General features: G+C 34.9%; 3 protein-coding genes and 1 long non-coding RNA gene across 8 annotated transcripts; 3 read left to right on the top strand and 1 right to left on the bottom strand.

The window, feature by feature from the left end:
* Positions 1-18,629: 18,629 nt before the first annotated feature.
* LOC149807842 (uncharacterized) lies at positions 18,630-103,165 on the top strand. 3 transcript variants are annotated; one of them, XM_089971370.1, is made up of 14 exons: positions 18,630-18,744; positions 53,873-53,970; positions 54,171-54,389; positions 66,460-66,681; positions 67,133-67,345; positions 67,686-67,883; positions 77,545-77,736; positions 91,628-91,807; positions 92,873-93,010; positions 96,512-96,530; positions 97,406-97,506; positions 98,564-98,609; positions 99,351-99,430; positions 99,946-103,165. In XM_089971370.1, exons 1-14 carry the CDS (start codon positions 18,671-18,673, stop codon positions 99,993-99,995), a joined length of 1,830 nt encoding a protein of 609 aa, XP_089827496.1. In that variant the 5' UTR covers positions 18,630-18,670; the 3' UTR covers positions 99,996-103,165. The 3 variants fall into 3 exon arrangements, with proteins under 3 accessions (XP_089827496.1, XP_089827498.1, XP_089827497.1); XM_089971371.1 differs by lacking the exon at positions 18,630-18,744 and adding an exon at positions 47,840-47,906; XM_089971372.1 differs by lacking the exon at positions 91,628-91,807.
* Positions 103,166-141,411: 38,246 nt separating this feature from the next.
* Positions 141,412-187,750, top strand: LOC149807841 (E-selectin-like). 2 transcript variants are annotated; one of them, XM_089971373.1, is made up of 8 exons: positions 141,412-141,520; positions 162,346-162,443; positions 162,587-162,802; positions 173,592-173,789; positions 181,955-182,066; positions 183,979-184,037; positions 186,053-186,195; positions 187,626-187,750. In XM_089971373.1, the coding sequence occupies exons 2-6, from the start codon at positions 162,353-162,355 to the stop codon at positions 183,983-183,985; spliced, it is 624 nt and encodes a 207-aa protein (XP_089827499.1). In that variant the 5' UTR covers positions 141,412-141,520; positions 162,346-162,352; the 3' UTR covers positions 183,986-184,037; positions 186,053-186,195; positions 187,626-187,750. The 2 variants fall into 2 exon arrangements, with proteins under 2 accessions (XP_089827499.1, XP_089827500.1); XM_089971374.1 differs by lacking the exons at positions 141,412-141,520; positions 162,346-162,443; positions 162,587-162,802 and adding exons at positions 170,994-171,243; positions 171,942-172,154; positions 172,517-172,714.
* Positions 185,418-264,916, top strand: LOC149807839 (receptor-type tyrosine-protein phosphatase mu-like). Its single transcript, XM_089960892.1, has 15 exons — positions 185,418-185,512; positions 187,626-187,750; positions 188,829-189,034; positions 190,551-190,638; positions 192,164-192,240; positions 194,526-194,704; positions 196,426-196,561; positions 254,517-254,666; positions 254,918-255,017; positions 258,038-258,111; positions 259,310-259,441; positions 260,785-260,913; positions 261,927-262,072; positions 262,662-262,796; positions 264,724-264,916. Exons 1-12 carry the CDS (start codon positions 185,418-185,420, stop codon positions 260,797-260,799), a joined length of 1,377 nt encoding a protein of 458 aa, XP_089817018.1. The 3' UTR covers positions 260,800-260,913; positions 261,927-262,072; positions 262,662-262,796; positions 264,724-264,916.
* Positions 204,850-229,257, bottom strand: LOC149807840 (uncharacterized). Of its 2 annotated transcripts, XR_016423595.1 has the most exons (9): positions 228,971-229,257; positions 228,330-228,451; positions 224,323-224,437; positions 207,854-207,980; positions 207,426-207,515; positions 206,368-206,564; positions 205,712-205,869; positions 205,409-205,515; positions 204,850-204,960 (listed from the first exon to the last, which is right to left on the bottom strand). It is a non-coding gene; the product is annotated as an uncharacterized LOC149807840 (long non-coding RNA). The 2 variants fall into 2 exon arrangements; XR_016423597.1 differs by lacking the exon at positions 224,323-224,437.
* Positions 264,917-288,358: the final 23,442 nt, after the last annotated feature.

Below are 288,358 nucleotides of genomic sequence, written 5' to 3'. Positions count from 1 at the left end.
ATTTTAAGATTTCGGCAAGGTTTACAAACCAATTCGCATCGATATTTGGGATAGATATGTAGATGAAGATTTCATTCAGTAATATTAAAATTCTGAAAACAGAATTCAACTCCTCTAAACGTCTCAAAGTAAATTATCCCAATTTGTGTTGATATGCTGTAGAGGTAGGCAAGATGGTGATGAGCCAGCAGTCTCTCGTTATATCACAATAACATCACCCAAGATGATTTGGGTTGAATTTATTATAATTCCAAATTAATATTTCAGTCCAAAATATTAGATTTCACTTTGTAATTCCAGCATAATAACATTATTAAAAAATTACTCCACCAAAATAAAAACTGAAGACATCAATAATGATTATGATGCAACATGCTACAGCAAAAATTAGTCATTCTTCCAGAAAATAACATTATGTACTTCTCTACTTGATCTATGTCACAATTATCATTTGTTGAACTCTCTATCAACTCAATGAAAGTGTCCATTCTAGAAAAAAATTTCGAAATTGTAACAAGACAAGGTGTATTACTAAACTTATGATATAAACTGTGGTAAACGTCAGGCACAACAGTTCCATCTATGCTAGAATATCAAAGTCCTTAGCTCTGATTAAGATAACCATTATCTTGTTTAACCAATGACATGTACATAATGAAATGAATTTGGAATAAGGTCATGTACAAATAACAATTATAAATAACAAATAGTGATTACGAAAATTCAACAAAGAATACTAATTAAATATACATATCAATGAAACAGAGTATTAACCGCCCCGAAGGAAAGAATAGTCAGCGAGAAATCATTATAGGCTAGGCGTTCCTGATACGAAAGGCTAGGTGAAGAGCAGATATGCTCAGGAAAATGCTATACGCTCAGCATATATACGCGTGCTTGGCAGCATTAGAATCCGACCGCCAAAAGAAAGCAAGAGGACTTTGAGTAAATCGTCCCTGTCTTGGGCGTAAATAATGCATTGTACGTAAGCCTACAATACTATAGAATCAAACAATTTATGTTGTAAATATACTCAACAAACAAGCGCAAAAACAGATGAACAATAATGATCCTGTCTTTTACGCACACACAGAGAATATATATGAGTTTTTAAGGATCTGTCATCGGCATTTGGAACTGAATGACTCCATTTGATGTTTGTATATGTATTAAAGAGCGATGAAAGAGACGAGTGACCGGTCCGTTGCTGAGAGGCGTTCCACTCAAAGTGGATTCTGCTATAGCTGTGTTTACAATGAAATTGGAAAGACGTTATTACATTGGACGAGCTGGTGTATAATCTCTTTATCTCACTGTGAGCAAGCTGTATTTTGACAGTGTGAATATTGGTATTAACGGAGATATTTGAAAAGACAATGTTTTCTAAAGACAATGTCAATCTAAATTGTATCGTATACATATGATGTGCCAAAGAATAGCTCGACAACATAATCATGGTTTGGTAGATATGGTAAATATGGACATTTGTTGAATGACACCGAACTTGAAACATTTTTACACGACGACTTAGGGCATTACAACATGCGACAATGACTAATGGACACGATGTTCTTCGAAACGTGTTCCTCTACCAAAAAGTCTCAAACAAGCCCTAATATAGGCAGAAATGATGCGTGGATTGATGCTGGATAATTAGTGTATTTGTCGCCAAGATTTAGGACGTTTTATGTGCGAAGAGTCCAACCACCTGACGACACTCAGTGCAGCGTGCAAGCACCGGTCTTAGGCTTTCATTTGTTGGCCTGTCACATTTGCATTGCTTTGGGTGGTTGTAAGAACCTCTGCTGACGTTTCATATATGCTAGAATAGTAGGAATCGACCCAAACACGCACCCGATGGCTGATATTTGCCTGTATTGCAACGTTCCATGTCAGGTGGGAAAAATACAACACACATGAAGACACCCAGGTTCCGTGCGTACTCGCCGTTAGGCATTTGGTACACTAGACAAGTGGCAATCAGCCCATATATTCGTATGTAGTGTCTAGGAAACCACACGGTTAGAAAAGATCCGACCGTCATCAGGAACTATCTGATTAAAAAATGGCTAATTAAAGGCCAAATTTAACCCAATTGTTTAAATTGGAAGTTCCCTATCAGTCAAATAGGTTTGTGTCACATATTTATTTAGGGCAATTCATTAAGTTTCAATTGTTTTCAATTCAAATAATTTTACAATTTTGTGAACAAAGTGTACGTTTAATTTTCGAAATGAGGTCAAAATGACTTCCTAATAGTTTATGCGATCAAAGTTGGATATTTGAGATGACATGTTTAGACCGGTGACCAAGTGGATCATATCTGAGGTTTTATTTTCAAATATGGTTACTAAAAATGATTTTCATCCAAACAGAACACCTTAGGCAATGTATAGCAATCACATAGTCTGATCCTAGAATAGGCACATTATTGAAGGAAGCAGATATAACATTTCCTCTGATAGCCAATGTATGTAAGGAATGTTGTTCTCTCATGTTTATATTTTATTTCTCAAAATTGTATTATCTGAGACGAGGGTCATTGCCTCTTCATGCCTCCTCCCGCTTTAATTCTGAATCTCATCATCAAAGGTTTGATTATGTTTTCTAATAATTGTGCTATAACCAGTTCTATAATTCATGCAGCCATGTCAGTTGCAAAACTAGACCACGAATGCTGTGTTTTTGGTTCTGCCCATCTTGACATCATAATTCTAGTTTTGTGGTTTGCTTTCTTGACAAAAATCATAGTCCTCGCCTATCCAAATAGGTTTTTTTTGTGTCTAATCATTTCTTTGTTCTTCTAATTGTATATGATCATTTCTCTCAAACTGGAGATTTCAAGAGTATTGTACAATTATACATAGTTGAAGACGATCACTATGTTTGCCAGATCTGCTTCAAACAAACACAAAACTGGCCTGATTTTACTAAAAGTAAATGTTCTTCGTATTTGCTTTGGTCTGGAGTGAAATTAAATCCTGATATATCATATATTCTTGAAACATCTTCATATGAAGAACAGCAGTTGATGTTGGTATCTGCCAATCATGTAGCTTCAAATAATTTCCCAATGATATTTTAGGGGGAAAGTTAGGTTTAACGTTGCACAACGTCATGTCATCTCTGTTGACGTCAATTTCTGGGCACATTCAACTATTGGAATTTAAAAGCATTTATATGGACGACTCCTTTGTGGGCCACATTGCTAATTTTGCCAATGTACTAAGGCTGGCTCCTGGTAGCTGTCCTTTGTAAATATGATCTTCGATCTTGGATCCGAGTTCAGTATCAATAGTGCATGTATCTACTTCCCCTCGTCAAAAGAGGGTTATTGGCTGTCGATCTGTTCAAAGTGTTTCTGGTGTTTATTCCCACTTAGGTAAGACTTCCACACAGCGCAACTATGTGTCAAAGTGCAGATCACCCATCACTTCTAAACTGCAATATTGCTTGATTTTAATTTAGCTGTCGTTAACTCCACCTTTGTGATTTGCATCAGTATCTGCTATCGTTGTCGTGCTCTTGAATGTTTCCATATTGTTAAGTTTTCCTACCGTGCTCGTGGCTTCTTTTCCGCACGTCAAAAGATTGTCCACGTTTGTTCGGTTAGTGTTAGAACCCATCGTGATCCTCACTAGTTTTGTTATTCAAGCATAAATCCACTTATCGGAAGAATGACTACATACTATTGTAGACGCGAGTCACTCTTGCACTGGCGCCTGGATTGGTTTGTCCTCTTTGGTAAATTAGACATTCAAGCATAGTGAACTGATATTCAGATCGAGATTATTAATGGCTTCTTTTATTTTAAATTTGATATAGGCTGAGGTTATGGAAGTTGAAACAGAATGAAAGTATACCCATTATAATTCTTGTATCGTCATCATCCTATGTGGCATGGCAAACAGATATGGAACATTCGAAAATATCTCAGTGTATCAGTTTTTACCCTTTTTTTCAGCTATTAATCACAAATGTCCAATTATGTGAGTTTAGTCTTAATTCTTATCCTTGATCTGAAAGAGACCACGGACATTGAATGGTTTTTGACGTATCATACTACCTTGTTCATGCTGTGGCGTGTAGGAAGCAGTATTGCCTTGGCTAGTTTTTGCTTTCACGAATATTTCTTTAAAATTGTCTTCATTGGTGTGTTACGTGTTTAGGCTCGAATAAACAGTAACACAAGAATGAGTGTACACAACAAGCTTTGGAAAATATAACAAATTATTTATTTCCCCCGAACATTACTAAAGAAATGGAAAAAATAAGATCTTACGGTTTAAAGAATAAAATCCAAAAATAATCCAAGAATAAACCAGGAATACTATTTTAGGTGTCCCAATAATAAAAGGTCATAATGATTTCAAGTTCGAGTCCCGACGAAGAATCCAAGATAGAAGGCGATGACCTATTATGTCACCTGCACTTTGTTGAAATATACAGTTCTTGCAGAAAGACAATAATTGATCCTCCATATTTGGAAGTCCAAATACATTTTTAAGAAATGTAATTGTTCAAGAACTCTTTATGAATGCAGAACTATTTCCAGAAAAAACGAATTACTTTTCTGGAATCCGAAAAATAAAATTAACACTCAAAAACTCAAAACTAGACACAACAGAAGAAAATAACTTGACATCAAGTGTTTAAGTGTTGGATCGTCTTTTATGCGCTTTACATTTTTTATTGACATCATTTGCAATAGGTTCACATTAGCTACTTTTCCTCATTCCAATGTGAAGAGCCCATATCATCCACAGTGATTTCTGAAGAGAATGTAGAGTGTTATGACATTACTATGGCATTATGCACAATATCCAGGATCTGCAGTCTTTGGTCTTTTGCCTTTCCAGGTCGAATTTAGCTGTATTTTGTTAGTTACATTTGCATGGTTTCTCTGGCCTTGAAATATTGTAAATATTTTATAATTGCAACTCAAACTAAAATTAGAAGACGAGATAAGGTTGTATAATTTATCCGCTGGATTATTACAACCCAGTGGTCTAAACCAGAGTAACAGCAAGCAAAATCAGTGTGTAGTTAAATACAAGAAACATTGTTATTATCTAAGTTAAAAAAAATGACAATTGAATGGACCTTACATCATTGTGAATTAAATCCCAATAGTCGTAAAATCTCTCACTCAACTCAAAATATATAGAGCCAATCGAATGAATTCCAGTCTTGAATGTGCTGATTTGCCAACATCCATGAATCATTTATTGTACAGTCTTGATATATCTCAATGATGCAATCCAGATTGTTTTGGAAATAATTTACAATAATTCCAAAATATTGCTATAGTCGAATCTATTAATAAGTCCTGGATGCTTTATATGAATAATTTAAATATATAACTTCTTTCAAATTATATTTGACTACAATAGTGAATAACTTTAAAGAATTAACTTTAGGAAGAAATAAGTGATATTGTTCAGTTCAACATTCATTGATGGTACATCGCAGTATCATTTTCAAAGCGAAACAAAACTCATTCATCTTAACTGAAATCTGTCACACACTGTTAACAAATTCGTTTTTAGAATCTTCGAAGGCCATAATGAAAGGTAGTCTTGAACTCAACGCTAAGCAAATATGTACATATAACATGCAAACAAAACAACAATCATGCACGCACTATAACTGTATCCAACAGTATGTACATATAGCAAGCACACAATGCAAACTAAATATGCATAACAGTAAGCAGTGTGCAAGTCTAAGATGATGTTCGGAGTTCAAGTACAGTTTTATAAGAGAGGCATTACCTTGTTTCCTCTTTGTTTAAATAGCTCCTTTTAAATAATAAACTGTTTAATGTGTTAATGAGTCGCCTCTGAATTTTGTTATTTTTAGAATTATCATATGCCAACAAATCAAAATCACCATCAAAGCGACTGTGCACATGCTCGTTACAAACCTCTACACATGTGTATTCATCATCACTACGTTTTATTATTATTTTGTAGAAGATTAAACTTCAGCATGCGAGTTTACGAAAAGAATTATACTATTTCCTAAATTTTAATTTGTAAAGAAGAATAATGGATGTTATATTGTTTACATTGTGTAAATAATTATTATTATAGAACATCTCACAAAGGCAACTAATTAATGAAAGGAGTTGAAAAACATAGCACCATATGTGATATCGCATCTAAGGCGATCAAAGTGATATTATCATTATGGAAATATATGTTTTCCCCACGGATATATTTCAATATTTAATTAGGAACGTTAAGACAGACGTAGTTGTGTATTAATGCAACACGTAAATCATTAATCAGGTAAAATTAAGAAATGAGCCTTAGGCGAAAATCAGATAGCTTTACATTGTCAGAAATTTACATAATTTGCTTCCTACAATCTCCGTACAATGTGTTGCCTGATGAACAACAAAATACATGTAAATTACACATAACAAGGTAACAATCACTATGAATGTTTTAATATAAAAGTTTCAGATGAGAAGAATGACACTGTCTCTTTATGTGCGACATTGTTTGACTTCTTTGACATGTGCAAAAATCTTGTCTATTTAAGTTCATATCACCACTAGAAGGGCTGTCAAGAAGGTTACTGCATTAGTAGCTGTTATTTTTGTAGGTAGTGTGTCTAGTTTATGGAAACGGATCCCACAGCTTGGCTTAAATATGAAAATACAACCTTGAGGCAAAATATCTGACAAACTGCCACTTTGATTTTACTGATATAAGTTTGTCTTTCTTTTAGATCATGAGATAATTATTTAAAGGTGATATATGTTTGGATGAAATGAACTAATTTTCTTATATACATAGGTGTGGGTTAAGCTGAGGACAACTAGAGATGTTTTCTCTACATGCAACATGCATTAATGCGATTGTCACTTTGAGAGAGTGTCTGACGCCAACTCTGTATAATTTTAATACAGACTATAGATATTCACATTTCCCGTCCATCCTATAACATATTCGTTCATTTGCATATATTTACTGCCTCCCGAATGTGCACAATTGAATTGAGGTTAATCTTATCCACCTGTGTGTCATGCTTTGAAAGGTATTCTTCGGTGGCAGATGTACACGCCAGGTATGAAGGGACTGGATATGATTCCTCATACAAACTGGCAATAAAGAACGATTAATACGATAAGGTATTACTTATGTCCTGAAGAATATGCTAACATGTTAGTGCTTCTGTAGTAAGGTGTTTGAGGGTCTTAAACCGTCTCACTGAAATTTGAGTTGTAAAAGACGTGGTTAAATATTATGGTCTAGTACAAGGTATATGTATGCATTAGTAAATAAAGTAGGATGTCAGTAATATATCTAGGAATATAGGATATGTTTTTCATTAGTAAGAAACGTTGAGTAGCAATGTAAATACTTGTTTGAATCTTGCGTTTAATAGACAAGCTGAAAGTCCAACAATAACTATATGATTGATTTAAGAGCTGGCTTGTCTTCATAGTCTGTGCTAATAATAGATTATCACATTTGTATTAGAGTATTATGTTCAGTGGCTATTCCATCTAACACAAACCACATTTTCATGGTTGTTTTACTGTTGAATGTGATTGGGAGATGCCCAGAATATATTGTCATTGTATCTCAAATATATATATATATATATATATATATATATATATATATATATATATATATATATATATATATATATATATATATAAAGGAAGTGCAAAAAACAATCAATAATAAAAATTATCCCTTAATTTTAATTTCGGAAATGATCTTGTAGAGTATCATCTAAATTTTATGTTTATGTATTATTCACCCCGGGATATCTCCTAAACTACATGATATGAATAAACGGGTGTTAATGGGGATTTTAAGCATTTCATGTAGACTTAAAATGGGAGCATGATTTAGTTTTCTTCGACCACTCTAAAGGATTCATTGCCAACAAGCATCCACGAAGTGAAGATTAATAAGATACTCCAGTTTACTTCCTAATATGTTTGGGAGAACGATGACGTGTCACATTTTACGTTATCTAAACATCTCTAGCTAAGACTGTATATAATACTTCAGCCTCGGCTTCTGTAATTCTAGTGAATATCGCTAGTTGTAAGTTGTATCAGCCGCCACAGCAACAGCTGTCAATTAAATACGCAATTACCTCTATAACTCCTGCATATTTGTCAATATCTGCCCATATATCATGTGTAAATTACTCATTGTCTGCTCTAGTGATTTTGCGCGAGGTAAACATAACTGTTACACGTGACTACGAAATGAAATGTTGTTGAATGCATACAAAGATATATATTAAGGTATTTCACCTGTTCAGAATACCTTTATTGGCAAAACAAACTATTCACAGAAAGCTGGCATACATACTTACACAATACATAGATACGTACACACACGCGCACGCAGGCACATGCATGTATACGTACATTCAAAACTGACAGATATACATGCATAAAACAATACAAAAACAGAAACTATAAAAGATCAGTATATACTCTTCTCATTACTTTTACTTAGCTCTTAGTCTGACGTAACAAAAATTTTCTATCAAAACTATGCATCACATGCAGTGAACAGCAACACAATATTTAGAGATCTGATGCTTGATTATAATATGGATAATATATATATATATATATATATATATATATATATATATATATATATATATATATATATATATAATGGTTATGCCAATTTTCTGCTTGAATATAGTATATGTAATATTTATATAACTATTTTATTAATAATTTTTTCAGGTTATATGAATATATATATATATATATATATATATATATATATATATATATATATATATATATATATATATATATGTATGTATGTATGTATGTACGGTCTATCACTAATATACCACGAGATGCATATATTTTTCTTTGAAACGAAACGAGCATTGCCGAGATTCTTTTTAATGAGATATTTATACAACGAGTTGGTTTCAGTTATATAGCGTGCGTACTATACATATATTGTATTTATATCACATACAAATACACAGATTTGCCTTTTGAACGGAGTTAAGATTTACTTCAGACAACCGTGCATTGACCGAGTAAATGATCTCCTCACATCCCTGCCGCGTCTGTCCGCTACAAAATGTAGTTATATGCCTTTTGTGGCTATTCGTAATCACATTGTTTTATTTATTTTTTAGTTTCTATTTTTGTTCACATTGATTAAATCAATATGATACACACTCATGATTTAAATGCGAAATATAGTTTATAGAAGAAAGTAGAGCACTCGAAACATAGAACGCTCAACCATTCACATACTGGTGCAAGGAAATAAGTGTAGCGTAGAAACTAAGCGACATGACGAACCAACAAGAAATAATTGAAAGGTTCAATATATTTACCATTGATCATTATTCTGTTCTAATCAACATTGCTATTGACCATAACATTGTCTCTCACTCTCTCTCTCCAAACAATTATAAAAATGCTACTAAAAGCTACGTCGTTAGGTCATAATCATTAAGAGGTTAGTATTAAGATTCCTGGGCCTGCTGTCAGGATAATGTGACTTGGTGGGACTTCATGCAAACTGTCTGCCGCAAGATGCCCCTGTGCTAGACGTCAATATAAACTTCCACACTGCAGTCATCATAGCATTGTTGAAGCTACGTTAAAACCCCAAATCTCTCTCTCTCTCTCTCTCTCTCTCTCTTTTGTCAGTTTAACTTATCATTTACCAAACTTCATACTTCCACAGACATCGTCGTAGGACAAAAATGAAAAACCAAGCAAAAGATCCCCTACGTTCAACATTTCATGACTTTTGCCCGTATCTTGCTATGATGTTACATAGAAAGAAATATATAAAGGGGGTAGAAAAATGCGGCCTTTGGTCATTTTCATATGTAAATAAAGATAATCGATTTTCATAAGTTTTAGAAGCAGCAACTACGAACAGAACAACAACAACAATAATAACGCATTAAATATTTTACAGTATGTGTGCCTTGTAACCAAAGATATTACCGTATATTGTTTACAGGCTATTGCAACTTTGTGTTGTTGATTATAAAAACACCGTAGAAAACACCCAAGGAAAGGGTACACATATCATTGCACGATGAAACCATATTCTTGTAGGTTGCTTGTTGTAAGATCAGTTTCAAGGTGTTCATCCACCAAAAATTATTTTTCTGTCTCACTCCTTATATCTGCGTAGCTTGTCCGCTATGCATGAGAGGGGAGCGGAAAATGGAAAGCAGAATAGACTGCGATGAAATTATGTTCCATATAAAATTCATTTAGAACAGGGGCTTATTAATACTTGTTATCGTTTATTTCATACATCACTAAAAATTAATGTGTGGAAATTCACCACCGATTTAAATCAACAGCAAACAGTTGTGAGCATTATATATATATATATATATATATATATATATATATATATATATATGCGCATTACTGAGTATTATAGCGCCATGGACGGATAACACTTTGATATACCAATAGCACTGATATATCAAATTGTTTTATTCCAACATTATAAAAACCATGTTAGTTCTAATATATATATATATATATATATATATATATATATATATATATATATATATATATATATATATATATATTAATATGTGTGTGTTTGTGTGTGTGTGTATGTATGTATATCGCGCAGTCAGTATATTATCTGCGGTTTATTATGTTTCATATGTCAGCACGATAACTTATCATTTGAAACAAAATATCTGTGAAATCCATGCGCAGTATTCACTTAAGTGTCATTATTTATTGGACATTTTCAAAGCCCCGCTTTATGGATGTACTTTTTTAATGGTAATATTCACAATATTGCGAGAGTCTTTCAAATCGGTAGCAGAATATAGATTGGGACAAAATAGGTGACAATATTGTGGAATACGTTCCATTTAACCGGTATGAATTTATCCAAATGCCAAGTTAAAACTAGAATTTGGGCAAAGCTGTTTGAATCTGGCCTTGTTTTATTAAAACGAAAAAGTTGGAAAACCAGAAAAACCCTTCATGCTGTCGAATACGATTATAAAGAGCATATTTACATAAACGCGCGACAGTCTATTGTCACGCAGACAATCACCTCTACATTACGGTTATAACGCGGTGTGGATCTATTAGCACACTTGCCCCCCACGTAAAAATCAACAATTGTCAGCACAAAATACATTTCTCTCGTATCTAAATGTCATCGATTTAGATTTGGAGGAAGCTGCAGAACATAAAAAGTATTATTATATCAATATTGGATGCGTTGCGCAGATGGTACACACGATCGCCATGGTAAAGTTCAAAAGGGCATGTTCTCACGAACACTCAGCAAACGAAAAACTGTATAAATAGCGCATCAGGCTTACGATGAATTAATTCGTTGCTCCAGTCAGAACAGCTGTCTTTTCCTTACACCTAATCCGTATCTCATACCCCAAGATGTAGGCGTATCTTCACAGTATTGGTGACACTCTTGTTATGATGCAAACCATGTCATAACATTGCTATGACAACGTTGCAATAACACCGGAATGTTTCACCTTTTCGTACTTTGTTGTTGTTGTTGTTGTTGTTGTTGTGAGTTTGACGCCATTTTCAGCACATGATAGTGTATACATGGCGGCCAGTATCAATGGTGGAGGAACAACCAGGAAGGAGCTACCGACCAACGAGAAGCTACTGGCAAGCTTTCTTATGCACCCACATTGGCAGAACCCCGGACTCGAACTCAAGAAGACAAAAATTGATACGGCAGTGATCCGAGATGGTGAGCACTTTAGTGATGTGATGTGATGTGATTTGGATTTTTAACGTAGCTTTAACAATTTTTCAGTCATATCGCTACGATGTCTGCAGTGTGGCAGTTTATAGTGATGTCTAGCACTGGGGCATCATGCCGCAGACAAGTAGCATGATGTCCCATCCAGTCACATTATCCTGACACCGGGCCGACCAGTCCTAACACTAACCTCTTAATGCTGAGCGCCAAACGAGGCAGCTGTTAGTACCATTTTTGTAAGTCTTTGGTATGACTCAGCCGGGATCAAACCCACGACCTCCCGGAGCGGTGTGAGCACTTTAGACCACTCAGGCACTCTGGGCCCCATCGTACTTTGTATGCTCAAAGTTAATGATGGACAAGGACTACTAACATACCTAAATGCATACACACTCACACCTACATACATATATGCAAGCAAAAAATACACATATACTTGCGTGTTAATAAAAGTCTGACCGACTTGCATGCAGAATTAAACAGAGATGACACATACAAAGGTGCTTATATCATACATAAAAAAGAAAGAAGTACCTGCCTACCTACCTAACTACCTGCCTACAGAGATATCTACCTACCTAGCTACATATATACGTACCACGTTACCAAAATAAGTTGACAATAATGGCAAAGTATTGCTTGTACCTGAAAAATATTGCGCGTATTTTAGACATGGTGCGAATACTGACAACACTACTGAGAATAATAGGAATCATATTGCAAATGCTATCTAATGTATATATATATATATATATATATATATATATATATATATATATATATATATATATATATAATGAATGTTTGAAAAACTATTGTGGATATTCGCAACAAATTTTGTATATATACGTGAACGCAATGTGTATATTGACAAGCATATTGCGAATAATGCAAATGTCACGACAGTACTCTAAATAAAGTCATGTTGTTAATGCTATATTCAAGCATTTATGGGCTTATGTATAAAATTACATAGGTTAATAAAGGCAGCTTATACGTTGTGTCTCCTCGCCATACCGATGAACGCTTGGTTATGAATTGCAATAGATGCTTTAAAAAGCTCTCATGTAGATTCCACGCATGATACTGCTGCTTCCATTAAGTATTAAATACCGTGTGCAACTATATGACCTCTTGGTGTGCATTATATAAAGTTAGCTCCTTACGGCTGGACGTGTGATTGCGATATCAATGGATAATTATAAATTTTACCTGCAACGATTTGTATTGGTTTGCTTCTACAACAAATAACCTTGCCATCAAAGAGGAAATGTAGGGAACATGTATAATTCATCATTTACAAGAAATCTCTTTGTCTTTTGCGAAAAAGTATACCTACCAATCTATCTAACTATCTATCTATCTATCTATCTATCTATCTTTTTCCGTTTAAATAAATTAATAAGGTTGGATTTATCCTTCAAATCAATACATTTATCAGGAATAATGTTCTGAGAACTTTTATTTTGTTTGATAAAATATGCCATGACGATTTGAATCCGGTGGTTGCGTTTTTACGATGAGATTTGTTTCGTTCTCCCGCAGCTTTTATGAGGAGATTTGCATCGTAAACTCTATGTCAATCTGTTTCCAAAACCCGTGAGAGAGAGAGAGAGAGAGAGAGAGAGAGAGAGAGAGAGAGAGAAAGAAAGGAAGTTCAATGCTCTTGAAAGAGGTGTCACATGTTAATGTTGTAAATACAGCTACATGTTAGGGAATCTTGGCATGAGAGAGTACACGGGGTCGAGCAGCAAAGACAAAACTATGTTTGAACTTCTGGCCAGCAAAACTCTATTGAAATACTCAACATATAAACTTATTTCAACATCAAAACACAAGTCCAAACGAATACAAGACATACACATAAAACTACGATATTCTTTCACCTACCAACACCATACTTGTACAACATCTGTCGTGTAGAATGCAATACAGATAATTAAATGTCGAATACATTCACGATATCAAAAGAATGTAAAATTCAGTATCCCAGACCAATACCTTAACCGAAATATACCCCACTGAATTCATTCCAAAATGTCAACATATTAATCTCTACAACCCAAGAGCACCTCATTTCCAAATTAACCATCACTGAGTATGTAGCGAACGCTGCCCCCACCACAACCAATAATATAATAACAAGCAAATACAAGTTCTTCAAACAAATTAACCTTCCAATACATCCTATTAAACAACAGCAAAGAAATATTAGAATAATCTAATGTTTAAACATATTGATGTTAGGTTAACATCTTAGCGCTAAACATTCCTATAACACTAAAAGTCGTATACTATGGAAAATTGTACATAGACGGTTACCTTACCTGCAAAGACAAAAGTCTGTTTGAGCTTCCGGCCAGAACAAACTGGTGTCAGTCCGTGGCTGGGGCTTTATATACCAGTTTCTTAAGACAACGCCAAACAAGGCGCGCGCCTAGATCCTTGCGATGGCCAGAATCGCAAGTGAGGAATCGTAGTCTCTTACAGATTATCGTCTAGATCCATGTACGCCATCAGACAGACAATTCTACAACGTCATCGCGATTAGTAATAGCTTATGACTCTTTTAGGTTTCCGCAATGCGGTACCTCACACGTAGTTTTTTCGTGTGCCGACTTTAGGATACAAGGGAAATGTATGTATAGACGGTTCGAACTTGATCACAGGGGCGCAATCTGTATTACGTAGTATATAATTGTAATACCCAAATAAATGGATTCAATCTCAATGTATTTTAATAGAAATTTACTTTCAATATAATTTATCAACTTACTTTTAATACAATTTAGAGAAAATTTCAATCTTATTACTTGTACTAAAAAAGTATGTCCTAATAGCGTTATGCGTTATACAGCGATAAGAGAGTGCAACCAATATGCGTAGTGAAAAATCCAACTTCAGGAAGTAGAAACCTATTGTGAGCTGTTTGACTGGATGCTCGACTTGCACAAGGAGACTTGAAGACGCAAGGGTTATCCGTCAATAGTACAGTTACTCTCATTTACACTTTGTCACTTCATAAACATTTTTGCAACTACTCTGTCTCCCGTTGTTTTAACTGGCTAACAAATTATTTCAGACCATCCGCATTAGCCACTGAGACCCTTATATACACAACACATCGAGCGTATGATTTGATGAAAGCTCATGCTCAAAGCTTGATTTATTGTATAAGTTAAGAATAAAAAGCAACAAAGGACAAATAACCATGATCTAGCAAGTGATTATTATAGTAAATGATATATATCAATTTCCTTAGCATTTTCTGCAAATTGGCTGCAGATAGTCTTCCTATATTACTGTCTCTTCCTTTGCTCCTCTGTCCTTAAGCGATGAAATATGATTGTCTTCTTCACCCGTAGTCTTTTTCCTTTATTTCATAATACCCTCAAGGATCTGTATTGCCAAGCTTAGAATATAGCGCATAGACGGTCTTTTGCAGAGAATAAATTAAGCCTCTGTCTTCGTTATTATAATATAGGGATGGAATTATGTTGTTTTGTTTCTCTAATCCAATATTGATTACCTATACGATACGCAAACTGAAATATCGCCAGGGACATTTGATATGTGTTTAGCAATATACAAATGTTATGTCATGAACTGAAATACAATCTAGACCAGGCACTGGGGAAAATACTCGTGCAGTTAATACATCTTCTGGATCTCAGTAAGCAAGGTGGTCATACTTTGCAACTGTCATCGTTTATTGTGGATGTTTTACTAAATTGTATAAATGAATCTTAGAGGAACGATCTTTATATAAGATTTTATCAATTTTAGTCTGAACCTATTTGCTCTTTATATGGGAATAAATTATATTTAAGCATCGTATCGCTTACGTATCTTGATATGTCTGAGTATGTATGTATGTATGTATGTTTGAATGTATGTATGTATGTATGTATGTATGTATGTATGTATGTATGTATGTATGTATGTTTGAATGTATGTATGTATGTATGTATGTATGTATGTATGTATGCATGTATGTATGTCTGTTGGCTATATGTATATCTATATGTATGTATGTATGTATGTATGTATGCATGCATGTATGTATGTATGGATGAATATATGTATGTATGTATGCATGTATGTCTGTCGGTATGTCTGTATGTATGTATGTATGTACATACGTATGTACATATGTATGCAAGTATGTGTTGCAAAAGATATATTGTAACTCATAAGGCAGCAAAATTAATGCATATCGGTATAAATGTTATTCATATATCAAAAACAAGCTGAAGACATTTTAAAATAATCCAAGCATACACAGAAGTTTGGATGGAGAGCCTGGTAGCATCAATGTTTTATCGAATCAAAGTCATATACAGAACAAATGGCAAATGATTGATAAACGAAAACGTAGAGAGGGGATCCCATGCACCGAACCTATGCCATCAACCACATCAAAACTTTCCGATTCAAAGAGGCATTTTATATAATGGTGGAAAGAACAGAAACAAACACAAACAAAAGAAACGAAGAGAATGGAAAACAATGCTTTATTTAATATCTCCTGATAGGGATATTCTGATTCGGAGGCTATCAATTCGTTTAACAAAATAGGGTCCATCTATGATAGTATAATCAATTGATCCACCTATACTATGTACAAGTCTCTTATATTATATCGTCATGAGTTAATTTAGAAAATAATCTCGATCATCCTGGAATCAGTAATAGACGTAAAATTATATTTTACAAATATTCCAAGAGCAATAATTATAGATGGTTGCAAGCTATGATCATGTATGCAGTAGAAACTTGTGACGTATACCTAAAATTATCAACTTTGAAATCCAAAACACATCTTCTTTAACGAGCAAATATTTTGAATGTGTCATTTGCCTCTAGTATCTCATCCTTAAGGTTTAAACCCAGGTATCTAAAATGTGACATTAAATTCCTTAATAACAGCTCTAACAATGTTTCTTACTGTAAAAATGTATTTGCCAAACACTTGATATACAATATCGCTTGCAAATAATTTGATGTCTCTATATATGCTATTTTACAGCATATGATCATGAGACTAATAATCGATCCAAAACTTGCCTTAACACAACTTAATTTGTAATTAACTACAACACGGTGCTTAAGATGATGTGACACAATCTTACTTCTTCCAAGGAGCATAGGTATTAACCGTGGGAAACAGCATGGTCAACCTGATCTTTTACATGCACTTTTCTAAATTTTTAGTTAGAGACCAGAGCTTGGTGAGAACCTAGAAAGTTCTGGAAATGAAATTGTGACCATCGTACTGGTTTTATTATTCTGTCGTAAGTTATAACATAAAGGTATTGATGAATGGAACCACTCACCCCATATCTGAACATCAATATGGGAATCAATTATATGTGTTTTCTGTAATAAGCTGGGAGGTTTAGTTTGTTTATTCCAATAGCTAATTGAAAGTACAAAGTACTCATTAATTTTAGGACTAATTTTCTATTTTTGAATTATTGAGAATTCATTCAAGAGTAATTACGGATTATATCACTGTGATACGTGAAGAATGTTGGCACATTAGGAAGTTCGAAGCTAATGACACATTATCATTTAAGAGATTGGAATCTGTTCGGATGGCCACTGAAATTCATTCCTAACATTATATATTAATGGACGTATGATATAACTTTTAACACTGATTGGGAGCTAATTCACAATACTACAAGTTCTTTTCTAAATGTTCACCATGTATTCCTGGGAAATAAATCATTCTTTGAATTTTAGAATAATTGTTTGTTTTAGCTTTTCTCCCGTTACTTATTTTACAACCAGTGAATTGTAACATATGACAAAGTGACTTGAACCATATAACACAAAAGGTAATATTGTTCTTGAAAATTTTTTATGATGCAATTTGCCGTAGCACTTTGTCATACAACTATTTGGTGAAAGGTTTGGCATGCTATACCGTTAGAAGTTTTAGCAAATATCATATCACGATCTGAGGGTTAATCGAATACAGGTATGGAAAAATCCACGTGAATATAAATAGTTATATTGAGTTATATAACTATCATTTACAAATCGTGAATTATGATACAGGACGGCACGGGTTGTATGCTTGACTTGCATGACGATGTACTTGAGGACACGAATGTTTTATATGCACATTACATTTACTCCTCGCTACACACTCGAGACTTCCCTGACTAAGATTATATAATTTTACATCGAATAATGTTCTGTAATCAGTACCTATGTCAGAATATACATAATTACAGAAATTGCAAAACGGTTTTCATTGATTGGAATTAAAACACCCAAACTGTGATGTATGATATGGTTTCACCATCAGATTTATTACAAAGTAAATTTCAAAACACTTCTAACCATAAGACATTGAGACATTACTTTGGAAGAAAACTCTTAATTCTGAATTTTTTTTTGCATTTAATAAAGAAATTGCATATGTTAAAGTTGACATTCATCATCAGACGTACACCATAAGTGCTATATCAACATTTGTTATGCCTGTCGCAATATTGATATGAAGTTTTACTATACAAAAGGGAATGTACCACCGTACTATTTCGTTACTTTGAACAATATATAAGTTTTCGCCTTCGTATGACTTTTATAATTCATATGACTTTTTTACACATACCATCATGTCGTTATCTTTGAGCCACTATCATAGATAACATACATCCCAAACCAATTCTAAACAGGTCACGTAAACATAAGATTAACGGGGGATAGATTTATGTCAATTACAGATTCATCTCATCCTGTGGCAATATTCACTTAAACACTCATAGTAGTCACCACATGTGGGTTAAAGCATTACAATAGTGCGTGAAACTTTATGATAAACAGCTATTATTTATTATAGTTTTCGTAGGATTGTACTTACCAGGAAGTTAAGTTTTTGAGAGGTCAGTTGCATGGCAAGGCGTAAAACAGAACAGAGTGAACACGAAATTGTTTTTAGTGTGCAGGAAATTCTGGGCAGTGTGAGGTAAATTAAACATTTATTAATTTTGACGATACATATTTGGAAATCAATATATCTCATGTCATTTTTATTGCTTACATACGAGTTCAGTAACGATTTTTACCGATTATATTTACTTTCCAAAAGTATTGCTACTTCCGTCTTATATGACAATGATTGCATCAAATTCATGGAGAAATCGGCGGCTTGTAGGAAATATGTATGTATTTGCCCATTATCAAAATAATATAATAGACTATTACAGGTTACCAAGATGATTATTCTATTTGCCACTTTAAATCTTGATCTTTTCCATCACGTTCCGATGTCAATGGACGACAAGTGTTTATTGTCAGGGACTCCGGCTAGTTAGAATCTTTATAGATTATTCCCTGATGCTTCGAGCTGACAAGTGTGACACTATTTGTGATAGCATGTTTAAGTACACATGTGACAAACCGCATCTTTCCAATGATCCCGTTTTCTTATTTTGCTGGTGGTACTTATGAGTGTCGAATATTTATATATGTGGCTTTGACTTTCGCTTTGTGTGTTTAAACGCCATTTTTGCAACATATGGCACGATATGTATGGCGGCAAGTATATTTGGCGGAGGTAAAACTCTAGAGAACCCTGGGAACAACCTCCGACCCACATGGAGCTGGCAAACTTTCTCACGTGTCAGCGTTGATCGAGTTGAGACTGTAACTGACAAGGACAGAGGTTGGATCTGTGCACGATTCTACTGAGGCAAGCGCCTTAGACTATTTGACCACGCAAGGCCCCTTAGATATTTAGATAACTCCCACTCAGTAAACTGCTGAAACATTCTGACTATTGGATTCTAATAAAAACAACTACATTTACACTTAAAAGGTAATTGTTGGAATACAGTTTTCAGAAGAAACAATTGCAGCAGAATTGCTAATCTTATAGATTGATTTCAAGTATTCATATTCGCTTTCACTAATGTTAATACAAGCTATACTGTTATTCAGCATGTTTGCTCATTGCATATGTAATAAGAGAGAGAGAGAGTACATATGCACTAGCTCAGGGCCTAACATGTGCATAATGCATTAGTCGGCCAGTCTTTCATCAATGTAATTGTTAAGTTCCCTGCCACACTGAACTATCACATTTCTAGTTTTTATCGCGTATTCAAATTACGTATATAATAGTTTATGACAGTTGTAGGAATGCATTACACTAAGATAACAACGAATGAAGAAGAGAATTTACATTGCATGTTATCTATTTACAACATGAATGTTCAACCTAAATAAAACGCAGCTATTTTCTTGACAGCTTGACCAAATCTTAACTTAGTTATCCTTAATTTCTTTGTATGGTTTAGATCAATTCTGGTTAAAATGCATAGGATTGCGTTACCGCATAGTGTTAAATATATCTGATTTATTTTAATTCAATTTGTTTGTCAGTTTTAAATGTTGTATTCTAGTATATGCTATTATAATGAAAATGTATTCACTTGAGATGATATTTTCCAGAAAATCGGTTGAACTGAATCATTCTTTCTTGTAAAAACCGAGTGTTGATCAAAATCCTGACCTTGTTTCAGAATTTATAGCAACCTTCGTAAACGGTTATATTTTATTTAAAATAACTGGTTTTCGTGAGGGTCATTTTCTGGTTTACGTAATATAAACACGATCACGTAACCTACTTTAGATTTCGCAATTCCGGTTATTTCCATTACTACGAATTTGTTAGTTTTAAGAGATGCGTAGAAAGAGATTTCTAAGTTTTGGTCATTTTACACTTATGAGTATTGATTTTGTTGTAGCCAGATTTTGAGTTATAATTTTCTTCACATCCTTCATATATCAAAAGGATTATTTCTTTATCTCTGGAAATGTTTGAGGAGTGCTCACACATAATTTTTTGAAAGACATTTCTTACACATTTAACTTGGCTCACCGGTATGTCATTATTTGTATTTCTACACGGAACTGTCGACTTCAGCACTAGAGATTAGATCATACGTCATCGTCTTCTATCTTGGGTGCATCGTCGAGATTCGAACGTGAAATCATTAGAACATTTTGCTATTAGCACTACTAAATTTTATTCTCTGAGTTTTTTTAATTTTTTTTTATCCCGTTTGGATTGGATTCTATAAAACCGTAAGTTCATATTATTCTTAGTTTTACAGAATTTTTCCAAGGAAATAAATTATTTGTTAAATTTTAAGAACATTGTTGTTTTCACTCTTTCTGTGCTACAGTTTATTCGAAACGAAACACGTAACATATAGATTGGGTAGCCCGTCATAATTTTTAGTATTCTGGCAAAATATTTCAGAAAACAATGTCTTTTGAAATTTGAATTCCAAATGTTTTTGAAATCTTTAATGAGATCAACAAGCTTTTCCTGAAATGGCATCAAAAATGTAAATACTGGTTTCAAAACCTACCCAGGAACAGCTAGGTATTTCATGAAAGGTGAATTAATTCAACTTGACAGAAAATACGATCATTCGGATGTAAAGGGTTTCTTTAACGAAACAAGATATACAAACAGATTTTGGTGCAATATTTGGTAGAAAAGAATATTTTGCATAGAAGTGCTTTGGGTTTCAGGCAGTAAGTCTGTATCATACTCTGACATTAACAAGAAGAAATTATAATTAAAATACAAGATGGAATTGGAGTTGAGGAGGCTGGAACTGGAAAGAAAAAGAACAACTGTTATTACAAAAATAATAAATAAAGATACAATTTGAGAAAGATGAGACATAAAGGTTGTGATGTGATTCGGTTTGGATTGTTAACGTAGCTTAAACAAGCGTTCAGTCATATCGTTACGATGTCTGCAACGTGGCAGTTTATAGCGATGTCTAGCAATGGGGCATCATGCCGCAGATATGTAGCATAATGTCCCACCCTGTCACATCATCCTGACACCAGGCCGACTAGTCCAAACTCTAACCTCTTAATGCTACACGCTGAGCGACGCAGCTGTTAGTAAAAGTTAACAGATCGAACCCACGACCTCCCACACCCGAGGCGGACACTCAAACCAATACACCACCGGAGCGGCTGAAAGAGACAGGAAAGAGAGAAAGAATAATATGCATTTGCAAGCAGAAAGAAGAGAAAAAGAAAGATAAATGGAATTTCAAAAAGTACTAATGCATTTACACTCGCCGAGAGATAAGGACGAGAGGGAATATCAATGCAAAATGAAAGAAATGGAACTGGCATGTGAAAAACACGTTCATACTTCAAATTCAAATTTAAGGTTTGATCTTGCAAAGAACATTAGGTTAGTGACCCCTTTGAGAGAAAGAGAAGTAGAAAAATACTTTACTCATTCGTGAAAAAGTTGCTGAAAATTTGAAATGACCAAGGGACGATTGGACTCCGTTATTACAATTTGTACTCACTGTTAAGGCTAGTAATATTTGCAATTCACTGTCGGTTCACTAAAGTGGTGACTGACACGGTTAAAGAATGCATCTTAAAGGGTAATAAGTTAGTCCCTGAAGATTATCCGCAAAAACTCAGAAACGTTCACAGTTGCAAGAGCACGAAAGAAATGAACCTAAGCAGTTATTATTTGAATATTAACACTTATTTCTAGATGTTCCTACAAGGTCAAACACAATGTTCCATGACATTGATATTGTAAATTCTGAACCAGTCAAACAACAACCGTGCAGGATGAACCCTCTCAAACAGGAATATTTGATAAAAAAGAAATTCAACATTTGCTGCAGAATGATTTCATAGAGCCCAGTAAAAGTGACTGGAGTTCTCCATGCATACTTGTTCCAAAACGATATAAAACTTTCCGTTTGTGGCCTGATTATAGGAAGGGGAATAGTGTGGCAAAAACATATTCACATTACCAAGAATCAATGACTGTATTGATATGATCGGGAATGCCAAGCATGTCACCAAATTTAACCTTCTAAAAGGATTTTGGCAGATTCCACTAACATTCCGTTTGGGATGAAAGGGTCGCCAAGTATTTTTCAACGCCTCATGAATATCATTACCTCTGGTCTAGACAATTGTGATGCTTACATCGATGATATCATAATCTACAACGACACCTGGAAAGAACATTTAGCAATAATTCGGAAATTATGTGACAGGCTCGTAGATGCATGTTTGACAATTGATTTAAACTTTAACGTTAGCGCCATTTTAACCATAAAAAACTCTGACTTATTTATTCATAGTCTTTCTATTAATTGTCGCCCTTAATGCGGACTTCCGGTTCCTGTTTTTTAGTAAAGTGATCGAGTTGATGTTGTATTATAAAGCTGATTTTGCTGCATTTTTATAAACATAAAAGTCCGTATAAATGTCTTCCCTTTCGAAAAAATAGAAAACTCGCGGACGAAAAGAGAGTTTTTCAAGTCAAATGAGAGGATTTATATTTTGTCACTGAGGTCAACAATACAATTCAATGTTTCGTTTGTCGACAAAGGATTTTCCGAAGGAGTATAACGTGCGTCGGCACTACGCAACAATGCACCGTGATAAATATGACGCTTACGCGCGAAAAATTAGAGAGGATAAAGTTGTGCAACTTGAATCAGCATTATGCAAACAAAGAGATTTCTTTACCAATGTTAGTCAGTGCAACGAAGATTCAGTAAGATTAAGAGCAAGTTTCTCTATAAGATTATAGAGTAGGGATCTCAAACACGCGGCCCGCAAAGCCGTATCCTGTAGCCCGCAAAACGATTGGCGTCACACTGTGTCATGAGAGATAACAAAGGTGGTGCGGCCCTTGGGCCATTAAAAATCCCCTCATGCGGACCTCAGGGTGGTTTGAGTTTGAGAACCCTGATGTAAAGCACAGTTTATAACTTGTTGTGATCTGGCTTGCAGCATAACCTTTTTGCTTTATTCATAGTTAATACAGCTAACTGAGTTATTTCTCCTATTATTGTGATTCTTTTAGCTTTGATCACTTCATTATTCTGGTTAGTTTAAATCTATGTGGCAAAACATAAAAATAGATTATGCAGTGTTCTACACTTCCCGTTATATGTGTGTATGTGCTTGTTCTTTAATTGCTATGAGTAAGATTTTGCATTTAGTCAAATCGTAGGAATGCATATTTTTCCAGCTACGTTTTCAACTTGTGTGCCGTTATATTATAAATGTGCTGTTTGTTTGGATTCCATTGGAGTCTCTTTTGACGTCTTTCGAAATCCTGCGCCTGGTAAAGCTTGTGTCATTGACATTATCAATATTTTTTTCTTTAAAATATGCAATTTAGCTGCAAAATTACGCAATATGAAAACTGGCAATTTATATTGATGAATGTAATCCCCATGTATGAATTATTGGATTCCCGTAATATAATTCAGTACCAAATATCATTAGTGATATTCATAAGGTATGTTGAGTGACGTTCAAATTTATAATATACCCATTTAATCTTGCATGCCAGATCAGGCGTTCGATACAGCTGGTCAATCCCTGTTTCCATATCATACACCCAGATTCGAACAAGGTTTCTTCTTTGACGCACTAGCGTATATATCTCAGACGCAGTCAATCGAACTTTTATAAGTCCCATTTTTATTTAATATCACTCATACAATGAAGCTTAACTACTTAAAAGAGCCTGATGAGTGGGTATGTAATAAATTCTAATCCGCATTCGTGTTTTCTTCTGCGTCATTGAAATAATTCGTTTGATATGGCGTATGTATAAGCCAAGACCTATCCTTTATTTCGTACCCATTCTTTTCCACAGATCGGAACAAAACACACACAGTTGTGCCTATGCATTAAATAGTATCGTGGTCAATCAAACTAAAGGTAGGTGGCTTCCCAATGCATTGAAAGTCTACCTCTTTCCATGGAAAATTCACCGCACGTGTGAATCCTTCATTTCCGTCTATGTAGGGGCTATGCATAACTGTACTTTTTTCAAAGCCAGCGATTTTCTGATCACATTTAAAATTACAAGACTCTTTTAATCTCCAATCTACTTTTTTCAAAGCACGCGATTTTCTGATCACATTTAAAATTACAAGACTCTTTTAATTTCTAATCTACTATTTTTCAAAGCACGCGATTTTCTGATCACATTTAAAATTACAAGACTCTTTTATTTTCCTATCTACATATTGAACATGCATGACGTTTATGCAAGATGGCATATTTTGATAAATTTGTCAACATACAATATCCTAGATAACGCATGATACCGAAGAAAATTTACGCAGGCCAAGTACAAATAAGATCAACTGAGCGTCCGTTGATGTAACTTGTAAATTTTTCTCCTACTCCGCTAAGATTAGTTTGTTCGTATATGTTCGTCAAAACAAGCGGATTCAATCATTCTAAAGAATGTGAGGTTTTATGATATAAGGTTTTCTCATCTATTATTCTGTCACAAGATTTATGTGTGATAGGATTATACCTACTAAGGAGTTAAGTCAATTATATTGCAAGGCTTAATACATTACAGAGTGATGTGACATTGTTATTTCATGGCAGTGTGACTTAAGTTGATCATATGTCATGTTTTGACAATATATGGGTTTCGAACACCATTATTATCAAATTTTACTGGTGTGCATATTTGTTGAATATAGATTATTATTAATTCGGTTGCACAACATTCTTGGAGTAATCGACAGCTTTCAAGAAATTATATATATATATATATATATATATATATATATATATATATATATATATATATTAATTTCACTTTTATGACAATAGGATTTAACTCAGCATAATATTATTCTTTACTATGATGATGAAATTGATCTTTCTCCCTATACTTTATTTTGTCCATAATGGTACGGTGTCAATGGATGACCAGGGGTTTGTGTCAGGAAATCTGGCCAGCTGCTATTTTTCTCAGATTGTTCTCTACTGCTTTATGTCAACAAGTGTGATGCCAAGTGAGAGCAGAAGTGTAATGGTACACGTGACAAACTGCTGCTGTCTAATGATTACATTTTCTTTACCGAAGGTACTATGCATATTGCGCATTTTGGTCTTTGGCTTTGTGGATTTTAATGCCATTTCTCGTCGAGCTGGATAGGATTAAGAGTTCCTGCTTCAAAATAGTCAGAAAAACGCGAGTTTCTGTTTAAAAATGCCTGAATGTCCAATCCACGGAAAACCATGTTGAACTGCTGATGCAGCTAGACATTGTAACATACTTCCAAAAGCGCCCGTTCATAAACGAAACAATCTGCACAGAGTGTCAACAAAACCTTTACTTTAGCAATTTTTCATTATTGTACTGGGTATATTACCGTGTCAGTATATCGTAGCAATAGATCATTTGATGTTGCAACGGTCATTTTCGATGTTACAACGTTAAATAAATAATGCAATGTCGACAACATATATCGTAAGCATAATGTAAAGAACTGTTTCAACGGTATATGGATTCCGTTGCAAAACAGATATTAATATCGCTCTAACGATGACAGTCTTCAAAATACATTGCAACGGCAAATGCTGTCCTTGAAGCGACATGAACAACATTTAAAACTGCAATGTTGTGTGCATTCCGTTGTAACTATATTTGTAAACCGACGCAACATATACCTTGCCATACAATATCTACTCAGAGCTAACGAAGAAGGAGGAGAAGGTACTTACCTGCATAAATATATCACCACACCCACTACATATATGGATACAAATACAGCAAAACCCCATATACATATAATCCCGTGTGTAAATGAAAATCTTTCAGACATGGATAGAGGAGCCACATACAAATGTGTGACCAATATGCATAAATAAACTAATACATACATACATGTGTGTGTTTGATTTTTAACGTAGATTTAACAATTTTAGTCATATTGCTACAATGTCTGCAGTGTGACAGTTTATAGTGATGTCTATCAGTGGGGAATCATGCCCCACCCAGTCCCATTATCCAGACCCAAGTCCAACAAATCATAACACTATCATCTTAGTGCTGAGCCACAAACGAGGCTGCTTGTACTATATGTATAAGTCTTTGGTATAACTCGGCCGAGGTTCGAGCCCACGACCTGCCGCATCCGAGGTGTACGCTCAAACCACTCAGATTAAGACGTTTCCTGTCATACACTTCAGCAACGCATTCATAATAAACCGTCAAGCTGCATATTCTGATCTCATTCTTTACTCAGTTCCAGAGTACGTATTAACTCTATGAATTGTCGGAATAAAATTTAGTTTCCACACATCAAATGTAGGTGCTGCTTAAGACATATCCAGTGTCAATGAAGAAAAATTAACTTTGCCTACAGAATGGGTAAACTATAACACACTTGAAAAATAAAAAAAATGAAAGCATAGTACCACCCTCAAAACAATAATCACAAAGAAAAAGACACAGCTTACCAGATGTAAAATCCCGTGTTTGCTCCATATTCTAAATTCATGGTCCCGTTAGCTACCCAGGGTCTTGTTTACCCAGACATCTCCCAAATGGATGAATTACGTTATTTTAGACCTTGTACACATTACCAATTCCATCCCGAGACAGCACCTCAACCCATTCAACACCTTTGCGATCTATAATAGGTTTCCACTCTGTTGCACTCTGTTGTTTTGATTGTATACAATATGTAAAATTTGTAATATGCGTCTAAAAGACACCCACAGCGAACCCCTTTTAATTCAATGTATACTGGATATGTATGACATTACAGATACCTTAGTCTATGATTAAGTGTGCTTGACTGATGCCAATGGGGATAAGTCGCACATAAACATGACACAATACCTAGCTTTCTGACGAGTATCGTTACTGATGAATTTCCTGATATTAACAAACATAAGGTTCAGTGTAAATGTATGACGCATGCCTTGAATTATCGTAATAAAGTGTCGTCCATTGCATTGGATGTGTAAATTATTTGTAAGGATAAGCAGTTTTATATATGTCTTCTAACGCAGAATTCCTTTACGACATTATGAAATCTTAGACAGCAAAGCAGAGCCCGATAATACTGGTAACCATAACCGTTAACACTTAAAAGTAATGTATAATAACATATACATAGCATTGATCAATGAGTCGGTCATATTTAAAACATATGGACAGAGCAGCAAATTAATAGATGGTGATATAAGAAAAATATATGCACCAATATGCAGCCATTACCAATGATATTGTTACATATTTTTATCTTTAGCGATCGGTCGGAACATCATTTTCGTTTTTAATTTTATTTTCTTCAAATTGTTAAATTAGTCAAGCTTCTCTGATGCATTTTCGTCAACTAATACGCACGATGTGTTGTCAATATATTTGTCCCACTGACGAACGAGGTCCTCCTGGAAAAAAATTAGTTTAAGGAATCACTAGATAATAGCCATGAGAAATATTTCATGTAAGAATATATATTGAGTGTCAAAATCGTATCTGGGAACAACTGTAAGGTTTATAGATAACCCTTGCATTTTCAGGTTTTCTTGTGTACGTCGGGCATCCAGTGAAAAGAAAAACTTACAATATTGTTCTATTTCGTGAAGCTAGTTTAACAGTTATATCACGACATCATGCATATTGTAAACTCCAGCGACAAAAACCCGCATGCACATTTTAACAAAATCTAAATTTTAAGATAATTATTCCTCTAATAGTATTGGTTGAAGGGATAAACCACCCATACGAATTTATTTTAAAAGTCACAATTATCGACATTTCCGGTGGTCTAAGCGATTAGAGCGTCCGTTTCGGATGCGGGAGGTCGTGGTTTCGAAGCCCGGCCTTGACGTACCAAATAAATGATAATATCAGCTACTCTCTTGGCGATCAGTATTAATAAATTAGTCTTAGGACTGGCAGACCTGGTGTCAGGTTATGTGACTGGGTGGGACATGATGCTACATGTTTGCGGTATAATGCTCCATTGTTAGACATCACTCTAAACTACCACAAACCAGACTCGTAGTACTATGACTAAAATTGTTAAAGTTACGTTAAAATCTAAATTACACAAACACACACACACACACACACACACACGCACACACACACACACACACACACTTATAAACTGGTGTCAGGATCACACATACCAAGCGAAAGGAACTATATATATTGTACAACAAGAGTGTATAAAGCTGCGCACCATATCGCATTGTATAACTAATGGAAGCAATAGCATGATGTTGTGAACATATTACTAAATGTATGACAAACGTGCATCTGTATGGCAACGATACGCAGGAAATTCGCTGCTTTATAATACGCTTTGTCAGTGTATACATGAAAACCATCAATGGCTGAATAGGTCATTCAAAACATAAATTTATTACGAGTAATAGCTTGACCTTAGCATCTGTTATTCGAGTTTTGCTTGTAAATACATATCGCGCTTCCCCATAGACAAGAATTTCTTTTGAGAATATTCACACTAGTTTTCCGAAAATACGAGACAAATACAAATTGATGATATTCGCAATGGGATTGTTAATGTTCTCAGTACTGTTGCAATGTCAAATATTGGCTCTATGTTTAAATATGCGCATTACTATTTCAAATATACGCAACACCTTATTGAGAATTATCGATGCAAGTTATTTCGATAAAGTGGTATGTATGTATGTATGTATGTATGTATGTAGAACGTTTAAACTATTCCATTACAATACGACACCCATTTTAAATCCCATGTAATCCCAATTACACTGCATAACACGAACTTCAATTGGTGCCTAGCATTTTGTCCAGTATGATGAATATCCGTCACCGACTCATGTCACAATATATTTCTTTTTCTCATGAATATCAGTATGGATGAATTTCTTAAATGTAAACTGTATGACCCATGCTTTTGAGATACCACATTAAGTCATTGTCACTTGAAGTTTGCCTGAAACCTATTGTTAAGAATAATTTTATCTTTCAAAATGATTAAACGTGTATTCAGAACACCCTCTAATACCGTAAGACCAATCATTTGAAAACAAAAAATAATAACAGTAATTGATGAAGTAGATGATTGTAAGACGTTCTAGGCAGAAATATTCAGTAAAGTGAACTAGTCAAATTTGATATAGATTTAGTTATATAGACAAGGGTAAAATATTGTAAATTGCAGGAAGGGCCCGAATTAAAGAGTTATGCGAATAATGCAAGTATTATAAAATGTCTCCACCACTTATATGTTAAATCCGCTATGCAATAACTATGATCTACATCATAACATTTACGTTTCTTTCCCAAGATTTAAAATGGCGTTTCGTGATTTTTGCTACGTTATAATTAATTTGGTCGGACCAATGAATGTATTATCGGTCGGAATAATATATTTATTAGCTGGGATAAAAATGCATAATTTGAGTTTATGGATCCTCATTATCATAGATGTGTTGCTTAAGATTTATTGCAGCTAGTGTGTAAGGGATTTTATGAATCTAAAAATAAACGACTGCATGAGTGCATGAGAGCTTCGTATAATACATTTCCGCCTGAGCTGTTTATAACAGACTAGGTACTTGACATTAGTCATAAGTTGGGGCAGAATGTACAACACAGCCTTACAGATGCAGTTACTCGTTTAGAGTGATGGGTGGACGAGTAAACGAAAGGGGCAGTTTAATATACTATTAGGTGAGAATGTGGCTCGAACACGTTACTTTGGAAAGTAATTACAGTTTTTTTTTCGTTTTGATGATGTCTTTTACTTTTTCTACTGAACGATCCGCTACCGATGCGGCCAACAACATAAATTGAACATGAACACTTGATTACACGGGAAACCAACCTATTACTGGTGTATAAATGATAAGTGTTTTAATCAAATAAAGAATAGTAATTCATATCAAAGAACCTGTCTGTATTATATTCACCAGACTTAAAATATAGTGTGCATGTTCATGTTCTTTAATGTCTCTAAGTAGGATGTCGCATTGAGTCAAATCGTAGGAAAACGTATTATCCAGCTTGTTTGACACACGATAGCAATCAAACGAAAGAAGAAACCTAAGTTGTACAGCTGTATCGAACACCAGATCTGCCGTGTAAGATTAAATGGGTATGTAATAAATTTGAATATCAATCAACATACCTTATGAATATCGTTTATCATGTCAAACCGTGAAATAAATCATGGAGATTACAATCATCAGTAGGCATTTACATCTTACATACTACGTAATATTGCAGCTAAATTATGTATATATTGGAAACAAATTGCTAAGGCCGACGACATAGGCTTGAACAGACGCCTGATTTCGAAAGAGTTCGAAATATACACCAGTGGAACCCAATCAAACAACACAAATATCATATAATGACACAAAAGTTGAACAATGGAGACGGGTTCAAGCATTCTAAAGTGTGTAAGACATTATGATATAAGGTTTGTATGTATCATATTGTATTAGGATTATCGTGTAGTACAGGGATCTCAACAACGCGGTCCGCGGTCTGCATGCGGCCCGCCAAGCCCTATCATGTTGCCCGCATTGTGATTGGCGTCACAAGGTGTTATGAGAGATACCAAAGGAGGTGAGGCACTTGGGCCATCGAAAATGTCCTAATGCGGCCCTCGTGGTAGATTGTGGTTCTGACCTCTTGTGTAGTACAATCGTACCTGCCAGGAAGTGATGTGTTAGCTATGTCAATTCCATTGCATGACGTAAAACAGTACAAATTGATTGACATGACATCATTATTTAATGTGTAACAAGTTCGTGGCAGTGTGAGGTACGTTGTTCATATACGTTTTGTCGACAATGCGTTTTGATCACTGGGCATTATGAAATGTGAGTGATTTGCATATTTGTGAAGTATCGATTAGTAATGGTTTGATTGGATAAAATAATGGGAGTAATCGACAGTTTGTAGGATATGAGTGCATTAGTGAGTCAGTCTTTCATCATTTGAATGCTTAAGAGCCCTAAGAACTGAGCTATCAAACTTCAAGTACTTCTCGAATGTATAAGTGGAGCATAGATGGACCACTGTGGGAATGAATGAAAATATAATGACAAATAAAGCAAATTTACAATTTATGTTTTTGAGGGGTAATGGCTGAAGACTGTCTTCCATGACCATAAGTCCAGCTACCTTGTAGGAGCCGTAAAGATGGGGATAGCTAGAATAACTCACGGCGGGGAAAAAGGGGTCCGAGAGGCTAGGAGCGTATCTCGCTCCCTTGAATAGAGGGCGATGAGGCGTAAATAAAGTTACTCTTTGGCCGCCAAGTCGAATATAAAAATGGGATGGATTCAAGCTGAAAAAGCGGACATTCGGTTTGTGTTTTTTAGTAATGTGATCGAATTGATGTTGAATTATAAAGCTGATTTTGCTGCATTTTTATAAACATAAAAGCCCGTATAAATGTCTTCCGTTTCGAAAAAATAGAAAACTCGCGGACGAAAAGAGAGTTTTTCAAGTCAAATAGGAGTATTTATATTTTGTCACTGAGGTCAACGATACAATTCAATGTTTCGTTTGTCAACAAACGATAGCTGTTCCGAAGGAGTATAACGTGCGTCGGCACTACACAACAATGCACCGTGATAAATATGACGCTTACGCGGGAAAAATTAGAGAGGATAAAGTTATGCAACTTAAATCAGCATTATGCAAACAAAGAAGTTTCTTTACCAATGTTAGTTAGTGCAACGAAGATTCAGTAAGATTAAGAGCAAGTTTCTCTATAAGGTTATAGAGTAGGGATCTCAAACACGCGGCCCGCCAAACCGTATCCTGTACTACGCAAAACGATTGACGTCACACGGTGTCATGAGAGATAACAAAGGTGGTGCGGCCCTTGGGCCATTAAAAATCCCCTCATGCGGACCTCAGGGTTGTTTGAGTTTGAGAACCTTGATGTAAAGCACAATTTATAACTTGTTGTGATCTGGCTTGCAGCATAACCTTTTCGCTTTATTCATAGTTACTACAGCTAACTGAGTTATTTCTCCTAGTATTGTGAATTCTTCAGCTTTGATCTCTTCATTATTCTGGTTAGTTTGAATCTATGTGGCAAAACATAAAAATAGATTATGCAGTGTTCTACACTTCCCGCTATATGTGTGTATGTGCTTGTTCTTTAATTGCTATGAGTAAGATTTTGCATTTAGTCAAATCGTAGGAATACATATTTTACCAGCTTCGTTTTCAACTTGTGTGCCGTTATATTATAAATGTGCTGTTTGTTTGGATTCCATTGGAGTCTCTTTTGACGTCTTTCGAACTCCTGCGCCTGGTAAAGCTTGTGTCATTGGCATTATTAATATTTATTTCTTCAAAATATGCAATTTAGCTGCAAAATTACGCAATATGAAAACTGGCAATTTATATTGAAGAATTTAATCCCCATGTATGAATTATTGGTTTCCCATAATATAATTCAGTACCAAATATGATAAGTGCTATTCATAAGGTATGTTGAGTGACGTTCAAATTTATAATATACCCATTTAATCTTGCATGCCAGATCTGGCTTTCGATACAGCTGGTCAATCCCTGTTTCCATATCATACACCCAGATTCGAACAACGTAGGTTTCTCCTTTGACGCACTAGCGTATATATCTCAGACGCAGTCAATCGAACTTTTATAAGTCCCATTTTTATTTAATATCACTCATACAGTGAAGCTTAAATATTTAAAAGAGCCTGATGAGTGGGTATGTAATAAATACTTATCCGCATAGTGTTTTCTTCTGCGTCATTGAAATAATTCGTTTGATATGGCGTATGTATAAGCCAAGACCTATCCTTTATGGCGTACCCATTCTTTTCGACAAATCGAAACAAAACACACACAGTTGTGCTTATGCATTAAATATTATCGTGGTCAATCAAACTAAAGGTAGGTGGCTTCCCAATGCATTGAAAGTCTACATCTTTCCATGGAAAATTCACCGCACTTGTGAATCCTTCATTTCCGTCTATGTAGGGGCCATGCATTACTGTACTTTTTTCAAAGCCAGCGATTTTCTGATCACATTTAAAATTACAAGACTCTTTTATTTTCCTATCTACATATTGAACATGCATGACGTTTATGCAAGATGGCATATTTTGATAAATTTGTCAACGTACAATATCATAGATAACGCATGATATCGAAGAAAATGTACGCAGGCCAAGTACAAATAAGATCAACTGAGCCTCCATTAATGTAACTAGTAAATTTATCGCCTACTCCGCTAAGATTAGTCTGGTCGCATATGTTCGTCAAAACAAGCGGATTCAATCATTCTAAAGAATGTGTGATTTTATGATATAAGGTTTTCTCATCTATTATTCTGTCACAAGATTTATGTATGATAGGACTGTACCTACTAAGGAGTTAAGTCAATTATATTGCAGGGCTTAATACATTACAGAGTGATGTGACATTGTTATTTCATGGCAGTGTGAGTTAAGTTGATCATATGTCATGTTTTGACGATATATGTGTTTGGAACACCATCATTATGAAAGTTTACTGGTGTGCATCTTTGTTGAATATAGATTATTAATAATTCGGTTGCACAACATTCTTGGAGTAATCGACAGCTTTAAAGAAATATATATATATATATATATATATATATATATATATATATATATATATATATATATATATATATGTATATATTAATTTTACTTTTGTGACAATAGGATTTAACTCTGTATAATATTATTCTTTACTATGATGATGAAATTGATTTTTCTCCCTATACTTTATTTTGTTCATAATGGTACGGTGTCAATGGATGACCAGGGGTTTGTGTCAGGAAATCTGGCCAGCTGCTATTTTTTCAGATTATTCTATACTGCTTTATGTCAACAAGTGTGATGCCAAAGTGAGAGCAGAAGTGTAATGGTACACGTGACAAACTGTTGCTGTCTAATGATTCCATTTTCTTTACCGAAGGTACTATGCATATTGAGCATTTTGATCGTTGGCTTTGTTGATTTTAATGCCATTTCTCATCGAAATTAAGAGCTGTGTAGGATTAGGCGTTCCTGCTTGAAAATATTCAGGAGAACGCGAGTTTCTGTTTAAAAATGCCTGAATGTCCAATCCACGGAAAACCATGTTGAATTGCTGATGCAGCTAGACATTGTAACATACTTCCAAAAGCGCCCGTTCATAAACGAAACAATCTGCATGGAATGTCAACAAAACCTTTACTTTAGCAATTATTTCATTATTATACTGGGTATATTACCGTGTTAGTAATGAGTTTCATCGTGCACGGAACAGGACAAGCTGCTATGTTTACATTGGTATCCAGTGTAGCTGTATTTATCGTTTCGACAGTAAAACGATATGCTATATCGTAGCAATAGATCATTTGATGTTGCAACGGTCATTTTCGATGTTACAACGTTAAATAAATACTGCAATGTCGACAACATATACCGCAAACATAATGTAAAGAACTGTTTCAACGGTATATGGATTCCGTCGCAAAACAAATATTAATATCGCTCTAACGATGACAGTCTTCAAAATACATTGCAACGGCAAATGCTGTCCTTGAAGCGACATGAACAAAATTTAAAACTGCAATGTTGTGTGCATTCCGTTGTAACGATATTTGTATACCGACGCAATATATACCTTGCCATACAATATATACCCAGAGCTAACGATGAAGGAGGAGAAGGTACTTACCTGCATAAATATATCACCACACACACTACATAAATGGATACAAATACAGCAAAACGCCGTACACATATACTCCCGTGTGTAAATGAAAATCTTGCAAACATGCATAGAAGTGCCTCATACAAATGTGTGACCAATATGCATAAATAAGCAAATACGTACATATATACATACATACATACATACATACGTACGTACGTGCGTGCGTGCGTGCGTGCGTGCATGCATGCATGCATGCATGCATACATACATACATACATACATTTGTGTATTGGATTTTTAACGTAGATTTAACAATTTTAGTCATATTGCTACAATGTCTGCAGTGTGACAGTTTATAGTAATGTCTATCAGTGGGGAATCATGCCCCACCCAGTCCCATTATCCAGACCCAAGCCCAACAAATCATAACACTATCCTCTTAGTGCTGAGCCCCAAACGATGCTGCTTTTACTATTTGTATAAGTCTTTGGTATAACTCGGCCGAGGTTCGAGCCCACGACCTGCCGCATCCGAGGTGTACGCTCAAACCACTCAGATTAAGACGTTTCCTGTCATACACTTCAGTAACGCATTCATAATAAACCGTCAAGCTGCATATTCTGATCACATTCTTTACTCAGTTCCAGAGGACGTATTAACTCTATGAATTGTCGGAATAAAATTCAGTTTCCTCACATCAAATGTAGCTGCTGCTAAAGACATATCCAGTGTCAATGAAGAAAAATTAACTTTGCCTACAGAATGGGTAAACTATAACACACTTGAAAAATAAAAAAAATGAAAGCATAGTACCACCCTCAAAACAATAATCACAAAGAAACAGACACAGCTTACCAGATGTAAAATCCCGTGTTTGCTCCATATTCTAAATTCATGGTCCCGTTAGCTACCCAGGGTCTTGTTTACCCAGACATCTCCCAAATGTATGAATTACGTTATTTTAGACCTTGTACACATTACCAATTCCATCCCGAGACAGCACCTCAACCCATTCAACACCTTTGCGATCTATAATAGGTTTCCACTCTGTTGCACTCTGTTGTTTTGATTGTATACAATATGTAAAATTTGTAATATGCGTCTAAAAGACACCCACAGCGAACCCCTTTTAATTCAATGTATACTGGATATGTATGACAATACAGATACCTTAGTCTATGATTAAGTGTGCTTGACTGATACCAATGGGGATAAGTCGCACATAAACATGACTCAATATCTCGCTTTCTCACGAGTATCGTTACTGATGAATTTCCTGATATTAACAAACATAAGGTTGAGTGTAAATGTATGACACATGCCTTGAATTACCGTACTAAAGTGTCGTCCATTGCATTGGATGTGTAAATTATTAGTGAGGATAAGCAGTTTTATATATGTCTACAAACGCAGAATTCATTTACGTCATTCTGAAATCTTTGACAGCATAGCGGAGATCGATAATACTGGTAACCATAACCGTTAACCCTTAAAAGTACTGTATAATCACATATACATATCATTGATCAATGAGTCGGTCATATTTAAAACATATGGACAGAGCAGCAAATTAATAGATGGTAATATAAGAAAAATATATGTACCAATATGCAGCCATTACCAATGATATTGTTACATATATTTATCTTTAGTGGTCGGTTGGAATGTCATGGTCGTTTTTAATTTTATTTTCTTCAGTTTGTTAAATTAGTCAAGCTTCGCTGATGCATTTTCGTCAACTAATACGCACGATGTGTTGTCAATATATTTGTCCCACTGACGAACGAGGTCCTCCTGGAAAAAAAAATTAGTTTAAGGAATCACCAGATAATAGCCATGAGAAACATTTCATGTAAGAATATATATTGAGTGTCAAAATTGTAACTGGGAACAACTGTAATGTTCATAGATAACCCTTGTACTTTCAGGTCTTCTTGTGTACGTCGGGCATCCAGTGAAAAGAAAAACTTACAATATTGTTCTATTTCATGAAGCTAGTTTAACAGTTACATCACGACATCATGCATACTGTAACCTCCAGCGACAAAAACCCGCAATGCACATTTTAACAAGATCTAAATTTTAAGATAATTATTTGTCTAATAGTATTGGTTGAAGGGATAAACCCACCCATACGAATTTATTTTAAAAGTCACAATTATCGACATTTCCGGTGGTCTAAGTGATTAGAGCATCCGTTTCGGATGCGGGAGGTCGTGGTTTCGAAGCCCGGCCTTGACGTACCAAATAAATGATAATAGCAGCTACTCTCTTGGCGATCAGCATTAATAAATTAGTCTTAGGACTGGCAGACCTGGTGTCAGGTTATGTGACTGGGTGGGTATGATGAGGCATGTTTGCGGTATAATGCCCCATTTTCAGACATCACTCTAAACTACCACAAACCATACTCGTAGTACTATGACTAAAATTGTTAAAGTTACGTTAAAATCTAAATCACACATATATACACACACACACACACTTATAAACTGGTGTCAGGATCAAACATCCCAAGCGAAAGGAACTATATTGTATATATTGTACAACAAGAGTATGTAAAGCTGCGCACCATATCGCATTGTATACCTAATGGAAGCAAGAGCATGATGTTGTGAACATATTACCAAAATGTATGACAAACGTGCATCTGTATGGCAACGATACGCAGGAAATTCGCTGCTTTATAATACGCTTTGTCAGTGTATACATGAAAACCATCAATGCCTGAATAGGTCATTCAAAACATAAATTTATTACAAGTAATAGCTTGACCTAAGCATCTGTTATTCGAATTTTGCTTGTAAATACACATCGCGCTTCCCCATAGACAAGAATTTCTTTTGAGAATATTCACACTAGTTTTCCGAAAATACCATACAAATACAAATTGATAATATTCGCAGTGGGATTGCAAATAGTATCGGTACTGTTGCAATGTCAAATCTTGTCTCTTTGTTTAAATATGCGCATTATTATTTCAAATATACGCAACACCTTATTGAGAATTATCGATGCAAGTTATTTCGATAAAGTGATATGATGTATGCATGTATGTATGTATGTTTGTAGAACGTGAAAACTATTCCATTACAATACGACACCCATTTTAAATCCCTAGTAATCCCAATTACACTGCATAACACGAACTTCAATTGGTGCCTAGCATTTTGTCCAGTATGATAAATATCCGTCACCTACGCATGTCACAATATATTTCTCTTTCTCATGAATATCAATATGGATGAATTTCTTAAATGGAAACTGTATGATCCATGCTTTTGAGATACCACATTAAGTCAGCGTCACTTGAAGTTTGCCTGAAACCAATTGTTAAGAATAATTTTATCTTTCAAAATGATTAAACGTTTATTCAGAACACACTCTAATAACGTAAGACCAATCATTTGAAAACAAAAAGTAATAATACTAATTGATGAAGTAGATGATTGTAAGACGTTCTAGGCAGAAATATTCAGTAAAGTGAACTAGTCAAATGTGATATAGATTTAGTTATATAGACAAGGGTAAAATATTGTTAATTGCAGGAAGGGCCCGAATTAAAGAGTTATACGAATAATGCAAGTATTATAAAATGTCTCCCACACTTATATGTTAAATACGCTACGAAGTAACTATGATCTACACCATAACATTTACGTTTGTTTCCGAAGATTTAAAATGGGGTTTCGTGATTTTTGGTTACGTTATAATTAATTTGGTCGGAACAATGAATGTATTATCGGTCGGAATAATATATATATTAGCTGGATAAAAATGCATAATTGGAATTTATGGATTCTCATTATCATAGATGTGTTGCTTAGCATTATTTGCAGCTAGTGTGTGAGGGAATTTATGAATATGGAAATAAACGACTGTATTAGTGCATGAAAGCTTCGTATAATACATTTCCTCTTGCGCTGTTTATAACAGAGTAGGTACTTGACATTAGTCATAAGTTGGGGCTGGATGACTGTACAGCACAGCCTAACAGATGCAATTGCTCGTTTAGAGTTGTGGGTGGACGAGTAAGCGAAAGGGTTAATTGAATATACATTTAGGTGACAATATGGCTCGAACACGTTACTTTGGAAAGTAATTACAGTTTTTTCGTTTTGATGATGTCATTTTCCTTTTCTACTGAACGATCCGCTACCGATGTGGCCAACAAAATAAATTGAACATAAACACTTAATTACACGGAAGCCTTTCCTACGAACTTATTACTGGTGTCTAAATAGCAAATGTGTTAATCAAATAAAGACTAGTAATTCATATCAAAGAACCTGTCTGTCTTGTATTCACCTAACTTAGAATACAGTGTATATGTGCATGTTCTTTAATGTCTCTGAGTAGGATCTTGCATTGAGTCTCGTAGGAAAACGTATTATCCCGTCTCCTTTGTTCAACTTGTGTGTCATTATATGATATTTGTGTTGTTTGTTTGGGTTCCATTGGTGTATATTTCGAACTCTTTTGAAATCAGGCATCTGGTAAAGCCTATGTCGTCGGCCTTAGTAATTTGTGTCCAATATATATAATTTAGCTGCAATATTACGTAGTATGTAAAAGGTAAACGCCTATTGATGATTGTTATCTCCATGATTTATTTCATCGTTTGACATGATAAACGATATGCATAAGGTATGTTGAATGATATTCAAATTTATTACATACCCATTTAATCTTACACTGCAGATCTGGTCTTCGATACAGCTGTACAACTTAGGTTTCTTCTTTCGTTTGATCGCTAATGTGGGTCAAAGCAAGCGGGTTCAAGCATTCTAAAGAGTGTGAGACTTGACGATATAAGGCTTGTATGTATTATTTTGTCTTAGGATTATCGTGTAGTACAGGGATCTCAAAATCGCGGTCCGCGGTCCGCATGCGGCACGCCAAACCGTATCATGTGGCCCGCATTGTGACTGGCGTCACAAGGCGTCATGAGAGATAGCAAACGAGGTGAGGCACTTTTGCCATCGAAAAAGACCTCATGCGGCCCTCGGGGTAGATTGAGGTTTTGAGACCTGGTATAGTACGATTGTAGCTACCAGGATGTGAAGATTTAGCTATGTCATTTGCATTGCAAGGTTTAGAACAGAACAGAGTGATGTGACATTATTATTTAATGTGTACCAAATTCATGGCAGTGTGAGGTACGTTGATTATATTCTTTTTATCGACAATATATGTGTTTAGATCACTATGCATTATGAAATGTGAGTGGTGTGCATATTTGTTAAGTATCGATTAGTAATGATTCGATTGGATAACATTCTGGGAGTAATCGATTATATATATATACATCAATATATATATATATATATATATATATATATATATATATATATATACATCTATACATCTACATCTATACATATGAATATGAGTGCATTAGTCAGTTAGTCTTTCATCATTTTAATGCTTAAGAGCCCTAAGACACTGAGCTATCAAACTTCAAGTACTTCTCGTATGTATAATTGGGGCATAGACGGACCGCTGTGAGAATGAATGAACATATAACGACAAAATGAAGCAAATTCACAATTTAGGTTTTTGAGGAGTAGTGGCCGAAAAAGGCCTTCCATGACCATAAGCTCTGAAAAAATAGCATGGTGCCCACCACCCCACCCCACCCATAGATGAAACAACAAAAATACAATGCTAAAGGCTAATAAGAAGAAAAAGTGTTGACGTGAACCTTCTGCAGGTGCCCATGTTCGGCTGGTGCCCTAAGCACGTACTTAGTGTGCCTATATAATAACCCGGCCTGGGAAAAGGGTATCAACAATACAATATTCATTCAGAATTCAGTTATAATTTCATCGTTCCTCGTTATCTTCTGCTCTATAACTGACTACTTCCTGCTCCTGATGACGAAGGGGTTTGAATTTGTTTTAAAGTTGTTTGAAGCTATTTTGAAAAGATACCACCAAACTGTTTTTTTTTAAAATTACCATTGGGCTGTTTAACTTGTAGCTAATGAACGAAACTCTTTTATCATATGGCAATCTGATTTAAAGTTTGTGTACATACAAATCTGCGAAGCCCGTTTATCTTACACTGCACTGTCATATTTCATTTAAATTAATTTTCTCTCTAGATAGTTGAATTTGTAGAATTCCGATGTTCGTGTTAAGAACATTAAGTATCCTGTCAAAATTGTACAGATGTTTGTATTGGTGATGTAAAGCAATATACAAATGCTCTGACCCTTTTTGAGTTAGTAATAGGTTGTTGTCTGTTGGAAAATTAATGATTAATTTTTATATTTCAAATTATGATATGATTGATATATAAAACTTCAGGATATATTTATAAAAGCACTCAAAGCTATGCATGCATATTAAGACCAAAGACATGAGATCATTTTAGAGGTAAACAGAATAGTGCATTTATAAGCATAAATAACATTTCAGTATAGTTTTACGTTTCTTCTGTGGTATTCCCTTAACAAGGAACAGAGGATAAAATCTAAGAGGAAACCATAGTAAAGAATCTTGCAATCTCTGTATTGTTTTCTTTTTTTTTTTTTTTTTTTTTTTTTTTTTTTTAACGTCACTATTTATCAGTAGTTTTCTAATACTTGTGCAAAGGCATATGATCGTTTTCGGTTTCTATCATATGTCTTTCTTTGTTATATCTATCTGCATATATGGCTATCTGTCTGACTATCTATTTAGTAATTTAGTTGTATCGTCTTTCCTTTCTCCCTTTGTGTTTTGTTTGTATTCCGTCTTTGTTTAAAACCTATTGTATTTTCGCACTGGTCACATATGTCTAGGAAACATATTTGATGGGAGAGGGTTAAAGAATATGTATGGTCAAATAATCAATGACTATAACCCGACTTAGTGTTTTAATTACTGCACTAGACGGATCGTTTTATAACTTTCACCTGTACAAAATTAAAATTAAGGATACCTGTCGCGTAAGGCTGGTCTTAAGGAAACGGAAGAATGAGTATCTATATATATTTTGTCTTCATAAGGTTGTTGTAGTACCTTCACCAACCATTAGCATTCAGCTTCGGCTTAACATGTATCGAGGGTGCTGAAATTGATTCAGGTATTACACTTTTGATATTGAGATGCAGTAAACTGATATTGTGGATTAACACAACTACGACCTATGGGCATTTCTAAACATATTTCTATATCGTGCATTGGAAATGGGACTTAAGTGCCTTTCCTAATGACACACTAAGGTATCCCATCTGAACTGGTCTGATCATGTATCCAACCTGCGACCCTTGGACTACTAGTTCCACTCTCTACCAACTGAGTTACATTGAGAGACAGAGAGAGAGAGAGAGAGAGAGAGAGAGAGAGAGGGAAAGATCAGCACAACGACCGAAACTCAGAACTGTATATGACAAGTGTTCCTGCTTGAAAAAAATTAATACACCATGAATTTCCTTTTTCTAAACGCATTAATATCGAATTCTTGGATAACAATGGTGCACTGCTGATTCAGTTAGATATCAACGTTTGCAAAGAACGAAGGATTATATATATATATATAATTATTGGTAGCAGAAGAAGCATGTATGGGAAAAGCTAGTGACCTATAAGTGTAACTTTAATGTAATAATTTGCTCCAATTCTGAGAATTTGACCAAAGGAGGCAAGGGAAATTCAATTCTTAAGATTTCCGTAGGTTTAAAATTGTGGGTCGAGACTAAAGGTTATACAAATGTGATGAAATTTACATGAAATCCACATGAGACGCAGCTCTAATTCAGAATAGTATAGTAAAGTTATGGCCCAGACTAAAAGTCATACTACAATTCCAAAAACGTAAAGAATTTTAGTGGATACTACATGTGGTCAAAATATTATATAAAAATGTATTTCTTAACTTTTAACATCACGAAACTGTCACGGAATTAAGCAAATATTGAAATTGAATATTTGTGTAAAATGGCTGTCAAAAGTGATATGAACATTTCTATGCTGTCCCTGAATTAGTCTGAATCCAAAACTTCCGTAAAACTAAAAACTATAATGAGTAAAATATTGAATTACATTCAAAATTGTAAGAATCGAAATGCAACAAATAATAAAATAGAATTGCACTTCAAGCAGATTTCAAAATATATAGAGATTAATTTGTAAACATTCAACATTGTTCAAGATGGCAAAATTGTCGAAAATTATAGGATAAAAGTAAAGAAAAAAAAGACGTTTAGTAACATAAAATGGGTGAAAATTAAAACATTATATATATATATATATATATATATATATATATATATATATATATATATATATATATATAAAGAATTCAAATCATATAGCCAATAGCAGTCATTTCAAGTGCACTGGATCGAGCAAGGGATAATGTGTTTCAGGGATTAATTAAGATAAATGCAATAAACTGACAATGAACCGTGCAAACCTAGTATATAACTAACCTAATAGCTTTATTGTCATATTGAGTCTTTTTCAAAGGCAAATACAAAATATAGACAAGAAAAACAAATAAAACACAAATATACACATACTCTAATGCAAAAAAAAAACAAACATAAACAAATTAAAATTGTTTTATTAACTTATAAAATTGTTAAACATGTGCGGAAAAGAATAGTGTGCAAACTTTTCACCAGCAAAACAAACTTTGAAAATACAAACTTAGTATATAAAGCAAAATTACAACAACAAAAAAAGGAAACGGTAAATCAAAATTATGAATTTATAACTCAAACTTTAATCAGTTTGAAATAATTTGGAAAAAGCGTGCAAAAAATAAAATTGAAGAGAAATGTGAAGGAAAATTAAAAAATGTTAACTAAAAAGCACACAAATATTTACAAAATAGAAACAATAACGACGGCTCGGTGTAATTTTCTCTTGCGTGTGTCTTTAGGAAATGTCCAGATACTGGCATTTTTGGACGATATATGGGCTAGGTTCTTCCATATACAAACTTTTGTGCTTTTTTTGTAACTTTGCATGTATCAGTTTTGGCCGTGAATGGGTTTGACAATTATGCAGCGTGGGTTCGAGACTCGAGCTCGGCTAATTTGAATATGTGAGCAATAGTATTACCATAAAAACTAGCCGCCATTTATAATCTATCATGTGTATAGAAATGGCGTTAAACCGAAGCGAAGAGAAGTATGAAGGAAATTTAAAAATTTTAACTACAAAAGCACACAAATATTTACAAAATAGAAACAATAACGACGGCTCGGTGTAGTTTGCTCTGCGAGTTGTCTTTAGGAAATGTCCGAATACTAGCATTATTCGACGATATATGGGCTAGGTTCTTCCATATACACACTTTTGTGCTTTTTTGTGACTTTGCATGTATCAGCTTTGGCCGTAAATGGGTTTGAAATGTATGAAGAGTGGGTTCTAGACTCGGGCTCGGCTAACGTGAATATGTGAGAAATAGTACTACCATAAAAACTGGCTCCCATTTATAATATATCATGTGTATAGAAATGGCGTTAAACCTATAATAACTACAACAACCACTCTCTCTTCAAGTCTCTCCGGATACGGGCTTTTAGCGGCGCTACCGCGTCCAAATCAAATGGCTTTCTTGTGTCAACCACACAGCCCACAAACGTTCAAATTGTTCTAAAAGCTGCTGGAGGGCGACTCGGCGTCTAGTGTGTGCGCTCGCTGCGCTCGTTGTGCACGCGGAAGTCACAGCATGTCAAAGTGTATAACCAATTACCCATATTTTTCAAAATAAATTTCTAGATTGTCCTCATCTCACAAAGCACCATCGTATCAAACTTCATCTTTGCCTTCTACTCTGCTTCTTTCAGACTTTTGGCAGTGGTAATACAGGCAAAATGGCGGACAGAGCCGATGAGCTTTGCAAAATCACACAGCAATTATTCTCTGCGTAGACTAGACCCCAGAGCATTCAACCACACAACTCTTCCCTCCACTCTTTCTTTCATCGCTTGAACCAGTTGTCTTTTAACTATGTACCATCGTTAAATTTGAGTGTTATCTTGTATATATCTGTTTAATTGTATTCCTTGGTGGAGCACTCTGGCTAACTTCAGGCCGGAAGTGATGCTATTTCCCGAAGATTTTGTGTTCCCTTAAATCCTTTGTTGCGGCCCCATACCTAAAACAGTGTCATCTGCGAGGCCAGGTCACCCTTGTAGATCGCTTAGCGCGTAAGGGTACCACACAAATACATAGATGAGGCCTGAAGTGACCGAGTAGAAGCAAAGCGTTTTATCCATCTGAGATGATGCAGTGTAAGCCTTGTGACTTCACTTAGCTTTTACCATGCCAGTCATATCCATCTTTAGCAAGTTCGTTGAATATATTGGTGCCAAAAAAGGTTCCCCTTCAGCAAACGTTTGCCACCGGTGAAGGCTTGGCTGGTAGTAACGAACACGCACGTTGTACTATGACAGCAGCCTCGCGTTTCTAGCAGCATCGCCATGGAACTCGCGTTCTGCATGAGTCCGGACGTATATTGGCCACCCAAAATACTTCAGCTCATAAAATACTGTCCAGTTCATCGGCAACAAACTCAACCTATACTTGTAGTGTTCCGAATTAGACCCCCGCCCCTAATCATAAGGCAAAAATAGGTGGTTGGCCAGGAACACCTCATTGGACACAATTACGTTAAACGCGGACATTGGAGAAACACGAGGTGCAAGCAGGAATAGATGTCACACCGCTTTCTTTTATCGTCACCCTAAAGCGATTATTATCAGCTCCCTCATAGCCCACGACAGATCTTTCGGGTGGTAGTAGATGTCTAAAATGCGGTGATAAAGCCAGCATCCCATCGGTTCTAGTTCCATACCAGCATCGTGTGGCTATTCAATTGCACCACTGTTTCGTTCATACTCCGCGCCAGCGACAGAGAACTCAAAAGACGAATGTAAGAAGTCAGAACCGCCAAATGGGATGGCGTTAACTAAGTCTCCTCCATTGACAAGAGCAAATGTGGCTGCCATTGGTCAGAATCTGCTTTATTAGCCAGAATTATGGACAAGCATACACTGAGTCCAGAGAGCAATGGCTTATGTACATACAGCCTTGTCTATGTCCATTAGTTCAAAACGGTCTAAGTCAACCATGGCAAAGTTTAGAAGGCTGGTGACCAGCATAAAGTAACCAATATCCAGCCGAGCAACCACCATGGCTTTGCAAAGTAGGTTACCACCAAGGTCCTTGTCATATGGTAGCCCCAGCATAATATTGACAAAACCAACGACAGCGACAAAACGGGTTGGTGGACAGAGGTTGTAATATTCCTTGTAAAAATGGCGTATTTATTATTCATTACCTGTGGATGCTAGGCTTGACGCACTGATCTTTGCGGTTGGAAATAGCGTTCCGCCTAAACATTTGGTTGGAGCGACAACACTGGAAAGATTTACGGACACAAGGTGTTTCGCCTGGCGCAAATGTATAACACTGTGACAACTCCAAGTGAGCCAGCTGCAAGTGGCATGCAGCATGTGCTCCGGAACGTATAATTATGGGAGGGCTAGCGGCCTTTCTAGTAAGATTAGCAATAGGTGTACATATGGGCCTTCGTTTGAGCTCTTCTAGTTACCTCTTGTAGGCCATGCATGGTTACCGGCTTTTCAAGTACAGCCTTAGGCGCTGCGTTTAGAGTGGATAGCTTAATTAGGATTTGAAGGACGTTTTGCAGGAGTCGTTGCCTCTGGACGACACGCATGTAAGAGGAGCAGGTGGGACACCACGTGACATCAGTCTGATCATTCTCGGCACAAACAGAATCAGTCCGAAAGAATGGGTTTTGTCCATATGAACATCTTACCATATTTCTTTGCAGCCAGAAAGCCGTCAGTCTCATACAACATTTCCAACGAGACCACGTCATTCCCTAAAAGAACGTCATTGAACGTATCCGCGAATTTCGAGTAACGCTGCACAAATCAGGAGGATTATTCTAGGAAATATTTAATCTCCACGTTGTTTCTTTGACTAGCGACTGATCATGGCCAGCCGCGTGAGACCAAAGTCACCGTGATAACCATGGCCTACCTCCGCCATGAAGGCGAAGTCGTCGAGTATAAAACGCTTTTATGGTGATGGTTAGGTCTCCTCGAAAGTATGTACTGACTAGCTCGCAAACATGATACGTTTTCCTCATGCGCATCGGAAAAGTATCATGGTGATGGAGGCTCTTTTACAATGACGCTGGAATCATGGACTCCTCTGGTTTGTACATCGTTGTATGCGCAACAACGAGAACATATTTATAACTAATACGTATTGGATTTGAACTGGCCATTGAGTATTTGTATCTGCTCATCCATTAGCAGGTAAACATATTGCATAGGACGGCATCTTCTTCCGCCTATTCTCCATATGCAACATTATTTCAAACTGTACCGTGAAAGACTTTGTCGTCCATGGTCCTCATATCTCGCATTAGAGCTAACCTTGTCCATATATGAAACAGTCAAAACATCGACACTTACCGTTTAATATAGGCTATGTTGCGCTGTGAGGTATTGTGAAATATCTCACATACATTATTGCAACACAGATCGAGTAGAGACAGTTGGGACGTCGAGGAGAGCAGACGTACTTTTGGTGTGCTCTGGATAAGTGAATACGTTTCACAGCCAGACATTTGTAAGCATTATACACATTTACTTTCTCATTTTATTTTTTTCATTTTTTTCATTATTTTTCCTTTTTCTTTCCCTTGCGGGATATATAAGTGTTAGTTTGATTTTTGATATCCTTATTTCACTTATTTATGATTCGTGACTCAATCTCGTGACGGGATATAGCCAAATTTGTATTGTGTTTATAATACCTACCTGTACATGTTTATGTCTAGAGAATTAATCGCCTTACTCATTAGATAAACCTAATCAAATTTGTCTGAATATAAGTAGTGATTCTGAACCATAGTGAGTGAATTTCAGGAGAAAGGATTAAGATGGAACAAGACCGTGTGACAGCAATCAGCTACAGCTATAACAAAAAGGTACTAAATTAGGTACCTACTTTAAAACCAGGGTAGAGAACAATGCTGTATTAGCATTCCACAACCAGGATGCCAGGTAATATATTTTGCAACGCGACCAAGGTACCAAGACGGGGAAATATTGACCACTCTCAATGTAATGGGGATAGATATTAGTATAACAGAGGGTCTCAAGAATGCGGGATGCAACAAGTGGATGGTGTATCCTAGACAACACGAAAAACACCCCTATTGACAGTAGATTCGATAGAGGTCAAAGGGGAGGTGGCCCAGATAACAGAGGCCCCCCTTTACTAGAGAAATCGAGACAAAACTAACGGACGTTTTATGTCTAGTGCCTCACTCTAGAAGTCGACACGCAAGAGCTTATAAGGAAGGTAGAAATAAAGCTACATGCAACATTGACGACACATAAAATGGCCACTGTTGGGGTTTTGCCCCCATTAAATCAGGAGGTAGGATTTTGATGATGCCTAGAGAGGACGCGAGGAAATTACCCACTTTTTTGCGTGATGGGTTTCAAGCTGAAAAGTTGGTATGGGGGTACGATAATAACAGAAAATGCCAGTCCAATCAGACAGGGCATGCCCTCAAAGATTGTAATTACCAACCAGCAGTATCACTATCACCACCACCACCAACAGCATCATACGCAGGCATAGCTGCGTCAAACAAAATAATCACAAAATAGTTTGACATACATACGCAATTAGGGAATATCATTACACAGATCAGAAATGAAGGGGAAGATGCAATCACTTTGCAATAAAACTCTGAACAAATGATAGCAGAGCAAGCATTGGATGTTGAAATATTTGGCGAAAATACAAAAGCTGTGCAAGTAAGCTCTCAACAAGTGACTGCAGAGCAAGCATAATGCAATGCAAACATGGACAACTCCCAGATAAACCCTGCGCGGGCTAATTTTCTTAGTCCTAACAAAACGGGGAGAATACAGACCCTTGCAAAGAACCCATACAAGATGATAACAGGTATGCCCTCCAACAGGAGGAGGGAGCCCCTCTCCAGGAGGAAGAAGAGGAGGAAGAGGGAGAGAAGGCAGACCTATCAGGCTTGTCTCCCGTAACCTTTTCCACACCACTGCCAAATAACAAAACTCAAAAAGAGGAAAGCCGTATAATGATCCCCTTGGTAACAAGAGGGTACTTTTGATGACACTGAGAATGACAACCGAAAACGGCGCACGACAAAACTGAGGCAAAAATGTTAAAACTTAAACTCCAAAAGAAACAGTTGGAAAACATAAATGAATCGAACAAATAAAGTGAAGACGGAAACACAACCGACGAAAGCGATAACAATGGAGAAGACAGTGAAGATTTTGAGACAAGCACTGAATATGACAGCGCATCGGACGGCACAAAACGAACTGAGAATATGGAAACAGAAACGGAAACGGAAATGTACACTGAATATACGATTGACCGAGCAAACAAAAGCGATGAAAAATCGATAGACACACCAACAGACAATACAAAAGGTGAGACGATGTGCCCACCCACACATCCCCATATAAACTCAAATTAATACAATAAAATAAATACAGATTTCAAAAATGAATATAAAACAGAAAAGGAAAACACACTGGAAAAATGTCTAGGCACAAAGTTTGGAAAAACAAATAAACAAAGAAGCAGTTATTATAGATTTCAAGGTATACGACCATAACCTAATTTATTTGGAATTAAAAAATTAAATGGAGTAGGAGAAGTTGGAATCTGATTAATAAAACATTAGATGAACCATACTTTGTTAGAGAAATAAAGGAGATATTCAAAATTTTATAAATACAGGGAATAAAGATATCATTGAATAGTGGGACATTTTAAAGGAAAACTTTAAGAATAAAGCAATAAAATTTGCGAAAATAAGTACAGCAAACATTAGAGAGAGACTAAGTAAATTAATTAAAGAAGAACAGAATGGAAGATAAATCAGAGCAGGAAATTTTACTGAACTATATAAGAAGGCAGATGGACAATATAAAAGGGAAGAGCTAAGGAACGGTGGGATGTTTGGAGATTTTAAAATTAGACAATAATGAGAAAATAACAGATAAAAATAAAAAAGAGATTATACAAACTTATACAAATCCCAAGCGATAGATAATACTACAATAGATGAATACCTACAAGAAATTGAATGCGAAATGATATCACCAGAACATAAGAACTTATGTGAGGATTTAATCTCGATAAACGAAATTATAAATAAAATTAAAAACCTATATAAAAGGGAATCACCAGGTAGAGATCGACTCACCGCGGAATAACACATGAAGTTCTGCGGCGAGTTGTCGCCCATTTTATAATGGTTGTATAACAAAATTTTATTAAGGAATAATACAATGACAAATAGCACGAGGGAAGGGATAATTACACTGATATACAAAGGGAAGGGAGATATGGAGGATTTAAAGAATTGGAGGCCCATCTCCCTCCTAAATACAGATTACAAGATTTTAAGTAAGATATTAGCAAAACGTATTAGAAAGGGAATGGACAAAATAATTAATATAAACCAATAATGCATGGAAAAAGGGAGGGATATTCAAAATAGCATATTAAGTATTAGGACAATAATAGATTATATCAACGATTCTGGCCCAAAATGTGCTATGGTACATTATCACCAGGAAAAAGCATTCGATATATTGGAACATAACTACATACAGAAAGTTCTAGTGAAATTTGGTTTTGGAAATAATTTCCAAAAATGGACTAAAATCCTGTATAGTAAAATAACCTCAAGAGTACAGGTAAATGGAGTGAGTACAGGACAATTCGACATCAAAAGATCAGTGAGACAGGATGCTCGCTATAAATGCTACTAAAACGGAAATTATGAAATTAGGGAACTGGTCGGGAACCATACCGGTCTATCCACCATATCAAATAAAGGAAAGAGTTAAAGCTTTAGGTGTTTATTTTGGGAAAAATGAAGATAAAGAAAACTGCAACCAAAAATGAAAATAAAAATGAACGAAAATATGAAAATCTGGGCGCTCACGCCATTATGCCTCATGGAACGGGCCCAAGTGGCCAAAACATATATGTATGCAAACATTAATTATATTTTAAAATCAATTGATACAAAAAGTGAAGTATTACACAAAATTGACAGTCAAATTATAAATCATATATGGGATTTTTAAACCCACTACGTAAATAAGGAAACCTTATATAGAGCAATAGAACGAAGGGGGCTAACAATACCTAGCCCCGTACTAATAAAATGTGCGAACACCCTTAACAGCTTCAAAAGATTACAGGCAGAACCAAGAACACCATAGGAAGGGTTATATATATATATATATATATATATATATATATATATATATATATATATATATATATATATATATATATATATATATATATATATATATATTGGTTTGGGTTCTCTATGAGGAATAGGAAAGAAATATACCAAAACAACAAATTAATTAAAAAATGAGAAATCCCCAGAAAATTTAGGAGTATTAAAGAATTTTTACAAAAATATGGAGACTATAAAGAATTGTGGAATGTGAATGAAAAACTTACTTATAAATGGATAAGGAGGGTAGTAACTAGCAAAATTAAACGTAAGGTGGAGCAAGACCATATCTATGTAAACTGGGACAGAGCATGGGGGCACTGAGTGAAACAAAGTTCCCTCAAAATGCAATGCATCTGCTCCAAATGAGACGGCGTATGGTGAGAGTACCGCCAAAATGTCCACTGTGTAAGAACGCCATTTTTAGCAAAATTCACACAATGATTTAATGTGAAAAAGGAAGACACAAAAATTAAAAATTATAACTGAAATAAGCAAAAACGACAATTATAAAAAACAGAACATTTTTTATCTAATTGGCAACTTTGAAAAGAAAACTCTATACCAGATCACTAAGTATATATTAGATACGATGATAGCATGTGGCCAAATCATTGTGATTGGAAGGGACTGAGTACTGTATGTGAAGAGAAGGGTGAGGAGAGAAGGGCCCTGGAATATCATCCACAAAGGGTAGATAACCGCAAGCGGCCCATGGCCCTCATACTCACCCACCCCCGGCCTAGAACCTACAACGATCAGTCAGATCCCAATTCCAATACATACTCTAAATAAACTTATATTAGGATTACTTGACTTAAAAATTAGTAACTTAGAGGGGAGGGACCGGGGACCTACATGGGGAAAGTACGAGACAAGGACGTCATGGGGCTACGTCACAAGGCGCTACACGAAGTGGACAGGCCCATGGAAGAGCTTGGAAGAACACCCCTTATAGAAAACTTAGCATTCACACAGAAATTCAAGGGTTAAGAATATAGGACATAGGGTTATCACCTACTCCACACGTCTTTCTTCCTTCTCATCTCTACCGCTCCCGCCCTGTATAGTTTCTACACCCCCAAACGGGATATTTTAAAATTTGTTTTTTGAAATTTGATTATTTAATTAAATAAGAGACCGCCTGCTCGTGCTGGGAGAAGTACAACAAATAAATAAAGTATAGATCCTGGTTCGCGCACAGCTGGCCTCATTTGTAACTAGTGCGAGAAACGACACAAATGATCACACACATGAAACACTAGGAATTACATCTTTTTTTAAAATTATCACACCTTTTACTCGCCAAAATTCAAAATAGAAAATAAAAATAATTTTTTCAAATCAAACATTATTGGAGATTATATCCAAGAAATATATGACAAGACAACTGGATGTTTAAATTTGATTTCCGCATGCTGTCCCCACACAAAAGCGATATAGCATACATCCATTATAGCATATACACATAGCACACATGGGACACAGGCGACCCCTAGCAGGGGGCAATTACAAAACTAGGGGAGGAATTCCGAGCAAGGTGTTTAAAACCTAGCTCGAATGAACAACCCTATAGACTACACTAGGGAATTTTAAAATACACCAGCAAAAATTCTAAATTTTTGTTTAAAATTATTTTATAAAATAAATAAACAACACATCTATGGAGGATACATATACACATAAAACACCTTTTATTTATTCTAAACTTGGTGGGGGGACAGCTGTCTCGTGCCCCCGCCCCTCCCCCCCCAAAAAAAGGAGTAGAGCCATATTGCAACGTAGAACGGTACGGGTGTATATAAAGTCGACGAGACTGACAATTAATGCATTACAATATCCCATGTATTTGTTTTAATATTAGTCCGCAGATGAACTTACTGATGTGTTTAGATATAATTTGAGAGCCAACGTTTCTTTGGATTATTGACTGGAATTACAAAGTACTAATGTGACTAGAATAAAATAACATTTCGTGATTACTGTGAATTCGTTTAAATGAGTTTTAGACAATGCCATTGTGACATATCAAGACTGTTGGTACTTTAACACATTCACGACCACTGGTTCATCATCACATTCTGAATATAGAATTAATTCGGAACACTCAATTTTTTTGCATAATTTGTGGACATATTTCTAGGATTAGTTTGGATTAATTGATAATAGTGTAAGTTTCTCCGTTATGTTCATTTTATAACTTAAATAATTAAATTACGTGTTAAGTGTTAGTATTATATTTCTCTATTTTATTCATACATTGTAGGTTTTCACCCATGAAGACGCCTGCTTTTAAAAGCTATCTTCTTATTCTGGCAATCTGCTTATCAGCCATCGTCAGATGCCTGTACGAACCATATGGAGGTAAAGTGAATACAGAACATTACAATACTGTAATATGTTTTAGAAATGTTACTGCTTTGCACAGAGTTACATTCGGTAAATTCCTGTATTTGCATTAGCTTAGCACATACAAGTTTTGTTTTGTCCATGTTTTGTGTCCCATTAAAACATAATGTTATCCAATGTACTTTGAGCTGCTAGTATGATCTGTTTTGCTTCAGAAAATGTGGCACTGAATAAACCTGCAAGTCAATCTTCCACCTATGGAGAGGATGGATTTATGTTTAATGCATCACTTGGGGTAGATGGCAAAACGTCAACAGACTTTAATCGTGACAAGACCTGCAGTCATACGGGCACATGGCAGAAATCCGCTTGGTGGACAGTGAATCTCAACGGACTCTTCTTTATCAAGTTCATCAGGATTTACCAGCTGATAAGTAAGATTACTTTTTATTTATATAATATTTATTAGATGTTGAATAATACAGAGTGATTAGAAAACACGTATCAGTGTTCTCCATTACTTTTTTTCAGTATGTATGCATGTATGTATGTATGTATATATGTATGTATGTATGTTGCCACAAAGGGTACAAAGAACAGATAGTTAAATGTTTATTTCACCTTCGTGTAGAACAAAAATGATACAAATATAACAATTGAAGAAATAATAATAGTCTACTAAAATATTTATTTCACTGAACTTTGCTTGAAAGAATTTCAGAATGGATCAAACGCTATCAAAGACATTTAACCAATGAATGTACTTAAATGAATTGCATACCATATTGAAGGATATTGAACTAAATAGATAACGAGAGAGAGAGAGAGAGAGAAACTAGACAGCGATATAGGATAAGCCTTGTCGCAATGCGTTACATACATGTTTACCTACTCATTTTACAGTTAAGTATTCATGTAAAAGAAACTATATTTGTTACATGCTTGGTGTTTTACAATAACATACATACTTAGAAGATTTTCTAAGTGATAGGTATAGAGGACAGATTACGTCAAATTAGCATTCATCTTCGACATCATTACTTACATGAAGTTAGAATTTCCTTTCATGTCGTCCTTTACCTGCAAGGCTACCAGTCCCGATATTTAACAGGCGTGACGAAACCAGTAAGTTGCATAAAACCTTTGTCTGACTGGAATTAGCTATTATTCTACGATACAAAAGAGTGTTTGAGATCTGTTATATGTTTATACATATGTCTGAAGCATTTGTTGAGCACCAGTCAGAATGAAATATGTTTAGTCAATATGTTGAGTTAATAGTTGCTCTGTATCCAAGGAATCAATACGTGATATATAATTCATAACTGCGAAATTTTCAATGACATGAACATAAAAGTACCTGGACTAGCATTAGTTGTATATATTGTTTAAATAGCGTTGAGACGTATAACCCTGTAATCAAATATGCTAGAATAATCAACCCTTTATGGTCTTCTTCGTCAATAAAAAGAGAAAACAACATAGAAAAAGTGTTTAATAAATCCCACGTTATTTTCCATCACAAATGGTGTGTGTGTGAAATAACATAGATCTTTTTTGAAACCAGAACATAAAGGCAAAACGTTGAAATGACTTAAGAGCAAAGTAAAGAAATAAACGTCTAGTAAGATGTTTATGTCATCCACTAAAATTTTGTTTTTTATCGTTGAAACTATGATACGTTGCTCATTTTGACGATATACATTTTATGACTGCATGTCCTGATTAACTTCAATTCCTTGTAATCTGCCATGTAATTGAATGAACAAGATTCATACGTATGTAATTTTGAATTGTTTTTAAGTACAACTTCCTTTAACTATTTTCGTTCCATCTTTATCTGGCTTTAATAAATATAGTTCTGACCTTAACATAAAAAGCTCTCTCGGTCTCTGTTTCTGTCTCTCTGTCTATGTCTTTATCTCTCTATGTGCTGTGTACCGGTTGGTTCGTGCTTACAAAATCCAACAACTATCTTCTTCTTCTACGGAATGTGAAACACGTTGTCTTTTGCATAGACACTAGTGTCAGATAGCTTTGAGTCTTCCTTACATATCGCTATGATAACTTATGTCTCAACGCAGATGCACAAACTATCTAGATTAGTTCTTAGTAGTCAAATAATATGGCTGTTTTGTTTTTCAACTGATTATAATATACTTTCGTTCATTAAGTATTTGGACTGATCTAACGAATTTAGACCAACGCCGACCGGCTAGGCTAATTCATTTTTCTTGCTTTGCTTGTTCTTCTTCAGACGGACACGCACCAGTACATTATCAATATTGTTTCACTTTCAGGAACTCTAAAAATCTATTTTTATTGGAATATGTTTTAAATTTATGTTTATCAAAACGTCCTTATAGTTTGCAAATATGGAACACATCATCAATCAGAAAGCAAGTGTTTTTACGATATTTTCTGTAAAATTTTGACTCAAACTTTTCTTCTGCTACAGATAGGATTTTACCTATGGTTCAAACATTCGGATTATTCGTAATATTTTTGTTCCTTTGTTCTAGCTGCAGGCAAATCATTATATTTCTGCAATATATCACATATCACAATATATATTTCACTGTAAATGATAGTTTTATTACTGTTTGTTTTCGACTCGGGTATTCATTCATACATTCCTTTTGTAAAAGCGAAAGAAAAGTTTTTTTTCCTTGAGAATGAGCCTGAGTAACAAATGTATCGTCAGTGAAATAAATCATGGATATTTGCTAATATACCCAAATCCACTTATACGATTCAATGATTGCTATGATGCATTTTATATATGTTGCACTTTCTCCATTTCATTATTTCATGAATTTGCTTCTAAAATTGTATCGGGGATACATTGCCTTATTATCAACCGATATTAATGCATTGTTTCTAATTGATGACCTTGATCGTTCGTGGTCATCTTCTCTGTGCACTGGGACGTGATGCTGCCGTATTTTTTATTTTAAATCTGTAGGCCCATCCATATTTTTGTTACTTACGTTTGAGTATTTATGTGGTACAATATTAATTCCAATACGGATTCTACTTAATCTTCATGTATATTTAATTTGTGCTTTGCTTTACCTTAAGAACTGACGGTGTGAGTTGGTCCTACCTGATTAATTTTTTTTTTGTAAACAACATATTACATAACTATTTTTTATATATGATTCTAGATTATATATTAAAATTATTATTCTTTGTAGATAAACATTTTTACCACAATTTCCTGGTGTACATCTTATTATGAAGATATCACTGTGAAGTACTTGCATGTTAAATGCTTCTAGTTTCTAATTTCAGTTTTAGATTTATATTTTCTTACAAATATGGCGTGTACTGCTAACCATACCATATACATTTTAGCGTACGCTAATTCTGTTTTGACATTTATATAATACCTGTCATGAGACTGATTGCTTTACGTACACCAGATTATGCTTCACCTTTGTTGCTTATTAGCCATACGATTATTAGTATTTTATGTATTATTTTTGTTTATGTATGTACCTATTTGTTAGCATGTCCTGTGTTAAATCTATCAGAATTACTTTTTCATATGCACTGTGAGTATTTGTATATGCCAACTTTATATAATGTCGTTAGTCCAGGTATTTGGTATACTTCTTATGTTATGTATATTTAATTTGTCTTGTGATTTTCCTTGAGGATTGAGGGCAGAAGCTGGGCATTGGGCAATATATTTTAGTAAACAACATCATACATACATACATACATACATAACACATTTTATCACGATTGTAGATTATATTATTATTATTATTATTATTATTAGTAGTAGTAGTAGTAGTAGTAGTAGTAGTAGTAGTTATAGGAGTAGTAGTAATGCAGGTAAACCTATTTACCTAGATTTGCGTTAAGGTCAACGATTTTCCCTCTGGAAGTCCTGTTGTACCTATTATTAGCCATGTTCATTACTAAAGTTTTAGCAATATACCTGATATTTCTGGCCCTCAATCTGTTTCTGATATTGTGACAGGTTTTGTATTAGGGAGAAGAAATATTCCTATCTTAGCATCTGATTAGTGAGGTCAATCTTGTATTTGTGTTCAATTTATAAATTTGAGAGGATTTAATGATTTAAAATATTTACTGGAATTACAAAGTGCTCAATAATATTTTCTGACTAAATTACTTTTTGGTAATTATTGTGAATTCAGTCGAGGAAGTGTTGGATTATATTAGTGCGATACATCAGGACTCTTAGCACATCGACACTTTTCCATGCTACTGGTACGTCAGAATTTTCAAGATTGGAATTCATACCGAACACTATTGGAATTCATTATGAAGACGATACAGTTGGATTTGTGATAAAACATTTAGGAATATTTAGGATTTATTTTACAGTACTAGAGTTATTTTTATATGTTCACTTTGTATTATAGAAAAATAAATTATTTGTTGAATTTTACAAAACGTACTGGTTTTCGCTACTTATGTTGCTTAGTTTAAAACGATAAAGTCGTAATAGTATCCTTGCGTATCGTTTTTGTGAGTGTCAATTAGGTAACTTGAATGTGTTTTGGTGTATTATTACAATCTATTTGATCTCTATCACAGCTCATACAAAATATATCACAATGTGGTCTTGCAGCTTGAGTGTGATTGTTATGATTCAGAAATTTACCACTGATCTATATAAATGGTTTGGTACGTTGATGGTATTTGCACCAGTTTTAACCAGTTGTTTATTTTTTAATTGTTCCTGTTGATAAACTCAGAAAGAAACCAGATACGATATAATCTAACGCAGACACTTAGCAAAGGTACCTACATTATTTGTTTATTTACAATGCAGACTGAAAATAATTTACTCTTTCACGCCTTTACTCAATCTCTCGCGTATTAAACTAAAGACACTGAATAATCTTAACCTAGACACGCACACACTATTCATCTGCAAGCGAATACGTTGAAATCGTTCCTCAATCCGATTAAAGTATGGTTCAACAAGAAACAATCACCAGATCAGTGATATGAAAATGCACAAAATTATATTAACATATATGACTAATTATGGGTTCATCAAGAAAAGATAATATTTTGAAATTTCGACATTTATGACCCTGGTCGTCCATATGATTATTGTCGCAGCCAAACACGTAGTTGTCAGTTATGAAGTTTTCGGATGGAGACCAAAGCCAGTTTGTAGGTGAAATTCTGGGGAAGGGGAAAATCCCACCGCCTTGCCCCTATGTGCGAGCTACCATGGATATGATCAATATATGGATTTATCGACAAATACGATTAATATATCGATTGATCCACAAACGTGATTAATGGATTAAGATCCGATTGAGATCCGGAACCAGGTGCTTGTAGTGTTTCCCGATTAGCGCTTTCAACCCTTCGCTTTATAACAAGGCCGATATTTGAGTTCCGGACGTAACTATACATATCCTTCATTCAACCAGAAACAAATGCGATGCGCACATTACCTCTGGTTAACTATTGCATGAACTGTGTCAAGAGCAGCCGTGTTCTGTAACGGGTGTACTATATCAGTTGCATGCCAGTTTCTTATTTTCTGCTCACTTGATGGCTTGTTGACTCATCCTTTGAGTTTTGTTTTTAATGCAGCTGATCTCGAGAACAAATATGTTCACGTCAGTTTGCGTGATGTTCAGGCTTACCAATGCGCTATGTGGCAACTCGGTAGAGTAATGTCGTCGGCATGACCAATGGGTTATACACACATTTAAATCACAGGCCATAGACATTCTTTCATTGAAGTAAGTTAATGTCAGACAATGCCCCCTAAAGGAAAGCATAATATATATATATATATATATATATATATATATATATATATATATATATATATATATATATATATATATATATATATATATATATATATAATATATATATATATATATATATATATATATATGTATGTATGTATGTATGTATGTATGCATGTATGTATGTGTGCGTGTGTGTGATTATTTCAACTCTTTTTTGTTGCATATTCTGGCCTTTTTTTACTAGAGTGACATAATTTCAAAGGCCTGTGCTGAAATAATTGTTTCATTTCCTGACAATTAATTATTGCAGCTAACTCATGATTTATGTTTTATTTTGGAGACACCCGTGATGACAAATATAGTCAACGCATTATATTAGCAGATACAGTCAGAAGTAGAACTGGGTACCACGAAATATTTTGTAAGACGGTATACCGTGTATGAATGTAACGTGATGGGGATAGGGGCTTGACACCTTTTTGTTTAATTTCCATCTGTAAATAGCCGGACATTGTTTTGATTTACAAAACAGCTCACCATAGTGTAGCCATTATATTTATGGAATCATATTAATTATCATGAGATAAAATAAAGAAAATATTTTAATATGTAATTACATGCACCCACCCCCAAATAACTATATGTGTATATAAATTGTTGTAGTAGTTGTATTCTGAAAGCTGTAACTAATTTGATTATTAAGGTTACACTACAGCTGATACTGAAATAGAACTCGCGATGACAACACAAAGCTTGCTAATAAAAAAGAGCTGACGCTGAGGCTTACTCATTACAAACTTCTCTTTGATATAATAGGCAGGGAAAGTGAAAATAGGATGCAAACGCCCAGCTAAAATATTAATCGCAGATGGTAGATAAATGTAAAACACACTTATTAAAAATCAGTATTGTTATTGGACTTTGAATTGTCGGAAATAAAGTTGTGTGTAGGTAGGGCTTGGCAAGCAAAGATTTTATTTTGAGTCCCTCTCCTTCGGGGCCCCGAACTACAATTCACAAAATGAATAAGCATGTTACAGTAGCTCCACCAGCCTCGATGCCGCTTCCAACGTGGTTCCTAGTGGGTCTTTCCAACTAAACGACCGAGTTTGCGTGGAAGGTACATCATTGATGACTTCAGAACATTTGAGCCGTATTAGAATATTGAAATATATAAAATGAATAATAAATTATGTTACACATCGCATTCCAGACTAAATTAGAAAATGAAGCATGCTCACGCAAAAGGCTTCCAAGATTTTGCATCATCATCTAGTGACACATTGAATTTGCTGCCATATGCTAAAAACTATAAACATATATATTTCAAAGCAGATATGCCATGTAATTCGTTATCTATAAAACAATTGTATAAAAGTTCAGTCCATATGTGTCAATTGGCTTCCGGCTATGTTTACTTCCCATTCGTCAAATAGTAAGATCTCATATGTCTCAATCCTTTATGATATTTTACACTGTTCTTGTCATAATTTGGAATAATTGTGAATTATGTCAAGGACATTTTATAATAAATCATTGTTATACATCAAGACTGGTAGCATGTCAACACAAGTCTATGCTACTGTTGTATCAGAAATTTCAAGCATGGAATTCATTCTGAACACCACTGGATTATCATTCAGATGACTATAATCTTGGACTAGTGATATAACCTTTAGGTCTGTTTAGGACTTAATTTATTATACTGTAATTTCCTTTTAAATTTTTACTTCGTATTCTAGTGAAATAATTCTTTTTGTTTTACTTAGTTTAACAGCATACAGTCGTAGCAGTTCCATTGCATACTATTCTTGTAAATATTAATTTTGAAAATAGTATATATTTCGAATATATCCACATCTTTCTTCTGAAATGTCTTTTAGAGTGGATGGTATTTTAACATTCTTATAAGCAAGGGAAGGACATTATATTCTTTTGTTTTATTTATATTTACAATTTTCTAAAATGTTTGTGGTTTCTGTCAAATAGCTTTAGTTAAATATTTTAACTAAAAGAAATAGCACAGTAAGAACATGACTATATTAGACAATATATGCAAAATAAATAAGGGATAACTAATAACAGCATATCGACCACAGTAACATAGGTATTATTTATGACGTATAACATTTAAAATCTATTTTTATATCTACTTAGTTGATAATAAATATTTAACATCGCGGTCTAGCAACACGATTGTGATGATTGTTTTTCAGAAATTTTCCACTCATCAGAAATGGTTTGGTTCATTGATGGCCTTCACCCAGCATTAACCGTTTAATTTTTAACTGTACCTTTCCATCAAACCCAGATGGTCCACTTTAACCGGATTATATTAAAGGTTTAAAAAACCTGATATTACCTTGATATATATATATATATATATATATATATATATATATATATATATATATATATATATATATATATATATATATATATACATGGTAGACAAATACTTTGGACTGTCATGCCGACCGGAACATTATGTCCATCATCTTGATATGTCATCGTCTAATCATGCGATGAGAAGCAATCAACGCCAATACATCATTCATGACTAACCGGTTATCTTTACGCCCATTTTTTTGGCCCATTTATTCGTTAGTCATTTTCTTCGTTTCGTCTGTCCATTCTGTCCCTTGAAATCTTAGTGAGTGATTACATATTATGTAAATGAAATACAAACTAACTTTTTAACTTTTTACTTTTAATGATTTTGATTTTTTAATTTCCTTTTAATATCATTATTAACATTTTAACGTTGTAAAAAGCCTACCTTTTGTTTAATCATCCATGCATAACATGAATAAAACAGATCGGATAAGATAAAATCAAGCAGAGACAATTAACAAAAGCACCCGAATGATATGTATTTATAAAATGCTAATTGATGATAATGCATTATTGGAGACCCTTATCGTAGTCCTTCACGGATTAAACAACATAATTATCTAATTAGACATTCACAAAAGTGTAATCGTTCCTCGATGTATCTGATCAAGGCATATCGCATCAAGAAATAATCACCAATGATATTGTTTATCAACGGATATGATTAATGTAGGCTATTTTACTGGAATATATGACTGATTATGGACCAAACGAAAAATGTGTTCAACGTATTGATTTCTCGATAGATCTGATTAAGGTATGGATTTATCAACAAACGTGATCAACGTAACGATTGATCAAGAATGTGATTAATGTTTTGCTTGTCAGCACGTATATTATGCAGTCTGTGGTTGACCGCCATGAGTTCATGCTCCACCATTCGGAGCTATGTGATTGTAGGGCTTCTCACTGGTCGCTGTTCGTTTGTAACAACGCTCATCTTGGAGTACCATACGTATCTATCCAGTTTGTTAATGCAGCCAGGAGAGAATGCTGCATGGCTCCTGATCCCATGTTCACTATTGCCTGAGGTGTAGCGAGCAGCCATGTTACAAAACGAGTATAGTGTCTCAGTTTCGTGAACCTAACTTGTTTTTGCTTACTTGATGCCATGTAGACCTCTCGTTTGCATTTTGTTTTTACTGCAGCTGATCTCGAGGGCAGAAATGGTCGCGTCCTATTTCATGGGGTCCGGACATAGCAGTAAGGTCGGCAGCAACTCAAACATTAGAGCGATGTCGTCCTCAGGAAAATGGTGGTAAAGCAGTGTTATATCACTGTTGAACGCAGTAGTTGATATGAAACAATTGGGAATATACACCATGGTGTCGGTATACAGGGACTTCAGCAGGCTGTTTACCTTGCGATGGAGTCTAATACTCTCGAGTGAAAGTCATACTGCAGCCTCTTCGTCAACTAAGGCTATCCATAGGACGACTGACCTCTACAGCTAAATATACAATAACTGCGAATCGCCATACACCAGGAACTTTTAATTGCAACCACAATGATATATATATATATATATATATATATATATATATATATATATATATATATATATATATATATATACATTACATGTGTTAACATGAACTCACTTCGTTGGATATTCTTCTCACAGGAGTCTGCCTACGACTGATATCATCCTCACTGGACTGTACGAAATTTGATCGCTTCACATCACCAATCGTGAAATAAAATTAAATTGTCTTTTGCGCTATACAATATTTCGCTTGAAACAGCATTATTCTATCTGATAACATCGTGTGATTTGACATGGATCGGACGTTGCAGAAATCCAAAATAAATTCACGAACATTCACTATAGCAAACACTTTCGTGACCAAGAATAGCAAGACAGGAAATCCTTCTGCAATGTCATATACCTCTAGGGCTCATGACACCTTCCGTAAAGTGTCCAATTTCCCGACAACGGTCATACTAATTTAAACTTATATTCGCAGAAAATGACATATTTGCGCATACAATTCAGTGGCACATCCACATGTCCTGTATAATTTAAGCTGCACAGTGTTAGATGAATGCTGCTAAGAGAAAGGAAAATCGGAAAATTCAATATGATATAATAACAGTATTAATAACAAGTTGTTTCAATGCAATTAGTAATAAAACTCATGAGATACAGTATTTTTATCTAGGTCAATGATCTCTGGAAACATCACTGTTCCCAATTATAAAAAAGCATAATCTGAAATTGAAAGTAAAAATCTATATTACATTATCAAGTGCGCTAAGAGTTACACTTATTCCGATAAGCACATACTACATTTGTGAAACTATATGTGGTGTCTGTGATCTATGTACATGTATATTAGATACATAGATAATCGTGTCTTTATCGCAGTCTATTTGTGGAATGCACGTTTATCAGATGTATATGTCTTCCATTTGACCTACGTTCACACTATGTGTAATAGTTTCGTTATTTACAAATGCCCATTAAACTTTCGTTCAGATAACATGTTTACAATCTGAAGCAAAGATGAGACACCATGACCTTTATAAGTATTCGACATGTATTAAGGATGTATGATGAGTGATAAGAGTCAGAATGACATTGACTTATGGAAAATCCAACCGTCCTATACCATAAGCCCATATTTAATATCCCCGGGATGTTATTTTAGTCCATTACATATATTTTCATCACAGCAGAATATAACATAAATAGCAATCTGGCTTCTGATTACATAGATAATTATTGATCTTAACTAAATTTAGGATATCAGTTGTTAATTAGTAAATTAAGCTAAAAAAAAAGATTCACTGTAGACTAGACATCTTATGCAAACTTTACTCACATTAATCAAATGTACAAATATTAGTGACTGTTGGATTAGACTGGGCTAGAATAGAAGAATTGCAGGAAATCGAATTTGCTTAATTAATTGATTAATATCCTCGAAGCACGTGCAGCTTTAGGACAAGACGAGCAATATGGTTGCCTGGGGTACAGTATATTCGAAGCCCTGATCTACAATTTACAAATTAGATAGGCATAATACAGTACCTCCACCGGCGGGACCTGACGAAAACATGGTTCCTCGGGCCACGCACACTAGGCTTACGTTGACAGGACTTCACAGCTAACTACAGAACATTTAGTGCCTATTATTCTATTTAATATTTTTCAGTAATAAAACAGGAATTTTGTTACAATTATTATAATATTGCAAGCATTTTTAGGTATGTAGTAAGAGACAATCATTACAGTTAAATCAGTATCAAATACATCACTATCTAAGACTGCACAACGATACCATACTCGTAGGTAACAAGCTTCGTCGTCGTATCAATAAAGATTCCGTCATGTCGATGCTAACATGTAAACCTTAATTGTACAGTCTTAAATGTTTTGTGTACGGAAGAACGTAAGGCGCCAATAATAGAAAACATTTAAAAGTTATAGAAGACTATATGCGTGTTGTGGATTTATCAGTTTAAAGTTTCATCTGGTCATCAATCTGTGGTCGATTGGTAATAATGACATTCTTTCTCGTTTTTTAATAGAAGAATGTACAGATATATAAGAAATATCGGAGCTATACAACTGGTATGAATGTTTTGTAAAAGTAACAATTTTCATTATATTTTAGGAACATTTTGTTTGCAACAATTAAACTGTTGTTTTTAAAATATGAATTTGTATTCGAATACTAAATAGGAGTTATCGCTTTTGCAGACTACACAAATATCTTCCAGAAAGCCAATGGCATTTACTTTCTTGGTCTGCTCGCTTTAATAGAGACTATGTATGTATCAGTTTATCCAGTCTACAACATTAACGATAGGCTAGCAACATAAACCTTGTCGTGCTTTAAAATGTATTTTTTGTTTCTGACAGAGGAAACAATTTGATACTTCTTAACATCTGGTATTACAATATTATTAGTGTGTATCCTTATGTGTTAACTTGGTCAATAACCAGTGTAAATGAAACACTTTTGTCCCCAGGGTCAGTAAAAGATTGGACCCATGAAACATTAAATATGGAACACTAAAACAACATCCAAAAATGTTTTCAGCACAGTTTGACAACTTATAGAACGAATTTCACTTTATTATATTGGTGGACTTCAAGAATAAGATAAATATTACTAACAATTCCTTATTGCAATATGAATATATTTAAGGTGTATGATTTGCACAAGAAATCATTGTATGGCTAGTATTACTAAAATATTTTCTTTTGAGTATTTTAAAGGAACATGCTAATGATGTTAACACGCATAGGGAAAACTAATTGCATTGTGTGAACATTTAAATAAATCTTCAATGACAGCTTGTTTACATACATTACAATTATGTGATTTACTATTTGCAGAACAAAATATTTACAATAGGTTAGATGGTTCGAATATGTACGTTCAAGTGGAGGACAGAACTTGGCAACATATACAGTTCAATTCAATCTGGCCACCGGAAATGATAGATGTGAATGTCAATCTCGATAAAAGAATCAGTTCAATTAAACTTAATAATACGAAACTGCATACAACCACATATGAGACTTTTATCAGCATTTGCGAGCTACAAGCATACGAAGGTAAGAATAACCAGTGTATACCATTAATATTTTAAACACTGACGAAGTTAGCTCACCTGTTGTTTATAGTTTTTAGTCGACAGTTCAGCAACCAATGTTATCATTAAATTGTTGTACACATAATATATTTGATCGCTTGTCCACATTCCTTTATACACACTTTGCTTTGAGTCATGAAAAGTGTATTTTTGAACTGTATATTGTTGAACTATAATCGTATGTGGTTAAGTATTAATTCGGTCTGTATGAACCTTTTACATGGCAAGGGTTGGGATTTCGAAAGTAATCATTATCATATATATGTTACTTTAATCATATTAAATCTGCCTCGCAGTAAAAGGAGAGTAGTACTATTTGAGACATTTTAGTAAAGGGTTTAATAGAAGTCTTTTATTTTCTCTTAAAGTGGTAAGTCTTAAATTTCACATATAATAACAATTTATATTTGCAGTACTTGCATGTTCTCCATACATCGTACGAAACGGAAGAGTAGACGTTGTTAGACTGGGTGACTCAAAGCAAAATTTTACCTACGGAACACAACTTTATGTTACATGCGAGAAAGGATATCACATATATGAATATAAAACGAGTTTGACTGAAGCTGAGAGCATCATAGAATGCATGGGCACCAAGATATGGTCAAGAAATGTCACATGTTCCGGTAATTAATTAATTGTTGACGCTCACAAAATAGTATCTTGTAACTTTTATATTCATATACAGAGGTATTTGAACAAATGGTAATATTGTTTGTTATGATATGCTTTTCATACTAATTAATATTTAATGTCGTTTGTCAGTACTGTGTCTACCTTGTTCAAAATTTAAATCTTTATTGCAATATATTCGTTTTCGTCACGTTAATTCTAACGATAAAGTAATAACTAGTATATGATATGACAGTATCACCAAGTCATATAATTGGACACTTTAAAACCATCCTCGTCGTTTATACGTGGTGTTTGTATCTTGTTTCTATTTCCTTTTCTTCAACATAATAGCGATAGATTGTGATGATCCTACTGGAATCCCAGACCACAGCGAATTAATTATTACACCAGGAATTGCTGGTAACACAACGTACAATGCAACGCTGACGATACAGTGCAATGAAGGGTACAACTATAGCTTACAATCAGTGGAACCAGTTCGATGTGGTGGTAATGGATCCTGGAGAGGAAGTCTTGGAAATTGTAACGGTGGGCGAAACATTGCAAAACATATATAAAGTTCGTAAGAATGACACTTTCTAGAGATGCAAGCAGGAACATATCGTACTGCGTAAATGTACAGGTCGTGATAGATGTATTTTCCTACGTTTTTAACTAACATTTAAAAAGACAGATTGCTAATTAAAATCGCCTCATACGAAATCAAAATAGGTTGGTAGAATGAAAATGATAACCCTTTTCGTTATATTCATTACATAGGCCCTGTTCTTTGTTCCTGCACTCGCAACACTATTGCTCTAAATTTTTTAATAAACCTGTAGCATTACATTATCATGATTATATTGTAGAAAATAAATTATAATTCTGCGACAAATAGGGAGTTATAACAATTTAGCAGTAGGGTATCGATAATGTAGCTGCTATGATAGTCGTGATGGATTACAAACTGAGAATGTTGTAATTACGTTACTTAGAACTCAATCAATGACGGTGATTTAAAACAACTGAAAGCCTCAAATATATGGGCTGGCCAACAATGATGCAGACTTATTGGTATTCTTGTCAGAGCTCAAAAGTTTCAGTAGCCTGCTGACAATGCTAATGTCAGTAAAGTTGCTTCATTTATATACATAACTATCAGACCAAACAACTAATGAAAATATGAATTTTACATTATGTTTGAATGTTACATGCACAAACATAAACAGGTGCGCGTAAACATGAACGCACATAACGCATATAATAAGTACAGATGTGTCGTGTCTCCATCCTGCAAAAAGTTTCGAAACCTAGTCCAGTATTTTCTTATGAACTAATACAGAAAGATAGTGTAATTCAACCACTGAGAAAAATGTATAGTCATTTAATTTTCTATGTCACTCTTCCTGTCTCAGGAACAACATTAACTATTTCTCTTAGCGGTGTCAGACGTGGCGAAAATATTCGAGACAAAATTAATAGAATGCTTGATATCGCTTTTCTAGATCATGTGCTGAAAAATGGCGTTAAACCCTAGAACAACATCGACAACGATGGAAAATGTATCATAGTACTGGGACATGTGATGCTGATCCCCATTTTCAGTTATTTATTTCTGACTACTGCAGACACAATGTCTGATCTAATTGAAATCAATGATTATGTTGCCGATACATGCGATGTATTTCGAATGTGTTTTCAAAGCTACTACAGTATAAAAAAGATAAATAGTGTTTTTTGCAGACAACGGCAAGTTTAATGTCGTCATTTTTAAATATAAAGGATACTTTTAGCAGGCACCAAAAACGTAACAGGGAGCACTGATCCAATTATGTAGAAATAAGGGGATAGGCACTTGGATTAACTATAACCATGAGTTGCAAATTATGCTACTGGTCCTTTCCAGTCATATGCATTGGGTTATACGGCTTCAAGATTCCTTGATATAAGACTGAGAGCTTTAGTAATGATATAAATAGTAACTCCATACAATGGACATATGAAGGTCATCTTATATATCCAGTAATAGTTTGTCAATTCAAATATCATGACTGATAAATGTAACAATCAATTAAATTGTACCCTGTGATTTAAAGTACACAACAAAACGATTTAAATTATTTCATATTTTATATGATTAAAAAACTATATTGATGCTCGAAATGTCTGTAAAGAATTACATTAGACTGATACACAATTTTCATCTTTTATAGTATACATGAAATTCTATTAATGTAAGAACGTGTATGGTTGTCTCATATACTCAAAACTCGCTGATATCTTACGTTTGGCACATATTTACCCATATAGTTTATCTTCAATGCAGTAATACACTGCGGTGAGTTCACTGGTGTACCTGGAAACAGCAGTCACATCTAAAATTGGGATTAGCTGGAAACACGAGCTACAATGCTACTGTTACAATCAACTGCTTTTTAAAACAATCTGATATGCAAACTGCCTCATTCTTAATTGCCATTGAGTAAAGGTTTTTGCCATTGTTTCTACTTAAAAAATATTTGATAATTCCAAGTTTCTATAGCTCAAGGAAGCAATACGTTTGAGACACTTATTTTGCAATTTATATATTTACCTTTGTATAATTATACACAGAGGTAATTCCATATCCCTAGGAAAATGTATATTTGATGAAATTTATATTTCAAAAATCCCGATCAATGTGTGTATTATTGAATGTTACACACCACCTTATGTGTCAATATTAGATACATTAATATCCAATGAATTAAATATAATATATTATAATGGCAGATACATACTGTGTTAAAACAGAAAGTGCTAAAGAAAAATAAAAAAAAAGAATGGAAAGATAAATAGAAAAAACAATATATATATATATATATATATATATATACCTAACACATTTAAGAGCAACCATACCTTGAGAGGACTTCCGAGCATTATTCCAAGTTTACAAAATAAAGGGATCAAATAAGTTCCAAGCTTTAATATATATATATATATATATATATATATATATATATATATATATATATATATATATATATATATATATATATATATATAAGCATGTGTGTGTGTAAATGAAGTTAAAGCGCGATTCGTTATAACATGATGGCAGCATGGCTCCCATTTTTTAGTTTAAAGAAACCTCATTTTTTAACATTTTAAATGCATGCTCTCGGAAAACCTGATGTTGACTGAACATCCGAAAGTTCCCAGAATGATACATCATCAAGAGATTGGTTTACAACTGACGACATTGACATTTCAATTCATGTTTTCGATGGGGAAATTTTTCAAAAATTTTTTTAACGCGATCCCGCTTTTATCGCGATGTAAGTCATTGGACCTATAGCATCGATTGTTATGTATATTTGATTTAACATATATTTGTTTCTATTTAATTTTTTATCAGTTTTAATTTTTTAATTTTCATTACATGATATTGCAATGTAAATGTATTCACAAGAAATGATACTTTTATCAGAAAATATTTTGATCTTGAATGTTTATTGTATAAACACCAGGTGTTGAGCTAGATCCTTACATTTATTGAAAATTTGTAGCTGCCACGTAAACAACTAATATTTTCTTATATATTATTTTTTGTTGTCGTGGCCATGAAGGGAGATCGTGTTTAAGATTTCAGAGTAAAATGATTGGTTTTCATTATGGTCACACATGGTGGAAATGATCTTTAAAAAGTTCCTAATTTATGTAAGCTTCCAGAACATTATCTCCTGACCCCCTGTATATGTTTTAGTAGATGATATAACCTCTATTTTGGAGAGTTATTCTCAACGAAAGTTGGGCTGTTGCATTTGAAGTTGTATGTTGTTATGTTTGGAGATATTTCAAATTACTTCATTGGAGTTAATAAAAGTTACGCGGATTCAAAAGGATTAATTCTTTTTTCCTGGAAAATACATGCGCTCGTGTGAGATTCTTAATCAAAGACACTTCTTTTATATGATTTATTTTGATCACCAAAACTGGAGTGATAATTCTTGTTTCTACACGAAATTGTAGACTTCAACAATACAGATGGCAACATACGTTATCGTCATCCATCTTGGATTCATGGTAGTGATTAGAATTTGAAATAAGTAGAACAACACGTTTTCATGACCTCAAACATTTTATTCTTGGATTATTTTGGATTTAATTCTATAAAATCGTAGGTTCATATTTGTTTCATTTTTACAAAATTTTTCCAGGAAAATAAATACTGTATTTTTTCAAAGCTTGTTGTTGTTACTCTTTCTTCTTCGAGCCTAAACACGTGACATGAGAAATTGGGGGCTTGTCCGGGACAATTTAGAATTTTGGATAGAATATTTCAGAATACTTATATTTTTGAAATATAAATCTGTATTCCTCTAGTATTTCAAAATTTTAGTGAATCTGCAAGCTTTTTCTAAAATATCATGAAAAGTAGAAATCTTTCGTTCCAACCCTAGCCAGGAACTATTAGCACTTTTCAAAATAGATGAATTGATTCAACTTGCCAGAAAATACGATCTTTCTAAGGTAATGGTTTCCTTTACGAAACAGGAAATAAGAAATATTTTGGTTCAATATTTAGTAGAAAATAATGTTTTGGATCAAAGTGATTTGGCTTCGATCATTTAGGTTGTATCAGACTCTGACCTGAAAATAAAGGAATTCGAATTAAATAGAAGATGGAATTGGAGTTGTGGAAGCTGGAGCTTCAGGAAAAAGAAAGAGAAAAAGAAAGTTATTTAAAAGCAGAAGACAAATAGAACAAAAACAAGTGTAATTACAAAAACAACAAATGCAGTTACAATATGAGAACGAAAAGAGAGACAAGAAAGAGAGAAAGAAGAAGTCAAGCAATTGCAGTTAGATAAGGAAGAAAAACAAATGCACATATAACAACAACGAATGTTTTTGCAAGAAAACCAAATGCAACTAGATAAGGAAAAAGAGAGAAAGAGATTGAATAGCAATGTAGAATAAAATAAATGGAACTGGCAAGTGAAAAGCACATTCATACTTCAAAACCAAATTTCAGTTTTGACCTCGCAAAGAATATTAGATTAGTGCCCCCTTTCAGAGAAAAAGCAGTAGACAAGTGTTTTTCTAATTTTGGAAAAGTTGCTGAAAATTTGAAATGGCCAAGGGAGCGTTGGACTCACTTATTACAATGTGTACTCACTGGTAAGGCTAGTGATATCTACAATTCACTGTCAGTTCACCAAAGAGGTAACGATGATTTGGTTAAAGAATGCATTCTATGGGGTTATGAGTTCGTCCCGGGTGGTCATTTAGGAATGAAAAAACCTTATCATGATATCATGACTCACTTCTTTTGGCAAAAACTCAAAAGTGATCTTGCTAAGTACTGTAGATCTTGTCATACATGTCAAATGGTAGGAAAACCAAATCAAATTTCCCAAGGCTCATCTACAACCTATACGTGCCTTTCACGAACGATTTAGTAGAAATATGGTATATTGTGTTGGTCACTTAACTTAGATCAAGTCAGGTAACCAATACATGTTGACCATTATGCGTACGTCAACAAGGTTTTCAGAGGCAATTCCCTTGAGGAACATAAAATCTAAAATAATAGTAAAAGATTTGATAAAGTCTTTTACTCATTTTTACCTTTCCAAATCTATCCAATCGGGTAAAATGTTAGGCCTGGAACTTTCCAGCCTATTATGCTTGAATTTGGCATTCAGCAATTCAAGGCAAAGGTGACATTACGGTTTGACAGAACATCAATAGAGATAACCTTTAAAAAAAATTTAATAATGGAGATCTGTTTCTCTTGCTCATTCCTCAAAATATATTTAAGTTTAGATATTACGGCCCTTACAAAGTTAAGGAGAAAATGATTGAGTTAAATGCTATTTGTACTCCTAGGATCTAAATAAATTATAGTAGTACCAGTATATTGAAAGAGATAGCCAGGCTAAACATGCAATTAATTTAGTTGTACCTATCCCACTCAGTGATAAATTAAATGAAGGAATATCGTCAGATTCTACTGACATTGGAGTGACACATCTTCGGAATTCAGAAATTATAAATGATCTGAACCGAAAACGTTCACATTTACAAGAGCAAGAAAGAAATGAACTTAAATAGTTATTATTTGAATATGAGCACTTATGTACAGATGTTCACACAAGAACAAACAAACTTTCCAAGACTTTGAAATTGTACATTCTAACTTGTCAAACAACACCCGTACAGGATGAAACCTCTCAAACAGGAATACATGAAAAAAGAAATTCAATATTTGCTTGAGAATGATTTTATAGATCCCACTAAAAGTTACTGGAGTTCACCATGCATACTTGATACAAAATTAGATAAAACTGTCAGTATGTTTACTGAGTATAGGAAGGTGATTAGTGTGACAATAACATATACATTCCCAATACCAAAATTCGATGAATTGATGAGATCGGGAATGCCAAGTATGTCACCAAATTTGAACTTCTGAAAGGATTTTGACCAAACTTCATTAACGGAAAGAGCAAAGGAAATTTCGGCATTCGTGACACCAGATGGACTTCACCATTATAAAGTAATACCGTTTGGGATGAAAGTGTCGCCAAGTACATTTCAACGTCTCAAGAATATGATTACCTCTGCTCTTTACAAGTGTGATGCTTACATCGACGATATCATCATCTACAACGACACTTGGAAAGAACATTTAGCAAGAATTCTGAAATTCTTTGACAGACTCACAGATGCATGTTTGATAATTAATTTTTCTAAAGGTGAGTTCTGCAAGTGTAAGTTTTCAAGGACACATCGTGGAACATGGACAAGTTAAACCTATAAATGCTAAGGTCAAGGCTATCTCTGTTAATAAATAGCAACTGAGGCGATTTTTGGTATTGGTAGGAAACCATGAAAAAGTTGTTCCATTATTTATATAATTGCTGAACCCCTGATAAGTGTATTGAATAAGAAAAACATGCTAGTTTGTACTAAACAATGTCAAGAGGCTTTTGACAAGTTGAAAGCCATACTTAAAAGCACGCCAGTTCTTACAACTGCTAATTTCAGCCAATCATTTAAACTGTCCGTTGATGCAAGTGATGGTGGATTTTGAGCAGTTTTAATTCAAGAAGATGAAAGAGTATGGATCATCCAGTGTGCTAATAATCTAAGAAATTAAATAAACACTAAAGGAATTATTTAACATTCGAGAAGTAACGTTTGCCTTTGATATTGATATTACAACATTTTGAAGTGTACCTTAGTTCTGCTCCAACTTAGATTACTGTATTTAGTGACAGCATCCCCCTACTTTCATTGGCAAGATGAAAAGTAAAGTAAAAGTCTACTAATGTGGAGTTTGTTATTACAGGAATATAATCGTGACATCAGGCGCATCTAAATATAACAAAATGGCAGACGCACTTTCCCGTGTAAAACAATGTATTATTTCATGAAATGTGTGTAATATATATGAGCTCTATTTAGCCTCATGTATAATTAGTATGAGGTAGAAAGAAACGTTCATGTCTAGATCTTTCTTTTTTCTTTATGGGGTAAATGTTATGCATATTTTATTTAATTATATTTGTTTTAATAGATATTTGTTTGTATTTAACTGTTTTTCAGTTTTAACATATTTTTATTTTTCATTACATGATTTTCTAATTTAAATGTACTCACTAGAGATGATACTGTTTGAGAAAATAGTTTGACTTTGACTACTCGTTTTATATGCACCATGTGCTGATCTATATCCTGGCCTTAATTGAAAATGTGTTGCAACCACGTAAACAAGTTCTAGTTTTACTTTTAAATGATTGTTTATTGTCGAGGTCATGATGGGACTTCGTGTTTAAGATGTAAACAGTTTTTTAAAGACGAACTGCGCAATGATCATACAGCCTGTTAATGGAAAATAAGGGACTGTTATAAAATATCCGGTACGAATTTATCTATGAATAACTGTAATAACTTACTCATTCTTGTTCTTAGAATCATCATTCTGCATTTCCCTTAACTTTGCCCACATTTTTCAAATTCAAACATTTGAATGTTATAAAACGTGTATCCAAGAACATATTTTATTATATCATCTTCGTTAAACACCAAAAATTATGTCAATTGTTGCAGACATTTCGCAATAATTACCAGACTAGTTTATGCCTGATAATGACTGCTATTTTTGGTGTTCTTGTATGTACATCAATTCCTCTTCTGTTTTGATTTTGATCAACTTTTCGCGTTTTAACTCTTGTTCTTTCTTATTACTGCTACTTAAAAAAGTTATTTAATTTACCTTTCTTCCATTTAAACAGCAAACAAAGAGCAGATTCTAATATAAGGCAATGATATATCATTATTTTTGACAAAAATGATCGCTTCGACAAACATAAATGAAATAACTTGAACTTTCCGCACATAAAAATATGCTCGGCGAAGTATATAATTTTGGATTTGACCGTTCTAGTCGCGACATATGATCTTTGGTAGGCAACTGTTTATACATCTGGAATCATGAGGCATATCATGAATGGTTGTTAAGCTAAATTTGTTGACACACTGCCAAGGAAAATGTATTTATTTTGGAGACTTTGAACCTAGGTTGAAGGACATATTACAAATGAAAGTTGAAAATATAGGCTACCTCGAGAGAAAAAAACAACTGTCTGATTCCCGACGTGATTCATATCGATTTGGTTCGGTAAATACTGGCTTATGGGAATGAACATGACAACATTGTTCAACGTTATGCCGTATATCGGGTTATTTGAGCTGGGAAAGTGTTAATGTAGATACCAGTGAATGACTTTGAGCCCAAACAAGGTGTTAAATACGATCTAAATGTTGGCTGGTCAATACCAGGTGGCTTGATGGTGAATCTCACTTTCAGTGGTATTTCAAAATGAAATGCAGAAATTGTAGAATACTGAGCTTAATTAAAATATAGACAATTTTAAAGTATGATGCAATTTTCATTTTATTTTTCAGTCAATATAGCCTTGTGATCAAATTTTACAAAACCAGATATCCTTATCATGGTTAAGATAAACGAAATAAAGAAGGAAACAAAAATGAAATTAATAAGTAAAGATATGTATTTCATTGTCGACCTCTGCACAAGCGGACCAAGGCATTGTTATACTAAAAATCCAAATAAAGCATTAAGAAACCGATAAAAACCATAATGGTCAGTATACCACTGATTGAACAAAACTTATTCTAGTGAAAAATCAATTTAAGAACAGATGTGTGTATATGTGAATGTTTGTCTGTCTGTATGTATGTATACATGTGTGTGAAAGCATGCATGCATGTATGTATGCATGTGTGTGTATGTAAGCATGTATTCATGTATGTATGTATGTTGCTGTTGTTGTTGTGTGGTTTAACGCCATTTTTCAACACACGATAGGCCATGCATGGCGGCCGGCATTAATAGGTTCGTACAGCGTATTATTTACAAATTATAACAAACAAATGTACCACAATAATTTCGAAAGCACAAAAGCAGTCAAAGAGAAATGATTCACAAATAGCATAATACTTTAACCAGGAGGGGCACATCGACAACAGGCGTGTTAAACACGATAAAATATATCTTAATGAGAATTTTTTATGACAAATATTAATTGGAATGTGAACGATTGGTATCGGAATTTAAACTATCGATATTCTATGATAAACTCAAATTATTTTCTCACTTGGTTGTTTTTATGTTTTTGTTTGTGTAGGGTTTAACGCCATTTTTCAGTGCACGATAGACTTTACATGGCGGCTGGTATAAGTGGTGGAGGAAGAACCTGGGAAAACCCGGAAAGAACCTCCGGGTATTAGCAAATCTAAGTTATATCATCATTAATGAATAAAATATTTTAATGTTCAGATTTTCCATCCACCTTTCTATTTTCCTTTTTTATTTTAGTTTACATACGTTTGTTGTAACGTAACTATTTTCGCGAATATTTCAAGATTTGATATAAGTGGCAAACATATAATTCTGTAAAGAAATTCATTGTTATTTAAAATTTCAAAATCATTTTATTATTTCATTATTCGTGACTATTTGCGACCAAGTGGAGAGAGTGGTTCCACAAAATGACAAGTTTATGTAACTGTCTTTTATAGAACAATGGCACACTTTGAAATGTGATCCATATCAGTTTTGAACTGTACGACCGTAGATAAAGATGCATCAAAATTAAAATTGTAAAACATTCACATTATTCTCAAATTTCAGTAATAAACTGTGAAAATTCCATTCGAAACGCCAAACATGGGTCTCTGATTGTCCTGCAAGGAATAAAGGGGAACATTAGTTACAATACGAGCGTTTCATTGACTTGTGAACACGGCTACCACCTACAAGGACGAGGTTTGGTACGATGCAATGGTTCAGGACAATGGGAAGGGGACCTAGGAACCTGCTCTGGTAAGCAGCTTGATTTACATCCTAGTTTATAGAATTTGAAAAGGGACATTAAGATTTTAATTTTAAGATTTTAAATTGATGGTCTTACACTTTGTCAAGTTTCAAATGAGTTTTGAAAATAAATATAGTATTCACTTTTGTGCATGTAAATGTTTCCTGAACTCTTTGGTATAAGGTCTCATTGCATCTTATACTGATATAATTGAGGGTTTATTTCGATTAATCATACCTTGTTGATTACTAACTATTATTGTATGTTTAGGTTTGTTCAATTTCTTGTTTTCTTTTATTTTAATCAGGGAAAAAATGATGGACCGATGTACGTGTGGCAAAAAAATTGTGATTTGCAGAGAATGAGACTTAAATTTTAATATAAATGGTAGTTTACATTGTTCATAACAAAAAGTGATACATCATTTTACTAAAAGCAAACAGATGTCTGTTTATATGATTATAAAATAACCGTGATGACACAGTATAATAAAAAGAGATGACAGGCTATATGAATTATGGATAACTACATCTGTGGTATATAAATAAGGTAGCATGTATTCATTGTCTAATTCTGTTGCATATGTATCATCTACTATACACAATATATACTAATAAAAGAGGTGTACCCACTCTACTTGTGTCTGATAAAGATGATTAACATAACGTATTTATACGGTACATTTAATATGATGAAGAATGTTAAGCTAATTCTGTGGAGTGCAAGTACTTTAATATTATTGTATTGCAAATTGGAGTAAATCGTAGTCTCATGCTATGAATGAAAATGTTCACTTAAGTAGTGTTTTTTAAGTGCAAATCTAGTGACGTTGTCCACCCTCGAGATTAATTTCATTTTCCTTTGAAAAGGAAAGTTTACCAAATTGTGTTTTTAGGATATCTTACTGCTTTTTTATAACGCATTTTTGTTTTATGTAGGACATAATGTACAGTAGCATTCGCACAATTGTGCATCATGTGCCACTTTTTTTCTGACTGCACCGCAGCCTGCTAGTTGTTCCTGGAGAATGGGATGGTGCCACCTCCCCCAGGCTTTATGGATTCAAGGAACCTTTATAGTTTGGCCTCAATCTGTGGTCCATAAAGGTCCCTACAGTTGAATGGTTGGCTGTCATTAGTGGGAAGGAGAGCTCGGGAACGGTCCTGCTTGCTTTTCATCGCTGGTTTCTTGTTGCATTTGCCTGGTGGTTTTTTTTTTTTTTTTTCGAGATTTTTTCTTTCATTTTTTTCTTTTCTTCAAAATGTTCTAAAAGGAGGGGGGATGTTCTATGCTGTTTATAGGGGTTCTTAGTAGATATCATGTATGAGGAGAGATTTTCAAGGTTATTATGAGATTACTAGTCGAGGTGTTTAGGGTGTGGTTCCTACGTTATGTTATTTAAAATTTTAAGATATTGCCTCTTTAAGTTATTTATTAATTGATGTTTTTAGAGATTGAATGTTATTTATACCTTATTTAGCAAGAGACCGGAGTCCTATCCGATTACACGGTTCGTTAAGGACATCTGGGAGAGGAATCCTAGCTGATTACTCGGTTCGTTAAGGGCATCTAGGACATCCGATTTTGCGGTTTCCTTAGATTTTTTATAGGTGCTTCGTAAATGAATTATTTATTAATACTTTTATAAAATTGAATGATATGTTATGGTTTTTTTATGTGGTGGCTTCTAAATTTATTTAGCTAGCTACTAGGTCTTTTGGTTTTGTGCGTATAGTAATTATATTTTGTTCGTAAGTCCTGCTGAGTCTATGAATTGATTTATATTTGTATATGCTGATTGTTTATTTTTATTAGAGTCCATAAATAACTCTGGGTATGTGTTTGGTGATCCAATCTCTGTTTGGTTTTTGATAAATATTTTCCGAGCGGGTTGATATTTTGGGCATATATTGAATACGTGGTGTAGATCTTCGGTGGTGTGGCAGTTAAAGTAGTTAATGGTTGCTGGTTTGGGTCCTATAAACCTTCCAAAACTGCTTGCTAGTTTATTTTTTCCAGTTATTATCCTGTTTATGGTTTTCTGTTCTAAATAATTACCCTTAGGTAGCTGTATGTTCCTATCTACGTTTGTTTGGGTTTCATGGTGCTTTTTATCTTTTGTGGAGGAGTTCCAAAAATCTTGCCATGTTTGGTCTATATATGTTTGTGCGAAGCTTATTGCTTCTGTAGAGCTATAGTTAAGCTTGATAGAGTTTTGATCTCCTAGTTTGGTTTTTGCAACTTTGCTGTTTCGTTGCCAGAAATTCCATCGTGCGACGGTATCCACATGAGCTCGACTAATTGATGTGCTGTGGTGATATCATCGATTAATTGGAATGCTCTGTCGAGGAATTGTTCGCTAGAGTGTGTATTGCGATTTTGGATCGATTTGATAACGCTTAGGGAATCGCTTATAATGACTGCTTTATGTATTTGGTTGTCTTTGATCCATTGTAGTGATTCAAGTATAGCCCAGAATTCAGTAGTGTAAATGGAGCAGTAGTCAGGTAATCTGGATCCCGTTTGTATATTGAATTCAGGGATGACTATTGCTGCTGCTGTTCTTGGTGGGTTGTTTGTTTTTGATCCATCGGTATATATTTTAACATAGTCCGGGTATTTTTGGTTGATTTCGTTTACCAGTACAGGTTTTAGTAAGTTTTCTTGTCCTTCTTTATTGCCTAATTTGGTAGCTTCAATGTTAATCCTTGGTTGTTTTTGTAACCATGGTGATTTGTTCTGGTCTGTATTGTTTGTTACCTGTTTTTTAATAGAGGTATCTTTTCTTTTAGTTCAAGGATTACTTTGCCACTTGGTGTGATAGGTATGACTTTGGGTTTGGAGACAACTTTACACTTATTTATAGCTATTTTGGTGGGATGGTTGTCTGGGTGGGTATCTAATCGAATGGAGTATCGGAGGAGCAGTTCTTGCCTACGTAATTTTAAGGGTAGTTCTCCTGTTAGTGTTTGTAGTTCTTCTAATGATGTTGAGGGGAGTGTTCCTGTGCATAATAGCAAGGCTTTTCTCTGGATAGTGTCAAGTTTTTGTAGTACAGGCTGCTTAGCCGAGTTATATGCTTGGCAACCGTAATCCAGTTTTAATCTAATTAGGCGTTTATATATCGTGAGGAGGGTTTCCTGGTTGGATCCCCAGTCAGTCCCTGTGATGTTCCTGAGTAAATTGAGATCTTTGTTACAGTTCTGGGTGAGTTGTTCAATGTGCTGTTTCCATGTGAGGTGGTTGTCAAAGAACATTCCTAGGAATTTTACTACTGTTACGTATTTGATTAATTGATTTTGTATATAGAAGTTTGGATAGACTAGGTTGTTATTTCGTTTGGGGGTGAATATGATTGCCACAGATTTTTTATGAGATATTTTGAAACCCCATTTGTCCGCCCATCTCCCTATGTTGTCTAGCCTCTGCTGGATTTCTTTAACTACTGTGTTATTGGCAGGATTTCCATTCCTCCATATGCCACTATCATCTGCAAATTGTGACAAGTTTATTTGTGTGGAGGCTACATTGAGGTCAAAGTCGTTTACCATTAGGTTAAATAGTAACGGACTTATTACACTGCCTTGGGGTGTTCCATTTTCAAGTGAAAATTCTTCCGAATGGGTGTTGCCTATTCTTGTGGTAATTTTCCGGCCTGTGAGGAAATCGCCAACCCAGTTGAACAAGCGTCCAGTTATTCCAAATTGGTTTAATTTGGCCATTAGTCCATTGGTCCATACTAGGTCAAACGCTTTTTCTAGGTCTAAAAAAACCGCTATGAGGTTGCGATCGGTTTTCCTATATGCGTTAAAAGCGAGTTTGATGTCTGTTTTCAATCTGAGAAGTTGGTCAGTGGTGGACCGTTTGTTCCGAAAGCCACATTGATTTATGGAGAGTAGGTTATTGGTTTCTAGGTGGTGTTTTAACCTATTTGCGATTATTGTCTCCATTATTTTGCAAATATTGTTTGTAAGGGAGATGGGTCGGTACGAATTTATGTTGTTGGGATCTTTACCTAGCTTGGGGATTGGTATTACTATGGCCTGTTTCCATTTGGTGGGTAGTTGGCCTATATCCTATATCCTATTAAAGAGTTTGATTATGGCTATTGTTATATTGATAGGTAGTTTTTTGTAGATAATGTAACCTAACTGATCCTTACCAGGGGATGTTTCGTTTTTGGATCGTAGGGCTATCTTCCATTCATGTACTGTGATGTCGCTATTTAGGTGAGATTCTTTTGTTCCTTGGTCTTGAAAGATTTGAGGTTGGGTTCCCTCCATTAGTTTTTTGTGTTTTTGAAAGTTTTTGGTGTGATTATTGTTGCTACTCATGTTCGAAAAATGCTTCGGTAGGAGGTCTGCCTTATCTTTATTTGTTATGGCATTTTTGATTTTTGGGGCTGAGGTAGTTGCTTTCCCTTTTATGGCTTTGATCCTGTCCCATATTTGTTTTGAGTTTGATTTTAGACTCAATTTAGAGCAAAAGGTTTGCCATAGATTAATTTTAGCTGTTTTTATAGTTTGTTTTAGTGCTTTTTCTTTATCTTTATATTGCTGGAAGTAGATAGAATTGTTGGTGCGTTTATATTTATTTAAGGCCCTTTTTTGTCTTGATGTGCTATAGTGCACTGTTTAGTCCACCATGGTATAGGGTTTTTATTTTGAATAGTAGTTGTCTTTGGTATGCATCGGTTAGCTGCTTCTATAATTGTGTCTGCTATGTTATCATAATGCATGTCAATACTTGTGCTTTCTAAGTTATCTGGATTTACTCTTGCTAGTAATAATTGGTATTTGTCCCAGTCTACCTGTTGGTACCTCCATTTAAGTGGGGTTTCGTTAGGAATGTGTTGAGTTTTTGTTTGAATATTGATTGTGATGGGAAAATGGTCACTTCCTAACGTATCTTCCTGATCCACCCACCAATTTGTGATTTGAGCCAATTTTGGGGTAGTGATGGTTAGGTCTATGGCTGAGAGAGTGCCATCCTCAGGGTTTAATCTAGTTTTTCGACCCGTCATTTAAGATGACCAGATTTTTCTCAGTTATCCATTTTTCAACCATTTTTCCTCTTTGATCTTTCTTTTTACCTCCCCATAATTCACTGTGTGCGTTGAAGTCGCCACAGATCATTAGATTGTTGTTGCTGTTATTAGTGATTGCCTTTAGTGAGATTAGGTTGGTAGGGCAGAAGGCATCCCCTGGATCGTATGCATTTATTATTTGAATGTTTGTGGTTCCTATATTTATCATTACTGACATTATTTCGATGCTATTATTGATGTTTAGGTTAGGGGGTACTTCTATTACTTCATAGTAGATTAGCGTATCTATTAAAAAAAATTGCTAGTCCACCCCCTTTCTGCCCCATGGGTCTGTTTTTAAAGATTCCCTTGGTATAGCCTTGTAGTTTGGGCAGGCTTTTGTGTTCTTGTGTTATGAGGGTTTCCTGTAGGCAGATTACGTCTGGGTTTATTGCCGTATTATACACTTTGTTCTGCAGTTCTGATAGGTTTTTAAAAATTCCTCTGCAGTTCCATTGCCAGATGGTGATTTTATTATTTTTTGTACTATTCATTTTTGACGATGTCTTTATCTGTTAGTCTTGTGGTCCAATCAGCTAGTATGGTGAAAATGGTTTTGAGGGTTCTGATTATGCTACTGAGATCTTGCATTCTGGTTCGTGTTGTTAGGTTCATTGCTTCCTGTATTAATTCTGTGTCGGGGTGTGTGTTAGATTTGGGGATGTTTGGGGTGACAGTTTTGTTTGTTTGTATCTATAGTGTTATCAGGGTGGTCATGGTTTGTTACAATGTGGGTTGTAGTTTTTGGTTCTTTTATTTCCTGATTCGAGGGTATGTTTTGTGGTGCAATGTTTTCCCTTCTGATTCTGCGTGGAGAGTTTTGGTGCTCATTGATTGATTCAGAGGTAGATTATGGTGTGTTGGGGTTGTTTTTACAAATAATGTTTATGGCAGAATGGTAGGTGAGGTGTTTTTCGTTCATTAAGTCCACTATTTGTTTCTCTTTTATTGCAAATCCGCATTCTGCCGATCTAAGATAATGGTTTTCTTTACAGTTAGCACATTTTTGTTTAATTGTGTGGCATTCTCCTTTGTGTTGACCTCCGCAGTACCTACATCTTGGTTTGAATCTACATCTGAGGGCATAGTGTCCCCAGTGCAGGCATTTGGTGCAAAGTCTTGGCCTATTTATGTAGTTTTGCAGCTTATGGTACACTCCTGACTGTCCTAGTTTTATTGTTGAGGGTATTGGCTCGGTAGCCTCTATAACTGCTTTGTTTGTTCCTTGTCCCTTTTGATTTTTAAGACGATATACTTTGGTGGTCTGTGTTCCATTTGCTGTGAGTTTATGAAGTAGGCGTTCATTGCTTATGTCCTTGTTGTATCCGTTTAGTGCTATTACTTTTTTAAAGATAGTGGTTTTAGTGGGTTCAGCCAGATTAGTTGTGGTTTCACTGTGTTTGGAGTTCGAAGTGACTCGTGGTTTCCTCTGAGTGCTATGATGTCTCTCTACTTTGATCTTTATTGGCCCTATTGTTTCAATTTTGATGAATTTTTCCACCTGTTGAATTGTGCTGCATTGGACAATGAGGTAGTTTCGCCTTGGTCTTATCAGTTTGAATTGTCCAGTGTGAATTTTGGCCAGTGCTGTCATAATACTATTGGTACGTAGACTAATAATCCTGTTGCACCTGCTGCTTATGTATATGGTGTGTTCGATGTAATGATAACTGTACATTTTGTTTTGGGGGTTATGTTGTTGTTTTATTTCCTGTTTTGAGTTAACCTTACTTATGGTTTTTTTTTGTGGGTTGTTTAGGGGTTTTAGAGGGCCCTTGCCATTACCTAGGTATGTGTTTTGGGTTGTTTGGGGTCTTTGGGTTGCCATATTAGTGATGCTGCCGGGTCGTTTTGTAGTGTCTAATTCATTGGATTTATTCCCATAGGTTGGTGGTTCCTTTGCTGTTATTATCCCACATGGTCCAGGAGTTTGGCTTGAGTGTCTAGTTTATTTCCTTATGTTTTGATTTAATGTTGTTTGCTTGATTTCCTGTTGTTGGTTTGTTTGCATGCTACTAAAATTGGTTATTTCATTTTTGGTGAATTTTGGGGTGCTGGTTATAGTTATGTGGTCTAATTGTGAGGAGTTTAAGGTATGTAGGTTACTGTCAAATTCATTTGTTAGGTTTGGAATAGTGGTGTCTATATCTTCATTTGTGTTTGGTTTTTCCGCTTCCTTGAAGAGGATTGGCGATAGTATTGGCATTGTATTTATATTCTTCTCTGGAGTGTAGTTTTGTATTTCTAGTAGTTTCTGTTGGTGGGGTGGGGGTGTTAATTATGTCTGCTGGTTTGTGGTTTGTTTGGTCTGTGTTTGAGACCAGAATTTGGGGTCCCAAGTGTGATGTTGGTTGAATTCGAGTGTGCTGTGGTTGGTACTACTTGCGCTAATCTTGCTTGTTTTACATGCTTTATTAGTGCTGTTTGGAGTTGTGATACATCCACTATTTGTACTGATTTATTGATAGGGTTGTTTGGTGGTTTGTGTGTTTGTGTGTTTGGATTGAATAGAGCCATTTGTTTGGACCTAGTTTGCAATCTTCTAATTAAATTGCGCATAGCATTGAATGATGACTTACCTTTTGTTTTTGTCCTAACCCAGTCTGCTCCTCCGCTAGAAGTCTCTCCTTTGTTTTCTGTTACGTGTTCATATCGTTCCTTTGTTTGATAGTTCTTTCGTTCTGTTCAATTCCTTTGTTCACGGCTTGGCGGTTTGCTAATCGTTTTCTCTTCTTGGTATTATTTATTTGCTCTTGTTTTCCTGTTCCATTATTCTATTTTAATTGGTGATGGTGGTGGCCGCACTCAGTAGAACTTTTAAAATTATACACCAAGCCGGTTTTACACAGTAAACAAATCAAGCAAACTGAGAGATAATTTTCTTGATAAAGTGACTCAGAGCAATAAACTGTAAAGAATCTTTAGGATTTAGTAGCTTTAAATTAGGTTTTAGACATAAGGTGGATCGTTGTGATTATTAAAAAAGAACCAACTTTCAAATGAAGAGTCAGTCATTAATCTTATTGGCTATGGTTCTGATTTGATATATACGTTTTACAATCTTAACACTTCACTGTCAAATTTGAAATTTTATTATAATCGAAATACAAGCGTATGGAGTTTTCAGCCTGGTAACGTAGTTCTTGCTTTCTGCCTTATACCACAAAATCATCTTCAGGCAAAGTATTATCGGTCTTCTACCGTTGAAACACAAGTAAGTGACTTAAATTATATCATTAACACACCTGGTAGGCGAAAAGACAAACATCTTTCCTACAATATGTTAACGATATATGTTGATAGATATAGTCCTGTTAGATATTCACTCAATTTAGTTGTATATGTCTACCACAGTGAGGATTTAACTGATGCAATGAAATCGCACTGTCGTCACTTTGGAGTAGATAAATTCGGAATTCAGTAATATTAAATAATCTGGACCAGAAATTTTCACATCTGCAGCAAAAATAATCTTATATAATAAATAATTGACTTAAACTACTGTTATTTGAATATAAACAAATATGTCTAGATGTTTATATAGCCACTAATAGACAACTGCACTGATAAAATTGGAAATGCTAAACAGGTCACCAAGTAATGAAATGATTCATGCAAATCATATTAACGGAAAGGGAAAAGGAAATGTAGACATTCGTAAAATACGGACGTGCTTTATAAATATAAAGTGATGACATTTAGGATGAAAGATTTGTCGTGTACTTTCCAAAGCTTAATAAATATGATTTTTCCTGATCTAGATACTTGTGATGCTTTCATCGCTGACGTTGTCATCTGTACGAAAACCAATGAAGATCATTTGGAAATAATCGGGAAATTATTTGATGTAGATTTGATTTTTTTTAGTGCAAGTGAGTTTTGCCTTGCTTGTGTTGCTTTCTTAGGACGTAGTGTGGGACACGGTCAAGTTTAACATATAGACGCTAAGGTCAAGGCTATCTCTGACTTTCATGTGCCTATCAGTAAAAGGGAACATAGGTGCTTGTTGGATTTGGCGTGATATTCCAGGTTTTTCCATATTTTTGTAACCCTAACCAAATTGCACTAGTTTGTTCACAATAAAAATTTAACTCAGACAATTAAAATATGTGTCGATGCAAGTGTTGATGGGGCTGGTGGAGTATTCATTCAAGAAGACAAGTATAGTGTAGATCATCATCATCATGTGTGCAAAATTTTGAAGAAATTAAATAAGCACTAACAATATTTATCGCACAGTAGAGAAGCAATTTGTTCGGTTTGATATTGTGTTTGCAACACTTTAAAGTGTATATTAGTTCAGTAATTTTTCCAAATGTTGTATTCAGTGATCACAACCCCCCTTACTTTTATTGACAAGATGGATAGCAAATTTCAGAGATTATAAAGATTGAGTTTGGTGAAGCATAAATAAAATAGCGACATATATACGTCAAGTTAAACAGATTTTAATAGCAGAATGACGTTTACGTGTTTAGAAGTATTACTTTGCTTCAAGATTATTTTATATCATTCATATGATTTAATTTCAAGTAATATTTATCACAGGCCTATTCGACTATTATAACGAGATTCATTCATGTCCTATTTACTTTCTTTTACATATTCAATGAGCATAAATAGCAGTCTCAACATGATATGTTAGATGTAATTTTAGTTCAGTATAATCAATGCCTCGTGTTTGGTCGTAGTGTTGTCCAGAATGCCATAATAGATCTAGAAATGAAGAAGCAGATAGGGAATCTAATGAGGGTCTGGACTGAAATTCTTCTCCCATCAACATACGTTAATTCTGTTCAGTGGAAAAATGGGAGCGACCTTGAGAAATTGAAAATGTCTTAAGAACAAATTAGTGGAGACTGCCTGACAAGTATAAGCAGATGATAATGAGTACAAAAACTTAATTATTACCGTGATTATATTGGCGGTGAATTTGATATTTTCTCTGGTCTCACAACTCCGTATTAAAATCCCAATGGAACTTGTCCTGTAAGTGCGACAGTGTCAGTGTTTAACAGGGAAAAAGTGGAAGAGTTTCCTCAACCACGAACAGCATCGACCGTGTGCACCTGTGTATGTATGTATGTGTGTGTGTGAGTATCCATGTGATTTGATTTTTGTTAGCTTTTACATATCGCTACGACGTCTGCAGTGTGAAAGTTTAAAATGATGTCTTCCACTGGGACATCATGCCGCAAACAGGTACTACGATAACCACCCAGCCATATTATCATTTATTCACGCCAATCAGAGAAAACACTAATCTCATAATGCCAAGCGCCAATTGAGGCAGCTGTTTCTATATGTCCTTATGATGACTCCGACGGGATTTCAACCAGCGACATCCCGCATCCGGGGGTGGGGGGCGGACACACTAACCAGTAGGCTACCGGAGCGGTTAAATATAAATTTAAAGGCAATGGCTGGCTACAGTATATACAAAGTAAAGTCATCAAATCATATTCATCATCACATAAAAATCATGATTATTTAGAAGTAGGAACAGTTATGTGAAATATGACGCAGTGGATGCTTTCAATGATGCAACTTAAACAAAAATATTATTATAGGCATACAATTGTTACAATTCATGGGTATTCATTTTACTACAGAGTATTTGATGGGCTGAAAATTAGTGATTCAATATGAATATTAAGAAGGTTGTCCATAAATTCCCCATGAAAATATGTTCAGAAGCCAGTAGTGAAACTGAAGCTACTGAAGTACCTGTCTGATTTTATTACAAATTCAATTGTTATGTGAAAATGGAGACCTTCCGACGAACCTGCTGATGACGAATGGTCAATGAGCTAACAAATTGTAGTTCCAAAACCTTACAGACATAAAATACTTAGTCTAGCCATGCCACTCCAATGGCTGGTCATTTTGTGATCAATACAACATATCACTAGATCTTAAATCACTTCTATTGGCCTAAAATCAAAAGTGATGTTGGTAAGTACTGTAGATCTTGTCATATTTGTCAACTAGTAGGAAAATCAAATTAGAAAATTCCCAAGGCTCATCTACAACCTATTCCTGCCTTTAACGAACCATTTAGAATAATTATGGTAGATTGGGTTGGTGCCTTACATAAGACCAAGTCAGGTAAACAATACATGTTAACCATTATGTGTGCGTCAACAACGTTTCCTCCCGCCAGGAATATAAACTCAAATATAATAGTAAAAGCTTTGATTAAGTCTTTTACTCCATTTGGCATTTCGTAATCGATCAAATCGGATCAAGGGTCAAATTTTAGGTCTGGAACTTCCAAGTCTATAAATCTTGAATTTGGCATTCAACAATTAATGTAAAAAATCGAATTACGGTTTTGACAGAACATCAATGGACATACCTTTTGAGTTTTGTAATAATGGAGTTTTGTCTCTCTTGCTCATTTTTAAATTGTTTCTTCAGTTTAGATATTACGGCCCATACAATGCTATGAAGAAATTGAATGAGTTCTATAATATTAATGCTCATGGGATCTAAATAAACTATAGGAGTACCAGTATATTGAAAACGATAAAAATGCAATTCATTTAGTTGCACTTGTCCCACTTCAGTGAAAAAATAAGTGAAGGAATATCATCGGATTATACTGACATTGGAGTGACAGATCTTCGGAATTCATATATTATTAAAGATCTGGACCAGACACATTCACATTGACAAGAGGAAGAAGAAAAAAAAAAACGAACTTAAACAGTTATTATTTAAATAAGAGCACTTGTTTCCAGCTGTTCATACAAGAACAAACAAAATTTTCCATGACGTTGGAAATGCAAATTCTAAACAAGTCAAACAACACCAGTAGAGAATGAACTCTCTCAAACAGGAATTGCTTTAAAATAATTTTAAAAAGCCCAGTAAATGTGACTGGAGTTCACAATGCATGTTTGTTTTAAACCCAGATAAAACTTTCCGTATGTTTGCTGATTATAGGAAGACGAATAGTGTGAATGTATTGATAAGATCGGGTATGCCAAGAATGTTGCCAAATTTGACCTTCTGAAAGGATTTTGGATGATTCCACTAACGGAAAGAGCAAAGGAAATTTCGGCATTCGTGACTCCAGAGGGACTTTACCAATATAAAGTAATGCCGTTTGGGATGAAATTGTCGCAAAGTACATTTCAACGTCTCATGAATATATCTGGTCTATACAATTGTGATGCTTACATCGATGATGTCATCCTCTACAACGACACATGGAAAGAACATTTAGCAACAATTCGGAAATTATTTCACAGATTCACAGATGCACGTTCGGCAATTAATTGTATAAAAGTAAGTTATGCCGTGCTAATGTAAAATTTATACGATACATCGTGGGACATGGACAAGTTAAACATATAGATGATAAGGACAAAACTATCTCTGAAGTTCCCGTGCCGGTTAATAAAAAGCAACTGAGGCGATTATTGGGTATGCTCGGATACTATCGAAAATTTAGTTCCAATTTTCCTATAATTGATGAACCCCTGACAAATTCATTGAGAAAGAACAACAAATGCCTTTGGTCTGCAAAATGTCAGGAGGCTTTTGACAAGTTAAAAGCCATACTTAAAATCGCGGCAGTTCATACAGCTCCAAATTTCAGCCTGTTACATATATTTGATTTAATTTTATATTTGATTTAATTTGTGTTTGCTTTGGTTTGATTATTTATGGGTTTAGGAATAGTTTTATTTTCTTTACATGTGAATATAATGAAATTTTGGTTGCTACGAATTTGACATTTTCCAGAATTCAGTTTAATCTGAGTTTCAACTTAGATTCCTAATAATAGAAGCACCTGTGTATATTTTTGACATAGTTCCTGGCCTTGATTAAGAATCAAGTAAACAACATTTTAGAGGATTAAAACGATCGGTTCTTATCAAAAACATGCACGAGCTATCTGACCTTTACATGATCATCCTCTATTTCGCAATATATTTCGCAATTAGGCATTTCCGAAAGTGCGAAATATTTAATATTAATATTGATGCTTAGAGAGAGAGAGAGAGAGAGAGAGAGAGAGACAGAGAGACAGAGAGAGAGAGGAGAGTCATGGTGCTTTTAAACAATTTATGTCGAGTTGTTTTATTATGTCATGGCCAGAAATGAACTTTTGACTTTTTGAGTTATTAGTTATTTTTCTCCAAATTATTTGGACTCTCCAAGATTTCTTGGTTTCTATGGAAATAGTATTGTATTTATGCTGAATTCATGAACTGGGACATTTAATGAAAATTCTGTTTTGATTTCCAAGACCGTAGGATAAATTATAGTGTTTGTACAAGGAACTGTAGACGTCATCTTGAATTCTTCTTCGGGACTCAAACATGAAATCATTGGAACATTTCTATATTAGGACTGCTTTTTCGTAGATTATTCTTGTATAAAAATTGGATTTGATTCTGGAAACCGTAAGTTCTCATATTTTTTTAAATTTTTATAGTATTTTCCAGGGAAATAAATTATGTGTCATATTTCTCAAATCTTGTTGTTTTCATTCTTTCCTGTGTTACTATTTATTCGAGCCTAAACACACAACAAGCCAATCTTTAAGACTGGTTGTTGATGTAGGTGATGTTTGCTTTGGAGCAGGTTTGATTCAAGAAGATGAAAATGATATCGATCATCCAGTGTTCGATTTGTAGCATTGACCAATGATATACGCGGCAAGAGGACTAATGTAATATTTACAATAAAGGGCAATACAAATAATGCTTTGTTCAACCGATTCCGACACACAAATATTAATGTATGCAGTTAATGAATGCAGTTAGACATCTTAAATGTAACACAACTTATTGTTTCAGTCATACGATGTGAACCAATTTTCATGCTTCCTGAGAATGGCACCATCCTATACGAACCTAGCTTCAAAGGTAACTCGGCTTGCAATACAACCTGTGAAGAGGCTCACAACATACTAGAGAGAATACTGGTACGTTGCAGCGAGCTGGGACAAAAAAACGACTCGCTCGGAAAATGTGCAGGTAAATGCCCAAAGTTGCTCTAGTTTATAATCCAACCTTAAAGTATCTGAATCATTACGTTATTAAATTACTCCCTATATTGACTTGAACATCTTTGAAACCACACTGTTTCTAGCTTTCAGATACGATTAAGATAAGATGATTCATGTCAAATATTAGTACACACCTTTGCATATAAATTGCAAGTGTCATGTAATGCCACATAGTTGGTATTGTTCGTAGATAAATAAAAGGCAAAGCTTACTCTTTTACATTTATACTACTGTACAACTAATATTTTGAACTCAAAAACAATGGATAGGCTCTAATCATCCTTTATTTGACTATGGAATTTTGTCTGCTAAATTATGGTTGCTGCAGTGGATATAAATATGAATTCTACGAACAGTATACGTTGTTCATAACAATTGTGACCTCATTTCATTATGTATTAGTCCGTTACGTGAGCTGTGTAACCCTTTGTCATAAATAAAACGTGTGTCGCCGAGCTATCACATCACAGAGTAGGCTAGTAATATTATCAATAACAGCAAATATAAATGGTTACAACGCTAATATGGGAATCAGTTGCGTTGATGAGAAAACATGTGGCTAACAAGGTTATAGACGTATACGGTGTAGCAGTGAAGGGCTGCAGGAAGGGAAGTCAAACATTTTATCAGCACTCAATCAAATGTGACTATCTGAACTCTGCTCTTGTCACTGGCATGTATAAGAATTTCTTCTCGCATTCTTTCGTAACTACCTTTCATGTTTGAACACTATAAATCATCCCTTTCCTTTAAAGAAACGTTATAAGACCGCTATTATCTTTGAGTTCTATTCTCTGTTCAGATTAGCATGACTCTCATAAACAATTTTTGCTTTTACAGATATCTTGTTAATATTCAAAAATTTGCTCTTAAATAAATGTGTACTTCTTTCAAAAATATTAATTGCAGACCATGTACAAACATTTTCAATTCTTGTTTCTTTGTTACGTTTCAATATAAGTAAAACATGACTACTATGTATTAGTTGTGTGAAATGACAATGACATTGGTTTTGTTCATTCTCTTTCAACAGAACGACAGCAAGATCACGGCCCAAATTATACAGATGATCACCAGCAGGTAGTCCTACCAATTGCGATTTTATTACCTCTATGTCTAATACTTATCGTTACAAACACTGTGACTTGTCTTCAACTACGCCGATATGCTGGTAAGTAGTTTATACAAAACCAAAGGAGAGATTGAGAGAGAGAGAGAGAGTGAATGGTCATACTGCTCTGTTTCGAAATCTTTGTTTTCAAATTTATCTCAGCCAGAACCTAATGATTTCCTTGTAGCTCCTACAAAATTATATAAAGGCAATTGTGATGTTTCATAAGTGATAATTTGATACCCTTTTCTGGTGCACATATGCTAAAAATAGCCATATATTCAGACGCACGGTAAACGAGAAATAATTTGGGATTCACATCTGTAGAAGTACTTTTATTTAAATTAATTTTTTAACACTTGAGGACATTGAGGAAATATCAAATGCTAAAAATAATTGGAGTCTTTTAAACGTTTATGAATTTTTTTTTATTAATAACCTTTAATTTCTCTAAACTGTCAGAGTTATAGTCGAAATAACCGTATAACAAGATCCACCACCTCACAAGCCTGTAAAAGCTGCATATATGTTTACGTTATGAAATATAGGTAAATTAGACAAAAAAGTGTGAGGAAAACCATACTCCCACTGTTCAATGATAATGCTGTTAAGTACGGATTCTCTTATGATGAATTTTGGTTGGATCCCGTTATCAAATATTTGCTGAGTTGGCGACGATATTAGCACCTCCAACAGTTAGAAGAGGAATTTATCAGTTTACGAACAACGTAAAAATTTGAATAGTTGTTGTTGTTGAAGGGTTTAACGCCATTTTTCAGCACATGATACATGACGGACAGTATTATTGGTGGATGAAGAACCCGGGAAATCCCCGGAAAGAACCACCGATCCTCGAGAAGCTACTGGCAAGCTTTCTCACATACCCACATTGGCCGAATCCGAGACTCGAACCCACGCAGACAGAGGTGAGATGGCAGTGATCCGTAACGGAAAGCGCTTTAGACCACTCGGCCACCCGGGCCCCCTAATAATTTGAATAGAACATGATATTTAATAACTGCGTAATCAGAAGGATAGACTATGCAAAGTTGCAATTAGAGTAAAATATGAAGAGATGCGCAGACACGTTATTACATAATCTTGTTTTTCAGCTCACTAGTATATTCGGTCATAATATATGCAAGTTGTTCTAAGCTATTTTTTACAATTGTCAAACATGTGCGTAATTCCTCAGGTCTTCCTTACTAATATACGTTTCTACTCCTTATATTATAAAGCTAAAAGTGATTATGCATTCATTATATGATGTTTCTAATTGTGAGAATAAATATCGATGTGTGTAGATACTCCGATGCAAGAAAATGTAATATCTCAATTTGTGAAGGAAATGGTAGTGCAAAACAAAACATGCAGAAAGACAAAAACAATTCCTACGCTCAAACGTATAATAAAGTAAATATATGGCAGTTTAGTTTGGTTTGAATCAAATTACTGACTAATGGGACGTAATAACCCGTAGCTGAGTCTAAAATTGGGTGCATACATTTTTCGTACTCTCGGATCCTATTTGGAAAGTGCGCAGGTCACACAAAAGGTTAGTATCATATATCAAAGATTTGAAAGAAAGTATTGTGTCAACTACGGTGTTCTATAATGGACATAGTGATGCTGTTGTTATTTATTTATTACTGGTGTTAGTCTTCTTCTTCTTCTTATTATTATTATTATTATTATCATTATTATTATTATTATTATTATTATTATTATTATTATTATCATTATTCTATGAAGCAGATTGAATTTAGAAATATTATATCAGAATTTTAAAATGTCAAAGGGATATTTTGTCACTAATTTTATTTTCTGCGTTTTCGATCGGGAGATTATCGTGATTATCAGGATGGTAATTGTAAAATGCCGCTAGTTAGTGTAGATTTATCAATGACTGATATTGCCAGAGGTGAACATGAATATATATAAACGTTTATGAATATGTTGAATCAGTAAAAATACAATCATTCAAAAGGTCATGAGAATATACTTCATTTTACAAAGATATATATAATTGAACATGAATAAATTACTTTGTAACCCTACTCAGAGCGGGTAATTTGGAACTCAGGGGTAATACAGGAAAATTTGAAAATAATTGTCAAATTTGAAATGTTGGTATTGAATATGCATTACATGTTCAAGCTATTTGACTGTTTTGATACAATACAAACTAATTTTACCTCATGTCTTGCAAAACATCTGACATAATATAAATGCATGACTTATATATAAAATGATAAAGGAAAACTTCTGATCATTAAATGAGCGATGTTTATCATAAAAGAAGTAATATCCTTTAAACGGAGTCTGACTATATGAATGCCACATAAGTTCTCTTTGTGGACCTTGTAGCTTGTGGGGTGTTCTTTTATTTAGCTTATTTGCTCAGTGTGCAGCAAAATATTTTTTCACCTAATTAGGAAGAACAAGATACAGTAACAATTAATTGATGTATATTGCTCTGAGGAGACATTCTCCCGTTACATACCATAACACCTTTCGGTACGGCATAATGTATGAATGCATCATGGGTCAGTGACTCGTAATACTAATAAACATATCATTATTTGTAGTAGTAGTAGTATCAATATATGTAATGGTATTAATATTAATAGTATTAATGATGATGAAGTTTGACTCATTATTACTCGCTTCAACAATTAAGATTTACAGAAATATAAATATTTTTAATAAGTCTATTAACAAAAAATAGTTTATTATACATAATATCAAATTTTATTGGATATTTAAAATAGTGTTGATGGTCTCGAATGATGGTACGATGTGAACAATTAAAATATTAACTCTCTTCAAAAAATAAATATTTATTAAGTTGGCTCAATACGAGTTTACGTAATTTGTAGACTATTGATGTTAAATCATAATAATCAGTATCTTATATCTCTTTGGATTTTATATAATTACCTGATTATGTTTCTTTTTGTATGTACAAGCATATAGTTTGAAAGATTTACATTTAGAATTACATAAACTAAATCAACTTTTTTCAAAACCTGCATGTGCAGTTTTTCTGAGACAAAATATATTGTCAAATGTAGGATAATATTACAACCATTTGCTCTTGTTTAACTGCTTCCTCCACTGCTCATATATAACAAAAATGTTTCAATATAGGTGCAAAGATTCCAAGCTCAATTTGCAAATTTTAATGGAGTGTACAAAGCAGCTTTCAACGGATTAGACAATACGTAACATAATCCGTGTTCATGTTACCCTGGTGCCTGATAATATCAGTGGGAGACGATGACTATTACTGTTTGCAATAATGTAGTGTACCTAGTGTTTTGTTTTACTCTAAAGGCAACACAGACATGACAACCTCGTATAACCTTTTTGGCTCGTTTTGTTTTCTTTCTTCTTTTGACTAAAGTTCTTCGCTCTGTTATTTAATTACAGATTTTATATGATGAAGAAAATGATCGTAAATATCCGGTCTTAAGGCATCGCATGAACATTTATAAAACAACCATGATCGCCACCATCCTTTTGTTACTTTTCTGACACGACGTATCTTTTCTGTTCTAGGTTATGCAAAACAACAGAGGTAAGAATATTCAATATCTTTTAAGCATTGTGGTATGTAAAATTGTATATCCTGATCAAGGACTAAGCCATGTCTAAGCCCGTTCTCTCTCTCTCTCTCTCTCTCTCTCTCTCTTACTCTCTCTCAATAAACATCAATATATGTCTTTTTTATAATGCATTAAGATAGTTTAACTATAATTGTGGTTTGGAAATATTAGCTTCTTTCACATTATCAAAATATTGTTTGATGCATTTCGTCGATTTCATTTTTACTCGTGATTGTGGACGATATATGTTATTTCTTGAATGATGTATTATTCACATAGCATTCCATGACTATTTGCCATACCCCATCATATACTTGTATTTCTAACTATCGAGTCATTGAAGCAATGAGCGAAGGAAATCATTATGGGTCGCATATACACCAATCAGATATAACAATTACCATGCATTCCACCTACGGCTAGTATATAATAAAAAATGTAATATTGGGTTGGATTAACTGATGTGCAACAAATTACGCAATGTTAGCTGAATGGAAGGAGAGGTGGCTTTTTCCAAATTCTTCCGTGAGCAACAGTTGTAACTGTAATAATGTTTCAATATAAACCATCGCGAACCGCCACACAAGTGGTATAATAACACCTCAAGGCAAACAGTGTTAACATTATGAGTATTGTGTTGCATAATAGTTGTGAAAACTTTGCCTTCAAAGTATGGCCATTCTGACGTATCCTGTACTAACACCATGAATTATAGCTGCCTAAATGTCGAACTCAGTACCATAAACTAGAATTATATATTCTTTTGCATTCCTGCTATTTGGTGGAAGAGGTGTATATATATATATATATATATATATATATATATATATATATATATATATTACAGAGGGAACATTACATCTGACGTAATCATCGCCCAGGACTTTCCTTCTGGTATACAAGACCACCCGATGATAGAGAAGACTTCAGTTTCCCTTAGGGTTGACGGTAAACAAAGTTTGCAAAGTTTGGAATGCTACCAATTGTATTGTTCAGATAATATTATGTGGCTACATGCAATACAATTGAAGAATGCTTGACTTTTTGATAATGTTGATAACATAGACAACGCTAACATCATAGGCTACCATTTACAATGCATAATGCGAACCTTGTCTAACAAGAACGTATACGCTGATAAATATATATTCATTCATCTCAACAGACCTACTTCAATTGTTCGTGATTTACTTTTGTCTCCCTAGATCAGTAGATTGGTTAATTGTCAAGGTTCCAAAATGAAAATTTAAGAGGAACTGTCATTTCAGAAAGAAAACTAAAATAATCCATAATCCTAAAAGGTTCTGCACAAGTCCAAAAGAAATGAATGTTCCGAACTAATTATAGATTCTCGAATGTAATGTTCTGCCAACAAAAATTATAAATCACAAATACGTTATCCAGAACGCCTTTTAAATGGATTCACATCAGTCCCAGACTAATATTTTAGTGCAAGAAACACTTTGTAGTTATTGTGAATAATCCAAACACATGCATACTATCAAATAATATCTAAACACAATAATAACATAATGAAACAATTGTCCAGCAATGCCTCCTGACATAAGCGCACACATCACCCTAGAACGTAATTGTTCCTCATAGCTAAGTGACATTTCACAATAACCCTTGTCGTATAACAACCCATACAATGGGAAATAATTATTCTTAGAACCCATTTGACCTCATCAGCCAATGAGTATTTACGCTAATCTTGTCAACATGTTCAACAAAAAAACGTTGAATTTAACTTGCAAACACAATTTGCTGAATATCTTTGTTAAGAATCTACACACATGGATACAAGTGCCCTGCTTTATATACTGTTGATGAATGATCAGTACGATATGCAGTCATGAACATTTTTTAAACATAATATAGATACAGTCGTGCGAAAGCTAACACAAATTATCGATTTATGTACATACATACATACATACATACATACACACTTACTTACTTACTTATACATATTGATTTATTTGCTTATTTATATTCATTTCAGAGAGCAACTCGGAAAGGACACAAAGCGATACACTTAACTCACATAAGTAAGCGCTATATTCAACGTTATTTATAGTCTTCATTGTTATTATTAACGTATCAATAATTATGGTGAAACTTTTTGTGTGCAAAGACGACATAACATTGCCGTTGCAACTTTCTTACTTCAGTACGACCACGCTTGGTGTAGCTTTCTATAATTGCCAGCAAAAACCAATTGTTAATACTTTTGAAGAGGTCAAAATGAAAGCATAATTGATCATAAGTGTCGGTTTTTACTAGACTTTTTCAATGTATGAATCATTCACTACACAATATATGTGTTTTGCATGGAACCTATGGAAAGAATGCGTTTGATAATGTGTAGGAATGATTAAAACCCTCATGCCGAGACGTATTCGTGCGCCATACTAAATGATTTGTTCCCAGAGTGACAAAGAAAACACTAATCCGGTTGTGTGTTTTCTACATATCTACTCCTTTAAACTTTCTATATATTATTGTGTTTTACTCTTTTAGTACAACTCTGACTATAATTAGGTTTTATATAATTTTGATTCAGTGTGTCTATGAAAAAACGCACTGGACATAAGTAAAACAATTCCTTGCTCGTTCCAAGATGGTGTGTGACACGGCAATATAGAGCAGATGTTTGTATTGAATGGCAAACCGATCATGTTATATTAAATAGGCGTGATCAATATGTATGACTAAACTCTTACTAACTTGAACTCAATGCTCAAGTTGTTAGATTATATTTTAATTAGTTCTTATTATGTTTTCTTCAGCCAGAGTACGGGGTTATATGATGAGCTACACAGGAATATCAAAGAAACGTCACAATACGACGAATTGAAATTTAAAAGAGGTGATTTTCGTTACATGCTTTTTGATATTGGAATTTACAAGATTAGAGAAGCGAAAATGTCATTAAAATCACGAATGATATTATGAAGTCCAAGTATCACTTCAAATAAAACTCATGAACTGCTTTCTTTAATATTTTGCATTGAAGGAGGTTGATCTAGAATGTTTAGGAACTATAAAGAGATCGCATGGAATTAGTTCAGATTATGTTTATGTTGCAAACGAAATCGTTCTGTTTTAAAAATTGTCAGAACACCTTCTCCAATATATATATATATATATATATATATATATATATATATATATATATATATATATATATATATATATAATTTTACGTTTTATATTTCAAACTTGCATGTGGCAGTTCAGCTTCGCTTTACACAATTGGTGTGCCACGAGTAATATTTCATCAATGCATTGTCCATTATACTATTTGTTACTGGTTTTCATAGTAAATAACTGCGCGGATGTCTCTTATTTTGGTGTATAATCTGTATCGATTCTCTGTTTCAGAAACCTCTCCGAAAACGAAGGAAAATACGCTTTTATATCAGAATACATAAATATATGCATTGGTTGAGAAGACCAAATTAGTGACACCCTGGTGAATCCTTTGAAAAAAATAATTTTACAAGCTGATTCTGAACACAATTCCATTACCCACGGAGTATAAACTGGTGATGTGTACCTTTTAGGAACCACTGTTACACGTCTTTTTTATTCTGCCTCAACATGAAGTATTGTATTATAAGGCGCTACTGTAAAATGTTCAAAATTTGCATACGTATTCTCCACTGTTTTAAAAGATGATATCATGTGCATGTATGTCAGTGTCCGATCTTTGTGTTAGACAAAAGCGAAAAGAGCTAGTGTATATATATATATATATATATATATATATATATATATATATATATATATATATATATCTGTGTGTGTGTGTGTGTGTGTGTGTGTGTGTGTATACAGTTTATGAGCGTGAAACGTATGCTTATGACATTTTTCAAACGAACATCCAATATACTAGGGATAACAAAACTTTCCGAATACATGTGTACTACAAAACAATGCTGTATCCCCTCAATGTTTTCCCAAAGTAGTTATGTTCAATTTCATAATCTTATTAAACGATATATTGGTATGTTGTCCGTACGCTGGGAAATTTCACTTCCGACTGCAAAGAGGCTTTCAAATTGTCTGCACCACAGCTCATCTTTCAGCATGATATTCGGCCCAAAATCGCATTGAGGAGATACAATTGTTCAATAACAGTAGAAGAGGTGGGCACCGGTACATGTGCGACCAGGTATGTTACATCAAAATATAACGAGTATACTCCTCACTAGATATTCTTCGTCGAGCCAGTTTATGCCTCTCATTCTCTCCTCTGATGCCGGAATTATATTTTACTTATAATGAGAACAGTTGTACAATCCCGTGCACCGACGAAATACCAAACATTAGCTTGTTTTTCTTTCGGCAAATGTTGCAACTAAATAGTACTGAGAACGGAGAAAAAATGACAATTTTGCCCATACAAAGTTGTATTATTTGTATATCAAAACTATTAATCATCACTTTTATCAATCATAAATGGATCGAATGATATATAACCTATTTCGCGATATGCGATATATACATTATATTACTCTGCTACAAAAACATAATGCTCTCAACTGTTCAAGGTTAAATATATCGTGCGCAAGAATATAAATCGTTGCTTCTTGAGATTTAGCCGATCTTTATTGACCATGAGTTGACAATATATTTCCGTGCCAGTCCACCGTTTTTAATTGTAAGACGGAATAAGCTGATGGTGTCAGCATGCGGAAACAAATGTGTCAACGTTTTTTTAATTGGTGTCTATTGCTCAAAATGTCTCATGGCTGACTATTTGGTTAATTTAATGAGCATGCTGTGATAAAATTGGCATGTATGATCAATGCTAAAGGAATCTAACGTGTGTCTTGTATTTTGTCTCGCTGATAAATATATAAGAGAAGAGTAGATACATAAACAAAACTACAAATATCGCGTTCAATGACATTCAGTTGAATTGTATGTGCTTTATGTGACAATTGTCCATTACAATCGACGAGTAAATGAATATTTCATGGTTGTCTTAAATACTATTCGCTTAATTGTATTATTTTGCTATTTACTTAATATGAAATTAAACAATTACTTGTCACTTATTTGTACACAAAATAATATGTTCAATAACTTTACATGTAAATAATACATGAAATAAATTGTTCTTTATACAAACAGATAAAAGAAGGATCATGTATGTTTCCATCAGGAAGAAAATAATTGGACAGAAAAAGGGATCATTCGACATACAGAATGCAAGAAATAGACTATTGAATATCAACGAAAGTTGTATCCATGCCTTAATAAATCCATAAAAGCTTTACAAGTATCGCATACTTTCAAAAGTTGGGTTAACCTCTCTCAGAAATAGTCAAAATCGTAATGCAGGTGAACAGGAATATTTAACAGGCAAACTATTATATGTGAAAAAGGTTTTAAACTTAATCGTAGTAATAAGATAGAGCAAATAAACCGTCAATAACATTACAGGAGATATAACAAGACACTTTTAAGGGAAAGTTTACCTCTCCTGGTTTATTCGACTTGATGACATTATTGAAAATCTTCACAGTTATATAAGATTGGAACGGATATATACATTTTGTCATGAATATCTTATCCAGCACACGTTACATTACTGAACATATAAGTTGTGCTCAAAGGGAATCAACTGTATTCACTTAGACTTAGATAACTATTCACAGCATTTGGTACATTAAATTATATATTGTTTTAAATTCGTATATCAATTATTATATGCCTTGCATTAAGTTAAACGATTCAAACACGGATATATCCTGACAAACTGTATTATATCAACCCTTCCGTTGATAAACTGACAACTCAATGTCAAGGGAGAATTTGTAAAAGTGTTCTTATTATGTTTTTCAAGTAAAGAAATCAATTATTGTATTAGTAACGATATCTACATCTAAACCTCTATATTGTACAGTTCATTTTTTAGCACTCTCTGTATATAATTCATTTTCTTTAATGTGCTTTGTATCATAAAATAAAAGTCTAATATACAGAATACATATAATGTTTTGTCATATTGTGTTCAAAAGATTTAATACTTTCGTTATCAATCGGTTTATATTTTATATTTTCTTTGTTTTTTATAGTCATTTATATATTTACGTTGTATTGATTTATTTATGTATTACTTATTTATTTAATCATACCTTTAATCGTTTTAGTAAAATGCGTATTGTTTTCAAAGATCTATCCTAAGTAAAATTTAGATGTGTGTACTATTGTACAAATCGTCCGATGTATATAAAATATACATTTTATAATATTTGTCTTTCCTTAGTACGATGGCAAGTGGGTTCCAAGGACTGGACGTTATATTTAAATTGTAGATGACGACAAATGTTCAAGCCAGCTCTCTGAATAGATTATACAAATAGAGTGAATGTACTGAATACAGAAACATAATTGAGCGTTTGCTTGTTTCATGTCATGCAAGGAACATTTGTTGTTTTTCAAATGCTTCTGGAGTAGTAGACTATTAAACTTATGATAAAGTTGCATAAGAATTATCATATACCTGCAGTATAATATATTGTGTTCAATGTAGCAAGACACACACACACACACACACACACACACACACACACATATATATATATATATATATGTACATGGGCGGGGGTGTGTATGAGTTTTCTTTTATTAAAATTTAATGCAATTCCGATAACTGCCTTACTATTATTCCATTAGAATAAAAGTATCTAACTGATGAAACAGTAATGTTCATTAAACGGTATGTTCCTATCTTTATGCACGATATCAATTATCATAAAGGAAAATCGCTTTAGGAGTGACTTTTAATATTAAAACATATTTATTTATTTTTTAACACAGACTTCATATCAACTGATTACATTTATTGAATAGTCCGCAAACATGTAGCGTGCAATATATTGGACAAACACCAAAGTGTTGTTATGAAGCTGAAGATATAAATATTATGGTTGAATTTTGACAACTGTACCATGATACAGAGACAAGTGCGAAATATCCGATGAGTAGCATCCAACAAATCAATAGCTTTACAAAGGCCGTTACTATTAAAATCGAGGATGCTGAATAGGTTTTAGTTTTCGACATTTAACAACCACGACTGGATGAACAGATATCATTGATTTTGAAATAAAGTTCTATGGAGGAGAATACTTAATCAGTTGGAAAGATTTATCAATCAGAGTTTTGGTAATGTTTATGATTAACGTTTATGAATGAAAATAAATCACTCACCGCAGCATGGGAAACCTCAGTTAGTGTCATTATGCTGTTTTGGAATAGTTATCACTTTTCTATGATACAGACTCATTCCTCCATGACATTTGGCCATTATATCAATCAAACCATTCATATTATGCATCCTCTGGGTTATTTGCATTACTAATTCACGAAAGGAAAGTTGCCAAGCTAGCAGCAAGGGTCATACAGTGACACAGAGCAGGAAACGGCAAAACCACGTACGAAAAATAGTATCAGTTTCTGCTCAACTTTAATTCTCTTTAAATCCGCTACGCGGTTGCTTATTTATGCTAAGAATTGTCGTTGAGTTTTCATTTCCGCCAAAACTGTCTCGATTTCGACCGCGTTGATTATTGTATCCTCGAGTGTCACCGAATACAGCTTAATACTCGTCTTAAGTCTACTTTGTGCCGCTCCGAGAATTTCTGAATAGAAACGTATACGTGAATGTAATCGCATCGGAATTTGCATAGAAACAAAGAAACAACTCTTACTATCAATATAGCATAACAAAACTTCCGATTGGTACACACATGACGAATGTCCTGATTGCGGTTGCAGCCACACCATTAGCAACAGTTTTTGCTGCGGCAAGCCCACCAAAACAAAAAATAATTTCAACGTTAAATATTCTTTTGTATTTTACGATCAAGACAGTTCTCTGGGTCATTTCATCTCACAGATGTTGCTACGAGTACGCACTTCTTCCCAATTACTCACTTTTACTGCACAACTTCCATACACTTATAAAAATATATTCCCTGGGAGAATTTACAATATCGGTAATTATGTGGTTATTGTAGTGAGGGTCTAGCCCCCTTTTCATTTAAAAACACATCGATTACGCCGGTATCTTTTGCATGTAACTATCACGTGCGTCCTTGTTGAATAACAGCCCCGATCTTTTGTGCCCCAAATCAGTCAATGATGTCGTAAAGTATTCGTTGGAGCGTAAGGTGTGGGGTTGGGTTCGATCCAGCGGTGAATACCACTTTCTGTTATAGAAACAGTCTCTCCACGTGTTGACACCGATAGTGAAGTCAACATTTGAGTGTTTGCATATACCATCATTCCAAGCTTACTCGAGTTCACATTGGTACATTAGAGTGATCCAAGCTGTTAGTTTTTCTCTGGGGCTTAACACGATTACATTTCAGTGTATACGAGTAAGGGAATACCACGCTGATGCAGATATTCGTCGACAAGTGGAATAAAATTATCATCACTTTTAGAATCTTTTGTCAATTAATTTAAACCCCGTCGGTAACTTCAACAACTTCATCAACGCGGTCAGAATTTATCACGTATAACAAGTTTAATCTTTAGAACTAACGCCAATGACTGTTACCTAGCTGGATACATGTGGAATGCCTCAAACTGAATGTAAAATTTAGCTACCATTGGCATTAATCTTGTAATTACGAAGATGTTTGGGTTGCCTATGTTGTTGTTAATGCGCGTGATTACTCGTTGATCAGGCTGATTATTTATCAATGGTGTAACTTAACTCAATCCACTAAAAAAAACCTTGTATAATAATTGAGTACGACTCAGAGTCGCGTTTTGTTACGAAGTTAGATTTAGGTTTCTCAAACCATTTACGTCTTAAAAAACAATTCGACCAGTTGGGTTTTCCTTTCTTCTTAATTTATGTTGGTTTCCCTTATTTGATGAACAGAAGTTTGAGATATCATGTACATGATCTTTCTACACAATACGTATAGGTATGTTAGCGGTTTGTCCGTAGTTTTCTGGTGTTTTGGGGCTCTTTTGTTTTTCTTTAGGAGCATCAACAAACGTTTTGATACAAACAACCGGTATGCACCTGTCTCCATTTCCACAATTTTCAGCGACTTCAACCAGTTTCTTTGCGAGTTGGCATTTCAACTTGAAAATAATATCTTGAATAGCAATATTTGACGATCGTCATTTACGAATTTGATCTTGAAAATTCACAAGCTCACCGTGGTCAATATCTACAATAATACAACTAGTAGACTGTCAAATCCGCTTTGGTAGAAATCCTACTAAAATCCACATCAGTATCAACTCGGGCTGTGTAAAGTCCGTATATATAATTAAACATTTTGAATATCAGTATACGTACCTTAATGTCAAATTGATCAGAGCTTTCGATATTGGTGGAGATTTAGCTTTGCTTCCCGCCAGTGCATGCTTGGCTTGAACAGCAATGTAGCCATATTGGTTCATGCAACCATGTTTGCAACAGTATAGCAAAATAAAACAAATGTTCTTGTCCGCTTTAGAGGCTAGTGCCTTTTATTAGATCATTAACAACTTCAACTGGTTGTGTGGGTCCCTTGGAGTCAAAATACAGGAAACTGTCTTGGTACTACCATGTATGAAACCTAATGATTGCAAGGTCCAGCTGTTAAATCTATAGATACTTCTTTCACGTTTGCATTGCACCATATATGCAAATTCATTTCAAATAAAACACCAAGAAATTACGTGACCTAATTTACCATCAGGAGTAAATCTAAATTGGTCAGTGGCGTGACCTTCTGTGTTTAAAATAAACTTGGAAAATCTTTTCCCGATGGTATTAGACAAATTGCTCCTGGTGACCAAATGTGTTTTCGTTCCTGATTTAGCTCTGAAAGCTCCTAACGCCGTAGTTTTTGTTACCACTGGAGCCGATGCTGCTTAGAACGCAGGAATCGTTGCAAGGTATGGCAATATTGCACCCAGCCTTATGCATTTGTGTCACCTCTAATTTCAAAAATATCAGCACCACTAATGTGTTATTGTATTAGGCACAATTAATCTGAGCAAAATGTTTTGGATTAACGACATGGAGATATTACCTATCAATTTTATTGGAGAACGTTTCAGTATGACGTAGCAGTCCTTTTGTATTGCGTTTTATTTTTCCAGCCGATTTTCACTAACTTAAGGTCGACCTAGACTTCGTAATTGGACATGATTATATAAATAAATAACAGGTTTAATTGTGATTTTTCCACAGATGCACAGAGGACTCGCCTTCGGCCACCATCACCATATATCAAGATAGTCTTGTCAGAAATTATCACTACATAAAATCGTTGTTTAGATCCAGCGGGAGTAATACGTGCATGAAGATACATGTTGACAACAGATTGCCTGAGCTAACTCCAACTGTGCCATTGAATATTAATAAATGATGTCGGAGGATCTGCAAATCAGTGTCGATCTTTTATGTCCCTCCATATACGACCACATATTGTGATACGCACTTCCAATTTAGGATTGTCTTGTGCTTTCTTCAGAACGTTTAAACGTAAAGAAACTGCATTCACTTCTAAGGATTGAAATATGATTTTACCATACTCTTGGCTATTATCTCGAATTACATTTTAAAACACAACAAACAAGTGTCTGTGTGAGGAAAGGCCAAGTTGGTTACTTATTTGACATGTAAACTGTCCTTGTATACCAGTAGTGGGTGCGTATCTGCGTTATGTGCGAGTAATGACCGTCTTGGCATGGTTCTCGACTGTATAAACGATAACAATGATGTCCGTGCTAATGATGACAATGCACCCCTATTCACCAGATTGCATCGTTCGCATGGTTCTTATGAAATAAGGCGATAGTGTGTTGTCTCCAAACATAACTTTGCGAAACTCTCTAAAAAAAACAAAAAGATGTTCTCAAGAGTAATGGTACAATGAAACTTCCATAAACCCAAAATGAATTACGATCGACGCTGTGCAAATCCAATATTAACATTTGGATTGGGAGCTGTCACCCCGGTGATGCGAGCAAAAGCGTGCGGCTCAAACGAATTGTAATGTTTATACATTATCAGTTTTGCCTAATATGTTTGCGCCTATTCTTCAGAAGCAGTATATACCAGTTATTGATTATTTTTTTGATATTACAGCTCAAGCTCTCTGTAGAATGGGCAGATATAATTCTTACTGTTGCGAAACATAATACAGATTCGGCTGCAGTATTTCCTCTAATAGGAACATATGTTTAATATATATTTTATACTGAATAATTTCCGTTGAAAATATATATAAACACACACACACAGATATATATATATATATATATATATATATATATATATATATATATATATATATATATATATATATATATATATATATATATATATATATGTATATATATTGGCTTGTACAAATGTAGTTGAAAACTTCAATCGTTTACTTTGAATGCATCATACAGATTTATCAAAGAGGATCATAACATGTTATTCGTTTTTAGAAGCATAACCTATACATATGGATAAGATGATTAACTTAGAGTCGTCTTATAAAGAAACAATGCATGTTTGATGAAGCATACGACCAGGGAAAATTTTCAACAAAAATTATAATATGCTGCCAGAACAAATGAAATCCCAATAAATGTGTAAATCACAGCTACATCTGATGTGAGCGTGAATCCTAACTTAAAATGAATTTTCAGATCTTTGGAGCGAAGGTTTTAACTGTAATTGTGAAGATATCCATGATCAATTCAATTAAACAAATATTTATTTTCATTATATAGCAACATAATCCCAGCTTTAAACTTCAGCATATTTCCGACGCAGAAAATGAGCGACGCAATCACTGAGTCTATCTTGAAATGTTATTATTGAACTAAACCAAACAAACGTTATTGAGGAAATGTAGCAACGGTCCAAAACATATCGATTTTATTGGATAAAGATGTACAAAATCAGATTGCATTCTAGTTGTTGTAATGCTCAGTAATGGGCCATGTAAGTTACTTTGCGATGATGGCAAGTTGGAGTTTATTTAATCCGCTTATGAAAATGAATTTACATCTACGTTCGCAACATTGTATGTTGATTCAGAAAAGATCGAACCTATTCATATGAAAAAGCAGGATTTAAAATTGTTCAGTTACTCTAAATCTCGCAAGGGACTCCGTAAACTCCACCGAGTCTGTACCGCTTTTTGCAAGGAGATAAAAGAGCTTCGACTGGTAGCCTGACTCAACCGTTTTCATGGTCAACCACACAGACAAGAATATGAATAATATCACTGTTTTATTCCACTTATATATATATATATATATATATATATATATATATATATATATATATATATATATATATATATGTGTGTGTGTGTGTGTGTGTGTGTGTGTGTGTGTGTTGTTGTGGGTGTGTGCGAAAGGCTTTAGGGCATGATGAGTTCAAAAATGTATGTCCTGGAAAGTTGGAAGTCTGCGGCTGAACATGCCACCATGAGTATTATAAAATGTAGTGGGTCTTGAGTACTGGCAATGGTACCGACCATGTCTTACATGTGGTAGTGGAGTCTACTCACGTAATCAACTTTGCCGGAAATGAAGAGCTATTCGTAAATATTATCGCACGCTTAAACAGAGATTGACAAAGCACCTGTGACTGCACATACATTGATGACTGTAAAAAAGCTTTTGACTGCTTGGTAAGTTGTGACTATGCAAACAACCGAAACAAACACAGAAATAAACGACATAATGGGTATCATTGAATCCATTGCAGTTTGTGATCTTGATTGAGAACACATTAAAAGAAGTTAATGCAATACGTCTCAGAGAATGATTTACCCTTATATATGCTTGCCAACTGTGTATTAGCTAAAACAAATCACATAACAGCAACTTATTGCGACCCATATTTTCACTGGATTAACTTTCTATGCCAATAAGCCATATTAAGATGCAACTCCACAACCAGTTGCAAATACAGTAGCAACGTTACAACAACTGAAGTAAATTGCGCGGCTGCAATATAAAAATACCAAGATACACAAAATAGCTGATATGCTAAGAGGAATTGGCGTTTTTGAGGATGACTACCGACGTCGCATTGAATCGGCTGTTGCTACTGAAGATGATGAGTATATTCGTGTAAAGCACAACAATCACAAGTACCTGTAATTAAATGTTATGTGCGAACTGGTGATTTGGAAAATCAGATGACAATTATCCCACGCACATAGTTACCAGATTATTATCCTGGCATATTAGAAACATTAAAAACGAATTATTAACGGACATCTTAATTGTAGAAAGCTTTCCCCTTATGCAAACATGACAACTGCACAGCAGGTAAAAATAATCATACGGCAGCATGGAACACAAGTACCAAATGTATTGCAAAATGTGGCATACCTGAACTATATAGACATATAGACATGTATTTGCACTTGATCCTGATGACATCGGTTTCAGCAACAGCATGTGCAGGACAACTGCATGCGAACGTGATATACATATACCAAGAGGTACATGAAAAACGTTGATTCTAGTGATGCATATTAGTATAAACAAAACCGACATCGTAATGACCAAAACCGTCTTCGGGATTAAATATACGTATTGGATCTGCTATTGCTACTGAAGCTGCTGTGTATGTTAATAAATGCAAGTGGTGAATTAGAAATTTCACAACACATACAAACAATGCAAAGTTGATTCACAGCTACTATCAAGTAGAAATCATGGAATAATGTTGGTGCTACAACAATGCGACTACTCAGGAGTTAAAGCAGGTAGTGTTCTTAATGCGCATTTGGTTATGCCGCTACGTCGAGACAAGAACAGATTTGAAACTACTGCACTGTGAATTCATAGCGGTGCTCATACAATCCGGAATAGAGAAGCGAACAAATGTTTGAATATGAGGTTATCGAGACGCTGGAAAATACACCGATGGTTTATATGGATGGACTTTTCACTGATGTTCACAAGACGATGTACATATCTATCCATATCAATCGTTTTGTGGGTCCAGTTATACACCAACGCCAGCATGGGTTCCAACTCTAGTAGTACACGTATGAAACATTAATAACCGATGCATGGAATGGGCGACTCATTCCACGCCATATCCTGCCAGTGACAATGAAGACCATCCTCGAATACACCTGAAGAACCTGGGTGAACCTAACTTTTTTTATATTGAATTTCCTGTACAGGTTACTAAAGCCAGACGGAACAAAACTGAACCATTTCTCGCAAGTATGGATGTTAATGTGTTCAGTTGGGAAAGAACATTGTATCTGCTTGCAGAATTATCACATTTACATCATGGAACATTTTGATGAACCCGTATTGATTTGTTGTTACTGATTTATATATGGTTGGTTCAAAATCGGTATTTAATTACCTATGGATGAATACTCTAGCTATGTTGCATAACGGACAATGGAAGCAGGCAGATGGAAACTTTCAATGCAGACGTTGTTTGCATGTATGCAACATCCAACAATAAGTCACTGACTATGATCTTTACTCTCTTGGGATCAGTGAAATTCCGGAGAGGACAATGACAGCAAATGGTAAGACATTCCCAGATTTACTGCGTTACAACAAAAGACGAAAGTCCCTTGTATCATCCACTCGGACTTCGAATGTCTCCATTATGAAATAAAAGGCTTCGTCGAAAATCTGCCAAAACATAATTCGCATGTATAAGGTAGTTTTTGAAATCACTTGAAGCTATAGTGAAATCATTTCGACAAAAATTTAAAAACTGTTCAGGTGAACCCATCGAATGATTTATTTTGTTATGAACAAGAACTGCAAAAGACCGTTTAGGAAGATTACAGAGTCGAACAAATTTTAGCGCTTAAGGAGAATACTTTATCAAATAGTTCTGATTGTCCCTATACATTTAATTCGCGAGGCAGACATCACATATCAATGATAACCAAAATCAAAAGTTTTAGAGTGCATTATAAATAATTTTATCGTATTCGGCAGAAACATTTTTACCAGAAACCGTGATTCAGACTGCATATATCAATGATATCCAAAAATCAAAGGTGTTTAAGTGCACTATAAATAATTTTATCTTCTTAGGCAGAAAGATTTATATTTAAAAAAACGGTCGACACATATCAACAAGGTCTGTTAATCCTATCGCGAAGAAAATGCATTGTAACATGTAATCGAATTTGGTCAGTTTAGTTAGACCTGGTAAAGGTAATATCATGATGCTATTAAAGAGTTCGTAATATTTACCCTATTTCGCCTCGTCAAATTAAAATAATTTTAGGTTATTCCAGATGTGATATGTACCATTTTACCGCTGCATCCGTCGTTGATGTGACAAAGAGGGAAATTTGACATCATCAGGTTCTTGAGCGTCACCATATATATTATAAAGTATTTTCGGAATATAAATCAAATCATTATTCGCGAGCGCGATCATTTCGTTGAAATAGTTGGAATCTATATATTCATGAATATCCTCTTATTCTTCCCCTTATTATCATACAATCAACACGGCGTTGTAACGAATCCATTACACTCATCCTTATGTTCCTCTAATTTGATTCAGTAGTGAATAGAGTGTGTAGATTAGACAAGTATAACCATCTATTATATATACAATGGAATAGTTCATGTAATGATCCCCGGCATTAACTGGTTATGACAATAGTTTCAAAGCCTATTTTCAGGACGAACCGTTAGCGATAGGTGAGATCGTAATGATCGGAATTGTACAGGTGCTTTTTAACAAATTGAAAATACATTGCGGAATTATACTTAACGTTATCGTCCAAGTTGCCTTTAGCAAAGTACCTTAGGGCGAAACAGAAGCGAAGTTTGCTACGCCACAAGAAGCTTTCTTTTTTGATCCAATTTATATATATATATGATTGTGTGTGTATGTATATGGGCGATAATCTTAAAACTGTCGGTTGATGTCGAAAAATTTCAAACGGAGCGAGATGTAGCTTCGTTGGTGTGAGTAGAGTCGTAATCAACACATTTAAATATAATCCTCTTACAACGAGTTTCTTGTTTCCATTATCCAATCAAATTAGAGCAGGTTTGGGTTGTGTTAATGTTAACAGTAACAATGATAATTACATCCGGTTGCGGTTCACCCTGAGCGGGTGAATCATTTCATCGCGTATCACGACATGCTAATTTTACATGAATTCGTTTTCCAATGCAAATAGACGACAAATTATACTTTGAAAAGCAAAACCATATCGGAATCAATGTATTTTGGATATAAAGTTACCTTTTGTCTACTCAGATAATATCATATCGATAATGCTTATGCTTTAATTTGCATACACATCGATGCGCATCACTTTGCGCTAATATTCGCGATGCACATTATTACTTCATCAAATGTTTTAACGCATTACGAACGAGCAGGTATCTGAAAGATATGTTAAATATTCTTCTAGGAAAGTGCTTTTTAGCTTTCACTTCATAAATAATTAAATGATCACGGATTCGATTGCATTCGAGTCATTGCAATGGAACCACCTACACAAAAACAGGAAAACAATATGACATATGAGAAATCCATTTGTGATTTACGCGGATTTGTAAGAGGTAATCATAACCGTACTAAGTCATGAACAGGATCAGGAAAGAAAAATGGTCACCGATAATGTATAAGGAACACGTTCCCGTTTGGTTACGCGTATTAAGTAGTGTGTATATCACGGGCTGGATTGCGTCCAAAACTTCTAGAGCGATTTCATCATAAAAGTGAATCTCTTCGATGAGATTTTTCGAATGAAAATTATTTTTGCTGATAAGATAAATTCAGTTCCGATAGCCTTATATATTGTTTCATCTGCAGATCTTCATATGATTTAGACCGTGTCTGAGATCGTTGTCATTATACTGGAATACACCACGGTGCTGCCTATAGGGCTTGTAACCTCCATTTGTTTTACCATTCTGGTGCCCTAATTGGTTAGAGCGTTCACTTTAGATACGGGAGGTCGTGGGTTGGAACCACGGCTAAATAATATAAACAATTTATACAAATGGTGCTAACAACTTTCTTGCTGGGAGCTAAGCATTTAGAGGACAGTGATACGACTGGTCGGCCTGGTGTCAGAATAATGTAACTGGGTTGGACATGATTCTACATGTCTGCGGTGTGATGCCCCAGTGTAAGACATCGCTATCAACTACCATACTGCATACATCGCAGCGATAAGACAGAAACATTGTTGAACCTAACAATACAAATACAGATCACACATAAAGAGCTCCAATTATTAAAAGCAAACTATTTCGTGCCGTTGATGACTCAGAATTTACGAGGATACGACGCGTATTTGTTCTTGAAATAGTTCAAACAATTTCCACAAAAAATCCACAAAAAATCAAATGCATCCCAAAGATGCATCACAAAAGAATTGAAGCAAATTACAGAACGCTTCGGTGATTAAACCGCTGTCTTCACGCGGAAAGGAATTTATCCTTACGAGTACGTATTTGATTGGGATACTTTGGCAAAGACTTCATTACCTGAACAAGACGCGTTTTGTAATACATTAAACAGTTTTGGAATCTCTGTGCATAGATATATTCGAAACCGTTAGGGATGTATGTTTAAAGTATTGTGTATTTGATCATTGTTTGTGTTATTTGTGGCCGAAACTGTCTTGTGATGCCGCGTTGAAAATAAGCGGTGTCACCTTAAAGCTGTTAAAAGGACTGGACATATTCAATTTCATTACATAAGGAATTCGAGATGGTATAAGCGTGATCACGCACAGACACACTGTAGCAAACAACACGTAATTGTCAAATTACAACGCGTTAAAACAGTCGTAATAATAATTTGTTGGTTTTTGGTTATGTGTATGAGTGGGCGATGACACTACCGATGGCCAAGGGAATTTTTCGCATACGAATTCCAAATTGATTACCTAAAACTGCTCAAAAGCGATGATGACACCAGATACTTTGTAGAATCTGAATTATCCTGATAATTTCCACGAATTGCACAACGATTATCCATTAGTGTGACAAAGTTTAATAGTCACTGACGATATGTTGAGTCCTTACACTGCCGATCTCAAATCGAAATTAGATTGCGACATCAATACGATAGCTAAATTTGTATCGAAAATGGAAACTCATGAGAAAAATCGGTATATGATTCTTTATAAAATTCTTTGACAGTGTATTTACTCTGTGTTAAATTAATAATGATTTACCGCCCATTAAAAGTTTCTCAGAGCAAATGATAAGAAACATGGAAATTATCAAAACCCTATACAGACAAAATACTACATTATTGTTCACGGACACGAATAGTTTATGTTACGAAATCAAAGACCGAAGATGTTTATTTGGACATGTATACCGACAAATATTTATTTCACCTTTCCGATTATCTTAAAGCCAATAAATTTCACGGCAATGTTAAAAAAGAGGTGATCTGAAAATTTACGGTCGAGAACAGCCCGGTACCTATTACACGATTTGTCCGGCTCCGTAGCAAAATGTATTTGTTCAAATTATATTGTGGATAGGTGGATAAACAAAACGCTAAAGGACTCAACGAATATTGGAGAAAAACAGTTGCATACGAAAATGATCTAGAAGATATAAGTAACAGTCGAAGTTTTCTAGTCTTTACGGTAACTGATGATATTTCTTGGAACATTATAATCAGTGACATATAAGATCACCAGAATTACTACATTACACAATGGTTTTTGTTTTTCAGCAAGAGAATTTTTTCAAATAGGAAGAATATTAGTTCAGGTTATAAATACGATGGTTGCTGGAACTATCAGCTGTTTACACTACAAATAATGTGTATATGTATGTCTGACATGCCAACGATTCGAACGACGCATTTGCAATGTTACCATGAAAAGGAGTAATGATAAAGATTGGGGGCGATCGCTGAGATGGTACTTTATTACCAGAGATTATATTTAATTGATTTCATCGATCCGTATAGAAACTGCTAGGCTTCATTTGATCCATCACTGAGTCTAGCCTACTAAGGTCACTGTCGTTGATGTTGATAGATCACTGAGCATGAGCAAGATATGTCCAATATAGTATACCGTATAGAGGACGATATGAGTAACCAAACTGCGGTTCAGCAATGACTTTTTCATAAATTTGCAACAAGGTATTTTCCCCTGACGGCAACTTGAATAAATATATATTCTGAGTTGAAAATAATAATTAGTTTTGCATAGATTTATAGTCTCAAGACGCTTTAAGATTTTCAACAATTGTCAAACTTCTTTAAAATTCAACACTTTTCCAGCAGTCTTCCGACTTTCAACAGTGTTTTAGCAAATTTCTATCTATATGGTATGTAAGGTTCGGGACATTTCAAATCGGTATCCATAAACCGATGCACAGCAAGAAGGCAACAGGGCGTCTGAAGCCCAAATGCATTGGGTATGTACAGCAGCAAATAACAACCAGGTCTAAGAGTCGATATAGCAAGACATGTGTGTCTACTTGAAGTTTAGATTTTAGTTATTTTTATAATTCACTTAGAATTTATTTAACGATTATTTTGTTAACAGGCTCGGTAGTTCAAGAATTTAAGATATATATATATATATATATATATATATATATATATATATATATATATATATATATATATATATATATATAATACTGTAATTTCAGCAATTAATGTAGACCTTCAATTTCCCGTAGTACCGTTCCGGAGGCCTAGTTGTTACAGCATCCGCCTCGGATGCGGGAGGTCGTGGGTTCGATCCCCGACCAAGTCAGACCAAAGACTTGGCGCTCAGCATTAAGAGGTTAGTGTTAGGACTATTCGGCCTGGTGTCAAGATAATGTGAATGGGTGAGGCATCATGCCGTAGATATGTAGACACAATAAACTGTCACACTTTTGACATCGTAGCGATATGATTAAACATTGTTGAAGGTACGTTAACAATCCAAATCACACACACACAATTTATCGCAGTATTCTAAAATAGCAATGTCTTCACTTCTAATATTTCATCCATTTTCATGAGTTTAAGATATTTATTAATGTGACATTTAGTTTTTGTTCTTTGAAAATGTTTGTTTGCAAATCTCAGCCATACAAATGTAAAAGAGTTCTCCTTAACGTCGCGACACACTGAAGGAATAAAACTTAGTTTGGGTGATCATTGGTGACGTTTTCTCACCACATATCACCCCTTTTTTATTAATTGTGTGTGGTCATTGATTGATCGCAATGTGTCTTCACATACCACACTTCTGCATATATTAATTTGGCGAGGTCATTGAATGAGCCCATTTTCTATTCACATAACATGCTTTGACAAGTAAACATTGTGCGAACTTTGGATGAATATAATTATCTCTTCATATCACACCTATTCAATTCTGAAAATTTATATGTGATCAGTGAAGGAATATATCTAACTTCAACTGTCACACTTTACTTAGATTGTAACTGGCGATCTGATGAGCTTATTCGCATTCGTCAGGCAAACATGATCTATCACCCAATACCACATCAAACGTCATGAACTCGTAGGTTTGGACGCAGACTAAGGGACACCACTCTTTATGTGTTAGAAGAGTCACAGAACAAGTTGTCTCCCTTAACCTATTGCAATTTATATGACATTATCTGCGAGAATTATAAACGATACAGTCGTTTTCAGTCCAAGATTGTATATTATATGAATACAGAGGATCATCTCAGTATTATCTCCCCATTTCCACAGTCAGTAAGCAATAATACACTACAAGGAAGTCATGACACACAGACACAGAACCTTGGCGATAATTTAACCTGCATAACAGTGACTGGATAAAATACAACCGTACAAGAAAAATACCTGAATGTCAGACCTGATGTCAATGTTTGCATCTCCAACATCATGAAGTTAATCTAGGTAATTGTTGATTATTCAGTTTTGTTGCTGTATACTTTATCTGAATCTTGCATCTTGAATAAATGTGTACAGTATTTATAAAAAGGTCTAAATTTGTCATACTTTAATCCAGTTTAGTATATAACGTGTCTTCAGTAAATAAAGTGTCAGTAGTGGATGGGGCTGTTGCATCAAGTAATGGTAGAGAAATAAAGTACCTAACGGCCAAAACAGATATATATATATATATATATATATATATATATATATATATATATATATATATATATATATATATATATATATATATATATATTAGATATAAATGTTTATTAAATCCACTTGGTTAGAACAGACAATACATTTTCTAACCTCCTCCCACAGAAGAATGTGATTAAAAAAGCATTCAGAGATGCCCGGTTCCAGAACCCTCCTTCCGGTGACACTCATGAAATCCATACATAAAACAATTTAAAACATGCGAAAAACAAACAAACTGTTTCTTGCATTCAGCCTCTCTGTTTTTGCACAAGTTACAAAACATACATCATTAAGTTTGGTGCTTTCAGAAAAGGACACTTGCATTAAATATTCTAGCCATTTGTTTGAATTTTACGTATTTGATGTCATTTTCCAATTGTAGTAACCCACATCCTGTGCATCTGTAATGTCATAGGTCAAGTAACAATCTTTATATAAAGAAGTAGGTAAAAACGTATAATTCCTCTTTTAATAAAAATATTTTAATTGTATTCAGTTATAATTTGAGAGGAATTATTCATTTAAAGTATTCATCGAATACAAGGAGTATATTAACCTTATGGAGTAAAATACAGCATTGGAATTAGTAAGGACTCATTCAAAGACATTAGGATAACTAATTTAAAGAAAACTACTCCAATTTGTTAATGTTCGATTATCACTATGTTTGATGTATTACAACCACAGAACAAAGCGTAATTGTTTTAGTCATATGTGTCATAACGGCACATAGCATATATATTCTACGATGAAGTCTGAGCATCAGAAGAATGTAATACAAATATCTGATATGAACCAAACTAATACATTTATATAATGCATGAGCACATACCATTAAACTATAACTTAGCCTTCTAATTGCTGCTGCCTTTTAATGTGTATCAGATAAGCATGAATGATTTATTACCGATTAAATTATAACACTTACACACGCCCCACCTGGATAATGTGTTCATCTTCTTTGCAACTATCATTGATATTAACCAGACTGTCCTACTGAACGTATGTAAATGTAAAATATTCGGCATATCATTTATGGCACATGGAACAATCTAATAATGTATTTGCTCTTAGTTCAGCATTATAAGAAAGACTATGTGTCGCGTGCGCCCTACGGAATGATTACTAACCACATAGATGGACTGACAATTTAAAGGTTCAATAGCTCCTAGCCCCCAGTCAGCAAAGCCGATGGTCCAGGTGTTAAAATATAAAATTAATAAGGTGAAAGGTATAACAATTTTATAAACTATATCACAGTATTCCACAATTACCTGACAATTTTTGAATGCAATTACTTCCAATCAATCCACGACCTATCCAAATTGCCAAGTATTTCATCCCACGAAATTAAAGGTGAAAGGGTTTCCTTCCCGTGTCCATTTTATCTTACTCGTCTGTAAATTCCGCCTTATATTTCTTTCTCGGCAATCGTTGTCAGTACTTCCTGTAACCTCGTTTCCGTCCTCTCGCCCTCCTTGTCGGTACTTTCAGTACCTTCGCTTCTGTTCTCTCGGCCATCCTTGTCCTGCTCTCGACGTCTGTTCTTCTCTAATCTTCGGATGGCGTCTGTTCACACCCGGAAACCTACCAGTGGATTAGATGGGACGTACAGTGGTGCCCCCTTGTTCGAACACTGAAAAATTAAAACATTATCACAGATCTTTCATCAGCATAATGGCAATTAAATCATTAGGTTAACTCATGCACTTGCATCTAAATATTACACACCTGCGTGTACTATAATATGTGAGAATCCTGACAAGCACGCGGCTTCGATTTTCCCTTTCACGTACGGCGAATCAGGTCCATATTGGCAAATGGTAACAATTCATGCGTCATATTGGAATAATTGACCCCAATTACCTCCACTTTAAAGTTATCTGGCTTCATGTACCCCTTGTCAACAAGGGCCGGGACACTACACACAGTGTCGTACAAGATAGTGTCGTCTTCCCCATTGACGGTGGCGGATGCGAGGTTTACTGATTTGCAGGTCGCCTCGGACCCACGTTTCTCCCTGGCAACACTACTCACCTGGGTCGCCTGCTCTTTGGGAATCCCTGGCAAAATGCCCTGGGCGCTTGTAGTTGTAGCGCGTTGGCCGCTCTCGCCGTCCTGTAAAGCCCTTTACCATTGTCGAAGATTGTCCGGGTCGATGAGTGGAAGACTTACTCTTAGATCCACTTCCGACCTTCCCATCCCCATGACGAATACGTGAGGCAGGCTCTCCCTCAACCACTCGGGTGACTCAGTGGGACGGGGTCAATCCGTACCCCCTCGAAATTCCAGTCTTTGAATGTGATTGTTTGTATCTTTCCGCCATGCTGCCTGTCTCTTCGAGCGTCCTATGCTCTCTCTCTCTCTCTCTCTATCTCTCTTTTCTCTAGGAAAACTGTCAATTATCGCTTGTATGTACTCAGAACGTGTTCCTTGAGTATCACCTCGCGTAAACCTTAATGGGACCGGTCGGCCTCGGTCGTTTTCATCCACTTCTTTATTAACCCGCGAATTTGGGTGTGATATTGAGAAAGGGTCTCAAATTCAGGTACGTTTCGGCGGTCAACTGATAATGGCAAAGAAGGGTCTTCTTCAGAGTGTTGTAATAGTCTGCTTGGTCTACTGCTAAGCTGTGATAAACTTATCTTGCTGCACCTTGCAAAAAGACCGAAACGTTGATTGCACAATGTTCCGGAGTTCTGCTGCAATGAAATCAGATTTTTGCTCTTGTTCTTTTAATTGTTCTTGGTATGGTGTTTAATCCTTTGTTGATGTACCGGTGTCAATGAATTATCATTGGTCAATAATGTTTTCAGAAAATGTTAGAAAGGTAAAAGATGTTTATGACATATTTTGAAAAGAGTCGCTCAACCAACTGTTCCTTTTAAACATGACCACAGCAACTACGAAAATGTACATCCCCAACCACTCGCAAAAATGAGCTTTGGAGTTGTGTCAAAGGTAGTGAAAAGTATATTTTAAGATATTCTTGATGCATCTGTACATTTAATAGATGTATCAGATTTCCTACAAACGTATAAAACTGAGGAAAATACACGCGAAAACATAAGTAGTGTTGTGGCGCTTGTACATAATAGCCTGGAAAATGGGAATCTTTACATGTCCTCGTTCACGCTTAAGAGTCATTTATTGTCAACATGAACCAGCCCTTTTTGCAGATGTAATCCTAGACGTGTTATTATCATAATATGTAACTAACTGCGTAACTTATTTCTCGCATTTACATAATAATAATAATAATAATAATAATAATAATAATAATGAGGATGAGGAGAAGTACGACTGATGATATGTTACTGTTAAAAGTGTAAAGTACCGCCCAATAAGCAGTCTTGGCTCTGATAGATATTTGCTCCCTTAAATTTTTGCAAAACATCTATAAGAACCATACTAATTCTGACAACCTAAGCTGGACATAATCATTACATTTCTGTCTTAATAAAAACAACGATATAGATATATACAGATAGTTAAATGTCTGTGATTTGGATTTGTAACGTAGCTTTAATATGTTTTGAGTCATATCGTTACGATGTCTGCAGTATCGCTGTGGCAGCATGCCGCAGACATGTAGCATGATGTTCCACTCAGTCACGTTATCCTGACACCAGGTCCGCCAGTCCTAACACTAACCTCTTAATGCTGAGCGCCAAGCGAGGCAGCTGTTAGTACCATTTTTATAAGTATTTGGTATGACTCGGCAGGGGATCGAACACAAGACCTTCCTCATCCGAGGCGGACGCTCTAACCACTAGGACACCGTAGCGGTCATACAGAGATAGAGAAAAGAGGCCAATTACCCCATATAGCCAGGCACTGAGGATACGCAGAATTTGCTCCGACGATGAAACATTCCTAAAAAGATCTGAACAGCTATCTAGACATCTAATGTATTGAGGCTACGACAAAGATCTGATTGCGGAGGCAACCCAAATGGCTAACCAAGCAAACTGCGATTACCTAATAAAATATGGAAAGAAGAAAAGGATGGCAGGATACCATTTATCCTTACCCACAATCCAGACAACCCCAAAGTAGGTAAAATCATCGGGAAACATTCGCCTATCGTGAAATCGTCGGACGTACTAAAGTTAATCTTCCTTACCAAACTTGTGGTAACCTACCGGAGACACAAAATAAAAAGCACAAGGACATCCTAGTCAGGGCGAAGCTAACGCCAATCACTAATCGAGACCACCATAGTCAATCTGGCCCATGTGGCCATAAAAGGTACAAAACCTATCAACATTTGATAGAGACCGGGACATTTTCTAGCACAGTGACTAGATAAAAAAATAAACATACATGGTCCAAACAAAACGTGCAAAACAATGTAATTTATCTCATCACATGTAAGATCTGTAGCATTCAGTACGTCTGAAAGACTGAAAAGCTACCCAGAAGGATCAGCTTTCATAGGTCTGATTGGATGACAAAGAAGCTGTACAGAAGCCCGGTCGCAGTACACTTCTCCTTCACTGGCCACACTTTCAGTGATGTAATATTTTTTGCAATTGCTTACAACCCCAACTGGAGTCCCAAAACCAGGAAAGAAACGTAATCTTACTGGATACGCCGCCTTAGAACATTGAAACCAAGCGTTTTAAACCAGGAAGACTTGAAAAAGACAGCCATGCAACAAAAAAAAATCTTTTGCAGCCGACACATTTTGTTTTAAATAATTCCCTAAATTTGCTTAAAAGCCTATAACTACTACTAGAACAATTAAATATCCGGGATGTAATTTGTGCTTACATAAATTTACATTAAAAAACAGATATCGTTATGGCTTATCGATATCTAGGTCAATGCAAAATATTTTCTAGCATCCGCAACAAGTTGAAATAAACTAGTTGAAACATAATACATTTAAAGGTTTGATTCCTGTAGAAGCATACATGTAAAGGCTTGCAAACACAACGGATTTTGTGTTTTATTTGTTTATCTTGTCTGTTTTGCATTGCCTTTGATAAAGACCCATTAAGAGTCGAAAGCGCTTAGGCTGGTCAGATACTAGTTTGGCACTGTTCGTTGTCAGTTTATTGCATTTATATCAAATTACGGTACTTCATTACACAGAGCGAAAATAAGTAGTTGTATCTATATCAAATCTACAATGCTTCTTTGTGTACTTGCCGCCCAGTTTTTGATGTTTCTAAGATGGCAAAGAAATACTAGAATGAACCTCTCGCTCGCCTATTCAACAGAAATGTACGTCTCAGTCATGCCGCCTGATCTTTGTCTGTGGTTAAAAGAATGTTTGTTGAAGGTTTTCAGTTTATTCTGGAATGTCAGTCTTTATCTAACATTTGGCTCTTCTGTATTTTCTAAGTTACCCGTCTTCTTATTCAATCTTTTGAATTGTATTTGATTCCCATACTCCAAGACTGGCCTAACCATTATCAAGTATTATATGGTTGGTCTGGCATTGTTAGGATGAATACATTTGTTTTGTATCACACACGCAAGATACTATAGGATTTCACAATTGTAACACTTTGTGGAAAGAAGAAATTCTTCATTACAAAGACAACAACACCAACTACAACAATTACGAATACAAATTTAAACGTCATTCGTATACTTCTGAACAGTAAATATTTAAGATTGTGCTATATGTTTAAATTCATTTACATCTAACGTAGAATAAAAATGTATGTTAAATGAATGATATGAGTCTGTTTGCTGAATGCATTCATATATTTTAAAGTGATTTTCCTTTCACATTATTATGTTCTCATCCGCTTTATACTTGATTGTAATGATTTATTGAAATAAAACACGTATTTAATTATTATACGAACTTGAAATGCAAACCTGAATTTTGTATGCTACTGTAAAATGTATGCAACTTGATAATTTTATATTTTAAATGTAATAAGTGATTTTAAATAAGCATAAAACTGAAATTCAAACAAGTTTATTTTACATATTACTAAAATTGAAACAAGGTTATTTGCCGAATATTGACTGTTTCTCGGAGGTTAACGTCGTCGGGTCAGATGATTCGATAGTCGGAACGATCTATTATGACTCGTTAGGTTTCTTTAAGAACATTAAAAAATTGAATAATATTTTCTTAAGAACATTCGAAATTGAATAGCAATTATTTTAACTTGTTTATCGTACCGCTCCGGTGGCCAAATGGTTAGAGTGTCCACCCGGATGAGGGAGTTCGCGGGTTCAAACCCCGGCAGAGTCATACCAAAGACATAAAAATGGTACTAAGAGCAACCATGCTAGGCGCTCAGCATTAAGAGGTTAGTGTTAGGATTTGTCGGCCTTGTGTCAGGATAATGTGATTGGGTGGGACAGCATGATACGTATCCGCGTCATGATGATCGAATGATAGATATCACTATAAACTGTCACGCTGCATATATCGTGGCTATATGACTCAAAAGTTTTTAAAATTACGTTAAAAATCCAAATCACACACACATATTTGTTTATCTATTTTATATTGAACCTATAATAAATTGCTTATTACGATGTACTGTTTCTCGCATAATATAGAACAATTAGAAGACTCCTAGAACCAATTATTATGTTCTCTTTTGAGTTATTTTGATTTCATTTTAATGAAACATGCATACATACATACAGGGGCCCCGAGTGGCCGAGTGGTATAAAGCGTTCTCCGTTACGGATCTCTGCCATCTCACCGCTGTCTGCGTGGGATCGAGTCTCGGATTCGGCTAATGTGGGTATGTGAGAAAGCTTGCTAGTAGCTTCTCGTGGGTCGGTGGTTCTTTCCCGGGTTTTCCCGGGTTCTTCCTCCAAGATTAATACTGGCCGCCATGTATAGCCAATCGCGTGCTGAAAAATGGCGTTAAACCCAACAACAACAACAACAAAATACTTACATACATACATACATACTTCGCCAAAAAAGAACATTAAAATAGTATTGCGGATTTCCTCAATATATTCGTAGATTTGTTTCCTTGTTTTGGGGTCCATGTTTGCATTATATGTGTATGTTTTTAAGTACGAACCTACACATTGATGGATAGATGGGTGGATAGATAAATTGATTGTTTGTTGCTTATCTATGTTTTTCTAAAAGTCTACATGAATATGTAGTTCATACGTATATTTGTATGTCTGTATATACGTATGCTCATACTGATTCATGTTTATATGCACAAACAGACACACAAACAAACACACACACATATGCACAAAAACACACACACACGCATACACACACGCACACACACACACACACACACACACACGCACACATATATATATATATATATATATATATATATATATATATATATATATATATATATATATATACTTTATAAACGCAGCGCTTTAACTCTGGAATATTGTATAACAAAATATAAAAAAGCATTATCGCTGGCAAATATTGGGTGGCTTAATAGCAATAATAAAGGCTTCATAAACATTTGACATGGCCATTCATCACTCCATGTATGTATGTATGTATGTATGTATGTATGTATGTATGTTTCCCACAATAATACAATCTAGCCACCAAGCAACTAAAATTTTAAATGTATGAAGCCTAATTCTAATAATAATGCCCGAAGTTTCTACGTTATGTTCAAAGTTACGATTAGAGAGCACGCGCAGAATGCATTGAACTACACAGATATCTAGCTATCTTTCGCGATATATCCATTGATATATCCGTGATCACAGCTGGGTGGTTTAAATACGCATTTTACTAAATATAAGTTCACCCTCTTGTCAGACTGTAATTTTCAGAACGAAAACTGAAACAAAAATACACTTGCAAACTGTAAGTATAATATAACCATTGTTTACAGTGGTTTTAAGCTACACGTAACTTTTAAAAAAATATGTGTATCTAATTAGAACTAGTTGTCCCCAGATTAAAAATTCGTTTCAGAGGGAACCAGGAAGTATCAAACATGGGGTCAAGTGCATTTTATTCATTTAATACTAAGTAATAAATGCTTCTTGTACGTACACAATATTTTGGAATTTAGAGTTTTTCTAACATCAGTCGTTGTTGTATATGGATCTAATTTAAATCGTATATTATATTTGATTAAACATCGTTTTCATTGTCACTACATTAGAAAACCTAGTATTTTGTTTTTAATTTTTAATTAATGCAATATTCAGTAAATTATTTATTTCATCAGCTAAGTATCCACCTCTAATAAAATTATACTCACAAATTATGTCTATTAGAAATTGTAATTAAGTCCTTACATTTTTGAATAGAATGATGGGCGGGGGTGGGGGGGTTGCGGGGGTGGCGGTGATTAAAGACAAGTATTTCACTTTATACGTGTCATCATCAGGTTTATTTCTATATTGATGTGTACACTCTTTATTATGAATTTCTTATCAAAGCAACACGGACTGAGTGACCTGCTGTATTTGTAGGTTGTCAGCAAGGCATTAAGACCTTTACACCCCTAAATTTCGGGTGGGAGTGTTAGGTTGGGAAATGAGATGGCAAGGAATAAGCGTTCTAACTCTATTTATCTTTAGTTGATATTTCAGTTTTAGACAGAAATATTGTCATTCTCTAAATTCAAGTACTCGAAACAAGTGATATATTGCAAATAATGTATATCACCTTAAACTTACTTTTATCAGTAGGTCAGTAGGGGATAACAAGTATTATAATGCCAGGACGGTAACAAAGTATTATACATAATCACAAGGTAGTTACCGAATCTAATGGTTACTATTATTTTTTTATTCCAACATTTTTGGTAACATAATATACTGTTCGTATGTTTCCTACCATACCAAATATGTGATTGTCTTCGTTAAGGATACAGTCGAGTAAATAAAATCAGACAAATTCACATACCCTCACCATCTCCCTTTGATACAAAATTCTATACAAAATGAATTTAGAGGACCGTGGGTTGATCGTAGTAGTGTCGCATCCGCATGCTGCTTATTAAGGTGTATTAGTGAGCTAAAAGATTGAGTATTATATTAACAAGTGACGGAATGAACCCATCAACTACAGTTGAAAACGATTCCTGGCCCATTGTTATTTAGTGACTAGATAAACTGCTACATCGATCCAATAGGGCAAGTAGGTTATGACTGATAGCATTGCAACATAACTTCTATTTGGAGCAAAACCGTATTACTAAGTGACCGAATAATTTAATGGATAAAAATGTAACATGTAAAATTGTCCCTCATATGTGAGTAGCATGTAGTTTCTAATAAATCTTTCTTAATAGAATTTAACTGGAACCAATACATTCAGCATTATATCTCTAATGCAGTGAATGAAATAAATCATTACGTAAACAGTGGAATATTACTTATATTGGTATATTTTGTTCTTGGAGAGAGAGAGAGAGAGAGAGAGAGAGAGAGCGATAGAGATTTGTTGAAGCAAAGTGTTCTTATTCTACAACATGAACGGGATCAGGAGATCAAGAAAGATAATGCGTCTACGTGTATGGAGTGCTTGCATACCTGAATGTTTGATGATTGTAAGTGGTAAACAAGATGGTAATTGGAACAACTGTTCTAGGTGTAACTTTGTTAGTGTAATCTTCCATTATATATATATATATATATATATATATATATATATATATATATATATATATATATATATATATATATGGTATTCTTAAGACATTATATATTACATCGTTATGGCACATCAGGACATGTAAGTATATCGGTATATCAGTACACTTAAGAATATTTAATACATCCGGACATTTAAGACTATTCAAATTCACTCGAAACATTCTATAATGTTAGACGTCAGATTCGGAGCTTTAAAATTATTTTCGATGTAATTTACGATATGTTAAGTGTATTGTAAATTTTCACTTTGGAACTTAAAGATATATATTATTTTGTATGTTACTATTTGCTTGTATTTCTTTATCTTACATCGTTTAAGACAAATTGGGGTAAGAGGTGTTGTCTTTGTAGTTTGAAAATATGGATAACAATAATCCCGCTTGAAATATCGTAAGAACGTAGGAGTATGAACCATGTGGAAATAGACTAAATGCTTTCAAGGATCTATTTCTGATTCGTTACATTTTAAGTAATGAATACAAGGATTTCAATACATTAAGTAACTAGCTGCCAGTTTCACATTACCAGCAATGGGTTTAAACAGAGCTGTGTGGTCCAGCGTCCTCAGCAGTACGTATTTTGTTGACAAGTGTATATGTAACATAACCAATCATGTCTATATTCCTATAATCATTGTTATATACTCATTTTATTAAATGAACTTCTTCAAATTTGGGATATTGTGTACCACAGTATAAGAATAAAAAGAAACAAAGTGTCATCACAAGCTAAAGTTGTTTGCCTTTGTCACAAGAACAAACTCTTCATAAACAATTTACTTCCCCAACCATATTGCGGTTACTCAGTCTATGTATGTATGTATGTATGTATGTATATATATATATATATATATATATATATATATATATATATATATATATATATATATATGTATTTATGCAGCATTTTGTCCTGTATTTATAAACGTGTTCATGTCCGTCGACTAATCAACGTACCAGATTAACGTAAAATTATAACATGCCCCCGTAAGAGATTTAAATATAGATCATATGCATTGGTGTATTATTTATGGAGTATTTTAAGTTCACAGCATAGTACTACATGTATCATCTGAACATAATTTATCCTAATTAAATTAATATTTCCACCAACCTCATAAAAGTAAGGATGTACATACCCTAATTCACATACCAAGACCCAAACTTTCAATGGTATATTCAGAGTGAGGATTAGAGAACACGTGTGGTTTTCCTCGTAATACGTAGATATCAAGCTATCTGCTGATATTTTAATTGGAGTGTACGAGATCACGGCAAGCGTGACATGAAGGAAACATTTTGTGTAACAAAGTTCTTATCCAAAACAAAATCAAAGAAGCAAACATGAATAAAAAAGGTATCGTAACTTTATCAAAGCCCCATTACTTTGTTAATTAGTATTTTTCTAATTATAACCCGTTCCGTCTGCAGAAATACAAAGATTTCAGAGGGAACATGGACGTATCAAGGCTGGGTCAAGTGTGTTTATTGATTACAAACGGGAGCATATATCTGACAGACTGTTGTTTTATTGACATTAGGCCTAAATTAAGATAGCAAAATCTAATTGAATTGTGAGGGTATACTGTATTAGAATTTAGAGACGTGTTTGTACCAGCATTGCTGCCTATATATCGATTGTGCCGTTCAAAATCACTTAATGTTGACTAAGTAACCCTTTAGCATACATATATTGTAAAGTATATCATGCCCTTACATTAGAAAAGTTTGCTTGTTGGTTTTATTCTCACTTTCGAGTATAAAATGGTCAGTGCAATATTAATGTCATAAGTTAAATGTCCATATTAGCAAACGTTATGCATTGTTATCGACATCTTGATTACATGCATACACAACTTGAATACAGACGTAGATTTCCCAAACAGGCTGGGATGGTGGGCGTGGTGAAAAGTATGGGGATGGGCTATTAAAGAGCAGTATTTAATTTCATACATGTCTGTGTCACAGTTATTTTATTATAGAGGTGTAACAGATCCGTAATAAAGGTTTATTACGAATCTGTTATCACAAACTATATGGCAGGGGTGCACAACCTGAGGCCCGCGGGCCGAATCCGGACCACGAACGTGTTCTGTCCGGTCCTCAGGGCAAATTAAAACACAGAAATATGGCCCGTGAACAGTAATTATATTAAAGAAATGTGTTTGCGGCCCTCGAGTGCTCTTAAAACGTGCAATATGGCCGTTGGTCGAAAAAGTTTGTGCACCCCTGCTATATGGACTGCAATACGTGGCATATTTTATAATGTCTGCAAGGTTTACAGACCAATTCGCACCATTATTTGGGATAGATGTGTAGATGAAAGTTTCATTCAGAAATATTAAACTTCTGGAAAAAACTAAACTCCTCCACATGTCTCAAAGCAAATTATATATATATATGTATGTATGTATATATATATATATATATATATATATATATATATATATATATATATATATATATATATATATATATATATATATAATGTAAACCATTCCAGTGGCTCATACAAATAACATATAGCAAACTAGCAAACATTTCAATATCAGCCTGATATCATAATGCTATGCCTAATAGAGAAAACGAATAGCCTAATATGAAAACGATCTAATTCGTCATTCAACATGTTTGCTGATGTGATAAATTATTCAATTGTCACCTACTATACATTTGCAAGGATTGCGCCTGAGCGTAAAGCGCTATGTTGAGATATAATTGATGGCACATAATTTGATTTCGTACTGACCAAAGTATAGGCGCCACACACAACATAATGAACACGGTACATACTTTAAATTGGCTGCCTACAATGCTAACATTAACAGTGTTTCCCATACGATACTATGATAGCATATCAGCTGCAAGTTAAGCTTGACAAGGTAAAACGCGTTTTATAACGATACAGAGTCAGCTAGTATCAACGAAAAAATAGATATTACAATGAGAAGTATAATAAACTAGCAGATCAATGAAACACTAGAATCAAGTGTCGGGACCCAACCATTCAAAGAGACAAGTAAGCCCCAAAGGAACAAAATGTCCTTAGCGAATACCATGACTATATTGACATGCAAAGCAAGTCTACAAATCTACAAATTAAAGCGGTGACACGAAATAGTCATAAGGAGAAGATGTTTGGAAAATTCTAATTAGACTATGGTGCTGTAGACATGGTAGTACCAATAATGAGATTGATTGATAATGAAAACGGAAAATCAGACTCTTCCGATGAGTCCATTAACGATACATGACGGAACGTCTCCATGCATTGCTTCCAGTGCACAAATGTCCATACCTAAGCAAAAATTTGTAGCGATTAAATATTAAAACAAATACATATCCTGAATGTTTGCCAATAGCGAGAAACATACGGTAAGGTCGCTTGCGAATAGTAGAAGTGAGTTTCTTTCCAAACTAATTTTGTCATATATTTATATCATTGACTGGTGTTTCCTTAAAGTGTCCAGGTTTATTTCATTTTAAATTTGTAATCAGACACTGAATAAAAATAACAAGCTTGTAATATTGCTGAACCAATCTAGAGAAGAATAACAGTGATCAGTCAGTGAATAAGTATCATTATAATTAACTCTTACTGAATTGATAAATGGACCAAACATTGCATCGCTATTTCAGCGTTGCACATTTATATAATATAGTTTAAAAAATCACATTGCAAGATTCATCCTCATGTATAAACACTTAAACAGACAACATTGAACGCTGAGATTATCTTCAAGATTTGATTGCAATAACACAGTGATATTCCATAAATTACAAAATCATTTATTCTACCCCTTGTTACGATTTTAATGCCCTTACACTTAATGGAAGTACAATTAATCTATGAGTTTTATTTATTCAAATGTTATTTTTGTACCGGCAAACGATACTCTTGCCAAAGTATAACCCATTACAACCATCAATCTCTTTAATCAAATGTACCCACCGGTCATTAAGTGGAGGCATAAGCATAACTCACGTGTTCGATTGATAACTTAAAGCACCTCATTCACTTTACTTTTGCATACCACCCAGGTTGCCTAATGGTAAGAGCGTCGCCTATGATGAAGGAGTTCGCGGTTTCCGACATAGGCCGAGTCCTAACAAAGACTTATTAAAATGGATCTAACAGCTGCTTCGCTAGGCGCTCACAGATTCAGAGGCTATTGTTAGGACTGGTTAGCCTGGTGTCAACATAATGTGACAGGTGGGACATCATGCTACATATCTTCGGCTAGGTGTCCAATGCTAGATATCACTATAAACTGCAACAGTGCAGACATCGGATCGGTATGCCTGAAAAATTGTTAAAGCTACGTTTAAAATCAAAATCACACACACACACACACACACACACACTTTACGTTTGTACTTTTTTTTACTGTACCCTCATCTACACCAACATCATCATGTGAGTAATGCGCTATATGGTACACTGAACACGGAAAAGCTTCTGGTATCGTTCCTACGGTATCCAAACATCGTTGCAGTTACCGTTTCGACACTAAGAAGATATTTTCATTGTTGGTATATGGATTTCGTAGCAAACATATAAAGATCGCTCTAGCGACACCGCTCTTCAAAATACGAAGCAATTGCTATCGTTGTAGAAGCAAAGGTTTCAATTATATCAGTACAATTTAATATTGCTATAACACCGTTGCAAAAATAACGGAATTTTTCACCTCGTCTACTTTGTTGTTGCTGTTGTTGTAGAGTTTGAGCACAAGATAGGGTATACATGGATGCCAGTATCAATGGTGGAGGAATAACCCGGAAAGAACGACCGACCCACGGGAACCGACTGGCACGCTTTTCCACGTACCCACATTTGCCGAACCCGAGACTCAAACTCATACAGACAGAGGTGAGACGGCAGTGATCCGTGATGGTGAGCACTGTAGACCACTCAGCCACTCGGGGCCCTTTCGTACTTGGTATGCTCAAAGCTAATGGTGGACGAGGACTACTAACCTACCTAAATGCATACACACTCACACCCACGTACATATATGCATGCAAAAAATACACATATACACTTGCGTATTAATAAACGTCTGACAGACTTGCATCCAGACATAAATAGAGATAACACAAAGGTGCTTATATCATGCATACAAAAGAAGTGCCTGCCTACCCATCTAGCTACCGCCTAGATAGCTACTTACCTACCTAGCTACCTAGCTACATTTATACGTACCACTTTTCCAAAACAAGTTGAAAATAATCGCAAAATGATTACAAAGGTTTCGGTAATTTCAGATAAAGTATTGCTTGTATCTGAACAATATTGCGCGTAGTGTAGACGTGTTGAGAACGTTGGCAACACTACTGATAATAAGTAAACCCCAACATTAAATCCGGAGAAGGAGTCCCTAAGGCGACTTGGCATTCATTTCAGTGTCATCTCGGCAACTCATGTGATGCAGCTGGTGCCATGACGTATCGGCTTGTCCTTTCCCTTGGATCCATCAGCTGCGTGGATAGGGGAGATCAGCTGCATAGCAACAGTTGATTCTCCATATCACCCTTCCCAGGCTTGCACCCTGGAGGAGACACTCCAGCTTCGCTCAACAGCGTCGACACAACACGGCCGCTGTTTACCGGTTGTAAGTGACAGTTCGATTGGCGTAGAGACAGATGCCAGGGGTTGCTTCTGATGGTGGGATAGACTAACAGTTTTCACTGGACAGCTACCGCCCGCCTCAAACTGGGCAGCCGCTAGCCAATAAGGTGCCGTCCCGCCACAATTCGCCTGCCTTGCCTTGCGTAAGGCTTAAGTTACGCGAGTACCTGACAAGCGGACTGCAACTACTGCACCACGAAATAACAAAAGAAAACCAACAAGAAAACCTTCAATCCTCAAGCTAGGTACCTGGAATGTCCGGACCATGCTGACTGGGGTTTCAGATGATCTCCAGACAATCAGCGATGTTCTAAAGACTTCAGTCATCAACGAAGAACTTGCAAGACTCCAGGTCGACATCACCTCACCACAGGAGACAATACTACCAGCTTACAGGTCCCTCAGAGTAAAGAACTACAAATTCTTCTGGCAAGGAAAGAGCGCCGACGAAACCAGAGAGTTTGGTGTTGGATTCGCTGTCAGGAACACTCAACTGGGGATGATAGAACCCTGCCAACAAGGAAATGGAAAACAGCTATCCCTCCGCCTCCACACCACAAAAGAGCCTGTCGACCTGATCAGCGTTTACGCTCCCACACTAACATCATCCACATATATCAAAAATGAGTTTTACGATGAGTTAAACTCGCTCATCGACAAAATTCCCAAGGAACAGAACTTGATTTTGCTGGGCGACGTCAATGCTAGGGTGGGTGCCGACCATGACTCTTGGCCCTCCTGTCTTGGCACGTTTGGTGTTGGGCAGATGAATGAGAATGGGTAGCGCCTTCTAGAGATGTACTCGTACCACGACCTCAGCATCACCAATTCATTCTTTCTGACAAAGCCACAGCACAACGTGTCTTGGAGGCATCCCCAGTCTAAATACTGGCACCAGCTGGACTTGATCATTACAAAACGGTCAGCCATGAAGGGTATGCTTCTTACCAGTACCTTCCACAGTGCTGACTGCGACACCGACCATTCGCTGGTGTGCTGCAAAATGAAGCTTCAACCGAAGAAGATCCACCACTCAAGGCAAGAGGGTAAACCACGCATTGATGTGAGCAAAACATCATATCCAGAGAAGGCTGATGAGTTCACCTTTGCTCTTTCCAGGACGTTTGATTCAGAGCGCCCTATAGGCAGTGCCAAAGAAAGGTGGGATCACATCAGAGAGACTGTGTACAGCACAGACACACGGATCTTTGGTAAGAAGCAATCAAAGAACTATGACTGGTTTGATGCTAACTCTGCCACATTCATTCCAGCCATAGAAGAGCGTCGCAGTGCTCACCTGCAATATAAGCCATCCCCCTGCCAGAAGACACTACACTCATACAGGTCTACCAGAAGCAAAGTGCTGAGAATAGCACGGCAGTGTGAAAATGAATACTGGCTTTAGTTATGACATAACATCCAGTCACTAGCAGATATCGGAAACATCAGAGGCAAGGACGATGGCATAAAGAAAGCAATGGGTCCCACGAAGAAATGACAGCACCACTGAAGTCTGCCACAGGCGATACCATCCACAACAAGGGCAAGCAGATAGAGCGTTGGGTGGAATACTACTCTGAACTGTTCTCCGAAGAGAACCACGTGACCAATGATGCCCTCAACGCCATTGGAAACCTCCTAAAGAAGTCCGTAGAGAAACTGTCCTTAGGTAAAGCCCCATGTAAGGATGGCATCGCAGCAGAACTCATCAAGTGTGGATGTAACGTGCTGCTCACAAACCTGCACGAAATCATCTGCCAGTGCTGAGACGAGGGTGCAGTGCTTCAGGACATGAGAGACGCTAACATCATAACCCTATACAAGAACAAGGGCGACAGAAGCGATTGCAACAACTACAGGGGTATATCACTTCTCAGCATCGTGGGTAAAGTTTTCGCATGCGTTATCCTGAACAGACTGCAGACGCTTGCTGACAGATTGTACCCAGAGTCGCAGTGCGGGTTCCGCGCAGAGAGGTCCACAATCGACATGATCTTCTCCGTCAGGCAACTGCAGGAACACTGCAGAGAACAACACAGACCCTTCTTCCTGGCCTTTATAGACCTCACCAAGGCATTTAATCTGGTCAGCTGGGAAGGACACTTCGAAATCCTGGCGAAAATTGGTTGCCCTCCAAAGCTGATAAGCAAGATCCAGTCCTTCCACGATGACATGAAAGGCACAGTGCAGTACGATGGCACAACATCCGACCCATTCGACATCCACAGTGGAGTTAAACAGGGCTGCGTCCTTGCCCCCACGCTCTTCAGCATCTGCTTCGCAGTCTTGCTAAAGCACGCCTTTGGGACGTCCACACAAGGGATTTACCTGCACACGCGATCAGACGGTAGACTGATCAACCTAGCACGGCTGAAGGCAAAGAGCAAAGTGCGTGAAGTCACCATCAGGGACATGCTCTTTGCAGACGATGTTGCTCTAGCCACCCACACATAAGCTGAGCTTCATCGCCTGATGGACCGCTTTGCTAAAGCATGCGATGAGTTTGGGTTAACCATAAGCCTAAAGAAAACAAACGTGATGGCTCAGGTAAAGGACCCCCCCCCCGCCCAAGCATCATCATCAACAACTTCGAACTTGAGGTGGTCAGTCAGTTCATGTACCTCTGCTCTACCATCACCAACAACCTCTCGCTCGATGCTGAGCTCAACAAGCGGATCGGAAAGGCATCAACAATTATCTCCAGGATGTCTCAGAGAGTACGGAAGAACAGCATGCTGACTCTGAACACTAAGATCACCGTGTACTGTGCCTTCGTGCTAATCACTCTCATGTACGCCAGTGAAAACTGGACTATGTACGCCTCACAAGATAAAATACTGAGTGCATTTCACATGCGATGCCTCCGGCGCATACTCAGGATCACCTGGAGCGATCGAGTAACAAACAGCGAGGTGCTCGAGCGTTCCTAGATTCCCAGCATGGTCAGGCTCCTCCGCCAACGTCGCATCAGACGGATGGGCCATGTACGCCGGATGGACGGACGGATTCCCAAAGACATTCTTTATTCGGAAATCGCCTCTGGCAAAAGGTCGATAGGACGGCCACATCTCCGCTTCAAGGATGTCGGCAAGCACGACATGAAAGCCCTGGACATCAATGTCAACACCTGGGAAGAGCTAGCTCTAGACAGATCAAGCTGGCGACATGCTCTGGTCACTGGTCTGAAAGCTGGAGAGGACAAGATACGCTTGCTAGCTGATGAAAGACGATCGCAGAGGAAGAAGAAGGAGCTCCAACCAACACCAGACGCAACGTTCAAGTACAGCAAGGAATGCCACTCCGCGTTTGACTACATAGCCACAGCAGACGCTGCACAACCACCAACCGGGACATCTCTCATGGGCGCAGTTATATCGTCTCTCGAGACCAATGGATGCCAGCATCTACTGATAATAATAGTAATCATATTTCGAATATTATCAAATATTGCTTTTTGGAAAACTATTTTGAATATTCGCAAAACGTATTGTTTATATACGCGAACGCATGGTGTTTACTTACAAGCATATTGATTGCGAATGATGCAAATGTCACAGTATTACTCTAAATAAAGTCATGTTGTTAATGATATAGTCAAGCATTTATGGGCTATGCATAAAATTACAAAGGTTACTAACGGCAGCTACTACCATGTGTATCGTAGCCATACAGGTTTACGCTTGGATATGAATTTGAGTATATGCTAAAGAAAAAGCGCTCATGTAAATGCCCCGCATTATGCTGTTGCTTCCATATATGCAATACGGTGTTCCGTATGATGTGCAGCTATATGACCTCTTGATGTGCGTTATATAAAGAATGCTTCTTAGTGCTAGAGGTGTGATCGTGACAGCATGGATTAATGATACATTTTACCTACAAATGATAAGTACTGGTTAGCTTATACAACAAATGCCCTTGCCATCAATGAGGAAATGAAGGGAACATGTGTAATTCATGATTAACAACAAATCTCTTTTCTTGTGCGAAAACGTATACCTACAAATCTTTGTATCTATCTATCTATCTATCAATCTATCTATCTATCTATCTATCTATCTATCTATCTATCTATAATCTATCTATCTATATATATATATATATATATATATATATATATATATATATATATATATATATATATATATACATATATATATATATATATATATATATATATATATATATATATATATATATATATATATATATATGTATATATATATATATATATATATATATATATATATATATATATTTATATATAACTATAGATATATATATAACTATATATATATAACTATATATATATAACTATATATATATATAACTATCTATATATATATATATATATATATATATATATATATATATATATATATATATATATATATATATATATATATATATATATATATATATATATATATATATATGTATCTATCTATAGCCGTTTAAAAAAATTAATTCAGGCGGATTTACCCTTCAAATCAATAGGTTCATCCGGAATCATGTTCTGAGAACTTTAATTTTGTTTGTTAAAATCTGCCTGGACAATTTGCCTCCGGAGGTTGCGTTATGCGTTATACAGCGATAAGACAGTGAAACCAATATGCATAGTGAAAAATCCAAACGTAGTGTGCGTTTTCTGAATGGATGCTCGATTTTACATTAAGACATGAAGACGCAAGGATCATCTGTCAATATAACACAGTTACTCTCATTTACAGTTTGTCACTTTATAAACATTCCTGCAACTACTCTGTCTCCTGTTGTTTTACCTGGCTAACTAAATATTTCAAACCATCCGCACTAGCCACTGAGACAATTATAGACAACACATCGTGTCTATGATTTGATGAAAACTCATGATCAAAGCTTGATTTATTTTATAATTTAAAAAAACGAGCAACAAAAGACAAAACAACCATGCTCTACCAACTGATTACTATAGTAAACGATATACATCCATTTCCTTAGTAATGGCTGCAAATTGGTCGCAGATAGTTTTCCTCTATTATTGTCTCTTACGTTGCTTTTCTGTCCTTATGAGATGGTATGTGATCGTCTCCTTCATCTATAATCGTTTTCTTTCATTATATAATACCTCAAGGATGTGTATTGCTAATCTAAGAATATAGCGCAGACATGTATTTTGCAGAGAATAAATGAAGCCTCCGTCTTTGTTATTATAATTTAGGGGAGGGATTAGGTTATTTCTTTTCTCTAATCCAATACTGATTACCTAATCGGTACGCAAACTGAAATATCGCCAGGGATGTTTACTAAGTGTTTTGGTATATACAAATGTTATGTCTTGAAAAGAAATACGATTTAGACAAGGCACTGGGGAAAATGCTCATGCCGTTAATACATATTTTGGATCTCAGTAAGCAATGTGGTCATAATTTGCAAATATTATTGTTTTTTGTGGATGTTTTTCTAAATTGTATATATGAATCTTACAGGAATGGCCTATATCTAACATGTTATAAATTTTAGTATGAACTTATTTGCTATATGTATGATAATAATACATTATGTTTAAGCATTATATCGTATGTATGTATGTATGTATGTATGTATGTATGTGTGTGTTTATGTGTGTGTGTATGCAGGCAGGCACGCATGTACGCACGCACGCACGCAAGCACGCACGTACGTACATACGTACGTATATACGTACGTATATACGTATGTATGTATGTATGTATGTATGCATGGTTGTATGTATGGCTGTATGTATGGTTGTGTTGAAAACGATATATGGAAACTCATCTGGAAGCAAATTTAGTGCATATCGGTATAAATTATATACACATATTCAAAATGAAGCAGAAGACAATTTGAAATAATCCAGGCAAACACACAAGTTTGGATGGATAGCAGCAAACACACACATTAGGACTGATATCCTGTTAGCATCCATGTTTTATGTAATCAAACTCATACAGAACGAATGGCAAATCATTGATAACTGAAAACATAGGGAGGGGATCCCATGCACGGAACCTTTGCCATCAACTACATCAAAATATTCCAAGCCAAGGAGCCAGTTATATAATAGTGGAAATAAACGAAACAAACACAAGGAAAATAAACAACGAAAAGAAAGGAAAACTTTTTCTTTATTTAATGTCTCCTCAAAGGCTATCGACTCCTTAAACAAATTAGGGTCCATCTATAATATTATAATCAATTCCTCCACCTATACTATGTACAAGTCTTTTATATTCTATCGTCATGGGTTAATTTAGAAAATAAACTCGATCTTCCTGGAATCAGTAATAGATGTAGCATTATATTTTGTAAATATTCCAAGATAAATAATTCTAGATGGTTGCAAGCTATAATTATAGTAGCTGTAGAAACATGTGACTTGTACTTAAAATTATCAGCTCGGAAATCCAACATATATCTTCTTTAACTAGCAAACATTTTGAATGTGTCATTTGCCGCTAAAATCTCCTCCTTAAGGTTTATACCCAGGTTTATATAATGTGACATAGGATTCCTTAAGAACAGCTGGAACAATGTTTCAATGGTTATGCATTTTGGTATTCTAATATATTGGTGGGAAATGCGAAGAATAGAACAATTGGCCAAATGCATGATATACCCTATCGCGTGCAAACAATGTGCTGTCTCTATATATGCCATTTTTGTCCTCTGAACATGAGAATAATCCATCCAAACCTTGCCTAAACAGTACTTAATTTGTAATTAATTGAAACGGTACTGAAGATGATGTGACACATGTTTACTTCTTGCTAGGATCATAGGTATTCTCCATGGGAAACAGCATGGTCAACCGAATGTTTTACAGGCATTTTTCTAAATTGTTAGTTAGAGAGTTCTGTAAATGAAAAGTGTACCTCCTACTGGTTTTGTTTGTGTCATACTTTTTAACATAAAGGTACTGATGAATGGAACCACTCACTCCATATCTTAACATCAGTATGAGAATCAATTATATGTGTTTTCTGTAATAAGCTGGGAGGTTTAATTTGTATATTCCAATAACTAATTGAATGTACAAAGTACTCATTTATTTTATGACTTAATTTCTATATTTGAATTATTGACTATTCATTCAACGGCATTTAGGATCATATCAATGTGATACATGAAGAATGATCATGTGATCAATGCGATACATGAAGAATGTTGGCGCATTAGTGCTTTCTAAGCTACTGGCGCATTAGCATTTAAGAGACTGGAATCTGTTCGGAACACCAATGGAATTCATTCCTAACGCTATATATTTTTGTTCGCATGATATAACTTTTAACACTGCTTGGGAGTTAATTCACAATACTGTAAGTTCTTTTCTTAATGTTCACCATGTATTCCTGGAAAATACATTTATTTTTTGAATTTTAGAATACTTGTTCGTTTTCGCATATTTATGTTACTTATTTTACGATCAGATAATTGTAACATATTACAACGTGACTTGAAACATATAACACAAAAGGTAATACTGTTCTTGAAAATTTTTAACCTGATAGTTGCCGACGCAATTTACCATGCAACTAGTTGGTGAAACTTGTAGCATGATATACTGTTAGAAGTTTTAGTATATATCATATCACGATGTGATGGTTAATCGAATACAGGTATGGAAAAATCAACTTGAATATAAATATTTATAGTGAGTTATATAACTGTATCATTTACACATTGTGAATTATAATAAAGGACAACACGGATCGTATGCTTGACATGCATGACGATACTTGAGGACATGGAAGTTATCTATGCACATTACATTTCCTCCTCAATTCAATCTCGAGACTTCCCTGACCAACTTTTTTATAATTTTATATCTTAATAATGTTATCTAATCAAGTATCTATTTCTGAATGTACATAATTACCTAACATGGAAAACAGTTTTCCTTAACTTTGATGCAAAATACACAAACTGTGATGTTTTATCTGATATTTACTACAAATTATATTGCAAAATATTTCTTACGATATGACAGTGAAACATCACCTTGGAAGATAACTCTTAATTCTGAATAATTTTTGCATTTAATAAAGAAAGTTGCATATATGTTCAAATTCACCATCGCCAGCCGTACACCATACATGCTCTATCAACATTTGTTATGCCTGTCGCTATATTGATAGGAAGTTTTATTATACAAAATGGAATGTACCACCGTACTATTTCGTTTTTTTAAACAATATATATGTTTTCACCTTCATATGACTTTCATAATTCATATGACTTTTTCACACGTTCCATCATGTCGTTAACTTTGAGCCACTATCATAGATAACATACCTCCCAAACCAGATGTGTACAGGCCAAGTAAAAATAAGATTAACGGAGTCTCCATTTATGTCAATTACAGATTGATCTCTTCCTGTGATTCATTTAAACACACATATTAGTCACCAGATGTGGGTTAAAGCATTTCAAAAGTGCATGTAACTATATGATAAACGGTTATTGTTTATTATAATGTCGTAGGATTGTACCTACCAGGAAGTTAAGTTTTTGAAGGTCAATTGGATTTCAAGGCGTAGAACAGAACAGAGTGAACACGAAATTGTTATTTAGTGTGTAGCACATTCTTGGCAGTGTGAGGTAAGTTGACCATATACTATTTTTGACGATACATATTTTGAATCAATATACATTGTGTCATTTTAATTGCTTACATACATGCTGAATATTGATTATTAATGATTATATTTACATTACAACTTTATTGCTACTACCGTCTCATATGACAAGGATTTTATCAAATTCTTAGAGAAATCGGCTGCTTTAAGGAAATATGTATTAATTTGCTAATTATGAAGTCAATATAATAAATCATTACTGTTTACTAAGATGATTATTTTGATTTGCTCCCTAATTTTTTTATCTTTGCCATCACGTTCCGGTGTCAATGGATGCCAAGTGTTTCTTGTGAGAGAATCTGATTAGTACAGTCTTTACAGATTATTCTCTAATGCTTCGAGTAAACAAGTGTGACGTTGTTGAGATAGCATGTTTAAGTACAAATGTGACAAACCACATCTTTGCAATGATTCTGTTTTCTTTGCTGGTGGTACTTATGAGTGTCGAATACTTAGATCTGTGGCTTTATTTTTGCTTTGTGGATTTACACGATATTTTGTTGAGCCATGTTTACCATGTTAAGAACAGGCGGTATCTTAGTCCTCTCAATGGTGTATTATTGATCTCTAAATTGAACCGGCGTGTATACCGGTGATGTCAAGCTATAGACTATTGTTCCGAGTATTTATATGTTATTATTATTTCTATGGTTGCTAAGCAATTCAGGTTTAATGTTTATGATCTTTAAATTATTATCGATATGAAAAGAATCAGGATTTAGGTATAAAAGCGTTTAAATATATGCACACAAAGTAAGACCAAGGCGAATGAAACAATCTTAATACACTACTTCACTGATGAGCAAAAAATACAAATTCAGTTTTGTTTCCATCACTTTCTAGGTCTTATCTTCACCGAGACGAGATGATAACATGTGAGCGGAAATGATATTAGAGAATGACGCAATCTATGTTTTGTTTTAATATTTTACGCAAACATTTCTTATCATTTATATGTGTGCAGACATGTGTTGTTATCCTTTTCGGTTAATATCCTAGTTCGTGTTCTTTTGATACCATATGTATTGACTGTCTTTCTTTTTATCCATCTAATTATATGTCTGTCTATTCATCTGTATATTTGTCTATCTAGTCTTATCGTATTTCATTTAACCATATTGTTCCTTTATTTTTAACTGTTTATATGTATAAAACATGATGTTTTCTCGCACTGGTAACAACTAGGTAAGAAATATGTTTTGACTGGCGGAGGATGATAGAACATATATGGTCAAATCATCCGCGGTAATAACCCGACATAGTATTTCATTTATAGCGTTCATCTGTAAGAAAAATGAAAGTTTCCTATTTTTCTTGTGAGATGCTAAACTAAAGAAAACAAGAATAAATATATATCCGTCTATCTATCTATCTGTCTATATATATATATATATATATATATATATATATATATATATATATATATATATATATATATATATATATATATATATATGTGTGTGTGTGTGTGTGTGTGTGTGTGTGTGTGAGAGTGAGTATGAGTGTGATTGGGTTTCTTAACGTGGCAATAACACTTTTTCAGTCATATAGCTACGATGTCTGCAGTGTGGCAACGTAGACATGTAGCATGATGTCCCACCCAGACACATTATTCTGAGACCAGACCGACCAGTCCTTACACTAACCTCTTAATGCTGGGCGCCAAGCGAGGCAGCTGATCGTACTATTTTGTAAAGTCTTTGGTATGACTCTGCCGGGGTTCGAACCCGCGAGTTCCCGCCTCAGAGGCGGATACTCTAGCATTTATATCAACACACGTAATTCAGATTCAGATGAACATGTTTTTTTGGTGATATTAGTAATTTATTTGTTATGCTTTTAATATCGCGATGCAGCAAAACGATTGTGTCGCTTAGTACAACAATAACCTAATTTATGGACACGGAAAGTAAGAGAAAATTCTTATTTTGTTCTGTTGACTGCGTATTTTAGTAAATTATTGGCCAGATCCTGCCGAACAAAATCGGATATACTTTCCTTTCTCAAAGATACACTCAGGCATCCGGCTCGGGCTGTCCTGGGCAGCTATCCTACTTGCGACCATTGGATTACTAGTCGAACGCTCTACAAACTGAGATAACTCTACCCCAAGAGAGAGAGAGAGAGAGAGAGAGAGAGAGAGATCAGCAAAACAACATAATTTTGGAGCTGTATACGATAATGTGTTAATGCTTGAAACATAGGAGACCACATGTTTCTTTCTATAAATGCAAATGTATTAGATTTATTGATTCATGTAATATATAGCGGATAAAAATAGATAGTGAAGAATAACTAAAATCTTCATTGCATTCTCGATACAACCAACCTTAAATAGGCAACACAAAAAAAACAATGGATAAATATTGTTTAAGAAATTAAAAAATAAAATAAACATGCAACCTTAAACTCAAAAGATCTACTATATTTGGTATTAAAAACAAAACATGTTACATGCAAATGCGCTGTCAGAAATATATATGTACACCCTAATTATATTACAATGTATTTTCAAGCTGGCACCAAGTTGGGTATTAGTCACTTTAAAGTTATATATATATCATTTCAGGCCATAATGTATATTTTTCTCGAAGTAATCTTTAGTGACAAAAGTAGAACAGTAATGATATGTTGTTAGATAATTTACTTAAGTAACGTCATATGCTTAGACATAAGTACTTTAACCTTATAGCAATATATTCTGAATAAGGAATAAATTCCATCTTCGTCCGTGCTCAAAGTTTGAGAGTCCTCAATATCTTACCATCATCAATTAAAAATGAATTAAATCTTGTACACATTCAAATATAGGACATTACAAGAACGTTTGCAAAGAATGGAGGACGAGATTTACGCAGTATCATTTTAATTGGTAAATATCTTATATTAACGCATATAGTATCCATTATTTGCAGCCGAGTTTCAACAAAGTATGACAATGGATTTTAAACAAGCGTGATATACTTTATTTATTTTATTAATGTGAAAGAAGCATTCTTGCATATCTGATACAGCTTTGTGAAACAGTCGATCGGCCCTTTTTTCTCACATTGATCCACATTACAGCCATAAACTGTGATGGTGTGTCCATTTAATGATGGATTAACAAATCCACACCTGCCCCACTCGCATCCGAGTTCAAATTCGATTCGGGCATGCTCAAAGTTGCAAGACACTAGCCCCATACAAGAGCTTGTATTGAACGTTAGTGTCTGTGTGTAAGATAGTAACTCTGTTGAAGCTAATTTACCGCGTGAGTGATGTGTTTTTGCATTTATAGTGTAGTTTAAACAATTACAGTCATATTGCTAAGATGTCTGAAGTAAAGGCAGTCTATAATGATTGTCTAGCACTTTGGTATCATGCCACAGACATATATCATCATGTCCAACGCTGTCACATTATTCTGAAAACGGGCCGACCAGTCCTAACACTAAGATCTTAATGTTAAGCGCTAAGCGAGGCAGTTGCTAGTATCATTGTTATAAGCCTTTGGTATGCCTCGGCAGGAGTTCGAACCAGCGACCTCCCTTTCTGAGGCAGAAGTTCTAACCATATAGGCCACCGAGGCTGTCTAATTTACCGTCAACGGGTTTTGTTCAGTTCCTAATGCTTTGTGTTATGCAAGGTTTATATCTTGCTATCTCGACACAATACATATATCAACATCTTAATTTACCATTTATACATAGTGCAATTAAAATATATGGACGTGCCATCTGTAATACATATTTAAACCCCATTGTAAATTCTGGAGACTGAAACGAAATTTACTGGAGACTTCAGTCACTCGAATATTATGTCAACATATATGACCTAGCTATATATATTACGAAGGTGACACAAAATGTATCACAATCTAAACAATATATTCGAGGACAATGGACGGGACAAAATTAATCCTAACATTACTAAACTAACTTTGAATTTAACAGAGACTATACCATCCGGAACAAACGAGAACACTATTGAATACATTTGAATTAAAATAGTAAAACAAAGTAACAAACAATACTATATAATTTCACAAAATGTAAATGAAACAAGAGAGAAATTTTGAAATATTGAACAATGAAATACAAATGAAAAACAAACAAGTAATAGTAATATTGCAAACAAAATAAAGGAATACAAATGCTTATAAAGAATTTGTAATAAAGAGAAAATAAAAGATGCATGAAAATAACATCGTGGTATAAGATGCAATAAAAATGAAGAAAATGAAATAATTTCAATTAATTTTTAAAAGTGCGTAACAAATGGCAGAAAAGTATAAATTCCTCAAACTTTTCGTAAGAAAAAATAAAATTACATAACAAATTAAAGCGTAAGAATCAAAACAAAGTATTTAAAGCAAAATATAGCGCGTGAATGAAACATCAGATGCAAAAGCAAAAGTAGTTATGACGAGAAATCTTGAAGAGCTTTCAAATTATAAACACTATAGCATACAAATATTTACAAATAAATAAACAATGAAGAATTTATCTAAAATAAGTTTCGAATCAATTTGAAAACTGCAAGCAGTTATAGGTACAGTGACAGCATACAACGAATAGTATGAAGAGAAATTTCAGTTGATCAATAGGTTTGGCAGAGTTAGCTCCCCTGTGGACACTCACATCAAATCTATATCCGCGATGTAAAAACAGGACCGAGATGCTAAAAACCATTTCTAAATCTTAAGTTCTTTAACAAACCAGCCATCACGGTCACGAAGAATCATATGTTCGTAGTTTTGTTGTTGTTGATGATTATATTCTTGCAGAACATTGTAACGCACCATACGTATGTTTTCCAATAATATTGTTGTATGATTGATAGAAAATTGATAGATGACGTCACATACCTCGAATGAAAATTATTGCCAAGCGAGTTGCCCCAAATAACACATTGACGTTGTAGTAGAAATCGTGTTCCCATCCCCTTTAGCGGCGGTACTTTTGCATGTTTTGTGGACAGCAAAATCGCAATTACCCTTAGTTGACGGCGGATTAGTTTAGGGTGCTCTGTGTGCACCCAGTGTTCAGTGTCTGTCTGCATTGCTTTCTAGTTGCCTTTTAAGCTGATACAGTACGTGTCGAAACCAAATTGGTGCAGATACTCTGCACCATTGATATGCATTCAATGTCGTTGACACGCAATTGTTTTGCGAGCTACTCCATTATTCCTTCGTCGATCTCGGAATTGTTAGGCGGTTTCTTGTCTGCTTGCTCTCCGTGGTATAATTTAAGCTATGTGAGTTCGAGTTGCGAAATCGGAAGATATTTTTGTTGTTGTTGATAACCAACGCACTGATGTCGATAATTGAACATAGCTTCAATAGCAGCCTGGTCCAAATCTGTTTGCAGGTATTTTGTGAAACGTTAACCGGATCGATATAATGCCATTATATTATAGTAATACACCCGTTTATATGGATTGAAGGCGATGGTCAGGTTCCATCACCGCGGCCCTTGTAGACGATAATGAATTAGAAACTGGAGCATAGGGCGGTGTTAGCCTTTTTGTCGATGCTGTGTATAAAACCTCCAACCTCAAGAAAGTCTTTCGCTCATTCTCAGCAATACAAACCTGATGAATTTGTTGTCTTTAATCCCGCCAAATGATTTAATTATGCCAACTCTTAAGTACATGTTCTTTTAGTCCGCATCACTGCTTGAGCTAGCTGTGCTAACAATGACGACGTCCCGGAAACACGTGCAACGCAATCCTCAATAAAGGCAGAGTAACATGTAGCAGGTTACTGTTTTTCCATCACGTATATGATCAGCTGTGTTTATCTGATCGAGGTGGACAGAAATGAGAGCCATGTCGATTAAATGCTTTATGTGTGCCTTGCCCGGTAATATCCTCATATCTGTGGATTTATGGCAATTTGGGACGTTGCTTATAGAAGTGTTCGTCAGTGAATAAGATGCTGACCCGCAAATTCGTTGTGTTGTAGTTGGTAGTCGTTTTATAATGGGAAAGGCAAATTACTTTCACGAGCACATGTATCCTATAATGTCCATCCAAAATAGTGACTCGTTGCCAACGTACTCTTTAAATAATTGGTTGGTTTTAAGCATAGACGAAAGTAAGGTATGGCAAACCTTCAACGGATATCACTTTTCAGCCTGGTGATAAAGTTTTGGCTGACTTACCCAATCAATAGAATCCTCCTCAAGCTGGGTATTATAGTCCCTATACAAGTAAAGGATGAAACTACTCAAACAGGAATGTTTGAAAAAGGAAATTGAATATGTGTCGAATAACCACTTTATTCATCTAATCAAAAGTGACAGAAATTCTCCGTGTATTATTGTACCGAAACGGGAAAGCACTTTCCGTTTGTGCACTGACTAAAGAGCAGTGACCAGTATCATTAAAACATTCTCATTTCTTATTCATGGAATTCATGACTGTATTGACATAATTGGAAATGCAAAATATCTCACCAGATTCAACCTGTTAAAAGGATTCTGGCCGATTCAACTTACTGCTAGAGCAAACTAAATTTTGGATTTTGCAACATTTGATTGATCAATAATAGAAGTGATGTCATCAAAGTCTGAGCAATACATGTGTCAGTCGAAGTAGACCTTTCTTGATCAACAACACTCTCACAGCTTTATTATCTGAACAAACAGACTATAATTCAGGGATTTCGTTTTTAATTGGATCAACTTTTTAATCCAAGCAAGACTTGTCAGTTACAAATGGATTATCCCAACCTTGTCTCAATCTAAGTCATCGTCGTTTAGAAAAAGAAGACCTCTCAAACAAAGACAAAGCACCTGATAATACAATACTCTAAGAAGCTCCTGTGTCACTGAATAATTTAATATGGATTGGAATGGCCTATTCACCAAAAAAGTGATATAGAACCTTTCGACACTAGTGGTTCATAATTATCCATAATAAAGTCAGATTGGGGGTTTGCTTCACCCAACTTATATCTTGTTTTCAATATATGACCATGAACATAATCTTTGAGAAAGAAGAGCATTTGGAACAGCTCTATCTTTATGATGTTGCTTATTTTGTAACTTTAAACAACCAGAAATAACGTGTACTATTTTTTGCAATACGTGCACTAAGGGATACGGATTTCTGATCAATCGTATCAGACGTTTGATTACTATAAGTTATACCATATTGAAATTTTTAAGTAAGCGCTGGAGACTGAATATGAAGAACCTGTTGAGACGAAAACGAATTGACAAAGGAAACTTCGTGCGTCAATGAATGTACCTATAGCTATTGCCAACGTGTCTACATGGCCTTCATCAAGGTATGTCTTGAAGTCACTATTGACGCAGTTCTTGATATATTTTCGACTAATATGAGTTGTCTTCGTTTGTGTAACTTGTATCAACCATTTACGTTGCACACCACCTGTCAGATAGTTGTATTTGTTCTAGGGAAGTTGATATGGGTTTGGCTATTTGTTTTTATGCAATACAGAATCATATGTCGATATGCCTCAGATACTAACTCATAACATTTCAAATGAACATGCATTGATCAAACCATATTCAGCGCTTCCTTCTATTGATAGTTAAGTATTCACTTTACGAGCTTTGCTAATCAAGTACATTTTCTAATAACAAAGCCTAGTGCTCTCTTGGCCATTTTAAATTCTCGGATATTTGTTTCAAAGTGTGAACAACATTAATTTCTTTTTCTTTGTAAGTGGGTACTATTCTAATATGTTTTATAACATCAGAAACAACGAATTGTCGTGAGGGGAATTAGTTTTACTCACAAGATCTAATTTCAATTGTCATTTGACTTCTCTCTGTTTTTATGTATCTGCACTTTCATTTGTATCTCTCTTTTTCTCTCCGTATTTGCATTTGTCCCTCTTCCCTTCCTGTCGCAAAGAGGTTCTGGACGACGCTATTGTGACATATCAGGACTGTTGGCGGACCTGTATATTCTTTGATCTGAAATGTATAAAGAATATTTCATTGTTATGGACTTTTCATGATTATTTTGGATTTAGTTCATAATACTGTAAGATCAATTTATGTTTTAATTTTGCAAAACTATTACTTAAATTGCTTGTGTGCTTTTACAAAACTTGATGGTTTTGCTTATTTATGTTACTTAGTTTATGACCATAGAATCGTAATAATGAGTAAAGAAAGTGTAGTATTCGAAATAAACCTGGTTTAGGTGCCATGGCTGCAGACTGCATTGGTGCCTTTATACTTAAGGAAACTGTGATGCCACTCTTGCAAAATAGTTTTCGCAGTTTTCAATGAGGGTTGGTTTTTTGCAGAAAATTATATTTATAGTGTAGCTAATAGGCTTAAACTAGATATTTAAATGGATTCCTAGCTCATGACTCATCATTTCGATATCAATTTTACACAGGCTCGTATCTTTTTTCAGTTAGTTTTGCCTTTATATTTTTAAAGCAATGAGGTTAACGAACACTGCTAGTTTCGTCTGAAACATTGGCGAGGTGCCTTGGTAGGGCCTCGTTTAAGCCCAGGGTTTCTCGCATCAGGAGGCTGCCCGTTTCATCTGCTACCGCTTCATTCATCGCGGAATCCTCAGATCCCAACACTAAGATAAAGAATCTGTGATCAGCCCTATGTCGCCTGTTATCTCTCGAGCTGTGGTGACCTTTTTCGGCGAAGTCGGCGGCACATCACGTCCAATGAATATTTGCTGGATCATTCGCGTCAATAACATGTCATAGTTGTCCTGTATTACATTAAGAGGCGTGTCAAATAGATCACATCGAAGTTTTATTGTTGATTGGTGTTCAAACAACACATAGACTTGCACAATACGATTATATGCAATTGAATCAAGGTAGTCAGTGGTGTGAGAAACACCGTTTGTGGAAAAGAAATTAATAGTAACGACTTGCCATTCAACACTTTAAAAATCGTTCAGAACATCACAAAACATTTCATCATCAGCTGACGGCGCTATCACGTACAACTGATCCATCGTGTTCAACAGTTCTAACTCATAATCAACAACAGTTGAGATTTTTATCCTGAAAAAGCTTGACCAATGAACAATGTACGAAACATGAGTTCCATCGAAACATTACCTGAGTGATTTATGTGTTGTTTGAGCATAATAATTGATACATTGAATTTCCTTTTGCGTGATGCCATATTAGTTGTCAGTACACATGTTGTATAACACAATCATGTCTTCATACTGCATGCGATGACTAATGACTACACGTACTGCACATTCAACTCGAATTGAATACATAACGGTCGAAATGTCTTTGCTGGAACTTGTGCTGGCTGTTGAGAAAAATGTTCATGATCATTTTATCATTCACTTACATTGTGGACTCAAACAAGGCCCAGAAATGTCATCGGTTGGGATGCTGCTGCTACATTAACAAAATCACCAGGAACACATTGGATACAATACTTTGAATGAAAAGCAGACATGGATCCTTTCAGGACCTATATAAAATGACCGAGGGCCTGGTAAAAGACTTCATATTCTGTAACCCAAACAAATCATGATGATGGACATATGAATTGTGTTGAATCTGCATATTGCCGATATGACCTGCTATACAACACCAAATGATTTCAAACTGCCCATAGAACCTTCATCCATGACCTGATTGGAATAAATTCACTACTACGAGAACTAATAGCTAGATGGATCAGCAAAGAAGGAATGTAGGCTAACATGGTTTTAAGTGGTTCCATTAATTGACAGTAAAATATTTTGATGCATAATAAACATGCGTTATTAGAGGATTTTATAAAAACATATATGATACTCCTTGAAGATAATACAGATCTGATACCGCCGTTACGAAAAATAAAAGAAAAATAAAATAAAATAGCAAGCGCGGCAAAGGTAATCCACAAGGCCGTTTGAGCATGGTTAAGCAGACAAACATTTGGTAAATTTACCTGCCAGGGCCGGCAAAATATATCGTGCTTGGCTTGATATCCAAATACCCAGCTTGGTCCATGAGGCTGATGTCTGATTTCATAACTTGGCCATGATTGTCTCAAGTTGATCCAGATATATAATTTATTTGATCTGTCATTATAGTGCTGACAAAACATAAACTAAAGTTTGCGCGGGACATTAATATGCACCGTGAACGACCTGTTGTGGAATGCTATGATTACAGATTTGCGGAACGTTTACTTTTGGACATAAGAAGGTACAAGATTATTAAGAATTAATCCCAGAGTGATTTGTGATGGATGGTACGAATGCGTAATACGACTTTACCAGTCATACAATAACTAAATAATGAAATCACACAGGATTGGACTAAAATTAGCCAATGAAATATGATCTATGACGGGCACTGTTATTTACAAAATGTTTTCACAACTGCTACTGTTAGCAGCAATCGGCAATTATTTTGCTCGGTATCTATGCATCAGAAAAGCTAGAAGGCGGCCAATATCGGGCCAACGGTCAAGTATGGTCCGTTGATTTATTTACATTTTCAGACATATTTGATTTTTCTCGACAACCAACACGTTTACTAGAAGAGCATATGATCCAAAAGCCAAAGACTCGCCCACACAAGATAAAGTGTCCTAGAAAACAATTTGTTCGAAATGAATTACATGTTGCTCAAGAGAAGACGGATTTATAAACAAATCTATTCAGCCTTCGCAAGTGTCACTTCCATTGGGAAATATCTAGCGTTTTCTATCAATCGGTGACATACGTTGGTACACGGGAATTCACCCAGCCTATATTTTTTGACATAATCGTACTTGTTGTATGTTTGAATTCATATCTCCCCTCAAAAACATGCCATATTATTATCATTTTGGCGTACATTTTAAGTCAAAATACCACCAAATCAACGATTGGTTTACCCGACAATTCATGTATGAATTTGCCAAGAATTGTTTTGATTGACGTTGCAAAACAGCCGGTGTTCTTTCGGATAATCACTCTTTTAAAATTAGTGAGTGTTCTTGGTGAACTATTTGAATACACATTATCGGATATCCTTCTTGATTCTGATGCCAGATCAGCAAGTTTCCATCAAAAGTTATCGTATTAACTATCATGAATCAAATCGATTCTAATTATTTTTCAAACATTTTTGCTTTGTTTTGCCAAATAAAGAATTGTTCTCAAATTTGAATAATTCAGTTTCAAAGTCTGTTATGGTATTTTTTATCCAAATTCGTATTCATTTGAAAGAATGGGTCATCCAGCGGTTTTGCGAAATCGAAGAAGTCATTGGACTTTAATTAACGCAGTTATAATTGCAAAAGCAACTACATATTTAGTATGCGCATTTCACAAATGTTTTTGGTAATGAGTGTTTCAACAAGTTTGGTTCGTTCAGTAATGTTGCGTCCTGGTTCACCAGCGATTGTACACTAATAAGAGGACAACCACTCTCGGGACAATGATAACACCTCTGGTGTTAATGGGCAATCGTTCGTCGGAGTATTCAAGATCAATTTCAAAGAAATTCCATTGTCACTATTACTGCCGTAATTGTGTTAATTGGACATTTCTTATGTAAGTGTGTGAGGGACTAATCAGTTAAAATCCTCTAACAGGTAACATTTGCATAAAGGACTGTTGATACATCAGTACTTAGCGAACAACAACAGACGTCAGCGCCTTTCATTTTGGATTCATCGCGACCTGAACTCAGTTTCATTCAGGACTTTTTATTACTAGGACTTCTATGATTTTATTTCTTGGATTAATTTTGGATTTGATTCGTAAAACCATAAGTTCTTTGTTCTTAAATTTTCAATTTGTATTCTAGAGGAAAACATTGTTTGTTAAATTGTACAAAACTTGTTGTCTTCACTCTTTCTGTTACTTCTTTTAAGAGTATAGACTCGTAGCAACTGTACCTAAACCTTTCTAAGGTTTGAATACAGATATCCATGACTATGACCTTTTCGTTCGTGATGATTCGCCTCGTATCATCTGTTGCCTGACTCCAAATAGGTTTAACAAAGACAAAACTGATTTCTATACGATTTATGTGTAGTTTAAGGACAAGTTTCAAGATCATTAGCCGATTTGTAACCACACAATGTTGTACACATAACTGAATAATATTCAGTCGACCACCATATTGTACTGATGTGCTTTCAGAAACGATTCCAAGATCAATTTCAAATCGAATATAATGCCATAATATTACATTAATGTGTGGAATTATGTAAAGCCAATATATATGTTAGCGCAAGTATCGTTGTGTCGGATACACCAACAATTAACATTCCGGCAAATTCCCAGTCTAGGATCTGGTGAATCGATTATTCAAATGTACCCAGTTGCTAGTATGTGTGGCTTAGGAATTAGTTTAATCTAAACATGTCATCTTCCTGCAAAGTTTGGGGCTCTTCTCATATAAAATCCGGCTGTACCTCAAAACTGCTTTAGGATTCAGAAATATATCTAGGCGGGAATATTCATGCAGCGTGACCAACATGTGAGACACCAGACCTTGTAACACTTATCTGCAAAATGATACACATTTTACGTACATAAATTCTATACAATAATTTTTATTTTATGGACAATGTGAAAAGCAGTTTATGATGAAATCTGACTTTGTCTGACAGTGTACTAAAAGCATTTGCTCACCAACAACACCTTAATATAAATGTGATTTTCGACTCTAGAGCAATAACCACGCACATAAAAAGTGGAGAAAAAAGCGAACATGGTTCGCAATGCACATTTAGTTTTGATAAGATATTCAAACACTAACACAAACATATTGTACAATGGAAGTATTTGTTTAGTTTCATTATGCAATCTTTGGTACCACCAATTTATAAGAGAGCACCAACAGTTGTTATGACGAATTTCCAGGACAGGCTGCAGGGTATTTCGACCAGCGTACAACGCAGTTGTGTAATGCCTGTTTCCTCGAACCCGCTTAGCCCAGCAAGACCTGGTGGCCAACCACGCCATTAGAAGCGACGACCTTTGAAAAGTAGGTGACCGAAAAAATCAGTAGACGCAGTGCTATTTATAAGATGGCGACCTAAAAATGCAAAAGAAGCAGTGCTATTTATAAGAGGGAGGCACCCTCCGCGGCCATCAGGTTAAGTTCGGGTTGTGTTAGGTGGGGATTATTAGAGGCAGGAGACCTGCCTGGATTAAATTATTCATGTTTGAAAATATTTTAGATCGTTACGTGGCACCCGAAGTTAAGTTCCGAGAAGATGGCTGAATTTGTAGAGCTGGGTGCGTTGACTTGTGAGTTTTGTGGGTACACCAAGGTTATGGCTAGCGAAAGACGGCATATAATTAGGGCTGATAGCACTCTAGAGAGGTTTTTTTTTTTTAAAATATGCTTGATCTCCCGAAAGCTGTCGATTTTGGACTCGCGAAGATGCGCGCAAGAACAAAACTATAATTAGCTTTTGGATACAGACAACAAACATTTGGTCATTCATAAATGCATGCCAGACGGGAGGACCCATTCATGGATGACCTATTGAAGGCTTCCGGGCGAAAGACCAGCCGCTGCCGAGCTCACTGGATTTACCTACTAGTCACACAAAGGCCAACTGCCTGGTAAATGGCTAAAGAGCCTTTGTTTCAATAGGCAAGATAACGACAGCCATATATAGCGTTGGCTTTAACTCACGAAGTAGCGATCCTTGTCTTTCTAAAGTTTACACAGTCTTTCAACCGCCTTTTAAAGACATGTGCCAGAAGCAGGCGGCAACATGACGGTATTGCCTCACTTTAACACGGTACATACAGAATTGGTGGTGGCTGAAAATATAAAAGCAATGGTTCAGTAAGCTGTAGTAACAATACAGAATGGAAAAAAAATCGTTTACATACGGCACTTCTGGGTGGAGGTTTGTATACTCTGGAGCTTCGCATTTTTTATTCCAATATAAATGCATAGGTGTACATGGGGTCGAACCAGGATTTAACGTTGCGCTGTTAGTTCCAAGGTTTAACATGTGTGGACGTTTTTGGTGGTCTAACTGAATTTTTCATTATGTCATTAGTCAACAATTTACCTTTTGTTTTGTACGACAGCATTGAAAAAATTAAATGTTAGAAAATTTCCATATATTTAGGGTCTGACTTGAATTTGATACTGCGGCTTTTATTCATGAGGGAACATATGCGGCTTTTTATCGGAAATCTAACATTATGCGTTTAAGATGTATGTAAGGAGTTAAATATATACACCTTTTCTGTACCTAGTTTACTTCCTTGCATTAAAACTATGTTGTCCATTCAGTGCTCCTTGGCACCGCAACTTCCACTGTGTTTTGTTACCTATAACCTGTCACATTCTTAATTTCAGCAATTATAAAACCAGAAATATGCAAATTAAAAGTCGGGATATTAACTATTTATTTCCGTCTATCAGTAAATACATTTTCTCCGTAATATGTGAGTAGCTATTTCTAAATTTGTTTCATCTTCTTTCATATGTTTACAAAAGATTGATGGAATAATGTTAAAACATCTTGCCACAGTAATATCATTTTGAAATTGAGGCCCCTTTAATTAATTGTTGGTCAGCATGCTTTGCTATCATAATTAATCTTCTCGCGAAGATCCAAGCAACACACGTGATACAGTTGTTGTATTACTTGCAATGAACAAGCGGCTCATGGATATTGTGACATCAACTGATAAAGAAAAGTTTCCAAAACGAATCAAAACGGACAAAGCACTACAAGTTAAACAGGATTTTGGTGGATTTAGGAAAGATGTGTTATATTTATCCAGTTCACTTATTGCTAAACATTAATCAGACTAAATTATTTTTTAAATGTAGGACTAAGGAACAGAACAGAACCAGACTTAATAAAACAACCATTATCGGTCATACATACGAGGTATATGAGTGAAGTCTAATCTAATTTATTTTATATAAGAAGCCATAAAGTTATGATATAAACACGAGGGAGAAATGAAAAAAAAAATGCTGGGAGACAGACATTGAGACGGATAATGGATTATGAGATACTATAATTCAAGGAAGTATCTAAAAAAAAAGTGATCAATCATTTAGATGAAAATGTTTATGATATGTTTCACTTATAACGTTAAAGTCGCAAACGGTCTTGTCATCTAATCAGTTTCTAATTCGTTCCCAAGGTTGACAACTCATATGCTTAAACTGTTCACTATTAGTTTCTCTTATTCTCATTAAAAGTTGATATTTCAAAATATTCGGTCGTATATAATAATGTTTCTTAATTAAGTTCAATGGATCCTCCTTGAAGAACTCACACTCAAAGAGGTCATGGAATTCATCACCAAAAACATTATGTTAACATTGCATATATATTATTTTTCGTCATATATAATTGTATTCCATTAAAACGTTTCAGCGGATAAATTTAGTTACACGTCCTTAATTGCAAGATGGTTAAGTACACATTATTCAGCAAAAGTTTTAAATATTCTTCCAATCGGACTTAACATAATATAGCATTTAACAGGACATGTACCGTTAAAGATGTTTATATGCTGAGACGCGAAAAATATAAATTCAGATGTATCATTTCAAAGTAATACATCGGTTACCATTAATTTGTATGAGCAGAGTAAGACTTACAATGTAATTTATGAAGTACATATATTATCTAACACTCGGTTACCTACACTTAATTACCTAGTTTCTAATATCCAGTGATCAGTTACCTACTAGCCAACACACATTTAAATTTCAATAAGTCATTTGTAGTGACCATCACATAATGATCACTCACTTATGTATTATCTAATACCCATTTAAATACTGTCCATCACGCCGTTTAAAGTGACCATCTATAACAGAGTACCTTTTTATTATTAAGTAACAGAAAAAAGTAAAACACAACAAGCTTTGTAACCTTTAACAATCAATTTTTTTTCCTTGAATACAAAGTGAAAATAAGAACAAATGACTTCCTGTACTGCAAAATAAGTCCCAAACTAATCCAAGAATTACAGACACAGGTCTTTAGAATTTAAAGTCCTGAATAAAACTCTTTACAAGTTTCGAAGAAATCCAAAAACTGACGGTGATCACGAGTCTGTTATAGTTTATAGAGTCTTGATGTGTCAACAGTCTTTTGTTGAATCATACTAATATAATTCCAGGTTTAAATTCAGTAATACTGCCAGTGAATTTATATATTCAAGAATTTTAATAGAGCTCTTTATATTTCCAGAGGAAAAAAAACCAAACACTTAAAATTCAATAATTTGAAGAATATAAAACTCAAAAAATAAAATTCAACATAACTGTTCGCAAGATAATACAACTTGAAAGTGCTAGTTGCTAAAGTAAGAATGACCAAGTCATCACACTCGCAAGATTATATAGTTCTCTACATGACCTTAGGTCACAATTGACATTTTCTATCAAAATAATCACCTAATGGAAAATAACCTTCCAGAATGATCTTGATGTTTTGCAAAACAATAACTTGAATTATGTATTGTTCACTTAGGAAACTCCAAAACTTTGACCAAAATAAACATATCTACAGCTTCTATCAATAATGATCCTGATAATAAGCCCATACACACAGATACTAATTTAGCTATGTATTAGCTGTTTACAATGATAAAACAAAAAAGTCAGGTGTAACTAAATTAATTGCATGATTAGCCTGGCTATCTCTATCAACATACTTCCTTAACATGTTTATATGGCAAAGTTGTTTTTATTTTCGGTTCCTAGGAGTATTTATGATATAATTTACATCATTTACGCTCTTTTCAACTGTGTAAGTACCATAATATTGGCCTCAAGAAGATTTTGTGGTAAGGACAAGAGAACCAGAACTATATCAGCAGGCTGAAAACTCTGTTCCTTTACGTTTATATCATAGCTTAAAATCATTTGTGACTGAGTAGAGTGCAGATTAGTCTTGCAACCTCACACAAGTTTGATAACTTACACGTAAAGTTGGAAATATATTCGAGAAGATTACTGACTGTATCTTCATTAGAAAGAAGATTCTCATCTAAAAACTTATACTTAAACTTAAACTTAATTCAGTTCAAAGGAACTGAATCCTAGATATTATTGAACTGATTCTCTAACTGCAATCAACGCTTTCATTACAATCTTTACCCGTATCTAAACAATATGACCAATTCATATTTTTCAAAGTTTGATGAAATCTTTCCAAAGCCCCATGGCTCTCAGAGTGATAGGCAGAAGACTTGCATCGTTGGTTGCCTAATTCGTACAAAACTTGCTAGAATATACCAGATATAAAAGTTGACCCTTGTTCAGATTCGACAGATTTGGGAAGGCCAAACTGAGTAAAAAGACTTTATCAGATATTTTACTATTGTTTTAGTTTTAATATTACTCAAAGAAATTGTCTCTGGGAATCATGTTGACGCACACATATTGGTCAACAAGTATTGGTTACCCGACTTGTTCTTAGAAAAGGGACCAACACTATCTACCATTATTCTGCTAAATACTTCGTCAAATACGGGAATAGGTTGCGAAGAGCATTAGGTATCTTCTGATTGAATTTTCCTACACTTTAAGAAGCGTGACAATATTTATTTACTAACATCACTTTTAAATCTTGGCCAATAGAAGTGAATCAAGATCTTGTGAAAAGTCATATCAATCCCAAAATTACCAGCCAAAGGATTGTCATGGGTCGGATTAAGAATTTCCTGTCTATATAATTTTTGGAACTATATTTTGATATTTCACTGACAACTCGTCACCAGCAGGTATCTCGGGAAGTCTCCATTGACTCATAAGAATCCCATTTTTAATGAAATAGCAAACAGGTACTAATGTGGGTTCAGTTTCAGTAATGGCCTGTTGAAACAAACATAAATCGGGATCATTTTCCTGTTTATGAAAAAGAAAATGAGTAGTTAAACGAGGATCAATGTGATCTATACCTTTTGATTGATATAAACAAGGAGTGAAAAGTACCTCATCAAAACCCCGATCAACACATGTGTCAGCTAAGGGAATACTTTCCTGAACAACATCATTCTCAAGCGCTTTATTTGTCGTAGCTCTAGTAACTGCACAAGATGCGCAAAACCAGGGAATTCGTTTTCAAACAGGATCGACTTTCTGATTCAAACAAGGCTTGTCATTTACAAGTGGATTAAACTCAACCTTATCTCCAGCTAGGTCATTGCCTAGTAATAAATAAATGTCCTCAAAGGGTGAAACAGATAATGTTCCGACTGTCACGGATCGTGAGACTACGTATGATGACAAATTTGCACAATGGAGAGGAACAGTAATAAAGCCGCGCTCTACTTCGTGAATAAGAACACTCTCATTAGAAGAAAGGCAAAGTATCTGACATTAAAAGACTGAGAAGCTGCCGTGTCCCTTAAAATTTTAGCAGCGATATGACTGGACGAATCACCAATGAGAGATATAGAACCCTTCGGCAACACGTAGCTCATAACTATCGATAATAAAATGAGACGGGTTTATCAAACCCAACAAATGCATTGTTTTCAATACATGACCGTGACCTGGACCACTTAGAAATAAGAACATTTGGCTGAGGTCTCTCTTAATTATGTTGCTTAGTTGTACAATTAGCAAATATCAGAAATAACATGTTCTTTGTTCTTGCTGTAGGTACACGTATACAATCGTATCAGAAACATCATTTATCAAAGTTGTGCCAGATTGAAATTTAGAAAGGGCCGTGTTAGGCTGAAATACTGTCTTACCAGAAGACTACTGAGCACAAGACTAGCTTATAAGAGAAATTGTATGAGCTAAGGAATACTCGTCAGCAGTGCGAGTAGCATTTCTAAAGTTTCGAATTATGCTGACCAAGATAAGTCTTAATGCAAGTCTGGATGGAATTCTAGAACTATTCAAGTAAAACGAATTGTTTTAGATTTTCGTAATCTTAATCAACATTGTTGGTTAAACACCACCTGTCAAATAATCGATCTTTGTCCCTTGCAAATTCGACATGAGTTTGTCCAGATTCTTTTTGATAGTTCGTGTATGTTTGCTTATAAGCCTCAAGGACTAACTCATAACCCTTTAAGATTCATTCCTTTACCAGATCATAGTCAGCACTTTGCTGTAGTGCAGTGAATTGTAAATATCACTAGCTTTACCAGTGAGTACACATTTAAATAACTTAGTCCAATTCTACCCTGACCATTTCAAATTTTCAGCAATTATTTTTCAAAACGAGAAAAATATTTGTCTACTTTTTTCTCTAAAAGGGGACACTAACTTAATATTCTTAGTAACATCAAAATTTGAAATTGTATGTAAAGTGGGGATGTGCATTTCAGTTGCCAGCTCTAATCCTTTTAATATCAATTGAAATTCTATTTCTTCCTTTTCTTTTTGCATTTGCTTTTCTCCCTCTCTCCGCTTTCTCCAACTGCTTTCACTTCTCCCATTCCTCTTTATCTAATTTAATTGCAATTGCGTTTGTGTCTATCTCTTCTCTTTCTCACATATCATTTTTCTCTTTCTTTCCTCCTTATCTTGTTGCATTGGTTCCACCTCTTTATCTTTCTGAAGTTCGAGCCTCCTTAACTCAAATTCCGTCATGTATTTTAATGTTAATTCCTTTACGTTTATGCTAGGGTCTAATACAAACCTACTAATCAAAACCAAAGCACTCTTATCCAAAACATTCTTTTCCACCAATATTTGTTTTGCTTCGATAAGAAGCTTTTGCCGTTTTCTCATACACATAGCCAATAATGAAGGCTGTATTAGTTGTTTACATAAATTGAATAATAAAAACATAAAAAGGTCATTCAGGTCAGGCAGAAAATAATTCATATTTGGTCAAGGTCAAGACCAGCATACACTGTTACATTACAAAAGGATGTAATGGAATAAACACAATTTTAACTAACAAACACTTAAATATATATATATATATATATATATATATATATATATATATATATATATATACATGTTCGCATATATAATCGTATAAAATCTTCTAAAAATGGAGTTTATTCTGCCAATTAAATATTTTGCACACACACTGTTGTTAAGTGAGGAAATAAAGACTATTTATATCTAGGATCATAAATATAGCTGATTGGTAACATAAGTTGAGAGACTTCATAGATTATAAATCTACATCTGTTTGAATTTGCTCAAGCCATAATATTTCTTAATAAACCCACATTTTTTCTGAATTGTATATATTTTATTTATCTAGTTTTACATGAGACAAATTTGACTGCCTGTCATATGTTTTCAGTATATTAGCATTACATGCACAAACATCATTGTGTAGATTTTCTATCTGTATGGAATTTCCAATGAATGTTGAACGTCAGTGTCTCTCTTTGTGAATACATTTATTCTTCGATAATAGTTATCAATATATAGTCAATATCGTGTAGGAATTATGTTACATTGAATTAATCTATCTTTACCCCTGAGAATAAATTTCTGATTCGTGATGGACATTTTCATGAATAAGTCATGTCATTAACAATACTCTGAGTCGTAACTACATATCGATGCAAACTTTAAGCCAAATGCCTAGTGCCGTGTATTAGAATAGTTGTGCTTAAATTGGATCATAGCTGGTATAATTCACACTAATATACAAAAATAATTGATGCTTTCCAGTTGTCTCTACTTATGCTATGCATTTGAATTCGTTACAACTGCCCTCTGCTAATACGTCAATACAATATTGCATTTATTGTTACTATATCATCCTAGGCCTTTATTTTTCGTATTGTTTTTATCATCGTCCAATTCCTACTTAATCCTGAAACTGTGGAAAAATAGATTGCTTGTATGCAATCATCATTGGGTACTAGTTAATATATCACTATTTTATTGATACCTTGCAGGATTACCATGATGAATAGGCCTGTTTTTAAAAGAGATCTGCTGATTCTGACAGTCTACCTATCAACTATCACCAGAAGCCAGTACGAACCATACGGAGGTAAAGCGAATACAAAGCATAATAATACTAATTTAAGACATATGTAACAAACATAGTTCTAATCTGCACAAAGTGACTTTCGGAACAAACAAATTGTTAACCTATGAAAACTGCAACGGCTAATGTGATACTTTATGCTTCAGAAAACGTGGCATTGAAGAAACCTGCAACTCAGTCTTCTACCTATACAGAGAATGGTTTTAGCTATAATGCGTCACTTGGGGTAGATGGGGAAACATCAACGAACTTCGATGACAAAACATGCAGTCATACAGGCACTGATCAAAAGTCCGCTTGGTGGACAGTGAATCTCAAAGGACTCTTCTTCATCAAGTTCATCAGGATTTACCAGCTTATAAGTAAGATTACTACTGTATTTGTATCATTTCCTTTACATGTAGTATCGTACCTATTTATAAAAACCATGCATCGTAGTTTCCCAAACTTTGCTGAGATTATTTAGGCCGGGGTCCATCCATTGCAAGTTCATGTAAATCATTTGAATATCAATATTCCATGTTAATTCAAACAAACAATACGCACGACAATATATTTACTATAGACAAAATGGTACTATTCGGCCAAGAACAGAATGCAGAGTCATGGGTGGGTATCTTTTGTAGAATTTGGTATGTGAAACGCGTCACTTTACTACTATCCATTGGATAATTTGGAGCATTTAGTTATTTTAAAGCAACTCAAACTGATGAAGCAGCCTGACATCACCGAGAAAAGTAAGTTTTTTTATGCATTTTATTTCGTTGCATATATCTCTCAGTAACGGTCATTATATGGAAAACGGTCTGTAAAATTACACTGTCACAAATAGCAATTTAATACAAATACAACAAGACTCCCAGGAGTTTGAAAGAATGAAGATTGGAGACATATGTAATCAAATACACAAATACACATATATGCTGACATCATGACACAATTTTGAAGTGGACATCGATCTTCTGTACCGTAATAAATCCACTACGAAGTCAATGCCCGTTTAAATACAAGTTTTCCAACGTTTCTAATGTATCTGTAACACTTTTCAAACACTTGTGATGGCAGTAATGACAGAAATAAAATCCAAGGAAAGGATATATAATCAGTTTCAATATAATATTCAACTAAATGACACACATATAGTGCTGTAGGAAAGGGTCAGATTAACTGTCTAAAATAATCAGGTCTAATCTTTGATAATTGTCCATAAATTGGCCAGATTTTCGAATAGAGTGACCTATACTGGAAGAATTTCGAAACAGATCGTTAATTGTCATGTTCTCGTTTACCATGTACTCACATTGTCATAAAAATTAGCAGTTTTGGATACATACGTCTTGTATTTATTGTTTTGTGGCCGTACGTTTACTGATAATTAATGTATGACGAATTCTTGCACCTCACTTTCATCAATACAATCATTTGGAACAAAATATCTGTTGATATTGTGGACTATTTCAAATATCATAATTTTCTATGTAGAGGTATATAATCGAATAATTTAGACGATATGCACTTTTTAGTCTTCTTTGGCAATAGGGACAAACGGCAATAGAAGCATAGTGAGAAGAATGTTATTCCGAGTGAAACGAAATGTTAAATAACAAACGTTTGAAACATAAGAAAGGATACAACTTTTAGGGAAATATTGATTTTACGTTTCAATACAAAATGCAGAAGTAATCGTATGGTAAGTAGTTTATATCATCAACTAGAGTTTCTATCATCGTTAGAGGTATACAAGATTTCTAATTTTTTGTCTAATTATGTATCATCGTTAGAAGTATTCGATTTCTAATTGTATGGTTGCATGACCACATACAATTTAATTCCTAGTAATTGTTCTTGTGACTGAATGAATATTAATCATAAATATGTAAGGTTATATAAGATATTTTATAATCAAATGTTTCCTCATTCCTTTTCGTACATTCATTCCAACGTTTACAATCGTGAATAAGGATATAACGATGACCTTAGGACATGAAACCCTTTCTCTCTCTCTCACCAGAGACGCATAAAATATCGGTATTAGTCATTATTAGGCACTTTATTTTGCTGCATTTGTTTTCATCTGGTTGCAATATAATTATTTCGTCAACTATTTGGTCTGCTCTGATGTATTTAAAGAACATCGATTGTTTTGGCTAATTTAATTTTCTTGGAGTGTTGTCGGTTTATTTGTCTTTTCTATAGACAAACAAAACCAATTCATTGTATATACTCTTTCTCTCTGTTGGTTCATGATCTAGTTTTATGTAGCTTAAATAATATATTTCCATTTGCACAAGTCTTAACGTTTTATTTTATAAAACAATTAATATTTTCCGCCTATTTTTCAAATCTTGAATTTTCGTCAATTTTTAAACAAAGAGTTTTCATCGAGTTCATATGTAGCTTCGTGTCACAAAGTTGTGTTCAGATATATGTAAGATCGAACGCAAGGTTATTTCTCATACAAAGGCACTATATTAAACATTTTTAGTTTTTGTTGTAGGTAGAGGTAAATCTTTAATTTTTTTTGCAATGTTTCACATATTTCTCTTTATATCTTATACTGTAAAAACAAGTTTTAGTACATTTGTTTTCTTAACCTCTATCAATATTGATTCGTTTCTTTTGCAAATGAGAGGAACCATTTTTGTTGAAGGAAATTCTCATGACGAAGGGCACCGTCGGCAAAATGATAATGGAGATGAGTTAGTAAATTCAAATCCAGATATAAACTAAACAACGTATAGTGATGTATTTTATACAGAGTATAGTATGTCCATTTAAATAGGTTTTCATTTTGTAATATATTAGTTCCCGGTCCATCAGTGTCAATGCATAGTCTCCAGGTGCAAACATTGATGACCTTGACATATAGTATATATCTACTTTGCGTTCCGCGATTAGGATGTTGCTGTCGTTTCGTATATGTTTGGTACATTTATTATTGCATTTGACTTTGAGTATGTATGATTTATCATACAAATTAAACGACGGATTCTACTCACGATCATAAATACCTTGTCTTTATATGTGTCAACAGTTCAAATTCAGCCCCATATATCTTCAAAGTATTATCATAATATCAACCATATGCCTTGAAACAGCGAGCGGGATTTGCCTGATGTTCTAAACCTAAATTCCTAAATTCTTTAAAGATGATAAGTAGAGCCAATTATCGGGTTTCATATCATATTTGTGAAGTCCAGTATTTGTGCTCGTGTTCAATTCGGGTATCATGTGATGAAGATGTCGCCAGTAATCATGAATTACAATATAATTATTAAATAATGCAAGAGTCTTAAGTATACGGCCAATTATCGCTTAATATAATGGCACAAACCTATCAAAATACTCTGAGATTACCAATATGTTTTATCGTCCACACGAACCTATCAAAATGTACATTTTAGATATTTGGTTGACGAAATGGCCTGTTCATTAAAAACTATTCATTATTCCAATAATTCATACTACCGTTATTACTATACCATTATAAGTGAACCCAGCAGCTAGGTAATAATTGCCCGTTAGGTTATAATTTCAGCTTGAAGTATAGTATGCCTCATATGGTAACTACGTCTCATATCCTTGTTGCATAAGGTAAATTCCATTTCGAAGCCATTTGTAAAAGGATTATCTGATTTATGTACTCTACATTCATGATCACGTGTGTTGCCTCTTAACCATACACTTTGTATTTATTTTTTTATATTTATTTATTATTTTATTTTTGTATCAGGCAGTTTTGTGTTAAATCAATCGGATGTACTTTTTCACCCAATCTATGTATATCTTAAGGGGAGTTTCGAGTGTCCGATTTTATACACTGAAATTAGACCCAAGAATTAACAATTCTCGTTTCCTTGGATAATGTTCTCATGAACATTAATTTTGAAATTCGATTAAACTATACAATTTGGTCATATTTATCTTAGTCTCTAAGGTATTTTTAAGAGTTTATAAGCAAATGAGAGGCAATTATATATTTCTAGTTTGCTTATTTGCAATGTTATATTTTGTTTTGACAAGATGTATACAAAATAAAATGGAATTAAATACTTCCATGACATCTACCGCAGTAAAATATATAGATCATTTATGTCATTTACAGGTTTCAATATATTTCGGCTCTATTCAGTACACAGAAAAAGACCACAATGTTGTTTTGTATCTTGAATGTGGCTGTATTGATTCAGATATTGACCACTGATCTAGCAATGGTTTGTTACTTTAGCAATTAAATTATTTTGCCCGGTTGTTTATTTTAGAACTGACTATACGTAAGAACTTACCGTTTCGATTTCAACAGAATATATTCCAGTTTTTAACAACTGATATGACTTGCAGATATATTAGACACATATCAGAGACTATTATGACGACAAGAACAACGAACCCCGTCCATTTTCGATGACACTGACCATTCATGTTATGAAAAGCAATGATTGCCAAAACATCATCCATGACTAACCAATCAACGTTCCTTTCGATCTTTGGTCTGCTTCCGTGTCCGTTTCCTTTTTTATTTCGTCTTAAATTAATTACAAATTATTCTGAAAGGACCCAAATATAACTCTGATTATTGTAAACTCTTTACATTTGTTTGATCTTGATTATAAAAAGGCAAACTTTTTAAAGCGTTTTAGTACATCAGGAAGAAACAAGATGGTATTGTATCTAGTAAACATGCTTAACGAAAACACATGGATCAGATAATTATTTATATTATAACCTGATGATAATTTATTCCTTGAAAACTTAATTTACATTCCTACTTAAATCGCTCAGGAATTAAACTAAAGCAACAGTCAAACTCCATCCTATACATAAACACAACATTCATCAACGGACATAAAATGGTTTTCCCCTCAATATATGTAATTGAAAAGTAAAGTTCATTAACAAAGATTCATGAAGGAAAATTATCAATGGATTACTGTTTTTAACATAAATAACATCAAAATTATAGTCATATAGTCATATATGATCAATGTGCTAACTTAGCGTCAACTATGAGCAATGTTTTGTTCATCTACGAGTATGTCGGTGCATCAGATACAGAGAATAACAATGATTATTAATATCAACATATATGATGTCATTCTTTCTCAGCATAGCAAAGAAGGTCACAAACATTTTGAGATACAGCTCCAGTTAATTGATTACGGAATTAACTGACATAATTCAATCGTCCGAGCCTGATCAATTATCCCAAGATCTCCTCCCTGCCTCACATACTCGTTGACCCATGGCCTTTAGCTACTGACACTCAGTGGAACACCATCAACCATCAAACCAACGTCAGTTCAACGAACACTGACTACTGTATCAGAATAAAATAATCCCATGGATTTCTTCATTGTGGTTGGTGGATGTGACCTTGTGATGAGTAGTATGATATCTAGCAACTCAGTAAGTATATTGAATACATCGTCAAAATAAAGTTAGATTTGGTATCCAACGATTGTATCCAGCATACTTATTCTCCCTTTTGTTCAAATGTCCAGTAAATTTATGGCAAGAAAATGAGCTGTGAGATGAATCATCCGTCAAACGCAGTTGTCGCTATGAAACAGTTGCAAATATTCACCATCGACTCTAACAGCAGCTGATAGTGTATAGAGAAACTGTAATAGTTATACACTTTGAGTAAAGTCTGAAGGGCTGTCATGACCACTTGTTTAATCTCCGCTGTTAGGTCAACATAGGCTATACATATGATAATTCCGCACAACATCTAAAGATGCATTAACTGAACAGTGTATTACAGTAAACATATTTCAGTGACAAAACAGTGATATCATTACAATTTTAGCCCATTTCAGCTGTATCATTACATAGACTATATTCTTGCTAAAAGCAAGGCGTTATGTGGTAATACGTTTGTCATTCCAGAAATGTAGAACATTTCTGAAACATTGAATGTATTAAACAATTTCATCGCATAAAAGGAACGACAATACAGAAAATAAAAATGTCTTACACGTGTACATACCTATACACCTCAAGATAACTTCCGTAAAGTGTTCAGATTATTGACTTGGCTTTTATGAATTGTCATGATGTGGAGAAAAATATCACATTCTTTACTATATGTCCAGTGTCAGCAAACTAGAGTAACCCAACATAAACTCTCACACACACACCAACAAACCCTTCTGATGATCTGTGCGTGTTGTCACCAGAAAACAGGGTGTAGTATTTCGAAACTTCAAATACTACATTCATACACCCATGTTAACGCTGTGCGCGGCAAGAAAACGCAATTTAAATTTGTATTGATACAAATGGTTAGTTTTGTGAATACAATTCCGTGACACTCTGCACATGTCTTGGACGGTAAATATTGCACATAATGTTGCCTTATTGCTGATTAAAGAAATTATATCAGCAAATAAAATGTGAGATTATAGCAGCATTTCTAACTATTGATCTTTTAATTGCAAGCTGAAGTGAAAACTGGGAGAAACAAAAACATTCATCTTGGTTTGTACTGAATTTGATAATTCCGTGTATCAACTGAATATTAAAGTAAACATATATGGCGTATGTTTAAAAAAACATGTATGTGCTAAAATCTGAGATGTTTTTCTCATATAGATAACTGCCCATGTCTCATTTTATTGGTAGAAAACATCTTTATCATATGCTCAAGTTACCAATTTCACCTTAATCCTTTATTCCTGCAAGTAGTTTAATGATTTATGTATGTCTATCAAATTTCAATCAGATGACCTGTGAGAGATCTTAATCAAAAAATGTGATACCATGTCCGCGTATAAGTACCTAATTACGTTCATGAAGTCTGAAGAAAAAGGTGGCCATCGAGTTAGAATGTACCTTTATTATTGTGTGTTATCGACTGGCTGAACATCAGTTATATCAATGTTGACAGATTTACTAATAGAAGATCGTAAATATTCCAAGAAAGCTATTTTAATACATTAAATATATTTGTCCTAGCAGCACAGTAGAACGTAAAAATGTAATTGATTCCTGACTAATTGATGGACAGTTATTTGATTTGATGCACAATATCAGGTTGTACAATAATTTTGGCGAGTCCATGGGAGTAAAGAATATTGTAAAGGTACATCATGTCAGGTCAGCCTCAGATGAGTCATAGACACAATAGCACTAAATGTTAGGAGTAAAATCTAATATATATATGTGTATGTATATATATATATATATATATATATATATATATATATATATATATATGTGTGTGTGTTTGTGTGTGTTTGTGTGTATTTATTCATATATATCTATGTATATATGCATTTATATATATGTATATATGTATGTGAATATATATATATAGATATAGACAGAGAGAGAAAGAGCGAGAGAGATAGGTAAATCTAATATATATATATGTGTGTGTGTGTGTGTGTGTGTGTTTGTGTGTATTTATTCATACATATCTATGTATATATGCATTTATATATATATGTATATATGTATGTGAATATATATATAGATATATATATAGATATATATATATATATATATATATATATATATATATATATATATATATGGACCGCTACAGATGAATATCAGTCAATATTTAAACTAAAACCTCTTTTAGATCCTCGTCTCTACAACACTTGCGGTCAATCGTCTACTGTCGACTTGCATATCATATCAATCTTTGTGTTCGATGATCACTTAAACTGAGACGTAAGGTGCATGGCTATAGCATTATTGGTCTCGTCAATCAACTAAATAAATACTTTCCTGCGTTTACCCGTCACAGAGGAAAGAAAGGGGTTTTAAGTCTTAAAATAAAGCAAGCGCATACAAGTTTAGACTTTACTTTCTTTCCTGTATAGTCTCTCACGGATGTGCATTGGGTATAAAAAAGTAACCTTTGCTATTTGCTTTTCGTCGTTTCTGCTCATCAGAGGAAAATAAAAGCATATGGAAAGTCAGAACGAGACAGTTATTATCACTATGTTTTAGTATGTTTAATTTTGAATACTGAATGGCAGTGCCATTGTTCTTGACGTTGCAAGTATCTGTCACATAATGGCTATGTACATACTTACTTTGCTTAATTCGAAAAAAAACCTGCGCATAACTGATTATCTTGGCAACACGCTACAAAATATGTGCCAAGTAGTCATTTTCGTACTGTAAATACCGATTTTCGATTCTGACAGATGAAATTCCTTCGTCAGAATTGTAATAATTGTATTATAATATTACTTTTTGTACATGTTATGTCAATTTGGCCAGCTAGCAACGTCAACATCATCCTTGTTTATATCGTTTGTCTGTAAAAATTGAATTCATTAAATATGTGTATGCAAACTACAAAAGTCATCCTCTAAATTTGTTTTCAGCACAATTTGATAGCTTATAGGAGGAAATGTATATTGGTTAACTTTAAATAAATAATGAAAAAATTTAGAAAACAAATGTTTTGAAGAACATATTTGAGTAAGCCTATACTAATAATTATGTGCATATAATCCAAATAAGAATTGCGAAAATCATTATATGAATGCTAGTGTTCCACTCTGTTTAAACGAACACGTATGAGTGAGATTGACTCGAATTCCAGAGCAACCTGCACCGCCAGAACCTGGATACAATCGGCTAAAAGGTGCGAGAATGCATGTTAGACTGGAGGGCAACATATGGCAGCAGATATATTTTGATTCAAACTCACCACCTGCCTCGTTCGATGCGAACGTTACACTCGATAAATAGATCAGTTCAATAACACTTAATACAACGGAACTGACACCACAAACAAGAGAGGCTTTTATCAGCATTTGCGAGTTGCAAGCATATGTAGGTAAGAATGTTAAGTGTATATTTTTAATATGTTATTCACGTACGGAGATGGGGCCCCGAGTGGCCGAGTGGTCTAAAGCGCTCTTCGTTACGGATCACTGCCATCTTACCTCTGTCTGCGGCGGTTCGAGTCTAAGATTCAGCCAATGTGGGCACGTGAGAAAGCTTGCCAGTAGCTTCTCGTGGGTCGGTGGTTCTTTCCGGGGTTTTCCGGGTTCTTCCTCCACCATTAATACTGGCCGCCATGTATAGCCTATCGTGCTGAAAAATGGCGTTAAACCCCACAACAACAACAACAACAACAACGTACGGAGATATATTAGATAAGTAAATGGCTCTGTTCATAAAATACTTTATCCCTGAACACATTTCTCCGAAAACACGTTGCACTGAATCTTGCACATGTGTATGTTCTAAATGTTTCGTTGTTTAAATATTCCTTTATGTGGTTCTGAGACTATTTATGTCTGTACGAATCTTTCTCATAACAACAGTGGACTTTTGAGATAGATTGTCAAACTAATCATAATCTTTTAGTTTAAAAGCTTACATATCTAAACCTCAGTGAAGTTCAAATATTAAAATGATAAAACTGCGGTAGATGAGACATTTTAGTAAAATGTCTTGGTAAAGGTCGCTAAATCTTCCCTCAAAGTTGTATTTCTTGAATTTCTCTTATAAAAGCGATTTATATTTCAGTACTTGCATGTTCCCCATACACTATACAAAATGGAAGATTCAGTATTTTTAAATTGGGAGACTCAAGACAGAATTTTACCTACGGAGCAAAACTTAATGTTACATGTAATGAAGGATATCATATATCTGAAAATGGATCGAGTGTGAGTGAAGCTGAGAAGACTATAGAGTGCATGGCCAATAAAAAGTGGTCAGGAAATTTCAAATGTTCCGGTAATTATCTACGTATTACAATACAGCCAAGACATTATTTAGTAGGCTTCATATTCACCTGTGGCAGCATTTTAACTAATTTAATAAAACATGGGAATACTTTTTATGTATTTATATTTGTTTAGAATAACTTTTTCATACTAAGCAATGTTTTGTACAGTACGGAATAAAATACTTTTGTAAAATTACATATTTATGTTGATATATTAGATTTTGTCACGACATTGTGAAGACCAAGTAACGGACATGAGTATGTGATTCGACAATCTCAGGAAAATCATACATTCTGATCATTCTGGAAATGAACACCTCTTTTGTAAGTTCTGCTTATGTGCTGTTCATGTTTTTCCTCAACATAACAGTGACAGATTGTGGGCATCCTAAAAGTCTCCCTGACCACAGTATAGTAACTATTACACCAGGAATTGCTGGTAACACAACGTACAATGACACTCTGACTATACAGTGTAATGAAGGATACAACTATAGCTTGCAATTGGTCGAACCTCTTCGGTGTAGTAGTAATGGATCCTGGAAAGGAAGTCTTGGGTATTGCAAAGGTGGGTGAAACTTTGCAAAACAGACATTACGTTAACACGAATAGTCCATTTCCAAAACTGCAAGCAGGGAACATAGTAACATGTAAATAAATACGATGTGATAGATGTTCTCTGCTATATGATTTTTATAAATATCAGTAGATCTGATATTAATATTAATCTGTAAGAATGTTCATGAAAGCAAAAATAGTATCACTAAACAGTGTTCGCAACAGCGATCGGTCCTCAAATTATCAGCATGACTATTCATCAATAATTCGTTTATCCTTGAAATCGTTACACTCATGACATACATTTAAAACTGAAGTTCATGACCAGAATCGAACAAATGTATATAATGTGTGTTAGATTGCGTTTGGCCGGTGGGTATCCCTGGGAATAGTACAATAACGTCAGCTTTGGGATTAGCTGGAAACACGAGCTACAATGCTACTATACGAGTCAAATGCAATGAGGGATTCATCTATACAAGTCCTGGATATGAGACTGTCCGCTGTGATAATGATGGAAATTGGAACTCCGTACAAAGGCCATGTGAAGGTTATCTTCAGATTCATGAGTGTTATAACCAATTAAGTTTTAATACTGCTAAATGTGAAATTTGATGGCAATTGAATATGTAATTCTAAATACCAAACCGATATCTCAGATTTAAATTACTTTATATTTTGTATGACTTTATTAAAAGGCAGTGATGCCTCAACTAGTTGTAAAGCTTTAAAATAAATCTATAAATTATATACATCATTTTTACATAAATGAAATGTCCAGGAGTTCCTTACGGTAAGATTATTTGCTCTTATCTAACATTCTCGTAACTTGTGTATATAAAACCGTTGACACTTGTATTTACGCATATTCTTTATCTTTATTACAGTAGTACAGTGCGGTCTGCTCGATGATTTACCTGGGGACAGCACAGTCACCCCACATTTTGGATTAGCTGGAAATACGAGCTACAATGCTACTGTTACAATCAAATGCAATGAAGGATTCAGCTATACACGTCCGGGAAAAGAGACTATCCGCTGCAATAGCAATGAAAAATGGAGCCCCATACTAGGGACATGTGAAGGTGATCTTAACCAGTCTTCTGAGCCATTTTACGTCATTTAAAGGTTAATACTGCCGGAAGTAAAACTGGAAATAGTAGACCTATGATTAGCATTATCAAAATCATTAGCTGAGACTTAAATTATTTATTTTGCTATAGAATTTATAAAAATATTATGCAAATTGACTCTTTGCTAATTACATCAGAATACGTGACCTTCCCAAATGTTAGTATATGGAAGAAACTTTGAAAATATACATTAGTTACGGAATATATACTATTCTCCTGTTTTCTAATGCTATGCTGCAATCAGTTTGAGACCATTTTTACAGTTTATATTTTACCTACTTCTATTAATAGAAATATGTCTATCCATATTCATGGGAAAAGATTCTATTGACTCTATTTTCTATTTAAAAAAATTCCAAAATATTGTTTGCTTTATTGAATGTTATACAAACACTGTATTCATACATATCAGATACATTAACATTCGAGCCAGTGATTTGAATTTGATTCATTATTATGTCACACACAAACACGGTAAGTACAATTATATCCAAAATGAATATACGTAACAGCTATTTCTTATGAACATGAACAAGAAGAACTTCTGTGAAATGAAGAATTAGATAGAGCTAAAGATTTAACGAAAAGGCTGGATAAGTGCACTGAGAATGAGAGTGTATACTACTATGCACATATGGTCTTAAAATAAGTAATAGAAAAACAAACACTTTTTGTAAATTTCAATAAATAATTAATTTCCCAAGAACACAAAGTGAAAATGTAAAAACAAATACTGTATTGCAAATTAATTCCCAACTGGTCCTCTACAAGATACAATTTTACAGAACCCACATTATATAATGAATAAAAAAGAATAAAACAAAGAAATAATAAACAAACAATGCGAAATAAATATACATAACACCTCTTCTCATAAATAAAAAGAAAGATTTATACAATGAAGCTTTCTTTTATCTATTAGTTAAGCATACATGGGAAACAAATACAATATTATCTATGACACAAATTATACATGAAACATATTAAAGCTTATATACGCGTGAAGTTGCATCCGCTATTAAATTGTCCTTTCCTTTGACGTACCTGATGTCAATATTGTATTCCTGCAATGTCAAGCCCACATTATTAACGTCTGCGTTTTGGCCTTTATCTTGCAAATGAAACTAATACGGTTGTGATCACTAAACATAGTAATCGAGGAAGGAGCTGAACTAATATACACTTTAAAATGTTGCGATGGCAATATCAAAGCAAAACATTCCTTCTCGATTACAGAATAATTTATATGGTACTTATTTAATTTCTCAGAAAAAATAGCACACTTTACGATCTACACCATTGTTTTGTCTTTGGTAAATACTGCACCACCCCAACAGCACTTGCATCAAAGGATATTTTAAACGATTGGAGCAGGAAGGTTTGACATAGGTTTTAGTATGGCCCTTTAACTTGTCAAAGGCCTACTGACATTTTTCAGATCAAAGAAACTTAGTTTTCTTACTCGACAAATTATTCTGGAGTTCAGCAATTATTGAAAATTTTTTGGTAAACTTCCTGTAAGAACCATCCATACCCAAATGTCGCAACGGCTGCTTTTTACTGATAGGCAAAAGAACTCAGAGATAACATTGCCATTAGCAATTTGGTTTAATTTGTTCATGTCCAAAAATATAACACAAGCATGGCAGAACTCACTTTTGAATACATTTATCGACAAATTTTCATCACTGAATCTATCAAACAAATTATGATTGGTCTCCAATTGATCTTTCTATGTCATTGACATCATCAATGTAAGCATCATAACTATCTAGATAAGATGTAATTATGTTCATTAAACTTTGAAAAGTAAAAGGCCAACATTTCATCCCAAACGCTATCATTTTATATTGAGAAATTACATCTGGCATTACGAAGGCCGCAGTGTCCTTTGCAGTTACCGTCAGTGGAATTTTCCAGAATCCTATCAAGAGGTCAACCCTTGTGACATATTTTGCATTTATAATTTTTTCAAAGCAGTCATCGGTTCTGGACAATGGAAATGCATATTTGTTTTGCTGACAATATTAATTTGTCCATAGTCTGTTCACATACGGAAAGTATTATCTGGTTTCGGTGGATGAATACATGGTGAACTCCAGTTAGGTTTACTCCTTTCTTTGAGACAATTCACCAGCAAATGCTGACTTGCTATCTTCCAAGATTCCTGTTTGAAAGGGTTCGTCATGCACAAATGCTATTTCACAGTTGTGGAATTCTCAATTACAACGTTATGGTTGATATTAGTTGTTCCTGTAGTAACATATGGAAACAAGTTCTGATATTCAAGTACTACTTGTTTTAGTTCACACTTTTCTCCTGGTTGTGCATGTGAAGCTTTCTGGTCCATTATAAATATGCTTTGAATTCCGAAAATTGGTTACCCAAAATTCACTACAGTTCATTTCATCTTTTTAGTCCCTGTTGTGTGGGACAGGTACAACTAAACTGACTGCACTATTAACCGACTATCTCTATCAGCATACTCAATTAATAGCTATTTCTGGGTTCACCGAACAGGAGTGTTAATGATCTAATTTAAATCACGTACATTCTTTTCAACTGTAGAAGGACCATAAAACTTTGAGATAATACCAAGTGAGTCAGAACTCTTTTAACTGGCTGAAAACTCCTTACTTCTGTATTTGTGTCAGATCCCCATTTCATTTATGACTGAGTAGAGTGCTAATTAGTTCTTGCAACCCTACAACCTTTTGACAACTTCTATTTAAAATAAGAAACATCTGAAAGACGTTTTACCTGAAAGGTCCACGAACGGTATGTCCAAAATCTAGTTCAGATGGTCTAAGTTGTAATGATTATTGAACAGGTTCCCTAAACAAACAAAAAAAACCCACAAAAAAACAGCAAATGCAAACCTTCGTTGCAATCTTTTCCGGTATAAAACAATATGACCGAATCCTATTTCTCAACGTTTGATTATGAAACTTTCTAAAGCTTCCATGCTTTCATGAATATATGCAGAAAAGTTAAATTCTTGAATGCTTAATTCATGCATACCTTGCTTAATAATAAACGACATAAACGTGACTCAGATGCAATTGGACAGACGTTTCAAGGGCCAAATGGAGTATAAGACCTTTATCAAAGCTCTTACTATGGTTTTGGGTTTAATATTCCTCAAAATAAATAGCCTCTGGGAAGTGTTTGGATGCACACATTATGGCCGTCAAGTATTAGTTGCCCAACTTGGTCTTAGGTAAGGAAAGTCTACCACTCTTCTGCTAAATGGTTCCTCAGATTCAGGAATAGGTTGCAGATGAGCCTTCGATACCTTCTGACTGGGTTTTCCTACCATTTGACAAGATCTACAATATGTACAAACGTCACGTTTGATTTTTGGGCAAAACAAATGTCTCAAATTCATGTAATAAGTCTTATTGATCCATAAATGACTAGCCAAAAGAGTCAATGGGATAAACTAAGAATGTCATGTCTATACGACTTAGGAACAACAGTTTGATAGATCACTGACACTCGTCACTATCAGGTACCTCAAGCGTCTTCATCACCTCACAAGGACCCCATTTTAAATAAAGTAACAAACAGGTGCGTATGTGGTTTTAGCTTTGCTTATAGCTTAATGAAGAAAACAGGAGATCACTTGACCTTTTTCCTGTTCGACAACAACTGATTGTCGCTTGTCACCCAAGTTAGAATAAAGATAAAGTGTAACTAAAATAGGATCACTGTGATCCATTCCTTTTGCTTGATCCATACGAGGAGAAAAGTGATCTGATCAAATCCTGAAGAAATCATGTGTCAGGTAAAGGAATACTTTCCTAATCAACTTCATTCTCAAGATCTTTATTTGCCATAGTTCTATTAACTGCACAATATGGGAAAAATCAGGGATTTCTTTTCAAGAGGATCGACTTTCTGATCCAAATAAGGATTATACATCTACATGTGGAATACCCAAAATTATATCTTCAATAGATCATTTCTTTGTAATAAATTAGTACCTTCAATGGGTTAAGACGGCTCTTACGACTGTCACGAGTCCTGATACTAAGTCTGACAACAAATTTACACAATGGTAATGAACATTAACAAAGCCTCACTATGCTCCCTGAATGAGAACACTTTCATCAGAAGAAGACTTCTCAGAAAATATCAGGATACCTGAGTATAAAAACCCTGAATAGCTGGTGCATTCCTTAAAATATTAATAGGGATATGACTGGCAGAATGGGACATGACATGAATGATTCATAATTCTCAATAAGACAATCAGACTTGGGTTTGTTTAACCCAATAAATGTGTTTTTTTCAATACATGACCGTGATCATCAACTCTTAGAACTAAGAGCATTTGGAATAGGTATGTCCTGATTCTGTTGCTTATTTGTAAATTTGTTGCAATCAGAAATAACTCTCCCTTCCTTTCGGCAAAAGGTGCATGTAGAGCACAATAAGGTTTGCGATCAGTCTTATCGGAAACATGCTTTGTAAAAGTTGTTCCAGATTGAGATTTGGAAGTGCTAGTGTAACATTGAAATAGCCTTTAAACAAAAGACTGCTGAATGAAATGCTTACTGCAAAATATACTGCATAGCTAAGACATAATCGTCAGCTGTACGAGCAGCATTTTCCAAGGTTTGACTGTGCTCATCACAGTAATTCTTGACGTCCCTGTGGACGCGACACTTGAACTTGTCAGCTAATATTAGATGAATACGATTTTCTTAGTCTTTACAAACTTTCGTGGATAAGCATCACTTATTAAATAAATGCTCTTGTTCTGCTGCAAATCTGACATGGGTTTGTCCAGTTTAATTTGTATAGTTTCTAAAATGTTGTCGATAAGACTCGGGTACCAACTCATAAACCATCGCGATACATTCCTTAACTAGATCGTAATCAGCACTTTGCTGTACAAACAGGGAGGTCTAGATGTCAAAAGCTTTGTCATAAAGTGCTCTTGGTAATAATACTTGCTTTCTTCTATATTTCAAAGTTTCTGCTTTTTTTTGGGGGGGGGGGCATTTGCCTCTCACCCTCCTCTTTCTCCAAATTCATTCCAGTGAAGTATTTAAGAAAAAGTTCTCCACTGTAGATAACATTGTAAACGCTCGTTGGTTTCATTGTACATTCATGTCAAATAATACCGCTGATTTAAAAATTAAAGTGAATTTAAATTTGAAAAACACAGTTTTCTGGAATATCCTAGAGAAATTTGTATCCCGTGCTCGAGATCCCAATTTAATATTACGACTCTATGGCCATCAAAAAAGTAATATAAAAGAGCGAACTCATCAAATTTTGAGAAATTGGACAAAAAAGTTATCCCTTTAGAACAAAAAGTGAAAAAGCAAAAAGGAACAATGGTATTGCGAATTTAAATCCCACATGATCGTATAATTTGTATTACCAGTCCTAACGATTATAAACCCTAAATAATAATCAGCGCTTTTCCAAAAATATCAACGCTAAAATGTTGATGTTCTTTGTCATGGCGATGTGCCAACAGTTTTTTTTTTGAATCACATAAACCGACCGGTGGCATAAGTGGTTAGAGCGTCCGCAGCGGATTCGCGATGTCGCTGGTTCGAACCCCGACTAGTCATACCAAAGACTTATAAAATGTTACTAACAGCTGACACACCTGGAACTCAGCATTAATAGGTTAGGGTTAGGACTGGTCAGCCTGGTGTTAGGATAAAGTGGCTGTGTGGGTCATGATGCTATATGTCTGCTGCATGATGCCCGAGTTCTAGACATCATTACAAAGTGACGAACTGCTGATATCTTAGCGATATGACTGAAATATTGTTAGAGCTACCGTAAAATTCCAAATCACAGACACACGCACACATTGACTTAAGTAATGTAATCCCAGGATTAGTTGCTAGCATTCACTATCATCTCAGGATAATGTCTTTTTCCGAGAATATAATAGATGAGCACTTTATATTTTGAGTGAATAAATAACATGAATAAACAAAATCCAGCCCAAATGAAATATTGAACACAACAAATAGACTGATTTTTACTTCAGATGTTACGTCAGAAATAATGTCGCCAGTAAACAAGATTATAAAGCTCTGTATTTGACCAAAGTCATAATTAGAATTTTCTAAACAAAACTATTACCTAACGGAAAATTTCATTCTAGAACATTCAAAATATTTACAAGACAAAATCCTAGCTATAATTAGAATGTCTGTTACTATAATTATACTAAAGAACATGGTAAACATAATGTCGGTAACTCAGACCAAGATTAGTTGTATACCGAATAAAAATCAATGCTTTTGCTGAGGTAGAAAATAAACTTGATTTCTGACAACATCAGCTATAAGCTACAATTGTTCAGAACCCACAGCATGCAATAAATAAAGAAAAGATAAAAAAGAAAATAACTAACAAAACAATTCAAATGAGATATAAATAACAGTAAAATATTTTGTATTTATATAGATAAATCGATTATGTATTCCAGAAATCAACATATAGTATTTGCCTACATCCTTGCTGATTCTTAAAACAAAAGGCATTAGGATAGTGCAACTGCCCGAGTAATGAAGAAAATTAAGCACATACAATTTTTAAATTTGCATAAATCTTACCATATATCTACTTCATTACGCAAATATTGAATACTCTATTATTTTATATTTTAAGTACAGCATGGAACATTGTACATACATTAATACATACATTCATACATGCATGCATCATACATACATACATGCATACATACATACATACGTACATGTATGCATGCATGCATGCATGCATACATACATACGCACGCACGCATGCATGCATGCGTACATACATACATACATGCATACATACATGCATACAAAAATACCTCTTTATGATCCTATTCACTGTTAGCGATTATGTGCATCATAATGTTCTTAATAGTGACTCATTGTCGTGTTCTAATAAGATCATATAAAGCGTCATTAGGTAATTGTATATATATATATATATATATATATATATATATATATATATATATATATTGATCATTTCCACTCGCATATTTCAAATTTCATTTCTAATTGACATGTCTAGACTTTAATGAACCTCAGAGATTCAAATCCAGTTAAGAAGTGGCTTTATAGTAAAAATGATCTAAGCCATATATAATTTCCACCATTCTCCTGGTACAGTCCGCTAAATAAAAACTTGTCTACTAGTTTATGAATAAAGTGGTGTGATGCCTTCATTCACGAACCGCAAAACATATTCAATTTTCACTATATGTTAAAAAAATTAAAGCGAGTTATATATTTTATTTCACATATAGCTTTTCCTTCCATTGCATAACTGTTTATGTTCCATTTTGATACGTGTCCGGCTGGTAAACATGGCCACTAACCGTTAAAAACGACTTGTGTTCAAATCCAACAAAGATAGTACATTTTGTTTTTAATTTGCTCTTCTACTTTGAATTGGGAAGGATAATTATGTAAATGTTTATATTTTATGTACGAATTATCACCAAATACAGCTGAACATGAACAGTAGTCTGCTGACAGTTTATTTCTAACTTAGTATTTTATAAGTACATGTTGTATACGTATGAATGTGAGAGTCAGAAAACAAAACAAAAGGTGTGACTCGTTTGTAACATGATATATGAATATTGTCATCCACTCCGCTAGAAGAAAATTTATCAACATCATCTTATTGTCGCCCTGCGAAATAAGTTGGAAATATGTATCCTAGCGTCAGCTCAAATGAAAGTAGGATTGGAATTTATCAGCTATCTGTCATGATTGAAAATACTCCTTATGAAAAACCCATGTTGAATGCACTATATACCCATATCAGTACAGAACCATGAAACAACTAATTATTGTACCGCAATTCAACATAAATGCAAGAATTTCAATTTAGTATAAGACGCTACATATTCCCTAGAGCAACATTATTCAGTTGTATTCTTTTGTTGTTGTTAGTACTGTCATTATTATTATTAATATTATTAACGTTAAGAACTTTCAGAGGAGGCTTTAAATATGAAAATCTTCGAATTAAAAGAACGGGAAGCATAGTGTAATAAACATATTTGTTGACAATTTTGCCATATTGAATTTTGAATGCCACACAGTTATTTTAACCCATTGCTATTTCAGTTAACCCTGATCGATCAGGACCTAATATCGCCGGAGCGGCTGGAGGGGGAACCGCAGCTGGAATTTGTGTCGTCATTATAGGAATAGCTGTGGCGGTCGTATGCGTCAGAAGGTAAACATGTATGAGCCAGGGTTTTAGAAATTACGTTTATGTATCATTTATTATTTTTTTCTTAAATGCTGTCTGTAATGGGTTATTACATTTGTGCAAAGCTCCATTAGCTTCCAACTATGCGCCTCATTCAATCAATTGTATGAGCAAGTATTTATGTGAATATTTCGACTGTACCAGCCCCTTCAGCAAGTAATCGATGGATAAGGAGTCCACGTAAATCGCGCCTAGTCCTTGTGGAGTGTATAGTGTACATAAAAAGAGTCATTTTGATGCGAAAACTAACCTCCTCTTTGTACCCTGTACAAAATATGAATAACAAGTCAGCTAGTTACGTAACTGACAGTGACATTACATAGAAATGTAGTGGAGTTCAAGTTCAAAATTTGTATTTATAACAAATGTATTCGTCACTCGTGTGTTAGAGGAAGAAGAAAATGCTTTCTGAATATATATATATATCGCAATGTAGTTTTATAAATGCATCTGTATCTACATATTTGGCATTTAACAATCTCGTCTTTCTCGAAACACGTTTCCACGTCTGTAACCTTGGATTCCACGTCAGTCGCTTCTTAGGCTTTTAATATGTTATGTTGGAGCTGAACACGTTTTAAAACCTACATAGAGAAAGTAGGGACCTATAGGATAGAATATATTGGAACTTTAAGGCTCCCTTCATGCAGCACTCTACGTTATTTAACGCGGTTGTTTTGGAAATTACCTGCTCCTGGATATAGCATTCTCATTTTATTTCAGTCTTGTTTATTTCAAATGAAGCAGTGTCTCTGTTTTAGTGTTTGAGTGTCCGAATGAGATACTATCATGTGTCCCAGTGAGGACTTTAATATTATGTGGTACTTTTACTACCTTTCATGGGTGATTTATTTATACCCATGTTGACATCTTTAGTAATGAAAAACGACATAAACGTAGGAGACTTCCTTTCTTTAGAAACGTCATACATCACTGATTATTCTTTCAATGCAAACTCGTCTCAGCAATATGAACACTAAAACTGATCACAAATGCATTGTTGAATTCCTGAGTCTCGTTCAATCAGCTTTCTATATTGCAATGTGCTAGATATATATATATATATATATATATATATATATATATATATATATATATATATATATTCTATTAATGCAATCACTTTTAAAGTTTCTCGTCATTTTTCTTTGGCTTCTTTGAGTATATTTTAATGTTGCCCAAATAATCATAGATTAAATCAGTCACGGTTTCATTCTGGACATTTATATAGTAAATTATAGTTCTTGAATTCGTAGAAATAAAGTCACAACCCTCAACACAATATGTTTCTACAACTATATCAGTGTGTTCCGATTTATGTTATATGTTAGGTTGGTAAAATGGACCTTATTTTCACAGACGCCGTATATTGAGATATAAAACTTCATTCCATTCTGCAGATTGTATAACATTTATATAGGATATAAATTGGCTGTAGGTAAGGATATGTTATATTATATCGCTTATGAGTAACTGTTATACAAAGGTAGAGTCACAATATGCATGGTATACCTACAGTGTAGTTTATATTGAATGTATATTATGTGCTTAACCTTTGTCCATGATTCAGTAATGTACTTAAGATTATATTAAACATAATGTTTACTAGCATTTGAGTTCAATACCAGTCCATATTATATTTGTTAATTAGTATGACTATAGATTGTAAAGGTCATTTTTAATCACATTATATAGCTTCTAGATAACTGTTTCGTACCTTTGGATGAGGTCATTTCGATTGAGAAAATAAGTTATTGCGGCCTTTTGACCTTTGAAACAGTACAAGAAATCTTGTTCAGGAACTAAATGAGATTTCACTTGTGATATTGTGTTCCACTTCAATACATCAAGTAAACTTCTTTCTGATTAATTAAAGGAGCTGACCCTCTTGACATGTTTCAGCGATAAAGAAGTGATTATTCGATCATCATTCAGGTACTGAAAGTGCATATTATTATTCTGTAGAAGAGATGTGTATGTCAGAATTAATTATATCTGTCTCAGACACATTTAGTAGGAGCAGCAATGGTTGTGTTAAGTTGAGCTGACTGACATTAAAAGATGCTCATAACCTCAGGGTTAAATAGCTATGTTTAAATTACTGTGAATTCATTTAAATACATTTTGGTTTATATCGTTATAATGCATCGATACTTTTAGCACATCAAACTATTCCAGACTCTTGTCACATCAGCACAATAGATTGGACATCGTTCGAAACACACCTGGAATTAATTTGGAATATTGGATAATTTTAGATTTGGGATGGAACTTGTATGATTAGTTACAATTTTATTCACCATACTGAAAGATTATTTTTAATTTTCACTTTGCGTTCTAGGCAAACTTATGCATGTTGAATATTACAAAACTTGATGGTATTCACGTTTGTTTGTTACTTAGTGTAACACCCTCGAGTCGTAACATTTATAAACCCTAGACTAGTAACAGAAGATTTTGTACTTTCTTGCATAGTTTCCATGTGTGTTTTTCTAATTCGTTTTTTTTAAAGTTTATTTCTAACATTCAAAAAGGTTCAATTTTTTTTCTATGCCTATATATAATGCATTTTCATTCTTCACTGAACTGAAAGAGCTAATTGATGGCATGTAAGTCTTATTGGTGGTTTTGCTGTTCACGGACTCCGACTTTTTATAAATTTGCAACAGTCTGTAGACCACAAAGAATATAAATTTAACATAACACTATTGTTGGACTCCATTTATAAAGTTGGACTTGACTTTTTCAGTAAATATATAAAGCATACGTATAACACGAATAATGAAAAATAGTGCATCGAATCTGGAGGTGCAGTTGTAATGAGGATCAAGCTATATCAGTGAGTAATGAAACACTCTAGAAATTTATTCTTGCACTTGGCACATGTCAGGTTGTTACTTTCCTTTACAAACAAATAGGTCCACATAATTGGTTTATTCGCTCATTCAGAGGCTTAGTTAATCATATGATTGATTTGAGAGTAACAAAGTAAAGGTCCACATTATTTTTATGTTCTGATTCAATGACTTTTTCATTTAAATTTTCTTCTTCATTTTGCCAGCAGCCAACGTCATGCATAGATTTACCCTTTTCATATCTGATATCTTGCTTGTGGGTGATATGCAAATTGTGCAAATTAAATATCAGTAAACATAATCTTTATTAAGATTTTAATTATCCCTTACTTTAAACACGGAATATGTGTACGTGTGTGCATGGAGTATATTGTGAATCATTAGGTTGATAGTGTACGTCATGGGCCACTTACTCTATTCTTTCGAGTTAAAACCGGTTTTGAGACATTTTTTTGAAAACATGTTAGGTTGCCAGTATGACAATCCACCATTTTTCAGAAACTGTCGGCCAATATACACGTCACTCTACAACACATTTACTTTTTCCCCAAAAATGTACGTCCAGCTGGTTCGGACATGTCACCATCCGTCATTTTCAACCCATCACTGTACTGTGTTTCTTCATTCATATAAAACAATCGGTATGTTTTCAATTTATTTGTTTTTACTTGGACCACTACACTGTACAACTATTTATATTTTAATCGAATTAGAGTTATGCTCAATAATATCAATTTTGAAACATTTTTTTTGAACATGTTCGAGAGCTTCCATGATTTTTTTCCTTGCTTAAGCTCGCCCTCTCCTATATTAATATAAAAAATCTAGCTTTCTGTCATTTTATTTAAAATCATTTTCTCGTTATTATTTGTCATGACCTCATCTAAAACATTTTCTTTGATACGTCAGCATTTTTGGTTTTCATGATTACTTGCTTTACAAATACCAAATCTCAACGCTATTTAAATGTATAATTTAAAATTATTAAATCAAGCTCCCTGCTACCTATGTCATTAATGCTTATTGCATTATTAACCATACAATCAAAACTGCCTCCCATCATTATGGATTTACTGTTTACCTTTTCTCTCTTAGAGACAAGATCTAGTAAAGTCGCTCTAAACTCAGTACAAGCTTTTGGACTGACAAATCGTGCTATTCCTGCAAGTCAGGCACTACCAGCTACAATGTACATCCTGACTGAAGTCTTGCCATCCTAGCCTATACCTCTGATCTACGTAAGACCTTTATATATTTTCGCAAACGCATCCGTAATATTCTATCTCTTTAATCAGTTAACTTTTACGTTCATAAATCCTTCGCAGTCTAAAAGTTTTGTCATTATCAATTGTGCACGTTGAGTACTGCAATTAGCTACTTTTTCTTCCATTGAAATTATGGGAGCTGATATGTACACCTTTCACTGTTTGTTGTCTCTGGTTGAAGAATTTGTTCGAAGTTTCTCAGTCAGTCCAGACAAAGCAAATTGAAATTATATCATTTTTGTCATTAACTTGCTAACTAGTGGATGTCATTACAATTCTCTCTCGTTGAGCTTTGATCACCTAAATCCCCTTTCGGTTTGAACATGTTCGCAAACATGTTTACTAGATATTAAATTCGCTTAATCTGGCACTTCATCACTATATTTTTCTCTTTATCCGTAATGCATTAGGCACATCACTTTTTAACGATTTACTCGATTATTTTGTCAGGCACAGTCCTTTTGTACTATCAGCTAGTCAATAGTTACCGAACATTAAGGATGTGTAATAATCAACTAAAAAATGTCAAAGCTCATGCCCACTGATGATCCTATATGACAGTTTACAATTATCCCCAAACTACCTAATACTGTAACCAATAAAACCGTAAAGGCGGAATTTAATAATTAACACATGATAACTAGTAGGAATTATAGTGTTGGCCACAACTACCATTTTGTAACTAAAGACGAAGCTCTTTAACCATTCTGCAATTTTCCTTAACAGACAGTGAATTAAGTAGAAACTGTCCAAACATAGGTCTCTTAGATTATGTCACATGCCTCACTTAGCTTTGAGCTAGAACTTGTTACCATGCTCGTTTAATCACTTGTTAGGTTTTATTTTTATCAAGTATTGAATATATTTAAATATTAACAAGTAATCCACCTATGCAATAATTATCAGTATTTCTTCATTAAACTTGGGCAAGGTCTTATTTTCATTTTGCAAACTTGTCTGTTGGGCTAGTTGAAATGTTTCCGAATGTTTTGAATGTTGTGTCCGAACCTAAATTCTACATACATCTGTCTTCTTTTGAGGAGTTACATTGTTGTCTATAACTCTATCCTTAGAAATATGGTAACGTTTCCTTATTCATACATTTTCTTATACTTTCCAACAGTCTCGTATCTAACGCATATATTAGATAAATTCGTATCATATTCATTGATTAACTTAAAATAAAGACTCCACTTGCATCACAAAGTATTAAAGCACATTATGTATTTTGCGTTAGCTTTTACAAGTACATGTATATCTCATTTCTGTTTTTTTTTTTCTTGTTTGGAAAAATCAGCTTACCTGGTCAGTTTGTTCTGTGTAGTAATTGATAGTGTATCGATTCTGCTTCCGTGTATAAGTGTTGAATGATATAGTTTTGCATATTCTATTATATTCCACAGAAGAAATAGAAGACGTGATGAGAACTCTTCTGATAAAGTCTTCGATGAAGTACGGAGATCGTCTGGGAGCAGGAAAGAAGAAGAGGAAATAAACATTACTAGTAGTAAAGATAACGCAACATATGGTATAGTTGACATAATATAAGCATTACGCGGAAAGGTAAACCATTCTAAAATATCAAATACCTTTTTTCACAGTTATTATAGTTAAACATTTCTTTCTAAAATCAAATATAAAAGTATCAGTGTCAGATTTTTTCCAGTCGACTATCGCGGACTTCTGAAAAGAGCCCACCTGAAAAGGACTTAACCTGCGTCATTGTTCTGCTAATATGTTGTGTTTTCCTACATGGCACCAGAACATCCGCAACCACGCCCACAATATCGAAAATAAAACAACATATAACATAAAAAGTATTGTCGCCAACATACACTTTACAAGACGCATAATATGTGGGTATCATTCATCAGTTTGGGCTCTCTAGATAAATGTTATCAGACTTTGATATCATCATAGTTTAGTCTACGGCCGCATTCGCTATCATAACAACAACAAAAATACAGTTCGCTCTGGGTATCCTATAAGATTAATGACTATGTTGTATTACTTTGAACTTGAATGAGTCAGAAAGATCAGACAGCTGAGGCATGCACTGGCAAAAAATGTTAGTGGCGCTGATGCTGAGGTGTTGTGAAGGAGAGGAACATAATGACATCAAGCAGGAACCATATCAGACCGTGGTGCCTGTCACTTTCGCTTCATTTCAAACCGTCAAATTACTTTACTTAACAACTTACCGTATATGATAGAATGTTAGAAATGGAGCTATGACAATCCCGTTTATTATTTGCATATTCAAATTTGACCATTGACTTCATGGCAACTAGTAGTTAACTCTCTTTTCATGCATGTAATTGTTAAAAAGCGTATGGTCGGAATCTAACAAGTGGTACTTGTTTTCGCACCATCACGATCTTGTTAGCAAAATACAGTACGGTTTGTTCATTTTTCTGCTAATTTCAAATTCATTAATATATATTTGCCATTTACCTTTATGTCCAAAACATGCAATCTTGAAATTTACACTTTTGTTAAATTGAGAGAATTGTGTCATCTATCGAGTATATTATTGTAGAAGTTTTGATCTGATTCAGAATTGCTTTGTATGTGCATATATAACAACCCGTTCAATATCCTTTCAGCTCAGCCCATGAAAAGGAAAGACCGAATAGATAAAGTAGACCCAGTTGTGAAAAAGGAGGACTTGATTAATACTAACACTGCAATAGAATACTATTCCTACTTACCGCAGAATGTGACCAGCAAGCACACAGTCCGATTAGAGGATTTATCTTCTTTCTTCCTCAGCAGAAAACTGGAGCCAGAATTGTACGAGGTGGAATTTCGTGTATATTTATCCACTTTAACTAATGTTTAGTTAATCTTTGTAAAGATCAAGCTGTAATATTTTGGTTTACAAAACACATGTTGGCCGTATTCTACAAAACCTAGTTATACAACCATTCAAAAATAGTACTGGGTGATTAATCTTCAGACACAAGTTCTCCTTTGTCATCATTTGTATCTTTTCAACTTTATTTATTTGCTTTTAAAGTAATTTCAATACTACATATAATGCCCTAAAGTGTCAAACAATAATAGAGGCTATTGTGAAATATTAACGTTAATTATACCTTAAAATGGACATCAACGGGCTTTCAAATTCAAATTACATTTATTTCGAAGCTGAAAACGATTTAGCTGCTACTTTTTTCTCCGTTCTGCTGGAATTGTGACAAATTTTATTTCATCAAATAAAGACATGTTTAATATCTGAAAGGGAATTCATTTATTTTTACGACAGATTGATGCTTATGAAATGTGCCTTGTACATGTCAAACCAAGCTAAGCAGCGTCCAAGCTTTCCTTTGTGCGATATTTCTGATGCATATATTTAGAAAGCAAAATAAAAACAAACTGTATAAAAAATGTTGTCGTCAAAGTGTATGTTCCCATACCATTTAGATCTTTCGACGATAATTGCAGTTTCTATTAGGGGGCAAACCAGTAAATATATATCAAACCTAAGTACCAATCTCATTAGGGAGTTTATAGTACCCTGAATAGTATATGTCCTGTTAAAAAGCTCTATGTCTCTAACAAATGTACGAGAACGGATTTGAAACCAGCAATTTAAGTAAATTTCAACGAGCAATATATTTCCCAATAATACGAAGTAAAGTTAAAAAAAGACACTTAGAGTACTGGAAGTTTAATTCTACGTATTGCTAAATTTAATGTTGCCATGTCAAAAAATATAGAACTTTCCGAATGAATGCCAATAATCTTGAATGCCCTGAATGCCCCAGTATAGCAGTGCTCTTGAATGTCCTTTTATGCCACTAGTCTTAAACATCCAGTGGAATCAGTGATGCAGTCCAGAATGCCTTTAATTGAGTTCACAATAATCCAGCATAATATCGTACTCAGAAAGATAATGAGCAATTCAGTAATGCCAAGGAACAATTTGAATACACAAGTTGCCTCGGAACCGTTTAAGCTCATAAACTAGGTTAGGCCTTGTACTCCAATTCTAGTAGACATAATAACAAAAATTAGGAATACTATGACGTCATTTACAAATTACAAACATGACAAATGGCAGGTCCTCAGCATAAAGTAAATATATATAGCACCTGTGCATATGTTATCTGAGTTTATATTATACATTAAGAAACTTATAAACCGTTAAAGTTTCAATAGCAGAAAAAGTTGTGCCCATAAAAGCTCGAAAGATCTCCACGAAGATTTGCAATATGCAAACCCAAGAAAGTTTAAATTGAAATAAATGTATACAATTAAAGTTATTTATATATATGTGTGTGTGTGTATAATATATATATAGTTTGCTTTTTAACTTATAGAACTTGCCGCAGGGCTTGAAAAAGCCACACGATACGTCACTCTTACCTGAGAATCGGATGAAGAACCGATACAAACATATTTACCCATGTATGTATCCTATATTAAACAATACAGTTTTACGTGGTTTGTATGTTCTCATGGATTCGCGTAATAAACGTTCACGAAGACTGAAACACTAATTGATAAAGCATAACATAGCACAGCTGAGCATGCGTGTTTGCTTGTATGTCATTATTTTCATATATCTGCATGCCCGACTGACAAACTGACTGTTCTTATTGTTGTTGTAGGGTTTAATGTCATTGCTATATATGGCAGTCAGTATAAATGGTGGAGAAAGAACGCGGGAAAACCCGGAAAAGTACCACCTTCCCACGAGAACCTACTGGCAAACCTTGTCACATGCCTATATTCGCTGAACCCAAGAATTGAACCCATGCAAACAGAGGTGAGATGGCAATGATTTGTAACGGTGAGCGCTTTAGACCACTCGGTAACTCGGGGCCTCCAAACTGACTGCCTTCCAGAACTTCCTCTTCAAAAAGATGACAATGTTTTATTGTCAGTGTAAGCTGCTTGTAAAATACGCAGCAGGCAATACTGCAAAATATGAAAAACAAAGAGTATGTATACATGCTAGTATGCATATTGGTATATCAGGATGAATATAGACTCAGAATGTCTTGATGTGTATATCCACGCTTTCTTAGAAGGTGTATGTGACATTGCAACGGTATATATACATGTGTCAATCTGTTACCATATTGCATGCTACACAGCTCAGTGGAAGTACACCCGACTTGGTATTGTATTTGTACCTATTGTTAGAGTGTGCAAAATGAGTATAGTTTGTTTCTTTATTTGGAGGTCCTTACAAGGGTATCAAAAGGTCTAACAACAAGTGTTACATTTTTCCTTTGAAGGAAAATATAAAATGTATGTGACATTTACTTAACTAACAACTTCATTTTCTGGCACGGGTAGAGTAGCTGAGTGATTGTAGATGTATATCATTTTGGAGATTTTTAATGGCGAACGCTCATAGCTACTCTAATGCAAACTACTAAATTTAAAGGTTCAAATAGAATGATATGTGAATGACCTAATAACGTTGCATATATACACATTTCGTCAAATAATATACACATTACAAAGACGGAAATGCTCTATATTAAACCTGACCCAAATATTTTCAAATATGTCTTAATCGTTTGTTTTGCGAATAGTTGTAATCAAGTATTCAATTAACTTTGTATAATGAATATTACTTTCTGCATTTGATGATGAAATTGTAATTCAAAATCTACCAAATTTATTGAACATTTTAAATACAATTTTGTGATAAATAAAGGAAATTATATCAACAAAATATAGTCAATGCTAAAAGAAAATAGGTATTACTGTTAGTCTGCTAAATATACGAGGCTTCAAGAGAATGCAGGAGAAACAAGCCTACTTCAACAGATGAATGTCTATCCGTTTATATTAACATAGTAGACGAATTTATAGTTAGCAATAATCAACATATCATATAACTTTCTACAGTGATATATCAAAGTGGCATATAAACCGCTTAAATACAAGAATTTTACCACTATTTCTTTAATTTCAGATGATGACACAAGGGTACCTTTGGAGATATGGGACCCTGCAACGGAAAAAGATTACATAAATGCATCATTTGTGAATGTAAGTCGTTGATTTGTCTACATATTATCTTAAAAAAATCTGCTAGAGCACACTGATCATTATTTCTTACTTCGCAACCAATCGTTCAACTTTTATGGTTCCTGATTAAGATTACAGTTTAGGTATGTTACTATTTGTCTACACTGCATTCATTTTTTCTTATTTGTTCTCCTAAATGATGTTCCACATATGTTTGCAGGGTTTCAAGACCTTCCACGTTTACATTGCTTCTCAGTGTGAGCATATCGTATGTTCTCTTCTTCGTAATGAAAGGTCGTTTTCCAACTACCAGTCGATAAACTGAATATTTCCGAAAGTAATTGAAGAAGTAGGTCATGTGCAAATTCTACCGGAATACAATAATATAACAGCTCTTTGTACTGTTCACAAATGTTGCAGTTTTCTCAGTCTTTCTCTTTATTTCTTCGAAATTGAGATTAGTTTGTGACTTAACATATCTGCGGTTCCTGTATTAGTTCATTCATAATTGATGTGCACGTTATTTGCGTCAAAACGGTGTTTGAGTTTCGTGTTTGGGAGTGTGGAGCGTAGAGTTTGGACAGTATTCTTAAAAACTTCAGTGAATACTTATTTATTCTCTGCGAACATCAAGGTCCCAAAGGCCACCTATCGATTTCTCCTTGATGTTTTTTATTTAATTTTAATATGATATATGTATTCACTTGAAACTGTCTCAGATGTACTTAATGTCTGTTACTTTAAATTCCGGCTCAGTTTTATTTATGCGTCAACCAGTTTGTCATATTATTCAATAAATGATGGCTAAACTTTATTACTCCCGTTGTAACACAATTAACGAAACTTTATGCGAGAAAAATTATTTAATAGGTCCTACAAAATATATTATCAACGATTTCTGGAGAATGATATGGCAGACAAATTACAGCAAAATTGTTATGTTGACCAATCTGACTGAAGATGGAAAGGTAATGGATCACCATAAATTGATCGGAAAGATTATTCATATGGATGCAAGATTTGTGAAGGAATCATATACTTTTATTTTGTCCTATAGTTTAAAACACATTTCTTAGATGAATAATCAAGACAAAAAACTTCCAAACTTGGAAACATCCGTATGTTGTATCTTACAAATCATGTGTTTCCATGATCTTGATGTCCAAGATCTTCTTTATTACATTATTGTAAATGGCTCACAAGCATTGTTGATATTCATAACTTTACAAATGTTAGAGGGACGAAAGAATTCCAAATGTCGCTTTGCTGACAAAAGGATCTTTACTAGCAATAATCTTGTCGTAATTGTAGGATTCATAAGGTCATATTGGGCTGAGTATAGCTTACTTATGACGCAGGTTATTACCCATTGGTAGGCAACATGCCACCTGATTTTGGTCTTCAAATATAATTATTAAATTTCCATATATAAGCATTCAAAATTCGTTTAAGATATAATAAATGTACATTCTTACGAAATGATAAAGACATTTGAGGTTGTGTAACCTTATTGCACATTGACATTTCGATCTGGGCTTGAAACTACTTAGTATATGATGACTTTAACAAGGGCGAGCATATACTACATATTCTTGATACATTATATGCTTTAATATTACATATATGATGCTTCTTTCCACCGATTTCGTCTGAGAAAATGCATCACATACGAACTAATGTACACACCAATCACACTTGGTCTCCATAGTATACCATACTCTTCGGTTCATTTTCACGTCTATGACATATTTGTTTTCTCTTAAAATAAAAGTTAAGAGTCGTTATATTTTGCTGACTGATATAATGACATAGGATTTCATCCATTATATAAATTATTTTTAAAATGTATTGACTTAATTTATATTCATGTTTGGTGGCTCAAATAACTGTACAAAAGAAATTGCGAGTTTATATAGTCTTATAATAATATACCCCAAAAGCTATCTAGCCAAGGATAAGTATCAATTTTATATGACGAGGGATGCATAACTGTTTGGCTTGTCTGCTTTATAAGGTCCAATGAATGCTAAGATAGTTTCATTTTTTTTTCAGCATGCCTTGGACTGTACTTTAAAGTCTTTATATATGTTTGAAGCATATACTAATTATCGACAAATCGTATGCTAATTATGAAGGCGAAATATTGTTTCTTGAACTAAACTTTTTAATTCATTCATGCCCTGTACACATGATGAGTTTCAGTACGCCTCCATCATTAAAAAAACACTGACCAGGGAATCATAATTCATATATCCTTAGAAAGAAAAATAAGACAAAATATAAATAATTGTAATTTTATTTTTTAGAAATTTCATCAGAAAGGAAACAGAAAGACAGAACTGCGTCCAGTCAAACATTTTCATTTCACTGCCTGGCCAGATAAGGGTGTTCCAAAATATGTGTCTTCCTTGGTTCATTTTCGCCATAAAGTTTGCAACACTAAAGTAAGTGGAGCTATAGATTGTCCGTTAGTTGTTCACTGCAGATACTTGTGACATTTCTGTCAAACCTTTATTTATGTTTTTAATGCACTTGTTATGACTTTTAAATATTTTATCTCAAATTGAGCATACTGTTACGACAGTATGGTTTTAATACAAATAACGTAAACGAGCAAACACCAACGAGTTTTGAAACATTGAACACAATTATTTATTTCCCTAGATTACGAAAGTGCAAATTTAAAGAGTACTTACAGTGTTGTGAAATAAATGCCAAATAGTCTGAAAATTTATATCACACGTTCACAAGATTATAGAATTCCGTATAAAGTCAAGTGGTGTTACAAAGGAATTCCGATTGTGAAAGTTTTAATGTACCAATAGCATGAAATAGTGTTAAAGTGATAACACTTGTAATGTATTACAATGATATAATCTAAAATTTCCTTGAATTATTCCATAATTATCAACAAATACTGATTTAGCACGAAAAGTATTAATACATTCTAATTCCAATGAATACTTTACATACATAAATCCTCTGCAATTAAAAGTGAACACAAATAAAGACTGAATCCACTTTGGGTGTTAAAAATAAGCAAAGAATTTATGTTTACCTATTCCATTTAGAAAAACTTTAGTCGCAGTATGAGGGCCAGAAGATGGATCATTTTCCAGTTAAATTCATAAACAAGATCACGTCGAGGAACGTCCAAGTTCAAAAGCCACATAAACGTGTTTGCCTCCAAGTAATAATTATCATAGTACGTAATCTAATGCCATATAGAAGAATTATCTATATAACATGTTGTTTATAAAAATGCATTAGTCAGGTAGACCCAACTCCTACCTTAAATTTTGAACAAAGGTCTGTGACACAAGTTAAATGTACATGGCACATAATCTTTGACAAACGCCGACACACAACACAGATTATTATATACATAATAATAAGAATAAATGCGGAAATATGGAATTGTGCAAGAGAAAGTGAACATCTATCATTCAACGTTTCCTCGTAACGTAATTTAACATTGGATTTTCAATGAATATATTATTAGTTTAATTAAATGCAAAATTTCTCTTAAGATGTAAAATGCTGGTAAATTTATATGTTCGTCCATCAGAATACAGAATAAAGATATGTTCCGGACAATAAATGTATTGTTTTCTTCCTGTATTTATGACCTAAACAATGAACCATAAGCTTATGCTACATCTTGATTTTATACAAACGATGACACCATTGACAGTGACGACTAAAACGTGTAACATCATTACACTTGAATACGCATCCAATGTTTTTTTTTTTTAATGATGAATGAACACAATTGGGCAGGCAACATAACAAATGGATAAACCGACCGTGAAGTGCTCCTTTAACTTTCTGGATAATTATTATTTTGGCTAAACTTCCAAATGAAATCAATATAGTTCACTGATTTTAAAATTGTTGTGCTTTATCGCTGTCGATTTATATAGCAGACGTGCATATTAGCCGCCTATTCTTCGTTTACATACTCGATTAAAAGAATATACAAACAAATGAACCACTGCAAAAGCACAACATAAGTATATGCTCTGTCAAGTGCTCAGTAATTAATAACAACATGTCAAGTATATTACCCTTAAGCTTAAACATACTTTGCAATAAATACAAAACATTAATAGGTTTTAGGTGGAATACTCGTTTGAACCGCAATTATGAATGTTGAATATGACTGGACCTTTAAACCAATTATACATACTATTTTTGACAATGCGGCGCAGGTATAGGGAGGACGGGAACATTTTTGGCGCTTGACTATCTTGTCGATCAGGCAGATGAACTTGGATACATCAATGTGGTCAACTGTGTAGAATCCCTGAGGAAACAGAGAGTCAACCTCGTTCAGACCATTGTAAGTGAAGAAATAATGCAGATATATATATATATATATATATATATATATATATATATATATATATATATATATATATACACACGTTTTAGGTGCGTTGTGGGCAGTCATCCCGAAAGTGGGTTTACGGGAAGGACGTGATATAGTTTACATTTCAAATCAAAATATATATACATAGGTTGTATTTCTTACATAGTAATTATCTATATGTTGAAAATAAGTATATATACTTATGTTATAGTCCTATTCATGTTTTCGGTTCGTGGGCAGATATATAAATTTCATGGGCAGTTTTGACCTTTAGGTTGAAGTTGACAAAGTAACTGCCCAAAAATACGTTCACGAGGAACAAAAATATAGCATTCTGCCCGCGAATACGCCCACGGGAACAATATATAGCGTACTGCCCACAAATACGTTCACAAGTAACAAATATATAGCATGACTTTCCGGTGTGCGCGCGCAAAATGGTTGTCAAGACACGACGATAAACATTAATCTATTAAAGCATCCTTTGCAATGGCCAGCGTACATATAGCGGACGTGAGGTTCGTTTTTCACAGCTTGTTTGAAATAAATGGATGATTATATATCCAGTGTAACAACTTGTCTTGACAGCTTATGGATGCTAATGTTTGACATTTATTGTGAAGATGATTGTTCACTGCTTGTTGATGAATTCGTAGCTTCTGTTAATCGATGCTATAGCTCAATTTAACTGTCATACACTGATATGTTTAAGTCTGCTTGCACTGTTAACTAAGCAGAGTTATGGAAATATAACAAATTGGTTTTAATAACTTTCAGAGTTTGTTTTACTATTACTCAATATTTGTTTCAAGTACTATAAAGACTGTGATAGGTTGGGTGGCTGAGATTACAAATCAGGCCCTTCTCAATTGGGGGGGGGGGGGGGGGGCGGGGCGGGGGGATTACTACCCACTATGAATATTACTGGTCCTAGATGTCCAACCTGATATTTATGACATATAGGTTCAACATCTTATTGCCAGCAGAAATGGTGTTCTGTAGTATTTTCTGTAGTATTTTTCCCAGTCAATAGTTTATGGATACATTATGTCATGTACTATGCTTGTTTAATTCTCTCATGTCAGTTCTGATTTTGCCATTCAATGCTATAATGTTCCTAGGCATGCGATATTCTTGGTTATTAAAATTATATATATACACAGATAACCGAAGGTGAGTTCTCATTATTCCCTAACAATTGTAATTAGTGGGGCTGTAGCAATTGATGGTCTGAGAATTCAAGTTAACTGGTACAAAACTTGGGGAAAACGACAAAGTGTTTTCTTCCTTTGACAGGCATCATAAAGTTTTGCATCTTTGTCTCTCTGATGACTGTGGTACACAAGTTACAAACTTTGCCTTAGAATGATCCTGATTTTTGATACTTGTTACTGAATGGGGTGGGGGGGGAGTAACAAAATTATTAAAGGTGGAATGTATGCAAACCATGCTGGAAATAGATATGTGCCAACAACTGCAACATGTAAGCTTCAATCGATTTGGAAACTATAAGCTGTATCCTGTAAATATTAACAGTTCACACCCTGTATAAAAGATGATTTTGTGTTTGATTAACTCGAACTGTTAATTTATTATGTTAGGGAATTTATTGTTTTAACCCTAGTAAATGTAACATAATTAGGTCAAAAGTTCCAGTTTGTTTATTGTTTCCAAAGTTGATTATTGTAACTGGAAGAACCTGTTTCTAAGTGTTAAATGAAACGAAAGAGATACTGTTTACTCAAGTGATATAAAATAAAAGTTTAAAATGAACTGAAAGAAATATTGTTTATTCAAGTGATACAAAATAAATGTAAAAGTGTATATTCATTAAGAAGTGTATTATCAATTGCAAATAAATGAAGATTTATCTTATTTTGTTCTTTACTTGTGTACAAAATTATAACTGGATTGGGCAATAATTACTTGGACTCCATTTGGAAAAGAAAAATCTATATGTTCTAAATACCTAATTTTCATATCATAATGCTCTTTTAATGGACGATTATGCTTTTCAGCTGACGTTACCATATTGCCAAGTGAACTAATAGTATAGCCTTCGGTGTGGCCCACTAATCATATTTGTAAATGAATTATGCATACAATAGAGAAATAGCTCTTAAAATATCTTATGAGTTGAATAATGTGTGTACACAAATAAACATGAAGCAAATCATTGAACTTGTATGCCACACATGCAAGCGAATTGGTGGTTTTCATATGTAACTTGTGTACTCTTATGGCTTTTGTCTATATTACTTTTAGCCATTTCTATTCACACACCAGAACATAACCCTTTTTGTCTGATTCAGGTGCTAATGCAAAACTTATTTCAGCTGTAACTGAAGTATACAGAATTCTTCCTGATGCTGAGGCCTACTGTGTAGACAGTATAGCTGTAAGTCATCAAATCAAATGGAAGACAACAGTGTGCAGTTGACGAAATTGATATATACCCAGTTCCATTTAGAGTTATCTTAAAGAAAAGTCACAATGCACACTGATACAAGTGGTTTTAGAAAATGCATTTGTTCCACATACATTTTAACTTAACCCAAAAGTTGTCTTTTGCCTAAAATTCAATCAGACGTATGCATTTATTTCATAAAACACAAAGATATAATGAACCAAATCATTTTCATTATTGAGTTAGGTAGTAGGCTATGTTAAAGAGTGCAATCACTTTATCGATTTTTTTCCATTACATTTTTATTTATTATAAAATGACATTTCTTAGTGGAGTGCTAGCAACTGTAACTTGAGGAATATTTTGTACATGCTGGCCTAAGTGTCATGAATATACTGTGCTACATTTTGCTTTATTAGGTATAAAACTATCATGAGACTTGCTTGATTAAATCCTGAATTTGTCAGTTACACTTACAAGTCCACTGGTAGAATTTAAAATCTGTGACAGTTTGGGAACGTTTTTGTTGTAACTACAAATCACTTTGCCTTCATAGTCAATGAATTCAAGCCATTGATAATTGTCAAACCATTGTGACTGAAAATGTGATTGTCTCTTAGTTGTGTCCTATTTGATAATGTTGCTGCCACAGAGTCTGGATTATGTCTCTGAAGAAATAGTTCATCTAGACTCTGTTGCAGTCTTACATTGTATATGTTCAGTTTAATAAATTTTCTTTCTTTGAATCATTCTTATGTCATAACTTGTGAAAATAGTTTAGTTAACAATATTTATTCTAACAGAAAAGATCACCTCACTTGACAAATCATCCTACTAAAGTGATCATGGCATACACTTTATCTTTGAAATTCAAATATTGCCCACTCATTAATTAATATAACTATATATTGCATATTGAAGGTGATCATATGTATCATCAGTTTTAAAAACTAAAGACATAATACTATCATTTAATCACTGCATATAGGAAACAGACACTTGTGTCTGTAAAGTGCCTTTCATTGGATTACTTTGGTTTATTAAAACCAAACAGCGATCCACTCAGAATTTTCTAGGGTAGATACAGAGAATATATTATGGTCATTCAGAACACTATCAATACATCAGACCACATTGTTTTTATTATTATTTAGGCAAAATAACTTACTAAGTCGGATGGTGATAGGTTATGTGGAATTTACATTGAATCATCTGATCCCAGAAGATTTGATACAATGTCACTGGCTATGGTAATCATCAAGTGCAGTTGCACGGCACCATAAGACTTATCAAGATACCATAAGCTAGAAAGATAAAGAAAAAGAAAAACAATGACCCAAAGAAAAATCCTGCAAACTGTGTGCAAAAACGATTCCACAGATTATAGATGAAAACTTTACTATATTTAGCTTCAAGATATTAATAAATTCGGATTACTTCCTCCAGTCTGCTACAGTAATTCATGCCCATTGCACTCATAAATAGTTCACAGTCCTTGCAGTATTTTGTGTGGGCCACAATATTTTAATTGATGCAGCTGATGCTCCATTCTTCAGTTCAGTGTTGATTCAAACATAGCAATGTCCCTTTGGGATGTGTGCATAAATAAAGAATGCCTGTCCCTTCATTACCACACTTGTTGAATTTATCGTGTCTCTCTGAAAACTGTACCATGTGAGAAAGAATTTTATAAACAAACTGGACATAAGTATTGCTAGACATATACTCAGACCCGAGACTGCATAAAAGACTGCTTACTTGTGAGGCATTATCAGTGCTAGGGCTTAAGGTAATAACTTGCTATATGTTTGGTAAGGCAAAATAAGGGGCCTTATGACTTAAATTGAAACTGTGAAAAAGCAAAAGGTTCAGATGCAATAAACTTTTGTTTTTCCTCATTTGTTATATTACAGTGCCATGAAAGGTCTTTTCTTTAATCTTTTTAATCTCTTGCCAATTTTAAGTCATCGTCACTAACCAAGTCTCTAAATCAATTCTTGGCATATTTAGCTAAAATGGTGTCTACTGTTCCATTACATCATTGATTGTTTAGCTTGCTTGTATGGAGCTTAACACCATTTTTCAGGACATAATAGGCTTTACATGGCAGCCAGCATATTTATTGGAGGAAATCAACACACATAACGCTACTGGCAAGCTTTCTCATATATACACATTGGTTGGACTAGAGAGAGTTGATTAGTTTGAGTGATGTGTATGCCTATGACCATTCTATAACCAAGGGCCCCATGATTGAATACAGCTTAAAGAAATTAACCCTAATTCAAAATCCTTGTTGCATTTAAATCATAACACCCATCATGCAAAGTGACACATGTCTCAAGATTTTCCAATTTGTGTATGTTTTGCAACTTTTAATTCTGAGTTGATGCATGTGGATGTGGAAATTCAGTTACTGAATACTTAGCTGCTTATATAAGAAGCTCTCACATTGGTAAAAGCATGCAATTGGGATTTTATTTGCAAGAGGGCAATTAATTGTTCAAAATACTGTTTTAGCTAACTACATATGCGAAGGGTTGATGTATAAAAAAGAGGATCAAGAAATCCTAGCTGGTGAAGATAATTGTATCCAAACTTGGTAGAAAGCTAGAAGGCCTTTTGATTTTGTACAGCAGTTTCATTAAGGAACCAACTATAATACCATTAGAAGTCTATGAACAAAAACCACATTTAGCACCAACTAGACATCAAAACCATATGCATTGTTCCAGTTACGGCCAACTAGACATCAAATAGGTTATCTAGTGAAAGCACAATGTCAAAATGACCAGCCATCTAGGAGAAGTAGCAAGGAAAGGGTTTTCCAGATGCCCATTAAAACAGCCATATTGGAGGTTAGATTGGCACTATTTTCATTTACGTCCAACTAGACATAAGAAGTCTTTCACTAATATGACGATTCATTCAGGAGAAGTAGTGATAACAAGATTTTCAGGATGGCCACATTGGTGGCCTTATAGGATGTCTGTACAGCACCATAATTCTCATTCAGGACCTGCTAGACATCAACATAAGTATTTTGTACACATGTTGACACACTGACACAATTATCCATTCAGAAGTAGTGATAAAAAGTTTCTTAATATGGCCACTGTGGCAACCACATTGTATGTGTGAGTGGCACCATCTTGTTTTTTCTTCCAGATATTTTCACACAAATATCATATTTAAAGATAACATGAATTCATACAAGATCTTGTCTGTTTATTTCATAACAGATTTTTCCCCCATATTAACATAATCTTTTGAGAACATTTATACATTATAGTTCTAGAAATTTTTCATGCCGCCAGAAACTATTAAAATCACAGCAGAAAGTGTTATGTTATATCTTTATTCAGCACTGAAAAAATATTTATGAATTCTTAAAGTTTTTTCCCCTATATTAACTTAATTTAATGAAGATTTTCAGACTATAACCTTTCCATTGGATTTACTTTTTCAAACATGGCATAAAAAGTATGTTATATTAACCAATTTTTACATTGCCTTCACCATCGCAGAAATCTCTATTATCAATTTCCTAGTAAAGAAAAGCCAAGAAAATAAATGGACAGTTAATATTCACTTCAGGATCACAGACCTGAGGCAAATATGTCATTGTTAAATCAAACATTTTTATTGTGTTTCCTTTGACCTAAATATATATGTACTTGCTGTTACTCTAAACGAAGGCTGGTGACCCAGTTGATAACATAAGGATTTCAAAACAAGTGTGAGGAAATGAGAAACATGGCCAAAGAAAATGCATACCAAGGTTCTACTTTGTATTTATTATGTACTTCTAACCAGCAGGGACAGGGGTAAACAAACCTCGTAAAATGCCGATCTGAGCCTTGTATCCACCAGACGGGTTGGGATGAACTGACCTTTTGGGGGTTTTAAGGATCAGTCTTTAAAATTAAGGCCTTAAAAATGTTGAGATCTTATATTAAAAATGACAATTTGAGCCTTGCAGATTCATGTCCACAGGTGCCCAAATAAAAAGGGGGGGGGGGTGCAAGGGGCAAGCTTGTTGATGTGTTATAAAATAACTGACTTATCATTGGTGTGCTGACAGGTGATGTGTAATTAAATCACTGTTGTAATATTAATAATAAGTGAGTCTGCACTATGGAATTTCATACACCTAAACTAGCTCAACAACTAGAGGCAATTAAGAAATATATCCACGTTTGTGATTCTGTCAAATGGCAGATACAACAGCATCAGGAAGCTCAAGTGGCATTTACAGAAGGTAAAGAGCAGTTATACTTGTTATCTTTTTAGGGATGTGTTTGGATTTTGCCTTCAAGCTGGAGCAGTCAATGGATATATAATAAATCGCCATGGTCGGAATTTACCCAAGCTGGAGTAATCGATGGGTAAAGTCTTATCCAAAGTCAGGGTTTTATTCAAGCTTCAGGTGCAAGTTTTTGTGCATGTCCATGCCCTTGCATAAAACACAGTTACTCATTTTTTATATAGATATTTTTCAGTTGTAGACAGGAATAGTAAGTATTTGTGAGTGTTTGAAATGAATGGGTTCATTATGAATCGAGTGGCACTACATTTCAAAAGCAAAATTGGATTGAAATGCAAGAACTGTAGTATGGAATTAGTGTCGGTTCTGGATCGTAGAATGGAATTGTGTGTGTGTGATTGGATTTTTAACGTAGCTTGAATAATTTTTCAGTCATATTGCTACGATGTCTGCAGTGTGGCAGTTTATAGTGATGTATAGCACTGGGGCATCATGCTGCAAACATGCAGTGTGATGTTGCACCCAGTCACATTATCCTGACACCAGGCCGACCAGTCCTAACACTAACCTCTTAATGCTGAGCGTCTAGCGAGGCAGCTGTTAATACCATTTTTGTAAGTCTTTGGTATGACTTGGCCGGGGTTTGAACCCATGACCTCCCGCTTCTGAGGCGGATGCTCTAACCACTAGGACATCGGAGCGGTCAGAATGGAATTGTAACAATTACAATGGAAGCAATTTGTATTATGCTTGTTGGGGCATTCCTCACTGATGGCTGTCAGTGACATCATCATGGGAATGTGTAACAGCCACATTTTGTAAGAACAAGGTGTAGTTGGTGAACAATACAGACACTTTTCTGCCATTTCCACTGGCTTCAGATCATATGATCTTCCCTCATTTTCCTCCATTTCCATGTATTTGGCCATGAAAGCAATGAAGACCTAGAGAGATTTAATAAAATTTGTAATTGAACTTGCTTTCATAATAGTCTGTGGGAGGGGTCCTCTTCCAGGCTGTCGGTGTCATCATCATGGAGAGGTGTAACAGAGCTAACAGTTACATGTTGAAATAACATTGCCATAAGATTGTGGCAACATCATATAACGTTGTGGCAATGTGATTTGGTGAACTTGCTGGAATGCTGTATAATGTTATTAAAACAAACTTCCTACAACATACTCACAACATATAAAACCTATATGCAAATCTGATGAAAGCTGCTTGTGTTTCTGAAACACATATTCCATACTGGTGGCAAGAATGTCCAAATCTACATTACAAAAATGAAAACATTACTATCCATCCAGGAGTTGCAAATGTATGAAATCCTCTTGTTGGGTAGTTTTACCAACAGGCTTTACAGCAGGGCCTTCCATTAGATTTAAATGTGGCAGGTGAGTTGACAAAGTAGGGTGAGGGGTTGGGAAGACCTACCCCAATGGGGATAATTCATTTTTTTTTAAAGTAGCATGGTGTAAGGTAAAAGTAGATGGGCTGATAAGGAATCCACTGAATTTACAGACTAAAGGTTCAGACATTTGTTTTTAAGAGAAAAATGAAAGAAGGAAACAATACAATAGATATTTTAATATGACTTTAATGTTTATTTTCTAGATTTAATTAAGATTATGAATCAGAATTAGTCTCCAACTCCACTGTAAAGTTTATCTATTACTTCTTCTGCTCAGGCACCTGCAAATTAAAACAAAACTGTAATGCTTAAATAAAGTCATATCATCTCAGCACTACTTATATATGCAGAAGTCATGTTAATCAGCATTATAAAAATGTATGAAATTTTCTTCACTGCACTTGTGCTTCCCTTAATATCGTTAAGCCATGATACAAGATAACTTTGCACTTGTCATTTCTGGCAAGTGGATAGTGCAATCAATCTGCGCCAAGATGAATTTATTTTGTCCAAATATTTCATGTGAATAAAAATTCCAAATGGACCAACTTGTCCGATCAGACAAGATGTATGTATATTGTAGTTAGCTGTACTCTAGCTCTGATAGTCCTGGGCAATAGGATAAGCTGATTTTGTTATCAGTTTAGAAATGCATCTGCTTTGCAAATGCTATGCTTTAAAAGACGAAATTGAATCCAATATTGATGAAATAAGAGTCATTTGGATTACCTTGTTTTTTATCATTCTGCGTTGGTTGGGTGCATATTTGAGGGTCTCTGATATGGCCTCTTCCATTCCATTTGCCTTTGCTTTGCCATTATTTTTCAAGCAGGCTTCTGCAAGAGTAATACAATGTTTTAAAATAAGTTTCACAACAAAGGATGCATTGCATTTTTCTAAATGCCAGCAATAATCAATGGAATATTTTTAAAACATGTACTTTGAAATGTGGTCTCAAGTTACTTTATCAATTCATTTAAAAATCTCTGGCAAGTCACATGAAAAACACAATTTAAATCAAGCCATACTTACTTATCAAAACCTGACATATCACAAGCTCTTGAAATGCTTTTTTCCCTTTACGTCCCTTTGGACTATACTCTGGCCAGTCTTTTTGTTCCAAGCTTTTTCATCATCCTGCAGACACTATCCCCAATTGTAAACCTGCTAAGGGAGCTCAAGTAGCATATCTGAAAATAATAATAATAATAATATTACTATTTTTTGATTTTGATATTATTATTATTAGTAGTATTTCATGATCGATGTGACAAAATATGCTTGTATATGGTTATTTTTTGCCATGGTTTTGCAAGCAAATTTATTTTCTCTAACTTGAAAAAAATTTGATAACATTAACTATGCAACACAATGTACTAACAGCAATTATAAACCAAATTAACCACCGTGAATCTATTAACTTCAGAAATGACATTCACTCAAGGATTGAATTAAAATAGCCACATAATATGTAATAGTGCATGTAGTAAAATACCTGTTGCATGTTCATCTCTAAACATGTTTTGGCCTACATCCATAAGACAAAACAGCTGACCACTACATGTTCACCCCACCCCCAAAAACAATTATACAGGCACCGCAGAACATGCATAATGCATATTGAGGTTCACAACAGCAAATAAAGGTTATAACAGTTTTTTTAAACAGAAAATAAGGCCCCAATTTACCATCTTCTTGGAGAGTTTGGGATTCTCCTCCAACCTCTGGCAAAGGCCCTCTAGTTCCTCCACTGAATCACATGGCATTGCAAGAATTTCTTCTCTATATTCTGTGTATGGGCCTTGTGTATGAACTTGGAGGGCCAGCTGCTCCAACAAATTCTCAACATTTGTGTCCAGTTTCATAAGTAAATTGAACTGGAAATCTGTAAGAGATTTGTGATGAAATTAGTTTTGAAAGATCAAGATCATTATTATAAACTCCTTATAAAGATCTGTACAGTGAACATGGGTTTAACAATGAAAAATATTTATGGAATGAAATACATGGTTTTTGTACAGTTTATTTGAAAATAAATAAAACTTTTCCCTATAATCCTTTATGTTTTTATTCCCTGGATATGTTGTTTCACTGCTGGTGTCTGTAAAGTCTGCATTCAATGTAGATGGTTTAGGCGTCTGACTTACAGAAAACAATGGTATACATAAGAAAGGAAAATAAAAAAAACCAATGGAATGATGAACAGTCGACACATCAATGAAAAACAATTCATTGTTTATTTGCACAAATAAGTCTTGAACAGTATGTTTTATGACCTATAATTTAATTAATTAACATCTCACAATGTTCTGAAATAACAGTATCTAAGCTACAAGAGCTTGTGCTTTCATGTCATAATCTTCCATTTTCCAAACAAATTTTGATGTTGACTCAATGTATTTGACCTTAGCATTGAACACTAACATTCAAAATGTCTACAAGATGACAAAACTATTATCAACTGAAGTGACAACAAACCAATGAGTTTTACGTGCATTGAACATAAGCATTTTTAAATGCTACAAAATGTGTTTTTAGTGTACTGCCACAAATTACCCAACATTTTGTCAAACATAAAACAGTTCTACTACCTTAGATGAGAATTAAATTTACGAATACAGTGTATAATTGACTTACTCGTACTTAGTGAGCTGTAAATGAAATAAGAGATTATATAAAAGTCAACACCTGTAGTATTTGTTTCATTATTCTATAATGTACATTTTTTTCCATCCTCAATACTTACTACTTGCAGAGGAACTGGCAGAGAGAAATCTTTATATTCTCCACTCCAGAGTGGATGGGGATGGTGATGGTGTTGTCCTTCTGGATGCAGCTAAATGTATAAAAATAATCACTAGTCCTTAATTGCAGTAAAAAATAAACAAAGAAATCTGACTGAATTGTTTGGCATGTAAACAAAATGCATACTGGTTGCAATGACCACTGTATATAAGGCAGTGATACAATATATCACAAAATGCATTCTTTTTTAACAAAACATCTAATCTCATATATACAGCATCATGAGTAAGTAAGTACTCTTAAACACATCTTATTAAACAGACAGAAAAATGATGAAATTTATACATACTTTTGATAAGGAATTTCCAATTGTGGTATGGTATAAAAGCAATTGATGAAGAAAGACCAGATAAACTAAATAAAACATACCAGCAGGATAAGAGGAAATCTTGGAGTCTGCAAAATACTCTCCATTTCAGGAGGTTTTGGATGAGATGGCTGACCAGAAAGGTTTCCACTTGAGATTTTCATCTTTTTTTCAGTTCTTCATTTTCATCTGAAATATCAATGAGAATTTGTAAATACTGTATGAGTCCTTGAATACACTGACTCCTTGTGACATACAGGGTTTGCAGAACAATCGCTAGCAATATTCACCACTTTTAAATCCAGCTGGTGAATTTTCACCATGAAATGCATCCGAATGCAGTGAATAATCCTGGATCAAAGACAAAATAGTGTACAGAAATGTGCAATAAATTAGTCAAGCTCCAGACAAAACAAAGATATGATTTATCTCTGATTCATAATGACTTTTCTTGTGCTACACATTTTACCAATGCAAATTACATTGAATTTTGCAAATTAAATGGTACAATTAAGATATGTATGTCAAAAGATTACTAATCTTCAGCTTTCCAATTAATGCTAAACACAAGTATCAAGTCATGTATTTAGTCTCTCACCACCAATAAATGCATTCTTAAGTAATAATCCTAGAGTGCACCAAAGTCATGTGAACTTGATCCAATTCCAACATTACTGCTGCTTGAGTGCTTAGATCCAGTATTGCCTTCACTAGCTGATGTTATTAATACCTCTCTCTCATCAGCATAATTTCCATCATTTTTCAAAACTCCCATTGTAAAACCTCTGCTGAAGAAACTAACACTACACCATAACGATTTAAAGAACTACTGCCCGGTTTCTAATCTCCAATTCATAAAAAAGATCTTAGAAAAGGTTGTTCGATCCCAGCTTGTATCTTGTCTGAATTCAAACAGTCTTTTTAGCAATGTACAATCTGCATATCGCCCTTGCCACAGGACACAAATTGTGTCTGCAAATAGATTACACTCCAGCCCAGCTGATCTATGTTGTGGTGTTTCACAGGGGTCTGTTCTTGGACCTGTTCTCTACATTCTGTACACTCAGCTGCTCTCAAGTGTCATAGATCATCATCCAGTGTCTCACCAATTGTACACAGATGACACCCAAATATACAAATATATCCACCCAAATGAAGTTGATGCTACCATCCAAGGTGTAGAGATGTGCGTTTCTGATGTGAAATCATGGATGACTTGTAAAAAGCTGCAGATGAATGATGATAAAACTGATGCCATTCTGATCACAACACAAAGACTTTCTCATTCACATCCTTTACCTCACACAATAAATATCAGCAACATCAATATTAAATTCACACAATCAGTACAAAACCTAGGTGTTACTCTGGACAGTACTCTCACATTGCACCAACATGTCATGAACATATGCAAGGCTGCATATCTTGAGCTGAGACGCATCAGCTCCATTCTCAGATATCTTTCAGTTGATGCCACTAAAACACTTGTGTGTTCATTACTACTTTCAAGACTGGACTATGGAAACTCAATTCTGTCTGGTTCATCTTAATATCTACTGCAGAGACTTCAAAAAGTTCAAAACATAGCTGCTTGGATCATACTTAGAGTACCACAATCAGAGCACACCTCCCCACTGCTCTGTACCCAACACTGGCTATCCATTCGATCCAGAATCAAACACAAAATGTGTTCTCTGTGCTACGTTTCACTGACAGACTCTAGTCCAACATACCTATCCGACCTCACCTATGTGTACACACCAGCAAGATACTTACGCTCCTCTTCCGACAATCATATACTCATTATTCTCACTATGAAAACAAAGTCATATGGACAGCATTCTTTTGCATACCAGGGCCCAGCAACATGGAATGAATTGCCCACTGAATTTAGACACAAAGACTCAGTGATCCCATTCAAGAGTGCTCTCAAAACTACTTATTCTGACTGCAAAAACAAACTTAAAGACTTAATAATGTTAACTACCTTAAATATTCTCAGCATGTTTTTTATGTTTTCTAATTTCATGGTGTTTGTTTTTGTAATCATATCATTGTGTATGTTTTTATGTTGTCGAATGTTGCAAAGCGCTTAGAACTTCTAAAGATTAGGCGCTATACAAAGTCCTCATTATTATTATTATTATATTTAGCTTGGATGAATATTTTTAAAATCAGTGGCCATAACTAAAACAATGGGATTTTGTTTTCTCATCATAAAAGTATGTTGGACACCATCCATGATGTACAATGCTGTCTGACATTTCTATACACCTAAGGTTTCCATCTCAAATATTAAAGCAAAATGCATACCGAATTTGACAGATTGACGAAAATAAAATAAAGCAATGCTTACCATTTGAAAAGAGGCAACTGTCACTAGAATATTCTATTTAAAATGATATTAATTTTGGACACAGGGGATACCACCCCCATGTTTTCCTGACTCGTGATATGTCGGCCTATTCTGTGCACAGCTTTGAAAAGATGTAATGTTTATCCATCGAGCTATAGAAATGAAATACATTTACTGTAGACTGTTTCTGTCAGCAGTTAAGTTGAGTAATTAGGTCAGGTTTATAGCTAGTTTACAAAATTCAATGTAGAATGCCAATAAATGACAAGATATATTTTTGCAAACTAAAGTGATCTTGAAAAAAGATTAGTAAAGTTTAACATTTTATAAAAAATAAGCTATTATGTGGAAGAGAAACAACAATGAAATAGGATGCAATGTGTTTGCGTCTTGTTGATGGGGGAAAATTACTAAAGAATTTAGAAACAGACTATACGCTGGGGAATTTTTTGAGAATTTATGTTCTGGCGACAAGTTTACATATTGGGTAGCAGATGATTTTGCATGTGCGGGACAACTTCTTGCAAAATTGGAAACTTGGATTAAAATGCAGTATTGTTTTAAGGTATACATTACCATATTTTATATAATGTATTGTATGATTCTAAAAGATGCATAGTTAATCGGAATTTCTGGGTTACAGATTCAAGAAGGTCATGGAGTGGGTCTACATGTTCACTAATAAATTACTATTTGATCCCCTAGGTGATATTTCAATTCTAAATTAAAACTAATAATACTTAATGTATAACCAAAAATGCGACAACCTGGTGGAGAGGCGAAAATGGATATAAAAAACTTCCATATAGCCTCAGCAAATTTAAACTGAATAAATAGGGAAAAAATAATTAAACTTAACAACAAGACAAATTATGATATGATTTTCATACAAGAAACACATAATAAGTTGACTAAAGAACTAATAACTTCATATGAGGAAAAACTAAATGGGGTTATAATTGTGAATGATTAAAAGGAGATGTAAGGGGAGGGGTAGCTACTTTTATCAAGAATAAAATGGGAGTAACTTGGGAGCAAAAAAACAAGGGAAACCTTTTTGCAGGAAGATTGATACATATTGTGATACAGGACACTCATTTTATAAATGTATAAATACCTGCTAATAAAAACAAAAAGCAACAATTCATTGAAAACCTGTTTAAATATGTAGAAACAATTTCAAAGGCCCCCCTCCAATCTGTGTTGATATTGATGGAAATATTGTGGATCTGATGTGCAATCTTACTGCATGCAAATCTTTCCAGAAAGCACCTATGTACTGTTTAGACACCGGTATTTGGTAACAGCCATATCTAGCGCAAAATTCAAAATGGTCATAGGACAGAAGGTTGAGTAGCTACAATGTCATAGCCTCAATGTCTCCACGAAGTAGGGATAGTAATATTTGTGCTAGGGTTGTGCTATTCCATGTCGATTTACAAGTAACCAAACAGGATTTGATTTGGAAATATTTTTCGCAAAAAGATCTCTTCTGCCAATGGTAGCTCAATGGCTGGGAGAAATACTGGCAAGTCAGATGTGTATAAAATGTACAGCAATGTGTGCAGATAAAATTGTCAAAAATGTTTGCAGGTTTTAATGAAAGGGCTATATCAGCCTTGAAAGTGCCAGAAATTATCATTATAGATGTGGCTTAAGTCTACATGTTTTCAGTTAACAAACACAGAGTATCAAAGCTAGTAACTGGCATCTTTGTTAATTTGACTAATAACTATTTTTAATTAACCATTTCAGATTTATAAATATATACTCAATAGTAGTGAAGTGGGATGATATAGCGTCAATGGGACTTACCATTAAAAACCACCCTGGGACGATATAGCATCAATGGGAAATTTAACATTATGGAAACCCTTGGGACGATATAGCGTCAAAGGGAATTTAACATGGGAATATGGGACTGTTTAGCGTCAAGGGGAATTGAACAGGGTGGGACTGTACAGCGTCAAGGGGAATTTAACATGGGCAAAAATCTTGGGCCTGTTGAGCATCAAGGGGAAATGGAACAGGGTCAGGACCCTATTTTAATAAGGTCCCGACCTGATGGGTCTATGGAAATGGAACAGTCGAATATTGAAACAGGGAGGGGTCTCTATTTTTTATTTTTTTTAAAACAAAAAAAAAAAGAAAAAAAAAAGGGTAGGCAATGAAAGTCAAGATCTTTTCGAGACCTATGAGTGGCCCTGAAAAGGGCCTTTTGGTTTCTTCTTCTTCTAACTCTTCCACTTCTTCAACCATCTTCTAACTTTTACCAATATTCCTGTCATCTTCTTCTTTATTTCTGACTCAGGCATCCAGTCAGGATGACCTATCACTCGGAATTTCTCCTGTATTCTTATCCAGTTATTGTTGAGTTTCTCAAAGCTTTCTTTTCTCTTTCTATTTTCTTCTTCTTTTCTTTCCTTAGACCACCTTTCTTTGATGTTCTTTACCTCTTCCGTCAGCACTTTCCTCATTACTTCTTCCGTTTTTGTCAACTGGTCGAACCCCCATTTTACGTATCGCCACTCCATCCAATACAATACTTTTTCCAGGAAGCACCCGACTTGGATGACATGGTCCAGTGCTTCCTTCAAACTTCCCACTCTGACATAAGGTGGGTCAGTAAATCCTCTTGACTTGTTGACTTCTTCTTCTATCATCCCTGCGATGAGATCTCCGGCCACCTTTAGTCCTTTGACTTGAATAGTTAACAAGTCTTGCCTATTTCCATCACTCCATTCCTTTTCTATTCTTCCTACAACATATTCAACATCCATTATCCAAAAATAGATATCTCTTAATAGATTGAATAATTTTGTTACCTCCATCTTCTTTGTTTATTCCGTGGAATGGTCTGAACGATTGTTGTTGTTGTTGAGTTGAATTATAGTGGCGTGCGCTTCGCATTGAGCATGTACCACTGGTTTATGATGCCACAGGCACCTAACTGATTACTCCTTGGAGGAAGGAATGGAGCCACTTCCTCCAGGCATATCTGTGTTCACAGAACACTAATTGATTGGGCCGTCAGGTCAATGTACTTTTGTGTACACATCGATCTGATTGTAAGGCCTATGTTTTGTTTGAGTGGGATTGGACCCAGCACACACTCTGTCATTCATTTGCATTGATTAGCGACTAGTGGGATTGGACCCGATCTAGTCCGTATTTTTAATTTATGATGCGTGCACTGCACGTATGTGTTTTGATGTCTGTCCGTCGCAAAGGGCGAAAGTGGTCAGGCTCGGGCGGAGTTGTCTTGCCACAGGTTAGCAGGGTTTTTCCGATCCAGGGTATTTTTGTTCTAAATTTCCGTCTTTGGAATTTTGAATCATAAAAACTCTGTGCTGTTTTTAAGAGAGATAGAGTCTATTGAGGTCGATGTTAGCTTTTAGGTGACAGTATTTGTCGATTGGTTTTGCAGCCTTGTGCTGCTGGCCCTGGATGGAGTTGGTGTTTTTTCCATCTTACTGAGTAATTGTTTTTGGGTCCTAATTATCTAGTTGTAAATTTTGGTTGCAGCCTTGTGCTGCTGGCCCTATAGTCACTGGGTTTTTTTGACTACCTTATACAAGTAATTTTTGGGGTGGTATTCTATATATTTGTTATATTTGCAGCATTGTGCCGCCGGGCCCGAAATTCGTTGGTTTTTTTTGACTACCTTATATGTGTAAGTTTAGGGTCTTAATACGGGGGATCCCTGATGGTCTATTCTTGCGACCACCTTATACGTTCTATTTTGGGACTATATGGTTATACCTAGTTTTTGTCTTAGCTGTCACCTATGTAGAAGATAGACTTTTGGAGCTGTTAGTTAGGGTGTTAGGTGAGTATTAAGTTAGGAGAAGTGGAGAAGGTTTGTTTTGTTTTTCCCACCACCCACCCCCTGTATATTTCTTCCTGGTATTTGAACTAGGTGTTTTTTAATTTAATGATATTTGTTTGTAGAGTTTTATCAGTCAGTGGGCTAGTTTTGATAAAATGAGTTTTTCTATTGTTCAGAATTTGGTACTTGTTTTGTGAGTGTATTTATTTTGTAATACTTTTGGCTAGATTCGGATTAGATTCCCTCGTCGATCACACTCGCCTCTCATAAATGGAGAGTTCAGGGAGACCGAATCCTTGTCTTCGCCATTGGTCCAAATTTGATATATATATATTTTATGTAAGTATTTATTAGTGTAATTTAGATAATTTCATTGCTTAGCCGGTTTCGGATTAGATTCTCTCGTCGATCACACGGTCTGAATGACGAATACTGTGGGTTCTTATAGTTAAAGCGCGGACGTGAAGGAAAACATCCCCCTAAGACTAAAATCTTATATTACCAAGATCATCACTTAAAACGTACAATTCACAATCTTCTCCTAGAGCAAAAGTAATCCACATAGTGAGTAATTTCAGACCAGTGCCATTCAGGGTAACGTTCAAGAATCTCATTGAACTCTTTTGATGTAAACGGTCTAAAGCGATATAATAGTATGAATGCACCCTTGACCCAGAGAAATCTAACACATTGGTTGACTTTTTTCACTTATCTCTTGTGAATTTCTCGGAATAAAAGTTCTACAGTTACCCATTGAGATTTCACTCTGGCAAGCCCCTGCCAAACTTCCTTGTAAATCTTCTCTTGCAGTTCTTTAGGTAATGATTCAATATCGTTTTTGAAATGAAGTTTAAATACTGGTCTCAATGATGTCCAACATTTGACTCCTAACCAATCTGGTTTCTTCTTTAACGACATGGTAAGTTACTTCAATGTCTCGGTCCCACTAAGGGTAAGTAATGACAATTCGGTGACCAACGAGCATGTTCTAGATAGGCCGAATCTTGTGGTTCCCAGTGGTGAAGTGACACACCGCAACTGAAGCACTTGACTTTATCTCCTTCGTGCAAGTAGAAAAATCTGGCTCTGGCTAATTCTTTGGGGATCGGTCCTCCCAGATACTTAGGCCATTTTCCTTTGAATGATTGAAGACGATTTTCAAAGTCGCAGTATTCCGACAAACACACTGGGAACGAATATTCGTCTTTCACAGGTTCATTTCGATGAGGGTTGGGTGACATGGACAGGAGTTTGCTCAGGGCTGGATGACATCCGTAGGGGGGTAGACGTGAAGGTGAACATCCACATTTAAAATGAAACCCAGTAAAGTGTCCAAGAGGACGAGCAGCATCGCTTTCGCATCCCTCAGGTTTGACACGCACAGCATCACTTTCCATGAGAGGGGTAGTGAGAACAAAGTTCTCATGATGCTTTACGGCATCGCTAAGGTCACAGCGTACAGCATCGTTCCCATCGCAAGGCTCACAATCACATTCCACTTCAGAAGCCCCAAACTTGAATTGTGCCTTTCTGAACTTGTTTTGTGTTTCTCTGAAAGTATTTATCTTGTTCGCTTGGTCTTGGTAGTCACAATGAACTATCGATCTTGACCATAGCCCCTTTTTATACTAGTCACAATGCAGTCTCAAGCTAGTACATCGTTCCTTTTTTATATCTAGTTTTTGAAGGTACTGTCTCTAAGGTACCGTCATAATTGTACCATAGTGTAATGGGTGGAAAGGCCATAGAAAGGTAAGGGCAGTGCAAAGACCATCGAGTGTGTTCCAGAATAGATGAACCTTTATAGATACATAGATCCATTCGTAACTTCAGTCCACAAGCGAAACACTGTACTTCGTATCCCAATCCTGACTCAGGTCCCAAGTAGACAAATCCTGTTCTAGCTAAAACATGCGAAGAAGGTAATCCTTCCCTATCCGTAAACTATTTCTGAAATGTGTCCAATCGACAGGCACAATCACAATAGTCAGGTAAGAAGACTGGAAAATGGTAGGGTTTGAACTTGGAGTTCTCATCAGGTTTCTCACTTGATTCTTGCTGTGGCGTAGTCATGCTTCTGGTGAGTGGCTATCCACTTACAACCAATGTTTTATACCGACATGTCCATATGGCAATGTAAAGTGATTGGGAAGCCACACTCGCTTCTGATACACGATTTGACAGACTTTTTCCAAGGGTCGACTGACGATGTGGTGAGTGGGTAAACGTACAATCTTGTTCGGTTGATAGGTGGTCACTTTAAAGTGTTCATCTTCTCTAGACTGCAAAGCTTCTTTCAATACGCCAAAGTTCACCACTCGACTGGTACGATAATTCAGAGTCAATCCTTTCACTTTACACTTCGTGTGCACTTCTCCTTGTTTGTCCCGGTATTCGTAGCCGTAATTTTTAAGACCGCCACTGGCGAAACTTAGAATCTTGTCGTCAGAATGCTCGTCTGTCCAGGCTCCTAAACGGTCTCCTTCGATGTTAGGGTGCTGTTGACTCGGGTGATCGATGTAGATGCAACTGTCCGTGTCAAAGTACAGGACGCGTTCCCCTAACAGTTCTAAAGCTTCGTACAGTTTTAAGCGAGCATGAGCTGTCACGTAAGCTGCAATGATGACATTTCCAAAAGGATCGGCTTCTACAAAGTCCAGATCTTCTTCGTAATTGACTAAGATCAAATCTTAGCAAACGACGTCCACGTGTTTGATGAATTTAGTTTTGTTGTGAATCATCTGAAAGTAGCAGGAAGGTTCTGTCAAATATTCTGTCTTGGGTAAACACGGTCGTTGTGCCATTTTACACCACAAGCAATTTAACATCACTTGGCAAACGATCGCCTGCCTTTGTTTTTCTCGATGTGATCTAAAGTAATGCCTTCTTGTGCCCAGTATTTCTCTTTGAATGTCTTTTGGTCTTCGGGAGTGTGACACCAGGATGGATAACCACTGGCTTCTTGCTTTAGTTTCAAAAAGGCATCCACGTAGTCTGCCAAAATGCCTTTCTGAGTGGGGTCACCCTTGTTGTATTGTTCTGTCTTGGGAAAGTGACAAATTTCATACACTTCTAACAGTTGGCATCCCATGTCCAGAGCTTTGAACAATTCTACGCTGACCCACGTCCCCGTCAAGGCCCGTTCTTCCTGGGTGTGCTGACAAGGCTGGTCTTGGTTGCACGTTTCAGCACAAGTACGGCACAAAGGAAACATCAGTTTGTCTTGACAATGGTGAGGTAGAACGGGATGGTACAAGTCAGTGGGAGCCAAAACTTTACATTTGATCAAGCCTTCGTATTGTCGAATGTTTTTCAAATCGATGTGTTCCGTCAACAACTGTGGGTGCCCTGCAGGAAAGCGACAATATTTGCACACGTAGGGATACAGTGAACACATGTCCAAGTATTTGATTTCTTCTCCTTTCTCTTCGTCGGCTTGGTACAGCAAACTGGTGGCATTGGTCCTTCCTCCGTACAAACTATCCCTCGTGTTCAGGGGGTCCATGAACTGGTAACTTTCCACGAGGTGTTTAAACTCGGGATCGGTTTTCAAACGGTGATGGTACTCGTGTTCCCACATTTCCACCACTTAGTATCCTTCCTGTTCTAACTTTAGGCGTCGCTGACATGTGGCCTGGTACAAGTCTTCCATGGTTCATTGTAAAAACTGATTTTTAGTGCCACGGTCAGGGTAACAGACGGGGCATCCGTGAAATAAGCAACCTTTAAACTCGTACACAATCTTGGGGTTTTCTAAGTCCCAACCATCGACCGAATGCATTCTGATGGTCTTTTCACCCCCTCCGTTGCGGGCATGCTGAATCCATTTGTCTTCCTTGTCGCACAAGTAATGTAACCAGCGTAGGGCTTTGACCGAGTATTGACGTTTGACATAGTTGGTCATTTGCGGACTGATGACAGCCACGGTGTTTTCAGGCATGAATCGTTGCCGGTACACTAAGGAACATGCTTTGGCAATGGTGCAAGCTTCTTTGAAAGGATCGACCCCTCCGTGTTCCATGAACAGTTCTCGAAATTTTCCACAGCAACGCCGTAAAATGTCCACGTCAGAACAACAATACTTTAGCATTTCTTCCTGAAAGTCGAAAGGGTCAGAGGCATGAGCCTGGTACCAAGCGTAGAAAGCTTCTCGTTGTTCGGTACGCATGTTGTCAGGGTCGTAATAGTTAGCCTCAGGCAAATGGGGTAGAACGGTGTGTTGATTGGCTTCCGTATTGAAAAAGTGTGGAAAGCACCCTTTAGCCATTTCTGTCATTCCAAACGTTTTAGGCATTTGACTCAAAGGCATGGCTAAGTAACTCATCGAATCTTTAAACTGTACTTGTCCCACTTGCATGAAAATGATTTTGGCTCCATTCAAAGTGACTTTAGGACGTTCGGAGCCATGTTCTGTATAGTATCTGTGAAGAAACTGTCCATCGTATCCGGAGAAATTGTGAGCCATCACTGTGGCATGACGATGACAATCTCCGTAACGTTCGATGTCCTCTTGGCTCCACGTCTTGTCGATGGGGTGTAAGACCCATCGAGCGAAATCAGCTAGCGTGTTCGGTCCTCGAAAGATTTTTTCACGTCCTCCAGAAATCTTGCTGCAGTGAGGGCAATGACTGAAAATAGGTTCTTGAATGCACTTCTCGCACGCTCGATGAGCCACGCAGAAATTAGGAATGTGAATACCAGTCTCTTGCATGCATTCAAAATCGAAAAAGATGAAATTGCCTTTCTTCTTGTGACCGATCTCTTTCTCTGGTTGGGGTTGGTATTTTTGCACATAGCATTCGTGTTCCAAGTCCACGATGTGGCAGCAAATGTGACATTTTTTCTTTCCTCGACATAGGTGTGCCTTGGCATTATTGGTAAGTATGCCTTGTCCACAGGTAGGGCACAATCTCAGCAGCTGACAAGCACATTTCTTCTGTGAACCTTGCATCTTCAAATGTTGTTGGTAACAGGCAGGGCTGACATACGTGCGCAGACCAGTTGAACAATGCACTCGTTCTTGTCCTTCGCTCAGACAGGGTGGAGAGGCCAAACATGCTGAGCATTTCAATCCACATCTCGGTGATGAACCCTTCTGCTTTCTCTAACAGTACTTCGGACTTGAAATCTTTAAACTTCACCGTGTATTTGTAAGCTGTAGTTCTAAATTTTCTAGAGGGATGCTCTTCCGTCTCTTGAATGGAATAGTACTTTTCAGGGTTGACTAAGGGTGGTAAACTTTGTTTAGAGGGTTTGGATTCTGGTTCACTCATGTCCTCTTCCAAATCACTGGCATGAATTTGTGCCAAGACTTCAGCCCTGGTACGAGGGGATAAAGCACGTTTCTGCCTCTTACTTTCTTCTTCTTTCTTCTCAAATGAATTGGATCGTTTCATCTTGATAGCAAAAAGTCAAATGACTAAAGTTTAAACACCATGGACTAATTTATAGTCATAGCAGACCAGCGTATATAAAAGGGTATGTGTCTTGTCCTTTCACTATTCATTTCACTCTCAAACCGAGCACAACGATGGAAGAGACTACCCAGATCGAACGTTTCATCAGAGCTTTGCGAGGGGTCATCCAAAAATTCTCTTCAGACCAGCCGAGGGACTACTCTCCTTCCTTTCAAGATAAAAGTCAAGATACTTGCTATATCTGTGAGAAGAAAGGGCATTGGTCTTCAGAGTGTCCAGACCGTCAAAAAAGAAAAAAAGGGGCTAGAAAAGACAAAAGTCAAGATACCTGTTATTATTGTCAAGAAAAAGGACACTGGTCTCCAGATTGCCCATAAAAGAAACAAGGAGTCAGAAGAAGAGAGGGATTCTTCAGAGGAAGAAGAGGAAGAAAACAGGTGAAGAAAAAGAAACAGGAGAAGAAAAGAAGAAGAGAAGAAAGTGAGGAGGAATAGGAGGAAAAGACTGTGGTGGTGAAGAAATTCAAAAAACTGAGAGAGTGAACAATGAGACAGAAGAAGTTTATAAACTTTTTAAAGTGCTCTGTTGTGAATTGTGAATTGGATTGTAAATATTCATAAAAGAATAAATTAGGTATTAAAAGGTAAGTGTCTTTGGGTTTTGATTTTAAAATAAGAACCTACACTCACACACTCATACACACGTACTATAGAGGTAAAATGTTTTTTGTTTATAGTTTCAATGGATGTTGGCAATTGAAAGTCTATCTCTTTTCGATAGACGTGGGTGGCCCTGAAAAGGGCCTTTTTTGGTGTAGGGGTGAGTTTAAGCAATCAACTTTAACTGCCTTAAGCCTTTGCCACGGCCAAGGCCTACTTCTGGACTGCGTAGTGTTGATGATGATGAAATCACTAAGGGTGGCACGGGAGGCTTAGTCACAGGGTTGGAGTGTTTAGCTCGGGAAGGTCGTATTCTCTTTGGTCGTAATAAAGAAGTCTGATAACATTTGTTTCAGACTTCTTAACTCCGCTAAAATGTCTAACAGTACCGTGACCATTTGAGTTTCACACCCTTGTTTCTTTGCTGCTGCTTCTTCTTCTTCTTGTTTTTTTTCTTACCTCTTCTTTTTGCTGCTGTTGCTGTAGGAGAAAAGCTTGTTCCGCTTCCTTTTTGCTGTTGTATAAATTTCTCCAATTCTTCTTTCTGTCTCTGTCTAAATTTCTCCACGTGTGGTAATGAAGGAGAAGGTGACGAAGGTTCCGGAACAAATTCTTGCGAGGTAAGAAAATCCACAAAATCCCAATTCACCTCTTCTGAATGTAAGTCCGGTTTCCCTTGGGTAGTCTCCACAGCTGGTGCACCCCAATTTATCGTTTTCTGAGTTTCCGTCATGTTGAAAAACTGTCGCATGAATTGACTGCACACAGGTGCTAGCAAATCTATATAGACCACATGACGTCACAGACTGCTCTCTTCGGATTGGATGTGGGCTGACTGAATTTTGTAACGCGTGTTTGGATTGGTCAATGAACTCCGTTTCAATCCTTCCTCTCCCTATAAATAAGTGCAGTTCACTGCATTTCTTCACCTGTTCTCGGCGCCTTAACATGTGGACCAACGTTCAATCTTCTACGCTTGTGTCTTCGATGATGTTCAGGACAGACATACCGATGTACGTCCGATCCAAGTGGACAGTTGTCCATAGGACAGATACCAGCCTATGGATACGTAGGATCTATGTGGAGAGGCAAGGATGTCTCAAAAGAGTTTTAGTCTATGGTCCTGCAGTCAGGCGAAGCCTAAGGACAAGAAGAAGTCACAGATGCCCTTTATGTTAAGGGCATATTAACATAAACCCAAAGGCCCTTTTCAGGGCCACTCATAGGTCTCGAAAAGATCTTGACTTTCACTGCCTACCCTTTTTTTATTTTTTTTTTTTGTTTTAAAAAAAATAAAAAATTGAGACCCCTCCCTGTTTCAATTTTCGCCTGTTCCATTTCCACAGACCCATCAGGTCGGGACCTTATTAAAATAGGGTCCCGACCCTGCTCCATTTCCCCTTGACGCTCAACAGGCCCAAGATTTTTTTTTTTTTTTTGCCCATGTTAAATTCCCCTTGACGCTATACAGTCCCACCCTGTTCAATTCCCCTTGACGCTAAACAGTCCCATATTCCCATGTTAAATTCCCCTTGATGCTATATCATCCCAGGGGTTTCCACAATGTTAAATTTCCCATTGATGCTATATCGTCCCAGGGTGGTTTTTAATGGTAAGTCCCATTGACGCTATATCGTCCCACTTCACTACTCTCAATGTGTTTATACCAATATTAAGTTTCTGTATGTCACTGTGTTTAAGTTTTGATTTTCTCTGTTTTATTTCACTTGATACAAACACATGCTGACTAATCTTGTCATGTGGTGTATCTCGATCATACTGTAAAAGTGCATAGCTTAACACAGGTTTCGAACTCTTGCTATGAGCAGCAGCAGTAAACATGGCATGTACCACTAGAAATCAACTTTTTTTCTTCTTGGTTATAAAATCATTAGGTACTAATGTGTAAACTATTAAGTTGGTAATTTTTTAAATATAATTATTGTGCAGATTTACTAAATGTACTTTTGCGATAATAAGTCCCATGTTTGTTTAAAGGTTCTAACAAGCTGGGGTTTTTATGCAATATGTCATAAGTATATAAGGTGTTGTGGGCTGCATGTATGAAGACAGCTCAGCAGCTTTCTAACTAATATTGCAATTACTATGAGCTTTTTTAAAAGTTATTTATTTTCTTTAAGTTGTTTCTTACTGTTCTGTATATAGTTTAGAAACTTTAAGCAATATTTTGGACTAGTCCGATAACATAAGACACATCACCCAATATATTTGTTGGGGGGCTGTTGGGTCTTACTGCCTAAAGAAGGGTGCTGTGTGGAGCGTTTTGATGTCGACTAACAGTGTAATGAAAGTCAAATTTTCAGAAATATCACACACAACTGGTAACCAATAACAATGCATTTCTACAAAGTAAAGTTATAATGTTTTTGTCAGACGTTACTTATCCTGATGTCTTTTCTCTAATAAATTCAAATTCTCACAAAAGAACCGGACCTGTTTTCAAGTTTTGTTGGCCCACATTTCAGTTGGCTGGAAAGCGATGAAAGTCAGGAATGCCAAAATCGGGTTAAGCTGAAACATTATTCTTTAAGGAAACAAATAAAAATATGTTTTGCCTATTGGAACTGTAAGCAATGTTTTGTTTAATTCAAGAAACATATTCCCCACATGAACCTACTTAAACAAACTTTGGCATACCTCGACTACCGTTGCATTGCAACAAATTCAAATGTATGTCAATGGAACATGAAAATGTGTCCATTTGCTAGTGTCACATTTTCACTCCACCAGGATAAAGACAGCACTGTAAGTATATTAATTACACATAAATTAGTGGAAGAGTGTCGATATAGGCTGCCAAGTGTGTGAGCTATTCCTGAAACTTGGACTACTCATTCCGATGACAATTGACATTGGAACACATATACATGGCCGTTATTTGGGTAGTAAGACATAGCACTAAAACAAAATATTTTGGACTTGTACATTTTTGTTTAAGATTTTATTTAAGCACAAAATATTTATTGATGGAATTTAATGTGCTTTTCTCTATTCTAAATTATATAATTAATATTCATTCCTAACTTATTTTACAAGCAAACTACATATAGTTATATCATTTGTTATAAGAACTTGGCTATATTGTCAAGTGAGTGTTATCTTCACATACCAACACGTTTATTTTGTATGTACTGATTTTCTGTATTTAAGACTCTAATTCCATGCCTGAGAAATTTTTCTTATGCTGCAATACATGATTCAATTTCTTATACAGTATAGGTCCAAAAATGTTCTTAGGGATATAGAATACCCAAGTCATTGTGGCAATTGGTGACAAGGTTGCCCACCCTGGGTCTAAGTCAGTGTGACCATTGTCATTACCAGCCTGAAACCCAATTTAATGCCATTTGTATAAATTCATTTCAAATAAATATTATGATATAGTTGAAGTGTAAAGTCAAGCAAGTATTCTGTTTGCAGATTTTACATTTTAGATATTACAGTAAAGTCATATTTTCTCTTGTGTAGTGAACTTTATTGCAACTGGTTCCAAAACAGTAAAACTTATTCAGTTTTCATTCACCAGAATAGGTATTAATACAATCCTGAATTAACTGTATGGTACTAAAATATACCCTGATCTTGTGTGAGATTGTAATATACAGAACTATACCTCAAGACAACAATAATATATTGAATTTATATTATATCAAGACTGTCATGGTTATGAACTCCAACTTTATTCAGGTTTATTCATAATAAATGATCATCTTGTGTTATGGCTGAAAAGAAATCAGAGTTCATTTTAACTCCATTCTCTCCACATTTGTCAGTTGTTATGAGGCATACTCATCATCAGTGTTATAGTAAAATGTAATCTTATCTGGATCAATCTTGCTGGTGTAATATATGAATGGAGAAAGAATATTATCATCCAGATTAAAATATTTTTTATTCAGACTCTACTGAAAATTTTAGCTGGATATGGGATACGGAGCCTGATGTGTACGAACAAAGCAATGTGTACCATGAACTTTTTAATTTAACATTTTAAACTCCTGCAGAAGAAAGAGATTTTTAGATCCATTAAATTGTATTAACAAAAACATTTCTTCAGTATGATTTTCCTTTACTTAGTAGTGACACAACTCATATTTTAAAGTTGTTGTTTTGTGTTTGGTTTGGCTTTTTATGGTAAAGCAACACAAGTAAGTTATTTAGTGCCAAGGCACTTTAAGTATAGTGCCTTGCCCAAGGACGCACCATGGTAGCTAACCCAGGTTGGTCCGATGGTAGAATTTGAACCTACCTTATTTCACAGGTCCAGAAAGCTAACCACTGAGCAACTACAGCTCCCCATCTTATAGTGGAATGCTGGTATACTTTATGATCAAGAAGGATGGGTTGGGGTATGCATGTTGCATCTGAAAAAAGTGATGGAATTTTTGTTTACATAATATTTTAGTCATACAATATGAATCATTTTCTATAGATTTAAGATGTATCAGATCAAGTTAAGAAAAATTATATATTCTGTTTCCTGGGAATGTACTAAAATTCACTGTTAATGTTTGATTTTTTTGGTAGTAAGCTTACTTGGTATTTTTTTCTTTTTAACTTGAATACCTAATTTGTTAACATCCTGTCCTAAATCTTCATGGTTCTGTCTATAAAGTGACAACTGTTGATACATGTAGGGAAGTTTTTGTTTATATCTTTTGATTTTTGTGGTTCTGGAAGTTGCAGTATTTGTTGTTGTATTATTAACCATTTCAGTAATTTAATGAATGCAGAGTATACTGCTCTATAAATGAAATTTAAGGGAAGATAATGTAAAAGTGTTTCACTGCAAATATAAATTGTTTAAAATAATAATATATCACTTATCATATGACTATTCAATTGTGGTAACTAGTATTCCATCCAATATCTATATATTAAAATATGTCTTTTCATACAGCTGGTGATCATTTAGATACAAGTCCAATTGAACATAATCAAATTATCAGTGCAGGTGTTTTTATTAGTAGTAGTATTGCAAGTATAAGTGTTAGTATTAAGATTTCATATACAGGTATGATAAGTGTATCATAATGTTTAAATGATGCTCCTTGTTACAACATAAAATATGTTCATTGAAACAAATGGTTCACTGGTAAATTGGCAGTAAAGGTCTTCACTGAATTATGTTGCATAAACTATTTTACAATAAAACATATATGATGCATCTCAATTATGATGATGTGGAGGAGGAGGATTAATAATAATGCAGTTTAAGTTATCTTCATCACATAAGTTCTAGCAGATGTGTCATTTTTATGTGGCTCATTATCAGTTTGAAACTGGTCTATGATTCCTGGATCTGGACATATCTGGTCCCCTGCTGCTGTGCTGCTATGGTCTTTACAGTTCATTAGGATATCAGTTACACTTGGTTTACATTTAGAACCCCATGGGATGGAATGCCCAGTTTGAAACTGAGAGAACAGTTAATTATCCATAATATAACTCCTGCAGTTATTATTAGGTTTGATATCAAGGTCTTTCATTAAAAGCTTTTCAACTCATGTTCTGTTCTACCATACAGATAAATAAAGTCAAATTCAAGGCTTTCAGATTTGTCCAGTTTGTTTCATGTGTTGCGGCAGACAGACTGTATATTGCCACTGTACCATATAAATATCAGTGCTTAGTCTGCTCTCAGTGGCTGTGGTTTGATTAGTTACAAGTGTCATCACATGTGACTAATTATTAACCAATGTAATGAAACTTATATAATTAGAAGGCTGTATTTAAAAACTCTAAAGATCTTAAATGTGTGCTAGAGGGTAGGGTTAGCAGTTATAATCCCAATTATGTTGTGACGAGCAAAAGCACTGCACACATTCGAGCTTTTAGTTTGGTTCTGGTAGGGTCAAAACATGCAGGTACATTTTGATCTTTAAAAAATTAACATAATTCCCATGTAATACTTTCCAAACCTAAGTATGCAATTGATCTGATAAAAGTTTTGAGATTACTGTTTAGGCTCTGTTCTTACAATACTAGATATACCTGACTACTCCACAGTGAAATGGCCAACTGTTAAGTTATATAAGCCAGATGAGTAATGTTAGCCGTTTGTTTAAGTGTTTTCTCATTAATTTCATTTGTGTCACAGAGTTGCATGCAATATTTCTTTCTAGAATAAATTTATTTTATTTTCTAATTGTGTATTTTATGGTCTCACTGGACAGTTTATCTGGTGAATTTTCATCCGACAATGACCAATTACAGAAAAATGAGAATAATTTTACACTGAAGATACTAACAAAAACAAACTAATGATTTTGTAGAAAGCATACATGTGAGATTTTGACTGCAGTAATCAGGTTAATTCCTGATGCAGCTATTGATTTCTATACTGAACCATCACTGCCACCATCTCCTAAATTGTACATTCATTTTTGACAAGAAATAGCTATTTTCAATATTTTTCTGTGACAAGGCAGCTAAAAGAATCAGTATGTGGCTTATGCATGAATAAAGTTCACTAGTACTATAACAAATTAGCATACTTTTTTCATCAACCCTCAACCATCTAGATTTTTTTATATTTGCCTCTGTAGCAGACACACATAAAGGTCAGCAGCTCATTTGCAGATCAAGCATTTGATCTCCAATGCTCATCTAACTGTGACAGGCAGTCACTAACAAGCCAACCTATTTCCATGCCTAACTCAAAGTAAATCTAAACCACATTATAGATTTAGCTTATGTGTGAATTTAGAAATGCTAGGCTTGTGATAATTAGGTTCATGCCTTCTACCTTAAAAATTAGGTGTATGTCAAAATACAAAATTATCCAGTGAGACCTATGATGTTAATTTTAATCCCTATGGGATTTGTGACATAAAAAACCCAAATGCTTTATGTATTAAAAGGTAACTAATGGGGGCAGGATCTGCAGTGAATCAGTGGTATGTATGATAGACTCCTGATAAAAATGTTTGTGTTACAATCCTGTTATCAAGTCAACCAGGTTACCTACTGCAATGTACCCTTGCCTTACTCCAATTCCCTCAGTACTCAGTAAACAACTAGTGTTGCTGTACATAACAAAACCAGTCCATATTGATTTTACCTATTTTACTAAATCCTGACAAAAATAATTCTCTAAATAAAGCATGATTAATATGTGAAGGTCTCGCATGTAATCAAACTCTTCCAAGCTTTTAATGATATGAACCGATTTATCAATGTTTATCAAATTTACATGAAAAACTATTTCTTATTTGTTATCAAATATGTTAGATGTTTTGATCATATAAGCATTTCTGCTACATTAGATCAAAATAATCTTTTTGTCAGAAATAGAGCCCTTATAGTATTTGCAAGGTCAACCAATCAGATGCAGAATTTGAGTTTAATATGAATGAATATTTTTTTTACAAAATTGCTCCTTTGCTATATCTTGATGAGATAAATCTATTTACCAAGTCTGATAAAATTAATGAGAAATAGTTTTAAAAGCAGTAGCAAGAATGGCGAGTGAGATGTAGAACCACCACATTATTTGCATAGAATTTGCTTACAGCCTCAGACATACAAGCAAATAATTAAACAAGTCAGATCTAAATTTGACCATAAACACTGTTGTGCAAGTCGTAAGAAACTCTGCCAATCAGATGCAAGGTCACTTCATTAACATACCTTTATCACACTCATAATAAGCATCATTGTGAAGCTTGACTATACAAGCCGAATGGCCAAGTATGATCAAACTTGAATCAGCAGTAGTGGTTATAACCTCGTGTATTTGTATGCATCTTCACTTCTTCAATCTAGATCTCATTTATATAAGCATGTATTCTAAATTTAGTAAAAACTGCACTATATGCATAAATACTGCATGCGGTGGTAACATGCTCAGTCAGGTGAAAGATCACTTTATTATTATTAATGGTTAACACTCATCAAACTTCGAGGACAACTTAATGATTTTAGTCTATATTGTGGAAGTATGGCTTTTAGGCTGGTTAAAAGAACTCAACTAATCTTATACATGATCACCTCGTGTATATACTTGGATTTTGCTCATTATTAGATTTATCCAAGATGTTGATTTAAGCCCAAAACCAAGTTTTATATAAACAAATTGATCAGAACTATGGACTCCAAAGTAGCTAATTTCTTACTGTTGAAAGACAGAAGGGATGTGAAATAAATAACACACTCTGGACCATTACATAAACCCACTTAGCCTTTTGACCCGTTGAGATAAAATAGCAACAATAATGTTAATTCAGATTGATAAATTATGTTTTCTCACATTACCTCTAGCCCTTTTCAACATGGATGGTATTTTTCTTCCACATATGTCAGCTCTTAATTAGTGGCCCTTTCCCATCATGAATGTTGTAGGTGAAACTCTCAGAATTAGGCTTTTTAATTTGTATCTGAAAAAAAAAAAAAAATTATTGGTCTGCATATATCAATGTCACCTTTTCTGTATTAAATTAAAATACCATATGTGTGTGTGTGTGTGTGTGTGTGTGTGTGTGTGTTCATTTTAGAATTTAAGCATACTTGTCTCCATGTGTTTATTTTACAATTGATGATGATAACACATAACTGGTTCAATTGATAAAATGTTATTTCTGACTTCTTACAACTGCTCATTATATCTGAATTTACATTCAATGTTTGTTTTAATTAACATATTTTGGATAATGGGCAAATTATTTATTTTGTAGTTTATCATTATATCATTTATGAGTAATTTATTATTCAAATATTTAAAATATAGTACCATTATACTGACTTCATATTCTATATGATATCCCAGCAATACATGTTAAGCAGATAAGTGCAAATAAAAATGTTTAGAATGTAAAAGCTACTCCAAGCTCAAAGAAGATCTGCAAAAGATGATCTCCAACATATTACCAAACAAAAAGCGAAGTTAACGCAGTTACCTTTTTTATGATGTCTCAAACACCAACGGTACTGTACAGCTACGTCTTCTGAGTTTTACCGTCATCTTGTCTTTCAAACCAGAATTAATTTCTTGAGCTCTTACAAAATGAAGAAAATTTTAAATACTATAATTTAAGCAGCATTTTACATGACATAAGATAAATTATGGCACAGTGTTATGTCTTTCAGCACGACGCAACTTCACATTTGGACGGCGTGCTGTGTGGGCATCCCTGACACAGCAACTGACATGAATCCTTTATTAGCAGACAATGATTCGGAATAAATCCTCCGCAAATCTAACATTCTCGATTTTTCATAGTTCCACTTTTTCACGGTTGCATTTGTTTGATTGTGCTCATGAAGTTCAATGAATCAAGTTCATCTGCTGTCTGAAATCCCGGTTCAGTTGGTATTTTCTTCCGCGCATGATGCCGTGTAAATACAAGTTACGGTCGACATTCAAAGTGGTTTAGGTTAATTTATTATTTTCCTTTATTAAGGTCATTTGCAGAAAGTGTTTCGCTAGGATGAGATAATTTTAAAAAAATATAACAAAAATAAAACTTTCTTTTCCAACGCTAATACTGGATATATTTCAATTTGTGATTGATACTATAAATAAATATTTAAAAAAACATGTTAGCCCGTGGCTTCGGCGCGCCACTCGTTTTTGTGGGTTTTTTAAAATGTTGTTGGTGTTGTTTTGGTTTTTGTGTGTGTGTATCACACTAAGAAACATACCAGGTATTAGGCCTAACGTAGGAAAAGAAATTATCCTCTATTTTTTACTATTCTTACTGTAAAATGACGCAAAAGTGATCAAATTGCTATTAAGATTTTGTTTAATATAACACTTACCGCTCGTTTTCCTCGAGGTAAAGCAGCCACTTCAAAATGATTATAAAATCTGTGACAGATGAAGAATGTGGTTTAAATAATTCGTAATCGCCTGCCTTAATTACTGTAGGGATTTGCTAATGTATTTCATGGCCCTCGTTTGAATAGACACCAACGATCATGTATATCAACCAAAATTTGTATATTCCTGCCCACGATCATGTATTTTGTATTAAACCGTATATTACACGAGCGCTCTGTGGCGAACCGCGGGGGGGGGGGGGGGGGGGGGGCTCTATTATACCCGCTATATCAGTTGAGAAATATATTGAACAGATCAGGCCCCAATACTCTCGCTCTGACAAACATTAAAATAATTATATGCAGAATATCGGTATGTCTCCCTCTTGCCGAAAATGTCAACACCATATATATTTTGCAAGTAATGTAATGGGTATAGTAACACACACACGCACACACAAACACACTTTTTTTTGGGGGGGGGGCGCCGGAAATATGCCCCCTCATTTCCAAAAAATTAAAAAGTATTTTATGTTTGTGTCTTTCCCCCTCAGATGTGTTGTATGTTTTATTTAAAACAAAATTTTATATAAAAAAATTTAGTTTGTAGATATTTTGATGGGGTATTTATGTTTCCATAGTGTTATCTAAAGGGTTGTTCGTCCGAGTCTGGTTTCCCTCACCTTGCTCGAAGTTCCTTCCCTTGAAATATTGTGTGACCTTTGCTATATGTCGCCTAGGTCTCAGTGTTTGCTATATGTAATGGTGCTATATTGTATGTATGCTATATTTTCTTTATGTTTGAGACAGCAAGTATAGATCAACTATCTTTCCCAGTTGTATTTCTTCCTTTATGATGTTATATTGTATCTTTTAATTTGTTTTATGGTTTTCTAATTTTGACGATGGAATGGTGTACTATTTAGATTTTGTTTAAAAAAAAAAAATAATTTCTCATTTTATTATTCGAGTGATAATATGTGTCGTTCCTCATAATAGGTTTTAAAGATGTTGATAGGTAGGTTACGCTCGATCCAAGGTTCACGCTTCTTTATTCTTTATGTGTTTCTCCTGGGTCGCGTTAGGCTTCCTTCATTTAGTTTATCTGATTATGCTTTATTGAAAGATCCAAACGTATGTATGAGACCACATTACTGTGCTGTGGTCAACCATGCAGTGCGGGAGCTGTATGGATTTTAAGATATAGAAGAAGTTAGTAGGGTTTTAAACTAAGTGTTATACAGTATGTATTTGTGTCTCTGTTTGTCTGTTTATGTTCTACATGGCGTGTTTTCAAAGACTTTTGATGGGCCTGTCCACTTCGCTTAGCGCCATGTGACTTAGCCCCATGATGTCATCGCTATTTACTTCCCCCTTATATTTTCCCTGTATCCCTTACTATATATGTCTTTAGAATTTTTTTTTCATAGAAAGAAAAAAAAAATAAATTACAAAATTCTTTTATTGTTTTCTTTCTTCCTTTCTTCCCTTTTCTCTTTTAAAAAAAAAAAAGTTATATGGGTTTCTTTGAAATATTTGAAATATAATTTGAAATTTTCTTTAAAATATGGCTGTTGTGGGGTGCGAGGAGGGGGTATGGGTATGGCATCAGCTCGCAATTGCGCTACGCGACCCTTCGGTCTGTCATACCTATTCCTCTCTCCCCCAATTCCAACATAAATTGCGTTATATCAGCCTGATGGTAAGTATCTGTTCGTCGTAAGACGTACTGAGTTCGTATTGTGGTTAATATTCTTATTTTTACGGCGTATCCTATTTAAAAATCTTTATCACCTGTTCACAGGATATCATCGTAGTTACTATATAGTCTATACATTTTTAGAACGATTTTGTTTTCGTAGTCTACATCTATGAATAAAATGTTATTTTTGTTATACTTATATTTTTTTTGCAAATTTCCATTATTAACTTTATCCTATTATGTTTAGTTTTTTCACATTGGGCAATCGTATGTAGTTTGGTGAAGTTCGCTGTTTTACATAAAGGGCATTTCGGCATTATCCTGAGCATACGACGTTTGATTGCTTCTTCGTCTGTTAGCCAGGTGTTGTGCAGGTATTTAAAAAATTATACTTTGTGTTTGACAGATCTTATTTTCACTAATTTTTCCAAGTGTTTGTCCAATCTACCCCCCAGTTGTCCTGCTCTAATCTACATTTTATATTTTTGGTTACCTCCTCTCTAATCCAAGCGTCACTTTTACTTATTTCTATTTTCCATAAATCTGTTTTGTCTCTATATTTTAAAATTAGTTCTCTTATATATTTAAATTTGCGTGGCACTTCAATATTTTATATTAATTTGTTATTTTTGTATATCTCTGGTCGGTTTCTCAAGGTGAAGCCGAACCAGTAGATGTACAGTGCTTCCCACACTGTAGCCGGGTCTGATTGCAATTTTTTAATCTATTGATTATGTTAGTTAATTGTAGTAGTAGGGGGCTCGGCAACCCCAAGCCCCCTTTACTTTTGGCCCTATATAATGTCTCTTTTTTTACATAATGCATTTTATGATTCCATATATAATCTATTATTTCCTTGTCTGTTTTGTTTAAAATAGTATTATCCATATATATGGATTTAATTATGTAGTTAATATTTGAGTATAAATAAGTCTTGGCCACTTGGGCCCGCTCCATGATACGTAATGGCGCCATGGCCAGATTTTCATATTTTCTCTTATTTTGTTGATAATATGTTCATAGTTTTCTACAGTTTCTTTTCTTTTTTACCAAAGTAAACCCTTAGAGCCTTTACCGTGTCTCTCAGTAGGTGTGTGTGTGTGTGTTGGGGGGGGGGGGGGGCAATCCAAGGTGGTTGCCCCTCCAGTTAACTATTTTTAAGATTTCGTGCTTGTTGTGGTTTATTTTGGAACCCGACGCTTTACCAAATTTTTCAAATTCTTCTACTAGATGCATATAGCATTTCCCCTCTCTTATAAAGTTGGTGCAATCATATGCATGTTAGAGCATTTTTTATTCTTTTTTAGGTTTGGCATTTGTATGCCTTGCATTCAGGGGCGGATTAAGGCTCACTGGTGCCCTAAGCACTGACAAATCTTGGTGACCCCCTCCTTTCAATGTACACCTGGGAAGATAACCCTAGGGTGTACCATGATCAAGAAACAGAACATTATGATCAATTGGCACTAGTTTTATCAATTTGTTTTTACAAATCTTCATTCGCTTTTTTTTTCTTTTCACCCTTTTCTCAACTTTGTGGTGCCTCCTTTGGCCCTGGTGCCCTAAGCAAGTGCTTAGTCTGCCTAATGGTTAATACGCCCCTGCTTGTATTTCTGGGTTGTTTCTTATCGTGTGACTTAGGATTTCTATTGCCATTACGTATTGTAGCATTGATAGTGGACATCCTTGTCTCACTGATCGTTTTATTTCAAATTATTTCGTGCATTTCCCGTTTAATTGTACACATGAAATTATCCCAGTTTGTAGGATTTTGGTCCATTTCAGAAACTGGGTCTGAAACCAAATTTTTTAAAAACATTCTTTATATAGTTTTGTTCAAATCGGTCGAAAGCTTTCTCCTGGTCGAAGAGTACCATAACACTCATCATACATGTTTCATTTATGTAGTTAATTATAGTTTTAATGTTTAAAATTTTGTTTTGTATATCCCTCCCCCACAAGTTTGATTTACAATAATTATTTTGTTTATCCTACCCGTTACTCTATTTGTTAAAATACTACTTAAAATCTTATAGTCCGTGTTTAAAAGTGATATGGGCCTCCAGTTTTTAATCTCGTCTCTATCCCCTTTCCCTTTGTATATAAGTGTGATAACTCCCTCCCTCATAGATTTAGTCATTTTATTTTTACTTAAAAATATATTGTTATACAAAGCGTTTAAGATCGGGGTCAGTTCACCGTGGAACTTTTGATAGAATTCCACGGTGAGTCCATCGTTCCCTGGCGATTGTTGTGAGTGTAGATATACTTTTTGTGATTTCTTCATCTGAGATGACGTCATCACATTGGTCTCTATGTTCTGTTGATGTCATCTCACAGTCGACATTTTTTAAGTAGCTGTCGATTGTGCTGAAGTATATGTTCTGTGTGGTGTATAGTTCTTTATAATATTGGGAAATATTATTTAGGATATCTTCTTCTACAGTATGGGTTACATTGTTTATTTTGATTTTGTTTAAAATTGTATCACTCCTTTTCTAAATTCTTCTCGTTTTATATAAGTTTTTTGCCTTGTTGTAGATCTCTATAAATTTTCCCGCCCTTATTATTCTCCCCTGATTTTCGTCTTCTTCAACGATTATAATTTTGTCTGTCAACCGTTTTTTTTTCTCCATCGTCGTTTGTTGTTTTGCTTAGTTCAAATTTGAGTTCGTGTTTGTCTTTTTTCTGTTTTTCCGCCCTCTATTTGAGTACTGAATATATATTCTTTTTATTATGTTTTTTTAAAACATCCCAATCAATTATTATATTAATATTTTCTTCATTTTTGAAGGTTTCAATTTCTTTTTTTATTTTATTATTTGGCCCATATTTTTCTATTTTTTTTTTTTCATTTTTAGGTCAATAGTGAACATGAAATGGTCTGATAGTTTTTGGTTGGTTATTGCAGCATTAATATATATTAATGGATCATAAAAATTCCCGTAAAATTTATAAAACCTGCTAGACTGGTTTTATTTATAGTTAAAGGTAAATTCTCTTCTTAAAATGTTCAGTTTTCTATGAATGTCATGTAAATTGTGTTTATTTAATAAATTTACCATTTCAGTTCGGTATATTTTGTCACTTGTTAGGTCAGTCGTTCTGTCAATTTCGTCCCCTACCCAGTTGAAATCTTCCCTTATGATTAGATTTTCCATCGAATATTGTTGTAGGTAGGTATGTAAGTTTTCTTTAAAATTAGTTTCTTATTTTTATTAGCTGGCATGTACACATTTATAATATGGCAATTCAACATTTTAACATGTAGCAACCGTCCCTTAAAAAAATTCCCCCACCTCAAACCTTTACTAGCTTACTGCCTGTTTTATTAAAAAATATTATTGTTGCAACCCACTCTAATATCATTGTTTGTAAAATTGTTGCATATCTTTATTGCGTTAAGTTTGTCTTCTACTAAAATTTTGAATTCTGGCTTAATTCCATAGTGTGTTTCTTGTATCATTATTATCTCAGAGTTTGTTTCTTTGGCTATTTTGTCTGCTTTCGCTTTGTATATCCCTTTGCTGTTGATAGTAGCTATCCGGAAGTTTGTTTCTTCCATTTTTACTTTACTCCCAGGTGCCGCATCACTTTTAAATATAATTTAATTGTATATATTTCAGTTAAAGTTATTATATTTACACACACACCAGCACGCTCGACAAAGAGCGCTTGAGTAATATACAGTTTGATACATCCTACATGGTAGTGGGCAGGAATATATATATAGGTCGCTATCCTTCTGGACCGAAGTAGTAATATTGTTCCAATGTTACCACTCGACGTCCTCGATTTGTGCTTCATCGTATTTGCAGTCTATACATTTAAAGTTACAATGGAAAAGCGTACATGAACATATTTATACCATAGACAGAGCCTTGAAGTACTACTTATTTCGGTTTAGAAATGTAAAGAAAAAAAGAAAAAAAAAATTCTAAAAATAAAATAAAAACCCGGCTTGTGATAGTTCATTTCGATACATTTGCACAAGAGCATTTGACGTTCATTTTGATGTCAATATTATTTATATCGACTAAGTGCGATTTGTTTTCAAAGTTACTTTATTGCTGGTAGTGCTTCTGTTTTCAAGTTCGATATATAATAAAACCATGGAGCAGTAGTAATAAAACAAATCATGAACAGCAACCATCATCATCATCATCGGGATTATTATTATCGTATATGTTGGTCACAGCTATGATCATTAATAAAAAGCGGTTGAAATATGAACAAGATTCCATCTCTTTAAATAGTAAATACCCTAGTAAAGTGTGTGTGTGTGTGTAATTTTTTACGTAGCTTTAAAAAAATGCAATCATATCGCTACCATGTCTACATTGTGACAGTTTATAATGATGTGTAGCAATGTGGCATCATGCCACAAACATACAGCATTTTGTCCCACCCAATCCCATTATCCTGACACCTGTCCGACCAATCCGAACACTAACCTCTTAATGATGGGCGCCAAAAGAGGCAGCTGCTAGTAACATTTTTACAAGTCTTTAGTATGATTCGGCTGGGGTTTAAATCCGCGACCTCTCGCATCCAAGGCGGACGCTCTGTAGAGACACTGAACCACCGGAGCGATCGCTTAACAAAGAATGTACGATATTGGTTCCTGTTGTTCTTGACAACTCGACCTGGAGACCTACCTGAGGGAAAATGAAGGCGCATTATAAGGTTATAATATACGAATCCAGAATTTTTTTTGATAATTATAATTTTCAAGAAAGTTAGTGCCTGTTAGAATTTGACAAAGTGTGCTTGCAGTAGCGTACTAAGGGGAGGGGGAGTTTACAACATACTTCGATGCTGACACTACTGATTTCAAGCATAAAATTAAAGCTAAACAACAGCATAACATGTTAATATATTTTATTAAGTACGTCTTCATTTGTCTTACCGTGCGCCAAATGCCTTCCTACACGAACATGTTCCACATAGGTAAATAAGTTGTACCAATCGTAAACGACCACCGATTTCGACATATTTGATATCAATTTATAGGTTTCTCATCAGTTTAAATCGATCTATGCCACACACACACACACCCACACACACAATAAAAAAATATGGCGAAAATGAATAATAAAAAAGTTGCTATTTGTGACTCATTGTCGCTTGCGACTTTACCGATCTTCGTATCTTTGATGCTTCCATCCTTGCCGTTTAGGATGGTAGCACATAATTGGATGCTAATACTATAGATTTGAAGCATATAATTAAAGCTGTATAACAGTAAATAATATGTTTATGTATCTTATTAAGTAAGTCTTCATATATATGTTCGTGCGCCCAATGCCTTCCTATACGAACGGTTTCGATATAAACGAATAAGTCATACCAATAGTAAACAAGCACCAATTTTGACAAATTTCATATTATTATATAGGTTTCTCATCAGTCTAACTCTATCTGTGCCAATAGACATGTGTTAACATGCAAAATACAAAATTACTGATCTTCATATCCTTGCTACGTTCATACAGCGTTCCCGTTCTGCGATGGTCGCACATACTTCCATGCTAATACTATAGATCTGAAGCATAGAATTAAAGCTGTACATAATTATAAAATATGTGTATGTATCTTATTAAGCACGTCTTTATCTGCCTTTCCGTGTGCCTACATCTGACCTATACGAACGTTTTCCATATGGGCGAATAAGTCATACCAATCGCAAACAAAGAACGATTTTAACACGTTTGATATCAGTTGACAAGTTTTTCATCAGTCTAAATAGATCTGTGCCAATATAAATGGGTGAAAATGCAAAATAGAAAAGTTAATATTTTTCACTCAGTATCGCTTGCAACGTTACCGATCATCGATTCCTTGCTACGTCCATCTGCCATTCCCGTTTTGCGATCGTATCACATTTTTACGATGCTAATTCTATAAATCTGAAACATATAATAAAAGCTGCACAACGGTAAATAATATGTGTGTATGCATCTTATGAAGTACGTCTTGATTTGTACGTCCTTGCGTTTAGTGCCTTCCTAACCAAATATTTTCCATATAGGTGAATAAGTCATACCAATCGCAAACAACCAGCGATGTTGACAAGTTTGATATCAATTGATACGTTTCTCATGAGACTAAGTCGATCTCTGCCAACAGACATGTGTGAAAAAGCAAAATAAAAAAGACTGTTCTTTTTACTGAATATCGCGTGCAAAATTACCAATCTTCATATCCTTTGTTACGTGAAACTACCATTGCCGTTTTGTGATTGTACCACATATTTCGATGCTAATACTATAAATTTGAAGAATATAATTAAAGCTGTACAACAGTAAATAATATGTGCGTGAATCTTATTAAGTACGTCTTCATTTGTCTGACTTTTCTCCTAATGTCTTCTATACGATCGTTTAACAAACAGGTGAATAAGTCATTACAATAGTAAATAAACCCCGATTTAGAGAAATTTGATATCAATTGATAGGTTTCTCATCAGTCTAAATCGATCTGTGCCAACAGAAATGTGTGAAAATGTAAAATAAAATAGTTTGTATGTTTGACTCGATATCGGTTGCGACTTTAACGATCTTCATATCCTTGATACGTGCCTCTGCCATTGCAGTTTGCCACGGTACCACATATTTCAATTTTAATATTATAGATCTCAAACATATAAGGAAAGCTATACAACAATATATAATATGTGTATGCATCTTATAAAGTGCATCTTTATGTGTCTGTATGTCCGCCCAATGTCTTTCTCAAAGAACTTTTTCCATACAGGCAAATAAGTCATAATAATAGTTTTAAAACTCCGATGTTGACAAATCTGATATCAATTGATAGGTTTCGCATCAGTCTAAATCGATTTGTGCCATAGAAATGTGTGAAAATGCAAAATAAAAAAGTTGGTATTTTTTACTCAGTTTCGATTTAGACCTTGCCGATCTATATCCTTGATACTTGCTCTACTATTGCCGTTTGCCACGGTACCACATACTTCAACGCTAATACTATAAATTTGAAGCATATAAGGAAAGCTATACAACAGTATATAATATGTGTATCCATCTTATTAAGTAAGTCTTCATGTGTCTGTCCGTGCGCCCAATGCCTTCCTCAAAGAGTATTTTTCATATAGGCAAAAAAGTCATACCAATCATAAACAACCACCGATGTTGACAAATTTAATATCAATTGATAGGTTTCTCTTTAGTCCAAATGGATCTGTGCCAATATAAATGTGTGAAAATGCAAAGTAAAAAGGTTGATATTTTTCACTCGGTGTCACTTGCGACATTACCGATCATCATATCCTACCTACGTGCCCTCTACCCTTGCCGCATTGCGATGGTACCATATAATTCGATGATAAGCATTTGTCTGTTTTGTGCGCCTAGCATTTTACAACACGAACGTTTACCTTAGAGGCGAATAAGTCATACCAATCGTAAGCAAACAAAGATTTTGACAAATTTGATATTAATTGATAGGTTTCTCATCAGTCTAAATCGATCTTATGCCTATAGAAATGTGTGAAAATGCAACCTAGAAAAGTAGGTATATTTTACCCCGTATCCTTTGCGACGTTACCAATCTTCATAAACTGGATACGTACCTCTATCCTTGATCTTTTGCGAAGGCATCGCATACTTCGATGTTTATACCAATGATTTGAAGCATATAATTAAAGCAATACAACAGTAAATATTATGTGTATCTTATTAAGTACGTCTTCATGTGTCTGTCCGTGCGCCAAGATCCGAACGATACGAACATTGTCCATATGGGCGAATAAGTCCTGCCGATCATAAACAACCACGGATGTTGAAAAATTTAATATCAATTAATATTTTGTCCATCAGTCTAAATCAATATTTGCCAATTGAAATGTGTAAAATTGCAAACTAAAAAATTGGTATATGTTTATTCGATATCGATTTCGACTTTGCCTGTCTTCGTGTCCTTGCTACGTGCTTCCACCCTTCCCGTTTTGCGATGATAGCGCATGCTTGGATGATAATACTATAGATTTGAAGCATATAATGAAAGCTGTACAACAGTAAATAATATGTGTGTATGTTTCTTATTAAGTAAGTCTTCATTTGTCTCTCCGTGCGCACAGTGCCTTCCTATCCGAACGTTTTCCATATAGGCGAATAAGTCATAGCAATCGCAAACAACCAGCGATGTTGACAAGTTTAATATCAATTGATAGGTTTCTCATGAGACTAAGTCGATCTGCCAATAGACATGTGTGAAAATGCAAAATCAATCGTTTTGTTCTTTTTACTGAATATTGGATGCGACATTACCGATCTTCATATCCTTGGTACGTGAATCTACCATTGCCGTTTTGCGATCGTACCACATATTTCGTTGCTAATACTATATATATGAAGCATGTAATTACAGCTGTACAACAGTAAATAATATGTGCATGTATCTTATTAAGTACGTCTTCATTTGGCTGTCCTTTCGCCCTCTCTTCCTATACGATCGTTTTCCATATAGGTGAATAAGTCATAACAATAGTAAATAAACCCGGATTTAGACAAATCTGATATCAGTTGATATTTTCTCATCAGTCTAAATCGATTTGTGCCAACATAAATGTGCGAAAATGCAAAATAAAAAAGTTTATATTTTTGGCTCGGTATCGGTTGCGACTTTAACCATCTTCATATCCTTGATACGTCCATCAACCATTGCCGTTTGCCACGGTACCACCTACTTCAATGTTAATAGTATAGATTTGAAGCATATAGGGAAAGCTATACAACAGTATATAATATGTGTATGCATCTTATAAAGTACATCTTTATGTGTCTGTATGTCAGCTCAATGTCTTTCTCAATGTGCGTTGTCCATATAAGCAAATAAGTTACAACATTAGTAATTTTTTTTAAAAACGCGATTTAGACGAATTTGATATCAATTGATAAGTTTCTCATCAATCTAAATTGATCTGTGAAATATATAAATGTGTGAAAATGCAAGTAAAAAAGTTGATATTTTTTACTCGGTGTCGCTTCCGATATTACGGATCATCAACGGATCATCATATTCTACCTACGTGCCTCTACCCTTGCCGCTTTGAGATGGTACCATATAATTCGATGATAATCATTTGAATGTTAGTGCTCCTAGATCTTTACAACACGAACGTTTATCTTAGAGTCGAATAAGTCATACCAATCGTAAGCACACAAAGATTTTGACAAATCTGGTATTATTTGATAGGTTTCTCATCAGTCTAAATTGATCTATGCCTACAGAAATGTGTGAAAATGCAACCTAGAAAAGTTAATATATTTTACCCATTATCCTTTGCGACTTTACTATTACCAATCTTATATTCTTGTTACGTGCCTCTACCATTGATGTTTTGCGATGGTATCACATATCTCGATGCTGATACTAATGATATGAAGCATATACTTAAGCAATAAAACAGTAAAAGTTATGTGTATGTATCTTAAGTACATCTTCATTTCTCTGTCCGTGCGCCTATATCCTTGCAACATGATCGTTTTCTATAAGGCTAAATATGTCATGTTAATCGTAAAAAAAACCCAAAGATTTGGACATATTTGATATCCATTTATTGGTTTCTCATTAGTCTAAAACGACCCGTGTCAATATGAATGTGTGAAAATGCTACCTTGAAAGTTGCCTTTTTTGTCTCGGTATTGCTTGAGACTTACCGATCTTCATATCTTTGCCACCCGCTTCTACCCTTGCCGTTTTTTGATGGTTTGTATATAATCAAATAAGTCATGCCAATTGTAAAGAACCACCGATGTTAACACATTTGATATCAATTTATAGGTTTCTCATCCTCCAAATCTTTATGTTTTTAAGAAACGTTTTTCTAATTCAACTAACGGGTCATCACACTAAAATTATGCTACTGACAAATGTCATCTTAATATCCTACATACTAAACTTAGATAAGCAGGTAGTCTCCTGAATTCCGACCTTTACATGGTGAATTTAGTTAACTCTTTCACGTGTGCATGTGCTTATGATAATGAAGAAGTTGAGCACTTTGTCTATTGCCCCTTACCTAATGCCAAAGATCCCAGCTCTTTCGCTCTACCTTTCAACACACTTCTTGGTTAAGTCTAGATTTATCATTGAAATGTGACGTGACTACCCAGCTACAATAAGATGTCTTTCTGCTTGTGTGATGACCCGTTAGTTAAATTAGAGAAACGTTTCTTAAAAATAGAAAGATTTGGAGGATTTCGGATAGCATCAGGGAGAGAGTTCTAAAGACGAATCGTATATGGTAAAAGGTCGTGTGAAAATATAAAGTTTGGTAGAGATTGGTGTGATACTTTGAGAGTAACGTAGACGATAATTAGATGCCTCATATCTCCTTTGTGGAAGAAGTTCGCTTAAATAGTTAGGTACTTGAGTATTTATAATCGAATACATAATGCATAATCTCTTCCTTTTCCTTCGTTGTGCAAACCAAACAGTTTCCTCATAAAGAGACTATCTAGAAGAATTAATGGGTATAGATCTGGAACGATCCGTGCATCCTCCATCTGATTTTCCCCCCTTTATTCTGATCTTTCCGAATCTTCAATAGAGCAATTATCCCAGACTCCAGAAGTATATTCTAAGGTTGGACTTATGAATAGTGTATATAATTTAGCCGAAGTCAACAATTAGTCTGTATTTAGACGGTAGTGTTTTATCTCCTTTCTTATACATCGGTATGTCATACGCTAGCTTGCACTATGTTAGGAACACGCTGGCTGGGAGTGATTTATTTAAAAGTATTTGCAATGGAACATACATTTCTTCAACTATACTTGTACAAGTTTATTACTTATTGGATTGGTTCCAGCGGTTTTGTTTAGGTCAAGACTAGTTATTACATCAATAATTTCTTGTTTATATATAATGATGGCAGAAATAAAAGTTTGATTTCTAACTTCAAAATGCGGTAACTGTTTATCATAATTTTTTAAACGTGTAACATATCAAACTTGCGAGTTCAACAGATCGCACTTCTCCTGATCACTTTTTGCAAATTTAGATGATCATTTCGTACGTTTCAGTGGAAGTAATAGGTTCCATGTCTTTGTAGAATGTACTTGTTATCTCATTATTTTCCAATAAGGTCGAGGATTTGATCCGATGGCAGGGGTTGAACCTGCATCCTTTCGGTCGCAGGTCTGAGACGCTAACCACTGAGCCAATGTGGCTCCTCTTAAGATTAATATACCCATATGATATTTTCCAGTATCATACGTAACTATATGATACGTTTAATAACACCCAATAACTCAGCAAATGCCGGCATGACGACATATGAATTGAAGGTGTAATGACGAATGTAATTTAAAGTCAATTATGTAACCTATTTTTATGCTTTTTATTGAATATCATTTCTGTCATGTGATACACATAACATAATCTTACATTTAAGATTATTTAAAATGAAATTTATTAAATTCATTAAATAGTTTCAATCTTTTGCCACTCTCGTAAAAGATCCTTCATTGTTGTTCATGTAATTTTACATGTCATTATATTCCTTTATTGATTTGCACTTTGGTTACAAAAGAGACAACTTTGTTACAAAAGAGACAACTTTGTTACAAAAGAGACAACTTTTGCAATTTAAAACTTATTTCATCTATACTACACTAGTATAGCTCATGAAATGAAGGCAGTTTACTTGGCCTCTAATTCATCTATAGTGAATGATACCTGCGGGAGACTGCTCTATCTGACCAGTGTGTAACTATGGAAACGGTAATTTAGTGACCTCTTCTCCAGCATCGAGCTTTAGGTTAAGACTGAAATTCGCTGTCTTATGTAATGTTCTGTCTCTGCAGTTTAAAGCTGGGAGAATTATACAAAGAGAAAAGCAAGTAAACCCTTCTGTAAACGGAGCAAAAAACGCACTTTTACATTGTAAAACTAATTTCTCCTACAATCGTTTATGAATAATTAAAAATTACTGAGTAGTAACTAAGAATATATAAATTCTTTAGATGGAGACCCAAATTTCATTTTTTAAATTATCGTATTTTTTTATGTTTACTTTCCAGATACATTTTAAAAAAATTTCTCAAGAAAATATGAAATCTAACAAAAGATGAACGAAAGTCTTATTATTTTGATTTTTTGTAAAGAGCAAAGAAAGAAAACTATTGATGACATAACCTTTCATCATAACATATACACACTAGCTTCCACAGAAGTACTTTTATGACAGTACGGTTAAAATAGAAATAAATATGCATATCCAGTTATAAACTTTCCCGATTTATGACTAAACATTTATACTGTAATAGGGTATTCTTAGTAAGTAAAATGTGTATTATACAATAAATGAATAGGAGGTATTCGATGAATGGACTGCATGCATTTTAGGTGCAGTGGCTACTCAAGATTATTTACTGATGCACAAACTAGTTAGAGTTGTCATACTGGTTGTCATTCCAGGGATACTGACAGTCAGTGATTTCCACCTTGTAAAATCTTTCCTCTAGGGCGGACAATAATAATAGTTTCTGAAGCTGATTTTATTAGCAATGGTTTGCAAAACAACAACAAATATCCTTGTGTTTTATCAACTCATTATGGTTCCGCTGCTTTGATAGAACAAAAAGGAATGCTCTTTATTGTTTTATGAATGTTATGCCCTGTGACAATGGCCAACATTATGCAGGTCACGATCACTTTGGCATAAACTTATTTTATGCATGGCAGTTGGAAACTACGAAAATCTTCTTAGAGGCGAGCTGTATAATCGGCAATTACATTGTTATTCTGAAAGAGTTCTGATAACTAAATAAATAAGTAAATAAATAAAAACACCAACTTTTATCATTAAAAGTTGCCAAGTGTTGTTTATACATTGTACGTGGCGTAATTCGTAAGTTTACTCGGCATCTTTTCAACTCAGTAACGCCTGGTAACGGTCATAATTTTACCTAAATATGTGGGTCCTTTGAGAGCATCGTAAATGTATGGAGGAAAAGAAATTGTCTTTTATGCTCATCTCAAAAGATTTGTTTGTATTTCTGCGAAATAGTCATGCCTAACCAAAGAATAGCAAAGAAAATCCCCCCCCCCATTGTAACTACAAAACCTTGAACAAGTGCGAAGTTACCAGTTAATTTTATTGTTTGTTTCTATTTTTCAAGTTGTCTTCGTGTGTGTAAATTGAAAACTTGTTATTACTAGTCAATATCGTCAATCATATTTGCTCCATTATTCCATGCAGATAAGAAAGGAACTAATTTTGTGTTGAATTTGTGCCCCCACCCCCCACCCCACCCCGGCACGGTACAATAAACAAACACTTGATTGAAAATAAAATAAAAGAAACTAACCTTGCATTGTTATAATGTATTCCTTCTTTTTTCATCATGCGAAATTTAGAGAACAAAATATATAAACTAACTCCGTAAATGTAGCGGATGCCGGCATGCGTATGCATCCTTACTGTGTGTGTATCGCTAATGTCAGATAAAAAAAAATATCGCAAAAGAAACGAAAATATCACCAGATTGCTTGAAGGCGCCTGCCATTCACGCATGATAAGTTACAAGGTGCAAACGGACCAAGATTGTATTGTATCCAGGTTAACTATACGACGATATCTCGCAAATAAAAAAAAAAAATCATTATTTTAAAGAACATACAATGTGACTGCAAATGATAATCTTTCGCTAGTATGGGTTACGAAAGTATTATTATTTATTTATTTTTTTTTGGGGGGGGACGCACCAGACAGATGCACCCCCCACCACAAAAAATAAAGTATTTTCATGTACTCTTGTATACCCCAAGATGTGTGTGCTTGTTTAAAGTTTTAAAAAAGGAATTTTGATCAAACGTTTAGTTTATAATTAGTCCCAGTGTTTTCTAAAGGGTAGTAGTCTGAAACATGGGTCTTATTCCCATTTTCAGATTTCATATCCTTGATTTTTAGTGATCTTTGCCAAGGATTTCCTATGTTCCGTGTATGCTATGTGTATCAATGCTATGGTGTGTGTATGCTACATAGTCTGTGTATAGGGACAGCAATACTATGTCAAATTTGTCCCTGTTGTCTTAATATATATTTTTCTATGGACTTTTCAAATTTATTTGTTTGTCCTGGTATAAATTTAGTTGCTTTTGAATTAATTTCAATTTAGAATTCCGGCGAGATGAACGGTATACTACCAGTTGAAATTAAAATAAAACCTATTGTTTTATGTGAGTGACTATGGTGTGGCGTTTCTCACATTAAAGTCTATTTTCAAAATGCGGCAGGTTGTATTCGAGTCAGGGTCCGCACTTTCTTTATTTATTTGTGTTTCTCCCAATTCGAGTTAGGCCTCCTCTCTAGTATTTAATTTATAATGTAAAAGAAGTAAATATCCAACCCAAAACCCCTTAGGAAGCTTTATACATTTACGGGTTTGGTTTTAGCATGAAAAACATAAGTGACATCTACAAAAATAATAAACTGGTAAAAAGACTAGAAAAACCAAGGACCTTTAGAAGTATAAAGGAACTTTTATGTAAATATAGGGAAAATGAGGAACTTTGGGGAATTGAAACTAAGGAAACATATAATTGGATAAGGGAAAACTTAACCTCTAAAATTAAAAATAAAGTAGAGGAGGAAATATCTCGGTTAATTGGGACAGACCTTGGAGGTACTGGACCAACATCGGCTCTCCAAAAATACAAAGCTTGATATTCCAATATCTACACGACATATGGCTGATTGGTAAAGTGGCACTCCGAAGGAGAATGATACGCATACATGTAAAATATCTCATGTACAAATGTGCGAACTCCACAAAATATCATGCGATAGCATAGTGCGAGTTTAGGAAACAAGACAGGATACAATTATTATGGAGATATCCAAGAAATAAGAATACAGAAGAAACCAAATTTTATATCAAGACGGCAACTTTAACAAAAATTTAATAGGAAAAATAACAGATTACATAACTAAAACCATGATGGCATGTGACCAAGTCATAAACATAAAAAAATGAATAGGCCAATTTTTTTGTAATCCTTTCAAATTAATTAGAAAAAAGACCTTCTAGGAAGATTTGTGAATGGGAGGGACGGGGCTGCAAAGGGTGAAAAGAAGGGGAGGGAGATGGGGCAATGGATAGTCTCCCCTTAAAGGGGACCACCACAAAGTGAACCCTTGCCCCCATACCCCCACCCCGGATTGGAATCTGCTGTAGCCGCCACCCTTTTAATTTGTTATAAATTTTCCTAAAAAGCTTCAGTTTCTTTTTATTATCCATTAAAATTAAAATTAAATAATTAAATAGACTTTAATTATATTACGCAACCTATCACAAATCTTAATTATCGGGACAGAGAAACTATATGGGAAAAGTACGAGATAATGACGTCATGGGGCTATGAAAGAGTCGGGGAAAACACCCCATATAGGAAACTTTACAAACAAACACGAAAACAAAGGATCTAATAAGTCTCTCTTCTAATTCTATTCGCTCTAAATGTGCAGCTCTCGCACTGCACGGTAAATCCCCACTGTGTGTGTGGGGGGGGGGGGGGGAAGAACAACCATTTTTTAGAGATTTTGGCAAAAATCCAATGAATAATTTGAGACGGCCTAACTCTAGGTGGGAGAAATACAAGCAAATAAAAAAGTGTATGGACTCCAACTCGAGTACAGCGGATTTCAATTTACAAATTCAATATGTGAATAATGACACAATATATTTGCACACAGAACACATTAAGGTTTTTTTTTCTTAATTAAATTATAATACACCGTTACTTCGCCAAAATTCCAAAATATATTAAATAAATAAAAATAAACCTTTTCTTGATCCGATTATAAGGTCCTAAGATTACTGGGGAGATTTGGGGGGAAAAAAATATAGGCTATCCCAACATGGAAGCAAAATATAGCATACACAAACTATAGCATATATGCATATAGCACACACGGGATATAGGCGACCTCTAGCCAAGGTCAACCAAGAGTATAGGGAAGGGATTTCAAGTCAGGTGATGGAAAGATGGAAACCTACTCGGAAAAACAACCCTATAGATAAAACTAAGTTTAAAAAAAAATACCCCGTTAAAAATTAGAATTAAATGTTTTTTACCTAAATTCTTTTGCATAATATAAAACATACAACACATGGGGGGGGGGGAATAAATACACATAAAACACCATAATTTTTTGGAAAAGTGGGGGGGATCTGTCTGGTGCCCCTCACCCCCCACCCACCCCAGTACTTCGTCTTGTGGGAATAAATGTACGTCATTTCCTGCTGGCGTCCTCTATAGGTGGAAAATCGTAGCTAAGTAACAGTGATGTATACTTTTATTTCGAGAAATTAAATTATTTTTTCTGTACACTTGATAGTTTTTTTTTGGTTCTTTTTGTTCAAGTATAACTACTTGTAATCATGTTATGCAAATCTGATGCAAAAAGAAAAATGTTGGTGCATGGCCGGTAACTTTTATTCGTCATGGCAACGGAAATTAAATTCCGCGCATGCGCATTTTGTGTGGAAGCACAAAAAAACCCACACAAAAACAAGCAAGTGAATTCAAACATCTACTAAAACAAGCCATTATGTGAGAACTTGGCCTGAAAAGAGCAAATATAGGTACTATAAAATGTTGTCTAGTCTCGGATTTGACAATCCTTAGTTTTTTATGCTGATGAAACATTTTTCAGTAGAATTTTTTATCCTACAGTTTAAATGCCTATATTTACTGTTTATAATCATACCTGTTCAAATGTACTGGTCACATATAATAATATCGTCGAAATATTAACTAATACCATGCTGGATTTAAATAGAATGTCTAAATAATCATAAAACTAAAGGTGTAATTGATTATAACCAATATATAATTTTTGCAATAACAAGATAATGAGATCCGAACATTGACCAAACAGTACTTAGAGAAATTCAATATCGATTAGTTCATCCTGAACCTCCAACTGATATACTTTATTGCAAGGGGTAAATGGTACCCTATTGAAATGGAACCGTATTGAAAGACGTGTTAGGATAAAAGATACCATTGTTAAAGAATATTCTGACCGACTGAGATCTCAACATCGTACATCATAGCTGAAAACAGTGCAAGCCAGTATACATATTTGCATTATGCTCACGCAATAAATATTGTATCAACCAAAGGGGTTTCTTGACCGAGCGATGTCAAGCCCTTGCGCGAATCCCGCTACGAGTCATAAGTTTCCCCTGATTCAAAGGAATCCTGTACAACTACTTCTGCAAACTGGAAAGTCCAACGCGTCCATTCTATCAATAATGTTACTCTAATTAATACATGACCACAAATCCCAATTTCCCAATTGAATGTCAAGGTCACAACTACAAAGCTTCTCTTCGTTAACATTCCGTAACTTACCACCAGTATTTCACGCCGTGAAACTATACAACTCAACAACCTAATACAGGGAACCGTTTTTACTACGCCACCTTAGGCCATTTAAATCATGATTTTTTTGCTTAATTACGCCTGTAATTTGTAACATATTTACCACCATAGCAACAATAAATGGCGCCTGCCGACCTCGGAACAGTCCTTTCCTGTTGATTCCATTGTATAATTTACCAATCTCCAGTCATAAATACTGCACCTGGAGTCACACGATCAATTCACGCAACTAGATTTGAATAGGGACTACTGAGTGACAGGGACACTCATGCGGCTCTGACCTGAATTCACCAAAAGTAAACCATGTCATCTTGAAACTCACTTACACTTCACTCCGTAACGTTTGCCCCTAGTAACTGGCTAATTATTTCGGTCTAAAGACTATAATCCCAGCACCGACTTCCCATATTCAAGCAAGTATATAATGAATCCTTAAAATGGAGAGCTGTAAACAAATGCGCATACTCCAAAATATATTACAATATTATACATACTTTGGAATTTTATTAACTATTTTTGTTTATATATTTTCATTGTACTCGTGGATGGGCAATGTGATTTTGCGTTCTGCCTTGCTTATAAAATGTATTGTCTTTGGTCAAAAAAGTTGATTTAGAGTGGATAAGAAAATAAGTTTTGTTAAACGATGATGGAATTAAATAAACACTGGGGACAATATCGTACGTTGCATCAAAATGATAACACATAAATCGCAGAGATTAATTGAGATTTTGCTTAACGGTCAATCAGTCCGCACTCGAAGTAGGGAAATAAGTGAATAATGCAAAAGCCGACCATTGTCTGATAATCGACGTACATCTGCCACTGCCATATATTGTAAAAATCCCATTACTATAGGGAAAAAAGAATTAACTACAACTGCTTCTTTGTGGCGTCATGTGTGACCAGTGTATATTAGTATTGTGTTAGAAAAATATTGCGACAAACCAAAGTAAAGAAAACAGTCACTTTTATCAATCAGTCCATATCGTTTTACAAATTATACTGAATAATTGACTTCAGTAGAACTCAGAAGAATGTATTCCTGTAAGCACATCACGATTGCGGTGTTTGTACATTTATATAAAGTGGGATCATTTTACAAGCAAAGTATACATTTAAAAATTAATACTACAAATGAGACAACACATAAGTACATACGGATTATAATCGTGAGATGGCAAAGAATGGTTCATATGTTGAGAGGTAACCAATACACCAACAAAATAAGAGTTCGTAAGAACATCTTATTTCCTTCTAAGATATACTTAGCCATAATGCAAATTGTTTCATAATATGAAACATTTAAACATATTCCGACCATGCTGGAAACAAAAATAGTAAATTTAATTTAGTTTAGAGTAAACTGTAAGTTAGTTCTTTCCTTTTGGCATGGTGTCTGAATAAAAAAGTATATTTCTCAAATTTGCTAACCACTACACTGTCATTATGTAATTAGATACCTAATTGTTGTACCATGGTTGTATACATATATCTATAAATATATATAGTTTTGTGGACATGTACGGTTGAATAATACCATCCGGTGTTTGTGTAGGGCAATGCGTACATCACAATCGCACTCATAAATTTGAATCAATACCATCTCATGAATGGTTAGGGGCCGTCCATTTAGTATGTACGCATAGAGGGGGGAGGGGGGTAACCCAAATGCATAGGCTTGCGTATGGAGGTATGCTGATAATAAATGTACGCATTTAAGGGGGGGGGGGGGCGCTGAAACGTCGAAAATAAGTTGTATAATACGTATCCTGTTCGACTTGGTTCAGTAGGCTTTTGCATTTTAGCGGACACAAGACAAACTTGTCCCACCCAGTCACGCTATCCTGACAACAGGCCGGCTAATCCGAACACTAACCTCTTAATGATCGGCACCAAAAGAGGCAGCTGCTAGTACCATTTTTTATGTCTTTAGTATGATTCGGCCAGGGTTTGAATACGCGACCACTCGCATCCGAGGCGGACGCTCTATAGACACATTGCACCATCGGAGAAGTCGCTTAGAAAAGAATGTACGATACTCGTTCCTGTTTTTCTTGACAACTCGACCTGGAGACCTACCTGATGGAAAATGAAGGCGCATTATAAGGTTATAATATACGAGTCCACAAAATTATTAAAATTATAATTTTCCAGCAAGTTAGTGTCTCTTAGCATTTGACAAAGTCTGCTTGCAGTAGCGTACTAAGGGGAGGGGGGTTACAACATACTTCGATGCTAATACTACTGATTTCAGGCATAACATTTAAGCTAAACAACAGCATATAACATGTTTACATATATTATTAAGTACGTCTTCATTTGGCTTTCCGTGCGCCAAATGCCTTCCAACACAAACATTTTCCATATAGGTAAATTAGTTGTACCAATCTTAAAGGTTTCTCATCAGTTTAAATCGATCTGTCCCCCAAAAAAGTCGAGAAAATTAATAATAAAAAAGTTGGTATTTATGACTCATTATGGCTTGCGACTTTACCGATCTTCATATCCTTGATATGTGCATCTACCCTTCCCGTTTAGCCATAGTATCACATACTTGGATACTAATACTATAGATTTGAATGATATAACTAAAGATGTACAACATTAAATAATATGTGTATGTATATTATTAAGTACGGTTTCATATGTCTGTTTGTGCACCCGATGCCTTCCTATCCGAACGGTTTCCATATAGGTGAATAATTTATACCAATAGTAAACAAACACAGCTTTTGACAAATTTCATATTAATATATAGGTTCTCATCTACCTACATCGATTTGTGCCAATAGACGTGTGTGAAAATACAAAATAAAAAAGTTCCACTTTTTACGGAATATCGGGTGCGACTTTACCGGTCTTCATATCCTTGCTACTTTAATACACCCTTCCCGTTTTGTGATTGTAGCACATACTTCGATGCTAATATTAGAGATCTGAAGTATAGAATTAAAACTATACAATATTATAAAATGTGTGTATATATTTTAATAAGCGCGTCTTTATTTGTCTGTCCGTGCGCCTAGATCCGATCTATACGAAAGTTTTTCATATGGGCGAATAAGTCATAACAATCGCAAAAACAAGGTTTTGACACGTTTGATATCAGATGAAAAATTTGATTTTAATTGATATGTTTCTAATCATACTAAATCGATCGGTGCCAATAGACATGTGTGAAAATGCAACATAGAAGGTTTTGTTCTTTTTACTGAATATCGGGTGCGACTTTACCGATCTTCATATCCTTGCTACGTGAATCTACCATTGCCGTTTTGCGATCGTACTACATATTTCGATGCTATTGCTATATAGCTAAAGCATATAATTAAAGCCGTACAACTGTAAATAGTATGTGTATGTATCTTATTAAGTATGTCTTCCTTTGTCTGTCATTTCGCCTAATGTCTTCCTATACGATCGTTTTCCATACAGGTGAATAACTCATAACAATAGTAAATAAACCCCGATTTTGACAAATTTGATATAAATTGATAGGTTTCGCATCAGTCTAAATCGATCTGTGATAGTAGAAATGTAAGAAAATGCAATATGAAAGTTTTGGTATTTTTGACTCTGTATCGGTTGTGAATTTAACGATCTTTATATCCTTGATACGTGCATCTACCATTGCCGTTTGCCTCGGTACCACAAACTTCAATGTTAATAGTATAAATCTGAAGCATACAAGGACAGCTATACAACAGTATATAATATGTGTATGAATCTTATTAAGTACATCTTGATGTGTCTGTATGTCCGCCCAATGTCTTCCAAAGCGAGCGTTTTCCATATTGTGTATTGTTCCACTTCCTATTTTTACACTACCTAATTTTGACCTAGTTTAATAAACACCCATTTCTACAGAGGACACATCTGTCGCAGCCTCGACATTTGTTTTACACATATCAGCATTGAGTCACGCAGACAAAAAGATTTGTCAAAAGTCATATCATTATTATTAATGAAGCGAAACAAGGACACATACGATGAAAAAAATAATACATTTCTCAAATTCACTTTTTTCCAACCAGGAAGTCCTCTTACAATCTTTACCAACTATTCTGACAAGGCAAATACAATTCCTACCATACCAAGCATCCAGTCTGCTACTCAACATGTGTTAGCTATGTGACTCACAGCTGATAACTGCATCTCCAACACTTTTTTAGAATTGTGTTTTGTGTTTTACATGAATATGTCATTACTGATTTTCTGAGGTGGTTCTTGGATATTTTACTTTGGAGTAATGAACATGAAACACACGTTTATGGTATATTTCATAAATAAATCAGCATCCTCTACATTACTGTTAATTTAAACAAAAGTACATGTATTACTATTAGGATTTTTCTCTCAAAAATAGGCAATTTTACTTTAATACTAAATTTTCAAACGTCCATTAAACTAATCTTGATATTTAACTTATTTTGACAAATTAATTCTTTCTAACTGTCTTCTGTCTCCTATTATTTGCACTATTAGATAAATAAGTTATGAAGTATGCAAAACAGTTTTGTACCTTAAACAGTACATGTACTTTACTAATTAGCATTATTGAAAACTTCTTAGATATCATAATAAATAGTATATATGTAATTATGTATGGTGCTTTTTGGCGACATTGGCAGATTATTCACTCCACATCCTGGTTCCAGGGCAGTTGTGATCTCTCACAATAATAATCACGGGCACAGCGGCTCGTTACAAAGAAAATCAACAGATGTGGGTTCTAACCTGTAACAATATTAACATATTATAGTGTTACAGGTTAGAACCCCATCCCTTGATTTTCTTTGTAACGACCCCCTGTCATCATGGGCAGTAAATTTGAAACATACTACTTCCGGGTCAATCTATTTTTACCATGTAAGAAATGTTTGTACATAATGGGAGGTAACTCAAGTTGTGCTATTCAATTCAATTCATTAATGAAAAAATGGAAATAAATAGGTAAAAAGGCAATTATTTATTTTGCAGATGAATATTTATCGAATATTTAACATTCAGCAGCGTAAATATGCATTTATTTTATTTATATTTGTGGCAAGAGTGCAGAAAAGGACGACGTGCTTCATGGGCAGATTTCCATCTGCCCACGAAGCTTTCATCTGCCCACGATACCAGTCCGAGGACGACAAAACTGCCCACGACCCACCTTAAATAATAGTATATATATATATATATATATATATATATATATATATATATATATATATATATATATATATATATAGATATATATATATATATATAATAGAGTCTGATAAATCAGACAGAAGCGATGTAGTTTTACTGCATTACAGGGAAAAGTGCTATCATACACTGGATGCTTTGGTTGTTTTGGTCAGGGAGACTAAATGCCAGAATGTTCATTCTTAATTGTGGATTTATCTCTTACCTGAAATATATACAGTTGTCAATTGCATTTTACACATGACCTTCATCATGCAAATAGGTATAGAGAAACATTATATTTTCAGTATCAGGAAAGACTAAGACAAGAAACTTGAACAATGAAAAGTAAATTATTCAATATCATGTTTCCGTCCTTTCAGGAACAGTACGTTTTTCTGCACGAGGTTATTGTGGAGGCCTTGACCTGTACCACGTCAGCACTGTCATCTAATGAATTCCAGGAGGCATATAGGAAATTAATAGAGCCTGATGTTAAGACTGGAAAACGGAGGCTAGATATTGAATTTGAGGTCAATGAAAACTTTATTAATATCAACCATAGTTTTCTCGTAGGATGTAATGACTGAATAGTTCGACGCTTGTTGTAATTTTTTTTTACTTTACATGATTCGTAAAAAAACTACATGCCTACTCTGTAATCCCGAACATAATTTTCTCTGGAGAGTTTCTAACTTTCTGTGTTCTTATTTGCTCTAATGAGCTATTATTTGGCTGAACGGTTACGTCCATTGGAAGCAAGGCTGGTATATTTCTTTTTCAGAAACTCCGTATGTATGGAGAGGACGCAAAAGATGACTTGAATGCAGAGGCAAGAAGCATGGACAATCAAAAGAAAAACAGATATTCAAACATTTTACCAGGTATGATTACAATCTTTGGCCACTGTATGAGGACTATCTGGGTTGGTATTAAATTAAGCAATTTCTTGAATGAGATGTTTATTTATAAAGTGCTTGAAAATGCTTAAATTGGACACCATACAATCCAGCAAGCCTTTAGGAAAATGCCGTGCACTAAGCTTAAACCATATATATTTATATGGAAACTGATAATGTTCCTTACTGGAACGAATCATAACTGTTACGGATATCTGTATAATCTATTAAACTTACAATATAGTTTTACTTAAGTCATGTGGGTTTATGACATGTATATTTTTAATTCTATAATTCAGTGGCTAACTTGAGTTATAGAAAATGCACTCGTACAATACATGTAAGATTCTCCTTCATAAATCAAATGTAAAATCATCAACTATTTTAGTCAAGTACGAAACCTGTTTACGTTCAGTGGAGTTCACGAAAACATCACATAAATAAAGGAGTGCATTTGTTACGAAGAGTTATCATGCACACCTAATTGTTGATTGGTTCAGTAGTCTTACATATTCAGAACATAATTGTTAGATTATGACTGTTCATTTGTTGTAAAATAATATCATTTCAAGTGTTCCATAATCTTTTAGTCAGTAATACTTTCTTATTTCGATACGCATATGTCGGCTACGTAAGATAATTAAATACACACTGACCCATTTTTACACCTTTGTATACAAGTCGTTGAGAATAAATCATGATTTATTGACAATTGTTCATTGGAATAACAAGTTTGAGAATAATTCATTCAAACAGTCAATTCATATTGGATTATTTGAGTTTCGTCTAGGAAGTGAATAATTATATACTTCTATCGAATTATGTGAAACTTTCAACGACTTCAGTGAACTTCCACCTTTACGGGATGACATTGACATAAAATGTTTGGATTTGAAACTGTGATTCATCAAGGATTCTCTTACGTTACCGCATAAAAGTATTATATCCTTTATCTGGAATAAGTTTAAACAGTTTTCGGATTAATGAAAACTGATGGTGCTGATTATGATATTCTAGGAATTCATACACACTTTTTTTTAAAAATATTTCACTTTGATTTTATATTTTATTTAAACAAACGTATATTTTGAAAACCTTAACCCAACGCTTGCTGAGTTTACCTTGTCCTGTTTCTTAGGTTTTAGCCCATAGACGCAGCATAACATGTAAATTAACTTATGAGGGTACACGACACAAAATAATGAATGGAAATTATCAAAAATATGATTGACTTATGGATATATTACCCTAGATAATAGTTATTTAAAAATTAAAATGAACATTGACTAATCAACGAATTAGGGAGATCAAATTATGGATTTACACAACAATGAATATGTTATCATTATTTAGTAAGCGCAAAAAAAGTATGAGAGTTTTACAATACGAATAATGTTTCATCCACATGTAAATGTATACAAACATATTTGTGTGCATGTACGTATGTATGTATGTATATATGTATGTATGTATCTATGTATCTACGTATGTATGTATGGATGGATGGATGGATGGATGGATGTATGTATGTATGTATGTATGTATGTATGTATGCATGCATGCATGAGTTTCACTCAAATAGTAATACGAATACATTTGGATTTTCACTCAGATAGTGATACTGGTAAAATCAACGAAACTGAACATGTCACTCGTGGCGTCAAATGGACGACCACAATGTATATTCTGTTCTAACGGTATGACAGGTGATTTAGGAGCTAAAACGCATGGCCCGCCTTTCTCAGTCTGGCTAAAAATCGTTGTTCGCGAAGCTTTGGTCCATCGCGAGAAAACCATTAACTTCCTCTCAGCCAACGTCTACAGCGACAACTGCACACAGATTATGCAAAATACAATCGAATCATATGAATCTGCATCCAATATATCTGCTCCACAGCCAAAATCACACCTCCATTTCCAGACTAAAATTCACACTTCCAAATTCGCACCCCCCAGACCAGGTATCTCAATTAATGTAATTAAAAATATGATGGCTAATGCAGTGCAGTACACGACAGAATGCAAGACGCCCATGAACAAATTCATTCGTTTACTTTACGAATGTGAAGTTAATTATTTTAAATGATTGCTTCGGAACTTCTGTATGAGATTATTATAATAATAACCAAGTTTGTATATGAGTCTCTATCCGACGACAATAATCTTACATGACTATGAGAACTCGAAAATGTTCCCATCCTTTAATACAGCCGATATTTAAATGAGTTCAATTCGTCAGTTCAGTTATCAAATGGTAAACAGGAATCTAGTTTATACCTTATCTAAAAGCATGGCTTATACCTCAGTTTTTTGGTATGTGATGTTTAGAATAATTGAACATCCAATATATGAAAAAAATATATTACATAATACGGATAGCGAAAGAACAATTTTATATTTCATCTCTACAGCTGACGATTACTCCTGTAAAGTGGACAGTTTCTTAACACAACTTGCGTTTTGTTGTGGAGTTACTCGGGTATAAAAGTAACATGGTTCTGGTGCAACCCTCTCCCAGACAGGTTAATGCTATCTGTTTTCTCATTCCTACTATTTTGCACGTGCAGCACAGGTGAATGAAACGCAATATTTTGAAATAATGTGATATGTATCTAAATTACAGTCTGGTAATGCTGTACACGAAAATGAAAACTGATCACATTTTGGTTCACGTACAATGTATAATCATTAAGTATACACAATTCTTTGACATATGCCTTGTATATGTGAATATTTCGATGCATAATTGTACCTTTCACATGTTCCTTAACAGTGTGTTAAAGAATACGTGCAAGATGCCAAGTTAGATTATATGATTTAGAAATATATTTGGCACATATGACTTACATTTCTAACACACACACACACACACACACACACACACAGCATCATGTGTAAGCAACTCAACTAAACTTAGTGTATATATTGTATATATAGAAGCAATAAATATATTTTGTTACGAGTAATTAGAAAATCATCAGCTTAATCATGGTTACATGTTCCAGACAAGAACCATTGCCCCATCCTAAGTGTCTACGTGAAAGGGAGTGGATCGTACATCAATGCTGTATTTTTACAGGTGAGAATGTCTTGCACAAATACTGTATCCTCAAAGATATATTTAATATTATATAAACATTAAATTAATACAACTGTGTATTTATATTTCTTTTAACGAAAGACTGAACACAAACATGAACTAAAATGTCTCTCATATTCTTAAAATTAAATAAGAAATAAGGAAACGCAATTATACAGATGGATTCAAATAGTAAGCTTGAAGAATTGGTTAAAAATTAATGTTAATTCTTTAAAATTTAAGGAAAGAAAAAGTAAATTAATTGTTTCTTTAATAACACTGATCGCATTCAAACGAAATAACTGATGGATCATTAGTTATGGTTGTAAACGATTGTTTCAATGATTTATATCTTCGGAAAGATATAAACCGTAAAGATCTTATCAACATAAAATGAAATGATAATACAGCACATACCTGTTAAATTATTTAAAAAAACTTTCATCAAATTTAATGACAAATTCAACTGTCACCTTAACTTTAGCTTTCGTCTTAAAGTAAACTTGTCTCATTTTGTCCTTGTCAGCATCTAATTTTTGTATACATTTCACCGTTTTCTTCTTCTTCTTCTTCTTCTTCTTGTCCTTCTTCTTCTTCTTCTTGTTCTTCTTGTCCTTCTTCTTCTTCTTCTTCTTCTTCTTGTTCTTCTTCTTCTTCTTCTTCTTCGTCTTCTTCTTCGTCTTCTTCTTCTTCTTCTTCTTCTTCGTCTTCTTCTTCTTCGTCTTCATAACGTTGATATTATTGTTGCTAATATTAGCATCAGTAATATTAGTCGTAGTAGTAGTAGTAATAGTAGTAGTATATTCCAATAATATTGCTATTATTTCATTCCTTCATACATCCTGAAGTATAAACGTTCGTCCTTTTTCCTTTCATCTTTTTCGACGGGCAGAATCGAGGGCCATTACAAACGTTAATCTTTATATTATGTGTTGTGGTAGTAATACTATATAGTAGTAATAATAATAGTAGTAGTATTAGTCGAAGACAAATCATTTTCCATGAATATAAATTCATCAAAATTAATTGTCGGCTGCTGCTCTCGATCTCTTATCTTACGGTTTGGTGATTTTCAGTAGAATAACAAACTGGCACTAGAAAGCGCAACCCTATGATTTGTATGTCCTGTGTTTATGAAACCGTTGAGAGCTTCCAGTGTCACACCAATCTTATAAAATATTTTGCCTATATTACATAGGCATACAAGGAGAATAACAGCTTTATCGTAACACAGACACCTCTTGAAAGCACAATAGTTGACTTATGGAGAATGGTGTACCAGTTTGAAGTCACCTCAATTGTTATGCTGAACAACTTGTCTCAAATGAAGGTATGATAATATCCATATAAGTTCCACCGTTGAGAATATAAAGCATCAATTACCCCATAAAAACGTTTACTGTTTTAAAAGTATATGGTTGAAAATCTAAAATGAACATTGTAATTGGATTCCAATGTATTGACATCAACGATGTGCAAATCGTTTTCTATTTGGATGTTATGGCACGGGTTAGTAAATCTTTATTATGAAAATTGTTTGATTTCAAATAGTCTTTTGATTTACTTCTAATGATGTGCATGCCCATTCTGGTGGGTTAAAGAAGCAAGCGTAAACAACAACATCAATATATAATCTTTCTGGATTGACCTGAGTGTTCGTCTCTGCCTCGCTAGATTTTTACGGCATTACTAGTAGACATGCTTATTTGAGTCAGAATAGCACAATACATATCAGTGTTTTTATCATGACTCAAATGGAATGACTAAACAGATAGACAAGAATGATGCTGTTCCACAGAACAAGGATAATACGAGGAGAGTCATAACAATATAAAGATTGGGGACGGGCAGATTTCGTGCAGTATTACTTTACATTGGTATAGAGAGGTCACACGTGCCACCTTGTCTTCTGACATACTATATCTCTCTACCTCTCCATCTAGATATGCAGGCATATATATATATATATATATATATATATATATATAATCTATCTTCCAACTAAGCAAATAACACTTTGTATCAGCGGGTGGATAATCATGATACCATAGTGTTTTATCTTAACTATGATAGATTTGTTTCTGACAAACAGCTAATACATGTGGTATGTTACTGAACGGTCACATGGCCAAGTCAGTCAGATAGAACATGCATGTCCTTAAGTTTCGTTTTTGATAATGGAAGTTATAAAAATATTATTCGATTTTGTGGAGAAATCCATCGGAAAAGCTCGTCACAAGCGCGCAGCTATGATGCAAAACGAGATTAACATCATTCATTAATGACATTTTCGAAGACAAGATTTGATCAGATACTACATTCTCTCATTGTAGATGTATTTGATAAACGAGATTCAGGTTGAACGAGATATACATAGCTATCAAATTCAGTCATACAGAAACAACACAAGATTTATATAATCGAAAAGTGTGTATTTTCATGAGCATTTTGCAACTGATGCACAGTTCATGCTTTTCGTTATTTGTAAATTATGTATATGATCAGTCTTGATCTTTCAAATTACTCTGTCTCTAAAGCGCCCTTGTACGATGATCATACTTTCTTGACATTCGGTTTAGTAATTTTTGCCATACACTCAAAACAATGTATCTACATATTTTCTGCATAAACAATTATTAACAATTTGTCTTCAATTGATGTGACTTTTGGCAGTTGGAAGAACGTTAATGGCCGGATGATGATGATGTTTTGGAAATACCACCTTTCAAAATTATATTGGAGGGTAAATTAGCTGATAACATTAGCACCAGCTACACCTTCTCACTTAGATATCACGGTGATGTAAGTATCTAAATATATGCTAAAACGTTTAAAGTCATAGTCAATGGGAGACATAGTACGAGGAAAGAAAGAAACAACACATTTCAAAGTCAGTGCGATCAATGAATAATTTTGATTTTAAAGAATACTTATGTGCAGTTTATTTGATTGTTTATGTTCTCTTTATCTCATTAATAGGCACATCCATACCGAGCATTATCATTCGAATGATTTTGAAAGTATTCAATTATGTCCTCTGATTAACAGTAATCTTTTAAAACACTTATAATATATGCACTTAGACGAGAGCAAACGTCACAGGCATCATCAATAAAATGTATTTGCAAGCTTTTAATGCTAAACGTGATGTTTTAGATGAGAACAGTATAAAACATTCAGGGGAAAGGAATAAAGTTATGACAATGTGTAATACTTTTCATTGGTCTATATCAATTTTTATTACAAAATGGTATTATGATAACTCACATAAAATATTTCATTTGCGGTATATTGAATCAAAGCTGACAATTGTTGTCTAACCTTATTCCAGCAATGCTTGACCTTAAGCGGAAAAAACAACCTTTACTATTTATTACGTTCATTACTGTTTAAAGGTTCGATGCATGAAAATATACTACAGCACAAAATATAGATATTAACTTACTACCCATCGATTATGTGTTTTATGTGATATTCTTACGAAAACAAAATGCACATTTCATGCAACTAGATAGTGACTTACTGATGCTGCCTTCATTCCAACTGGATGGTATTCACATGGATAGTTTGAGGTATACATGATATATAGTATACGCATAAAAGCCTAATATACACTTTGCAATTCATCATGTGTGCAAACAATCAAATGTATCCTCATCAGGCACAGCCAACTGTACTATTCAGAAAGAAGAGTAAAACATTAAATGTTCAAACCAAGTTTCAATATTGATGTTGCTGACATTGGTATCCATTGATTGCAGACAGAAAGCGGTATACATTTATCTTTATCTTACAATATGACGACCTTTTACTAGTGTCGCAAAGTACGGTTGAGTAGATCTATGTACTGGCCAGATGGAGAGTCCGTTCCCCCATCACCAACGTCAATGTTGAAGCAGATTGATCTGATACAAGGCTGGCAGCAAGAAACAGGCAACAAACCAATCATAGTCCATTGCATGTAAGAACATTATACTTTCCGTTTTTGTCTGGTAGAATTAAATATACCACACGTACAGTCATTAACTAGTCTGAATTACAAGATTATATTGTTCATCGACCGATCTGGCTGTTATTGATCGGAAACGATCTAACTCATTTCTAGCATGATCTACTAGCATTTATAAACCTCTTAATATCAATATGAAACTCATCTGAACTTCTAATAAATCAGTGATACGTTGTTAACTTTGGCACTGTATCATAATTAATCATTCAGTTGGGATGCTACTCAACAATACTAATTTGGAGAATTTCCATGACGATACTCGTAAATTATATGGAAACTTATATGACGCTTTCTTGATAAAATCTGAAAACGATGATGACATTAATTTACAATTTTAGTGAGATTGACTTGGTTATATTCTTAACTTTATTCTATTATTTTATTTCGTTCAACGTTATTGTTATTTAACTACAAAACAATACATTGAATGTATATATGGCAGGAAAGCATATTCGAAGGAAATTGTAAACATTAAGGTACACTAAATTTGTATAAACTGTGTCGCCGAGGTATTTGAAGCAAATATTTATATTTAAATTAGGAGTGGTACCGAAAGGAGTGGGCTATACTGCCTGGTGGCTGCTTTGATAGAACGGACGAAAATAGAGCAGGATGTTGCTGTTGAACAAATTATTAAACAAATGCGGAGTAGACGTCGTCAGATCATTCCAATGTGGTATGCTATTAACTTTAACACGCTATGATTTAACTTGTAAAACATATTTTAATATGTTTATATAGTTTCACAGTCGGTAGATTTATGATATTTTCATAAAGTAAGAACCAATTCCTTTGAAATTTCTTAAACAGTAAAACTACAAATCTCAAATGTTGTTAATTGGGCTTTTGGAATTCGGACAGTCTGTAATCATATCATTTGTATGGATAAGTTAGATGTATTCCTTTCCCTAAAATGGCTTGTGGTTGTCTGCACCATCAGTCGAAGATAAATACAATTGATGCCAATGATTTTGAACATAAGTATGCATAAAAAGGCATGACATTTCGTTAATTTGAAGTAAATAAAACAAATAATAAGACACGATATATTGAAAATATATGTCTAGAATATAAATGGAGAACTCCTGAATCACGGGGTTTGCTACGTTCACGCTGCGTCTGTGGGTTGGGGGTGTTTGTGTGTGTGTGTGTGTGTGTGTGTGTGTGTGTGTGCCCAAGCGAGTGTTTCTCCTACAAAGAAGCACTTCACCTGAGATTACATCATTTTAAAGTTTGAAAAATAAGCATATTAAGAACGGTGTGTCCCGGAAAATATTGCAGTATCGTCGATATTCCAGATATCTTACTGGCTCTTTACGGTTCAAATTCTATATCATAAAAGAACAGAAACATTTTCATGTCAAACAGTGCACTTCTAAGCAATAACTACATTAAGTTTATATATATATATATATATATATATATATATATATATATATATATTAAGATACGACTGTCTGATAAATACAGTAACATCTTTTGAGTGAAGTTTCTTTACATGTCATTTTAATCTTGGTTAGGTTAATTTATTGAGAAGAAAAAAAAGAAGTAGATAATTCTTCATGTACTACCAATGCATGAAACTTTGAAAAAAAAGTTTCGGGAACAAGGTTTCTGGTATTTACATAAATTTACATTGTTCCCTCTGTTATTGATCCCTAAATGTAGATCTCATATTAGCGCTAGAAATTATGTTGTACACCGTTAAAGAAATTAACATGCTGCACAGCAATTACATTGACAACAACTACAACATTTAAACAAAACTGGCAAGCTTGAGTAGTCGGGCATTCATAATAATTGATTACATTCCGAATGATAAAGATAGAAAGATAACATATATAATATGAACCATACTTACCAAATGAAATTGATTACAGCTAGTATGGAACAGCAGACCATTGCAATGCTTTTATTTGTTTTTTATTGGTTATGAGGAAGGGTTATTGTTTTGGTTTTTATGTCGTTTGTTTTTTGTTTTGTTTGCATACATTTTTTAATACAAATTAGCAATAAATCCTGCACTCACTTATCCAGAAATGTACTTAACTGAGCCAGATTACAGTATAGATTACCCTCTCGCAATCTGGAATATTTTTACATGGCAATAATACTGTCCTTTTTTTCTCGCAATGTAGCCGATGATGTATTTCATGGGAAACCCAAACGTCAACAGAAATAATCCTTTCCTTTTTGTAGTACATTGCATACAAATATCTAGATGAATTTAACAAACTATAATGTACAAAGTAATATATTTCGTATTATTCTATCCAGACCAACGGGATCACATGAAAATAATATAACTTAGATTACGTAATTTATATAAAAGACAGCGATGACATATCCCGATATTAAGTTACCTTTACAGTTATGCACCTGTAACGTAGTGTTTGTGCTTTAAAAAGGATTCAATAGGGATGGAAAGCGGTCCTAAATCTTACATTTGTGTCCTTTCTATCCAAGCTGGCAACGACAACAATTGCATACAGGTAAGGGTGAGTTTTATCAATTTTGGCAGTGAGTCAATAATTATTATGAAACAATGTATGTATGATTACAAGGACAAATATATGAATATCGTACGTTTCTTATGTTTCCAGGATCAGTTCAAGTTTTGCTACGATGCAATAAAGTCTTACCTGGAATTGTATGACACCTACTCCAATTTCACCTGACTTTGAACTTATCTCCTAGTAAAGTCCATTCAAAACCAAACACGCCGCACTTTGTGTTAGAGATTAGAAACTTTTTTCTGACATTTTCTTCATAATATAATATACCCGCATGCATGCTTTATAGACAATATTTTGATTAAAAGAAATGTATGAAATAATTTATTATATGTGCTGATCATAATCATGGCCATATTATTTTATCATAACATAATCAAGTATGCTGTATTTAAAAGATTAATTATTCAGATGGTTTCATTATTCTGTCAAACAATATATACTGCATCAATTACAAAATGCAAATATATATTTCAATAGTCTGTCCGTGATTATATTTTCTAATTGTATGGCTCAGCATTTTCTAAGCTCAGAGTAAAGTCCATATCTAGATACCTACCCTGGTAGCAATTCTACCAAATAATATGGAAAAAAATATACTTTTATGTAGGAAAAGTTTAATAGGATCATTTTAACGTGCATTAATATTGTCAACTCAGTATTGCTGAAATTGGTCGAGTCTCCTGAAAAGAATTTGTTTCTTCACTTTTGCACTACAATAGTAAATACATGTTTTTTACTTGGGTTTAGCAACTTCTCAAACATATGTTGTTGTTAATTTATTAAACAATATGGACTTTATTGGAGTTGTCTAATTCGTCTATGTCGTTCTCTAAGACATAAAAGACATTCATGTTACAAAGGTTCCTATAGATTATAATAAAACCTGTTCAGCAATTTCATATAATAAAAGACATGCAACATTTCAAAAGAAAGTAGACGAAACAGATATGTGTATAAAATTAATTATTGAAACAATACATGAGAGACATAGGGAGGAAATGAAAGAGACAGGGAGAAAAGAAGAGTGACGTTGTTACAGTCACTGTTGTCGATTAAATTTTATATTATTGATTCATTACTTAAAATATAATTATCTCATTCAATACGTCTAGTTTCTAGGATCTATTTGTAAATATTAAGATAAATTATACATGTAATTGTTTAGCATCTGGAGATCACATGTCAATAAAAATCTAGATTAACAGAAGGCATAGTTTGTTCTTTGTTCTAAATTGTGATGTGCTTATTACCAATTTTAGCCCATGGCAATGTTTTCATAGCATGCTCGTCGTTAATACAATGTCGGTTTCCGAAGTATTAAAAGTAACTTGCCAATTAATCCTTTTTCTTTCAAAATAATTTTCCTCCCAAAAAGAAACGTAGAAAACGTATTTCATTGGATTCAAGATAATAACGTATTTCTTGACAATCATCAATTAGTTGATAAGGGAAAGGCATGGAATGCACACATTTGCTGTTTATATATTCAATGCTTTTCGTGAAAAGGGGTATCTAGATGCTTGAATATGTCCCTTTGAAAACGATGGACAAGCTGTTCAATAAAGCAGTTGGTATTAAATGGGGTTGACTATGTTAATATAAATCACTTCACATATCGAGACAGTAATCTACAGAGTAAGAGTGAATGTTGATGCTTTCTCATTAATTTATGTTATAATACCGGTGTTTCATATGATATGAAATATTTTAATATTTAGTAGTGTGCTCCCAATTACGAAAAGCAGTGCTCATATGCAGTTTTAGAGCAGAGGATAATCTGGTGTGTAATAAGATCATGGGGCATCTCAAATTGTTAGGCATTGAAAGTGTACATAATCTCTCTCTCTCTTTCTCTCTCTCTCTCTCTCTCTCTGTCTCTCTCTCTCTCTCGTAATATAACTAAATGAACGGATGGACCCTCATTTTATTTAATTATTTATGTAGATTCTACACCAACTAACTCTTCCCTGCTTCACACAGTGGAAGTTCAATGTTAATAATACAATTTTAGTGTAGTTGTATCCTGAAAATGTAACAAATATGTATTCATATACATAGATGAACACAGTAAATACTAATAACATTAATAATAATAATAATAATAATAATAATAATAATAATAATAACAATAATAATAAAACGTTTGATGTAGTAAAATGCCAAATCTTTGGAAGATTTAAGCACTTTTGAATATTATATAATACATTAACAATCACATACAAAAACAAAATTACACAAATAAACACCGTGAAGTTACACAGCAAAAAATGCTAACATTAGGGAAGTAAATATTAATAAGTCTTTAGGGCTATTATTTTCGTGTTGAGTTTTAAGAGCATTCATGAAATAGATCACAGATGGGCAATTTGTTCAACGTAGCTGTGCTCTGTTACGCAAACGAACGTTGTCGATATAACTTCGTTGCAAAAGTTACAACAATAACCATGATTTTGTAGAAACAGTGGCGAAAGTTTCTAGTTTGGGTGTACACATGAGTGACGACACATAGGTATATCGGACTGAGGCCAATCAACGGCCTCTATCCCGGCGAACAACCTTTGTGTGTGTTTGAATTTGGATAGAACGGATAGCCATAGAAGATTACAGAGCAGGTGGTAAGATTGCTCAGGGATTCATACTCCAAGGATAATCTGAGCAGCCGTGTTATGAATACTTTGTAATTTATGTTGCATACACAGAGACGAACCATAAAATAAGTGAATGCCAATAATCCAGTCTCAAAAGTATTAAGGAACACACACGTGTTTAGTGTCATCAACCGAGAGAAAATTGCAATGTAGCTGATGATTCTCAACTCTAGATACTGAGCATTGCATATAATAATAATAATAATAATACTAATAATAATAACAATAACAATACTAATAATAAGGACATTGTTTAGCGCCCTCATCTTTAGACGCTCTAAGCGCTTTACAATATTAGGCAACACCAATAACATAAAAAACATATATAATGATACTGTTACACAAAAAACACCATGAAATTAAAAAACATAAAAAACATGCAGAAAAGATTTAAGGTAGGGAACATTATTAGGTCTTTAATTTTGTTCTTGCAGTCGAAATAAATTTATTTTTAAGACCACTCTTAAATAGGATCACTGAGTCTTTGTGTCTAAGTTCAGTGGGCTATTCATTCAGCGTTTATGGGCCCTGAAATGCAAAAGAACATTGTCCATATGACACCGTTTTCGTAGTGGGAATAATGAGTAAAGGATTGTCAGAAGCGGAGCGTAATTATCTTGATGGTGTGTACACATGGGTGAGGTCGGATAGGTATGTTGTACTGGAGTGGCATCAACTCAAATATATTTGCGAATGGAGCTGGCATCAGCTCAAGAAATGCAGCCTTGCATATGTTCATGACATTTTGGTGTAATATGAGACTACTGTCCAGAGTGACACCTAGGTTTCTAACTGACTGTAAATTTAATGTTGGTGTTGCTGATATTTATTGTTTGAGGTAACGGAAGTGACGGAGACAGTATTTGTGTTATAATCAGAATGGTCGCAGTTTTATCATCATTCATCTGCAGCTTGTTATATGTCATCCATGATTTCAGAAATGAATAGTAGTACCAACTTCAGTTGGGTGGCTCGATTTATATAGTTGGGTGTCGTCAGCGTACAATTGGTGAGACAATGGATGATGATATATTACACTTGAGAGCGGCTGAGTGTATATAATGAAGTGAACAGGTCCAAGAACAGACCCCTGTGGAACACCACAATATTGATAAACTGGTCTGGAGCGTATTCCACTTGCAGACACAATTTGTGTCCTGTTGACCAAGTAGGACTTGAACCATAGTAGGGCTTATCACGAGTGCCAAATACATGCTGGAGACGGTGAAGTAATATATCATGTTCTATTTTGTTAATTGCTGCAGACAAATCAAAAAGGGTTAGAACTCTAATCTTTATGCTACCCAAAGCAGAGAGAATGTCATTAACTAATTTTTGAAGAGTAATTTCAGTGCTGTACAAGGGCGATATAAAGATTGTACATGGCTAAAAAGACTGTTTGAATTTAGATGAGATACAACCTGGGATAGAGCAACCTTTTCTAAGATTTGTTATATGAATGGGAGATTAGAAACTGAGCGGTAGTTCTTTAAATCGTTATGATCGAGTATTCGTTTATTCAGCAGAGGCTTTAAAATGGCAATTTTGAAACATGATGGGAATTCCCCGGAAGAGAGAGAGGTATTAATACCATCAGTTAGTGAAGGGAATACTGGATATAAGCACTCAAGCAGCAGTGATGTTGGAACTGGATCAGGGTCACATGACTTTGGTGTACTCTTCATCATGATTGTACTTACTAAATCCATATGGATTGGCTTAATGCTGCTAATGGTTGCCGCTGAAATTCTGTATCCAAGCTGTATTATGACGACGACCAGTCAATTGAAATGGTGTTGTCAAGCTTATATCTAATGGTTTGTACTTTGTCACGGAAGATATTTGCAAACAGGGTCGGAAGTTCGACTAGAGAGACGGTAGTTGGAAGTGGTGTACATTTGTTCCTTGACATTTGCTTGTTAGTAACCTCGAAGAGCTCTTTGCAGCTGGAACTGTCCATGCTCTTAGTACTGTAGTGGGCTGATTATGTTCATTACATGTACGTGTAATGAGACTGTGCTGTCCCTTGTGACACTTAGGTTTCGAACTGATTTTAAATTTCTTGGTAGTGCTGATACTTATTGTTTTATGTAAATTATATCAATTAAAAATAGTATGTATGGTGATCAGAATGGTTTCAGTTGTGTCATCATTCATCGGCAGCTTGTTACATGTCACCCATGACTTCACATCGGAAGTGCGCATCTCGACGTTTTGGTTGGTAGACAACCTCACATACGTTTGGCAAGTAGAGTTGTATAGTTGAGTTTCCTCAGCGTATGGAACACCTAAACTAAGATCAGCGGGGCTGAAATGTAGACTACAAGACTGATATGGCCACTAAGCATCCTTCACAGTCTGATATTAAACAAAAGAAAATCCACTGGACAGAAATACACCAAACACATGCCGTCTTCAGTATCACCGCCAATTTATAGGCATGCTAATGTATAACATAAATATTTTGAACAGGTCTTGGCTCTTGCCTCCGTTCCAAAACATAGAGAATTTTCCATGGGTAAATAAAATATACTTTATAAGAACAAGTATTAACAGCATAAACAAATATATATTAATCTGAAGTTTCAACAAAGTTAAGAAATTTTTAAACATTAATGTCCATAACTGCCAATTTAGTTTTCGTTGTTGGGGTGTGTGAGATATTATAACACCATAACTAAATCTTACCAGGATTCAGATGGCTCTTGAAAGTGTCTTTCTGTTTTGTAGTAAACATTTTATTTTCGGTTATGCTAGTTGAAAAATTGGAATTTCTTGAGGTAGCAAAGAAAACATATTATTTGTTGAAATCGCATTGTCACAATAAGATTAGCTCAGATATTCGTTTTCCTACGTCAAGATCTCAACGATCGCTTAGGGGTGATGTTCTGGTGACAAGATATTACACTAATCGCTAATCTTGCCAGTCAATCAGTTAAAGTCTTACACCTTCACGTTTAGGAGACTGCTCTCTGTGGTTGATGGGCACCAACGATTTAATATCAGCATCTCCAAGCAATGTTGCTGTAATTTCATCATTAGCATTGCAACTTATTTGCTAGAACATAACCCTTATAAACAAATTAAGTGTTTACAGCTGAGATTTCGAAAAGGATTATCGTAGAATAAATGTCCCATATATTCTGGTCTAGTTTTAGGGCTCGTAACTCTTGTTTTTTCATAATGCTTTTTAATTATTGTGAAAGAGTAATATGTAGTAGAATATTCAAAGTTTAGTGATTCCTTTCATTCGTCGTAGTGACTTACGTTTCACTCTGTGAATAACATGTACGTTGTGGCCTTTCTGTTGATTCACAGTTGATTGAATCAACGATCATAGTGGTACATTTGTTCTTAATAAAGCTACTTACTTTTAAAGGAAATAAAGAGGTCATACACACTATCATATTTATTACCGGCCTTTGATAAAAAAACTATAATGCCAATCTGTGTTTGTGTGAAATTAGTGGGCTTAATATCTGAGGCTCAATATTACAGTATCGAACTTAGTGATAATAGCTTATCACGTGATCGGTATTTACAAATTCGGTTAAATGTTATATAATTTAATGTTTGTGTTTTGTTGAAATGCTATTTATTGTATAAGTTTAAATTATGTGAAGAAAGGGTACACAATATTGGAGTTCAAAAAGTATTTTGAAAATATACGTCAGTATACGCACTAGTTACGTAAAGATGATGAGCGATAAGGTTATTCACAAAAGACCCGTTTGGGAAAAAAAAACTACTTTCCTGTTAATATGCTATCCTGATAGTCCATTGACGCATCAGGCAATACAATAGCCCGGAGTAAAGGAAGTTCCCTTTCATATATGAAGGCATTTGTGTGTTCCATCCTTAGGTGGGAGACGCATACTCTTAGATTTTCCGTCCGTCATTGCTTCTTGCATTTAGTGTCAAGACCATACTTTTTCAATGGGTTAAGAAACTTCGATGCAACGCAGCACACGCATATTAGATTACGAAAGGAATCCATGCTATTCAGACCAAACCAGATCTCGATATATGTATATAAATAATCACTCTGGCAGTATTATATAATAAGATTACCATAAACAAAACGTAAAAGTAGTCCATGTTTGAGTAGTATAGACATGATTTAAAAATCCGTTTAGCTAGAACATTATAATGGCAGCAAATATCACAACTCTTTTCTAATAATTCCGTTACAATCATGTTACAGTAGCGTATTTGATGCTGGTTGGGACATGGCAGTTTGCTTCATAATCTTTCGTTACGTCCGACGTCATATAACTAAGTTTCTTGCAGTTCTTCGGTCATCCTTCCGGAGGTAGATTACGCAGTCGATATCCCGAAAGGCCCACCGTAGTTCTGCCATTAATACTATAATCGTGCATTGCACAACAACCAGATTATGTTCAGACTCATTACGTCCAGGTGATACACCCACGCGCACTTCTATCCAATTAGTATGGCAATATCTGTCATACAGTCAGACGTATATCTGACTCAAGAATAATGCAGTGTTTAACAATTCTACGTTCTTTGGGACCATGCATTACAGTTACATAAAACTACATTGGTTGCATTCGTGATTGGCGTATTAAATGATTGTTCTCAATTTCGCACAATATCCGTTACCCGAAATAGTGCTTCTTGGCTCAACAGCATTTGAGATCTTTATTGTCTCAGCTAAGTTAATGTTACCTTAAGTATTCATAGGTAAATGTAAGAGCATTTGTTCATCAACTTCATCGGTGCCGTAACAATCCCTGAATAAGATGGTCATTTAGTGACGAGGTACTACCACGTGTTAATGCTATAACTCCAAGTTGGTCTAGACTTGTTTTTTTTTATACAAGGGTGATAGCGAAGGTCAATTCCATCTTTACACAATCATAATACCTTAGAAGAACTTATACTGCCTCGCAATATAGCACTCCCAGAAACTTCAATTATCTAAAGGGAGCTAAACGATATATGCCAACCTATGTGGCGGTAAGGCAGAGTGATATCCCCTTTGGTAGAAGACCTGGCGGCAAAGCATAAGAGGCAAGGGTCACTTTGTATGTATAAATGTATTGCCGCAATCAGCGACCTAGGATAAAAAGTGAAGTCAAAACATTTCTATATTTCTGTATACCTTTTCTTCGAATCGCATTTCTTTGTAGTTGTGGCTGAATGATCTTTTTTTCCGGACTCATAGGAAGAGTATGGTTCTCCGTTTTCTTTATCAACCAATATCATTATTGGTAGTACCAGGTCTACATACCCATAGTGTAACTAGAGAATTCTAGTAAATACCCATAAAAATGCCATGTACCATCCCTTTTCTTTCCTACTCTTGTTATTTCATCGTACCTTTTCAGCGTGATGGCCGCGATCGTCCTTTGACATATGTCTCAAAGACTAAGTCACTATCTGTCTTGTGCCAAACAATTGTCCAGTCACTAGACTGGTCCTTTTTTTACTCCATTTACGAGGTCTGACGCCGTCAACGATTTTAATCTCAGATAGTAAATCGGTTTGCCAGTGCATAATGCTGCAACGGTTCTGCTGAAAATAGGCTTCACAATAAACATTTGTATGAGTTTAAGGAGATTTTACCTGACCACTTATGTGGTACACTTAGTGTCGCGCAACGTCGTCACGTTTAGCCAGTTATCGGCTCATATTGATGTCGGTACCCTTGCTTTGGAAACAAAAGTGCAGACAGACTTACCCGCCCTCTAACGGTCACCCGCTCTCATCTTGACTATAATGTTTGACCCACGCTCTACCTTTGCCAGCAACTACTATCATCTGTACGTCCTGCTTGCATTGCAGACAGATTATGGCCCAATTCACGAATAGCATTGCTTGATTGTCAGTAAAACACTTTCACCCGGTTTTGAATTACCGGCTTCCGGGACTGTTTTATTCTGTCCATACTGTTTATTCTGTATACTAGAGACAACAGTTTTGTACTTGAAAATAATCAGGCTGAATTGGTAAAGGGCATTGACAAAACGAAATCAAACTAAATATTGCAAATCATGTGTGTAGAAATAACCTCATAACACTTACATATGTAATTATCAGCATGACATTGAATATAAATGTTTGGCTTATGTGCATACTAGTTTCAGGGAGTATTTGTTTAATCTAAATAAAGTAAATGACCTAAAAATCCTTGTTTAGCTAAGCTGTCAGAATTTCTTATATTGAAATAGAACACATATACATACATCTTTTCTATTAAATGTAGCATTTCGTAGCTAATAGTATGACTATTTACAAATTCAAAACGACAATCAAGCTATGTCTGTTCTGTGATAATGGAATATACATATATATAACGCTGATTTTGACGTGTGCCGTGCCCATGCACAGGAAATATTATACATAATAAACTGATTAATTCAATGCCATATCGCTGATAGTATCTACTCAATGCTATGCGTTTTCCTTAGTACCGCAGGACATACTTCCAATATTGCAAGAACGCTTTCATTATTGCTGTATGAATGAACAAAACAACCCCTTGTTTTAGATATTAATTTCGGACCATGTTTATTGAAAGTGGATTGCAAAGGATATGTTTCAAACCTATGTTGTACTTCACAACTGAAATATTGCTATAAGAACGTGATATTTGGTAATTTGCATACCAAACGTGGTCACAAATAAGCCAGGACATGAGACTTGTGTTTGGCTAGACTATAGTTTGCATGTGGCATGTTGACAGGTATGACACGATATTAGAACGTAAGAAGGTTTATGAAAATATGTGAAAATCGGAAGGTTTGTCGACATGAAGAATACTGACGGCAGATTTCCATGTTTGCAGTAGAGTCAGTATCTAAATACACCAAACATGTTATGGAAAGGTTGATTAGTACTGTAGGTGCGAGTACATATGATAACAGTCATTATGTAAACTTTTTGTGTTACTGATTTGGTCCAAACAATTGTACAGCATTTTGGGTTACAAAAACCCTCAGAATGTATATATTGCATGAGATACCTGTTTAGATCTCCGGTTTGGAATCCAAGCAATGTATTATTTGTATTGTTTCTCTTGTAATTAGTTATCAGAATAAGTCTTAATTTTGAGTTGCGTTGCAATATCAATACTTTCTTCATTGTCACTATTTTAAAGTAAATACTTTTTAGCCATTTTCATGTACATTTCTAGATTGTAATAGCCATACGGATTTATAACAGTCATTGATTTATTATTGGTATTGACTTAGTAAAAGAGTTTATGTCAACATCATCCAAATAAAATACCAAGAAAAAATAACTGTCTATTAAATCGGATACTTTAAAATATCTATTTGAATTAGATCTGTAAAATATCTTTTTCAATTGTTTGCTTGCAATTGTCACAGGGATGATGTGGCTCTCTTGATTTAAGCAGTCATTTGTCATCAGATGCTTCCTTTAAATTCTTACCTTCGGAATTTGCTTCCAATGCATGTATTGTTTTACTGTGCTTTTAAAATTCATAGGTAATCAAAATACCTCCAGCATTGTCTGTTTTATATCTTCCATCTTTGCTTATGATTTCATCAATATTGTTCAATTTATCAATGGCTGATTTTGCTGTTTCATTGTTTGAAACACGTTTTAACTAATTACTCTTTCATTAAACCCTTTAACACTTTTAATGACTGATGTGCCAAAAGATAACGTTTGCGTCTCTAGTATTCATACCAGCTTTATTCGTTTTTTACTCCTTTATATTGCATGTTTCCAATTATTTTTACAGTCATAATTTAAAATGTTATTTTATTACATGCTCAATTAGCAATTGCTATGTTCAATTATTTATTTATACTTATGCGTTTCTGTTATTTTTCAGTAAAAATTAATTTTATTGTTGTCTTTAATAAATCTAAATAATTGTTGTACCTACAACTTTTCCATTTTCTTTGCTGTTTACATACGGATAAGGAGTAAAGGTGGTGAAAATTTGATATGAAAGAAAACTATATGTTTTAATTAAAACTATAACGATTGTTTTAGATATATTCTGAACATCCAACAATAATTTATGATCCTGTAAATCTAACTAATGATTTTATAGATCAAAATTTCGAAAGTCTGGATCCTACTTTGCGACCTTTAATAACGATGAATGCATATGACAGAGGCCATATGCTAAAAACGTAGGCTACGACTTTGTGTGAAAACACGAGCTACGTGTGCATACAGTTATTGAGAGTGATAGAGTGACGTTTGGATTAAATCCAAACGCATATTAGGCTATGCAGTTCATGTCAGGATCTACAAATTTGCTCGTAAATGAACGTCTGCAACTTATTAAGTAGAGGGGAAAATTGGAAGACGCATCTTTGTAATTTATTTTTATTAAATGAGGATGTAGCAAACAAACAGCTAAATATATTTTCCAATCAGTTTTAAGAGGAATATAAAAAATACTTGGGAGAACAGTAAGTGGAGACTTTTGAAAGTCCGTATGATCCTACGTCCACCATAACATAATTTCCAGGACATATTTCATAGACTGATATTAACTTTGTATATGTATATATGTGACGGTAAACCCCAGTGGATATTTAGGTTGTGATTCCTTGCTTAGGTTCACACATTTTCCATGTTTCATGTTTAAAACACATCGACTCTAAACATTCAGGCTTTCTCTATACTGTTTACATTTTATATTCCACTAAGAGACATCATTCGAACGCAACCTTCCGATCTATCATGCTTACAGGCTTTAAAAGATAGCGATACCATCAATTGTATTAACTAAAATAGGGTTTTAATTATTTCATATTTTGTATCATCTAATTCTAATGTATATTTCTATCACTTTCATTATTAACGTAGATGTATAATGTTTTAATATGGTACATTAATTTGCTCAGTTGTTCTGTTTCGATTGGATCATTATATAAATTATTACTTGTGAAAGATCTATTTCAGATCTTTCAAATCTTATAATAATCTTCGTCATAAAACTAAATGCCAATTTTTGTTTCTTTCAAAACTAATACAAATAAATAATAAACTTAAGAAAATTCTAGGTCCATTATTTAAATACACGCATAAATGTAACACTCCTAATATAATCAGTTATCAGTAGTAAATTTTGGCAGCTAAGCGATAATGAGACTCTATGTTAAATTTGGTCGTTTGCACTATAGCGATCAGAGGAAATTAAGATGGGATATTTAACATGGGCGCTTCCATTGTCGCTGGATAGACCCAATTATCCTTGTATTGTGCCTTCCTAGCGACAAGTGGAAATTGATTGTTGTTGTTGTTGTAGGGTTTAACGCCATTTTGCAGCACAAGATAGACTATACATGGCGGCCAGTATTAATGGTGGAGGAAAAACCCAGAATAAACCAGGTAAGAACCACCGACCCACGAGAAGCTACTGGCAAGTTTTCTCACATAACCACATTAGCCGAATCAGAGACTGGAACCGACACAGAGGTGAGATGGCAGTGATCCGTAACAGTGAGCGCTTTAGACCACTTGGCCACTCGCGGCCCCACAGTGGAAATTGAACAGAGTGACGTCACAGTACTGGACACTGGGGAAACAAGGACAACAATGTTGCAAGGGGCTGACATAAATCGGACAGAACAGTGTGGCAACAGATACAGAGACATTCATTCACTAATACAAACCAGAGATGTATATATAAGGCATTGCCTAGGCCTAAAAGTATGTTGGCGGTGTTCATAAATTTGCATAATTGTAATGATGCTATAAATAGCTATAATCAAGGAAAAGACAAACGCCAAAATGGATATGACTAAAGGTAACCAAAAAATTACGAAATTATCTAAGAAATTAACGGGGACTAAACATATTTTGACAGTGTGAGACTATCTAGGAACAAGGGAAATTGAGCATACCAACAATGGATTGGGACTGTCTAGGAACAATGTGAATTTAACATAACAGAAAGGAGAAAATAACCCATTATCTACTATCAACACAGAGGGAAAAAAATAAACCATTACATACTATCAACCCAGAGGAAAGAAAAAAACAATATCTAATACGAACACAGACTAGCAACGAGGTTAATGCTTATATTCACACTGCTCCACATTCACACAAATTCTTCAGAAACAAACACAAACACACACACAAACGTACATGTGCACACATGCACACACAAACAAAACCACATACACACCAGTAAAGGAGTCAGTGTTTATAGTCAGATTACTTCCTGAGTTTGTTGCTTTTAAAGAAAACAAAAAAGAAACACTGAACGGTCCTTTCCAGGTCCAATAGATCTCTCTCAAAAAGAGACTATTCATTGTTTGCCAACATCAATTAAAACTCAAAATCCCTTTTTCCCCATGATGTACGTGTGTGAGTTTCTGAGTGTTTGTCCATATTTTAAAAATCAAAACCTTGAGACACTTATGTTTTTTTCTGGTATATTCTCCGTAAATATTCACAACCCAATTTCACAACACAACACAACACTTTGAAAATTTCATAGTGTTCTTCCTTGTCTTTCCACTCTCACCTTTTTTAATTTTTTCACTGTCGCGGGTTTTTCCTCTTCTTCTTCGTCATTTTTTCTCATCTTCTTTTCTTCTGTTTCTGGACTTGCCTGGGTTCTTCATTTTTCGGAGGGTACCTCTTCTGCCTGTTCAGAACCCTTTCTACCACCTGATCCCGTTGTTTCTCAGGGCAGTCTGAAGACCAGTGTCCTTTCTCTTGACAATGATAGCAGGTATCTTGAACTTTAACGTTTGTTTTGCTTTGACGTTGTGGACATTATGTGGTCCAATGCCTTTTCTTCTTACAGATATAGCATGTGTCTTGACTTTTATCTCGAAATAACGGGGAGTTTTCTGCCGGCTTCTCTGTCGAACAACTTCGCATGACACCTCTCGCAAAGCTCCGATCAGAAGTTCCATCTGTGTTGGCTCTTCCATCTTTCTGGTATGACTGAGAGTGAAATTAATGCTCTGAGGAAAGACGCTGACCCTTTATATAGGGAATACACTGGCCTTATATTGCTTTATAGGGGACCATGGCGATTAAAATGTAGTCATTTTACCTTTTGCAATAAAGATGAAACAATCGCATCATTTCCTGAAGAAAGGAGAATAAAGTAATAAGCAGACACGGGACGTATCGCCTCGCACAGTAGCATACGTCTTGGCTCAGATTCATAGCAGCGATTTTGAAAACAACATGAGTGAGCCAGAATCCAGATCCAGAAAGTCAAAGTCAAACCAAAGTCCACCCACCAGTAGCCCCTGAAAACTACTATCACATTCGAGAGACAGACAAACGCTCCTCTAGAAAATTTAGAACCACGGCCTACACCTACACGTTGAAATTTAATGATTTCAAGTCCGACCTACCGTTGGAGAAAGCAGATATTCATCACCGATTTGTGAGATTTTTTTTACAATAGTAAGGAGATCGTGCGCTGTAATTTGTCACAGACAGTTGCATCTACATCGATCGCCTGGGTCACCGTCACCCTAACATCGAGGGAAACCGTTTAGAAGCCTGGACGGAGGAGCACCCCGACGACAAGATTCTAGGCTTTGATTGTGGTGGTCCCAAACAGTACGGCTAGGAATACCGAAACCACCAAGGAGAAGTGCACACCGAGTGTAAAGTAAAAGGATTGACTCTCAATTATCGCACCATTCAAGTTGCAACCTTTGGCGTGTTAAAAGAAGTCTTGAAATCCGGACAGGATCAACATTTTAAAGTGACCACCTACCTACGAACCGTACGAGATTGTACGTTTAACCACAAGCCATATCGTCAGTCGACCTTTAGAAAAGCTCTGTCAAATCGTATACCACAAGCGGGTAGGGCTTCACTTTGCCGTACGGACATGCCGATATTGGACCGCACATGAAAGGGAAAACGTCCAAGACCGATATTCATTGTGACTACGATTACCAAGCGAGAAAGATTAATCTTTTCAAACAGACACCATTAAGTTTGGTGATCCTCAAGTGGAGTGAGATCAGACGCCTTGCGATGACAGTGATGCCGTACTCTGTGAGCTTAGCGAATCAGCAGGACATCATGGGAACTTTGCTATGACTACTACTTCCACACCTACCATGGAAAATGATGCTGTGCGTGTCAAATCTCACTCATGCGAAAGAGATGCCACTAACTATAGAACACGTTATCACTTTACTGGCTTTTATTGTTTAGGTCATCCTCAACGAGAAACCATGCCACTACCACCCTATGGATGTCATACATGCCTGAGCAAACTATAGCGGGTTTCACGTTACCCTCAGCGAAATAAACCTGTAAAAATATGTATTCGTAACCTGTACGTCTGCCTGAATACTACGAGTTTGAAAGCCGATTCTAGACAAGGAAAGGGGTCTTAATATCTTAGAGGACCTACCCCCGAAGAATTATCGATAGCAAGATTTATTTACTTGATCGAAGGTGATAAAATCAAGTGCTTCAGTTGCAGTGTGCCACTTCACCGGTGGGAACAGAAAGATTTAGCTTATCTATTATATACTCGATGGTCTCCGGATTGTCACTACCTACGTTTAGTGGGACGACCTCAGTAATCACTTGATGGATACTTTATAAGGGAACATTCGTGGTTTGCCTCTGGAGTTGAGAGAATGAATTTACCGAGAATTGGTCAAAATATAATTCCAACGCAAACAATTGCGTCCGTTATGTTACCAATGTTATAACCACTGGTACCTGAATGCTACCAGAGGACTGATTCATTTGAAAGCGTATCAGTGGTCAGACATTGATCTACTGGACGAGGACCAGAAGACTTTATTTGTTACTCATCCTACTTCTTACAACCTAACCATACTACACTGAATTCTGACGGAAGAGGTTGAGGATTACCAAAATATTTTACACAACAAATCTTGGTTCAAGACGACAATTCTGTGCTGCGTGAAGTGTGTTAGTTAGTGACTAAACAATTTTGGTACAATACTGAAATAAAGCCAGTTCTGTTCAAAAAGTACATTTATTAACTTCATCAAAAGTGGGTATAAAACTGGCTACCAGGCTACGACCTTTATCAATTGTGATACAACAATTGCCTTGGAAGGAAATCAATGACAGTATTCAGACTGTGGTGGATAAGCAACACTTTCTACGAGACCTGTATCCAATGAATTTTGTTCGACCTGTGACGTGTGTCATATGTACTTCCTTTCTGGGATCTTGTTTACCAGCCGATTGCTTATGGGCTCATTAGGATCTGTATTGTGAGCTACCGCTAAAACAAACATGAAATTGGTACCGTAATATTTACACGAGAGTCTCATTCTGTTAAAACAGTTGCGCTTTCATTTTGATACTTCTCGAGCCCTACGGGTAAAGAAAGATTTCGTCAACTTTTAGGCACTAAAGATGTGTAAGACGATGTATTTGTAGCTTGTGACTTACACTCTCACTGGTCAGATGTTCGTGACTGGAAAAGTTTTGCTTTCGAGGATTGGACAAAATAAGTGCCGAACTATGCCAAAGATTTGTGATTATCAATTCAAACGTTCAGTGTCAAAGTAACTTTTAAACCTGTGTTAACTGCAATGCCTGAAGAACACGCCACCGAGGAAAACAACTCCATTCAGGACAGGACTCTCATCGACATAGGCATCCCCGAAAAAGCAGTTCGGGAGGGCCCCTGTGTGACTGTGCCAAGTGTAGGGACTCTAAGAACATTACAATGTGTTCCTTAGGCACCAAGCCGTCTTCACAAACAGTGTTGTACAGTGACTTGTTTATATTCCACTTTGATCATTTTGATGTGGATCAAATTACTTAACCATTTGGCTTTTGTTTCTGTTTTTATTTTGTCTTTTTTTGTATTTCGTGCTCCAATTTAAAAACGTTTTGCAATAAACGTGTTCCGAAAAAGTATAAAAACTTTTGTTTTGTCTGTCTTGCTTTCAAAAATGACATTCCCTGCACTATGGCTCCATATGCTGTCTCTGTTCCCTCTCCACTTTCAATGTTATTGACGAACATTTAGTGCCCGTTGGGTGGCATAGCATCTTCGTCATCCCTTTAACATATTAATTACTGCAGCGAGCGGTTCAGGCAAAACCAAATTTTTCAAATGTTTGATCGAACATAAAAATCATTTGATCGATCGTCCACCTCAACGTATAGTGTGGTGTTACAAAAAGTGGCAATCGTGTTTGTGGAAGGCATTACTTGCAAAGACGATGGAATCGTGTCTGACTCCAGTCAAACTCATCTGGTCAACTTCGACGACATGTTAGGGGATGACGAAGAATTAATTAAACTGTGGTTTACACGCAAAGGGTATCAAGGTAATGCCAGTTTCATTTATGTCATCCAAACATTTTTTCAACAAAGTAAATCCCATCGCACCATCAGTCTCAATGCTCATTACGCTGTTTTGTTTAAAGCCCTAGAGAAAAATCGCAATTGTAAGTGTTAGTTAAACAGGAACTCCTTGGGTGACTCATGCGTACGACGTTGCCACTCAAACCCCACGCGCCTATTTACTCGTTGATTTAAAACCCACCACTCCTGATTATTCGCGACTTCGTACCCCTCTGCTATATCACTGGAGCCAAGACGGAGGATCTCTCGTGTTCACGTCCCCGTCTACTTAAGAAATAAATCTATGAAAAGAACTCGGACACTTTTGGTCTGTCTCACACGTTGTCAACATGACGTCCCTTAAGTCTCATCTTCCCGTCAATCTTGATTCGTGCCTTGTACGACATCAGTTCCAAATATATTCACAAATACGTGCTAATGTCTCAGAATCCAGTCTCAGAGATGTCTTATGATGGTTTCCGTTGACAGGTCGACAATTTCTGCAAATCATCATTCACATTCCACATCAAATCAACCGCTTTTTTGAGCGAAACAAAGTAGCAATGAGGCAACTGGCAGATCACCGCATCGACAACAGAATCAGAAAGTATATCATTTTGAAACCTGGAGGTCGCGGTTCTCTAGGAGGTGTCATCATTCACTACCTCTTAAAATGGGACCCTAATGCCCCCAAAGGCATCCCGAAGAAAAGCCGGACCCAGAAGAAAAAGAACAGTGGTGTCAAGACCAGGGCACAACCCCAGAAAACGAAAAATCCCAAGAACAAGAAAAGTCCTCAGAAAAGACCCCAGAAAACAACTTTTATCCGCAAGAGACGCACTTCGGTTAGGACTCAACTGAGAAAACGACATGTCATAGAAGTCAAAGGACATTGAAAAGGATATCTGCCGAGATTTGACTTGGATCGACGTTTCGTAAGTCATCGACTAAAATAAAGTGACCATCATGCCTTTCAACACTGTCTCGACCACCACAGTAAACACTCCTTCATCGAGTTCCTCTCTGCAAGATCTACAGAGCAACTAATATGGGTATGGTGTAAAGACCGTGGGTCTAAAACGCAAATCGTCTTTTTCTGCCAAATCTTTGTAGTGTATTGTCTCATCGTTGATGTCGTTGCCAACTTCAATTTGCAGCAAGGTGAAAAACAATTGAGGCCCATTTTACTGAGCAGTTGCATCGATGACCTTCTTCCCATTCCTTCCCTAAAATCATCTAACGGTAACAACGGGATCCTTGCGTCCAACAACAGTCTGTCTCCCAGCATCCGCCACCAAAACAACCACAACAACCCACTTGTAGACACTCCTTTAACCCCCAATGACCGCGCGGACAGCAGAACTCTGGACTTATGAATAACTCATTTTTTAACGTTTCCCTACAATACGTTCTGATGTTTCACAGCCAAATTACCAAAGACCATCTAGTTTGATCACGAAGCCCGTTGGGAAATGGCATTGATCGAAATGATTCACCCAAAATAAATCAAAAACACTTCTGAGGTCCAAGTTCTGAACGACCAAGTGTCACAGTGCTTGCATGAAAACGAAACTGTAGATGCCTCTATGAAAGACTCACGGTACTAATTCCACTCCAATGGTAAACATATGGAAACACTATTATATTCAAAATTCAATAACTTAAAATTTATGGGAGCTGATAATGACACCTATAATTCTTCATGCACATCTAACCTTGGTGCAAGCTTATGTGTGGAGAACACCATATGACCCGCGGCACTTTGTTTACATACATGTGCATGAAACACGTGTTATTGATTCTGCACCAAATGAATCAGGTGCTACTTTCAGTATTGAGTACTCCTCAGTCAAGCCTGTAAAAATGCTAAAATTACATCAGTAGAAATTTGTCAATATTTTTTTTTTTACATTACGTATAGGATAAGCTCTCAAAAGATATTTTTCCTAAAATTTTAATTTTCATTATTAACCAATTATAGACCACCAAACCTGTAAAAACTCTATTATTTCTTCACCCCTTTCTAGACTGGTTCACAGTTCCTCCGTATAATTAGTACCGTGTGTCCTGAAAAGACAAGTGTCTCCGATACTCGACAGTACATAAATCAGGTTGAAAAATCGTGCAGGCTATTATTTTGACGGTCAACATCTGGTGAACACGACTGCCTCCAAATTAAATGCGCTGTTTGGCAAAGCCTTAAACAACATCAAACGAAGTGTATCCCTCGAGTACCATAAAGTGGCTCGTCGCCTGCTGATAAACGTTTTGGATGGCTAAACGTTTCCCTTTACATTTTGTCCTGAATTTTTGACATTTTGGGTGGAGACCTCAAAATGGTCAAGGGTTTATTCATACAACCGATTGCCAACATCTTAAAGTTTGTGAATTGTTTTCGATCCTTGGTAGAATCAGATAAAGGATTACATTTGATCTTTGTGTACTCTAATGTGGTGGAGTACAACGTGGTGGGGCACGCATCCGAGCAGTTTATGTAAGTGATTCCTTTCAAAGTGGATTCTGCTACGTCCAAGGACAACGATGGTGGAAACACATATCACGTTTACCCTCGAATTCGTACATCCTCACTATCAGTAAGTCGTATTTTGACAGTTTCAACATTGCCTTAAAAGGAGATCTGTGACAAAATGTTCCATTCACCAAAGGGAAAGTCACAGGGAAACTCCATTTTCGAAAACGATTCTCTAACGACTTGTAAGTCATGTATAATGTGTGCCGAAGAGTAGCTCGACAGTTGAAATCGGCTTTTCGCTCGGTGCCCCCCGTTTTCAAACCGATGGTGACACGAAGTTTGCACGCTTTGAAAGATGACGCTTTGACGCAAGGCAAAGAATTTATCCAAAGTGTCATCAGCAAGAAACAAAAACCCAAAGAAACCTTCCTGAAAGCAGGCAAAAAAATGTCTTCTTCAAACGGACAATGAGATTTTGGGCCGATAAGAAACATTTATACATTACCTGGGCACTGCCGAGCCAGGCGTTCCTGCTTCCCTGACACCACTAAAAAGACATGGCAAAAAAAGACGCCTAAGACACCTCTCCAGAGGACGCCACACCCAAAGAGCTAGAAAGACCAAGAAAAGAAGAACCGTCGAAGAATTAGTGTACTTGATTATTAAATAACAGAGAGAAAACATGATGCATTGAGAGTCTTGCAAATGTTCCGAGTCGGAACAGAAGCTGTTTGCCATGCCACCCACTATGATGACGATGCAAGAATCTCAACTGGAAGAATTTCACACCGTCTTCTCTTTGACGACCTCAGCCCCTATCGAATTCACAATCAAAGGACAGCCAGAAGATTTCATCGATCGGAATAACAGTTACTTGTACCTGAAAGTCAAAGTGATCAAAAAGGAAGACACCGCTCCTGCAGCCGTAGTTCGATAAATCAACCAACAGAATCTGTGTTGATACTAATGGACGATATGTGGGTCTGACCTGTTCATTAAAATGTGCAATTTTGCTGCATGCAAATCTTTCCGGAACAAACTTGCGTACACTTTAGACACATACCGGTAATTAGTAACAGTCATATCAAGCACAAAATTCAAAATGGCCACATGACAGATGATTGTGCTATTCCAGGTGGATTTACAAGTTATCAAACGTATAATTTGCTCCGGAAAAATACTGTACATGTCAACAAAAAAAACCTTCAGCTGACGGTAGATGCACGGCCACGAAAAATACAGGTAAGTGTATAAAATGTACACCGTTGTAGGCAGCCAAATTTGGATGAAGATAATTGCAGCTTTTAATGAACAGGTGATGTCAGCCCCTCACCAGAAAACCAATCTCATCACGGTTAAGGGCTGATTTATGGGCCATCGGAAGCCGATGCTAGAGTAGCACCCATTAACAATTTGATGCATTCCTTCTTCAGTGAAATGGTTTTCTACTTTAATAACAAACCTATCAGCAGCAGCATTGATAATTACCCTTACCGAGCTTACCTTGAAAATCTCTTAACGTACGGAAAATATGCCAAGAACACTCATCTGGATTCTTGCTAGGTATGGAAACCTGAAACTGCAGGCGAGGACAAGCTTAACGACACATCCGTTACATCAGCTGACGATCCTCACAATGTGGGTTTTAACGACAGTTGAAAGAAAATCCTGCAAGGACGTAGTTAAGAACTGATGGATCGTTTGCATTTGGACATGTGGTTGCAATACAAGTATTTGCTGAACGCAGTTGATATCCGCCTGATACTGAATCGCGTGTGTAAAACGAGTACAAAACCATAATCAAAGACGCCAGACTCTACGTGCGACGAGTGGACGTGTTACCTAAAGTATGAAACGACATTAGTCACACTTTGAGCAGAACGACTGCCAAATATCCGATACGTCGTGTTGAAGTGAAAACCTTCACCACTGCCGCTGGATTCCGATCCAAGATCGAAGATCATCTGTTCCAGGGACAGTTACCTAAACGTTTAATCGTTGGTATTGTCAGTAACGAACCCTCGACGGAGCAGTCACTGCCAATACTTTCGAGTCTAAGCACTACAGAATGTCCAAGATCGAAGTCGCGATGGCAAAACCTTGTGTACCACACCCTTTGAACCTAAGTTTGTCGAGAAGAATTACTTGAGATCGTATTTGTCTCTGTACAAAGCCACGGGACAGTTAGGCTCCAACAGTAGCCACAGTATTTCGTCCGACGATTATGTGGGAGGTTACACTTTGTGGGCTTTTGATTTCACTCCTGACCAAGGCAGCGACGAGGGCCATTTACACCCTATAACATCCGATCAACTGTGTGTGGAACTTCAGTTTGCAGAAGCTCCACCCAACACGGTGAACGTCATATTTTATGGCGAATTTAACTACACAATTGAAGTCATCAGTTCTAGAGAAGGCATGCTAGACAATTAGAAGCTATTAAAGACTCTTGTCCCGCTTTGAAGGGTGGAGAATATCTGGAAATGGAAAGGGATAATATCGTGGAAGCAGAACCACCCACCAAAAAAAGAAACAGACGAAGAGGTGGTGAGCATGTCCAGATGGCCAGAACAAGAACAACATGTATTCTCCTGCTTTGCCCAACACCTGACAGAAAACATTACGTGACCATTCCTACCGTCTCATCGAGGCTGTCCTGGCACAGAGGACGGAGACAAAGCGAAGAGACGTTTACTTGATAGAGATTTTCAAATACAAAGTCAATGAAAAAGCGATGACTTATCATTACCTGTGAAGAAAAGCAAAACAAAAAATTGATGCCTGGGAACTTCGTTAACTTTTGAAAAACAGTTCCTACACCGCATCTTTGAATCTTGTCGTGTGCGCTGAAGATGAACTTCCTCAACGCAAACCTATATGTCATCAAGCTTATGCCATCAAAACGGACGATAGTTATCTTCCAGGATCCCACTAGGTAGCCGTGTACTTTCCCCACATTGCTTGTGTGGGGGTATCCACCTTTGGAAGGCGACATCATCGCTAGACAGTCCCACCCCTGTTAAAATACCTTTTGTCTCTATAGTTTCGGAATGTTCACGGAGATGTTTCGTCTCCGTTAAATTCTGTTACAATTTCGTAATTTTGAGTCACACCCATTTTGGCGTTGGCCTTTTCCTTGATTATATATATATATATATATATATATATATATATATATATATATATATATATATATATACATTTATAGTATCATTACAATTATGCAAATTTATGAACACCGCCAACATAATTTTAGGCCTAGGTAAAGTTTTTTTTAGAAATTTGTATTAATATAAGTCTGTCTCTGTCTCTGCAGTATTTGTCCATACGTAGAGTACCATATATTTAGGTCAAGCACTCGCCACACTCTTGCCCCTGACTGAGGTCAGCCCCTTTCAATATTGTTGCCATTCTTTCCCCATTGTCCAGTACCATAACGTCACCCCTGTTCAATTTTCACTTGTGGCTAGACAGGTCAAATACATAGATAATTGGGTCAAAATTGGGTTGAAACACCCATGTTAATTTTCTCATCTTAAATTATCTCTACAGTGCAAACGACCAAATTTACCATAGAAGTCTCTTTGTCGCTAAGGTGCCCCCATTCACTACTGTTATCAATCAGTGTGCAGGCACGAATAGAAGAAACACGTGTTGCATTAAAGGTGTAACATCTGAAACAACACTTAATTTTATAAATCGATAGCTACTGAAAAAAGCACACATCGATACTGAGACTCAGGCAGCCATGCTAAACTTTCTTCATAAAAGTGAACCCATCTAGTATATATACATATATATATATATATATATATATATATATATATATATATATATATATATATATATATATATATATATATATATATATATATGTGTGTGTGTGTGTGTGTGGGTGGGTGGGTGTGGGTGTGGGTGTGTGTGGGTGTGTGGGTGGGTGTGTTCAGAAAATATATCATTGGCAGCTTAATACATTATTTTGCAAGTTTTATGTACCATATCTGCTCATATATCCGATGAATTTTCTGACTTTATAGAAACGGTCTAAAATGTGTCGATTGTGTAACTATCTCTTAAAAGTATAAAATGTTAAAAAGCTACTATTGGATTAATAGCTAGATATTCTTAAATGAGTTCATACAACTTCAATTTAAATTACAATTTTAAAACTTCAAGATTTTGTATTATCATGTGGTTCATATTTTCAGGAGATTAGTCTTACAATGTTCAATAAATATACAATGTACTGTAACTAAATATTTATAAATCAATCAGTCTACTTCTTTTTCATGCTCATTGACACATACAA

Source organism: Sinohyriopsis cumingii, chromosome 1 (assembly GCF_028554795.1).
Source record: "Sinohyriopsis cumingii isolate HCF-2022 chromosome 1, ASM2855479v2, whole genome shotgun sequence".
Classification (NCBI taxonomy): domain Eukaryota; kingdom Metazoa; phylum Mollusca; class Bivalvia; order Unionida; family Unionidae; genus Sinohyriopsis; species Sinohyriopsis cumingii.
Note: the sequence above shows the minus strand (reverse complement) of the source record. Positions and strands in the feature narration are given on the sequence as shown.

Bases quoted from the DNA above. Each gene is read 5' to 3' on its own strand.
- LOC149807842 (XM_089971370.1), top strand. From the start codon at position 18,671: ATGGCAAGGCGTAAAACAGAACAGAGTGAACACGAAATTGTTTTTAGT. The intron at 54,390-66,459 runs GTAAGATTACTT...TACTATTTGCAG, and splicing joins CAGGATTTACCAGCTGATAA to AACAAAATATTTACAATAGG. The intron at 67,346-67,685 runs GTAATTAATTAA...TCAACATAATAG, and splicing joins AAGAAATGTCACATGTTCCG to CGATAGATTGTGATGATCCT.
- LOC149807839 (XM_089960892.1), top strand. From the start codon at position 185,418: ATGTTAGGTTGCCAGTATGACAATCCACCATTTTTCAGAAACTGTCGG. The intron at 190,639-192,163 runs GTATGTATCCTA...CTTTAATTTCAG, and splicing joins ATACAAACATATTTACCCAT to ATGATGACACAAGGGTACCT. The intron at 258,112-259,309 runs GTGAGAATGTCT...TATATTACATAG, and splicing joins TCAATGCTGTATTTTTACAG to GCATACAAGGAGAATAACAG.
- LOC149807841 (XM_089971373.1), top strand. From the start codon at position 162,353: ATGATGAATAGGCCTGTTTTTAAAAGAGATCTGCTGATTCTGACAGTC. The intron at 162,444-162,586 runs GTAAAGCGAATA...TTTATGCTTCAG, and splicing joins CCAGTACGAACCATACGGAG to AAAACGTGGCATTGAAGAAA. The intron at 173,790-181,954 runs GTGATCTTAACC...TTGCTATTTCAG, and splicing joins CATACTAGGGACATGTGAAG to TTAACCCTGATCGATCAGGA.